The sequence below is a fragment of the Mchenga conophoros genome, linkage group LG6 (assembly GCF_057382185.1).
Source record: "Mchenga conophoros isolate Kocher_MC1m ecotype Shallow Benthic linkage group LG6, M_conophoros_male_GT1.1, whole genome shotgun sequence".
In the NCBI taxonomy this organism is placed as follows: domain Eukaryota; kingdom Metazoa; phylum Chordata; class Actinopteri; order Cichliformes; family Cichlidae; genus Mchenga; species Mchenga conophoros.
The window spans coordinates 34,768,673-35,054,637 of record NC_140531.1 but is presented as its reverse complement, the minus strand read 5'-3'; the positions used below and the strand labels follow the sequence as shown (position 1 = coordinate 35,054,637).

The window sequence follows — 285,965 nt, the reverse complement described above, 5'->3', positions numbered from 1 at the left end:
GACTATAGATGTGAAGTGAGGAAAAGAGACTTGAAATATATGTGGTTCAAGGCCAGACTGAATGTCATGTTTATTATACATGTCAGGGATGAACTTAAAGTGCTCTTGCCTTTGGGATTAGGCATAGAAATCTGTAAATATGTTGAATTTTTTTTTCATGGAATTTCTTACATCACCTGTTTTTAGTATGTGAAACTACAACATTCTGTTTAAAGCAGCAGTTAATTGGCTTGCAATCACTGTTTACCATCTTGCAATTAACACTAAGAGACAATGGGATCTGAAGATGTGCCACCAGCAGAAGGCAGTTATTGGGCAATATCCCTGAGGTGAGGAAAGATGCCAGAAAGTAACCGCAGAGAATGTGTCTGATAACTAGTAAGCTTTAATATGCAGTGTCACTGGTGCACTTATCCTTTCTAATGTGAAACTCTGCAGGGAGATGAATGGTGGGATTGGGCAAGATTAATGAAGGTTACCAAAGTCCCCAGATGTTTCTGTGGTAATTAGAGGCCTTTGTTTATCAGGAAAACAAGTCACATCAAGAGCAAAGCATTCATTATAATTTTTCATAATCTTAATAATTCAAGTGTAGCTGCTTCATTTTGTTCCTAATTTATCATGCTAATGTTATGAATAAATCTACATAATTTCAATACTGCCTGTTGGATCAGCTAGCACCACACTTTGATTAAGTAAAATATTGAATTTGTGCATCTATTCTTGATGTAGCATACATGCAACAAATAAAGAGGTCAAAGTGTACCCAGAGATAACATGCAATTCAAAAAGCACATTGCTTTATCACTATGTCGACTTGCAAAGATATTAATAATTAACCTTTCTCTGCAGTCACTGTTGAGAAGTCAACTATTCAAGGACTGTTTCTTCCTAATATAGCTGCGCGGACACTCAAAGCCGCATTAAAATGTCCATTTGATGAGGTGAACCGATGGCTGAGTGGTTCGGCGTGTTCAACTCCCAACCCAGACCTTTTCCGAATGATCCCTTGCTTTCTTTTCCAGGTTTTTCCTGATTGTCATCGCTTGGCGATAAAGCATAAATTTGCCCAGTTCCTTGATAAAAAAAAGAAAAAAAAATCACTTTTATTATATTACTAAATATATAGACTTATTCTCACAAAACACTTGAAACCGCAGCAATTTAAAAAGTGCAGATTTTAATTGAATCCAAAATAATGATTAAAAGGTAGATGACCGTTCTGGTTTTCTCAAACTACATTTTTGTAATTTGATGTCAGTGTGAGGACTCAGGGACTGAGCTGGACAGCACTAGTTTGTTTTGTCTCGCCCCAATTGTCTTGTCAAAAATCAATTGGAGATCACAACGTGGTTTTGCAGCAGGAGGTCAGCCCTCACTACAGCGTAAATATTTCATTCCGGACTCACGTCAAGGGGCTTTTAAAGATGTGTGCTGGACCATGCTCCCCTCTTGCTGCCCTCTGAAAGTGACAGGGCTTGCGTTTTAGCCCACTTCAGGACCAGGTTAAATCAATTAAAATCTATTATTCATATGGTTGTGCAGTGACCTCACAAAAGCCCTTGTAATTTCAGAATAGAAAGGAGAAGAAGAAACTGGCACTGAACTTTGGCTTCACAAGTTTTCAAAAGAATATAGAGAACAAGTGACCTTGTTTTAAAAACCAGGCCTTGGAAGCAAAATTGCAGCTTGAAACATAGTGTGCCAGGAGAAGATCTGAGTCACAGTCCTAGGAGTGCCCATTCATAAGAAGCCATTATCATTAATACGGAACATAAATGGATGCCGAATTGTATGGAAACGCTTTCGTGATCTGAACCTCATGTCCATGCAGAGCTAACACTCCATGCATCTCTGAGAGAAAATTGGCTCCACATTTTGGATTGCAGGTAAATACAGTTTTCACTTAGGCTGGAATGTATCGTCTTTACCACCAACCTTAAAAATCACCTTCACAAGGTCACTCCTAACATCTGTAGCTGTGCTCTCAAGGCAAAGCATGGCAAGCCTTAATCGATTGTTCAGAAAAGTGTAACTCTATTCTAAGGAAGATTTTCAGTTGCTTCCACAGATGTCAGGAGGCAGTTTGGTTGGATAATAAGCAGAGAGGAGTCAGAAGGAGGGGAGTCATTAAGACATACTCACATATAATCATCCTAACGCCATCACCATTTCTCTTTTCTTTCCAACAGTCTATCCTTTTTCCTCTACTTCTCCCTCTCACATGAAAAGGCTTTTTTCACTGCATGGCAAATGAAAATGATGGAGAAGCTGATAAAAAGACAAGAAAGAAAGGAAAAGATGAAAAGTGGTTTTGAAGTGGTTTGCCACATTAGCCGTCTCCCCCTACTGACCTTTCAATTTAAGCAAACAATACATTGACTCCCAGACACACCAAGCTTGGGTATTCATGGAGACGAGAGTGCAGCTCAGAAAATAGGTAAAAATTATATGGGTGGACAAAGGAAACAGTGCATAGATAGACAGATGGGCTCGATACGGGTTGAACTGGGGAGAGAATGACTGAACATGTGCAATCTTCAGTTTTTGTTGTTTTTAGAAAAAGAGAACACATATATGACCGTACATCATGCTAACATGCTCGCAACATTTCAATATAACATTGAGCAGATGAGACATCTGTGGTGATCTTGTAAATATATCTTATTAGCTTTCAAACATTTGGAACTTAGCACCAGTTGCCAGTTAACGGTTTGAGCTATTATATCTATAGGGATTCATTTACTGAATAGCGTCACAGGGACAGGAGTGTAAGCAGAAATGTCCAAATCTTCCTTTCCCAAGCCAGATGAGAGACATAATCTCTCCAGGGTGTCCTGGGTCTCTAACAAAAACTGTACCTGGTTGGATTTGACTGAAACACTTTACTTAAGAGGTGCAGGGAAGGCATCCTGGCTGGATCCTCAAATCCCCTCAGCTAGTTCCTTTTAATATGGAGGAGCAGTGTTTTCACTTGGCGACAGTAGGGAGAAAGTGATCCTTTAAAAAAGGAAGTGACCTCTAGCAGCATCAGGCTCTCCAACCAGTTAGGATGATGAAGGCATAAACACCAAACAAAGCCATCACACATGTAAATCAGTGCCTGAAAAAAGAAAGAAAGAAAGAAATCTGCCGCTTTTGCCTAGCTAGCTAGCAGTTAGCAGCACAAATAGGGGGGTCAGCTCCTGCTGGTTGAAAACTGTCTAATGGTCTCTCCTAAATGGTCCAGCTGACCAAAAAATAACTTTTTGACCATAATAAGTAGACCATCTAGGTTCTTGTCATTAATCTTATGTACAGTGGGGCAAAAAAGTATTTAGTCAGCCACCGATTGTGCAAGTTCCCCCACTTAAAATGATGACAGAGGTCTCTGCAACTGTGAGAGACAGAATGTGAAAAAAAAATCCATGAATTCACATAGTAGGATTTGTAAAGAATTTATTCGTAAATTAGGGTGGAAAATAAGTATTTGGTCACCTCAAACAAGGAAAATCTCTGGCTCTCACAGACCTGTAACGTCTTCTGTAAGAAGCTTTTCTGTCCCCCACTCGTTACCTGTATGAATGGCACCTGTTTGAACTCATCATCTGTATAAAAGACACCTGTCCACAGCCTCAAACAGTCAGACTCCAAACTCCGCCATGGCCAAGACCAAAGAGCTTTCGAAGGACACCAGGAAAAGTATTGTAGACCTGCACCAGACTGGGAAGAGTGAATCTACAATAGGCAAGCAGCTTGGTGTGAAAAAATCAACTGTGGGAGCAATCATCAGAAAATGGAAGACATACAAGACCACTGATAATCTCCCTCGATCTGGGGCTCCACGCAAGATCTCATCCCGTGGGGTCAAAATGATCATGAGAACGGTGAGCAAAGATCCCAGAACCACACGGGGGGACCTGGTGAATGACCTGCAGAGAGCTGGGACCAAAGTAACAAAGGTCACCATCAGTAACACACTACAACGGCAGGGAATCAAATCCCGCAGTGCCAGACGTGTTCCGCTGCTGAAGCCAGTGCATGTCCAGGCCCGTCTGAAGTTTGCCAGAGAGCACATGGATGATACAGCAGAGGATTGGGAGAATGTCATGTGGTCAGATGAAACCAAAGTAGAACTTTTTGGTATAAACTCAACTCGTCGTGTTTGGAGGACGAAGAATACCGAGTTGCATCCCAAGAACACCATACCTACTGTGAAGCATGGGGGTGGAAACATCATGCTATGGGGCTGTTTTTCTGCCAAGGGGACAGGACGACTGATCCGTGTTAAGGACAGAATGAATGGGGCCATGTATCGTGAGATTTTGAGCCAAAACCTTCTTCCATCAGTGAGAACTTTGAAGATGAAACGAGGCTGGGTCTTCCAACATGACAATGATCCAAAACACACCGCCCGGGCAACAAAGGAGTGGCTCCGTAAGAAGCATTTGAAAGTCCTGGAGTGGCCTAGCCAGTCTCCAGACCTCAACCCCATAGAAAATCTGTGGCGGGAGTTGAAAGTCCGTGTTGCTCGGCGACAGCCCCAAAACATCACTGCTCTCGAGAAGATCTGCATGGAGGAATGGGCCAAAATACCAGCTACTGTGTGTGCAAACCTGGTAAAGACCTATAGTAAACGTTTGACCTCTGTTATTGCCAACAAAGGTTATGTTACAAAGTATTGAGTTGTATTTTTGTTATTGACCAAATACTTATTTTCCACCCTGATTTACGAATAAATTCTTTACAAATCCTACCATGTGGATTCATGGATTTTTTTTTCACATTCTGTCTCTCACAGTTGAAGTGTACCTCTGGTGCAAATTACTGACATCTGTCATCATTTTAGGTGGGGGAACTTGCACAATCGGTGGCTGACTAAATACTTTTTTGCCCCACTGTAGTAAATTTTGTCAGTGTAAAGAAGATGCAATAGTGAACACCAATGAACAAACAATGAAAGCATGCATTTCAGGCAAACTAATATATTTATAAATGACTGGATTAAAGCAGCAGACCATGATTTTCATCAATATTGCTGGCATGGCTAAAACTCAATCCAAATCAGTAAGTGATGATTTGCGTATTCAATGACAGTATGACTCATGTACTGAACCTTGAAACAAATGCAGGTGTTGCTGTCATAATATGTGAATGGTGTAAATAGAGCCTGTCATTTAAGACTGTCTAACCCATCAACTCCTTATATGATCCTCCCCCCTTATACCCTCTGGCCTCAGTTGGTACCATGGCATTATCAGTTGAGCAAAGCAGCCACTTTCACAAATATACGCACATATTGTAAATACGAATACACATATGTACACACACACTCATGCACCACCTCCCAAAAATGGCTTCGGGGCCATTCCAGGAATGTCAAAGAGGGTTAGGGTTTCACCCTTTGTATCTGTCCTCTTTCACCAGTGCTGAATGATGGTGGTCTGTGTGGTTTTAGAGTTTCATGGCCCAGAAACCCATTCGGAGTGACTGAGCTTTTAATAAGGCCATCTAGCCTCTGAGGGTAGAATGTGATGGTAGTGCAAAATGCTAGTCAAATCCAGCATGGTTGCCACTTACAAGATATGTTGTCAGAATTAAAAATATAGCAGAAACAGATGTTGTATGTTGGTTTGTAAGGTTTCTGATTCATAGCCACGTTTAATTTCAGCTTTAATGTATTATTCACTACTTAAAAGGTACTATCCACTTACTCCAGTAGAGTAAGCATATTGTTTCTATCTAATTGACACTAAGCTCATGGCTATTACCATGTCAACACTGGATTACTGCAGCCTTTGAGCCAGTGGAGTGGTTGACTTGGCCCACATTCAGGCCTTGTTTTCCTTTCCACTCTGTCGTCTGCTGCTCACACACGTATAGCTGGACAAGCTCACATGTGCATAGTGCCACATGTGCACACAAACGCAGAGACACAGAAGCCCTCTCTCTCTCACTGTCTCTCTCTCCCACACATGCACCATGTCTTTTTTTCCACCCTTGTCTCGCTCTCTGTCGCTCTCTCTCTCTCTCTCTCTCTCTCTCTCACACACACACACACCCCATGTTCCAGCATTAGACAACTGTTCCAAGGCCAATTTCACTGCAGCTGAAAGTTGCCTCTCCCAGAAGCCCCTTTGGTTCAGAGGCTAGACCGGCAAGCGATTGGCCGGTCAGAGGCTACTCTAGTTGGTGATTGGCCAACGAAGGCCCCTGGTGCACGGTGACAGTAATTAGCACACGCCAACCATTAACAAACACAGATTAGGCATGAACCCATATGGCATTCTGCCACTGCCATGGTGTGTGGATGTATGTGTGTGAAGAGTGGTATTCCCCAGTGTGTGTCTGAGTGGTTCTCATTTCTGTGGTTTGTGTTTGCCTGTATTCAAAATTTGGCATGTGAAAATATGTTTGCTGCTGGTACATGCATATGTGTATATCTTTTTCCTTTTTTTTTTTTCAGTCTGCACATTCATCCAACCAGCCTGTATTCACAACTTTAAGTGCATTTGCAACTGCGTGGCAGCACATGCGTGTCTATTTGTGTTCAGCTTCATTTCCTCTGTGCCTGCTGGTCAATTTTGGCATTTGAGGAGAAGTATGCTGTGCGTTCCCCATGGCGCTTTCCTTTCCAGCACTGAATTAGAGATGGGGCTATGATATGTGGAAATAATTTTTTTAAACGCCACCAATCTGTGTTTCTCTCTCTCTCCTCCTTTCACTGTCTTTCTCTCTTTGCAGCCCCACCCCTCCCCTCTTGAGCTAGTGAATCCGCCCTGCTGTGTGCGCTTAATGAAAGATAAGAAGGGTCCTATACCACTGACACTGAGCCACGGACCCTCAGAGGACTGCACTAATCTGCCTGGCTCCTAATGGGGGCCACTTTGTGTCTGCAGAGGATCATTTCATATCAAACAAATTGTGTCCTGTGAAACCCATTACATTTTAGGCCCTTTGGAGATGCTTCGCCCTTAGCTGACACATAGAGGACATCTTCAGCCTGACTTCTGGTGCTGTAAATATTCCTTAAGATGGTTCTACATTCAGTATCTGTTTGGGCTTTGTGCATCTTTGAAACCTGTTCGCTCTTTCATGAAACAGAGATAGGCAGGGCGAGGGTTAAAACAATAATTCAGAGATCCAATGAAATAAGTATAGAGATAAGAATGTGGAAAAAGAGGAATAAGATATAACAGAGGGAGTGATGAAGGGTTAATGAACTCAGATTCTCATTTCACACGTTCTCAGCTTCCACTGCATTCAGGCTTGCAGCATATAGTACTGATACGAGGTAATTCAAATGATATTTTAACTGTTTAAAAATATCTTCATTTACAGTAGATGTGATCGTGACCTTGTGATCATATAATGAAAAGATGATGATGACGCAGAGCTCGCAAATGAATTGTTGTCACTATCAACATGGGTGATAAGTTGTTTATTTAAAGTACAAAATATGTTTAAATGTGCAATATAATAGCCAGCATGAGGCGATGTGGAAACACCATCACAGACAACATGCTCCTAATTCATCTCCACTCACCCTGCAAAGCACGAATGCCACAGTAAGCAGCAGCAGCTGCGACACATGTATAGTAAATTTCTATTTGTATTGACAATAGTGTAATCTGCTGGGACAGTGTTGCCCCTTGTGCAGGTCATCACTCTTAATGTTTATGTTATGTGTCTGTCCATATGTACGCATGTGTGTTTCTGTGCACATTGTCCAGTGTGTGTTTTGTGTGTGCTTGTGTCTCTAAGTGTATGTCATCAGTTCTGCAAGGGAGAAATCGGGGGGGGGGAGCAGAAAATGATCTGGGGCCGATACATATGAAACAGGAGGGCTCATACATAAACATAGCTCCAAGGCCCCGGGGCCAGGCAATCTACGAGGCAAATTGCTCACCAGTCAGCCATGGAGGCCGCACTGTTTACTATGCATGAGGTCTTGTGACATGCTTTAAAGCCGCCCCTAAAACAGGATGACTGGACCAGTGGTAGTGAGGCTTCTTCTATTGCTATGGTATTTTTTCCTGTGAAGAATACATAGTGGCTGGAGAACAGATCAGCATTTTACATTGTGGAGATGTTGGGGCTGCATGAAAGACAGAATATTGGTGTTAGAGTATTCCTACTCCTGTCTCTGTGTTGAGTGTGTGTTTATTTGTGTATGAGAGGTGAGAGGTCTCTGGCCAGAATTGACCTGTTACATTGCAACTGTTATTATACTATAAGGGAAATCATTTGTTTGTGATGAACAGCTTTAATGTATGTCCATTAAAAAAAAACTACAATATCTGAATGTGTATAAAATCATCAAAAGAATATGTGAAGTACTGAGCGGTGCACAGGAGTGCATTGAGCAATGAGTCTTCTCCATTCAGATACGTTCAACCATTACAAAAGGAGAGAATACGCTGAGACGATGTTACCAAAAAGGTCACAATCAAATGTCTTACAGTGCAATAACATGCAGACATCTTTACTGAAATATGTTCTTTGTGAAGAATCTTCTTATCACTTCACAAAGATCGAAACTTGGATACTTTACACCTGCTATGACTTAATCACGGAGTCTGTCACTGTCGCAGTAACACTTCACACCTCACCTTTTTCACCTCACCCTAACATGATACTTTCAGTGAAATCTGGACTTTGTGTTGCCACTCTTCATGACCTAATTGTACAAGCAAATAAACATGGATGGAAACACACTTTTTGGGTAGGATTTGATAAGTTTTACAAAAGTATTACAAAAGACATGGTTTTCTTTTTGTTTTGAGTTGAAAATATCATCTTAGTTTCTAACTTGTGGTATGATTTATTTTCACAAAAGGAATGATTTTTCTTGGAAAAACTGATGTTGGGAATGAAATTCTTTAAACACAAAGACAAACTCTTTGAGACCGTAGTCGAACTACCCCATCATTACATGTGAACATGAACGAATACAACTGAGCAGGATGGAATAACACGACCAAATTGTAAGCTATGTTAACATTTAAACAAGCCACCAGTACCACAGCTGCTCCAGCCTGCATTTACCAGCCTGGTATCCCAGGGGGAGCCCTCCCCAATTTAATTTCAATCTGCTCAACCCCAAGGGTCCAAGTTCAAGTTCAAAGTCAGGCAACCGTGGTACCAACAGGAGAATTGCCCACCCACGAGTCCCTGCACAGACTGAACTCTTCCAACTATAGATTAGATCAGGACAAATCCAATACAATATCTATTCAAATGTCCTTTACAAGAATGCATTTCCGTGAGTGTGTATGTGTGTGTGGAGGGGTGGTGGGTTGGTGGGGGACTACTGTCACAACACCTTTGCTGCCTCTCTCTCTCTTTCTCTCACTCCCTCTCTGTCTGTCGATCTTTCTCCCTCTCTCTCTATCTCTCAGGCTATAATTATGCTAATAGTATGTATATAGCTGTGGCCCCAGAGGCTTGGGGCGTATTGAAGGCTCCCAGGTCTTTCTCTCCTGTAACAGTATTAGGGTGCTATTGAAAAGCGGATGGTGGGTGAGAAGGGGGGCCGGATAGAGAGATAGCACGGGGTGGCAAATGGGACATGACCACCGTGCTCTCTGTCACGACGCCGCCCATTGTCTGGACTAAGAAAAGGGCCTCCGCCGCCAGTGGGACAATAATAAAGGAGCAAGAATGGGCTGTGCATATTAAACAACACAACGGACCAAGCAGACCAACCTGCATGGGTACGATGAAAGGGGCAAGAGGAGGAAAACAGAGAGAGAGAGAGAGAGAGAGAGAGGCGGGCATAAAAAAAATGGGAAGGAGTAGATGGGAGAAAAGGGATACAAAAAAGGACACAAAGAGGCCATCATAAAGTGATAACTGTAAAAACATGGTGTATGTTATTTTCCTTAAAAGAGATAAGATCTCCTAATGTCATAGGTCTACTTGGCGTACAATAAGGGATTCAAGGGCCGACACTGTTTCCATGCCATTTGTTGTCACACTAACAGCTCACTTGATCTGGGATTTTATCTTTTCAGTTTTTGTGAAAATTAAACTTTTCCTGGCTTAATGGGATCATATCAGAATTCACGACCGTCTTTAACAGTTTGAAAAACATAATTAAAATTACTTAATTACCTTGATACGTCTGCATGGCTGATAAACACAATTTTACACGCATGAATTGGAGAATGACATTTTTTTTTATCACTAAGTGATGTTTAAATTCAATACATTTTCAAATTATTTGGATTTATTTGAAGATTTTTTGTTTGTTTTTTTAATAGGTGGTAAAATCAGAAGGCTATTGAAACCAAATTATTTGTTTAATTTAGTTTATTTTTTAAATTAAGATATATTTGGACCTGTGATGCCCATCTAACATGAAAAAATTAGAAATATTTACTACTGATGGAATTGCTTTTTTCAGTTTATGATTTATCATGCCAACATGTGTCCATGCTCAATATGTGCAAAATAATGGGTTATTTTTAAAAAAAGCTCAAAACCAAAGGAAAAAAAAAACTTTCACATTAAGCCTGGATTTAGAATACTTAATTACCAGTTAAGTAAAGTTTAAAAATCAATCCCTACACTTAAATATTTCTGTGTTACACTATTATTTTAATAGTTTTATTTTAATAGTTTTATTAGTTTAAACAATTGTAATTTTAACAAATAAAGAAAGCACTGATCTGTAATCATTTTAAAGACCAAAGTTTGATCAGTGCAGTCGTGTACACACTTTTTTGTACACACCGTGTAGACCTAAACCAGAAGTTTAATCCTTTAAAGAATACACTTACTGGCCATTTCATTACTTTGCTAGTATTGGTGTTGTACTGATATAGAGTAATATTACTTGTAAGTGTCTGAAAAGTTGTTGAGATTTGGTTGCATTACACATGATAACCTCAAAGTCCCCAGAAATGGTGGCACCTGATCATGAAAGCCAGGATATGGACAGTACCTTTGTCCTGGGAGCATACAACAGGGTCTACTTGGTGTGGGAACACAAGAAGAGAGGGTGTTGGCACTTGGTCAGGTGGTGAATCAGTTGGTGGCCTTGAAATGGGCACTTCAGGTGCTGGAAGAGATGGCAGATGACTTAGTGGTACATGAGGGTGGAGGAGGTCGAGTGTGAAAACTGACTTTGAATGTGCATGAGTGTGGAATTATAAGACAAAGTGTGGCTGATGCTGATGCCTTTCATATTGTATATTGGGCCTGATCCTGATGCAAGGCAGGATGAATCCATGCTTTCATGCTGTTTACACCAAAGTCTGAAATCAAGACTCATCAGACCACCAGGCAACATTTTTGCAAATTTCCTCTCACCAAACTGTAGCCTCAGTGTCCTGTTGTTAGCAGAAGTGGCGCCTGGTGTTGTCTTCTGTTACTGTAGCCTATTTATTTAAGAGATGCTCATCTGCATACCTTGGTTGTAACAAGTTGTCAGTGTTGTCTTCCTTTCAATTTGAAGCATTCCAGCCATTCTCCTCTGACTTCTGGCATCAACAAAACATTTTCATCCAGAGAAAAAATTAAAGTTACTCAAATTCCCTTTATTCCCGATTCTGACCCTCAGTTTGAAATTCGGGAGGTTGTCTTGACCATGTCTACATGCCTAAATGCACTGAGTTACTGCCACATGATTTGCCAATTAGATATTTGCCTCAGCAAACAGTTGAACAGGTATTTCTTTGTACAAACTTGCCTTCTCTCTATGCTTTCTATCATTTTACACTTCTGCATACAGATATGTTCCACATCTAATCCAGTACATAATGCTAAAAATTTGTGCCCTGCCCCTGTACTCTCCCCACCCCTCCACTGTCCCTTCCTGAGGTGTCAACTGTATAGGCGTGGGTGTTGAAGGTTCCACCATGGTTCACGGCTATCGCATGTGCCTCAGCGGCTGCAGTGTGGCTACCATCTGTCAGCATGTCACACAGTGCGCTGCTCACTGACTTTCTCCCTTTCCCCATCTTTCTCTATCTTTATGAACAGCTTTTGCACTTCTTTTATTCTACCGATCTGTGCTCCTTTATGTTTCTTGGTGTCCCGTTTTCATTCTTCCTCATCTTCTCTGTTCATAGTTATTTCTGTTCCACAGGGTTCTTAGTTACCTAAAGAGAGTCTTTGCAGGAGTAGCTTTCCCAGACAAGCATGTGAACAAGACATGGACACCTTTATCATAGAAAATCTGCAAATACCTGACCATTTATTATGTAATCTTGAATTATTTAAAATGAAGCATCAAGCACATGGAAATGCAACTTCTCTTCCTTTTTGAAAAGTAAGCATCTGAAATCAAAACAGAATGAGGGTGTTACATAGCGTGTATGAAGTAATATTTTAAGAGTGATAGTAGCTAATGGAGGAGACATAGCTGCACCTCTTACAGACCAGTGAGTGGCAGTGTGCCACAGTTAGAGCTAAGTATTATGTGGTATAGCTATAGATATGTTAAATAAACATGAGTGTGTGTCTGTAAAGCAGTTGATATCCATTTTAAACATATTGATGTATGTGCAAGGAGCTGGGGTGCTCCTTGCATATCCATCAATATGTTATATCCATACAAATATGTGTATATTTGTGTAGATATGTTTTGAATATATCTGTGTTCTAATTTGTGTGTGCATGCATGTCTATAAGATAAGATAAGATAAGATAAGATAAGATAAGATAACCTTTATTAGTCCCACACGTGGGAAATTTGTTTTGTCACAGCAGGAAGTGGACAGTGCAAAAGTTATGAGGCAAAAATTAGAATACAATAAGAATAAATACAGTACACAACTGTACAGAATAGAATAAAATAAAATACTATATACAGTAGAATAAAATAAAATAAATATACAATAAGATAAAAATAGAATACAAATACAAATACTATATACAACTGAGTAAAAATACAACGATGACAGAAAGGATTATTGCACTTAGTACTATGTGTATATATCTGTGTGCACCAAGTCCTCAGACAGACAATAAGAAAGCAGACAAGCAGGGTAAAAGTAGTAGCCAGCTAGCCATAATATTGTCATTAAGGAATTCAACAGATTAATAGCCTTAAATACCTGGAAATGTTCTAAGATCTAGTGCTTTTAGCTTGTAATTTCCTCTCCAGGTCCTAAGCACTAAACCTTCTGTGTTGTTCTTGGCATTCCTCAGCCAGACCGGAGAACATCGCATGGACACTGATACCTTCCTCTGGGATCCATTCTCCTCTCCATTTGATGGAAACCAAAAAAGGGCCTTTGGCCAGGCAGGTCCCATTATGTCTCAGTGACAGAGCCTGAGGGTGAAAAGTGCTGTGTTCTTTCCTCAGCGCACCTTCAGTTTTCAACAAGATATGACATACCCTGACGAACAGAGAAGGGGGCGGTTTGCCTGCCAAAGTCAGGTCAAGTGTTTGGTTACCGTTTTCAACTCTGCTTCTGCTCAAACGTGTTTTCTTCTCCTTTTAATGAGCAGATCTTTTTTTAATTGCATCTATTATCAACAACCTTTGTTGGGAAGAATTGGCAATATAATCATTTCATTTCTTTTATTTAAGTGTAAATTTACATTTTTAAATGCAAACCACAATGCCAGGTGCTGGCTATCCTCAAGTCCAGTGCCCTGTTTGCTCCATGTCACATTCCCACCTCATGACCTCATGACTGGATGTATGCATTAAACAGATGTGATTGGCTATGAGGAGCCTGAAACAGGATAGGACACTCTAGGCTGGTTTTCTCTGGCCTTGAAGCCAGGGGCCTCGGGGTGCAGAGGACAAGATAAACACAAGAAATGTGTGTCTGTATGTGTGTGCATGTGTGTAGGGCTCAGGTATTACTCAGGTTGTGGGTATGCAAAGTTTTTATGCAGTTAAATTATGTTGATATGCATTCTGCAGGGTAGTAAAAATCAGATCCCCATACCATAAGTCATTTGCATAAAGATGAAGACAAGTTTTAAGTGGATGGTAAAGTTACGTTACAGTGTTTGGCAAAGGTTAGGCAAGCAATAGATAGTTACTGTTGGGGATTAATCTTCTGTAAATATATGTAAATAAGGAAATAAAAGTCAATGTAATGTGCTTAAAATTTGTGTGTTTGTGCACGCACATGTGTGTGGATGTCTGTGCATGTGTGTATGCATGTGTGTTAAGTGCTTATGTGTGAAAAAGACAGACAGAAGACAGGCAAACCATAAACACCATAGGAAAAAAAACACCACCACACATTTTTACATGATTTTGTTTTCCCACAGTTGCAGTGTTTTTGAATATTTAATAACACAAAAAAATGTGAAATAAACTTTTATGTAATAAATCAATCAAATCTGATGCATTTTCCTTATTATGTATATTTCGTAACAAAGAATCAGAGCAGAATAAGTAATAATGTTCTCCCTTTGCCTCTCTCTGAATAGGTTATTAGATATTTAGGTACAAAATTACATTACATTACATGTAATAATATTTTGTATATATGTAAAAACATTATAAAAGTTCTGACATCAGTCATCCAAAATAAAACTTTTTTAAAAACTGTTTGTTCAGGTACTTATTAATAGTTTACATTTAAAGGTACACTACATACCACTGTAGTCCTTAGTGGAAAACTGTACTTATACTTGTACAGGGTGGGCCATTTATATGGATACACTGTAATAATATGGGAATGGTTGGTGATATTAAAGTCCTGTTTGTGGCAGATTAGTATATGTGAGGGGGCAAACTCCTCAAGATGGGTGGTGACCATGGTGGCCATTTAGAAGTCGGCCATCTTGGATACAACTTTTGTTTTTTCAATAGGAAGAGGGCCATGTGACACATCAAACTTATTGGTAATGTCACAAGAAAAACAATGGTGTGCTTGGTTTCAACATAACTTTATTCTTCCATGAGTTATTTACAAGTTTCTGACCACTTATAAAATGTGTTCAATGTTCTGCCCATTGTGTTGGATTGTCAATGCAACCCTCTTCTCCCACTCTTCACACACTGATAGCAACACCGCAGGAGAAATGCCAGCACAGGCATCCAGTATCCGTAGTTTTTCCAGTATATCACCAACCATTCCCATTTTATTACAGTGTCTCCATATAAATGGAGCACCATGTACTTTACCATCTTACCTGTCAAAGATTCAGATTAAATAAATGAGTTACAGTTGGGGGAGAAGAGACCAGAATACATCATGGAAATTAGAGCTTTTATGTAGTCTGGGAGTGATATATTTGTTTCCTGATATCTGTTTATCAACCTTAGTTTATCAGTGTATACAATACATTATATCAACAAACATATTCACTCACAATCTAAATAATTGAAATCAGGTGTTTCAATCATGGCCACAGGTGCATAAAATAAGCATGCAGACTGTTTCTACAAACTCTTTTTGAAAGAATGGGTCGCTCTCAGGAGCTCAGTGAATTTCAGGATCGCACCTGTGCAACAGGTCAAGCCATGAAATTTCTACTAAATCCTCAGTCAACTGTTAGTGGTATTATAGCAAAGTGGAAGTGATGTGGTAGACCATGCAAAATTGCAGAGTGGGATCAGCGAATGGTGAGGTGCAGTGTGCAGAGATCACCAAATTTCTGCAGAATAAATTGCTACAGTCCTTCAAACTTCACGTGATCTTCAGATTAGTTTCAGAACAGTGCGTGGAGAGCTTCGTGGAATTGGGTTTCCATGGCCGAGCAGCTGCATCCAGGCTTCACATCAGCAAACGCAATGCAAAGGGTCAGATGCATTGGTGTAAAGCACAACTCTCAAGCAGTGGAGACGTGTTATTTGAAGTGACAAATCATGTTTCTCCGTGCAATGGACGAGTCTGGGATTGGTGGTTGCCAGGAGAACGGTCACTACATTGTGCCAAATGTAAAGTGTGGTAGTGGGGGGGGGGGGGGGGTTTCCAGTGAAAGGGACTGTTGATGGTTCAGCATACCAAGATATTTTGGACAATTCCATGCTCCCAACTTTGTGGGAACAGTTAGGGGATAGCCTCACTAGTGCACAAAGCAAGGTCCATAAAGACATGGATGAGCGAGTTTGGTGTGGAAGAACTTGACTGGCCTTCACAGAGTCCTGACCTCAATGCATCAGAAAATCTTTGGGATGCAATCCAGGCCTCACAAATACGCTTCTGGAACAATGGTCAAAGTTCCGTAAACACAAAAGCCTTTCCAGAAGAGTTGAAGCTGTTCTAGCTGCAAAGGCTGGGTCGACATCATATTAAACCCTATGGACTAAAACTGGGGTTACAATCAACTACATATGTGAGTAAAGGCAGACAAATAATTGATTTTGGAAAAAATTAGTTGATGTGTATGATATGAAAACCATTTTTTGGAAACAAATGATTTCAGATAATGCATGGAGAACCTGATAAATGTTGTCATCACATACTTTGATGGACCACCAGCACGTGTATAAAAGCATGCAGTAGAGCTGAGTAAAATGTAAAAGCATTGACATATTAATTCTTTCAACAGGTAATTCAGAAATAGTATGTTTTATATCATCAAGGATTATGGCTATTAGTGCTAGCCGAAGAATTCAACTAGTGTTGGTGTCTTTTGGCCACTGTAAGAACTGTAGGAGCACATTTCCTAAAAGCTGCAGTTTTTTTTATAGTGTTTTTAGGGACCCCAGTCATCAAAAAGACTATTTTAATAGTCACTCCTGATAGGAAAACATCATGAATGACTTGGCATTTTGGATAAAGTTTCTGACTTTAGATATGAGACAGACATGATAAATAGTTAAGCTTATTACTCTATTTATGAAATGAGACTATTTGACTAAGATCAGAGTCAACAATACTAAAAGACCAACAACTGCGTCAGTGACAAAGTGATGAATTTTGTTTGTAATAGCTGCTCCCCTGGAGACAGTGCTAAGATGGTACATCACTCTTGCGTCTTCAGAGTGCTTATTCATTTGCACCCATTGTTCTCCATATCTCCTTTAATAGACACATTGCTCCATAGAGTCATATAAACCATACACAATGAACATAGAAGATTTATAATGCTCTACAATGACTGCATGTAGAGCAGCCACACACTGCACCCTGCTGCAGCAAGTTCCGTTGCTATGCTAGCAAAGATACCATTAGCAAGACTATCGCCAACCCAGGCGGTAGGCTCTAACTAGCCCACGGCTTCAGACCCATCTATTTTCAACATGCCACATTTTTATTCATTTTTCCCAAAACCTGACATGGCAATCTGATGATGAACCAACCCCATTATTTTTTTTACGCCAGCAGGAAGAGATAGATCCTCTAACATTGTGCTCCATAGAACCAACATTATCCCTCTATGTCAGAGGTGGGTAATATCCTGGCGGTCCGGGAGTCCAGAGGTGCATACAGAATGATGTCATTAATCCTCCAGGGCAATCGCTTTCTCTCTACCTCACACTCTCTCTTTCTACAACTGGCAATGCTGAAAACAGAGCCACATTTGCATGCTGCATATGTTGCCAGGTGGCTCTGTGGGGCTGCAGGTACAAATTAGATTTTCTGACAACATGGTGTAAGTGAGGAAAGACTAGCGGGAGCCAGCAGTTTCTTTCTTTCTTTCTTATGTCTGTTAGTCATGTGTGATGGATTATGTCTTCTCTTATTTTTTTTTCAAATAACAACTAAAAAACAGAACATTTTGCACCTAAAGAAAAGAAAGTGAAAAAATAGATGCTTGAAACCCTTCTCTGAGCAGTCAGCAATGTTTTCTAGTAATGAGCTTTGTTGTTTTTCTTCTTCATGGTATCAGGCCTTTGTGAATTACTCGTAGGTCACGTTTTCACTAAAAGGTGACCTATTGATCAGATGTGGACAAATGCAGCATCTAAAATTAGGCGGCATGCACACATAGACACAGACATAAGACTTCACCTTGACACTCACTGACAATGGGGTAGAAAAAAAACCTCAGCATGTGGGCTTAAACCTTTGATACCTGCAAGCTTTATGCCTATATGACCATTATGTTTACCACGTTGTCCCAAGCAGAACACACAAACAGGCTGCTGATGATATTAGCATTCTTCTATTGTCCAAACTGCCTCGGTCTCTCTGGAGACGATGATAAGGGGCAGCAAAGCGAAGTCGCTGTTTATTTGAGTGTCGTTGTACACCAAAATCAACAAGCAGTCTCTTGCCTTGTTTCCCCCAAACTGACCATTCCAGCCTCATTGATCTGTCCCTTCAATTAACGGCCAGGTTTCTCCCCAATCAATTTCTATCTTACCCGTTCTCTGTTCCACTATCTGCCCATCTCTTTTTCTGCATTCTCTCTTTTTTTTTATTTTTCACATTACAACCCCTGCCTCCCCAACTCACACTCCTACCCACCGTTAGTCCTACCTCACACCCTAAGGTCTCAGGGGTCACTCCCACCAAGGTAATTCACATACAGCAGCTTGTAGAGAAATCAATACTTTATCAACAAGCCACAAGGGGCTTTTGTACTTATCCTATATGATCTTTGTGGTAAAGGCCTCTGAGTATCCATCTCCTTCTCTGGTTTGCTCCCTAAGCTCTGTTGCTAAGACAATCAAAAGAAAGGAGAGAGGGATGAAGGGAGGAGGAGGGGCTAAAGAAGGGACGGAGAAAGTGAGGGGATTGTGCAGGGTCTAGAGGCTCGCTGTTAGAGGAGGGATTTGCTGCTCTGCTGCTTTTAGCTTGATCTGCATCTGATTAAGGAGAGAGGGCAGAGCGTTGTCCTTCACCCCAGTGCTCCCCTGTCCCACCATTATGTACCCTGGCACTGAGATCCATCATCCACCTACCACAGGCCTGGCTCCATAGCCTGGGGACTTATTAGACTGGCCCTGCTCTGTTCAACATAACACTATGCTGCAAACCATTGATGGTAAAAAGCCTTTGCTTCCATGGCATGCCGTATATTAACTATGCATCCTTATGACTTGAATAAACTGAAAAGATGTACACAATGAACATGTATTACATATATATATGCAAAACACTTGAGATTATGTACCTATTAGTTATTACTTATAAACCCTGCCAATGAATTTTGATTATTTTGTGTGGTTTATTCACAAGTTTTAAAAAATAAATTACCTATTAAATCTACAGCAACTGAGCCCAACATAAGTAATGTCACTATGTAGCATAGCTGTCAGTTTACAAGAGAAGTGCAAGCGAAGTCGCACTTACATAGAATTCATCAAATGCAAACCATATCTATATATAATGTAATCCACGAGAATGACACACAGAGCTGTGGCACACGTGTGGCCTGCAGTACTCTTTTGTCAAACGTCAGATAGTGTGTTACCCTGCAGCTCTTTCTTTGCATTTTCCCTTTAAAGTTACGGTGAGATGTACTCTCCTTTTCTGTCATTAACCTGAAACCTCAGTTTTCTAAAAAGTGAGGAAAAAGCCCTCAATGTTGGCAATTTTGCCTTTGATGGTGTAGAATCCAAAAATTTCCCTTGCGGTCCTACCATGGCCTATTGATAAGACTATTGGCTTATCAATGGGCCATTAGTGGAAAACAAATGTTAAGCTGATGTATTAAAAGTGATGCTTTGCATTCCCAATTTTGGGGCTTCTGATGTCAGCAGATGTCAAAGCCCCCTACCAAACACAAAAAAAAGTTGTAGTTTTTAAAAATTGTTGTACAAAATAGGTATAAAGAAAAAATAAAATAAAGTTCAGTTACACAGAGCCCATTTCATCTTAAGGCACTTCATTTTATTAGATAGAGACCATACAATATTATTGGTTGTAGGGTGGATTTAAAGCTGATGTCGGCATAGTACAACAACTCTATTGTATTCAGATTTGCAGTCATCTATCACCAGCTGTGTACAATATAACAAGGCACAAAAAGTGTTATAGTGTGCTCAAACTATGCAGCATTACTTACAGCTATGTCAAAACTACAAAACACCCAACTTAACCAAATCAGAAATTTAAATGTAACTTTTCTGTGTTATGTTATTATTGTATGTGATGGATCTTATATCTTACGTTACTTTCTTGAGGTGCTGTAAAAATACAGGGTGACTAAAGCATTTTGTATCATATCATATTATATCAGATATCGTACGTAAGGTTTATGGCTGCAAAAAAGCTTTTGAATTGCTTTCATTCTTAAACACCCTGACTACTTTTTTGTGTTTGTTTTCCTTTTTGTTATGAACAAAATTTTAATCTAAATTATATTAATGTCATTAAGTTAGAATTAGTTCACCTCTAAAGCAGAAGGTTGTCTCTGTTCTCCAGGCTGTGAGTCTCCCAGTGGGTCTCTTCCAATAAGCCGGCATCAAACCCATCAGACTGAGAGTGAAAAGTGGAGGAGCCCACCATGTGCAAACATCAATCCTAAATTTCCAGCCTCAATGCCATCATGACCTTGGTTTGGAATGACATCTATTTGCTGGCTGGCTGCACACATCTCTTTGCAAATTGTATGGGCCAGGCTAATTTGTTTTTATGCACGTTTAGTCAAGAATGTGATGCCACGTTAGCTTATGGGAGCACCGCCAGTGTGGTGTGGGGTTCGGAGTGACAGACAGAAAAAGGGTGATTGAGGATGATTGTTCTGCCCGGTTGTGTTGATCTATGAAAAGAAAGGCACACTGTGCATCCTGGAATGGGTTCTCGGGAGATAGGTGTCCTTCTGGGACTACCTAAAGCTGAATATCATCATCTGTACTCAGAAATAAACAATGACCTTTAAAGCTGAAATTCAAGAAAAAAGACAGGAGCTGGGTAAAAGCTTAACAAATGTTGGCCAACGTGCTCGAGTGTGTTTAGAAATAAATAAATAAAATTAGAAATCATTTAAACATGTATAACATAATCTATACGGGAAAAAAATATTCCCTTGACCTGCAGAGCTAAGCAGTTTCTGTGCCCTGACTAAACTGAAATGTAAACACAGTTTATGCAGGAAAATATTTATCTTCCACTCAGCTGCATTGACCTCTTAGCTCTACATATGTAACCTTAAGCTGTCATTCTATTAATTCTTTAGTACAAAATAGAGTTTCAGGTTCAGGTATCTTCCGACATGTTTCCTCATTACCGTCATCATGCTGTCTACACTGAATAATCAAAACAATGATTTACAAGGAACCGTACTGGACATATTGGCAACTTTTCGCAGCAAATAGAGATGGGTCAAGTCAAATATACCCATGTATATATATATATATATATATATATATATATATATATATATATATGTATATATATATATATATATATATATATATATATATATATATATATATATATATATTGACCAGGGCAGCCACCCAACTGACAAGAAGCCATCTTCATATTACATGACAGAAATAGCACTTGGCCCTCACAAAAATATATGGCAGGGTGGTGGGACAAGCATTCAGGTAAATACGAGCCATAACCTCAATCGTCCATACATGTACTGCACATACACTAGCTATTTAAGGTGAAAGGGTAAAGCATATGTGAACCTGTCCTCACACATACCCATCTAAAGATAAATATACATAAATACTGTAGTAATCCACGCGTTGCAGCATACAGCTCTGCGAGGATCTCTCCACCGTGTCATGGCAAAGGTTACATTCCAAAGATGGAGTCTGAATATGTCTTAAAGTATAACAGGTGTATGTTTCTTGCTCAATACAGTTCACAGTGTAGTTACAGAAGACAAGAAAACTAAGTATGTTTACCGCCCCACATAATACATCCTTGTATGTACAGAGGTGCACCTCTGGCCAAAATAGTGGATTTCAAAGAATTTTTGTTGTTGTTGTTGTGGGCTATAAAAATTTTAACATCTTAATTTATGTTCATAAATAAATAATAACTAATGTCCCTGTCACATCAGATTGTTATTTTTCTGTGCTTTGATGAGATTTCATTTTACTCTGTTTTGTTGGAGACTCAACAAAGGTTTCAGAGAATGTGGATATGTGTACCATCTTTGTGTCTGTCTACCCCAATCAAAAAAGAGAAAAGAAATATCCTATGTCATTCATATTCTCTGAGATTATTATTGTAGCACCAGCATTGATTTCTCCAATAAATTGGGACATTCATGTAACATTCCCCTTGACTGTCACACTATCCATCAGAAAGTGGCATACAAGAATGATTGACAAGTTCTATTAGCAATAGTCACTTAGTGATCAAAGTAAACTGTTTTTGCAGAAACATAATGTAACATTATGGATAAATAAAAACTCCACATATCGTTCCCATACTTTGCAAACTTTAAGTATTCCAACTTTCTGTTTTTCCCCGTCATTCTGTTGTTCATAATGCAATTAGTGGCAATATTTGATCCTGCCATGAAGTAATTCAGTATTCTTCCAGTCTTTGTACATCTGATAAAGCCTTTAAAACTAATGTATTGCTCAGAGTGAAGATATTTTAATGTTGCATCATGTCTGTAGCAACACATTGTACCAATGCAGTTATTTGATGCAGAGCAAATTCTTTCTAAAATCCAACAAACTTTGATCATTCATTCTGACTGCTGTATACAATTGCATCAAACACACTTTAGAGCTGCTGCATGCCTTTGATCTTGACTGTAGAAATAACTACCGCTTGCTGCAAAATATGCGCACCATAATTAGTTAGCACCACTCGAGCATCAGGTAGCATACTTGATTTAATCCTAACTTGTAACCCTTTTGTCCTTGTGTCTGAGAATCCAACATGCTCTCAGGACCACAGATAATATATGTCCTTTCATGTGCAGAGGGCCTGATAGCCACACAGTAGCCTCACACCCTTTGGCTGCCCAAGGCTACTCCTTGCCCACATCAAGTGAAACGTTCAACCAACGTTTGATTGAAACTGGAATGAAGAGATACAAGAAAATGTGATATGGCTGCAGGGACGGACTGCAGTTTTGACACAATCTCACAGACGGAGTGGTATCAGAACTATCAGGTATGCTTGTATACCCGGAGGTTATTCCATAGGATTAGAAACCAGCATTATCTCTCCGCAGCCTGAATGTGAAATAGTCGACACCTGGTTTAAGTGTGTGTCAGTCAAAGCACATTCACGTCTGCCATCCTAGCAAAGGCTATCAACGATATCATTTACTATTTCAGGCAGTTTAAGCAAAATATACATAAATATCCACAATATGATTCCTTGCTTTACATACATCAATATTGTGGTGAATTAAGTTACATGGAGCACATTTAGTGACAGTATGCTTAAGTATATAATTTTGCTCAGATGGGTTTTTTTTCTTCATGCAGGATTAGGGACCTAATTATCTACAGAGTTACCTGCTTACTGTGGTCATATGGACAGCACAGATCAAGCCCACATGTTTGCCTAAGCCTTAATAAACTTTAACTGTGGCCCTATGGGAATTTAGGTAATCTCAACAGCTGAATAATCACTTCTCTCATCCTTTTCTAATTCCAGTCTTTTTCTCAAGCACTATCTTTACTTCTAATTTTCCATTTTCTGTCTTCTTCTCTTGCTTTCTTTATCTGTCACTTAATTTTACCTTCCATATTGGAATCTTTCAGCTTGTCACTGATTCATGCTCACCTCCTTCCCTGACCCACAGCTCCTCTCTCCCTCCATCCATCACTCTGCTGTCCCGAGGCGAGTGGACAGGAGCCGCACTGACTGTACAAAAGGTCTTAGAGGGGTGACCGGTCTGTGTTGTCTGCTCAACTCAGTGTTCCTTTGATGATGGGACTGTCCATTTTAAAGATAAACTGGTTGTGTTTGAGCTGCAGATGGCAACAATATATTGTTTATGCTAATTTTAACTGTAATAAACAAAATTTGCAAGCAAACATTAGCATGGATCAGGCATACGATCTGAAGATATAGTAACACTGCAAAGACGTGCCTGTCTTTTCCACTGTTCTCAGTTTTTCCAAGTGGCTCACTAGCTATCCAGATAAAACAGGAAAAATATGTAACCCCCATATTTTTCATCTTTTCTACTTCTGAGACACTTTTCTTGACAATATTTCAAAGAGGTCATTCCACATGTTCAACTAAGCAGCTCAAAATTGGAAACTGATGCCTTCGCTCTAAGATGTCCTCTTTTATTCAGCCTTTTAGGTCATAATACACTCTCTCAATATGCTTTTAAATTGAATATTGGGCTCTTCTCCTATATGTCGAACAGTCAGAAAAGGATATTTTTACCGTTACAACAATTTCTCCTGGATCTCCTGGACTTAATTAAAAGGTGAAAACTAACATAATAATAATAATAATTAATAATAATTCCAAGAAAATAATAATAATAAGATGATGAAGAAGAAGTATGTGAACAAAATTCTTCCATTTATCTTTTTTTTTTAACCGCTTATTCAATGAGTGTCATTGAGGTGGAGCTTAGACCAGCAGTAACTGTGTGAGAGAATCTCCACCTATCCTAACATGCCTGTCTTTGGACAGGCATGTTAGTACCTGAAGAGAATCCATGCAAGTGCAGGGACACCACACCAACATATCAAATTAAATGAAATTAAATGAAGTTCATATATTTAATAAAATTAATTTTGAACTTAAATGCACATTTTAAATGGTTTTCACTGCCAAATTTGTGTCATGTTTTCTGACAAAATCTACATTCCTATGAGTATTTGCTTATTTTTGCAGAACTACACAATACAACTACTGTATACATTAGACACATAGAAAAATAGATATTGGAACATAGTGAATTCCAGTTGGCTGGTACAGCATATGACATCAAAAATGTTCTTGTTCTGTTGCTTTTCAGTGTGTGCTACCGCGTACATTTGCAAATGCTGTTTATACGTCCTTTTTTGTTTTAGCCCCTGCTGGACACTACCACGCATAGTCGTTGGTCTATTCTTCATCAACTATAATCACATATTCTCAGACACACACACACACACACAAATACACAAAGACACACACATACAAACACATATATCTAGGTCAAGGCAGCCAGGGATAATAGGGAAAGCCTGAGGCGATTCTGCCCAGCAAATGATCTTATAAAATGATTAAAGAGTGGTTTCTGAAAACAGTGAAAGCACATTGAAGGATATGTAAGGTAATGTAGATGTGTCAATATGTTTGTACTTGTGAGTACAAACTCAATAGTATTTACTCAAAGACTCCATCAGAAGAGGAAGTGAAGAGGCTGTGGGGGTTAGGATGGTGGTTCAGTGGTTTTTCAACTGAAAATAAAGCCCATGCAAGTCCTTCAGTGAAGGTATTGCAAGAAGGTCATGCAATCTTTTTTTTTTTTTTTTTGGGATAACCACATTTTATCCTTTAGTCAATATATGACCACAACGTGGTTAATACTGATTTTGTTTTTGATCCACACAATACAGGCAAGCATTAAGGTGGGAAGACGGTCAATATTTTTTCTTTTCTTTCTTTTAAAATGTTTTAAAACTTTACACTTTAAAGAAGAAGCCTTTTTAACTCATTTCATCTTTTAATGAGGAGGTAATCAAAGCAGTGAGAAGGTCTCATATCATTCTTTTTTTTATTGTTTCCCAGAAAATGAAATTTAAAAAATAAAATAAAATACGCAAAAATAAAGAAAAATCAAAAATAAGAAAAATTGTAAGAAAGGGGTGTTGGTATATTTTAAAGGTTAGAAGATAATAAATAATGAAAACATGAGGATAAAAAGACAGAGTATACTTATAGATGTTTGAAGACTGACGATGCAGATATTTTTAGTTTTGGCAAACTGCTAAAAATTTTCATCTGACCACTTTTTTTCTTTTTTTTTGTTAAATGAATTGGCTCTATTGAAAAGTGTAGACAGATATGCAAACAAGCTGAATATGTGTTAATGACTGTTAGCTTAGTGTGTGAATAGCAAGGTGTTGATTAGGGCTGTTGCAAGCCGCTGTAGCCAAGACAAGCCTGGCCCACTGTGGTGAGTTACAGCACACAGCTTCAGCCAACAATAACGAACTTCTGTTTCCATTAACAGTTCTCCAAGTCACTTCAACTCTTGTCCTGACAGAGGCGATGCTGTCTTACTGCAGAGCTGCTGTTTGCCCTCTGGCCATGTGGGGAAAGAAGGGATAGGATAAATGAGACCCTTCTGGACAGCGGTGAAGTGACCCACATGTTTTCTCTGGTCATCTTTCCATCTCTCTTCTTGTCCTCTCTCATTTTGTTCTATTTCCCCACTGGCCATCTCTCTTCCTCTGTCTCTCGCCTCTTTTGCCTTTGCACTAATGCTGATGCCCCACACCATTAGTGTTTCCACAGTGACGGCAGACAGATGTTTGTTGCCACTTTTGCAAAGAAGAAGCCCAGGACAGGAAGTGGAGTCCACACATGCAAATGTATCTACCAGTATGACACTGCGACAGCTGCGCCAAGCTGTCTGTGACTCCTTCTCTCTGTTATATGCAAAGCACATGGTAAATTTCCACAGATATACCCTTAGACACATACATTTAGGGTGCCCACATCAGGAAAGAGATTCTGTGTTGCTGTTCCCAGTGTCACAAGATCGCTCTCACCACAGATGACAAACAGATATAATCAGCTCTCCAGAGACCCATCCTGCTGCGGCCACATTCATTACAGCTGAATTAATACATACTTCACATCAAACAGTCAGGGGCCACTGGCCACTGCATTATACTGACGCACACACTCTTACCCACATAAGTAACAGCAACATATTTAACGCATTTTCACGCACGCACACTTATATACCCATAATTGCACACACTGTCAGCACTCATTGTCGTCACATCAACACATATCTCATATCAAAGGAATTGTCTCTTTGACCCTCCGTGGCACATAGACCAGAATAATCGCATAATCTTCTAACTAAGGAGCGATATACATATCTAAATGACTGGCTGGGCCCGTCTGTCATTCCATCAGTAAAGATTTGCATGTGTGTGATGTATTTAATACTTTCTCATGCTGATCCACCACTCCATAATAACACAGCATGTGAATCAAGTCGAGGCAGACCTGAAGCTGATTTATAGTCTTCCACCGGCTGGAAGCTCTGTCCAGGGTGTTTGAAGCAACATGAGTGTGTCTGTGTATATGAATGGGCGTACATAGATATGGATATAGGTGCTTGTGCAAGTGTCATTGTGTGTGTGTGTGTGTGTGTGTGTGTGTGTGTGTGTGTGTGTGTGTGTGTGTGTGTGTGTGTGTATGGCACGGGGCAGATGAAGGCATGTATATGTGCATGTGTGCGTGTGTGTGTGTTTGGCGGTTCACCCGTCTAATGCATGTCGTCTAGACAACATTTGTGCCCTGCGTCCGAAAGGGTGATTGTCTTATGCAAATGAGGCTACTCTAGCTGTGACATGTCATCCAGCATGTGGGTCATGTGATGAGAAACCAAGGCGAAGCGGTGACGGTTGATAGCCTGCTTTTTTTTATTTATTAGTGTGGCTATTGTTTAACATTACCTTTTCAGGCAGCGAAGACACTGGGTGGTATTCAGGCCAACAGAAAGAATACAATGTCCGATTTGTTAAAACCTTTATGTCGGCGTTTGAGTCCAATAGAAAAACTCGTTCTATTATATGGATGGGAACTGAATTTGATCACATAAATAATGTTTGGGTTTTCCCAAAAAGGGAGTTTAACCAAAAAAACAGGCAATTTACTTCCTTCCTTGTGGCCATATAATTTTAGTTCCAAAATATGTTGAGATTTTATTTGACCTTTCAGATTTCTGACACCTTGATAATGCAGCGGTGATCAGAATTTTATTTGTGACGTTCGCAGAACACAGAACTTTACATGTCTTGTCCCAGAAATTCCACAACAAGTGACTTCAAAATAAAATAAAAAGCTTTTCAAAATTATTTTTTATGTTCCTAAGATTTAGGCAGCCAAAACATTAAAACACTAAATGACACTGGCAGTGAATGGCACAGATGGTCTGCTGGGATTTTTTGGGTTCTGGCATCCCTCCACAGTAGTAGCTTTCCCTAGCAGAACAATGCTTCTTGCTGCACTGCAGAATATACTCAGGAGCAACTTAAGGAGTATGACAAAGAGCATAAGACACTCACCCAACCTCTAAATTCCCCTTATCCCAAGCTGATCGAGCATTCATACGATCTTCTGCACTCGGCACAGGGCTCCAAGGATTCTCTGCCAATGTCCTGGAGCTAGACACCACAGAAGTTTTGTCTCTATGCATCATCCAGTAGAGATCAGAGTCAGAGCTAAAGGTGCTCTTAGACAGTATGAGGCAGTTTGTTTTAATGTTTTACCTCATCAGTATACACAAATGAAATTTAATACAGACAGTTAAGCAGTCTATACGTTTCTTCTGCCATGGAGCTTAAAAATCTGAAATAAGGTTGTATGTGAGCACAGTCATATACTGCTTTAGTACTTTTCACCAAATATGGCAGCCATTTTCACCTAGTTGCCACTCAAAGTGCACTCTTTAATTATGGAAATCTTAAACGAGGAGGTTCTTGGACAGCAGAGAGCAGCATGGACTTGACAACCAAGGGCATGAATCGTGTAAATGGATTTCAAAACAGATGACCTGCATGCTGATCTTATGATCTGTGCCTTCCAGTCCTGCAAGCTTTTTACTTCTCATCTCTCTCATCATTCAGCGTGTTTTGCTCTGTCTTTCTCATGTAGGAATACCCCCCCAAACACACACACACACGCACACACGTAGGACACAGCCTGAGGTATTATCATAGGATATGTCCAGAGGTCCATGCTGACCTTTAACCCCAGTCTCTGGGAGAGATGGGGGGCCCATTCTCTGCCTGAGCATAAAGAGTGGTGGGGCCAACGGCGGTATTGTTGGAGATGGCTGCTGACTGACAGGTCATTTTTCACCCATTGTTTTTTTTTTTTTCTTCAAACATCAATTTTTATCTTGCAAAGTAACGCCTTGGCAGCCATGAAAAGTGTAGCATGTTATTGTTTAGTGATGATCTGATGCCATTCCAAGCATATAGGTAGCCAAGGTTTGCTTCAGTTTCAAAAAGGTTCAAGCTGTTTAATTTTACTGATCAGCAGCTTCTAAAAAACAATAACAACAGAGTAAAAATAAGTACAGCATTTACAAAATCATTCTAGACATTTTCCTAAAACCAAACTAGAAAATAAACCATGCAGACAAACATATTTTTCAAAGGCTCGTTTACTTGCTGACACATCAACATACGTTCGTCTTAGTAGCCCGGCTCTGTTTTCTGTTGATATCTGGCATTCAATCAAAGCAGGGGAGCAAGACGCACTCCAAGTTTTAAATTGAATTTCATGCTGGATTAGTGGCACTCCTCTGAAATGCATGTGAGCTCGTCTTCACACTCTAGAGACATGCCGTGGATATGTGCGTGTATGTTTCTGTGTTTTTCCTTTGAATAGTACAGATAAGTTTGTCCTGGTAGTAAAGTAATTGTTGGTTCTGTTTGCCAACACTAGCCATGTTATGACCAGAGATGGGCAGTAACGCGTACTTGACTTTATTTTTTTTCTGCTGCGTTTTACTTGCATCTATTTGAAAGAGTGAGTGTAAACACAAAAAATATTTTATTTTATGTGCTGGAATGTGTAGAAAATAGGTTTAAATGTTAAACTAATTTATTCAAGTCAGAGAATGTTGCATATAATTAAATTTTTGCTTGATGCATAGAGTTAAAAGATTAAAACTGATAAAACAAGTTTAAAAAAAAGAGACTTTTCCATTTGATTACATTTTGTATGATGGATTATGCAGAAAAAGTAGAATTGGGCTGAAAGATCTATCGCTTTATCACCTATTCAGGTTGTAAATCGTGTTTTTAAAAAGTAACTAAGTAACTAAGTAATTAATTACTTTTGAAAATAAGTAATCAGTAAAGTAACGGGATTGCTTTTTTGGGGGAAGTAATCAGTAATTAGTTACTGATTACTTTTTTCAAGTAACTTGACCAACACTGGTTATGACAGACCAGAATAAAGAAGAAAATAATTTTATTTTATGATATATATACATATATATGTTCTGGAATATACTGAATGTTTAAGCTTAACCTGCAAGGGCTATCTGCAGTCCTGTATCTATTTCTCTAAGTCTCAAGTTCTTCAAAATTACGACAAATCCAATCTAATTCGGAAAGTCTGCACTTGCTCATGTGCACGCACACAATTTCGTGTCTTGCTCCCTCCCTCCCTTCTGTCCCTGGCCAGGTCTGATGGGGTCCAGGCAGCCTTGGGTCTGTCTGTCCTTTGCCATGTGTCCTCTTTAGCACTGACCCATGCTGGAGGAGCAGGGACCAGGGCCTCAGGGCTGAGGTGCTAAAGAAGGGAAGGAGTGTGTGTGAGGAAGGGGGGAGATGGCCTCTGCTAGAGGCAATGGGTGAGCAGAGGGCAACAGTGTGGCAGTTGAATGTAAGCCATGCAAGCCTCTCCTTTCCTGCCATCCACCACTCCACCCCTCCCTCGTGATCCTGCCCTGAATGACATGGATGAATAACAGAGATGTGCAGCGGTACAGGCTGCCCTGCTGCTGACCCTGTCTGCTCTAGCCAGACCATGGACAGAGTGTATGTGTCCGTGTGCACGTGTGTGTGAGACAGAAAGAGAAGAAGAGAGAGTTTCATATATGCAGAAAGTTTCATATATTCCTTCATGCCTGCCTGAAGTGTGCACCGGTATTAGATAGTGCAGAAACTATCTAATATCAATGTTTGTAGGCCTTGCTGTGTATTTTCTTATCGATATGTGTGCGTGTGTGTATGTGTATGTATGGCCAGCAGGGAAAAATAAACAATGTGCTCTCCTTGTCAAAGGCAAAGCCCCGGGGCTGTGAAATATCTCGGAACCCAGCTCACACAGGGAATGAAATCAAGCAAAGGAAGAGGGAGAAAAAAAGGAGCTTCACTCCATATGGCACATGGCTAAGGCAAGTCGCTGTTCATGTGCAAGCTTATATTGTTTGTATGTGTGTGGGCAGCAATTTATTGTGCTTTTAAAATTATATGATATATAAATCTCCACCTTGAATTTAAAGGAGCAATGTCACTGGATTGTCCTATGCTACAAAAAATGTCTATAATTACACAAATGCAGTTCTTCCCTGCTCATGATTACTGTCTTAACTAGATATATATCTATTTATGTATATGAATGTGAATGGATGTGAATGTGGCATAACTAAATCTGCATTATTGACAAGATAGAAAATTGAAAGCTGTAACTTTACTGAAATTAACATTATATGGTTTTGAATTATTTTACGCTTGCACGTTTTGGTATTTAACGAAATTAATTTAAGTAATTCCAGCTAATCGTCCATGCCATGCCGAAAAAAAGCAAACAATATTTTCATCACTTGAAATTTCAATTACTAAAACATTAAAGAACACATTTTGTAACTCAATTTAGAGATTGATTTTACCTGCAAATATATTATTTAAATCAAAAGACTGGTAACAAGGATCCAAAGGGTCTTGTTGTGTCTGGAAACTTTGTTTGGCACTTGGTATACATTTTTATTCACTGTTTATTATCGTTTTTGATTGCTGTTTGGATAGGTTTACGAACCTTTGATAACCCCTATTATGAAGGGATCCTGACAAAGCAGCCACATGGTTGGTACGAGATAGGAGACAAAACTCTGAAGCAGAAAGTTCCTCTTTTGAAAGATGAAGCTAGAAAATTTTTACTAGAATTTGACAGCTATGAGCAAAGAAGAGCATTAAAATAAGTACATAATAATTAGTTTAAAGAAAGATACAAAATCAGCTTTTTCTGTAATATTTAAAGCAGAATTAATGTACTCAATGTAGCTGTTTTTAGATTTTTAGCAATAATATTTTTATTTTTATATTAAGACTTTTATAATGATATTGGAAATAATCACTTTAAGTCTTTTTCTTTCTTTTTTTTATTTGATGTGTCCTGTTACGTACAATCGATGTTTACTCACTGCTTCTATATACTAAAAATATGATGACAGCAAACCTTACTGTGTGGTCCGGTGATTAATGTTACAATAAGGATGGACAGTTTTGAAAACTGTTGTAACACGTGTGACAGTAACGATGCTATGCAAATTTGCAGCAATCAATCTTAGCACAGAAGTGGTTAAGTTTCAGAGGGAGGTGGAACAAAAAGCCAGCCATATTGGCAGTGCTGTGTGCCAAGTGATACTCGTGGCCTCTGCCCGGCCCTCCTATTATGAGGCTGGCAATAAGTTGGCCTGCCCGCTGGGGAAAACAGGGAGCTGACACCAGGAACATATGCAGCAACACCTGATTGCTACGCCACCACCACAGCAGACCTGGCTGCCAGGAAGAGCGCAAACACAGCACATGTAGATTCAGCACACGGAGTTTTAATAAAATATCCCTACATTCTAGCACACGTTAACGATATATAGTGAACAGGATGCTTGTGATGGAATATGTACCCTACACATATTTTCACTCATCACTTTCCACGCTTTACACGTAACACCCACAAAGCACATGCATACACAAACACACACACTTATAGAGTAAACCCACTGGGGATTAATTTCCTTATTCAGAGAGTGTGTATGCCAAGCTTGGCTGGTGTGCCAGTTGCCCGCGGTGCACCACACGCTGCCATGCTGTGCCAGCAAACAGCACTGATGCCCTCCATTTGCAGAGTCACATATATCAAATGCATGCTGCTATCACTTAGCCCTCAGTAGTGTGAACCCTGCCCGCCTGCCCGCCTCGCTGTGCAAATGTGTTTGTGTTTAGCATCTGGTTTCATCCTCCGTTATGTACTCTGATGCATTTGATTGACGACAGTCCTGCATAATGCAATGATTGATTGTATGAAAATCTGAGTGAATGGAAATGTTTTCTGGGATTATCTGTGACCAGACACTCACCCCGCTCTGCCTCAACGCAAACTGACGTTTCTTGGGATTTAATTTTCAGCAGTTTTATAGGACTTTATACTAATTTGCAAACCCTTGACCTTCTTAACAAATCCATACAAAATACACTCAAACTGCAACACGATTTTCTGCCCCTCTGGCCGGTAAACCCCTGGTAGTGCATCATTATAGAGCCATGTGTTTTAGTTGGAAGAAAGCTTGAAAGAGAAGGAGGAGGGTGGGGGAGTTGTTAGAGACTAGGCCTGCATTGTCTACAGCCTCTCAAAAGGTTTTACTGTTGTTCATGGTCACGTTCTGAACTGGATGAGACCCTACAGGTGTCCCTGCTCTCAAAATGTGTTCCCCAGACCCTTCACCAGCCCCCCTCAAGCCGCCCGCCTGTGACCCCTGACCCCACAGACCCCGGGAAGTATGGGTAATGGCAGGCTTGTCAATAAAGTCCAGGGTCACTAATAGACCAGCTTTGTTCGGTGATGTCAGCTTCCAAAAAGGAAAAGAAGGGTAAAAAAAAAAACATCTCCCTCCAACCCACCATCCTCATAACGTATCTGGGTCTATTGAAATTACAAATGGGTGCTTTTGATTAAATCCCACTACCCACCACCTTTCTTTACCCCTCTCCTGCTTGTCTGCCTCTCCTCATCTTCTTCCATCACCTTGCCTGGCTCTTCTCGTCTTTAACTCCAAAGAGGTGCTTGTGCACTGGGCTAAAAGGTCTTAATGTGTCTGCATTCATGGAGCCACACCATAGAAGGCTGTTTTTAACCCTGTTTAAGGCCTTGCATCCATTTGGCCAGGAGTCCTTCACTCCTTGTCCCTCCCCCTCTCCGTATCTCTCTCCATTTTCAACCTCCTTCACTCTCTCTTGCTCTCTTTCTCTCTTCCACCCACATCCCAATCCTTTTGTGATAGGATATGAATGCACTTTGCTAGTTGATAATTACACTCTCCTTCTCTGCCCTCCTCTCCCTTTCTGACAGTGGGATCCACAGGCAGTCCTTATTCAGCTAGTAATTTGCCTGTCCTCCTCATTCATTGAGAAGGTACAAATTATCCTTCACACGGGCACTGGCTATTCTTCCTCTCAGCCAGTGTGATGAGGACTGCACTAAAGAGAAAATAGCCAAGAATATGCACTTTGCATCTGCTCTAAGTGTAATCTGAAAGAAGAGATTTGTGTTTCATTCAGAAAGTACAGATTTCTGGTTAATATGGCAGGCAAATAGAAAAAAGTAATAATGAACGCTCATAATCGCGCTGCATTTTTACAGTAAAAATATGATCACAATTATACAAGAATCTCCAACTTTCAAACAATTTGTTTTGAATGTTTTGACCATATTAAACACTAAATGTTTAGCACAAGCATCATAATTATAGTCAACGCTATAGTTGGCCATCTTGAGATAATTCACTGTCATGATTCCTGGCATTAGTGTCCAGACTTGGGCACATTTGGACATTTGCTCCTCATTGCCTTTTCATCAACACCCATAGCTGAGGTCTCACCACCAACCCAACTGTGCTTAAGGCTCATCCAAAATAGTCCGAGCGACAAACAGATAGTTAGCAAATGAAAGGATTCCACGACAAATTACTTACAGGACTCTGACTTCTCGAGAGCATATGTGTCTGCAACCATTTATATCGCTTTTATGAGTGTATAGTTTAGTCAGGATTTATGGCTGGATATGAAGTGTGTACAGTATAACACCCTCTCAGGCTGGAGTGTTTTGAATCCTTAGACAGTGTGGGTTTACTTCAGCATATCTGTGTGAATTTAATTATAAGTGCTTTGCTCAGTTAAAAGTGTGACAGCACTATGGGCCATTTCGGTAATTTATTTATGGGCTGCGTTGGCAGCATAGAGGAACCTCATTGGCTGGGAGCAGGGTTCAAGCAGCCGGTGGCGATTACAGGGCAAACGTGACCACTGGATAGACAACGACCGACCCAGGAAGTCAACAGGAAATGCTTTTTTAAAGACCATAATCATGTTTTGTCAAGTAATTACAGAACGAGAAAGAAAGTATGAAAACACATGGTAATAATGGGACAAAGCATTGATCATAACTGTACGAAACAACTCCTGATGGTCATGGAGGGACAATAGAGTACAAAGGCATCCATTGTTCCTTGACTCAGTGAACTATGTAGCTCGTTAGGTGGAGCTTTCCAAGATTAAAGAGATGGATATGAGCGGAGGAGTCAAGGCCTGAGGTTAGAACTGGGGGCGAAAATCGACACTCCGCCACTGCAGAAATGATCCAGCTCCCCAGCCCCTGACCCCACAGTGACCTGCAGCCTTTGATTTCTGTCCTCTTTTTTGTCCCCACATCCAGAACACACATCATTTCATCTCTTTGCATATTATTAAACTCCTCCCCACCCTCCTCATTTCTAATAAGGCCTGTCTGAGTTTTTTCGCCTTTTCCTCCTTTTTTCTTGTTTTCTTACAACTGTTGTCGTCTTCCTCCCTGTAAGGGGTCCATAATTGATGGATTTCAATGAAAGGTGTAGGTGTGTATGTACATCCACCAAAAGCATTGATATTCTCCCCGAGGCAAAGGAAGAGAGAGGGAGAAAGACAGAGAGGGAGAGAGAGGTGACCCTGCTGGCTGAGTGGCAGTGGCCGTCATGCATAGCATCTCTAAAATGGGGATGGGGGGGTGAATGTCACTTTCAAGTCTCTCCTCGGCACTCTCCCTTAATGAGAGATGGGTTCTGCTCCGCAGACAGCCAAGGGGACCAAGGAAATGCCCTCCCCCCCTCCTCCCCATTCCTCCCCTCCACCTCTCAGATCTCTAATCCTCCAAGGAGCTGACAGCTCGAAGATCCGCAAGCCTGCATCTCCTCCACCTGCACAACCTCATTTTCCAATCATAACAACAACAACAAAGGTAGGGAGATTTCTCTTCACAGGTATTCTCCCGGTCTTCGTGACACACATATCATCTTTTACATCACTCTTAATCCAAATGATACCAACATACATTCTAACACTGGCTCAAACCACAGCCCCTACTTCACTCTTCTTAAGTGAGGGACGCACACTAATGCTATTTAGCTAGCCAGGCTAGTGATTCATCCATTCCAGCTGAAAGGAAAGGTGAGAGGAGAGATCTCCCAGGACTCCTTGCAGCCCCCATCTGTCAGACACACCCGGCCCACTGATTTACATTTACCGCAAGGATTTATGGGATGCCCGCCACAAAACGAGTCGAAGCAGCAAGAATCATGGGGCGAGAGACAGAGCGGGGAAATTATTCAAAGCAGTGATTATTTTGGGACGGCCATTACGCATGCACACCTGATCAGGGGGTGTCACCCGTGACTCCCCCCATCCACCATGATGGAGAGGGGCCTCATCCGTGCTGCGCTCTTATTTTACCTGGCTTGCATAAAGGAGAATTCTCTTAGGCACCAGGAGAGCCTACTAAGGCTAAATTAGGCCCCCGGACAGGCAGAGGAGAATGGAGAGAAGAGCAGATGAGGCAGTTATGTATGCACAAGGGATTGAGATGAGGGATACTGGTCAAATTCACGATCAATCTTAAACCAAGTGTATCATAGTTATATATTTGCAAATCCAAATTTGCTACTTTCTGTGTAGTAATTGTTTACGAGGTTTTTTCACTATACTAGGCCAGATTCTTCAGCTTCAAGAAAACATTATATTACGTGCATTTAATATTAAATGCATAAGTACTGCAAACAATTTAAAGCTAAGTACAGCAGATTATCATAAATGTGTGAATTTCTGTATGATTAACAGGTGACATTTGCTAGACCACCTGCACTCTCTGTTATTCAGAAGCCCAGAAAATGTCACAATGACAGCCCTCCTTTCAACATGGCTCTTAAAGCCCTACTCACTTGCCAACTTCAGGAAGGATCATCATTTACAGTCATTACTTACAGCACTTTGCAGTCTGTAGCTGAAAAGGGTTAGCGTAGCCAGCTTTGAGCACATGTTCCTTTGCTGCAGCTTTACAACTAAGGTCAGCTCAACTGCAACTCTCGGCCCTCCTCCTCTCTCCTCCTCCGCTCCCCTTCTCCTCGCCAAGTTCATTACCAGTGGCCCCCAGGTACGACCTGATTTCAATGCACTTTGTTCAATTGCCCTACTTGGAAGATCCTGCCAAAATGGGGCCAGCTGATTATGCGCTACCGCCACTTTGCTTATTTTATTTAATGCTCAAAACAGCAGATAATTTCTATGCTACTTCAATGGCAACTATTCAATTTTTACTTCTTGTTTCATTTGCTACCTCATGTATTCAAAGCATCAATTTATTTCTCATGCTAATTACACTTCATAGCAACATTGGAAATAAGTTTTAGGATAGCTTACACTTAGCAAGTGTCAAAGTGGTGTCGAAGAGCAATTGAGAATTTCTGATTAGCTGTTAGCAGTTAACTGACCTCAAGATGAAAAGAGCAAATGTAATATCTTATTTGCAGTGATGGAGTCAACATCGCTGACCTCTAGCATACCGTTCTGCCTTCAGAATGAGATTCATTTAAATCTGTGTCAGTAATTCCACCTGCACTTGTTTTTCATCATTCTAAAAAAAAGAAAAAAGAAAACCTATGTATTTGAATTACGTGCCTGTGTGTGTATTCTAAAACTATTTATTGCTTCTCCTGTAAACTTAGCAACTCAAGTTTCAATATTGTCACTCTACACCTAAGTCAATGCTACATTTTTCATTTATCTTAAAATGTAGATGTAGAATCCTTATAATATATGTAAAAGTAAGAGGTAAACAATCGTTGCTGCAAAGACTTTCTGTGTCAGAAGAACTGGGGTGTTTTATTGCGCCTCTGGCCAAGGCTGTGATCCCCTTACCTATGAGATGCATTTACAGGCATTACAGAACTGGCCAAAGTTCAACACTGAGCAGGATAATATTTCTGTTTTACTACACACTCTGTTCCCTATTCATCTACTGCCTGACTGCTAAATAAGGTTTTTTTTACTGAGATGAATAGCAGACTGGGAGTTACTATTTGAATCCAAGTCAAAGGGACTTACTCGTTCTATGATTGTCTTTTTCCTGGCAGTGACGATCAGCTTACTAAAAATGGCCTTCTCTTTGTGCCAGCTGATCCTGGGATGATGAACCATTTCGCTGGGTCCAAAGGAAAGTTGATTTGCCCCCAAAACACAGAATCCTTAATTTGTCTGTTTGAAAGTGGAACACAGAAGGAGAATTGACTGTAGTCCATTTGTGCCATACTAAGTCTCACAGAGAAAGAGGTGTGAGCAAAGTCGACTGTAAGGCTTAAAGAGGCAGCCGGGAGAAAAGCAGCTTGGACAAGAGAAGTGCTGAACTAGGTGGGCAGATTAGTATCACAAGACTTTGTCAGAAGGATGAAACGATGATGGAACAGTCTTCTCTGCATGATATTCTCAAATGTTGTTACTGATAGTAAAAATCAGACTGAGAGGTTAAAGCAGCATACTGAATAAAAGCTGTGCATTTCAGTTCTTATCAGTTTTTCATGAACAATAACAAGTATAATAGTTTTTAGTCACAAATTAGCATACTCCACAGCGCCCAGTCCCCCGATACCATTGTCTTTATAGTGAACTGATAGAAAACTGGGGACATGGTGATTGTGAATATGTGGCATAACATATGTGGGAAATATTCGAAGGCTTTTGTGGCCTGACAGAGGAACCACCTAATCTGCGGGATAGCTTTGCCTCAGATAGCACGTCTGAAAGGCTGTTAAGCAAAATAGGACAAAAGGGAGTCTTAATTTCCAATACGGCTTCATCGGTTGTCAACCCAATTAACATATTAGAAGGGATCAGTCTGTGACAACTGTCAGAGCACAACCTCAAAACAAAACCGCCATTGTGTCCGAAGGAAACCTACATGCCCTGGTCAGATACACAAGTAGGGAATAGGTAAGAGCTAACATGAGGTGAGGAGCCAAAGTGGGCCTACAGGTGCATAGCTGTTCAGTTTCATCCAGTCTTTAGAAAGATGTCTGCTGTCATGAACTTACATGTGCTCCTTTTTCTGTGGCCATGAAAAAACATATCTCCTCAGACTCATTTCATTTCTGCAGCCTTACAAGCACATAGCAGAGGCCAGCGTGCCAGATGCACTGATGGTATTAGTGGTGAGTTGCGGCAGTGTTGAGGCTAAGCGCTGGTGACAAAGAGAGATGCCTGGAGGACTCTTCAAACGTCCATCTTCACACAAGATGAAGCGGACAGGACCCGCAGCGGCTCAGAGACAGGATGCCAGTCTAAGCATATGCTGCACAGAGACAAAGCACCAGGGAGCGACAACGGGGCGAGATGGCCACAGAGAGACAACGGGGTTGATACGCGGCATGATAAGAGGGAGACAAACAGACATGAAGAAAGGCAGACGGACAGACACAGACATGTGGGTTAGAAAAGTAAGAAACTGGGAGGTGGAGGAGTGGGGTGGATGTTGAAAGGAACAGAGAGGCTATGCATGAAAGGAGGAGGGAACGAGGGGTATGGGGTGGTATGGGCAGGGAGGGGTGAAGAGAGGCGGAGAAGTTTGAAGTAAAGTGGTTGGGACATGTGTGACATTGGGGCCCTGGCAGGAGTTGTGTCATTGGTCCATATGACTTGCGTGGAGCCTGGGTGAAGTAACGCGTTGTAACAGTGGTGGAATGGTTACTGTATGTCAGTGACCTTTCCATCAGGGCCCTGTAATGGCATGTCAAAACATGTTGAGGGGCAGCACGCTGCAATGTTGCAGATGACTAATTGTCCTTTGTCTCACAGAACCTGCTGTGTTGGTCACTTATCCACTAGTTTCATTTAAGTGAAAAAGTGTATTTGAAAAAAAAACGGTGCCAAATCTAAACTTCCATCTTACGTCTTGCTTCACTCCTCAGCAAATGAAGCTCTGGTCTTTAGTTGCTGTGGGCTGATGAGAATGAGCAGGGTTCTTCAGTCATGTAAACAAAACCCCTCAGAAGACAAAATGCCACGGTACCCCAGACCCTCCTACCAGCAGATCAGATTTGACAAGAAACAGACACGGGCTCAAGCCTTGGCCTTCAGGTCTTGTTGCATTCTTCAACATTTCATAAAACATAAAGTATTATGGAAATGCTTTTCTGTATGTGTTTCATGTGAACTTCTGACAAATTCATTGTTGAGATTACTGGCACAGTGCTATTGGTTTATATTTCTTTGGCCACATTTTCTGTTATAAATGAAATGTTCAGTTAATTTGGCTGATTGCTAACACAACACAATGCCACTGTAAACTACAAAATCCACCTGATAACACTTTAGCAGAGTTAAATGGGCACTTTACCAATTTTACACATCCAATTTATTCACTCATCTCAAGGAGTTGTACTCTGCCCATGAAAACAGATGTTTAATTTCTATTGTGGCTCTCGACAGGGCTTTCTAATGTAATGACATCATCAGGGTTAACTGAGGTTATGATTAGAAACTAAAAACAGAAAGCCTGTAAAAAAAAAAATAAGGCAATTTACTAGGCAGGAAAATCAAACAAAACATTTGACCAACTTCAGCTGTTTGAACTTTATGCATTTTTTTTCTTTATTGTGAACTTCCTTTAGGTTTTAAAGCTTGACTGACCTGATAAAGGCTTAAATTTTTATGAAGGGTTTCCTATGTATCCAGCTGCCCCATTTTAACCATCAAAGATTCACTGGATTCAAACCAGCCAGGGACCCATTTTAACATATTTTTTAAAAGAAATTTGGTGACACAACAATATAATTACTAAGTTCCCCAAAATATAATTTTAGTTGGTGACAAGCTTGCTTTTTTTGTGTGTGTTTGTTTGTTTTTTGCACTGATAGAAAATATTGTCATATGCAGTGTTACATTTATGTGTTTTTTTTTTTTCAGGTAATGGATGTCACAATGAAAATGAGCTGAAATAGGGGTGCTCAAAGTCATTCTGGGCGATTTTTAGTTTTGACTTTTCTGGACTTTATGTGCTCACAGTACCAAAAAGCTGCACCTTAAACAGTAAAAACATCATTATCAAAAGATAACTGTAGAAATACAGATATCTGCGGTGAACACACTCTGGTAAAAGTACAGATTTAATTTCTTTACCCAAGTAAAGTGGGGAAAAAAGCTCTAAAACAGAAAAAAATGCATAGTTAGGGGTTAAAGTTGGATTAGGCAGACATGGGAATCCCGTGATCAGTTGTAGTGATGCAACAAGAAAATGAGGAAAAGAATCACTTAGAAAAGTCACAATAATTTCTCTTGTGAGCTCTAGTAGATCAGCTGACCTGTTATCCTTGATTTAAGCTAATATTGACCACTACAAATGCTCTCCTCTAGTCCAGCTCAGTGTATAACTCCACCAGAGTACTGCAAACTAATCAGTGTAGCCAGCAGTAAACTGCCTAGTACCTTTGAATAACACACAGTTAGTATGTGAATATGTAAGCTTTAACTTTACAGTTAATCAAATGCCACTGAGCAGTCTTTACCTTTGAAAAATGCTTTTCTTCCTCTGCTGGTCTGTCTTTCTTACATCTTTCTCCACCTCTGAGTGAAGGAATCACTCCCACTCCCTTTCTCCCCCAGAGAAATACAGCAGCTGTACCGTTAGCTAGCAGAAACATAGCATGTGTAACTGAACAGATATTTGTGCTATTTATCTGGCTGCTGATATTTGTTGAACTGTTGGAAACATTGCATTTAAAACTACCTTCCACTTAAAAATTGTTCAGGCTTGTTAAGGTATGGGCATCTGCAGTAAAATCACAGTTCGAGCTTCCTACTGACTAGTCCTATAATTTATGCATTTTATGCATCATTTTTAATTATATCTTTCTTCGTGCACTGGTGATGGTTATGCCAATAGGATTATCTTTTATGCTATTATTCCCTCTATGTAGGTTCAAATCTTATTTTGTAAAAAACCTCTTTTAAAAATGTAACGAGCAGAACGTAGAAACATTAGTTATAAAATCCAGGGGATAAGAATAAATAAAAGATGTCAGTATAATGAAAGTATGGTAACAAATTGCTTATACTTTACTACTTCCTACCTCTGCAAATCAACCTTGGGTGATACAGTCTGCTAAACTGTGTAGTCCACCTTCAGGGTTAAATATGACAAAAAAGAAGGAAGCGAGAGAAACACAGACAAAAAGACATTTTGAACTTTAATAAGAACACACACCATGGGCCTTCTTGAGGATTAACTCTTTGTTCCCCAAATACTCGATCAATAACCAGGCCCAGACATCTTTATTTGCAGACAGCTCAAATGCTTCTAGAGAGGGGAAAAAAAGGAACAGAGCCTCCTATTCTTCTTTCTCTGCATGTTTCAAGCACAGTGTTATTCTTCTCTCCATCCTTAATAATCTGTGATGCTTTCAACTTATCCTTCTTAGTGTGCAGCATTTTTATGTGTGTTTGTGCATTTTAAGGAATTTATACTGCACTGGGTGCACAGTTATCCTGACAGCAGATATATTAAACGTAGTAGCAATTCATATGTAATAAATAAACAGCAAAATACAGTGGTATATATTAAAGATATAGTTTTATAAATGCTTGTTTCAAAGGACAAGGCGATTAAAATATCCAGCCAAGGTGAAAGGAGCGTTTGGAAATTGCAGATAAGGGATGAGAACGACAATGAAGGGGTGCCCTGAACATGTGTTTGCCTCCATAATCCTGAGGCTTCACTCCCACATCCTGGTTTCTTAAAGCTAATCCAAACATAAACAAATAATATTTGCAATACATCTAATTAAAAGAAATATGACAGAATAAGAGACATTGCATGGAGGAAAAAACACTTCTGCTTTTAAAATGTGTGTCCTCATTCCTCCCTCCCTGATGGTGGACTCCCACAGTCCTTGGGCCTTTGTGTCTGTCTCCTCTTTATGAATAGAGGCTTAACCATGGCCTGAAGCAATGCGTCTTCTGCTCCCTCATTGATAGCCAATGCATTATTCATTTATTTTCATCATATCATCAGATGTGCATAAGCTTTACCCAGTTATTTTTGGGGAGATGCATTTATTTATTTAATTTTTTTCCTCAATTACTTCTCCGGGCCTCATCGAACGCATTCCCACTATTCAATCATTCATTGCCTCTCAACTTTATCAAGACGCCAGCTGAGATGAAAGCTAGTCTTTATTATTGATTATCAGAGGGATTAGCTCTCAGTGAAAGTTAAGGTTAGCCCCTCAATGCTGTTAGTCAATGGAAGGGAGCCAGTCCTTTTTGTCAGAAGAGTGCTGCAGCACGCTACCCTCTTATGTGCGTGTTAGACGATTGTATGAATGCAAAGGCAGCAGAAATATTTATCAAATCATACACGCGTTCCTTGTAGTCTCATCTTTTCTTCACATTCATTCAAACTACAAGCGCACAAGGAAAGAGAACGGGGTTTTTTTTGTACTTTCAACAGACAAAACGAGCTAGCTAAAGAGAGATGAGGAACTAAGGATTTGAAACTATACCCTGTGTCCACGGTCCTGCATGTAAGTCAGTGCCCAGGACCAGTTATCCATAGCTCTTTCCCCTACCTTTCTTTACTTAGAATGAAAGACAAACAAAAACCCAACAGCAGCTGGCTTGCTTGGTGTTTCTCAATAAAAGCATTGCTTCTTTCTCGACCCTCTCTTCATCCAGTGCCCACAAGTCTCCAGCCTTGACCATATATTATCTTTCAGACTCAATGCTTCTCTTCCTCCTCTCTTTTTTCCTCTTCTCTCTTTTTCCCTACCTCTCCAAGAATAAAGCACTCCTAATGACTGTGGGCTCTCAAGGGCCTGCTGGTGCCCGGGTACTCGAAAGTGCGGCGCGGTGGAAAGGGGGGCACCTCCTCCTTCTCTTCCTCCTCTTTTATCACAGGTGAGAATAGAGGGTCAAGAGGGGTTAATGTGCTGCTGTTGCACAGAGGTTTGGGCTATCACCATGGCAGCAAGCATGTCGAATACCAAAGTGTATATCCTTCCTCCTAAAAGAAAGGTTTGTTTGTGACTTGTTTTTTTGGCCTTTGGGTTCAACTTCATTTTCAAATTGTAGGTTGAAAAGGTTTAACTTTGACTCTTTCAAGAAGGATAAAGGTGGAAAAAATGATGTTGTAGTAAAAGTGAAACTGCTGTTGATCCAGTTTTAGGGAAATGTTGTTTATGTTTAGTAGCTCAACAGAGAGCACTAAATTAGCCCAGAAGCACTTTTAGCAGTCCCTAGGCCTGCAGCCCATGAGAGAAAGGTCACAGCGTCAAGGGCTTAGGTCACCTGCACTCAAAAAAATGAATGAGGTGGATTGTTCAGTGTATATTAATTATTTATTTTCATTTTACTTAAAATATATGTTTTTGTTAAGTTAACATATGTTTTTCTAATCAAGTCTACGTAATTGTGTCTATTATTCAACGTACATAATACTAATGTGTTACTTGATCGCATAACATTTAAGTTAAGTCAATTAGGATCGATATACCTTGTATATCCACAAGGTGGCAGTAATGCAAAAACAGTTGTAATGAAACCGCGCAGAACAAGAAGGTTTCACGGCTTGTGCCTGCTCATGCGCAAGACTTCAAATTTAACTGAAAAAGGCTGTTTTGGCGCCAAGCTACTGTTTCTTTGAGAGGTAAGACCACTTTTTTCTTTGACTATGTTGTGTAGTATCTATATGTCCAGCATGGTTATATTTTGCGTTTGTCTTACAAGACATGTTATATCGTTTGCGTGCGCTTGTTTTACATTAGTTTTACTGGGTCCTGGACATGCTTATTTTGTGGACTGTGTAAGAAACATTTTTATTGTTTTTTGTTTTATTAAGGGATTAGCTACAGGGGTTCATGGGGTTATTCTTTCAAGGGGTTATTTTTCCATTTGCTTTCTTGGGATTCCTTTTCTGTAATCCGAGAGTCGGAAATATCGAATAGGATAGCAAGGATAGCATAAAGTGACATTTAAAATCCAAAAAGTCAAGGGCGAAAGCCACTGTGACACCATTGTTCTGCTCTATCAGTAATCTGTATTATGTAAAAATGGTCTGTAAATACAGCATGTTTCCTAGCGGAGTTATACATATCAATGTAGTTATAAATTACAGTTTGTGAAAGTACACACTTAATTTTTTTAATAAAATTATTCAAGACATATGAGTGGACAGACAATGGAGGTCGACAGACCTGGTGATAATTGCTTCTATAGAAAGTTAGCACATGGCAGTGTCAATCTCTTGCTTTTCTTCTGAGTAGTATTTTATTTAGTTGTAATTCAAACAATAATTTGCTTCTTGAAATTAAGTAATGAATTTCTTGTTTTACTTTATAAATCTCAGATCCTGCCTTTACCTGCTCCCTCCTATACTGATGTGGTGTATGTGGTATTGCTGAGCTTGTATGTGGTATGTGAACTGTTATAGTTTTAAAAACAAAACTGTTTTATAAGTTAAGTTTTCTTTTGTGACCCATCCCATGCCCCTGTTATTTCTTCTCCACATCTGAACCATGGTAAAGGTTGCAGTTCAAGGGCCTGAGGCATGAAATTCTTTTCAGATCAGCTGTGATCAATATTTTTTGGAACTTGATAAATAACAATAAAAGCTGTAATGGCTCCATTAGCATTTTGTGTAAATGTTTGTGTTAAAATTATAGCTTTAATGAGGTCTTACTACATTAGTTTTAGTTTGTATATGTGTACATATAGTATGTATATTTACAGTACAGTATGTTGTGTTTGTTGACATATTTTCAGGTGGAAGCAGAATATGTGAGGATTACTACTGCTGCACATGTTCCAAGGCTTTTTACACAACTTGACCAATACACTGACCAGCTCATAAAAGTCTTCAAGAAAAAAGGAGGCGTTGCAGGGAAGAAAATTAGACAAACTTTGGCCCCAGCCACACAGGTGCGTTATTCTGTTGGTAGCAAAATATTATGGCTAATAAGATCATTTTCAAATTTAAACAGCTAGTGTATGGTAGCTGCACAGTGCACTTACATTTATATTAAGCAAGACAAAGTTTGGTACTCAAAATGTTGAAAATTTAAATTACCTAAACATATGTAAAATCTGATCCCTCGATTTAGGTTAAACCAGAAGTGAATGTTTTTATGTTATGTTTTGAATGCAAAAGAGATGATGTATTAGTTTGTCTTTACCTCCATTATGGACATATATAATGTGGTGGAAACCCTGCCCAACAGGTTAACTATTCATGTCCATGTGATGATTAGTTGGTCTTGTGTACATGTCTATCTGTGCAGTGGATATGTCATTCATTTTGCGTATAATGTGAGTTTCTGTCATCCTAAAGTATATCTGTTTTCTCTTCCTGTATCTCTGCCACTCTCTACAGAAGGAAACTATTGAAAAGGGGAGGGAGTGTGTCCTCAGGGCACTACCTTTTTACCTGAATGAAGACCCAAGCATCCTCTTCAAAGAATAATTGGTTGGTAATTTTAGTTTTGTTTTTTATCTGTATTAAACCAAATTTTGAATAACTAATGTTGTTGCATGTTGTAATGTTGTTGTTGTTGTTGTAATTTGCATGGAACCTGTTTAAATGTTTTGGGAAATCTTCTTGTATACCCAAACTATTTATATTTATCGTTGAATCTGTAGTCTGAAATAGTGGCGCACTGGGGTGCATGTTCCTAATATTGTGTTTACGTCATTAAAGGGTAGCTTTGGCCCTTTTTCTTTCTTTTTTTAAAACTGGATGCCATTTTTCTATGTTTTTGTGTCTAAGCTACAGCTGTTCAGAGGGAGCTGGAACAAATTACCCTTGCTATCTTTACCATCGAAAGAGCTGATGCCAGCACTCCTCCAGCCGATGTGGGTATAACCATCTAGTGTGTCCTGCATGACCTGGAAGACCTGGCCTCTGCATGTGCACTCTTAATGGGTGGGATATATGCACTGAATCTCAGTTAACCTCAAGACTGAAAGCTTTCTTTGAAGTACTTCAGAAGCTCTTCCTTCATCTGTATGTCAGCAGACTCTTGACCAAGGTACAGTTGCTCAAGAATACACTGAATGAATAAGCCAACCTTTAATTTGGATGATGAATGTTCTGTCAGATGGACAGAAGTTTTTCGGAGGCTGAATGGGAATAAAATGGTAATTTGTAAATGACAGATAACGGGAAAATTACATTTAAGAGAAATTTAGAACATTTTGAAAAGTTTGTAAACTACTACAATTTGAGAGATTTTACTGTTGTGGGGGGGCTAGTAAGAGACAATCAAAAGTATTGAGATTTAAAGGATTTAATTGAGAGATGATACTGCACCAGAAATGTTGAAGGGTGGTGTGTATATTAGCGTTCAAGGCATATTGTTATGAGGTGGAAATATGTTCATATTCAGTTTGTGTTACATTGTGTGCATTGTAAAGGTAATTGCAATACATACTAAAAATAAGGGTAAGTTAGGAGGTTGATCTGATATCCTCGTGTTGGTGTTGTTTCCAGATCATCATACTAAATGTTGTTCCAGGATCAACATTGCAAGTGACCAATCAGAATGTTGTGACGTCATACTTTTGCAACTTCGGGAAAAAACGGCGTAAAACAAAAAACTGTACTTAAGCTGCGTGAAACCGCCTCTGTCCGCCGATCAACTGACCCTAACCCTAACCGTAACCCTTTAATAAACATTAAGCAGAATTGATATTGTCCTTGTAACATTGGAATTTCATAAATGCACAAATGGCTTGGCGCGCAAAAGAATAACGTCACAACAATGTGATTGGTCACTTGCAATGTTGAACCTGGAACAACATTTTCATGATGGTCTGGGAACAACACCAACACGAGGATATCAGATCATCCAAGTTGGGAATGCAGGATGAATGTATATTTTGTGGACTTTTAAAGACGAACAATTGTTTCCATGTTAAAATGTTTACATCTGAAGTTTTTTGCCCAAACACTGGTAAAATAAATGTTGACAGTGGCAAGTGTTAAATGGTTACTGCTGTGCTGTTGCAAAAAAACTGAACGCTGACAAGCTGTTTTATTGTTAGACCATAATGTTGGCATGTTTTGTTAAAGTTTTATTTGGGATGGTGATGTAATTTTCTTTGATTGCTAATATCAGTGGACTATTTATTATTATTATTATTATTATTATTATTATTATTATTGTTGTTGTTACATAAATTTTTTTTTAATTGTGGCTGTTGAGGTGGACACTTCACTTTGCATTGTTAAAGGAAAGCACTTCATTGGCATTGTGTTACTGGACTGACCCTAAGCAATCATTGCAAATAGCAACTTTGCTATCCATTTTAGACACTAAAAGAAAAAAACACTCACAGACCTTACTAGCATCACATGTGCATAACTCAAGTGTCATCTTATCAATGTGTTATGTGATCTTCAATGCGTTTTTTTTTTTCTTCTTCTATTTCTGGTAGATACAGACATTTAATTTAAAGTCTTGATGTTGCATCTGTCTACATACTGTTAATTACTAACCCTAATGAGCTGTTGTGTTTTATTTTGGACTGGGTTTACACAAATGCTCACTGAATGTGTTGGCAATAAAAGAAATTTTAAAAAATAAGTTGGATGTACTTAATTCATTTGTGTGGAACCTGTTGACAAAATAGATTTATGTAAAACTAATTAATAAAGCACAAGGTGGCTGAAAATATAATATTTGAATTAATCTAACTTAAATTTAACATTTTACTGCCACAAATAAGAAATGTGTTGAAGTAACTAATCTAAACTATCTAACCTGAAAATATATCATCTATGTTCATACAACATAACTTGATTTAGTTAGTCTTAAATATGTCTTGTTAATCTTAAGTAGTTTTTTTAAATTAGATGAACTAAAGATTTTTGCTTTAAACTAACATAATTCAATTTCGTGGAACCTGTTGACAAAATAATTTTAATTAAAGTCAACGTTTCATTTTTTTGAGTGTGATGGGTTCAAGGGAACATTCGTTGTGAGGTTCACTGGTGAACCATGATGATGTGCACGCATATACACACACAAAGTAAAAAGCACTTTTGGTCTTGGCATATGTGGCACAGATACAGCAAGAAGCAGAGAAATTGTTTGCTTGCTGCAGACCTGAGAAAATTAATCATTAAAACCCTGCAAGGCTTCTTGTGCTAATTTAACTTCAGCAAATAATATAGCTTGCACCTTTATTCTTGTCCCCTCAAACATGAAACAAATGCAGGCAAATTTAAAATAATTAATTTCAAAGGATGTGAATTAAAGAAAAATTCCATCTAGCCATACTGATGTAATTTACATTCTGATTTCTGCGATTTCTGCACTTTCTTTATTTTGCTCGCTCACAGTCTCTCAAGATTCTCGCTTTAATATCAGTGTGGATCAAAAGCCTTTCATTAAGGTTTTCTGCACTCCTTCCAGCATTGTTTGGCTCCTAGGATAACAACAAAGTGCTTTCCCCTACTCCAGGGCCAGGTTAGCTGAGAAGAAAGGAACAGTTATTCCTGGGCTAAGTTCACATCAAACACAAGGGGCTCCAAGTGAGAGAAGATGAAAGCGCCAGGCCTGACCCGGAAGATTAGACCAACTCTGCTGCCAGCTCTGTAGCACCCAGGGGCCATCCTCACTCTGAGATCCTACCCCTCCTCTTCGTACAACACAATGGACTTTAGCACAGAACAAGCGTAGAAGAAGAGAGTAAAAAATGAGGTGAAAAGGAGGATACAAAAAGAATAGAGAAGGAAAGATACCGAGAAGCAGTGCAAGGAGGACAAAGAAGGAAAAAGAAATGGATGAGCAGAAAAAGAAAAATGCAATATAATTTTAGGAGTGTAAAACTGCAGACTATCCCAACCTACTTTTCTCGCCTCTGCTGCCGCCTCCTCTGACAGATAGCAGTGAGGCAAAAAATAATGCCGATTATCATAATTGCTTAAAGTGTGTGTGAATATTCATGATTTCTCCAGCTTTATTATAGCAACAAATCCATGGCACAATGAATGTAAATTCATTGTGATTATTTTACATAGTGCAATGCCCCCAGTCCTTTCCCCTCCTCTGTGTGTGTGCATGCATGTGAGGACTGCAGCTGGGGGTGTCAAGGTTGGGTGCTATCGCTTACTGGCCCTCATCAGCCGGCCGAGCTGTTGCTATGCATCACATGCAGAGGAGAAAAAAGGCTGTAATGTGAAAGGAAAGGGGTAAGATGGTGGCATGCAAGAAGTGGGAAATGAGGACAGAATAATGGAGTAACAGCAAGAGTGTAAAAGTAAAGGCATTTAGTAAAGAAGAAAAAATGTAAGGAGGGGTCGTCTATTGAGCTCTTCATGCATTTATAACTTTACCATCAAAGTTAGGAGGGTTTTTTTTCATAGGTTAAAAGGACAATAAATAAGTATAAATAAAGGAGAATATAAGTTCTTGATGGTGATGTGTTGAGATTGGTTGTACAAAGTGAAGTTAGGATACTTAACGTAATGAAAATATCAAGATAGCAAGTCACACACACACAAACACACACATACACATGTCTCCTCCTGCTCCTGTGCCCATGCGTATGAGGTGCCAGATGGCACAGGACAAATGCTCCTGAGGGGAAACAGCGCGGTGACCCCTCCCTCTCTCACCCGTACTTTCTCACACATTGAAGCCACATGGAAACAGAGCTGTGTTGGGGGGAAGGGGAGAGGAGGGTTAAGGTTATCGATGATGCCTATCAAAGCATACACAAAGACATATGCACACAGAAGCTATGCACTGACTAATTCCCAAGATGCAGCGATATCAAGGCATGTCTTGACATATTCTCAGGCAGGCAAAGAATCTGAATAGCCCTTAAAAATTTGGCTAGTCTGTGGGCCTTTTGCACTGCCTCAAGGACGGTGCTCTACAAACATTAGCTAACTTCACTTCGTCTACCGTCTGAAGATGCTATCTCACCTCCGCCTGCATGGCACACGGTGACCCACCCTCAGACCTCTGCTGCTGTGCAACAACAGGACCCATGAATCCTGTCCAAAAACTTTCATAAAGAGCGGTGATGGTTTTGGGTGAGTGGTTCAGAGACAGAGAGATAGAGCAGATAGTAAGTTCAGGAATGAATGTGGGTGAAATTACCAGAGCTAGGGCATACTGGTTTTTTTGCTGGTAGTGGCCCTATTAATCAAAGTACCACCATGGTACTATGTGTGTCACACAAGTATAAACAGTGTAGTAGAGTTAAAAAGTGACATTTCAGTATTTACAGTCAGTCACTTTTTCATTACATATGAAACATCCACAAAGTGTCAGAGAAGGTAGAAGTATGTTAATGAGCCAGATTTTTCAGACATTTCTGTTAAGAAGTCAAGACCAAAGTTAAACACTTTACAAGTTTGACAAACAACACACAGTTACCCAGGCTAACTTCCAGTGGGACAATTTGGTGGATCACATACCGACTTCAGCAAGCAGGAATCATATTTATTCCGCCTTGCTTAAAGAAATTTAGCATACGAGTAAGAAGTCTTTGTCTGGTACAATTATTTGATTGCACACCAGACTGAACAGCGGGCTTGTGAAATTGGTCAGAGGCACTCAAGGTACCAAGAAGATCTCTGCACTTTTGGATCTTCTACCAGAGAGGCACACTGAACTGTTTCTTAGCTTTTCCCAAAATCTGATTTAGTTCAGTGTTCTTTACTGCTTACCATTCATCCTAGTAAGGAGTTTGCTGGTTATCAAACAGAAATCTCTTATAAATCTGAACATCCCAAGAGATGCAAGACAGACAAAGAAATACAAGATTTTCTCAAGAGATACCAGTCTTATTTGAAATGAAGGCAGCTTATGACACATTTTATATTTTTGTCCACTCTGTGCTTGTCTGTTGTGGTGAAGAGAGAGATGACCGCAAAAGCAAAGCTGTTGATTTAGGTGTTGATCTATGCCCATACCTTCACCTATGGCCATGAGCTTTGGGCAATAACTGAAAGAATAAGATCACAGATACAAGCGGTGGATATGCATTTTCTCCAAAGGGTGTCTTAGTTCAGCTTTATTCATAGGGTGAGAAGTTCAGTCATTCAGTCAGTAGCTGTGCTGCTCCTCCACTTAAAGGAGTCAGTTGAGGTGGTTTGGGGAACTGATTAGGATGCTTTTGGGCACCTCTTGGGTGAGGTGTTCCAGGTATGTTCTGTTCCTGAGGTACCAGAGTTAAACCAGGACACATTAGAGAGAGAGATTAAATCTCTCGGCTGGCCTCAGAGCGCTTTGTTGTTTCCCCAGATGAGCTGGAGGAGGTGGCTTGGAAAAGATAGGTGTGGGCTACTCTGGTTAGGCTGCTGCTCCTGAGACCCAGCCTTGGGAATAAGAAAGAAAAATGCACGGATAGAAGGATGGACATTTTGGTTCCACTTAGTACTGATGTTTTATTGTAACCTAACAAATATATATAAATATATTTTAATGGCAGAATAGTTGCTTTTATAAAGCTACAATAATCTTGAAAGGCCAATAGAGTAAACTAGAATGGAAGTGAAACCTGAAAACTGGGATGTAAAGTTACATTTTTAAAACCTTTTGGATTATCTGACTATTATTTTTTTCAGCATTGTCTCCTAGTCAGACTTTAACAACTTGATAACAACTTTCAAAAGACAATCTTCAAATACAAAATGTTCCATAATTCGATAATTAATTGACATTTCTTGGGCAATGGCTACATTTGAGCATTGCCCGAATGTCTTTGGGCAAAATACTGAACCCTAAATTGCCCACAGTGTGTCCATCACCGTAGGGATGAACATGTGTGTGAATGGGTGAAAGTGACTTGTAGCCTAAAAAGCTATTTTGAGGCGGCAAATAGAAACTTGAGTACAAGCAACAGTCACAGTATATTCTCTTCTGAGCTATTCAGTTATATCTGGCCACAGTTATATCCAAAATACCTCTGTCTTTGCATGCCTGAAGAGTGACCTATTTGATTTAGTCTCACTCCTCTCTCTCTGTGGCGGCTTGGAAGAAAAGACTGCACTGGGAGGACAGGCCAAGATGTCCCAGTGGGCTCCACCACTTATCACCAGCCTTCTGAGATTCCACCAAGATTCACCCCCTTATGAATAATCTCAGCCACCGGCACAACGGAGCATTGGAAGAGGAAAAAAAGCGTCAGATTATTTAGAAAGACACAGGCAGGGATGGAGATAGTTGGAGGGGAAATGAAGAAAAAAGAGAAAGAAAGGAAGGGGAGAGAAGAGTGAGGAAGTCTTTTGATGTGTTTCCCCCTTCAGTGCAGGCATCAGGGTGGATGGTAGATCCAAAGCTAGCCCCACTGCTTGAAGGGGCTGACTGGTTTATTAAACGCTCCCACCGCCCCCATGCCTCCAAGCATGATGGGATTAATGCTGGCATAACCCTTTACTTAATTCATTACAGGGGGACGCTGGCTAATTTGATTTGATATTATTTTAATAAAGTTCTGTGATGATTTGGAAGATTGTTTCAGGCTATCAGAAATAATTTTCCAGTTATTACTGCTGTTCAGGCAAGTCCTTTGATAGCTGCAGTCAGTCTTAGTGTGCAGAATACATTAGCCGTAAGTGCAAGTATTTTAGCTACAAAGCTACTAAAGAAATACTAATAATGAGACGACTCTGAATTGCTGAGTATTGTGAAATGATGTTAAGATGTGCTGTGGGCAGGCGCTGCGTAGAACAAACATGACAGAAGAGGAAGAAGAAAAGGGGTAGGAGAACAGAGAAAGAGATAGAGCAGTGGAGCAATATTTTGTATGCGTTGAGCTTACACATGTCACCATTGTTAAATCTCCTAGGGATACATGGTTGCTTTTCAGAGGAGCACCAGTGCTTTGTGTTATTCATGTGATTACTGAAGGGACTGCTGCTAGTGTAGGTGTCTCGGAACAAAAAGACAGTCCATTTTCTTTTTTCGGGGCTGTGGATTTTGTCAGTGCACAAATGATGAGATGTAGAGCATTAAAAATGACACAATAACAATTGTAATCTTCGGAAAATAGATAATGGTTTTAACAGACTTTTTAGAAGTGTTTGCTATATATTCCTAATACAATGAGCTTATTTTATTTCCAATGTGTTTTGCTTGGCTGTACAGTAGTTTTAGAGAACAAACAGGTTTTGAATCCATCTCAGTAATATATTAGTCCCTCAGTGTTGGAATAATCCTGTTTTCCACCGAGCCATTTGTTCACCTCATCAGACTTTGCCAGTTCTATATAATCTCAGTACTGTCTCTTCACCTATTTACATATTGCTTAAGATAATTGAAGACACTGTAGATGTCTCACACTATTTCCTTAAGCCTCCTTCCAGACCTTGCAAGTTTTGCAAGTGGAGGGAAAGAAACGCAGGGCTGAGGGTTTGGGGAGGGGTTTGAACTGTATAGTAGTGACAGTGTTTTTGTTTTGCTTTTTCCTTAAACCCCAAATGACACACATTTCCCTCTGAAAAGATAAGCCCTCAGTCAAAGGCCGCGGGAGATGTCTGGGACCCTGTGAAAGAAGTGGGGGAATTACCTACCAGGGGTCTGGCATGAAGGGGAGAGTGGGTGGAGGGGTGAGGATGGAGAAAGAGGTAGGGGGGTGGGGGGGTTACCCTTATTCATTAGTCCGTCTGGGGTCCAAGGCGGGGTCACACAATGTGACGGTTGTTCTCCAGACCCCCAGACCCCAGCAGACACGTTTAATGGCCACCGTTTCCTCTCCAGACAGAAAGAGAAAAAAAGGGAGGAGGACAGAGCTTGGAGTGAAGGTGACAGAGGGGGGGGGGGGATGGACTTTGACAGAGAAAGAGGAGAAGGATGAAGAAAGAAGTATAGAGAAAAAGCGAAAGGGCTAAAGAGAAAAAGCAGCGAAGGGAAAACTAAGATGAGTGATTCAAGTGGACCAGCATGAGATGCATTTTTGGATCACTGTAGTTTTCATTTGGGGCACGTTAGTACCTGCCCTGGGAGAGAAACGGTAGAGTTCCCACCTCTGTTTTTTCACAGGATCTGCAGTTCACAGGTCACAATTTAGAGCAATTATTTGTCGAGGTGCATAGTTACCATGGGTAAGTGGAATTGCGCAAATGCGGAATTTCACAGCCGATAGCAAATGTCTCCTTAAAAAAAACTAAAAAAAACATGGTCCCTACTTTACATAAATACTTTAGGAGGACTAGACAAAGGCAAGGTTAAAACCAAGTCAAACTTTTACTTGATGCTCCACAATTAACATCGGCAAACCAAGAGGAATGATGCTCAACTTCTCATCACTTATGGAAATGCAATGCAAATTATATGTATATCACCCTGTATTTTTGTTCCATATGTGCGTTTTAACCAAGGCATTTGATAATGTCAAAATGTCAGAGGTGCCAGTAATAGCTAGCTTTCTTTAAGTTCATTATATCCGCTGAGATATGCTGCTCCAGGTTCAGTAGTATGGCCCCAGGCAGAAATCAATGTCCACAAAAAGGTTTTTGATACCAAAGCAAGTAATCAAGGTTATAGAAAAGGGCACGCATTAACACAATTTCACTGAAATATGCAGAGTTCATGTGCATATGTTCTCAGATTAAATCAAAAACTCAAATGTCAAGTGTAAATGCATGCAGATCCAGGCAAATAGGGCAGACCTTCTGATATCGATACTGCGACTGCAAGGTTGAGTGAGGCAAAATGAATTTATGTAATGATCAGTCAGTGAATACAAATCAAATACAACTAATGCTTGATATTTAGCCTTTCCCAAGAATAACTTATTGTATCAATTGATTTTCCTCAAAACACAAATTTCACGCAAAAATATTAGCTTCTGCTCTTATTTGTTGCCCAACACCAAGTCGATACCAAAATTAACAGATGTTTGAACAGGTCATAATGAATAAAGACAAATTGTTTCAATCTGATAGGCAGTTGTTTTTTTTCAGCAATTTAGGTTGACATAAGGTTTAAGATGGAATTAGAAGATATAACATTAACTACAAAGGTATGCTTGCCTACATCCTTCTCCAGAGCTTCCCTCTTACTCCCTAGAGTGAAAGGTAGTAATTTGTCACTTTACGCTGGATCCAATTAGATTAATTGCATTAGACAGGCTAGTTTAGTGAAACCCCCTCCTTTGGAACTGAAAGATGTGGGTTTTCTGTCTTTTTTATTCTATCTGTCCTTAATACGCTGTTTCTATCCCCACTGGGTTTAGCCATGATCTTGAAAGATTTTAATATCCACAATTGATTTATATATTGCAAAAAAAGCAGCGAGGAACATAAAAAATAAAATGCTGTTCTTAGTGTAACCTGGAGACAAATTATTGTTTTACACTATTTAACAGCAATGAAACACCACAAATAAATACCTGACCCACCCATCCACGTGTCTCAACCATGCTGAAGGTGCACAAATAAGAGCTTGTTCCTCCATAAAACCCCTCATGTCTGCATGTTCCTCTTTAAAGTATTGTGACTAAAACACATGTTGGTGCTGTCAGAGCCTTAGTTAGTACTCTTCATCCTGCTGACTAGAGCAAGAAGATTAGGGGTCATGTCAGCTCCAGATTATTGGAGGATTTTACATTTATAAACTCGTGCTGGCTCTAATTTAACTGCACCTTCAGGGACCTTAAAGTGTGGCTGGAATGAGAGAAACAGATGTGGGGCCCTGTTAATGGGAAAATAGCAGCAATGGACACAGAGACAAGGCCATGCAGGCTCATCTTCTCCCTCCTTGTCTCTTTTTTCCTCGTCTGATTTGTCTTTCTTTCCTTTTTATCACTTCCATAGATTTTTTTTCCCCTTTGAATCTCATCTTTCCTCTCTTGTTTCTTTTTCTCTCCTCCCCTTTCTCTCCCATGTCCTCTTCTTATGTGAAGCTTTGCAAAACCAGGCTGGGTTTCATGCCATGTACTGTTGTCAAGTGTGTTTCTTGCCAAGTGCTCAGTGTTCAGGGATACTACCCTGGCACTGGGGCACTAGCCAGGGCCAAGCCTCTGTAGCTTGTGCTCTGCTAAGCTGGCAGTGTAGTTGAAAGTTAAACACCTTGGACTGTGAAATCAAAGGCACCACAGTGATTTAACTTGCATGATCTTTGCAGAATATTATGTCCCCAAGTCCTCAGGGTAAGACGGATGTAGCTGATAGAGATTATGCCGTGTGAGAGATTGCATTCTGCTGCTACCACTTTATATCTCTGAATGAAAAATGGTTTTAGCCACATTACTGTAAGGCATTTAATACTAACCCGAGTGAACGTGAGCAATGACAGGGCGAATGATTTCTTTACTAACTTGCTAGTTAACTCACTTTTATCATCTGAACCTCTGACCCTCTCAATCTCTCTCTACTGGATTATTTTAGATTCTCAACAAGAAAGAGGTCAGAGTTTAAAAAGGTTTTCTTCTCATTTATGGACCGTTGAAATCATCTAAAAGGTACTTGCTAACATTCATCACTTATCAAGTAGTTTCTGATTAGTTCCTTATTTTTTAATTATATTCAATTAAATTGAATTAATGTAATTTAATCACTTCTGGAAACTGCTCCCAGATGAGATTTGGGAGACAGATTTTTATGAAAAACAAATGTTCTATTTTTAAGAGGAGGCTTAAAACTTTCCTTTTGTGGTTAAGCCTGAATTAAGTGACACTGCTATAGGCTCAGGCTTTTTTTTAACTAATCGTTATCTGATGACTAATTAGAAACTATAAAAATACATTACCTATGAGGTCTAACAATTACTCGTTCTTCCCCTCTAACAGTTCTTTCAGTTAAATTTGTCAATTTAAAGCAGTCGGCATATGTAATGTGCTTATATATTAAAAAGAAAATATAGTCTGTTGAAATATTCATATCATTGAGAAAATTAGTTCAAAGCAAAGAACTTTAAGCAGACAAAAAGACAAAAACTGTGCTCATAAGAGGATGGAGAAACCTGTTGTTAATCTTCTTGTCACCACAGATCAAGCTTTAAAACTGCATCTTTAACTGTGGTGTTCTTCAACAGTTTTGAAACCATCAAGCTACATACGTTTATATAACGTGTGACTGTTTGTAATAATAATCTGTTCTCTTAGATCAACTTACAAATAATGCTTCTGGCAAGTGCCCTCGTCACAAAGGAATCATCCTTATCCGTATTAAATTACTGCCATAATTTGCCCCCTCGCACACAGGCATATACACCCACCCCTGTCAAACAATGGCTTGGTGTGAGAGGGGCGAAGCAATGTCTTATCAGTGGCCAATCAGTGGTTCTGTTCCATATGGCACAGATCCGCAGGCATCGCATGCTCGCTGGCTTCCCAGTCTTACTGCCAGACAGGCCTGTTAATTGGGCGACAAGATCAGAGGCAATATTACAAGCCAATTAAAGCGATTGGGACAGATTGCCAAGTGATGAGCTCCACTGCGTAATTGAGAGTGTGAAGTGCTTGTCACCTCTCTCTCCTTCTCTCTATATCTGTCTCTTTCTCTCTCTCTGGGTCCATCTGAATAAGTGATGAGACTGCCGAGGACTGAAACTAGTTAGTGCATTAGTGATGTCACTTGAGGCCCCTTGATCATTACTCTTAGAGCAGGAGGCAGTGGATTTGGGTAGAGGATTTGCTGCACCGCCTCAGTTTTGCTGTTACTGTAGTAAGTGGGCCCATGGCACAGATGTACCAACATCACAGCAGACATTATTCTGTGAAACTAAGGCTCTCTCTAGACGCAAGCATTCAAGTTTGAGAGATTAGCTGTTTCATGAATCTCAGTTGTTTGATATCTGCCATTCTCCTGTGATTTGAGATCGGCTGTGCTTGTTTTGGGTTGGTTTTGTTTTCTTCTGTGTGTGTTTGTTTGTCTGCCTGTGTGTGTGTGTGTGCGTGTCTGTGTGTGTGTGCGTGTGCGTGCATGCGTGTCTTTGAGTCCACGTGTCCATGTGTTTGTGTGTGTTTGAGAGAGAGCGAGAGAAAGAGAGAGCGAGAGAGTGATCCATACGACAGCTACTTTAATTTGTTCTGGGAATATTGTACTGGTGCAGTCCATTGGGTAGCACCTGCATGCCAAGTTTGCTTAATCATGCAAAAAGAACAGAAAAATGCATTACAGATGTCAGACTGTGTCCCAGTAGAGACAGAGATTTGACAAACACCTTAAACCCTGAGAGAACAGCGGTGCAAAATTCATTTTTGTAGCATTAAGGCAGAACTCCCTGTCACCATAATATAAGTTCTGCCCATGTATTTTCCACATTAGCCATGCAGAAGATAATTAATCATAGACTAGATGTTATTTTATGTTTTTATGCATAAGGAAGGATGCCTACATTAATAATAAGTATAATAATGTGAGTGGTAAATAAAATACAAAGGCATTCCTTTACCAAGGCCAATGCTATATCTTGCAGTTTTAAAGAAAGTGACTCATATCATTACCAAAATTGAATTCTCCACCTCTACACCAATTTTCATGTAATTCACCCAGTAATAAAACCTACACTTCCCACAATGCAACTCATCTTTCAACACCCATTTCATTCAAGCTCCGGTCTCATGTCTTGTATCTGAGATAATCGAGATGACATCACTATGACTTCATCTGGGTTATTTTCTCAGACTTGACAAGCAGCAGTTGCTCTCACAGGCTGAGTAATACTGTCCTTAACAAGTAATGTAAGGCTAATTGAAGTTAATTTCATACTGTCTAGATTTCGTTTTCAGAATCAGCACTAATTATTCTGTGCCAAATTTTCACCTGTAAAGATAAACTGATAGAAAATTTGACCCTAGATGAAATTAGCAATTCTAATTACTTCCAATTCATTATTTGTTTGTTGTACAATTTTCTGGGCAGAAAGGTAAAATAATATAGAGACTAAGATGAATTACAAATCTTAATGTGGAAGGGTTATGATGTTACTTGTTTAAGGATGGGAGAGGACCTATGATGTATATGTTTGTGAAGCTCATGTAAGGTTATGTAGGCACTGTTTCTATTGTGGCAAATTTGCATAACTTATTAATCTATAACTATCGATACAATTATAATGTTGGACTGAAATTATGCATAATTCATGGCATTGCAAAGTGGAAAAAACACATTAATATTCCTCTCTTGAAAATTATGCTTAATCTGTCTTAATATCTTGTCATCAGTCAAATACTATATTGCAGACTGCAAGCCAATAGTTAGGCCATTTCTCTAGATAAATGAGTTTCTCCAATAAGACAAAGTCACCATTCATATGATAAAACACTATTCATGAGGATGAAAGAGAAAATGGCACAATGTTGCAGCAACATTGTAAATTTTGGCTTCAGCCTGCTTATGTAAGTTAGATCAATGTGTGTTACACACTATGAGGCAAGTAGCTTTTATCAGTGTTTAATTTAACTTTATCATGGAAAACCTTTGCATTTTTTTTAAATTCATTCATTTTTACCATCTAACTTTTTATAAACTTCATGAAATGATTGAATTTACTCTTCCAATCTTTGGCACCCAGCAGCTATCCACAACTTATAAGGTCTAAAAATGTTTTAATATGTTGCTTACTGCATTCACTGAACTCATGAATCAACGAACTGACCACACAGATTGTTTTTATTGGCTGTCTTCTGTGAGATACAGTAAGCTTGAGTGATGAAAGGATCTTTTAGCCTTTGAAAAATGTTTTTAGGAGCAGAATATGCAAACTGCAGAGGCACCGTAAAGTTGCAGAGCATCATTACGGTGCACTGTGGCAGCCCTAAACCTATGTTCAAGTGGACAGGAGCTAAAAAGGAGCTAATAGAAAAATCACATCAACTTAAAAAATAATAGTTATAAAATAGCATGCTTTAAGCTTTCCACAGCTCCAAAGATCAACTGATCAGTTGCTTTTTGCATTTTCTTAAAAAATGGCAGTAGAGCTCAGTTAAGCGGCTTGTGATTATGTTATGACAGTTTGACACTGAAGACGTATCTTTGGCGATAGCTCCATGTCATGCGTGGTTTGGAGGTAGATGGTATTTAATGTAGCTCAAAACCAAAGTCTATGGCCTTTGCTCCCTGTCTCTCTCTCCCACTGTTGCTCTCTCTTGGTCTACCACTATCTGTGTCTCCCTCAGCCTCTCCCACATCCCTCCATAATACCATGGCAGGCCTTTAATATCCAGCGGCTGTGATTATCCAGTCAAGTCAGAGATTTTCTCTGATATTTTCCATCTGATTTTTAAAACTAATGGGGTGTTGGTGTGCGTTTTGTGCATGATACACTTTTTAAAGGATTGTAGGGGCTCCTTCTAAAGGCTCTGAGCCATTTCAAATAGCAGCTAATGCTAGACTCAACTGGCTTTGTTTGTTTTAAAGAGGGGAGAGTGACATTTAGTGGCTAACCGAGGGGCGAGGGAGCGAACATGAAAGTGAAAGTTTCATTTTTAAAAAGAAAATGCCAGCCTAAGGTTTCTGTTACCGGCAGGTTGTCATGCCACACACCCTCCAAAACCACACGCGCACAAACACGACTGCAGCTCCAAAACTAACGACCATTTTCAGTTTTCCCCATCAATTTTAGATCTCCTGCAAGGTGCATCCTTGTCACATTTAAGCACACTTCTCCTTAAATGGGCCATAACTTTAAAGGGAGTTGACACCAACTTCCCATTACAAAACACAGTTACAACTTTCACAACCTTTTTTATGAGCTTTATTGACAACTCTCCCTGCAATGCTGAGCACCAGCAGTTCAGTAGTTGAATTGTCCTTCCTTCCGCTTTTCCCTCTGCTTTTACTGCTGATGTTGTTCTAGTGCTACTTGGGGAATAAGAGACCTCACACTATGGGGACTTGTAAAACCACTGTCATGTTGATGGGGGGAGTCAGAAGAGTGTGTGTTTGCATGCATGCGCGTGTATGTTCGTCTTTTTGGATGTGTGTACGAGCACACTGCAGAGACCAGTAAAATGCTGTCTGAATGAAGTCCCAGAGCAGCAGTGGTGAGTAGTGTTTCATGGCCATGTGATTTGTTTGTTCAGCCCCAATGGCCTTTTCTCCTGGCAGAGGGAGGGAGAACGAGGGAGGGAGAGAAAGAGAAACCAGGAGAGAGGGAGGGCCGATCGCTTCGCACCTTCTCCCCTCCTAGCTCCACCAATGAGCCATTTAATCCTCCTTCCTACAGCTAAATCAACACCTTTCACACACTCTGAGCTGGTTTGGACCACCGTTGCTGGCTGTCTGCTGCCTCTATCTGACTCTGTCTTGTCAACTTTTTGCACATTTATTATATTTGTTTTGGAGAAACAACACATATAAATTCAACATGCATTTCCTCACTGACAATGATGCCATTTTATTGTCTTTCCTATCTCATGAAATGGAAGCTCTTATCTCATATCACCTGACTCTAGTGGAAGAGGCAGACAGGCAGAGTGTGTGAATGAGATATAGTAATAATGGAGAGAGAAAGGCATCACAGGGAACGAGCGTTGGGGAGAGTATGGAAGGCCTTTGATGGATACTGTACCTTGTGGGCGGTATGTTTAGCCCAGTGCGGTAATTGTGTGTGGTAGGGGTGAGCTCCTTGGACGTAATCCTGGTCGAGATCAGAGTGCGAGGCAGATCGCTGCAAAGCAGTGAAGGAGAGAGCATTAGAAATGAAGAAAGAACAAGGGAAACCCCACGTGCTTGTATTAGTATGTAAATTGAAGCTCATAACAAGTTTTCTTTTTTTCAGAAAAGATGTATTTCAGTAGCTCAGTAGCTATTAGCAATATTAATGAGCCATCTTAAAAAAATAAATCAGATAAGCTGAGTTAGAGAGCGCTAAAATTCAGTGATGACTGAATTACATTTCGCTTTTTCTATTTCAGCTCTCATGCTGGCTCACCATCACACTGCTGAGGCTGACAGGGATGCTTCAGTTGAACAGCTGTGATTACTGCTATGAGTAACACCTGTGCTTTTTCTATTATGACAAGTCAAAATGTCTGTTGAAGAAAAGACAGGTCTATTAGTAACCTGTGACCTTCTATATGATTCTATACAACTTGGATCTTCTTTTTGCAGTTTGGTCATCACCATTGCTCTCAGTTGTAAAGACGTTAATTACAACATGGCACACTGATAAAAAAGAAGTCGCAGGGTGTAAACTTCACAAGCGGAGAGTTAGACAGGTTTTTAAAAAACAAGCAATTTGCTAGTCAGTCAGACGTATTTAAAAGAGGAAACAATCTAGTACTAGATAACTACATTTCAAAATGCCCTTTGTAAACTTGCATAAAGGTTTACAGTCTGGCCTTCTGGTTCAGCAGTGACCCTTTCTACAACAGCAGCGTTATATAACTTAAATGTTGTTACAGCCATAAAAACTATTCATGGTAACTGGTCACACTATCAAGACGTTCACATAACGAGGGCACGATTAGCTTATTGGCTTGTACTGAAGGTATCAGTAAATTCTAAAACTGGCTGTAATCACTTTGGATCAGTGTACTAATAGCCCCCAGTTTCTCCTATTTGGATTCACTTGTTAAATAAATGAGACTTCAATTATTTTAATATTGTTTATAACCCTTGGAATATTGCCTCAACACTCCCGTATTAACATAATGGAAGGTTTTCCTGTTGTTTCCATGCTTCCTATTGTGTCAGTATAGTGGGAATGGATGCACAAACTCATACAGTCTTACAAGTACATTAAAAAGTAGTTTCACGTAATCTTATAGGAATGAATCACAGTTTAACTACATATATTTACTACATTTTTAGAAAACTATTTTGTGGTGATCAGTGTGCACTTCTTGCCAGGTAAAAGTTTGCTAACATACAAAACTATGAAAAAAATGGTAAATAATTGACTTTTAAAACTGCAACAATTAATTGCTTTTGCAAATAAAATTAAAATTAGTTGATAGCTTAGATTAGAAGTCACACGTCATACATAGCACCACAAAAATCAACAGATTAGCTAGCCATGATCATTACATTTGAAAATGAATAATGCTCAGTCCATTTTAACGCTCTTCGACATACTTTGTGCTCATGCTCTACTCAGCTAATGTGTGAAAAGCTTTTCTTGGCTATTTTTTTGCAAGCCAGAGTACAGAGGGGCCGCTTTTTTGCTCCCCGCTGAAAGACCAACATACTCTCGTGTGAAACACCTCCTTATCTCCCTCTCCCAGAATGACCAGGTTTGTTTCCCTGCAGGTCCACCAACACACACACACACACATCAATGCACTCATGCTCACACACCACCCAGGGAGCTAGCAGGACTGTTCGCAGACACATGCTGATGCTCACATAAAAATGTGTATGCAGCAGGACAAATTCAGACAGACACAGAAATCTTTCTGTCTTTCTGTCCCCTCTAGTTTGTCTCTTTTTCTACGTGATGGCAGCAGAGAGTAAGGGGAAACATGAGAATTGGCAGTCCAAGTGCCTTGGTGTCGACTGACAGATATAATTACAGGAGCGGTCTTTAAAACCACACCCATCCTCCCCTCACCCTAGTCCCTCTCTCCGTCTTCCACCCCCCACCCCACCTTTTTCGTCTTGCTACCCCTGTACCCCCCTACCCTCCAACGCCACTCTTACCCCCTCAGCTCTAACCATTATTTATTTTAGCAGCTCCAGCCCGCTTCAGAGGGCTCAGCAGCACTCACAGGGGCCCTGCCAAAAAGTGGCTTTCTGACTGAAAGCTTTCCAAACAAGCTCCGCTGGTCCATTTGGCCAAGCTCCAACGCTGTGCGGTCTCCCTACTCCCGCTCCCTCTCTCTCTCTAAGAAGAGAGGGAGAGAGGGAGTCTGGTTTGCATTAGGGGGAATATGTGTGTATGTGAGCAGCCACATGTGCACTCATACTTCTACAAGTTTGTGTGTGTGTGTGTGTGTGTGTGTGTGAGTGTGTGTCTTTCTGGCGATCTGACCCAGACCCAGAGTGATGGTCCCTGGAACCTGAAGCCACACCGCGCTATATAAACAATGAGCAGTGTATTTACACAGAGCTAAGAGAGCAGGAGACTGCGGCTCCTCCGGTGCATCACAGCAAAGCCTTGTCTATGATACTATGCAGACAACCTGTTTATAGCCTTCTATGTCTGTGTGTGTGTGTGTGTGTGTGTGTGTGTGTGTGTGTGTGTGTGTGTGTGTGAGAGAGAGAGTTAGAAAGAGACAGACAGAGAGACAGATAGCCTGCCTGAACCCTTTTCTGGTCTACCTCATTCCCAGGTATCTTATCACTGTCGGTGAAGATAGTAGTATATGGAGAAGCCGGTATAATGGCCTCTCAGATAAGACTGTGCACAGAAGAGGGAGGTGGGTAGATAGCATAAGACTAGTTTAAAAAGTTAGCCTGAAAATGTGATGTGCTCCAATTTGTGATGTGATGTGCTGGTCAGCACAAACATAAGGTTAAAAGGACCATTTGATCCTGGCAAATAAAATTATTTGGATACTATACATTATGTTTTTTCCTCTGCAAAACCAACAGTTCATTGAACAAAAGAAACTCTGAAACAGAAGAAGCTTCACAAGTACTTTAAAATTAAATTTAAGCAACCAGTAAATGCCAGAATTTAAATCTGAATCGGACCCTTTGTAATTGGCAAATAAGCAAAGAAGAGGAAATGTTGACTGAAAGGGGGGGGGGGGGGGGGGGGGGACAGACAGTTGAAAAAAATAAGTATGTGTGTGAGATCTGCGCATGTTACTCTGTGCTTGGCGTTTGTGTGTCACGGCATTTGTGTGACATGTTGCAGCTCTCCATTTTTCCAGGAATCAAGAACCAGATTCAATCTCACCTGACCTCCTACGATCTGTGGAGTGTGACCGAAAAACATCTACCATACAGATGTGTGCACACATGCACACCTGCATACACAACCCTCAGAGGAACAAAGCAACAGGACACACACTCTTCCCCAGGCCAGCAGAGAGGAAGGAAGTAAGGGCTGGTGGTCACACCAACGGTAGATCTGCCTGTCACACGCATTATATGAAAGTCCCCTTTACCAGTACAACCTCAGAAATGAAATGACTTTGTAATGAGATATGTTATTCATTCTACACCTTCTTTTTTAATCAAACCAGTTTTTTCATTACTGTGAAAAATAGTCACATGAGTTTTTTGAGTCCAGCAGCACTTTTTTGCTTGTGGAAACTTCAAATCTCTTCCAAAGGACAATATCTATAAAAATCCTTGGAGGAGTTTTTGTCTTTTGGATGAGTTTTATAATGGATTTGAGGCATTATGAAATTCTAAAGCTGGAGTCCACTGGACTGTAGTTTAAATCTTAAAAATTCCTAAAACTAAAATTAGGTGGGGACAGACTGAAAGTAAATGAACAACTTATTCCATATAGACTTATCGCCTTTGTTATAGAATACCTCTTTGAAATACTGAGCTAGCAAAAATAATGTCAGATAATTGTTGCTTATAATACCTCAAAAGAGGTTTACTTACTTGAAGCTCTTATCATCAAAATGCCAGGTTAACTCTTCTTTCATTCTTGGTTTTTACACCTCCCGTCTTTGTCTCCTCTGCCTCCTTTGCCTCCTCATCTATCACAAGTAAAGTTTCTACAGTTGCTTTGTTTATTCAGTTGCTCCACCATTTCAACTACCTGTGTTATTTTAGCACTACCTGACAAATCTGTGCTTTTAGCATCTCTCATCTTTATCATGCCTTGATGACCAACTGACAACTGACCATCTAAAAAAATATTTCTTGAAAACCTGCAGATCACGACTAACAGTTAATACAGTTAGTCATAACTGAATTCTGACAAAACATTACATAAAACTGTTGCTTGTAGCAGCAGGGTAACATATGATGATTGTGATTGGTGATTATGCTGAATGACAGCTTTGTGAATGTCGTCGTAGTTTTATAGCCCCAACAAAAAATGTACAAAACTTGAACAGCTGGTTTTATGAGTCTAAAACCGTTTTAAATTACCTGCATTTACAGAAGCACCAACTCAGTAGTGTCCCATAACACAGAAGTGATTGTTCAGCAAGTTAGTTTGCAGTTGCTGTTTATCAGAAAGGGTCAAGGCTGGCAGTTATTGTTTGAGTGCAGCCACTGGTCCCAGGCTGCAAGTAGATGACTGTAATGAGCAAAAGGTTGCCCTCGCTGATAACTGTCAGCGAAGGCAGTGCCACGGCTTACATCAATCATTTCTCTGTGTGCTCAATTCACCCCTTTGTGTCCGTTCTTTCTTCCTCTCCTACATCATTTCTTCCTTTCATTTTTTTTAAGTCATTTTATTACCCTGCAATTACAGCTTATCTGCAGTAGTAAACTTGGCCCTTCCACTTCCTTATCTCTCCGGCTGGGCAGAGCAAGGGTCTCTTGAGTAAGGAGACGGGGAGGACAGAACGAGAAGAGAGAGAATTGAGAACAAGCAAACCAAGTCTGTACTCCCATCTCTACGGTAACAGCCAGCACAATACATTTTATTTTTATTTCTACCCTTCAACAGTCTCAGACATAGAGCAACTAGGTGCATTTCATTTTCTGGTTAATAAATGTGACATTTTTTAATTTGCACAAAATAATAATAATTAGAATAAAGTCCTGTTTCTAAAGTGAATTACTATGTTAATGCACATTTGCACACGCAAATTTTAACTTGCATTTTTCCATCAGTGCATTTGTCCAGAACCATCAGTTGCTCCTTTAGCCATCCCCCATCACCCCATTCTTTCACTCCCCCTTACCCCTCCTCCCTCTCCCCCCTCTCTGTTGGCTGGTCAGCCGGGTTTATTGTGGAAATGTGTATGTCTGTGTCTCTGTGTTCGTCTGAAGGGCCACTGAGGTTAGAGAGTAGACCTTGGCCTTGTGATTTGACCCCAGAGAAGAGACTGGTGTCTGGGTCTGAATGCCCTGTCTGACCTCCCTGTCACAGTGTGTGTGTGTGTGTGTGTGTGTGTGTGTGTGTGTGTGTGTGTGTGTGTGTGTGTGTGTGTGTGTGTGTGTGTGTGTGTGTGGGTGTCATCTTACAGCACATGTTATGTATCTGTTCTGCATATAAATCTGCCTGTTTATGTTTGCATGCTCATATACTTTTAGTGTGCATGCAGATATTTTATAAACTTTTGTTATGTGTACTCTCACACATGGTGCTTCACCATGTTTTGATGTGTGTGTGTGTGTGTGTGTGTGTGAAAGTCTTTGGCTCATAGACTGCCTCACTGTGTGGTGGGGGGCAGGGGAGCAGGGCCAGACGAGACCGAAGTGACAGGTATTGATCATCGTTGTTGCAGTCAAGCAAAGGCCCTCTCAAGCCTCTGTGCTTTGGGATGAGTCCTGTCTGCATCCAGGGTGAGAGCGGGAGAGAGGGACAACTGCAATCAATGCCTGATCCTTCTCTCAGTGCAGCAGGGTCAGTCTGGATTTACATGCTTTTTTTTTTGTTCCTGACTGACACAGTGGTAATTAGATATATGTCCGTAAGCCATTTGTCAAACAACAGAAAAAATGTCAAAACTCAATAAATTTTCCCTTTTTATTCAGTATAAAAAAACAGTTTTACCGTTATTATAGTTAATCTTTTGTTTTTATTCTGCATTTAAACAGAATAAAGATTTAAGAGAAAGGCTATACAACGCCAAGATTCCTTGCTGTTATATGTTAAATTTTGTTGGCTAGACCTAAACTGAAAGATGTGAACCCCATTTCTATTCATCATTATTGACCAAAGTGCCAAAATAGCAACATCCATAGGCAATAAGTGAGCATAAGCTGTGAGTTTTTAAAAATGCATATTGGCAGCTATATGCTGACAAAATAACACTGAAGTGGATTTAACCAAGTGTCAATCTGAAAAACTGAGCAGAGACATTACTTACAACTTTCATTTTAAGTCCCAACCAACAAAACCCTGCTCAACAGCCAGAAAAGCACTGGACTTTGCAAATTAAACCTCAATTTTTCAGTTAATGTTTATGTAATAAAACCTTTTTGTACTGCGCTGTCTATAGTTTGCAAACAATTTCAGTTTGATTAACTATTAAAGACCCACAAGTAACCCCACTACTAATTGGCTTCCATGACAACCTCTTCATTTGCTACCAATATGGCAAAGAATAGGAGATATTGCCATTGTTGAAGAAGTGAGACTTGCATTCCTCAGGCTTTACACCTAGTTGTCCTCCGAGCAGCGCATTTTTCCATCCCACCTCCTTGCCCTCACCTCTCCCACAGACAAATTGATTTGCGAGGGTCCAGAGCAGGCGAGCCCTCAGCAACTTTTTTGCATACAGAGAGCGCTGAGGGGGTAGCACAATGACAGAAACCGACAAAAGATGAGAGGAGAGAGGGATGAGGGGAGAAAGAGAGATGGAGGGAATGGGGGATTGTGGTTAGTGGATGTTTGGGGGTGGGGAGTTGGTTGTACCAGGCCAAACTCAGCAGGACAGGGTGAACTGGCTGGTTCAGATGTCCGTGATAACAACTAACACACACACACACACACACCCTGACACATACACACACACATGCCATGTACACACACACAAATAAGCTTGCATGCACACACACACTCCAGTGTCCTTGTGTCCTCAGCCCTCCCTCCTTGTCCCTTTATCCCCGTCTGGTTGGAAAGGTCAGTGCATGTCTGGGAAAAGGGGTCCCAGAATCCCCAAACCCCTCTTTTACACACACACACACACACACACACACACACACACACACACACACACACACACACACACACACACACACACACACGACAGCTATTTCCATTCATTTTCGTGAACTTGCTGTAATTCATAAATGCTGCACACACACTTACAATACATTCAAAATTATAATCCAGTACACATATAATGATGTCACTTTGGTTGAAGAAATGTGCATGTGCACTGGTCAGCATCAGCTGAGCCTCCTGCCACCACCAACATTACATTCACACACATACATACATACCCCCCCCCCCCCCCCCCCCCCCCATTACCCTAGCCCACTCCTACCCTACCAACCTCAGTGAAAGAACAGAGTGAACGCATTCAAATGGAAAACATAGCCCATTGTGACCAATGTTTTGTCTCATCATGATGTTAATAGCTACACTGACCAGCATTCAGAAATGTGCAGTTGTGCAGGAATAGCAACAACACAATCCCTGTCTACGATGTCATCATATTAACTGTCATGTGACTTATGGTATTTTACTTAAAGTTTTGCAACATGACTTTTCATCAAAGTATGTGTATGTGTTTCCTGACTAAAGGTTTTTTGAGCTGAATGTCATCTATAAAATATCAATGAAGACAAAAGCACTTAACTGAGAGCAAAGTAGCGTAAAATAACGCAGTGCACACATGCCTGCATGCATGTGCCTGTACATGTTTGGATGTGTAGTGAAATGATCTGCTGTCTGGCTCTCTTCCTTTTCCCTTGATGCCCGTGAGACACAGCCCCTAATACCCACCCCCTCCCCCAGTACGCACACAGAGACGCACAGAGGCACACCGCACACATGCATACACACTTACACAAGATTGTGCGCACACAGATAGAGAGGGAAACCCTCTATATCCTTTATGAACCCCCTGACCCAAAGCCCTATAGCACACCAGGACCAGGGTTAGGTTGTATAGGGGGGGGAAAAAAGAGGAGATGGGGGAAGGAATATTGTAAGGAGAGGCGAGACTGCAGTCCCAGCTGGGGTGGAGGAGGAGCATAAAACCTCCCCTCCTCCCCTTGGGTCCTTCACCTCACTCTGTGATCCCTGACCTGGTGCGAGGCAGAGGACCTTCCATGTCTGGTCCACTGTATAAATTGTACAAAATGCCACACTTAACACTAACAGACAAACTTTTTTGTTATACCCCTGAGTTTGCTCTTTTTTACTATCGATGGTGCTCATGTCGTGATTTGCTCCATCATAACTTTCCAATGTTTTGTTCAGAAATACAAACCTTGGGCCACAGGTGTTTTGGATTTTATGACAGTCAAGCCAGTCTGAAAGTCGATACAGCGTCTGATGAACCGGGACCAGTTATAAACTCATGCTGATGTTCTTGGTTTGATACATTGTATTTGTACTTTTTCTCTGTTATTCACCGTTTTTAGTAGTAGGCTCTCAGCTGTCATCATTTTTTGAAAATTTTAAAGAGCAAGAAAAAAGCACACTCTGATATGAGTGTGTGTACATGTACATGAGTGTACATACACCTGTTCTTCTTTAAGGAGGAAAACAACTAAGTACTTGTGTTAAAAGAAACTCCTGGGGCAAAATGTCATGGCTGTTGATGAAAAGTATTTGTCCACAAGACATGTTTTCTTAGGTGAATAACTCAACACTGTTGCAGAGGTTTGTAAAAGCTCAAAGAGACACAGCTGCTAGTTGCTGACAGCTTGAGAAGAATCATCTTCTTCTTCATTGTGAACTGTGCATGCCTGCAGGGAAGGACATAAAGACAAAACAGTAACTGGGACCAATGCCTTGAAAAAATACACAAGTCATAAAGAGAGAAAAGAGAGTGAGAAAGTGGAGGGGAAGTCTGTATTGTGTCTGAATTTACTGTTTGTCTGTGACACCACAGATGAAGTGCTATTGCTTTGTCTGTGTCTATACTTTGTGTGTCTGTACAAGAATTTGTATGTTTGTGTGTGTTTAAGTGTGCTGGTGTTTGCATTTTTACACATCAGTGCTTTCGGTGGGTGGGACAAGGGGGGGTCATCCTTCACTTGGTGCTAGGTCCCACACACCATGAGGGTTTCTACTGGTCCTGCCCCTGATCTGGGTCAGGGGACACCCCATTCAGATCCATTCCATCCCCCAGAACCCCCTGCTGCTTCTGTGCGCCATCCTCATCCCAGCAGCCTCTTACTTCTCCATGTCAGGGATTGTTTCCAAAGATTAGACTTAATATGAATATCCATAAACAGAATGGGACTCCCAGACTGTGAAAGCTATCAAAGACATATTTGCATCTAATCCTCAAAGAACCCCCTCCCACCCCTTACAGAGAGCTCGCTACCCCTTTCGGCCCCCCGAAAAGATCCTACTAAACCTCATGCAAAAAAAAGACTGCCATCCCCCAGCCCCAGAAACCCTCCCTCTTGCCCCCCGGACCATCCCATCCATTCCCTAACCGTTGGGCCAGACAAGACCAGACCAATTCTGTTGGGGATTATTTGGCTTAGTGATGAATAATGGATGACCATCTCCCCTCTGGCTCTCCACCACAGTAGCACCTCTCAATTGGCCTTGGCATGGAGCCCATCACTGGCCTGTCTGGATGGCTGCTTGGTTGGCTGGCTAGCTACCCAAAGTGATTGCAATATTGGGAAAGTATGGACAAAATAGTCATGAATATTGAATTTAGGCATTCAATTTGTCACATCGGATCAAATCTTTATGTTCTTGGATAATGCAATTTAAATATCAAAAAGGGTTATCTGCAAAACATATTTACTTTATTAGAAGTGGTTTACCTTGGATTCCTTTTTCAATTCACACATTCACAAAGGTGAATCTCTTTCCTTATTGAACAAATTCCTGATGGCTTTTCAATAAATTAATATATAAATTGATTGTCTTTGACATTAAGTAGACTGCGGTGAAGGAGAGAGTGTTGTCCAGAGCGTGGGAGAAAGGGTTGAACATTGTCCTTGCCCTGAAAAGCAAGGAAGCCACTCTTCTTTTATTCTTCCTCTCATCCTTGTTTTGCACTTTATCTCTTTTCATTTGCTTCGCTCTCCGTCTTATTTTCAATAGAGCACTTGGGGCCAAAGAGATGTCAGTGCTGTGGATACTAACACATGCACACACACAAGGACACACCTGGGCATGAGAGCGCCAGCTGAAAGGAGACAAGTTCATCTAAAGGGCCTGGCTAACAGTAACACAGGAGGGGCCAAGTCCCTTTGTGCCCCAGGTCTGCTGAGAAGCTTCTTACCCCTCACTCTTCTTGAAGACAGACTCCCAAGGTGCAATTTGACAAGATGGTTTTTGTACACTCATTATTTGTGACCCTTTTTTGTCTTTCATTTTCTTGTTTTACGGCTTTGTTTGTTTGTTTCTTTCAGCTCAGGATAGAGTAGCCTTGGGTCTTTTGACGACAGCTGTGCTACCAAGCGCCGCATAGAAACAACACAAGTTCAACACAATGACTGACAAGCGCTTTGTAGGAAAGGAGGCCCACAATGAATGTGTCCCCACTAAAGACTACCGGTTGGCCCCATGAAGGACAGAATATTAGAGGCAGCTTGGTTCAAGAGTGTCAACTACACTAGTGTAACCCAAGTGGAAGAGCCTGGACACTTGCAAAGTCCATCATGGCGAATGGCAAATCATGAAAAACTGTGAAGAATTAAATGCACAAACTACCTAAACAGTGACAAATCTGTAGATCTGACAGTGAGAGTGCCACACGAGAAATGACAATAAAAAAAGAGCCTAACTAATAATATCCATTAACATAAACGAAATCTTTATGATTCTCTGTGACACACACTAACTACTTTACATTACTCTGAGATAAATTAAAAAAGGGCTTCCAAAACATTCAAATACAGTTCATGTGGTTCGTTCGCAAAACTGTAAATACTGCAGGCAAAAGTAAGTATGTATAGGTTGGAGTAAGGTCAAGGTCTGCCAGGTCAAGCGTGTGACTGTGGCCCTGCAGTCCCTCTGCCCTCCCCCTCATCCCACTCTCTTTAACCCCTGGGCCTCAGGAATGAACCAGGAGTGAACCAAGAGTGGCACAGCAATTCTCAGAAACTTCCAGAAACTTCCAAAGCCCTTCACCCCTCCACCTCAATGGTTTTAGCCTCTATCACCTCTGCAGCAGCAGCTGGAGTGGCTCAGAGAGCTCTGCTGGCCCCTGAAGGGAGGGTTAGTGCCGGAGTATCGCAGTATATACACGTTCATACATAAACAGTCAGAAAAATCAGAAAGAAAATAAACATCTAAACACAAAAGAACTATATGTCATTCTCCCAGTATTTATTAGACCTTTATTTTGCCAATATGATGTGAGTCTCAGTATTGCAACCCTCAATTTTTGGTTCCTGTTTCTTGGAGGTTGTTGGCTGTCACAAGATGAAATTGGCTACAAAGGGGGTGCAGCACCAAAAACCTCCCCCAAAGCTTTGGTTGCTAGCAGATTGCTGTGAGCACCTGAACCTCCTTGGAAGACGTTGGCTTGCCTGCAACTGTTGCTTTGAAGGGAAGGTTTCCATATCTAATTTCTGTCACACCTTTCTTAGATTCACCATCATAATTCAGTCTATAGGTGACCATGACACACTCTTAGCAACCAAAAGAAATCACGAGGAAGTTTTTCAAAACTTCAGGGAATCTAAATTTTTCTTTAACAACTAATTGTTGCCAGAGGCTCACTGACTGGTCTCTAGGCCCATATGACTGGAGTATTAATACTTGATTTCCCAGCAACTGCAATCAATCTCCACCAGATACTTGCCCTCCAGTTAGGGGATATAGATTTTTCCATCATGGCCAGTGATTTCCAGATGGTTGTGGACCATCTCTAGGCCTATGTGTCTCACTTGGCCCTACACTATCACCATGATTGTCACCCAACCAAAATCGCAGACAAGCAAGCGCTATGCTTCTTCATTTATTGGCTACCTGACCTTTGTCAGCAGATAAAAGCAAAGAGATGTTAATCAATGTACATGTAATACTTCGTAGTATCGGGCTACTAAGGTCACAACTTCATCTTCTTTCTTCACAACCTTAACTTACACCTATTGAGAATTTTTACATTATCTACCAAAAATGTGTGATTTTTGCAATTATATTGCAATCATATGTTTTGTCTATTTGTTTATGCCAAACTGCTGGGAATGTCATTTTGGCAAATACTGGTTTATTTTATTTCATAAAACATGCTTCTGTACAGTCATCTGGCTGTAACCTTATATTTACTGGACATGTATGACCATGATTTCAGTGTTCTCATTTCACATTTAAAAATACAATGTAAAGATTATCTTGGTAGTTAAATATAAGTCAGAATTAATAACTCGGAGATTTGCTTCGATGGGTGACATAGTTTAGCAGCTATAAATTACTGTCCAGCTTTAACAGGCACTGAAATATGCAATATAGGGACATGAAGAGGCCAGCAGGATGAACTTTGGCTCTTTATTCACAGGACAGTAAACAGGCGCCCTGCTGTCTCCAGTTGCACACACAGCATACAGCGCACACATGCAGACACACATGCAGGTGAAATGAAAAGCACACACAAGGCAAGAGGGTATGGATAGCATGACCCTGTTTTACTGGCCATATAAATTCTGCCAGTACTGTTGCACCTGGAGAGCACACAAGCACCTAAACACAAATATGAAAATATAAGCATGCACTAAACTGGACATATATATCATGCACACCACCCCAGTGTAATACACGTAACACACACAAGTACACATATAAACACATTTTATTTGGCCACGACAGCAAAGATGCAGGTGTTTAACCGTTAAACATTGTGTCACTCTAAGCTCAATTTACAGAGGTTCAAGGTCAGATCAGTCAGTGTCTCAGATCTACTGCCCTTTTCTGCTCCATCGTCCACAATCTCTCTTCCAGTCTGACCACACTAGCTTTGGAATGAGCCAATCGTGTAGTCTTCAAAGAAAGGTAGAACAACCACATACTGATACAATGCAATAGCAGTGACTCTTACATATATAGTGCCTCCCTGTAAAGCAGTACAGACACATACGGCATTGGGATATAATTAATATGCAGAATTACAACATCTATCCTAAGACCCATATTTGATTGTGCACCAAGAAACCAAAAGAGGCCACCCAATTATGGCCAGTGCTGTATTCAAGAAATTCTTTGCTTCACCCCCTGTCCTTTTTTTTTTTTCGCTGTGAGGTCAAAGTTTTCACCTTATCTGGAAGCCATCAGCAGTACCAGTCCCACCTCTGTGAGTCATTTAGTTGAAAATGTTGCACGTCGTTAAAATATTTCTCTCTAGGTCTGAGAAGTAGGAAAAAGGAAAAAAAAATTACACACAGAGACATTTAAAGCAATACTTCACAAACGAGGTAATCCAGGTCTCCGCCAAGATTTTCACTGCCAGTTACGCCATATATTGTCTAGCGGGCAGACTACAACTCAGATGTTGCGAAGGAGAAAGAGGAGGAGGAGAAGGCAAAGGAGGGGGTTGATTCTGCTGTGATCCAGTTTACTATTTTGGCTGGGGCTTTCTTCTCGCTGTGTGGTCATGGAGAGATCGGCAAAGCCAGCAGGCATTGAGGACACTGGCTGGCCGCAGCCCGACACAGAGGCCACATGGTCATAGCAAGAAGGAGACAGAGGGAGGAGAGGGAGAAGTGCACGGAGAAAGGCAAGCAGAGCTATCGAGTGAGGAATGTGGGTTAGGTTTTTCTGGTTTTTCTTTTATGTTCTCACATTTTCTCATTCTCATCTCTTGTTCCTCTCCTGTGCCCTTCTCAAAAACTTCCTCTTCAGTCTTGCATTTTGACTTCAGCCGTCGCTGACCAAACTTCAACTTCATCCACACATCCATCCGTCTGTCCCTCTTTTCTCCCTTCCCCCCCTCACTCTATCTCTCGCTCTCCTCAGACAGACACAGCTACCCTCCTGGACGTTTCCTTTCTGCCGGCCTGCCCCAACAAAGGTGCTCAGTCATGTGAAACCTAATCTCCAGCCCCCCAAAACCTGACCCTTGACCCCTTCAGTCTTCACACAGCCAGAGGGGGAGGGGAGCTGAGGCAGGAAAGGGAGGCTTTTGGGAAAAGGTCACATTCCCGAAGACACTTTTGTGTGCGCACGTGTGTGTGTCTGTGTGTGTGTTTGTGAGCGTGCAAGCACCCAATCCATTATGTGGTTTGTGTTCCCGAGTAAGCATGTGTGTTTGATTGTCTGTCTGCGTACAAACATGCATGGGGGTAAATTTTCCTTTATACCCCTCTGTACTTAACTGCCTTTTAAATTTTCATGCGTGTGTTCTATACGTGACTGCTGTGTAGCAGATATAAGCATCTGCGTGCATAGTCACACTGTACATACATATGTCCGTGTTTATGAGAAATCACTTTCAGCCCTGAAGCATTGCTGCCCATAGACAAAACACAGACTTTGTTTTCCAGCCAGGCCAGACCTGCAAGTCTTGTCTGGGCAGAGCTCTCTCCTTCCACCCTATAATGGCAATCCTCAGATCTTTGTGCATGTGTGAGTGTGTCTATGAAACGGTGTGTATATGTGTGAGGCACTGGGTGTCAGCTGTCCTGGGTGATTAGTGCTTTTATATTGTTCCAAGGAGTCCGGACGAGGCCCCTCTTCGCTGCACCCCAGCACAGCTGCAGTCTGCTTCGCCATCTCTGCTCTTCAGCCTTTTCTACTGACACTCGTGAGTTAGGCTCAGACCCAAGAAAAAATTAGGCTGAATCAGAGGCAAGAACAAAAATAAAGCATGAGAGAATCTATATAATATAGGGAATGAATAACGGGGGGTTGGGAGAGATAAATAAGCACAATCCAGTGACAGCTGACACAAGAAGGAAAAAGAAGCAATAAAGAAAAGGAGCAAGGTAGAGGAACAGACAGAGAGGGAGCACTGGGCAGGGAGAAGCAGCATATTGGGAGGATTACAGAGTTGATTTAGCGTCCCTGCTATTTGCTGGACGCGCTCTCCAGAGCTATGCTGGGAGGCCTTTACAGCATCAAACACGTGCGAATGAGAAAGATAAATTATAGGAAAAGTAAAAGAGGAAGGTAGTAATCTTCATCTTCACGGCACTTTTTGTGAAGTCTTTTAATTAACATAATAAACGAATACATTTCTTGCCCTCCAACTGAGAATTCTTGTAAGATTAGTATAATATATTCTTTATTTTCTCTGACATTATTTTCCCAAATTTCATGAACAAAACTAGTCTAAGATTATAAGCATTTTTTAACATGTAAAACTCACAAAAAACAAGACAAAAAACTTTGCAGTCAGAGTGCAGCGACTGTTAAATTTAGGAGTTAAGGATATATGTTTATGTATGGAGGAGGAGGAGGAGGAGGAAGGCAGGGAATTGCAGGCAAGGGCCAAGAGTCTGCTATGGGAAAAGTATGTCTGCTATGCATGGGTTGATTGGTGGCAGGATTTGTGGACCAAAGCATTGTTGTACTCCTGACATTGAACTTGGGTGATCTTAGATTAGTGGGCGGGAGTAACCCCCCTGCTAAAGATTAGAAGTGTGTATATGTGCAAGAACACACACAGGGTTCCTCTCTCCCAACACCCACCCAACCAGCCTCACTTCCTTGCAACTCTGCTTTATCTCAACTGTCAACACCTGGCCTAAGCAGGAACCTCTCTCTATCTGTGAACTTTAATCTGGCCCTGCTAGGCAAACAGCACCAGGCTCGGACAAGGAAAGCGATTAGTCTGTCACATTGCCCTCCAGTGCTTCAGCAGGGTTAGGAGGAAACAGGGAAAGGAGTGGTCTGAAAAAGAAAAAAGAGATTTGGACACAGGCACATATATAAAGTCAGATAAAGGACGATAAAAGTGAAGACCAAAGGCAAGAAGGGCAAAAAGAGACAGAAAGAAAGCTATTGCTAGAGGTGTGGGTGGGGAAACTAGGGGGGTAGGGTGAATAGAAGTTTGCTGGAGATATAACACAGATCTTTAGCTGACCTAACAAGGCCACTGCCCACAGATATGATTGTAAACTTCCACCCTGATGACATGTGAACCAAGCTGACCCATGCAAACATCTGTGGAATGTATTAAAATGTTTATGTAACACTATTAATTGTCTTATACAGTATTGTGACTGTGCATACTATGACAAAAAAAATTAATAAAAGCACCAAATTCAAATATGTATGTAATACTTTTTATTATTTTTCAAGACAAAATGGCTGAGTGAAGAGAATAATGCAGACAACGGCTGAAAATAGAGTGGCATCTCCATAACTGAAAAAAAAAACAACAACAATAAATTCTTTAATTCAAGCAAGAACTTGTAAATGTTGGTCAATGACCTTTGGTCATCATAGAAATTAAGCCATCACACTTCATCAGGAGAGAGAAAACTGAACAGATTTGTTTTGCAGTGACTGTGTTCTGAATGGAACATGCGTGTTTGTAGTCATAATAAATAATGTCAACCAATGCCAAAGGTCAACTTCAAGTTCAGGTTAGAACAAACAGCTTGAGAGTAAATACACAGGATGAAATAAGGTTGAAAACCTATATGTACCTTAGTACCATCAGCATGGATAACATGTACCAAACTTTTCTTCGCATGAGTTCAGTTATTTAGAATATGCCTTGCATATGAGATGTACCATATTTAAATTATAAAGCACCGTGGATCTTTTGGCAATGAAAAAAAAACAATCTGTAGCAAAAAAAATAAAAAAAAATCTTTCAGATTAATGTTGAATTGATTGCATATGACAAAATGTCCTTAAAAAAAAGCAAAACAGCTGGAATGTTTTTAGGTGGTACATGATCAAAGACAGTAAAAACTTTTCTACCAAGAAAACCCAACAATAGCTTGTATTACTGCATATAAAATGGCAGGAGAGAAAAATATATAAAACAAACTAAAAAGATATGTACAACCACCTGTTTTTACCTCATTGTGGTCACTCCAGCGGGACTGCCTGAAAAGGCCATCATATGACCTCTCACCCTTGGGGAACACCACAACATTTTATTTTTCAGAAATACTTATTTTCAAGCATACAAATTATTCACACTATATTATCCTGCCAAATTAAGAAAATATACGGTGGCAGCTTGTTGGGATTTTTTTTTTCACTACAGAAAAAGGGTACATTGAAACCTTTAAAGAGTACAGGCAAAACAGTTAAAAATACAGGCTCCAACATAAATACTATAAGTGCCTACACTAAGTGAACATTAATTTCAAATACCATTCTAAATACAGGAAAAAAAGTAGACCATAAATGTGTTTTGAACATAGGAACTTACATGAGTGTGCAATTTCCTAAGTATTTTAAGTTCTCTCTATATATTTATATATCATAAATCTCTCCCCAATGCAAATTTTTGTTCAACCTGAAGACTTGTGTATAGTAAAGGCAAAAAACATGAGAGACATTACAGTTCATTACATAGTGATCAAGTCCTGGTGTCTCCAGGACAGAAAAGAGAAACAACAGTAAACAAACAAAATTTAAATAAGGTTCTCCCCTAAAGATATTGATGTTTTACTTTTTTTAAAAAAAAAAATCAACAGCACATTTTACTTATCTGTTTAAATCAAATTTGTAGAATTTTTATTTTTCTGTACTGAGCAGTATATTTCTATAGTTTGTAGTATGAAGCAGGATGTTTCTATGGCAGTTCCTGCATTATTACTTCCAAGATCCAAACCAATGTTTAGTTCTCAGAAGGAGACATGGCTGGCAACAGTTTCTAGTTCAACGTTCTTTTTCTTCTTTTTTTTCTTCTTTTTTTCTTTTAATGCAAAGCAATGACACCACACTAATCTGTCAGCATAAGAGCTAGTTTTCCCTTGAGCGTCCGACTGTAAACTGGGAAAATTGAACAGTGCACGTAGGCAGTACCAGACCTGAAATCCGGTACTCATTTTATACTCAACCGACTGTACCTCCGATTAGAGAGACAGATACAGAATCCAAGGCAGAGTGACAAGTGCTATATCATCAACAATGACAGGGAGTGAAGACTAAAAATTTAAAAAAAAAAAAAAACACATGGCTACCACGCGTAGGTCTAGACAAATGAAAAGAAAACTAAATGTGAAAACTTAAAACCTTGTCTGCGAGGGAAAATTTGCTGATTTTTTTCAATATTCTTGTCCTTTGATTTAGAATCACATTTTGGATTTCAGTGTGACTTGTTAAAAAAAATTTGGATCGCTAAACAGTTTCTAAGATCTAATGCGGTGACGGGAAATAACACTACAGCGACATAGATTTTTGAATTGTAGAGACACCTGGTAAACCCACTCCCCACTTACTACCCTGAACATCATCCACCCTTATGCTCTTACACCCACCCAACCCTCACCTGAAAAAATCTGTCTGGCTTACAACAACTAAATCCCACACTGGGGTCTTCAAGTGGCTGTTGGCGGACACCAAAGAAACATTACTCTGTGTTACTTGCAAAAAACACCTGCAAATTGTTTAATTATCAAAGAAAATAAACTCTGAAAAATTAAGAGCTTTATGTTGGTAAAACAACTCGCCAGAGTACCCCCTCAGTACGGTACCAAAAAACATATTCACCTATACCAAAACTCTACACCAAACTCAAGCATGTAACATGCCCGTAAACAGAACTGTAATCTCGAAAAAAAAATCTACAGGAGGCAAGCAGATAAATGATTCACCAGAGATACACGTAATGTTTTTTTTCTTTTTTTCTTTTTGTTTTAGCTGGTTCTCTATGCTCCACTAAGTCAAAAAAAACACAAGGGTCGTACAGGTGCTTGATGCAAGGACCTGCTTATTTCATATGTGCACAAAATGTTGTGTAATCTTTTATAGCTGAAACTCCGAGCTTATAGCAAAAAGGAGGATTAACTAATGCAGGTAAAATATCCAAGGCACTCGTTGTTGTCATTTCACACCATATTGTTAATTTCACTGCTGTTTGTAAAAGAAATATTTAATGGCGCCAGTGCCTAGCATTTCATAGGCGGCCTAATTCTCTCTATATATATTTATCATATCTAAATGTTGCATGGAAAATCTTTCACAAAGATCAGTTTTTAAGTGTGACCCTGCTTGTCTTGATGTTTTGATTATATGACACTGCCCACTATGTTTGAACTCAAAACTGTACATGATATGTAAAACAGTATGTACTGTATGCAGCATGGGTTTTAATAAGTCTTTTTTTTTATGTTGAAGAAATCAAAAGTATAAACAGCAACACATGTACAACCAAACCCACCAGCTGAGGACAATTTTCTCTCTAGGTAGCCAAAACACACAGAGCATGCTGTCCAGTTACAAAAAATACAAAACGTGTAAATTATTGCACAATAGAAAGGCTCAAAAAGTTTTAAGTGTGATGCAATAGTATTGCCCCGGTAATGGATCATGCATCTAGCTTCTTCCAGTCGGGATGAAAACAGGGCTGTACTGTGTACTGGTGTCTAACCCTGTTGTCCTTTCCCCTTACTTATTGGCTAGTTAGCCAGGGTTGCTTTTTAGCCAGAGGAGCTGAGAGAGAGCAACCAGCATGCTGCTCTTTGCCTACTCAGTCTTAATGTCATTGGCCAGAGGGCGGTCGCTGTGCCACTTTTTCATGTGTTTCTCCAGAGTGCTGTATACACTAAAAGGCATGTGGCAGATTTCACATTTGTACACGTCCTTGCCCATCTGTCCATGGGTCTTCATGTGACGGGTGAGCTTTGAGCTCTGAGCGCATGCATAGCTGCACAGCTCGCATTTGTAGGGCCGCTCTCCAGTATGACTGCGTCGGTGCACAGTCAAGTTGCTGCAGTTCTTAAACACCTTGCCACAATATTCACAGGTGTCACTGCGGCGACCATCCTTCGAGCTCGGCCTGCCATTGCCGCTGACACCGTGGGGAGTGCTGGCCCCGCTGCCGGTGCCGCTCCGTACTGATGCGGCACGTTCCCCATCGAGTTCACCGGGTGGAGTAGAGAAGCGCAAGCTGCCGTTTTCTGAAGAGTGCTCAGATGAAGAGGCAAAGGGTGATTGTCTGGAGTCCCCACCTGTGAAGCTGATGAAGGGGTCCTTGAGTTGCCGGGAGGCAGCGTAGCCAGCAAGCCACTGAGAGTAGACGTTCTCTGTGTTTGGGATTGTGGGAGTGGGAGGGTCAAGGTCTTTCTCTACCTTGATGCGCTTGGACAGGGGACTGAGGGAACCAGGACTGACCCCTCCACCCAACAGCTTCCTGGACAGGTTGTCATTAGATAGAGGTCTCAAGCCATTGATAGTAGTAGTGGTTCCATCATCTGCCCGGTCTGACTCCATGGCTGAGTTTTCATCAATAGGCTCCCTGGATAAGCTCCGGCGATGTGGGTGCAGAGCCTCGCTGTTCTGGTGATGGCGAGCCCCTTCAAGCCTCAAGCTAAATCGGTAGTCATTCCTTCCCTCTTCTTCTACTCCAGGCTTTCTCTCAATTTCCTCCTCCTCCCCCTCCTCCTCTTCTTCCTCCTCCTCCTCTTCTTCTTCTTCTTCTTCTTCCTCTTCCTCATCATCTTCCTCTTCCTCCTCCTCCTCTCCATTTTCAGGCAGAAGGCCATTGTTCTCACTTTTGAACTTTGCCACCACTGACTTGAGTGCATCTGTGGCACTGCCCATCAGCTCACTCGTACCAGGTTCAGGTGAGCTAGCAGTTGAAAGACCATCATCTGACTTGGCATTAAGCAGTGAAGACTTACTCTGACAATGTGTCTTCATGTGACGTTTTAGTTTGCTAGCCTGTGTGCAGGCATGGTTACAGAGGTGACACTTAAATGGCTTTTCCCCTGTATGGCTACGCCGGTGAACAATAAGGTTGCTCTGGAATTTGAAGGTCTTCCCGCAGAACTCACAAGATTTTGCTTTGAGAGGGGTGGTCGATTGGACTGCATTTGTTACAGGATTAGGTGTGGAACGTGAGCCAGAAGGTGACTGAGAGGTGGAGAGGGGAGGTGTTGCTGAAAATGGAGGCTTAGAACCTGGCTGGAAAGGCTGCAGCAGCCGTTGCATAGGGTTGGGTCTGTTAGGGGAAAGAGGCGGAGAACCTCCTGTGGCATTTCCGGCCAGCTCACGTAGACGTCTAGAAAAGTCCATGGTCTGAGGGGCTTCTAATGGCACAGAGTTCAGCCTCATCACCCGGTCAAAAGCACTGGGATGGTGTGTTGCCAAGGCTAAGTCATCAGGGCTGAGGTGATGGCGCGGTGGTGGGCTGAATAACGGTGGCGTTCGGGGATAGCGGCCCTCACGAGGCGTGGACGCTGAATCCCGACCAGACCCAGAACCCGGCATTCTCAGGAGGCTGTAAGGGCTGCCATCAGCCAAGTGTACAGCATGAAGAGGGGGCTGGGAGGAATTACAGTCACCCCCCATTCCGGGAGCTGCAGCCACACGAGGGGTGAGGGGGCTGCCGGGCTCGCTCTCCAGATAGATACGGAAGCCATGGGTGTTCTGGGCATGCTGGAGCAGGAACCAGGCACTGGTGAAAGGCTGTTTGCATGTGGTGCAGGTGTAACTGCTGGGCTCATCTTTATCTGACAAAAAGAAACACACAGAGAGAAAATAAATGTAAACTGGGAGATTCAAACTATAAAAAGAACATTAGTAATTTTATTAACACCATATATTATTATAAAAGGAAACATGATGCTTAAATAATGCAAGTAGGGTTTTAAAATAGGTAAAGTAATTATCAAAAACCAAGAGAATATAGACTAATTTGACAACAGCCTATAAAATATCTGCGATCACTTCTGACCAGAACTATTATGATTAGATGAAGGTATTGAATAACATTTAAAAAAAAAAATTTACAATTGCACTCTATTTAAACAGAGCAAATTATTCGTCTTAGTAAAATTGTTATTGCTCAATATCACAGCTATAAAATGTGAAAACTGTGTGTGTGTGTGTGTGTGTGTGTGTGTGTGTGTGTGTGTGTGTGTGTGTGTGTGTGTGTGTAGGTGTGTGTGTGAATTTAGATTTAACACTTAACAGAACAAAAGATAAAACACAATTACAAGAGACAGGCAACAAACACACAAATTACACGGGAAGAGGGCATAGGAATATTTAAAACAATAATTGACTTTCAATAGCACTTGCACACTGACCTGAGATTTGCCTGACAATGCACGCCTAATCTCGTTAAAAACACTCATCTCCCCTCCAAAGCCTTGTTTACAGAATTAGCAGGGCTAAAGTGGGACATGTATCTGATGCTGCATATTAACACTGAATACAAATAAGAGGTCACATGTTAATAAATTGTACCAGCGTTTATCACAAAAAACACACATTCACAGGAAAAAAAGAAGCGAAGAGGAAAATTGGGTATGTGTGTTTGTGTGTGGGTGGGGAGGCTCCAATGAAAATGCATTTCATGCATTACTTTTCTATTTCTGATATTTCATGCTTTATGGATTTATTTAAATCCTCTCAGGTGAATAGAAAAGGAGAAGAAGGAGAAAGAAGAAGTGAGAGATATGCAAAATAAGAAGCATCCGCCACTTGCAAATGTGCTCCCTCTTTCATCTTTGGGGTTTCTTATCATTTCTTCCCTTTTTTCTTCTTTCACTTGAGGGCATTTTTCTGAAGTCATTTGCCAATGCTGAACCCAAACCATGGCCATACTGTGTTTGAAGAGGGAAAACAAGGGAGCGGGAGAGAGGATGATAGGCTATGTGTGCCTGATTGAAACTATGGGTGATCCCTAAGATGGTGGATGGACAGTTTTGCATGTTTTAAGCCTTCTACTGTTGAAGAAAAAGGGTGAGAGGGGCCAGAAAAATATAGTGACAGTCTAAAAGAAAGAGGAGGGATGTGGTGGATGAGCAACATAGGGAACGGATTGGTGTTTTTTGGTTTGTTTCTCTATCTTATGTGTCCAGAGTCAATGTGGCCCCCTCCGAACAATCTCACTTAAAGACCAGGACACAGCTAAAATGTGCACCCAATCAAACCTCCACACAAACCTTTTTCTCTTGACTGAAAAGAGTTGGAAGGGGGTATACTGGTAAATTATGGATCATTACAATCTGCAAAAATTACAGTTAATTGCTGCCACCTGCAAGGGGCTTTGACCCACTATGGAATTTTTCCATCATAAAAAAGCCATTTGCCCATACACATTTTTTTCTCCCTCTCTCATAAGCACAAATAAAATGTGCCCATTACATTAACTGCTATATGTATGTTTCCTTATTATGTGTGTGTTTTTATGGCTTTAAGTAGAAAGCCCCGTGTCACTTGTAAAACAGTTGCAATAACCTGGCCTCTCCCGTTCACTTTGCTTTGATTCAGTCTACACGCTTCCTCATCCCCGTCTTAATGTGCGAGCACACAGTATATATGCATGAGGGGGGAAAATAGATTAATTTTTTTTGTTATTGTGAAGGACAAGAAAAAAGGAGGGGCTGGCTGGAATGTGAGACGTCCATGTTTTTAGAGGAAAGTGAGCACTAAAGGATCATGGAAGGAGGCAGGGGGAAGGAAGGGAGCAAAGGAGAGAAGTGTGGCGTGAAGGAGACATTCCTAATGACAACCCACCATATTTCTGAAGGACACAAGAGCCACAAGAATGCACTTCAAAGCCAGTACTCAATTCATTTTCTTATGCATCAAAACCAGCATGTCTTGTGCTATGCAATCACTACTCCATCTATAGACATTTGACAAACTGTGTTCATGCCACAAGCAGTGATGATAATTGTTATTCCCATCCGAGCAGTGGACACATTGATGGGCATCAACAAGCCAGACCAACACATGCCCAGATTTACAACAATGGCAGAGGAGATATCTAAATAAGCCCACTATTGTCCTTAATAGCTGTCCTCAAAGGGATGGAAGGACAGCTTTTCAAAAGGATAAAAGACATTCTGACGAGGCGTTTGATGGCCTTGAAGGGTTTTTTTTTTTTCCTTTTTCTGCTTGTATGGAGAAGCACGAAACTGTGCGAGGGAGGAAGGATGATCTTATAAATGAGTCTGTCCTCTAATAGAATAAAGGAAAGCTCTCCCTCGCTTTCTCAGTCCGTTTCTCTTCTTCTAGTAACTTTAAGTCTGTGATGAGTTAGGGCTGGAGAGCAGAAGAGCAAGAGAGCTGGAGCTAATGCTGAATCTACACGTCCCTTTGAAATAGGATCAGCAGAGAGGAGAAACCACACTGACAACCCCTTAGCTGCCATTTCATGGCAGAGGCTGAAAGAAGAGACTGTGAAGGAAAGAGGAGACAGAAAGAATATAGAAGAAGTGAGAAAGGGCAGGTGGTTTGGGAGCAAAAAGTTAGAAGGATGACAGAGAAAAGAAAAATAGAAAGTAGAAGATACACAGTCAAAGGAATGAAATGGGAGGTTAACAATTCCTTCAAAGCCTTTCGAAGCATTGCAACACAAAGCAGCGGGAGGCTATTATTGTGATATTAATGGACATTGCACTGATATCAGAGAGAAATGATTTGATCTAGGGGTAGGCCTGTTGCAAGGACAGAAGAGAAATTATGATAAGTCAAAGAGAAGATAAGGTAGCCTCGCAGCAACACTCACAAAACATCGTAGCCAACAATTTTGACCAAAGTCATACAGAATCCTGAAATTCTAGGCAACTGAGGAACACATTGCTTGTGCATATTCCTCTATCGTTAATGGCCCATTTCCCATAATTAGTCTTACTTGCACTCTCTCAACAACATGTACTTACACAAAGAGTAGCTATACCACCCTGTTCCACGTTGTCCCATAAGCCCAAACACTGGCAAAACCACAACAAAATCAAGTAACAGACACAAAGACAACCCATTGACCAAGTGCTGGCAAGTTAAAGATGCACTGACACAAAAATGTCAACAGCTTTCTCTTCCTCACCCACCACTCACAGATGTATTGTTTACAACTATTTAGCCATACAATAAAAAGTTAGCAGACTTACCATGCCCTCCATTTTTATTTTTATTTTTGTCCTTGCCCAGTTGCGATAGTGGGCTGAGCCTGTCCTGGTGTGACCATGCAGCTTTCACTGATATTGGTCATTTAGCTAATGGAGGAATGGGCTAACAGGATTAGCTTGCTTGGCTTCCAAAGGAGGAGGAAGCCACAGAGACAGAAGACACGAGGGACACAGTGTGTCACTGCCATTTCTCAAAGTTATCAGTCGCTATGGCTCGAGAGAGCACTCACACACACCTGAAAAGTGATTATGCTAATAGAAGGTCTTTGCCAATATTCATAAGTGTTTATAGGTGTTGGAGTGAGTGCCTCGGGAAGACAGAGGGTTGTCAATACAGTGCCTCTTAAGAGTGCCTCGGCCGTAACTCCTGTTAATGTGATTACCACTCTGTTTATGTCATTAGGGTATTCACAGTCAGGGACTGGACAGGGGTGAAGGGTGAAGCAGGAAAGGAGAGGTTGAGGAAAAAGATGGGGGAGTAACAGAAGCTCACAATAGGGGCCTTCTTGGTTTACATGACTTTCAGCTCAGTTAACAACAGAACTGTAATTTTTCATTAGCAGCTTTAGAGACTAAGAGAAGGATCTGTCATAAGCCTCATACATGTTATCACCTTAACGTTTTTTCTCTGTCTCTGCTTTTTTTTCTTTGTGTGTGTGTCTGAAACCTGATAGAGCAAATGGACTGGCCTTGACCTTCTTTCTTACTTCTACGTCTCGATCTGTTTGTCTGTGTTTCTCTGCCACAGCCACATACACCCAGCTCTTTGTCCCAGCCAGGCTCGTTATGGTGCGCTAAGCCACTGGCCACAGACAAAAGGCTTGTTTGACAAACACTTGTTCCTGAGACAAAGCCGGATGCAGGAAATACAGTTTACTAAACAGAAAACCAGCCAACACTGACTGGTGTTGGAGTCACACATTATACAGTATGGGGAAGCTGACCACTACTCACTACATAAGGCACAAATGTAGGGAAAGTGAAAAGGAGACACACAATGAGGGGGGGGGGGGGTGGAGAATGGAGAGCTAAAACAGAAAGGAATGGGGAAAGACAGAGGTAGACTAGGAGAAGAAAAGCAGCTGGCATGAGCAAGACAGGGGAGGGGGTGCAGATCTCCAGATAAAGATGCATGGTGGTCTTTGAAGGCCTGTGCCAGTATAAAGTAAGCTGCTGGCTGTAGCTTTGTTCCCAATCAGACTTTTACACTTCTTACCTTTCCTTTCTCCTTCTCATGAAAGGTGATAAGAGCAACAGTTGAGCTCGGGAGTTTTTTCTGAGCCACTAAGAAACCACAGATGGCACCCACACAGAGGCCAATGAATGAATGCGCCATACACAGTAGACAAATGTGTGTTCTCGTATAATTTCGTACTTTCTTTTTGTAATCAGCACGCACACTCACTGTTAGAATGACTACATGACTGTTTCCTGTAGTATCCATGCATTCATGTCTGTGTATTTGCATTCAACACACTTGCCAGAATAATTTTAAATTTGCATCACTCTACGCTGTCTGTTTCCCAGCATAACCTTAGTCTTTTTGATCTTTTCTCAGTTGAACTGTGTTTGAACTGACCATCCATCTACCCGTTCATCCATCTCTCTTTCACTCCATCTATCATTCTCTCCATCCATTCATCCACTCCGACTAAGCGCAGCTGGACAGCTTCGTGTTTGGGTGCGGCTCGGGTCCGGCAGACCTTATAATAGGCAGGGCCAGCCGTGTCTCTGATGCAGATCATTATTTGCTCTCTGCTTACCAGTGACAGTGGGAGGCCGCGCACTATTGTTTCTCATCCTAGCTCTAATAGTACAGTGAAAAGACCTCTGGGCTTCTAAGCTTAACCAGTCTAATTAAATGGACCGTCGCTTATGTAAGCATCCGCAGAGATTATTTATTGAGTTGGGATCCGTTTCACAGGATCAAACCACCGTCAACAAAAGCCAATGCTCAGTGGAGAAGGTATTAAATAAAGGACGGGAATCAAAGAAACTGCAAACTGCCAAGTGTCAGTTTAAGCACACATATCCAGGTACATAAGAAGACTTAATCAAGCAGGAGTATTTTTGGACTCGGGCAATATCCCAGATGGGTGAGAAGTCTCTGAGCACTTCAGAGGGGAAATGTGAAAAGTGTTCTGTCAAAGAAAAGATATGTCTCAATAAATTGCAGCTTAGGGGGAGGATAGCAGAATAAAATAGGCTAACAAAGAGCATAACACAATATATTAGAAATCAGTGGAATACAAAAGATTATTGTAAATACACGAACATTTTTGGGTTATACAACCTTCAACATTCACATGAGCGCATCTCTGTCATTTCTTACAAGCATCATGTGTGTTTCAAGTGCAATGTCAAGATAGCCTTCGTATAACATGAGGCCAGAGCCTGAGCTTCACTATCTCTGCATAGCTCAGCTTATGACAGGCTGCCGTCCCTGCAGAAAGGATGGAAGGGGACCAGGGAGGTCGACTAGCTGCACATTTCTGCATAAATCTCTAGATAGATAGCATCAGGAGAAGAGAAACAGGGGAAGGAGGCAGGCAAGCAGCAAAGGATGATAAGGCCCCCGGGGCAGGGCATTCAACACTGTCAAAACTGTTTCGTCTCCGGCTATTGGATGAGTGGAGCGCGTTATGAGCCTGCATACCATTTGCCAGGACGCGATACGGCTTCACCGGAGCATACAGGCCCCTGTGTCTGACCTCCCCCCCACTACATGTCTTCACAGACATGTAGGAAGATGGACAAAACATCACAAATGCCACATGGAAGCAATTCTGAAGATCTAATGTATGCATACTGAAGTCACGTTACCAAAGAGCTTACAGAAAAGCTCTGATAAACAGAGCTATTGACTACTCTGAGCAATAAGAAGGCAGTTTAAAATTTGGAAACACAAAGTGCAGACCTGAAAAACTGTCTTACTTTAAATAAAGCCTCATATTTGTGTCTTTATGTGCTTTTGCTTCATTTGCTTCTGGGCAGAGCACAGAATGAGCCAGGCTGCAACATCCTTGTATCGTTTATGAAATAGAAATTGTTTAAAGCCAGTTAAGCAGTCTCTATCTACCTATAAAGATACTGAAATCCATAGTAGCTTTAAGAACAGGATGCTCTCTTGCAATAAACACTCATGTTGAATTTCATGGTATTTTATCGTTTGCCTCTATTCCTCTGGAATAGGGACTAGGTTAAGTGAAATGTGTGGATGTATGAGGCAAGATCTGCATTCACTACCATGTACTCCTAGATGGACTTGCACAAACAGCCAAACATAAATAATAAATTAAAAGTCGGGGTAAAACACAAAGCAGATGAAAAATAAACACGAAGTTGGCCTAAGTTTAAGAAGAAGAGAAGTTAAAGAGACTTTCTCTCATCTACAGGCACGGACCTGTAGTCTGTGCATCTCTGGACATCCAAACAGATAAAAACAGCTTCACACACTGTAACACACATACACACAGTGTATCTGTCTGGACTGAGTAAACACTTAAGCCTGTCTAAGGTTGAAGTCATTCCCTTTTTGTCCCTGATGCAGCCTGCATGCTCCTCTTTCCATCACGTTATTTTCTTAACACGCTCTGATGACAGCACTGAAAGAGGTCAGAGCAGGTCTTTCTCTCGCAATCACACACACTCTGTAACCCACCCATAGCTTCTCCCTTGCCCCTTTCAATGCATCTATTAGCTTTTACCTTTGGCCTATATCACACACAGATACTGTAACTCACACACAAGCAAAAAAATTTTCTCTAAATCCTTCTTTTCTTAAACCCCAAGGGACTCTTCACTTATAAACACCTGTGTCTCAAAATACTTCTCATTTTCTTCTCGCATGTATTTTGTGCCAGGTATATCTCAAAATGTATCCGTTCGGCCAGCGTGTGCAAATTTTTTTGACTCTCTGTTACTTTTACTTGACACAAATGAGAAGGATAAACTCTTTGCACTAATACTTCTGTAAAAAAAAAAATCAGCACTGAAGGTGCATTTGTTTGATGGTCTTTGTGGTGGTTTTAGGCTTCAGATGCACTTGGATCAACGGTAATCTATACCAGTACTATATTTTCTTTGCCTTGTGCAAAAGTGGACAGCTTTTAGAAAACACAAAGTTTTGCCTGATGTTGACCTGAGTTGTTTGTTCATAAACACGCTCACAGTAGCCCCAGAAGCTCTCAGGCATGGGTCATCATTTGGATATCAGTGAACAAGGGCTGTTTTAAACATGCAGTTATTTTTCACCCTGTCCTACCACCTCAGGGTGAGAGGACCAGGGCATGTGAGCTTGGGCCAAGCATAGCAGCTCGTTATGCATAGGAGCCTCAAGGCATTGTGGAGGGACATGGCACTTTAAAACAAGAGGGCCAGTGTGTTGGAGTGTCCCGTGGCCTGGAGCTGTGGAGGCTGAGGGTTTAACACGCGTCCCATCTGGTGTGTGTGACTGTGCACACGGTGGTCGAGTGGTTAAGGAAGCATCAATAGCCAGACTCTTTAGATCAAGGGGTGTCTCAGGGTCAGATCTAGCTCACAAATCCATTTTCCTTAGGAAAAAGACACAGTTTAAGTTACAGAATTATTTGATCATTATATTCTGTGATTTTCTTTTTTAATCTTAGCACTTAATTTACCAAGAAGAGCACACTGGAATTGAAGCTTAGGACATGAAGTTCTCTGATCCCATAATAAGGACACAGGCCCTAACAGTGAGACCTCAGTGCCCCAACCAACCACCATCCATTCTTCCAAGCCTCCATTCCCCATTACATTATTAATTCATCAAGGAGAAAACTGTGTTGGGCCATTGCTCTGCCCAGGCGCTTTCCAAATCTTGATTAAAATTGCAAAATGGCCTCCTGTTCAGCCCTAAATTCAGCCCCTTACTACAGAAGCAGGGAGAGACATAAGAGAGCGAAGAAGTGGTCAGAGATCCAAAGTGACCTATATATATTTCTTTTTGGGCTCCTTTTCTAGACCTTTACAGCAGGATTGCTCTCACTGTAGTTATTGCAGCTTTATTTGTACATGGTTACCATGTTATTACCATGTTATTACCAAGTTGTAATATGAAGTGTTACGAGAGGTTAATGCCAAAAAGTCACATAACATTTGTTGATTTGTTTTTTATTTATTCATTGTTATTTGGTCTAATGCCTTAAAATAATTTGCCAAATCAGTGATTTGAAGTTTGATTGCACTTCATGCTAAATTATATTTTTTCTCAGCAACACAACTTGGAGGAGAGAAGACTGAGCAGGTTTAAGGCATTCAGTTCATGTACATGTAACGTTTACCATCGATAACAGTCTGTAAGATGGATGGGCCATATGCTTGGCAATAGCAGGCCATGCTTCACACAATTCTTCATCTTCGAGTCTCGCCGTACCAGATTCCTGCCTACTAATTGAAGACATGTGGTCTGATCAGCCACTATAGCAAAGAATGGAAGATAATGGGCCAAACAGTACAGAATGGGACTTACAGATCAGAACGCCAACACCCATAACCAATATTGCTATTGAAGACCAATTTAGCATATATATCAGTGATGGCTTCAGTTTGGCTGCACTGCATGTGCTTTTAAAAGCATGCTTAACACAGGTACAAGTTTTTTGTATTTGTTTTTGTTTTTTCAGCTGTCTTTTCAGTTACGTGCACACTCACACCATCTACCATCACGTGGATCTTTCTGCATATTCTCCCCGGAGGTGTGTCAGATCCTTGCATAGGTCCAAGCTGTAGTGAGCGTGATATTAATTAAGGTAGCCAACCTGTAGGTTCCTTTGTGCCCAGCTGTAAAGCATAAATCAGGCTTTTAACGAGGCTAGGGCCGTAAGATCTCAAACCGTGCTGGAATGCTACCTGTACAGCCATGCCAAAAATCTGTCTGGGTCTAGGGCTCCTATAGATTACTATGTTTATAAGGGGGACTATAGCAACCTACCCTGAGGATGGAAAGAGGGAGAGCAAAGCAGAGGAGCAAAAAGGGAGGGTGGCAAAAGGGGGAAAAGAACTGTTTCTATGAAGTCATCAGCTTTAAGTAAACATGTTGTGTTGGTGGGCAAGTGTGCAAAACATTAATTTACTGTTTTTACAAAGGCTGCGTAAAACCAAAGGTAACCAAGATAAAATAATCCAAGGCAGACTGAGCACGTCAGAGAGATAATAGTAGTAACAAGTCCAAATTTCAGCAAGAATAATCTCCAAATAAGCAATCGTATTTTACTTTAAATCTAGTAAAAGATGTCTTCGAAAAATACCAAAATGAGCTTTTACTTCTCAAAAAGAGTTGATAAGCAGGACAGGTGAAGAAAGCCTGTGTGCATTTAGTGACAGAAGGATTTATTCACAAACAGCTGCAGAACAGGACACATGCATGTACAGCTAGCTGGCAGGGAGGCAGGCTGGTTGAGTCCACCTCAAAGCCATTATTTCTTTACAGAAAGGGCCAATGAGCTGAGACATTCCTCAACAGGCAGTGGCAAGACATATTCAAAAAAAAACATAGGAAATATACAAACTCATATACTTGCTGTATGCACACTGCAGAAGCAATGCATTGAACTGTGCTTTCAGGTTATTTTCACATGTATTAGACAGTACAGAAGCACTTCACAGTGCAATGCCTACAATAGAAAGACTTCTTGTAAACATTATATAAATGCATGTGGAAATGCAGACATTTGGATTAATGGCTGATCAGGGGATAGATAGAACTGGCTCCTCAGACTGCACTCTGCAGCACCACCTGAGATTTATGGGCCAGATGTTTGTGCCATTGCTTCTCTAACAGACTATAAAACTTCATTTACAGAAGTTACTACTTGAGTAAAGCATCGCCGGCCAGTTAAAAAATTTGCTATGCTGATACAAACGTCAACTTCAAACAAGTCTTCCTTCCACAGCTTCTTCCGCATGCTACTCATACAATCGCAGAATTTTTTTCTCAATTCTCAGATTCCCGAGATCCACCTTGTCATTTTGAGAAATCATGACAACTGACACAAGGGTCAGCAGACTGGTTGTGTTTCATTCTGAAAAATTAACTTTGTTTGCAGAAGGTTAACCTGCATAGCTCCTCATTCCATACATTTCTAGCTGATATAGTGTAGGCCTATAGAAAATAAAGCCAAGGTGGCTGAGAATGCTTTGCAGATGACCCAAATGCTATCTCATGTACCTTTGACACCGCTGTATAGATATATAAAGACATAAAAAGATATGTTTGCTCATAAAACACATGCCCTTTATTGCTCTCCCCCAGTTTCATCACCTCTACAGTACATGGAGGGGTAGCTGATGAAAAGAGGAATTAAAGGCAATGAGAGAACAAGGATATTATCAGGAGAGGAAGGGGTGTAGTTGAAGGGTGTCAAGAAAGGCATAAAGAGCTGCAAAGAAGAGAAGAATGGAAAAACAAAAGAGTGGTGGACAGCTTTACACTGCAGCACCCCATTCTAGATTACATTAGTGGCAGCTGCTTCCTTTGTGTGGTTTTATGGCCTAGTCCCAAGAAAAAGCTGCTAAAATTTCATTTAATCTGCAGCACAAACTCAAGTGTCTGTCAGCCACTCAAACAAGGGGTCCTAAAAGCACCATGCTCTCATATAACTCCGGCAAAATAACGCTAATAATATCTCTCTCCGTAGCCATACAGGCAGACATTTTGTGTAACCAAAGAGGGCCTGCGTGTGCTGCCCGTGCATGGGAAACTGGCCCACTCTTTCAGTCCAGGGGCAGGCCTTTAATGGTGGGTGAGGGAGCCAGACAACATCCCCCCCCCCCCTTTATCTTCACCTCCTGTTCATCCTTCCAAAGTCATTAGCTTATGTTAATCACTTAAACTACCAGGAATGACCCCCCAATTTCATTTATACTTAACAGCTTTCATACTCAACAGCAGATGATGACACAGCTGCTACAACCGATTTATTTAGGTAAAATAACTGTACAGACAAGGCTGAATTTTTCGTTAATTTAAATTTACTTCTCATCAAACGTGTGTTATATTCTGTGAGAATAAAAAAAATCATATTTTTGTAACTTAGCTTAGCTAATTTTTTTTATTTATTTTTTTACCATAGCTGTATTATGTAAGGAGAAAGGCTTCTGAATAACTTACGGCAAAAGTTGTCCAATGTCTAAAATAATTAAAATCATGGCTAAAGGAGTTATGACAAATGAAGAGAAATGTGCAAATCCAAATCCAGCGTTATCTATATTTCAGTTATCTCAATATCCTGCTCAAAAAGATCCACAAACCAAATATTTTATTAGCTGTGCTGGCCGGACGCGAGGATGGAGCTTTGACGGCAGTGCTAACTGACAGAATGCAGCAGCACAGGCAGCGGTTAGAGGCAGCTTCCTTCCTGAGCTTTGGGATCACAAAGCGACATGTCCACATGTATATCTTGCCATGTGACACCGCTGCTGAAGCTTAAGGCAAAAAAAAAAACAGAGAGAGAGAGGGAGGGAAGGAGGGAGGGAGGGAGGGAGGGAGGGAGAGGATGAGGAGGAGTTCCCTCCAAGATAAAAAGATTGCAACATTGAAGAGAACTACGAAGATCAGGGAGAAAGAGGTAACTGAGAGGAAAAAAGAAAATACCAAAGTACCAAGCGTACTGGAGATGGAGTACTCCTCTCCATCTGTTTAAATGAGGTGGCTCTCAGTCTCACTTGCACATTGCTCATCCACTCAGGTTTGACGGGATGTTTTTGGTATTTGTTAAGCTTGATTGAGTATGAGGAAACTTTTCAAAACAAGTACACGCCCCAGTTTATCCTTCAAGCTGGGCTCTTCCAGCTGCCTGGGAGCTTTATGGTCCTGCGCAGTATCTTTGCTGTTCTTAGGACTCTCTCTTCTGGACAGAGATAGATAGATAGATAGATAGATAGATAGATAGATAGATAGATAGATAGATAGATAGATAGATAGATAGATAGATAGATAGATAGATAGATAGATAGATAGATAGATAGATAGATAGATAGATAGATAGATAGATAGATAGATAGATAGATAGATAGATAGATAGATATGAGCAAGATTTGCAATTATCTTCTCATCTTAGTTTCTCCAAGAAAGCTGTAAATATATTTTCTTTAAGCCCATGCATCCTCTACTGAGACTGCTCAGTTAATCAAAGTGACATTAAGCAGGAAGTTGTGCGCTCAAGACTGATTGCTGAATTTAACATTATTTGCTTGGCCAAGGCTACAAAAGCACTTTGAAACCACTCACAGCAATTTAATTCATATGCTGGCTCAAAAAATATGTTAATGGCCATTCAGTCTTACCTTTTCAACTTAAAGCAGTATTTACAGAAACCAAGTAAAATGAGAGAGAAAGAGAAAAGAAAGCTACACCGACACAAATGAGTGTTAATGAAGACATAGTAAAGCTGTAGGGGGGGGGGGGGGGGGGCGGAAGAGATCGGCGAGGGCAAATTAACCTTTTTAATTGGAGAGTGGTAGCCCTCTTTGGACCCTGCAGTTGGATCCAGAGTGCTGACAGATGATGAGAGGGAAATGGCAGGCCTATTACAGGCAATCTGGCCCTGCAACTTGGCAGACCAATGCAGTACCAGAGCCTGGGGAGAACAGGGCATGTCCAGCACAGAAAGCACTGCCAGACCGTTCACCAGCAGAGAAGGGCTTGCCTCAATAAAGGTATAAAAAGGGAATAGTTATCTTGGCACTTTGAGCTGTAGGGCAAAAGGTTGTCATAAGGGAATCTAGTTTCTTGTCTGATAACAAAATACTACCTGGTCAAGAAAACGGAGAAGGGCTTTGCTTTAATGAAAGAGAACCAGTTTGACAGGTCTCAGAGAAGAGAAGGGCCTGAGTCGGAGGCGTGTGTGTGTGTTTGTGTGTGTGGTGGAGGGTGTAAAAAAATGCACACTGAAAAATTCACACAACATTTGTGTTCGCCTGACTTTGTTCTCGTGCACACAAATTTTCAAACCCACTACTTCTGTCCTGTGTTCACATAGGAGCCAGATGCAAGAGAAAAACATCAGAGAGGATAACTTCCTGACTGTCTGTGTGTCTGGGTGCGAGAAGCATGTTTATGTCTGGGGATACAAGGAAAACAAACATCAAGGTCAGAGAAGCTGGAGTCTGTCCAAGCAATAGATAGCCCCTTCTTAACAGGGCTGAAGGCTTGCTTTAACATACACCCCCAGGGAGACACCAGGATTTAGACAGAACCCTTAAGCAGGATTTCATATTGAATATCTGGACTCCTATACCGTTAGAATTATTTGCCAAGTTGAATACTTTTTACATGACATATGAGAGACACTCGTAGGTCCTGACTCATTGTCTTGCTTCCCAGCAGACAGTTGAGGTAAACATAATCCTGACGCCTAGTCTTCAAGGCTGACCCCATTAGAGAGGTGCCCATTGACATCTCTAGGTCATCACCTTTAAAAATGACCAATCTTTGTCTCTCCTCCTCCATCCCATCTTTTTGTCCCATTTTGTCCATCCCTGAGTCTTCAAATTATCCGTTTCTGTTTTCTTGTCCATCTATCTTGAATTATGTATTCCAATGCATTTCAAACAAGATGCACATCATCCACACCCATCCAAAGGATGAATTAAAGCCTCACAGTCTTTAGATGTCTTTATGTATGCTTACTCAAGTTATGGCCATCTCTCAGCATCTGCTTGAATCTCATGCACACAAACACTCACAAATTTCTCCATCACTCAGTCTTTCTGGATGTCTGTGTCCACACACACATACACACACAAATACATACACATACAAATACCAGACACATGGCCGAAGAGAGCAGGCTACCATCTGGGAGTAGTGGCCGGCTTTGTCTGAGGGGGTGAAAGCGCCAATAAGACTCCCCTTTAACACACACACACACACACACATACACACACACACATAAACCATACACACAACCCTTGCAGCAGCCCCCATCACCCTCCCCATCCAACTGCTCTAAGTGTGAGAGCTCTTCTCATACAATCTGCACATATACATATGCAAATTTGCAGGGGGCATTATAAAAACAGCCATCATCTCTCTCTCCCACACACACACACACACACACACGCACACATATAAAAGCAAGATATTTTTTTGGCCTCAGCACCAAAGTAGCCACACAAGATTTTTGGGAAAGAAAACATGTTTCTAAGAAATAGAGCAATAGCTTGAAGGCTGAAAGTAAAGGGGGAAGATAAAAAGAAGAACCTTCTTTATAAATAACAAACTAATGTGGGCATGTGTGAAATACATGCAAATAGGATTGCACACATTTACATGTAGACAATTAAGTGCATACACTCACAGTCATGCAAATATATATTATCCACATTTTTCCTGCAGCATGCATGTGATGGGTACGTTTAATCACATCTATTGTCCTTATATTAAAACATCACACTTGTCTATTTTTGGATTCGAATGTGAACTTGTTTATAAAATCATTGCATTTATAGTCATCAACTGTTTCTAAACTTGGGGGGAAAAATCAAAGAGATTACTGCAATTAAGATAAGATAAGAAAATCTGCACTTGAACTTTAAAGATTTTCCCTGGTGTCCATTTGTCATAATCAAATAACAAAAGGCTCTGAGCGAGAACAGAAGAAGAGAAGAAGAAGTGAGGGAGAGAAAGTCAGGCATCAGGTAAAAAAAAAAAGAGTGGCAGACACCTGCAAGGCTAGCTGAAAAGGTGACACCTAATCCACTCCTTTTCTTAAACATCCCCACGTCTTCACAACCAACCTTTCACACAAGTATCACACCTTTTAAAAAAGTCAGTTTTCTCACCTTAGCATTACGCACTTCTGCTTGAGTCATAACCCCACTTTTCACTTAAAATTATGAGTATGCGAGCGGCCAAAAATGTAAACATCTTGTCAATCACAGAAGCAATTTTATTAAAATCATAAATATTCTAAAGAGGGAGGCTCTGTTTTTTTCAAAACCTGCAATCATAAAGTGACAAAAATGTGGCATCCGAGAATTCCTTAGATGTTCGTGATGTGACAGAGCCTTCTGATCTGCCACGCTGAGGGAAGGTTTGTGTGTGAGCTGAGAACATTTGAAGTAGAATCGCGAACAGCTTGCTCTCAAAACTCGAGGGACACATCCGAGTCATAATTAGGAGAGAAGTTGCGTCCACATTTTTTACAGCTCACACAGACAAACACGTTCATCAACGCCGACACATACAGTATGCTATATGGAATATGGCTGCAACTGACACAGACGGTTTTTCGCCCACACAGCACAACAGTCCATTATGTGCATTTTCCACATCAAATTCTTTCCCCCCAATCTCGTGTTTGCCGTCATGTTTTCAGTACACAATAGCAGCAGTGGTGTTAAGCTAATGTTGCCCCATCAAGAGGAGAGCACCAACAACAACCAAACACTTTTCTCTCCTCTTCCCACCCTGTTTGCGACCGGATCCATTCGTCTCTCGCTTTGTTCCCACGCTCCCCCGCTTCTTTTTTCTCTCCTCTGCATTGTCCTGTGCCCTCAGGTTAGAGGTTCTCTCTGTTCCTTCCACTAAAGCCTGGAAAACAGAGGAGGAGGACGAGGATAGAGAGAGAAGAGGAGGGCTGAGCAACAAGGCCCGTCCGTCTGCCTCCTTCGGCCTGGCTGACTAACCGGTCTGAACTGGTTCTGACATAGGTGAACCAGAGACGTGTCCTGTTTCGCCTCTGGACAAAAAAGAACCATGGTGGCATTCCATCCACAGTGAGCAGGTACCAGGAAAGTGTACATCTGTCTATGTGTGTGCATGTGTGAATATATGTGCATGTGTGTCTGTCTCCCAAGACCTTTGAGGCCTGGACCATTGCCAAGTTCATCTGTTAATGGACAGCTACTAGGAAAGCTCCCCCCCCCCCCCCCCCTCCCCTCCACCCCTCCTCCCTCCTCTCTGTCTCTCCAGCAGCCGTGCCTGCTCACGACCCCCCCTTAACCTCCCCAACCCCCATGCAGGCCTGCTCAGACACTAGCCCGGCCCGCAATCTCCCCTCTTCGTTCCCCTGAAAGCTATATCATTCTCTTTCTCCCTCTCCTGCTCACTGCCCCCCAATACTATGTGCGTCTCCTATTCAAGATAAACAGAGTGCTTCAAGTTCAGGGGACACCCTGGGACCCTTTAACAAAGCCATCTATCATGCTGTCTGCCCAAGCCTCCTTTGGACATACTGGGCCTTGCTGCTGCTCCTGCTGATGCTGTTATGTCTCTCTCTCACATGTGAATGAGACTATGAACATCCGTATGCTGCATATAAACCATCCAGGCAGCCTATTAACTCTAACTAGGAACTTGCTATAGCTGATCCAGATCTTGATCATTTCTGTAATGTGTTTGGGGCTCCTCCACAACCACGGCAAAGACAAACTGACAGCTTGCTCACCCACCCATCCAAAATGAGACAAACTCCCAATAAAAGGCATGCCACAGAGCGCACACATGTAAGCCACTTTCTCAACACACCTTGGAGACAGACATTGCTGACCTCTCTCTGATTCCCCTTAAGTCAAACTGTGGGACGATTAACCAAACTGTCAACAGCTTAATAGTCTGGGAATAAGAGACTGACAGTAGGCCTCGAAGCTCTGTGTAAACACTATGGAGATTATGAATGGTACATGAGAGGGAGAAAAAGAGAGCGAGGGGAGAGAGAAGAAGAATCATAACTGAATGAAAGTATCCCTCTTCACACAAGCAATATTTTATGGATCAAAATATCTGGGTGGTCTGTCATACAGAAAAATGCAGTGACATGACTTTTCCATTTGTAATTATATTCTCTGCTTTTTTTGCTATAAATACAGTTGGAAGCAACAATTGTGAAACTGTAGCAGCAAGGAGCGAAAAAGGAAAATAAGGTTATAATTACTTTAATTTGATTTTTTTTTTTTTTTTGCTTCATGTCCAGTAAACCACCTCTACAAGCTCTAAATGAGATATTTGGATTAGTTTAGCTCCTGAAGTGCTAGTGAGGACTGTGTTAGAAATATTTTCAAGTTAAGATGCATTATTTTATTTTATTTTATTTTTTTAAGCTGCTGTGACCGGAGCTGGGCAATCAACACAGTTGAGATATTCAAATCGTGGTCACAGAAACACTTCTGCATTTTATTTCTGTCTTCCTGCCTCGTTTACTCCCTCTCTTACACATCTTTCTGTTTGTTCTCATTTATTTTTCCAACAAACAGTCACAGCAGCGGCCCCGAAAGCCCAGCAGCTGCTGTCCTCTTTAGCCTTCTAGAGAGGTGGACTGGCCTGCAGGTTTTAGAGTGCTAAATTATCCATTAGATGTTATCAAGTTGTAGCAGGCTGATGCCATTCTGCTAGGAACCATCAATCTTTCATGAGTCCCAGACACAACGTGCATTGGGATGCACTATCAGAATCTCTCCGCTCCCAACACAGCACCCCTCCCTATCCAGCTGCACGCAAACTTGGGTACATACACATAGTAAAGTTGACATCCACACACAGAGTCAACAAATACGCATGCTGACATAAATGCAGTGAGGTACACACTCTTGCACTCAAGCTCTGCAGAAACAAGCACGATGGAGCTTGCTTAGGGAACATCCAATTCTACAGCTTTTACATTTCTTTTTCTTTTTTTTTTTGCCCCCTTCTAGCTCACCCCACTTTCCCCCCGAAACAACACTTTGAGCCAAGCCTCAAAATTTACGCTGCCTAAACCGTGTTTCACCACCCTTCGCACTAGGTTCCCTTGCACTCTCTTCTTTTATTTTCTCATCTCTCTCTCCCCCTCCCTCCGATTCTTGCTGTGGCCTGGCAGGCAGGCAGGGCAGACATGTTCAGAATGTGCTTCGGTAATGGGCTAATCAAAAATGCAAAACAATTGGCAATTACCGTGCAGGGCCCTAATGGTCATTAGAATTTACAACAAGGTAATGAACTGAGAGTCAGCTCAGTCCATGCATATTCATAAAGCAATCAGGCCTTTGAAGATTAAAGAAGCGCTTCAAATTTAAATGAGGGCGCCAGCATGTTATCAGTGAGATTCAGCCTGCAAAAGTAAAGGGTGCCTGGGACAGGAGTGTGCATTTATGAGTGTGCGTACATGCGTGTGTCTGTGTGGAATGATGGCTGGGGGTCAGTTGTGGAAGTATGTGTGTGCATGCATGCATCCGTGCATAAGTGATCACCTTGTGTGCATCACTCTCATTTGTGTGCAAGCTTGTGCTCGTATGCTTGTGTGCAAAGCAAACTGCAGTGTGCCGATACCACCTTACAGCCTAAATTTAATCTAATGACTAAATCAAGATACTCTCAAAAGTAAATGAATTAACTATCTTCTGAATGTTTAAAAGATCTGGGATTTGAATCTAAGATGAAATGTATGGTTAATTTGAGCTATTAGGAGGCAATGCATTTCTGAGCACCCACCAAGGAATATACCAAGAATAAAGGTTGGGAATTTTCACGAGTGCAGCATCAGACAGAAAGGCCCTGTGTCCTGTAACTTTGTGGTTGAGATGAGGTGGGCAAGACTGAGGTGTCCGCAACCATCCAACCAAGTTCAAATGTACAAATAGATACACACACACCAACAGACTCACAGTTCTGACAAGTCAGTACTGTCACTGAAACCTGTAGTGAGCCAGACTGTGGAGGAAGAAACTAGATAGTGACCAGGATCAGTGGGATCAGACTAACACAATGTCCTTGTCACTGTGGCTCTCCCATGGCCTCAGAATTATCACCTTCAGTTGGAGAAAGACAAAGCAACCATCCAACAGCACTACACCCTTAAATGCTACAGTCACAAAAGGAATATCAGAGGTTGAGATGACATTCTGCATAGAGATAGAAGCTGTGATAGTGTGTTACTCTTAGAGATACAAAATTTCCAAATCTGGTTCGGTTTCAGTGACCTAAATAAAGACTTACAGGATTATGACAAAATGGGTATTTTTTTAGGAAAATATCAAAGGGAAAATTACTTTGTCAAATCTGCTCCCATTCTCACCTCAAACTAACCTGCCTACTTCCTAAAATACTACTTCTCTCCTCTCTGCTCTCATCTGCCACTTCCTGAGCAACAGCTGTATCAAAGACACTTTTTCTTCTCTGTTTCTGTTCTGTCTAAAAATAAAGTCATTAACCTGCAGGTGGTGAAGCCGGCGGCTGGCACGACAGGCCCTGATGCTGTCAGATGCCCTCTGACCCCGTGATGTGACTGCCTGCCACAGTATTGACAGGACAGCAGCAAGACATGCTTATTTCTGAGGATACTTTCTCATCCAGCATGACGTGGCTGTAGACAAACAAGAATGTTTCTGTTGTATAGCTTTGTTTGACAGTGGGTAAAGGGGATGGATGGAGGCAGTGTATGTGTGAGTGTTTATGTCTGCCTCACTCTGCAGCCAAATCTGCGAGAGTGAGAATGAGCTCTAGAGTGGACGTTGGAAGGCTTTAAGAGGTGCAGACACACTAATGTAGCCAAAACTTTCAGTTTCCACTCCCCCAAGACAAACTACTGGAGCGATGTGTGGAGAGAGGCTGTGAGCGAGGGAGGGAGAGAAAGAGATAGGGACAGAGAGGAAAGGCTAAGCGGAAGAGAGTGGGAGGGACAGAGGGGAGGGGGGTAAAATAAGGATCATATGTTTCTGACAGATCTCATCAACTCACAACACGTCATGGGGCCTCTACCGTAACACATTTATTACAGACAAAACACAGGTTCACAGGAGGGGGTTTACACTGTATGTGTGCACTGTAGCATATGTGTGCATCTTTAAAGGAGGCGTGTGCACTGTTGTGTTCATAGAACAGGTGTGTGTGCATCTGTGGGTGCGTGCATGCATTTGTGGGAGCCTATTTTTGAATGTTCACATGCATGTTTGTGTGTGTAGATGTGTGTGTGTGTGTGCATATTTCAGCTAGCCTCCACCTGAATGGCCCGAGGCTGTGATGCCGGAGTTGTTAGAAGACAAACAGAGGCACAGGAAGTCCAAGCCAGGAGGCCCTGAGGACAGCACGCACAATCTACTGCATACCTGCTCTTAACTTCACACACTCCCACTGTCAGTCATAGCCACCACCTCACCATACGTTTTGCCTCCTAAACCCACAAAACAGACACACCTCCTCTAACTCCCTCTTAGACACACACATTTAGGCCCGGCCTGTCCCTCAGGCCCACTGCTGTGTGCCAAGTCTGGCCTGGCATAGTCCTCAGAGGGGTGTCCTCAGGCAAGGCTTGCCAAGTCAAAGACTCTTTCATGTTCAGCCTGCACGCCCAGGGTAGTAAAGCTACAAACAGCAAGACACACACACTTTTACACACACACGGAAACCTATAAACATTTTAAGTGGTCAAAACCACACTTATACACACATAAATGTACACATTTACACGTACATTAGTTTCACAGCATCCGCACTCAAGATGTAAACACTCAGTAGACTTGAATACAGCCAGAACCACTAACATTTAATCCAACAACAAAGGCTGACGAATTTCCACTGACAACATTTGTGGGTGTTTAGAGCTTGGCTTCAGCATACAAAAATGTCCTCCATGAAAAATTCATCCTAAAAACCACTCCTGTTCACCTTCATTAAAACGTAGTGGAGCCCACTGCCAAAAATAGGACTGATTTTATTACAGCCCAAAGCGACTGTAGGATCAAATTAGAGTCACTTTTTACAGACAATGGAGTCCTTATGTTAAAATATTAGCTGGTGTCCAATCATTGCAGCAGCACGCATCTTTGCCTTTTCAGTATCAATTAAAGTGATCACCCAAACAAAAGCACTGGATATAAACTTGCACAGTGACCCATATGTCTGCTGACGCATATGCACACTGGACACAGGAAAAGATATCGCTACCAAGGAGCCCCCCACCCCCACCCCCCACCGCCGCCACTAATGCACAATCTCCACGCACTGCCCAGCCCCCCAGTTCTGCATGACAGGCACCCTGTGTGTATATGTATTTGCTTGGTGAAGGAGGGGATATTGGAGAAAGGTGGCACAATGCCAATATGGAGCCTGCTAAATACCTTTGTCTCCACAACACACGGGGAGAAACAGGACAGGCAAGCTGCTGCAAGAAAATGCTCCACAGCCACAGAGGTGTTGCAAGAAATGCTTCTCTGTTGTTTGAATGTTTTCTTCCTCATAGAGAAAAAAGGGTGAAAGGTGGCTGCCGTAATTGACTCAGTATCGATTCAGAGTCCAGGTTACAATGGAGGCAGGGCGCTGGAAAGAAGCTGAAGTGTGAGATGGTGGTCGATTTCCACAGTTGCAGTGGCCTCATTAACACACGTGGCTACACTGGTGAGAATTCAAAAGGGTGCTAATGCTGGGATGGATAAATACAGGGCAGAACAATGTAGTAATAATACCTCAAAAAATGTGGTACAAAATTCATGCAATCTTTTCTTGTAATTTCTTGTAAATAGGTCAAGAAGAAGACAATATGCACTGTGGTTGTGTATCTAATTTATAAAGACTAGACTCTAATTTATTTATTGTGCTAATAACAATTGCGTTTACTCCATGAAATAATTAATGTAAATGAAAACTTTGAATCCACTTTACCGGTTTGTCTCTTTAATAGCAATTTTATGCTGGGAAATAAAAGCAGCTTTATACGCTGCAATCACATTTGCTTGAGAAGCCATCATCTGCTCTATTTCTGGGACAACCGTGGTCTGTAGACAAGCTACGATGTCTCTATGCATATCTTTAATTGTTTATCATGCAAATGACGGTACGCAGGCTGCTCTGCCCTCGTCTAACAGCTCAGAGCCCCAGACTGCAGACCCAAACCCCAGCTGCAGTCATGAGACTCCCAGACGGCCTCAGCTGTCCTGTAGAGACAGACTGAGGGGCACAGCTTCATCTCGAGCTATCGGTCTATTACGTACTGCCCCTAATTCCTCAGCCCTCACCCTTCTCATATCCCCCCACCTACAAGTTCAGCCATTCTGGGTGTCAGCTCCCTTTAGTCAAGCAGCAACTTTCCTTAACCTAGCCAGAGCCACTGCCTTCGCAAACTGCTGTCCATATGGAAATCCGTCCGTGTCAAGTGATATTTCAGGAGTGGGGTGGAGATTGGAAGGGTCACTTTCATTTGAATGATGCAGGGGAGCAAGATGCAGGGAAATCTTTAAGGGTGTAATTCATCATACACTCGCCTGGATTGGACTGGGCTTGAGGCATAGGAACAGTATATATTGAGATGCCTCAGCTCAGTGTCAGCCTCTAACTGAGCAGGGTAAGAGAACATGGCAGCTAGCATATGGAGTATGGGGTGGTGCGCTGGCACTGCCAGTCTGTATCCATCAATCTTGGACAAAAAAAAAGCGGTGGGACGAGGCCGTCTTATATGCAATGCATATATAACTGATATGATGTCCTGCACAGACTCTGCAGCACAGACTGTTAATTTTGACCTCAGATTTTATAACAGGATGATAACAAAAGGTGAGGTGAGGCGTCACAACAGGATGCAATCTTGCACCACATACAGTCAATTTAACCTATTCATTATTAACCCAAGGAAATCCTGACTGTTACACAATGTCCAAAGAAATGAGACCTATAAATAAAGCTCTTCGCACAGTGTTAGTGACCTCATGATATCATGTGAACTCCATTGCACGATGATCCAAGTGAGCAAGGAAAGGCGTGTTCGAACAGCTGACAAGGCCAAGAGGCATGTCAGAAGAATGTGTGTTTTTTGAGCATGTGTGCGTCCATCCCAGTTTGTGAGAAAGATTTTCAACAAACCGCACACTAATGAACAGTGGTTATTCTGTATGGCAGAGTGCTAAAACATTGACAACAAGTAACAGTAGCCCTTTACAATGCCATCTGCAAAGCTGAAGCGCTGACTAATACAGCACAGTAGTGCTCATTATTGAAAACTACCCTCTATGCATTCAGCCTGAATTGGCTTCAAATTCAATCACAACTGCCCAGGCAATCAGCGCAGTCTGGCACATGCTATCAGATCTGTTAAAGGAAATGAATAAACATCAAAATGGGCTGGTCAAAATCAAACTCCACTCTATAAAACCAGTCATAAGGGACCCATGCTTGTTTGCACAGCAACTCGTGTTTTCACAACAGCCTCATTTAGCCCCAGTGGACAACCAACAAACCAACTAGCTGCCTTAAGAAGTCCTTAATTACTCAAATCAAGAAAAACACTGACAATTAGTGGCTGTAGTGTTCCTCAAATAAACAGTTCTTCCTTGACAGATCAACGTAATTACATTCTTTCCTATCTCTTTAATTTTAGAATCACAGTGAGCTTCAGCAGGCGCATATTTGAGGGTACAAGAGATATGGCAGTGTAATAAGCCAGGCAGGGATAGAGATACATCTCTCACGACCACATGAGAGAGAATGTGAAGTCCAAAGGATCTGAGCACATCTGTGATGCAGCAACAAACCAAAAGAAACTGATCTCTTCTTTCTCTGTCTTTTTATAATCTGTTTCTTTGTCTGTCTCCATGCGTCTTTTTCGGTGCCTTTTATCAATATCCTTATTAATCTTCATGTGTATTCATGACTCTACTGAGGGAAATTCGCAACTCCTAAATGTAGCAGCAGACATTTCGCCGTCAGGTTACGTTGATTGGACACATCCTCACTACTAGAAGGGAAATTTCAGCGAGTATTTGTTGTCTTCTGTGATAAACTGCCTATGAACCTTAAAAGTGTGACCCACTCCACACAATCTAGAGCTTCAAGACTCTATTCACACTTGAATGCAAATTTCTCCTGCTCATCTGTTTACTCTTGCATGGCAGCCATGTTAAGCTTCCAGTGTGTTTACCTGTCATATTCTCCTGCTTAGGGATTATTCCTTGCAAGGGTGCAGATAAACAATCCTCATCCTGCGGTGACACCTGAACAGCCACCTCGACAGGTTGACGCACCCTCCTTTGGTGCTGATGTTGGGTCCGCGAGTGTGATGAGGATGTGGAAAGAGGAGAGGCGAGTGGGGAGGATGGTGGCCTGTCCAGAGGTTTGTCCACACAGAGGCTACCGTGGCACTGCCTCCGTTTGTGTTCAATGAAAAGCAGGATGTCAGCTAAGGGGAAGCGAGAGTGGCACTGGCCGCAGGTCAGCAGGTCCTGGTCCCCTTTTAGGGGCTCGCCCTGAGCCACTCCCAGGCTGGGGGAGTCCTGAGAGTCTTCTTCTGGTAAAACACCTGAGAGCGGCTCAGCTGGATAAGGAAAAGAAGAAAGACAGTTGTGACATGTAGTGAAGCGAGAATTGATATTTTTCTGAGTTTACATACACTGTTATTATATTTTCTTGTAAAGGAATAAGGCCGAGGAGTATATGTGCAGATGGGATTTTTAGGAAAGAAAGAAGGCAGAAAGGAAGAAAGAGCACACAGACAGCTTCGATAAGGACTGACATGTTCAGCTCGCAGGCAGCAGTCAAACGATTAAGTTGCTTGACCCTCTTTATTGTGCTGCCAATCTCGCTTTTTTAATGAACCTAACACCTCTGAGAATCAAAAAATAGATTCTAATTTGAGTTCAAGATGATTGGACCCCATTTCGTTAAAAGTGCTGGGATCTCGTGAACCAAGGTTAGACATTGAGGGGTTGGATGTGGAGTAGGTCCCTGAAGTAGAGCGAGAGAAAGAGAGAGAGAGAGAGAGTGAGCAGAGAGAGCATTTTAAAAGAAGTCATCTAGCCACATGGTAAACGACACTTGGCGCCCCGACTGGGATGTTGAGATAAGATGTGATGAATTCTTGCCGCCGGTTCAAGCTTTAATTCTATATCAGGTCAGATGAGAAGGTGGTGAGGGACTATGCAAGATAGGCCCTGTTACTTGTATGTTGAGTTGCATTAAAGATGAGGGAATTCACCCCTATTTTACTTATCTTAACCAGCTTATGCCATGGACACATACAAGGTGTATGAGATTGGTTTAGGTGGAAAGATTTTCTTCAAACCAAATAATCTCATTCTGATGTCAAGCAAGAGTGATGTGAATAACTTTGAAAGCTAAAATATAATGTGTTTTTTTTTCCTGATATCACACTGTGCTAGAATTTAAAGTAGTTTAGGCGAAGGTTTCCCACTGGGTTACAGCAGCAGGTCTCTTCCACTATCAGAAAAATCATTAGGTCTTTTTTTACTGTTTTAGAGTATTATGACTCCCTGTAATACCAGCAGATCATTCATTGTATTCTACAGTCCCTCGTTGAAAACACCAAAGGGATTATTTTCATTTTAAAATAAATGCAAAAATTAAAAGGAAGTGCCTACTTAAATTTCTAATGGTGCCTTTTTGCAACACAAAAGCTGACAATTAGCACTAGAACAGAATTTTGCAGTGTTTTCATGCAGTCTTATTTATTTTGCAATAATTAAAAAAAAAAACAATTAATATTCCAAAGTAAATTAAACAGATTTGGGTCATAACCAATAACAGAATTATACTGGTCAAAAGCAAAATCTTCATGTCATTAAACAAAAGCATATTTATACTCTTTGGTCATTTTTTCTTCATAATTTAAGGTCTGTAACTGTTTCTTTGTAAACACTTTATTTCTGGATCCTCTTTGAATGTGGGGAATATTGTACCTTTAGTGTACCTTTAGAAAAAATATGAATACATTCAAGAGAACATAAAATATGTAATAACCTACTGCTGCTGAACCGATCCTGTGCATGAGCTTGGTCAAGCAGGACAGGATAAAGTGGATCAAGTTCAAGTTCACGAGTGGCCTGTAGGACTACAATCAAATTGCGCCCCCCACTGGCAACCCATCTGACAGCTTTAGAATAAATGTTGCCAGAGCATAATTTGTTTCAGCGGCAATAAGAAGAGCATGCAGAAATATATACAAGAATAAAGATAAAAGAAAAGCACAGGTTGTTCATTTCGATCTCTAACTTACACTTAAACAGCCTATCTAGTCTGGAAACGTCTCCGCATTTACTGACGCGCGAAGAGTGCATTGATAAAGCAATATACTGATAAAGCTCTTAACCGACGAATGGAGCGAAATAATTCTTCGGCAAACAACAATTGGTCTAAACTGTGCGAAGAATGTGACATTCAATCAAAATCAATGCCCTGCAGTTTTACACGCGCGTAAAACAACTGTCCTTCTTTTCTCTTCCTTCATCTCAAAACAGTGTCGCGCACGGAGATTTCTGCGTATTTATGCAATTTATGGATACAAATGGATTGGATATGCCGTGTTTAAACGCCAGCGGTGAAAAAATTGTTGCAAAGAAACTGCATTCCTTGTAGGTAACGCACACGAGGTCTTTGCGCTTCGGACAAGTGTGTGTGTGTGTCTGTGTGTGTGTGTGTGTGTAAACACTTCCCTGTGTCCAAACCAACTAGGACCTTTGTAAATGCATTTTTACAGTTAAAAAGGACCTGCACTGTAGTAGTGCTGTGGCTTCAAAAGGTGCACATGGAAACTTAAGTGAATGGCAGCAGTTGTAACTCTGTGCCGCCTTCAAAGGTCTGCAAAGGTCTCTGGCCATAAAGCTCATGCATGCCCTTTAATGGCGAAAGAAACCTTGAAGGCTGTGTTATACAACGCGTTAACCAACACAAGTTGAGCTTCCCTGTCACGCTGCTCCAAAACTTCCTATAGAAGACCTCGTGATGATTATAAAGATAACCTGTAGTCTTGGATATGTTTGCGATTTGTCATTTTAGTCAGGACAGCGGTGGACGTATCCTAAGTATTAAAAGAAAGTTGCCGTATACAGAAAAAGATGGGTCACCGAGAGGAAAAACCAATGAAATTAAGTCGAAATGCAATGTATCTCCACTTACGCGAAAACTCCCGTTTGCTCAAGTGCTGGGGTTTGCCCTGCTTGCGGCGAGACATGTTGGTTTAGTGACGGATTTTCAGCTGAGTTCACATTGGGAAATCCTTTCCTACAAGGTAAACTCCAAATGAAATATCTTCATTGATGCGTCTGACAGCCAACAAGGGAAAAAAAAAAGCAATGAGCTGCTGATCATACAGAGGGTGAGGAGTAGTGCGGTGCGGGCTGTGCGGAGCTCTTCATGACTTTTTTGCAAAGAGAGAGTGATGGGGGTATAGTGAAGCCCCCTGCGCTGCAAGTTCAAGTGCGGACGTGACGTTCTGCGAACTTGAACGTCAGGCGCTGGACGAACTGAGACATACAAAACATGGGCAGGGCGAAGGCGGCCAGTGGGAGGGGGACAAGTCATAATAAAAGCCAATGGACACTCATTATGGACTACCTATGGAAGAGAAGAGAAAAAAGGGAGACCCCGAAGACACCAATGGACGAAGGGGATCAAGGGGGCTGGGCTAAGAGGGAGAGCGAGGGAGAGAAAGAGAGACACTGTTTTACAAGGAAAGCAGTAAAAAGCGCGTGAACCAAAGAGCGTATGTAACAAGGATGTAGTGGTGGATAAACCCAGCTCTTGCACTCGTGTTTATTAGTTGTTGTTGGGGGGGGTTTTTTCAAGCCACTATGAATATGCAGTCTTTATGCAAATTTACAGTGCAGACTGGAAATGTCATTAACACTGAATAAAGTGTTTTTATTTCAGTCGGCCTTCTTGAGCTAAACTAATTGAAATGTTATTCTCCGACAGGATGAACTAAACTCTGTTTTTTGTTGTTGTTGCTGAATTTGTTTAATTTGTTTGCTTTCTTGAGAAGTGGTGATAGACCGGCCATTCTCTCTGGGCTTTTGCCTTGTATACAGGGAAACCTAAAGTTAACTACCTGCAATTAAAATAATGTGAAATGAGATTCATAAATAGTTTTATATAATATACTTAAATATAAGAATATATTTAGATATAATGTACTCGTTTTGTTTCGATGGTGGACGTGTAAAAGATAAAGAAAGGGAAAAAAGATATTAGAGTTAGAGTGTAACGTGCTTTGATTTACAAAACAATTTGTAATCTGTCAGCTTGTGTAATGCACCTGAGCCTGTATTCCAAAACTGAAGAGAAACGTGGATTTAACTCTTATCCACTCCAAAGGTCTAATTTATGTTACAGGTAAGCAACATTTCAGTAAAGCATTCTGAAATACTTAACAACAACAACAACAACAACAACAACAACAACAACAACAACAACAACAACAACAACAACAACAACAACAAAAAAAAAGTAATATTATGCATTCCAGACCTAATGGAATTTTATAACTCACCGATAAAACTTAAGTCTCAGCTTCATTCATTCAGCTGTTGCATTTAAATATTGGGCCCATTCATTATGGCTGAAGCCAATGTGGGATTTTAATTTTTTCCAAGTTTTCCAGTGATCAGATTGGATTAACGTGTACAGTCAAGTGCGCTTGCTTTTAAACAAAGCTAGTAATTCATGACTAATGGAACCTATAGGGGGCATGTCCAACAAAAACAGTGTGTGTCAAGTGGATTAGGGTGGCCTGATGGGCAGGTTTATACCCTATACTCTCTCACCTGACCTTCGTATGTCGTTATGCAGTTACAGAACAGCCGAAAAGATGCTGGGCAATTCTTTTTTCATTTATTTTGGTTTCATGATGAATAAAGTTTATTAGAATCGCATAAAAGCCCCTTCTCTAACTTAACGCAAATAAAGCCGGAGGACCTTAACAGCACCCATACTTTTAAAAATGGTTTGCTTTTATTTTGTTGATTATATACTAGCTTCCTAATCAGGCTCAACAATTGAATTTACGTCGGCATCGAAATCACAGCACAGTACTTTGGCTCCATCTAGTGGTTCAACACAAGACTGACCTTTAATAGACCATCATAAACTGTGTCCTAACATAATTATACGGAGCTGGAAACCAGTAGATTACTCACTCTAGCGCTTAATCTAAAACATTGAAATACTAACATAGCAGCTACATTGTAATTTTAAAAAGTTTCAATGCAAATATAATCAAATCGTATCATTTATATACAATGCATGCATTTAATTTCCTATTATTATACTTTCAGCGTTTCCAGTCTTACGACTGTAATTTATATGCCAACTCAATTTAATTATCGAGTCACTGCCCAAAATAAATGATCCATCATCCACCTAATATGGGCCACTCATGGTTCGCTGTCTATATTACATAACCTCATCTTTTCCTACATGAGCGCATTGCGCCACCTTGAGGCCAAGACACAGCAGTGTTGAAGGACCTAGGCTGGGCAGAGGGGTTGCAGGAGCAGCAGCAGCATCGCTGTTCATAACCTTCTACTCATCGGATGCTGTTTGCCCATAGAGCACCTGGTGAGAGACATTTTGCCATTGTTTTATTTCCCTAACAGGCCTGCGCTGATGCCTTTGGTTGCTTCCTCTGATATAAGGATGAAGACAGTGAAATGAGCTTCGCTGTTTGTGCGACAGACCTATACGTCGCCCATAATGGTCGATCGTGGGATATCAGCGGGCAGCATCCTAAACATGATTTGGTTGGCTTTAAAGCACGTGATAACAGATATCTGTCTAAATTAGCCTGTGTTTGGCTTAAAAGGTGTGCGTAAAGGGATGTACTGAACGTGACAGATTAATGCACGCTTCAGATGACATGTCGCTAATAAATGTTAGACTCATTGTGGCCAGTCTTGTGTTTATCCTACAATCTGCGCGATATTGGGATGAAATTAGATGATACTTTTTGCTTATTATTAGCTGGTCTTTGCTATCATTCTTAAATGGCTCCACGATGAACGCTGGACTGAGACATGGCCTAACCGAGCTCATTTTCAGGCTCAGTCATTGGCCGACTCTAACTCATCAGCTGCTGCCGCTTGCAGCCTCAGTTGATGTGTGGTCATTTGCAGAGGAGATTCATATCAGAGTGGGTGAAGCCGTGTGTGTGATCAAGCGTCTAAAGAGAAAATCTGGGCCACTAGGAGCCAGCCTACTGAAAGGATGGACCACGTAGTTCTCTATTGGGAGGTTGGGGGCTGTCCCATTGGGCTTGAGCTGACGTACAAAAAGGAGCCTCACATATGACAACGTGTGCGTAATTAAATCTTACTAATTCACCTATGACTCTCTCGGAGCATGAGTCAGCAGGCCTGCCTACTAATAATGCAGAGAGGGGACGGGGTGTTTGTGTCAGTGAAAAGCGCTGTTGTGCTGTTTTGTGTGCATGGGAATCCTGACAACTGCCTGGAAATCATATGAGAGAATCATGGGGAGCAGAGAAGTGGATATTCTATTTACGTCCGTATTTTCTCTGTTTCCTTGACTTCCTGTGGTCGGTGTATATGCCTGTCTTCTGTTTGGCTCAGAGTTTCTGGATCTGATTGAATTAGCTGTCATATTACATGTTTTATTATCTCTTTCTTTCTAAGCCCCATCTCCCTGTCACCCTCACATGCACTCTCTTTTTGCACAGTATCTAACTATTCTTCCTCCTTTTTCAGTGGAGTGCGTTGTGAAGCTGATGACAGGACAATCCTGCTGAGCGACTCACTTTGGGAGTTTAGAAGAATGCCTGAAATACTGTAAGCTGTCTCTTTATTTTTGGAACTTACATTTTTTTAAAATTTCTTGTTGTTAGCTGCACTACATGGACTGATAAGCTTGCCAATGTCCTCGGGTGATAACCGAAATAGCTACTGTGCATATGACACACAAGCACACGCACAAATGCTGAAATAATTTTTGCTTTATGTAATTATATGAAACAGCATGCCTCACCCACTCCTGTTTACAGTGTAAGAGTATATTTTTTCATTGATTGAAGGATAAATATTTAATGGTCTCATTAATAGATTTATAGCTATAAACTGCAGTCTAACACTGTTCTTGTTTTCAGCAGGATGCATTAAGGGGCACATGTGAACTTGTCAGGCAGAGATGAGTCTGACTTCCTGGTTCCTGGTGAGCGGTGGGGGGACACGCCATCGTCTCCCCCGAGAGATGATCTTTGTAGGGAGGGATGACTGTGAGCTTATGCTGCAGGTACTGTACTGTGAATCCACCCGACATATGATCTGAGCTGTCATTCTTACTCTGACTGGATTTTTATCTGAAGCACTGAGATTAGTGAGGATTATAGTGATTGACTGGATCTTGTATGGTTTAGTCCCGTAGTGTGGACAAACAGCATGCTGTCATCAACTATGAGCCAAATACGGATGAACACAAAGTTAAGGACCTGGGCAGCTTAAATGGGGTGAGTGAATTTTTTTTAATTTATGTGTATGTGTCTTAAAGCAACCCCTGCCTAATGTTTTTTAATGCAATAAAATCTACATCAGTGTGTCCCAAAATTAAATATCAAACATTTCCCTGAAAGTATACCTTATTTATTCTTATTTATTCTTTTTCGGGCCGTGGCTTTCTCATCTTCTACTGCTTCCGTTTTTACAAATTTTTATTAGTTTCTCTTAAGCCCTCAGTATTCAAGGAAATGCATTACTTTGAGTACTAAATTGCCAGAGTGCCCCTTAACTGCTTCAGCAATTTACTGCTTACAAAAGTAGTCGTGAACCTGTTCTAACATAATTTGGTTTTTTCTTTGGATTTAAATTATTTTCCAACCCTAAATAAACTGAAAGACGTCATTTTTGGTAGTGCAAATATTATACATAGCTTATGACAGGCAGCTTGATGGTGCAGCGGCTAGCGCTGTCACTTCACTGCTCCTGGTTCAAACCTCTTAGTCGGCTGGGGCCTTTCTTTGTGGAGCTTGCATGTTCTTCTTGTGCTTCCTGTGAATCTGTGGGTTTCCTCCAAGTGCTCTGGTTTCTTCCCATAACCCAAAGACATAAATTTTATCCTAATTAGTGATTCTAAATTGACCGTGGGTGTGTGTGTGTTTGTCTATGTTCAGGGTCACACCCATGATCCTAATTTGGGTAAGAGCTTTAAGACAGATGGATGAAAAAAGTGGCAGAGTACAAACATTTTTATGTGTGTACAGATGTTTCCCTGCTTAAATTCAACATGAAATAAGCTTTTTTGTGTTAGATCTGGTTAGGATTGTGACTAAAGGTCTGGTACAAAATTGGCAGTTGGTTTGTGTGTTATGGACAGCATCATTGTTATGCAAGCAGTACTGAGATTTCAGGAGACTCTAAATAATCTCACTTTTGTACAAAGTCCTCATATGTTGTTCATAACCACATTGTTTCTTTGTTTGTTCCCAGACATTTGTCAACGATGTCAGAATACAGGAGCAAATCTATGTCACGCTGAAAATTGATGACAAATTGAGGTTTGGATATGATATCCTTTGAATGTATTCTTGTGTTATCTGTCAAACCCAGTAGCACGCAGTACAAGGTCAGTGAACATGGGGTGCACTGTAACTTTATCGGTTCTTGAATAGCCTGTGAATTCTCATTGCACTCTGCCTACTGCATAATAGATAAGGCTATCAGTGCAGGTTTCTCATCCCTGCAAAGGGCTCGTCATCTTTTACCTTAACTTGTCTCACATACCAACCTGTTTACTGTGGTTCGAGGAGAGATGCATATTCCTGAGGAGGCCCTCAAGGTTAGATGACACGCTACACAGAAGAACAATATTCATATGTTTGAAGACGGTGTAAATAGTTGTGTTTGAAACAGGATAGGTGCAAAGATCTTGTACTTTTTCATCAGTTAGGAGCAATATTGTAGAGAATAGATCAAAGAGTTCTGCTGAAGTGGGCAAAATGACTTTTCAAGATTGATGAATTTGCTGTTTCATCAACAAAAACTGCCCAGGTAGCTGCAGAAAAAAAAAAATGCAGATTTCTTATTCATGAGCTAGAGGAACATAGCACATTATCATTCAAAATATATGCGAACAGTATGGCATACGATCAGTATGCCATACTGCTATCTGGAAGATTAAAAAGCAAGAAAAAATCTAGACAAGATATACATCGTAATTATTTTGACAGTATTGTGTAACCTTTGTCTTTGGCTAATTCCCCTTGTTTCTGTTGTCTAATTTGTCAGCATGAAAAGTTTAGCAGCCAACTTCAGTTGAACCAGAAGAAACTCCCAGAGGCAGAATCATCCAAATCTCAAGTCAAACCACCTGAGGCAGCAGCTGCACAGGTGTGTGAGGGAGCCACTGCCAAGCCAAGTGAGGCCAACAGGTCAGAGGACAAGGCAACAGGTAAGTCTGAGCATTGAAAGTTAAAGGACACTGGACACATATAATATAGTAAATCTAATACCTTGAATCGATAAAATATTCCCAGATACATAAACTGATAATGAAAGAATTTTTAGAGGTAGTTCTTAAATAGATTTTAGGACTACAAACTATAGCAGCCGTACTCTAGGACAGTGGCAGACGTTTGGTAATTTAGCTTCTGTATAATGCCACAGAGGATTCAAAATCAGACAGTCAAGATGTGTGAAATATATTTCCCTGTTTTCACAGGTTCAGATGAAGTCTTTTCTGTTGTTATTATTTAATGACAAATTAGACAGATAAAAGACAGCTAATTCCAAATGTTGAACTTGCATTTGGTATCCATTTTCGGGAACTCTTAGTATGATCCAAAGAGATGTAGACACAAAATCTTACGGTGTCAAAATAAACAATCTGGTGCATTCTGAAAACAAAGGAATGCAGTGGTCCACCCAGCAACACCCCAAGGCCTGAAAGACCATGAAAAACAACTAAAGTCAATGATCACAGAGGGTTGCAGGGTTGTTACCTTACAATAAAAAGCACCTTGGGAAACTGTTGTGATTTGACACTATATAAATAGAATTTAACTAAATCAAGGGCCTAAATATAGATGGCAAATTATATGCTGTAATATTGGGGATGTTGCATTACAATGACCTTTACCTGAAGCCTATTTAGGGTCTCTAAGCCTCAATTAATACATATGTGCATTCCTATATATAAAGAAATGTACTGTTTTGGCAGGGGATGTCACAGTGCTGCACAGGGGCACCCCCCTGTATGGCCAGCCTGCCTGGTGGGGAGATGGAGACACTGAAGACCAGCATCCAGGAAAGTCAGAGGACAAGAGTTCAGACCGGAAACGAGAAAAAGTTGAAGCAGGTACCAACAATTATTGCTCATTATCAGTTTACTTTTTTGGAAATATTACAAATATTCTGTAAACTTTATGGTGCCAGACAAATATCTTTGTATTAATTGTGCCAGAATCTAAGAAAAGTGAGGAGATCCCAAAGTGTACCCTGCAAACAGCCTCTAATCAGGAGCCTAGCTACTTCGAGATCCCAACAAAGGATGCAAAGGATCCCTCAGGAAGTAAAGTCAGCAGTGAATCCATCTCAAGAGAACAAGAGGGTGGTGCTTCTGCTGCAGCAGAGCCTGCCCATGGCCACGCCTCCTTCACCATTGAGTTTGATCCTGGGGCCTCAGGTAAAGTGACTGTCAAAGACAGGGTTGCGAAGGTAGGACCAGAGACCAGGCCACGCCCTAAAAGGGCTGTTGGGGAGGAGCTGAGTCCTCTTCAGACAGCCATGGTCGCAGCAGAAGTCAAAGTTGCTGACTGGCTTGCTCAGAATGAGTTACCATTGGCTCTAAAAGAAACGGTTGCAGAGGATGATGGCGAAAGCGTGAAAAGCGATGTGCCTGTACAACTGCGGAGTCTTAAAGGTGTGTTTATATGATATAGAGTTTGGTATAGTGTACAGTATTACACGCGATACTTACTTTATCACTCTTATGCAACATTTTGATCTATTACCTCACTATCCAGGAAGTAAACATGAGGATGGCACTCAGAGTGATTCAGAAAATGCACTGGGTGAACAGCGCAGGGATGCAGCGCTAGAAGAGCGCTCATGGGGACTCTGGGGAAGCACGGGGATGAAGATCAGAGAGGGTCGTGCAAACGTACCAGAGGGTCTCTTTGCAGAGGAAGACAGTCCTGCACGTCGTCGTAAACCTTCAACATCCAAAGTAGCAGAGAGGAGACGTGGCTCAGCACCCCATCAACAGAGCGGGCGCGACGAGTGCTATCATCATGGAGATGATTATAGTGATAGAGGGACTTATACCATCGAGCTGGAGAATGGAGATCATGAAGAAGAAGAGGCTAGGAAACTGATTGACAAGGTAAAAACGTTAAAGTTATAACTCTTTTTTATAGTTTATCATCTAATCTCCTGATCATAATATGTTTTCTTACTTGTGTATATGTTAGGTGTTTGGTGTGGACCAGGAGTCTGGGTCCAGGGTGGGGAGTGCTGACCAGAGAGAAAGACTCGCCTCCCAAAGGTCTGGCACTGGAGACCGAGGAAAACCCGGACGCATGGAGACAGAGGTGTAACAGCGTTCTTCTAAGTTATACTCAATAAGCTGTCTTCTGACTGACTAAAGCAACATCTGTTTCCAGTTATTGACATGTTTTTGTTTTATTTCCACGTTTGCTTGTTTAGGTCTTGTCTGAAGAGTTGATGGTGGGTGGTCCACGCTGGGTGTCACAGTGGGCTACTCTAGCTGCCAGTCATATTAGGACTGACCCTGAAGGGTCAGGAGGCGAAAGCCACATCTTGGTCACGGAGGACAGAGGTATTAAGTTTAGGTTTACTAAATCTCAAAAATGGATTCCTTTAATATTTATTAAATTAATTTCAGCATTTTGTTCATGCTTCAGTATGTAAACGTTTGCTAAACAAAGTCCACAGGGTCCAATCACACACTGGGGTTAAATGATAAACACGTTGTAAAAGCAGCATAAGTAGACAGGTGTCACAAATTTACTCATAATTCAGTTATACAGCAGTCTGTCACATTAGGCTTGTCATTTTTCTGTAATAGCTATGGTATACTGTTACAGTGGTGGATAATTACAATGCAAAGAGTAATCCAGATGAGATAAAAGTTAAATTAATTTGTCAAGGATATGAATGCTTGCAGGCCTTCTTCTTAATTGGTTTGTGCAATATAGCCAACCAATGACAACTTATCACTCTCTTTATGTAGTTTCTACTCTTCAGACTGTGGACAACAAATAGAGTGGCCATCTTAGGCACACAGCAGCCACTCAGAAGAAAGTTAGCTTAGGTGGTCTCCTTAAATGCACAGAAGCTAAAATGGCATGTGTCAGAAAGAGTATGACGCCTACTTCAGGTTAGCTAACATAGCTGCCAGGCTGCTGGTCACATTTCACCAAATAGGCATTAGGCAAGCAACTTTTCATATCCAAGAGGAAGATTTATTCCTGATTATTTCACTAACATACAGCAGACTGTAATTATATGCATTTGGCACAATAGAGTCACGTGACCACAGTGAAGCCAGAGGTTTCATGTTAAAATATTGAAGTATCGCAATATTTTACAAGTGGAAGACAAAATAGTTTCTTAACGTGTGCCACTTTCAGTCAAAGGTCTGAAATTGCAGCTTTTTTGTTTTTTAAAGAAAATAACCTTTCTGACTAACTACAGTGGAACACCAACTTACGAATACCCCATTTAACAAAAAAATTCAAGTTACGAAGGCACGTAACGGCAATATTTCTGCCCGTGTTACGGCAAAATACCCGTGTAACGAAATCCACTGGCTCTGATTGGCTGAGCCCAGAATGCCCACAATGCCTTCCGTATCATATGACAACCCCCTTGGCTTTCGTACTTGCGCTTCGCTGTTCCACTTGAACGACGTATTGTTGTTGCAGTTAGCAATTAGCCTATAGCCTATCGTTCACTCAAAAGGCGCGATGGGTGCTTTGACTTACGAACATTTTTGACTTACGAAAGACCCTCGGGAACGAATTAATTTCGTAAGTCGGGGTTCCACTGTATCTGAATTTTATGTTTTAGCTTCTCGTTGCTTCAAGTTGCAAAAATAATTGAACAAATTTTTATTGGGACTTTCTATTAAGGATCTTTATTATAGCCAACTATTAAATTAAAAATCTGGCAAACACCTCTAACAGTGCACTGATTCTACCAGTATATAATCCACTATATATGTATATATGTATGTTTAATGCACATTCTGATCAAATATTTTCTTTCTTTTCAGCTGATATAAGTGAATCCAGCCACTCAGCCTCCTTTGCCTCTACTGGGTACACAGAGCGCAAGAGGAGAACCCTACCCCAGCTGCCTGGTGAGGATCTCGGCCTAGGAAGGAGGACCCCAGGCTCAGGCCTACGTGCAGATATGGGGGAGAAACAGGACACAGAGCTACAGGAGAAAGAAAACCAGGAGGAAAAGGTGGGCAGAGGAAAGACTCGACCCGGCCAGTGCACAGGAGGTGTGGGCAGTCACAGTGGCAGCCCTAGTCGTTCGTCACCAGCCAAGTCGCAGGATAGTGGTGGTGGGAGGTCAAGTCAGTCAGGTGTGTTGACAAAGCTCCCACCTCGTCCCATGACCAGCGGGGAAAAAAGAATGGAGGAAGTACGGAGGAGGAAAAAAGAAGAGGAGAAAGCCAGGGAAAGTAGTGGGAAACCCCTATTGAGACAGGAGAGCTTCACTGTGGAGAAACCAAGTTCCAACGTCCCTATAGAGCTCATACCACGTATTGATGGTCTCACAGGCAAAACTCAATCTAGAGAGCCTGGCATCGACAGCGCCACACTGCAGAAAGACTCAGAGGCTGTAGCAGCCTTTCTAGAAACCACTGTGTCAGACCAAGGCGATCCCCCAAGTCAGTCCATTGAAGGATCCATGTCACCAGAGTCAGATGTTGACACGACAAGTACAGTAAGCCAAGCTGATGGAGCAAGGAAAGTAGTCCAGAAACGCCGAACTCTAGCAGGACAGCAGAAAGAAAAAACTGTAGTTTGCTCATCTGGCAAGGGTCCTGCTGGTGGTAGGGAGACCCAGGACAAGAGGGTCAAGAATAGAACTTCTGGTCCTTCACAGCCAAACCGTCCTTGGACTTCCCTGGATCTCACTGATGATGATGTCAACTCCAATTCTCTCTTATCAGACTCACAGCCCACCTCCACGAAAGACTCCAAAAACTCACATGCTAGAGGTCAGACAGGGAGCACAACAGTTGGAGCCAGCACTAAGTCTAGCCGGGCTAAGATCAGTCAAGCTCCTGCCTCTGCTTCCGCCAGTAAAGCCACCAGTGTCCCCAAGCCCAGGCCTACCAGGGCATCACTGTTGCGGCGAGCCCGGCTGGGGGATTCCTCAGACACTGAACCTGCTGACCTAGACCGGATGTCTGTGGCCTCTGAGGCCTCCACTGCTAGTTCCACATCCAAGACAGGGATGGCAAAAAGAGGCATGTCCAGAATAGAAGCTCTGGCACAGCCAAGGAGGCCAAGAGTGGGCTCCCCGTCTGCCCAGAGTGACTCAGAGGCCACTGTGACAAGGAGTAGAGGTCTGGGGGCCCGCGGTGCAGGTGATTATGGCATCAGGCAAGGATTGAGAGGGTCCAATATGACTTCAATGCCTGGACCCAGAGCAAGAGCTAACAGTGCCTCCAAGCTACCTGACAAGAGTAAAGGAACCTCATCACATGCCACACCTGCATGTAAGTGTGTACACATTTTTTTTAAATGTTCCTAATTATGCTTTGACTGCCAAAAGATTGTACAGTTACCTGCAATTATCTACTTAAAGAAGAATTCATCTGGCATCTTAAGCTTCATCTAAGCTTCACTGCCATTCTTTCCTCAGCTGGAACTCGGTGGCGCCGTGTACCAGTGGAGTATGCTTCCACCTCAGAGGATGAGTATGGCTCAAATCGTCACATATCCAAGCAGGGGCACACACGGCTATTCCCGTCTACTCGAGTAGCCCAGCTTGGAGGTTCAGCTCCAGCAACCCCAAATCCTGCAGGCCTAGCTACCGTGAAGCAGCACTCTAGGGAACAGGATGAGTATATGAGAGATTGGACAGCACACAGCGAGGAAATAGCCAGGTACGTAGGTGAGAAGTACTCCTGTGTATATGAGTGGATGAATGAGTCAGATAGCAGTATTCTAACACATTTTTCCTGCTTTAGGGCATGTGCCTCTTTATTGCTTCTTTTTTTTTAGCTTAGGGTTGCAGTTCTTTTTATTGGATCTTATTTTACAGCTGTTATTTTGTTTTAAATAAATATCACAAAATAACACAACAAAATAACATCATACTTATGTTTGCTCCACAGGATAAGTCAAGATCTTGCAAAAGACCTGGCCATGCTAGCCAGAGAGATTCATGATGTGGCAGGGGAGATTGACTCAGTGAGCCCTGCAGCGACCGACCCTGGAGCTCTGGTATAGTTGTTGCATCTTAAACTAATTATAGCATACAAAATATAAGGATTCAGTTTATTCAATAACATTTATAGCAATCCTAATGCTAATAGAATACAGATTCTTAATTCTTAAGTTTGATTACATAACATGGACAAAAAAATTGGATCTGAGGAAAGAATATCAATTTTCAATATATTTTATTTCCGTTTCAGTTGGAGGAGCGTGTGTTTGATGACAGTTTGGACCTCGGCGGCTCCTCCACACAGCATAATAGCATTCTGGGAACCAATGGGCAGTCTGTGGAGCTTCGATCTCGTAGGTCTAGCGGACAGAGCTCCAGGTCCATTCGGCGACAGACATGGAATAGAGATGATGTAAGGCCTTGCTTCAATTTTAAATATAATGTTCTCCTCAATATATGGCCTGCTATGTACCATACTGCTAATCTAGATTTTGAATTTGATGTGCTTCTCTGCATTAGAAAGTGAAAGTATGTGGAGCAGCAAACACAGCAAGTTTAGAGTTATGTTAAGAGCAAAAATAGCAAGACGTTCATGTCAGTCTGTACCACTGTTTGACACTAGAGGGAGCTCGATACATGCTAGTTACAGTCATCCCTTAATTGGTATGTGACTTTTGTTGCCATGATGCCAGGTCTCTCTTGGAAATGAGATTTTTAATCTCAATGAGATTTTTTACCTGGATAAATAAAGGACTAATAAAAAAATAGGCCAATGTAAACCTAAAAGCAGTGGTAAAGCTAATGATGTACTTAAATTAACTAAATGTAGCAATAGTACAGGTTGTTTACATTTTACCGTGTAAATTAATCACTTTTTGCCAGTAATTTATAACTGGTAGATTCAGATGATATTTTTTTACTGTCTTTCAGGCGGTCCCAGACAATTTGCTGCTAGCTTCTGTGACTCAGCTGTCAACCAGGATACGCCAATCTGTTGACAGAACAACCTGCAAAATCAGGCAAGTATTGTTTGACCACGCTAAACAAAAATTGATTTTCACGTGTTGTTGTGGTTATTTATATATTCAATGCACACACTAAAGAGGGATTGCATGATACAAATATTGTCTGTGTGTGTACAGATTCTTGTCTGTGTTTTTTGTTGGAAATAGCAGGTGACACAGTTTGAATGACACATCACACAGGCTTACTCCGCCACCCAGTTACATATTTTTCTCATTAGAATGACAATTCAAAGGCAGATTTTTTTCAATGCTACAATGTGCTGATGGCATCTGAATGAAATAACTTAAGCAGTCACTTAATCTATATTAAACATGTTTTATGTATTTCACTTTTATCCTATTTTTGTAACAACCTGGCTTTGCAGGATCCTCTTCAAGGATAAAGAACGAAAATGGGATGAGATTGAGACCAAACTGCAAGCAGAGCATGACTCCTTACTGCTCAAGAGCTCAAACAAGGTGATGAATCTGCTGAAGGCTTGTGAAACAGACAGGACTGTGATATTTATAGCCAAATAGGCAGCACTGGTGTAGAAATTACAATATTAGTGTAGCATTTTGGTCCATCAGTCAGTACAGCGCTTGTTCACCGTGAAATATTTTAAAAGGATGGATTGCAATGGAGAAAAACAGATACAGTGTGTAACAAGATTGTGATCCGATTCTGTCTTTCTTTTATGGAGACTCTACATTTAATGTATTGAAGCTTCTGGAATGTGAGCCGATAGATAACCAACCGCAAACTCATCTTTCCTTATTGGGGTTATTTTGGCACAGTTTAATTCAACCAAATTTTAAAAAAGAAGTCCACAGTCACAGTATATTCCATAAGTACACATTTATAGAAGTAATCTTTTAGCCTTTTCTTGGCTTGAATTAATTGAACACTATTTTCAATCCAGTCATTCCTTACCATTTTCTGATTACTTATTCTAAGCAATCATAGTGAGTGCTCACAGTGCTATAGCTGTTTGGAGAATGAAATCAACAATGTCATACACCCTTTAGATTAACTTCAAATTAATTTCAGTATTTAGGCACCAAATGTGATTAGACTGTTTGGAGAAAAAAAAAGACTTACAACTTCACCTCTACACACTTTTACCTCTCTCCAGCACAGGATCATAAATTCTGACTGTAACACTGTCTGGCCTCATGTGAACCTCTGAAAAGAGATATGTGTGTCCACGACACAAGTTAAAGGGCTCGTAAAGCATTACTGAGTATAAAGGGCTCGGCTCCAAACTTTTTCCTGAGGCAATGAAAAGATTAATCGAGTTGATTTATTTGCTGTAAGAGCCTTCACTTACTTAATCAGGCCTGAGACCAGCTTTCATTTTTCTATCACATTCTCTTAACAGGAAATTTCAACCATCATTCAAGACTTGAAGAGGGTGGAAAGACAACTGATGGGTATGGCTCTACCTATGCTTCTCTTTAGTTTTTGGAAGAAAAGCGTGAAATATTGTATTGTTGTATTGTATTCTGCAGTGTTACTGCAGTCTACACCACGGGAAGTCTTATGATGTATTAAGTGGGACTGTTTTTCTCTGCTCCAAACTGACAGTAATTGACATGATGGTAGATCCAGATGGAACTCTGGATGCCCTGTCCAACCTGGGCTTGACCAGTCCTCTGACTGACCAGAAGATCAGCCCAGGGGCTCAGCAGAGGGCAGCTGTGTTACAAACTGAAGCAGAAGCTTCTTCACGCACACTTTCATCCTCCAGGCCTGAATTACTGTCCACTGAACCTGTTGGATCTTCAAACCATGCAGAAGTGTCAGAACGAGACCCAGGGCTACAGCAGAGCTCTAATTCCTACAACTGACATTCCACGGTGGATTAATCCAGAATGCAATCAATTGGAGATATCAGACACCCTCAGAGCAGACCCTGGTGTGAGGTTAGAAGTTTTTCTGAGATAAGATGAGGACCCAGAGCAATGCCTTTTATATGGAAAAGTCTCTCTGCTCTGTCAGTCAAACTAAATTATGTTAGGACTCTAAAATTCCAACACTGTCAAAGGGAATCTCTTGAGATGACAGCTCTATTATATGACAGTATTACACTATTAACTGCTAGGCTAACGAAGAAGCTTTGACATCATATACAGTAACCCATCTGTGTTTTTGTGTTGCAGCTCATTATCATTACCCATTATCCTTGAAAACATTTGAGAAAAAGGGCAGATCTGATGTTAAACCTAAACCTACCAAATTCCCTTTTAATTATTCTACTGTTTTGGCTTGAAATGAGCAAAAGCAGACCAACCTTTTACCTTGCATTCTTTGCAAGTGACACAAAAGCTTGACAGACTTAGAGCCAACATGGAAACCCAAACTGAAAAGGTGCAATAGTGTCAAGGAGCCATGTTTGAAAGTGTTCTTCTGTCCTGCCTAAGAGTTATTTATCAAATTATTAGGGGTGCAACGATACACAAAATTCACTGTTCGGTTCGGTTCGATACTCAATATTTTTTCGACACAAAGAAATTTTCATGACTTTTTAATTTATCATTTATTAAAATTATAAATATATATTTTAACTCAAAAGTACAGTTTTTAAATGTAATGTTGCTGAAACAACAAAATAATAATAAAAAAAATCTATCTGATCGAGAAATCACTCATCTTTGGAAAAGAGAGTTTATTACAGAGAAATGGCTCTTTTCAAAATAAAAGCTATACTATCCGCTTCTTCTGGGCTATATTCTCAGCAGCATATTAAACATATCAGGTCCCCATAAGGAGAATCATGTGCTAACGGCTGTCTAAATGACTCTGGTAAAGTTTGTAGCATGCGTGCTTGTTGTTTTTGTCTGCTTCCACTTGTCTTTGCACTAGGATGATGTCGGAGTAAATGTGCAGTCATATTCGTTGTGTTCCCACTAGTGCTGTTAATCTCGTTAAAATGACATTAACGCCATAACGCGGCAAATCTTCATTAACAAGTTACCGCATATCGCCCCATGCATGGGGCTTGACGGCGTCAACACATTAACTAGCTAACTGCGCTAACACACTACTTCCCACCAATTGAGCATTGCGTGGCACATCCGACAAACTGTTTTACTTTTGTCCATGACGCACTTACCATCAGGGTCATGCTTCACTTGAAAACCAAAATAGTTTCAAAGGCCAGATCTGAATGAAGGTGGGGGAGGTTTAATTTCGGGTAGCGTTGAGGCATGTTGCAACGAGATTAGCTTCTGTCTTGCTAGCTTGCGCTGCGCTCAGTGGATCTGCACTCAACAGTGCAGCCTAGGCGGAGTAGTCGAACCCAGATCCACTGAGCGCTCAACACAGACAGCATCGTCAGAAGAAAAGTTGATACATTAAATAAAAAATTTTGTATTGTTCGATACAGATGCGTACCAAACCGAAAGCACTGTATCGAACGGTTCAATAACGATGTATTGTTGCACCCCTACAAATTATATATTTTTGTCCTGTTTGCAATAGCAATGCCTAAGGTAGCCTCAGTAATGATTTTCCATGAGAAACGGCCACCGTGCCTATTTTTGGGAAAAGAACTGGGTGCCTATATTGTTATGTACCAGTGTTATATTATAAAGTAGTTACGTTTAAAACTTACATCCATGCCCCTTTTCCTGTGCTGATGTCATTTGAAGACAGTTTATCAAAGATAAACCCGATGTGTTAATGAAAATTGTGAACTGAAATGTAGCTCCCAGAATAGGATTTTCCTCTTCCAAATGCATTTTGTCACAAGTGCCCTGGCTCAAACAATCATTATAATCCTAGATACTAGAGAGTCCAATGTAAGGAAGCTGGCGAGAAGGAGGTAGACGTCTTTTTGTTTTTGCATTTCAAAGCCAATATATGTTGCTATTATTCTCTGAGGGACCAGGATGTAATGCACCCTAATGCTACTCCTTTATCATGTTTATGTCTTTGACCGTGATGAGATGAACGGTTTATCAAACTACTTTCTGATTGCAAGTTAAATGTGTTTGAACCAGCATAGACAGGGACTACCTCCAAGTCCTGCTTTTTGTTGTTGAATGATCCACAGTGTAATGACTGGGTAGGTTTTCCAATGTCTTGCCTCATACCAATGTTTACATATGAATGTATCCTGATCAGAACTGTTGAATAACATTTTAGCCAAAACAACTTTAATAAAGATGAATAATTGCATTTTGTGCTCGGCATACTTTATCTTTCCTTTTGTTTGAGCATTTGGAGATTTTTTTGTTTGGATGTTTTGTATGAGCTTTTTTTGTATTGATGTTAGGTTTAAATGTCAACCTTGCAATATCAGTGTTTTTCTCATTTTCAATAAAATGCATGATAATCATGAGCTGTTTTCCACGGCTTACTCAGTGGCTCTGAGCTGGGATAGGCTCTGGGCCAGTTGCACAAGCAGAAGAAAATGGCCCGATGGATGGATTTTTCAACTGCCTCCACTCTCAGGGGGACAAAAGGCTGGTTGAGTTTAACTGCATTGCTTATAACAATATTATTTCTATATTTGGTTGAATTAAGAAGTATTTAAAACTCCCTCATCCTCCACTAAAAATGTAACTGGTAATGATTAATAATGTGTTATTAAACTTATTTGTCTAACTTTAGTAATACTAATTAATTAATTACATTTATGTTTCCACTTCTTGCCCTTCATCACCTCACAATCTCTTTTGAACTGCCATCCTTCCACCACAATCTGCCCAATCCACCTCCCAGTCTGGCTTCACTCCAACTCTTTGCAGAAGAAAGTACACACGACAAATTAGGTTTTAGAGGCCACATTGCTAGAGTTACCGCACTACTAATTGTGTGTCTTCAGATATTCTGCTCCACTTCCTTAATCCTTTAAAGCTGTGTCAGGGTTTTTCTCCCCTGTGAACAACTTTCACCACAACTGCTGGTGCACATCAGGGATTGTGCAGGTGCTCATCTACTGGAAATGCTAAGTTTGACTAAACTGCTCCCACTTAGTTTCATTAAGTTCAGGTTCCCTATGGGCTTTACCACCCTCACACTGCATTTATTGCATATAAATAAAGTTTTCATAACACTGCAGTTTTTGAGATCTGAGGTATCTGTTTGGTAGTTTGTAAAAAAAAAAAAAAAGTTTTCAAAAGTAATTGTTTAAACATATATAATGTTGAAATTATGTGTTAGGTCATGCACAGCTTACATGCTACACATTATTCAGTTTAACTTGCAATAGTAGTATTACAGCAATAGTAATCCTGTTACCTCAGTATGAGTAAGGTGTATGATGCTACACTGTGACTGTTTGGGCTACTTGTGTAATTTACATATTCTGCAGTTCCACACTGATGAATGTTCATCAGTGTGGAACTGCATTGGAGAGGAGAACAACAGGAGAAGCTTTGTCAGCAAACTGGGTGTTCAAATTAACTATAGAGTGGTACAGATGGCAGAAACCGTGCTCAGAGAGATCATTTAGATTATTGTCAATAAAATGTGAATGTAATGGTCATTGATTATCATATGGCTTTTTAATTGGAAGGAAAGGGAATTGTATATTATAATCTCTATTGAAGAACGGTAACAAGAATGATGCTCTGTGCTTGCCCTGCCTTCCCGTTAACCAGACATTAACACTAATGGCCAAAATGCTCCACTTCAGAATGCATCCTCCAAATGTTAGCCTGACATCATGTAAGCCACCTCCTAAAGACTTAGGAAACAGCTTATTTAATATGACTTCACTGGTGCACATTTTCCACACTTTCCAAATTTTCTGGACTTTTGGATCAAATATACTCAAGTACAATGTGTCAGAAAATACCAAAACAATGCTACACTGAATTGATTGCCTACATGCTAGGTTCATCCTGGCTTTAGTCTTTATGCTAACATAAAGTAACTGGCTGCTAACAATATAATCATTACATTAATGTTAAAAATCATCAGTTTTGTAAAACAACACATTCAATGCATTTCCAAAATTCTATTGTTTAAAATAATTTCAGCCATCAATCTTTAATCAATGAGGAGACAAATAATGTAAATATCACTGTGGTACTATGAACACAGTGGTCACAGGGTTACTTGTGTTGTGAAGTAGGTCGGGGCAAAGTCAGTTTTTCTTACACCAGCAGCCTTTTTGTATTCACAACATAAACTGTCGTGGCTATAAAAATCTTTGTGTGTGCGGTGTGTGCTCCCCTGGCATATGGTCCTGTATAAAAGGTTTCTTAAGGTGAAGTTAGAGTACTTCAGGACATTCTGTCTCTGCCAGTATCAGTATCCGCATGTGAAGTGCAAATGGCAGAAATTCGATTTCCTACAATTGTGTGTGTGGGAAAGAGAATGTGTACGTGTCTCACAGCGTACTCACACTTTTCTCAATAAGATTAATCTCTTTCTGATGCTTTCTGTCTTGTTCAGTACATCCATGCAGCTGCTCAAATTGCACCTCCGCCCTGTTCACAAGCTTACAGAAGCCCATTTCTGCCCCTCCCATTATGCCTGGGAGACTGTACTACAAACTGTAGCTCAGGCACCACAGAGAGTAAAAGTGGCTGATTCAGCTTCTGAAAGATAGATTGGAGAAGAAAAAAAAAAGGAGGACAGGAGTGGCAGCATCTCTGTGTGTGTGTGTGTGTGTGTGTGTGTGTGTGTGTACTTCAGAGCATCTCTGCACCCCAGCAGACAGCAGCAGAACACAGGTCATCAATGGAACTGTCAGATGATCCAAGGTCAAGGGAGCAAGACGAGGCTCCCCCAACACCTCTGCCCTATGTGTCCCAACTGAAAACCAGCAGTTACAGTGCAATCCAGCAGCATGGCTACTCTGCATCCATCTACCTGCGAAACAGAGAAAAGCTGGAAAGGGTAAGCAACTTCCTTACAAACATCAGTTACTTTTTTAAAAGTGAAGAGGTAAAGTTAAACCTTGATTATTGTAGATGTGTAAAACTAGCTAGAAGAAAAAAGGTGTCAGCAACTGTCAAATATGCAATTAGCCATTCTGTGAGTTTAGAGGAGCGATTCACTCCATCTGCTGGAAATCCATTCACTTTGCATGCTTGTGATGTATCTGCTTTAACACTGGAGTATGCAGCTGAGGTTTGTTGCCTCCAATGAAAATAAATTACAACTTTCTTTCCAGCTGGTTCACACCCAGCAAATCCACATCAACCCAAAAAGGACAAATGCTCAGGTTTACCTACCAGATTTTGCAGATTTCTTAGAGTTTGAGTCCGTTCTCGTCTTTATAAGCATTCGCGTTTACTTAAGTATTTCTTTAAACATTATGCTTTAAAGCTGTGAAACCTGACTGAAACTCTTCATTCCCCTGCAGATGATCTGTTAGCTGTTTTACAATTGTTCGAGAAATTTTTGAGATAAAATGAAAGTTTAAGACAGCTGGTTCAAGTGATGGCTTTTCAAGTAACAGTTTAACTACTGCTAGCTTTAAGGCCAATGGTAGCCGATAAATAGAGATAGGCTGATTATATTTAAGATTGAAGATTGATGATTTGTTCAGAATGATAAAATCACATGATGAGAGATGAGGTGCAAATAAGGAATTATCCAAAAAGGGAAAAGTAAGCTATGCAATGGCTTCTCCCTTTAGAAGTCACCACACCGAATCATCTGCCTCAATCTTACTTCATCTCTAGCATCATCCTTTGTCACACCAGCCCTCTGCATGTCCCCCTTCACTTTCCACGAATCTTCCTCTTTCCCCTGGTAGTTTCATATCAGTGAACTATGCCAGTATATCCGCTATCCTGCACCATGTTCAAACCATCTCAGTCATGCCTCTCTAACTTTAGCTCTAAATCACTTAACTTAAGCTGATAGCTTCTATAGACTAATTTCTAAACCTGTCCATCATGGTCACTGCCTATGAAAATCTTAAAATCTTCACCTATGCTACCTCCTGCTTGGTGGCTGGATAAATATCAATCTGATATGTATCTCTGACCATTTTATGTGTTAGCATTTTTCACAAAAAGGGAAAAATGTCTAATATTTCTAATTCCTTTTAAAGCATTGCACCATTACTCCCAACACAGTTCTGTTGCACAGAATTTTAACTCAGAATCGAATCTTTCCAGACATGATTTAGATCCAGTTAGGCCAATTAGATCTTCGGAAGCCAGTTAATATACTTAAAATATTGAGCAGAATTGATGAAGCTATGCATTTACGGGGTGTCCTTCCAAGAGATTCACTTACTTTCTTTCCTGTTTATAAGCAGCAGAACGGTATAAAGCCATTTTCTCTACATTCCCTTTCCTATTGCTGCAAATTGTCCATCATAGCATAAAAATCCACTTTATCTGCATTTCAGTAACTTAAATGCCCACTGAGATATTGTTGTTACATTTAAGAGAATTGTCAAGAAAAACTAGCTAACCCTGTTCTCATTCTTGTAGTAATAAAGCCAAAATGTGTGCATGGCAAGGTTTTTAAATCATCATAATTACACATACTAATGTGTTAGCACTGTGTGGCTCTTAAATGTGAGACTATTAATTAGTTCTTTGTGTTGGAGGACTCTACTGCACATAAGAAAATGTCCTGTACAGAGAGACAGGAAGGGACGAAGTGTAAAGTTTGCTGTGACCTCTGAAGCCTCCTGCAGAAAGCATTTCTTCAAAAGAGAGCATGTGAAGCATCACCATTATTAATATAATGTATATTCAATAAATTAGTAAACAAAGCTCCATTACTGGTAAATTGTAAACAGTTTTCTGGAATGACTGCTTACCTTGAGATCTTAATAATTTTGTATCAAGCAAATTCTTGGTCATGAAAAAAAAGTTAAACATTAACTGATTGTCTGTTTTTTAACCATGTGGCCTGTTAGCTGAAGAGAACTAGTAAACCCAGTGCTCTGCTGGGGACAGACAATTACTGATAGAGTGAAACAACCTAACAGGATCATTTTTCATTGCTGGATCCCTATCTGCACCCCATCCACACTCCCTTTGGCATGTTGCCTAGCTGTCTCCTGTGGCGCTGTGCCCAGTCAGCTTTCACTCAGCACATCACCCTGACTATGACGTTAGAAAACACCACGTCCTGTGCGCTCATGGAAAACCTGCTGTTGAGCTTTCGGTGTGAAGGTGAAACACCTATACACAGAAGCGTTCTTCACAGGCAATCACAGGGGGGGTGTTTTAACGGGAGGGGAGGTCACCTTAATTAATGTGGAGCTAGTAAAAGGAGACAAGATGTCATATAGAGTAATTATAAATGTAAGCCTCAAAGGACAGTACAGATGGCCTGTTAAAAAGTAATAAAGCATTTTAAATTGAGTTTAAAAAGCAGGTGCTTTAAATGCATCTTGAAACATTTAATTCTAACAGAAAGGACAAAAAATTTGAAGAAATTTAGGATCCATTTCCTGTTTTGTAAAACAGAAGCAATAAAGCTAGCTGAAACATTTACACCTCAAGATACTTTCACCATCATCATTTTTCACACATACCTCTACTGCTATAGAACCCTTATATTTGGATCATTTGCTCATTGTTGCTTGGTAGGTATTCCATGCCTTACTATTCAAAAGTCTATCAGTGAAATGACTGTGCAGTTACTAAATTGTTTATGTCAACAGTTTTCTGTCATGACCGCCAGTGACCAGAGTCTCACTCACTTTGTTGCTGAGCTATAAATTGCCCTTTATAACTCCGTCTGAGCTTGTGATGGTTGGGAACACTGAAAATCCAATTCGGCATGTCACTTTGTTTCTTTCTCAGCTTGAAAGTGTGATTGTATGACCCCATGTGTGCAGCTTTAGGAACATTCACCTCTCATGGGAAGTAACTCAAATAGTTTTGTTGACCCATCCCTTTCTCTCTTTCTCACTCTCTCTCTCTCTCTCTCTCTCTCTCTCTCTCTCTCACTCTGTCACCCACACACACACACATACACACACAAATGCAGTTTGACGTGCAGAGGGCACCTGTCCTAGACAGGCAAAGCAGTTTTCCCTGTTACGTTTTTATTCCACTACTACGAGATCTCGTCTTAATGTGTCTTTTTTTTTAGTTAAAATTCAAACTTTGTACTCTGCATGCATTTTGTGTATTAATGTGTTTGAAACTTTGAAGAAAGAATGTATTCATGAGTATTAGTTGTATTAAAAGAGTCACTCCAAAACTCTACAGCACAAATTGCTTGTTTGACGGGTTAATTTGTGATAAAGTCCACAAAGCTATGGAATACTAGCACTGTTGCAATATTTTGCTGCTAGCCTACAGAGTCTGCTGATAAATGTTACTTCAAGCAGTTCTATCTTACTATATCAGTAGCATAATTTACTGACCTGTCTCTGAGAGTCATTCTTATTTGCTCCCAGCCATGCAAATACATCTGTTTTTGCCTAAGAGAGTGAATGTAGCAAAAACCCCTCCAGCCTCTGTGGCATAGCTAAGTGCTAATGCTTTTTTTGTGGCAAGAATGTTACTAACATGCATCTATATAAATGCTGAGTGAGACAACTGCATCTGCTGATTAGCACAGCTGAGGCACACCCTGATGGAAGTTTTATTTTTGCAGGTATTTGTTCATCAATTAAACAATGTTTAAATTGAAAATTGCACCGGATGATGGCTCTGCATAAGATTTCAGGGAGTCGCTAAAGTTACTACAGTTCAGCATGAAGGAGATATGAAATTTAAAGCAAATTTTTTACTGATGAAATTGTTGGTATGTATAACTTAAAATTAGAAAAATCAACACATTTCTTTAAAGTTTACTTAAATGCAGTAGTGCATACAGATTCCTCCTAACATTTTTCGACCTCACATACAGGTCTCATAAACATAACAGAAGCGTACCTGCAGTTTGGAGCATATGTCGTTTTGCTGCCATTAAGCATATATTCATCTGTGAGGAAAGAGTTGTGGGGGGGGGAGGAGGAAGGAAAAAGGATTTTACATATTTCATTTTTTTCCCCACTGAGACCCTTCTGTGCAATAATATGAGGAGCTCTTAAAGCTATAGCAGAATTGAAACATGGTTCATTCCACTGGAATAAAGCAAATCTACTGCAGTGATTTAAACAAAGTGGGAATTAAAGAAGATAATTATGCCAACTTCCATTTATATCAATTATTAATGGGAGCTATAGGGCTTTTGTAGATGCCTCAATATTTTCTGAGTGTAACCGTGAATGCTGAGTGTGGGTGTGCATGCGCCTGCATACAGTATGGTGAGCAGGCATGTGCGATCTACTGAGTCCAAAATATTTTGGGGGAGTTTTGCTGCAGCTGTCACATTTACTAATGGCATGTTTCAGCATCGCTCCCTTCTAAGCACAGACCAACTGCTTGCTGCCAGATGAGTTTTATTCACTTGGCAGATAAAGGAGGGAAATACAGCTGGAAAAGGAAGAGAAGAGGGAAAGTGAGGGAGGGGGAGGAGGGTACTGGAGCTCAAAGCTACGGCTCTTTATTGGCCATTTTGAACAAGAGGGGGTTGGTCTTTCATCTTCTCTCTCACCGCTTCGACTGTAAGGCAGACAGTGAACCGCACACACAGTTCACACACAAGTACACACACACACACACACACACACACACACAATCAGCTGCTAGAAGAACCATGTCAGGACACATAACAAACCAGAAGCTGATGCCCACACAGACAGACCTTTTGGGACACTGAGGTACCTGCAGGATGAAGACAAGGACCAAGAGTGAAGACATCAGATTTGAACAGGCTGAGGGCTGGGTGGAAAAGAGAGGCAAAGATGTGTGACTGAGCTCCTGTTTCCCACCTTGTAGTTTAAAGGAATGCTGCTCTCATGGCAGGACCAACCCCACAGGAGCCATTAAAGGTGATGTTTTTCAGCTCTTTCTATATTTAATAGGCAATGTTAGTCTCCTTTTGGCCATAGGTGGATTGCAATGCATGTTTTTTCTTGGACTTTTTTCTCTAGGTTTCAGTACACCAGTGTTTCACTGCCTGACTGATTAAACTCTTAAATTCCTTATCTTTTTAAACCATATTAAAACTAAAAGCTCATATGTATATCAAAACTTTAGGTTTTCGTCAAAGTGTTTTTTACTATCCAAGATTTTTTTTAATATAAATCAGTCTCTCCTTTAGTCTTTAAATGATGCAAAATGGCAAATAACACAGCCATCCTTATAGCTCGGTGCACAGTAGTTGCAGTTGCCACCAAAAAACATCTGATGTAAAATAATTTTGAGAAAGAGACTATTAGCATATAAGAGCTGGAAATGTTGCTTTTTTTTTCAACAATTATGTAAGATAAGTTTATTAATTACAAACACTGTTTTAAATGCAGTAGCAAACATTACAAAAGTTAAGAAAATAACTTAATAAATTACAAAAACAATTGCCCAGAACCCAATCAAATGTGTCCAAACTGGAAGTATTCAGAAGTTGTAACCACTCACATAATATTTGCTTGATAAATAATTATTTTATCAATAATTCAAATTATTTAGGGCAGCACGGTGGCTAGCACTGTTGCCTCACAGCAAGAAGGTCCTGAGTTTAATTCCACCATCAGGCCAGCATCTTTCTGTGTGGAGTTTGCATGTTCTCCCCAAGTTGGTGTGGGTTCTTTCCGGGTACTCTGGCATCCTCCCACAGTCCAAAGGCATGCAGTTAGTGGGGGTTAGGTTAAATAGAAACACTAAATTGCTCATAGGTCTGAGTGCAGGAGTGAATGTGAGCGTGAATGGTTGTCTGTGTCTATGTGTTAGCCCTGCGAAAGACTGGTGACCAGGGTGTACCCTTCCTCTCACCCTAAGACAGCTGGGATAGGCTCGAGCGCCACCCACGACCCTAAAATAGATAAACAGAAGCGAATGGATGGATCAAATTATTTAGTAGTTATTGGAACAGCTATCTATTCACTCCTTGCCATATTAGGCTATTTTTTCCTGTATATTAGATGTGTTGTTGTCCTTTTACAGCGACATACTGCATCAGTACCTTCTGTAAGTGGCTGACCTATCTCACACTGTCAGTTCTGTTCATTTCCTCCCAGCCATGTGCACATCCACAAGTTAAGCATGGTCCTTGACTCTGCTAAATGTAATGAAGAGCTCAATGGCCTCAGAGGCCAACAGAAGAGTGTATGGTGCACCCAGCTAGCACCTGTCTTTCAGCCTCACTGCCCGAGGCAATATTTGAGTCCACAAACCTCCTGCTGTTCATATTTCTATATTTTGATGCTGAATTGCTTTTTTTTATTTATTTATTTTTTTTAATAAAAGCTGTAGAATTTTTAGACGGAAATTTTCTTTTTAAGGAAAAACCCCCTGCTTATGCTGCCAAGATAATCAGTGGGATGCAATTCATTTGACTGATAGAACACAACAAAAGAGAATATGTAATGTGATGTTGACAGCTCACCAACTGACAAAACAAAACAAAAACGCCTAAGTGCACTTTTAAAACTGTGAAAATCAAGACTCCTCAGGCTGGATCAGGGCTCCAACATTACAACCTCTGACCTCATACTGACTGTCACTCTACCTATATTACAAACCCTACAGACATACACTGCACACACATACATGCGCACAAATATTGCCTGCAATATTGCTTAACATAAGTGTAACGTTGGCTGCCACCTTGACACAGAGCTCATAAAACCCCTTTTCAGATGGGAATTGCATGGACAACAAAGCAGTCGGTATGACGAGAAGCAAAAACTTGCACTTTCCAATACACCTTATAGACTGGATTTAGTGTGCATCAATTTGCTGTCAGCTGGAGAATGTTCTACTTCACTTGTCCGGCTCTGTAGCATAAAGTGGGATCGTTGAAGCTGGGGGATTTTTTGCTCCAGAGCATTGAAATCTGCAGTATACTGGTTATCAAAGCAAGGTTTCTGCTGTCAAACGAAGGCCATAGTTGTTATTTTGATCGTCATTATTCACATTGCACAAGTGTTTATGTGCCCACAGTGCACAAAAGGGACACACAAAAAAAGCAGAAAAGTTACTGCAGCACTGTTCACAAAAAAAAAAACCCCTCCAGAAATAAAACATTGTGTCTGACATTTGTTAGTGTCGTGTGTGTTTCTAATGTATCTTCCAGACCCAGCAGAAGTGCATTGCCATCTTTGCCCTTGTTTGCTGCTTTGCTGTTCTGGTAGCACTGATCTTCTCATCTGTGGACATTTGGGGGGACGATGAAGATGGAATCACCGAGGAAAACTGCAGCAAAGACTGCCAGTAGGATGTTTCGCAAGATTAAAGGAAATTGTGGAGGTTCCATTCATGTAAAGCACAGTGTATTCACAGCGACTGTCTCTACTAACTCAACATAGTCTTAATCTGGACTCAATCATTACCAATTCAGAATTACATATTACTATTTCATTATTTAATTCTGGTAGAGATTTCTGATGTGGATCTGTACCTCACTTTTTATTGTTAAAATCTAGACCCATAAAAGGATTTATGTGTAAAGGCTTTGAGCTGCTGGGTTGTTGTGTTGGTGGTGTTCCTCTTTAAAGCTCCAGACACTGAAGGAATCTTTTATTTTCAGCATTGTACTTGTGGAGAACATTCCAGACGACCTCTCTTTCTCCATGGATGGCAGACCCCACCTTCCTGTCTCCGTTGGCTTTCACACACTGTTGGACCAGGCGAAGCACTCAATTGAAGTGGTGTCATCTGCCTGGGACTTAAACTCCTGGGACCTGGAGACAATCCCAAACCCCGCCAAACAGGTACAAAGTCACAGTAACCAGTCCGGTAGAACAATGAGCCAATTGCATTTCCCATTTGATCTGTAAAACCAAATGCAATTTAATAAGGTTATTCCTGCAACGAAATAAGAGCTGCCCTTCTAAAAGAAATGCAGGAACATTGGTCAGTCGCTGCGCTACAGTAACACAGAACATCATTCTCTTCCTCAGGGTCAGCTTTTGTTCCAGAGACTGCTCAGGCTAAAATCTCGTGGGGTTAAGCTGAAGATTGCCAGTAGTCTGACAAACTCGACTGAGCTGAAGGCCTTGGCAGCACACAGTGAGTGGATGTGGCATTTTTATTTCAGAAAGGCAATTTGTTGTGTCACTTTGGCAAACAACAACGAAGATATACATTTACAATTCATCCGACAACCCTATAGAGTTTTATTAACGAGATTCTCATCCTCCAGGATACATTTAGTTGAGTTTCTTAAGCAACCCACTTTAGGACAGCAGAACCACACTGTAGGTATGGCATGAAATATCAATGACCTGCCTCAAGGAAAACAGATGCATTTACAGCATGCAGCAGCACCCAGGAGCTCTACACCATATGCATCTGCCAGACTTCACAATCAAGGCCAAAAAACCTTGAATGGATGAAAATGTACAGTCTGGTTTCCTGTCAAATACTGCCTTTCAGACTGCCTGCGTTGGCCCCTGTTCTTGTCAGACAGTACAAGGCCAACTGTCAGATTTACACAATTTTCTCTTTCTTTTTCTCTTAAACTTTTCATTTTCTCTCTTTTCTGTCTCTTTTTATCCTTCACACGGATTAGATGCAGAGGTTCATTTTGTTAACATGACACTTTTTACCAGAGGCGGACTCCATTCCTCATTCTGGATAGTGGATCGGAAGCACATTTACATCGGGAGCGCTGATATGGACTGGAGGTCACTCTCCAAGGTAAAAGCGCACATCAGCATCTGGTTTGCTGGGTCTTTAAAGAGTAACACATAATGTAAATTAGCCACGCTTTCCTCTTATACTTCTTTATGCAGGTACTGCAGCACTGCCAACAGAAATCAGGAATGATTTAAGGTTGTTGTCTGAGATGGTCAGAAAGACAAGTAGCATTTCACTTTTCATTTAGTATGTAATTCATAATAGAGCAGGAACCAGAATGCATTAGCATACTGTAACCTGAAGTGATTGCCCAGCCCTTTTTGGTGCTTCAGCACTGGTTGGAGGTAGGACTGCTGTATGAGTGTAAGTCACAATGAGCAAGAAGGAATGAAGGAATAGCACACATACACTGGATGTGTATAGTAAGCACTGCAAGCCAGACACATATGTCTGAAATTGACCCTCTGTGGTAACAAACTGAAACCTCTGTGTTCCTCCTTCAGGGGCACACGTTAAAAAAGAAACAGACAAAAAACAGAAACACCAAACACAAAAGAAATTTTCTGCCATCTATTTAATGAGCAGACAAGAATGTATTTAGGACATCTGTCTCTTCTTCTTTCATTTTGTTGTTTTTACCCACACTAGCAGCTCTGTGGATTGCAGTGTTAGCCTGCTTGTGCTCCAGTTATTTAAATTCTTTGGTAGGACTGGAATAATATCCAGCTTATTCGCTTTTAGACAGATTCCTTTGAAATGATTATATATCTATGATGACATCCAGCTTATTGCCTTTGTTATTGTCTTGACTTTTCCTCTTTTTCCTCTTTTAGCATCATTTTATCATATATTATTTTTGGCTAAATACCTTTAAATTAGTGATATTCTATAATAGTACCTTTCGCTCTTCATTTTTATCCTATTTAATCTGAAAATTAATAGAAGATCATCAATCCATGAAACGTTACTATTCTCTCTCTGAACTCAGTCCCTTTCTTTAATTCTTTTATACCCTCTATAACGTCTGCAGAGCACACTCAATATTTTAACTTTTCTGCTGCATCACCTCTTCCTACTTCTTTCTCACACACCACAGAGGAAAGAACTGGGGGTGGTGGTGTATAACTGCAGCTGTCTGGCTCTGGACCTCCACCGAGTCTTTTCATTTTACTGGCAGCTCCACGAAAGGGACTACATCCCCTCCATCTGGTCAAAGAGAGTAACTGCTCTCTATGGAAAGAACAATGCCCTGCAGCTACAACTTAACTCCACCCCCGCCACCGCTTATGTGTCTGTGAGTAACAGCTTTCTTATGTTACAGGACTTAGTGCATACATAAATCAATTCTTCACAAAATGCAGTGGTTCATATACTTCTTGAGGCACCAATTTCCTGCCTCGGGGCTTATAGTGAATGTCTTTATAAGAGTGTTATTACATATTAATAACAAATATAAACAGAAAATGATTAATCATCTTATTATCGCACTAAGGAGCAACTTGAGTCTGAATATCTCACTACGTTAATGAATCTTGTTGCTCTCAAAGCGACAAGACATTTATCAGCTACATTTAAAACATTTATCATCTTATAGGAAACTAATGGAGCCATACTGTCAAGGCTGTTGGCAAACCAACCTTGATCTTTTGCCCCACTTATTCTAGTAATGATAAATGGTCGTTGAAATGTGCTTTCTTGTTTTCTTTCCTTTTTCTCTGCAGAAATGTTACATTGAAATGTATATACCTATTTTTATTAGTGGATTGTGTATTCTTTGTTGAATTGAAACACACACATTTTTGAAAGTTATCCTAAACTTTAACCGTGTGTCTCAGTTGTTTCATTTTTGTGATTTTTACATAATTTTGGGGACCAAACATGCCTTGTCCTTTCTGTAGACCTCTCCTGAACTCTTCTGCTCCAAAGATCGCACCCGAGATGTAGATGCCATCTATCAAGTCATTCAGAGTGCAAAGACATTTATCTTCATATCAGTGACAGACTATCTCCCTCTGGTGAAAAGGAGTTTCAGAGGAACCTCAGTCACAAGGTGTGTGCCGGGGCAAGCTTTGACATTTAAATCCTTTTTACAGGAACATTTATGAGGTCATTTTACATTCATACTGTACATGTGTGTCTGTATCAGACGACACAATTCATGGCAAACTAGAATATACCCAGAATATAGCAACGTGGAATTTTCGAACTCTATGCCCTTCAGTATCTTTAGACTGAAAAGCATTGTCCACAATAATAACACTAGTTGGATTTTTAGGTATTGGTCGTCTATCGATGAAGTCATCAGAGAAGCTGTGGTATTAAGAGGGGTCAAAGTTCGTCTGCTCATAAGCTTCTGGAAGAAAACTCATCCACTCACCTTTAATTTTGTGACCTCCCTCAAGTCACTCTGCGTTCAGCTTTACAATTGTTCCCTGGAAGTGGTAAGCGAATCACTTACACCTGTAGTTTTAACTACTCATGGACAAGTTTTAATTCATACTGCACTTATGAATTATTATTTCTTATTATACATGCTTTTTGTTAAATTGTTGTTTTTTCTAGCGTTTTTTTAGTCACAAGGAGCAGAACGATGACATTCAGCTTGGGCTCAACCACAACAAGTACATGGTGACCGACAATGCAGTCTACATTGGTAGGAAATATAATGTGTGTTTTGGGGTTTTTATTGAGGTGCAGGTTTCAAAGTATCTTAATATAAAGTTTTTGACAACAAAAATATGCATAGACTAACTGGCCACTTCATTAGGTACACATTGCTAGTATGGAGTTGGACCCCTTTTGCCTTCAAAACTACCTTAATTCTTAATGTTAACATTTCCCAAAGGTTTTTGTCCATAATGACATAAAAGCATCAAACAGTTGATGTAGATTTATCAAGCAGCATGTGATAAGAATGTCCTGTTCCACGACTTCCCAAGAGGTGCACTACTTTATTTAGAATAGTGACTGTAAAGGAGATTTGAGAACAGTGAACTCATTGTCATGTTCAAGAAGATTTGAGCTTTGTGACATAGTGAGTGCTGCTGGAAACTGCTTTAAAAGATGGGTACACTGTGGTCATGAAGGGATGAAGAAGGTCAGCAAGCATACTAAGTTAGGGTTGGCATTTAACAGATGTTCAACTGGAAAATGCTATGAGATACATAAGTATGCTGTTACCACTCTCTTTTTGTTTTTATTACTTATAGCCAGGAGGTATCTATTTTATCATAGCTTTATCCAAAGATTGAAATGGGACAATGAGCCTGTTTGTCCAAAGGGAAATAAAAGATCATCTTACATTGCATTTGTTAATTCAATATAAAACAAAACAGTGGGAAATAAATTTTTTGAGGTACAGATTTTTATTGGCTTTTTTAGTAGCTGGGTTTAGTGAGTCATACCACATACCAAAGCAAAATGTATAAAACTTGAACATTTTAACTTGAGCAATAGCTCAAACATTGCTGTATTGGCTTGCTTTATGAGCATATAGACAAGAAAAGACAACGAGCAAGATGAGAAGAAAATAAAAGACTGTGAGTTTCAGATAAATACTTTAAGTCAGCGGTCCCCAACCCCCGGGGCCTCGGACCGGTACCGGTCTGTGAGTTGTTTGGTACCGGGCCGCGAGAGTTGAGGCTCAGGTGTGAAATGTATAGTTTTCAGGGTTTTTATCGGTTTTCAGCGTTATTTTGTTATCGTCTTTATCGTTTACTCGGTTTTCCTGGGTCTTTTCACGTGTGTTATGAATAAATTTTCTTTTTTTCGGTACCGGTACTAGTTTTATTTTGTTGTATTTATCCGCGACACCTTAAAGGCTGGTCCATGAAAATATTGTCGGGCATAAACCGGTCCGTGGCGCAAAAAAGGTTGGAGACCGCTGCTTTAAGTCAAAGGACAAGTCACAACCACAAAGTGTCTCACATATGGCTAGTTCAATCCTTACAGCTACAGTACATTTTATGGGAAGTCATATCATCACAGAGGTTTGTGAGAAAATTCCAGAAAGTTACTGTGCTTTTCCAAGAAACAGTTCAGGAGAGGATGTTTTGTGAAACAGGGGACATGTCTTTTAACTAAGACTGCTAAACTAAACTAGCACTGCTATATTTGATTCTTACTCGCTCATCCAAAGACACACAAGCACCAAGTGGTATATACATATGCAGACACATATCAAGATTCAAGATACAGTAATGTAAAGCTATTTCTTTTTAAATAATGACTTTTACGGGCGCTATCTGACACTGTTGTCTTTGTCGCTCACAGGGAACCATGACTGGGTTGGCAGTGATTTTGCTATTAATGCAGGAGTTGGATTGGTGGTCAAAATGAACGGCAGTGCTGAAGACAGAGGAGTGACAATCCTGGAACATGTCAAAGCTACTTTTGAAAGGGACTGGAGGTCCCGCTACGCTCAGAGCCGACATGGAGTCAAGGATCAGCAGGGAAAATACAGAAACTTGCAACAGGGAAAAAAATATATGGAAACTAAGGAGGAAAATGAATGGAACTACCCTTTATATTTATAAGCACAAAATGTCTTTTCCCAGTATGTCTTAAAGCCCCATAAGCCTAAATATGCTAGATCTTACAAATATGTACACAAATAAGAATGTAAACCTACTCTATACTGTATGACTTGCCAAAGTATTGCTTTGACTCAGTATTATAATAATATATGTTTAATTGTTGACTGTTATATAAGCATGTAATACTGCATGCATACCAAAAGCAATATCTCAGTATTAACTCAGTATTAACTATATACTAGCACAAGCAATGTGACAAAAACAATTCTCTCTATGTGTAACCCACCAAAACAGTTTACATACATCCACTATTTTTAAGTCCTTCATTGCATTTTATATGTTTTTAAATCTACAGTTTGGCTGCAACTGTAATCAGGTCAGATCCTGAAATGGCACACACCGGCATATGCAGTAGTTTTATTCTGTTCATCATATCTCTTAAATTATTCATCTGTCTTCATAAAACATAGCTTTTTCCTTGTTGGTGTTGTTTTTATTTCAGTCTGCTGGTATGTTTAGTGCCCAAAATGTTTCACTATACAAATTTGTATTGCTGACAGAACAAAAGTATTTATAGGTATGTTTTGCCTTATCCTGTCTTTCCATCCAAGCCAGTAATAAGCTGCAAGTTAAATGCTCAAAAGCCTGCAGACAAAAAATAAGCCTTGAATAGTTTTGGTTTAAAAATATTTATTTATATATAATTTAAATAAAGGATTTGAGAGTTCTCAAGTGACTCATCTTACCAGCACTTCACAGTTAATAACTGGAAAAAGACAAATTTACTAACAAATCCAAGTTTGAGATTTGGGTCAGCACCACAACACCCACACTTTTTTAACATGACAGCAGGAGTATTCAGGACTGGGATTGTTTTGCCCTGAGCTGGACCATTGGCGTAACTTTGTGCTGAACAATTAGGGGTCGGGGGGACCTATATCGACTGAGCAAGAGGAATTTCTGTTCTTCAAACACGTGCTCAGGCCTGTGGTTTACATCTTTAACCTCTTAAGACCCGAACTCTTCCACGGCATGCATTTTTAATTTCTCTTTGATATTTGGGAATATTGGGGCCCGATGAATGTAAAAACAAAAAATTACCAGATTTTTTTTTACCTTATTTTTGTTTTTAAGAAAAATAAGAGCCACATATGAGGATATTCGTTTAAAACTTTGATAGAACAGTAGCAGTATAATGTCCTTTTAAGTGGATATCAGGCCCTTGTAGAGCAAAATTGAGTAATTTGGTCTAAATAACCCAAAATGTGATGTCCACATATGTGGACGCCAGGTCCTAGGAGGTTAAGGAGATGCATTCATACTGCAGCAGGTTAGTAATTCCCAACACACAGCTCAGAGTGGATCTAGTATGCTCATGCTGTATTTTTTTTTCTGGGAGTCCATTTGATCAACCATGTGGGATTTACAGTTATCTTCTACATGACACTGGTTCAGCCCCACAGTCTTTCACTATCTGAAAAAAATTACTCTTTACCCTTTAATGCCACATTTCCTCTAACTGAAGACCCCATCACAAACAGGAGGATAGTGCTGCCATGCTCACAGACAGAGCTGTGTGTGATAGCCCTGTTAAAGAGATTCTCTAGCTCAAAGGAATTACTTCTACTATATATTAATGAATATATCTAATATCACAATGGGCATCCAGATATAGATATAGATATATTTAAGACTAATGAACATCAAGGATTGGTACAAAGTAATCTTGTCATTGCCCATGATTTTGCTATTTTGAGTTCTTAGTTCGAGTTTGTTTTTTTGTTTTTTTAATTAGAGTTTATTCGTTTCCTCAGTTCTTTCTCTTTGTTTTCCTTTGGTGTCTTTTCCCTTTATTAAATTTACTTTTGTGTCTGAGGTTCCCAGTTTAGTTATTGTTATTTTCTTTCTGAATTACTTTACTCGTTAATTGTCTTCTGTGTCTCATATTCAGTTCCTTCTTCCTCCCCTGTGATTGTGTTGATTCTGTGCACCAGTGTCTCATTTCCTCCCAGCTGTGTCTCATTTCCTTGATTAACTTTTACTGTGTGAGTATACATAGTGCTGTCTTCTCTTTGTCTGTGCTTGCAGTTTTTGTTTATTCTCCTAGTTTGTTTGCATGTATCACCTCTGCTGTTGGATTTATGAAACTTATTATTTATTGGGCTTTTATCCACCAATAAAGTTGCATTTTGTTTATTCCACCTGTATCCTGAGTCTATATTTGGGTCCTTAACCTAAAAACTGTGACATATCTGACCTCAAGCTTGAACGGAGGCACTTAAAGACTGACAAAGCCAAGCTTGTTCAAACACTGTCAGACAATGCTTGGATAAGACAGGTTATAAGGCTTAATCTATCCGTCCCATTTACTGCTTGTCCAATTCAGGGTCATGGGGTGACTGGAGCCTATCCCAGCTGTCATACGGTGAGAGGCCACATTTGAGCTATGGCCAAATAAAACATCTATCCTCTGAGATCAAGTCAAGGTTTGTGGAAAAAGGAAAATAAGGAAAATATTTTTCAGAATATTTTTGGCCACTCAAGGGTGGACAGACAAACAGCAAACTTACAAGAAAATACCCAAAAAGGAGAGAGAAAAGTGTTACCTGTACACTAAAAACAGAAGTATTTGTTTCTAGGCAATGTATTAAAGGCCAAGTTGTTTTCATTTCTCCTGCTCATTTGAGCCATTTAAAGATTTCGTCCTTAAGCAAACGTCTGAACCCATGGTACTGTGAGTGATGGGAGACAAGAAGAAAAATTCTTCTGTATAAAAATGTATGATAATGTTTATTTGTAAGTAAATGTGGAGGATCATATGTCATATCGAGTAATTAATTTCTGTATCTTTCTGTAGCAACAATTACTAAAGTCAAGAGTGGTGCAGCCCACTCACAAATCAGAAAATTCAGTGGGGCCTTAAATCTTAACTTTAAACAAAATGAAAGTGATGTATTTCCTTGAACATTTTACTCAAAAAAATATAAGCAACACAGGCTGTTGGCTATAAATTGCTAATGCTACCTAGTGTTAAGGCCAATGTATGACCCACTTTCAGTACAAGAGCAAAAAAATTTAGGTCAGATTAATGAGTCGTACCACAAACTAACCTGCTATTACCAATTTGAATTCTGTCTTATAAATCAAACTGTCTAACTGTACATACTCACTTGAGTGAGTAATTTCAACCACAATTTCTCTTATTTCTGCAGCCAATCTGCAGTACCTTTGATGCCTAGCAGGGTGCCTCAACCCACACTTTAGGAACCACCATTCTACTGTTCTAAAGCAGTAATGTAGACTTGTACACATTTACAGTTATTGTTGGAATCATAAATGAACAAAACATATAGAAAGATCAATTGCACAATTGTTCATGATGTTATCTTACGAGTAATATTGACCAGATATCAATATCATTCAGGGTTATTGTGACACTCTTAATATAAACACAACTTTACGATTTTAAATGTATAAACTGTAATTTGTAGCAATGGGAATTGCATTTACCCATGTGTTCCGCCCGGAGTCTTGAGAGTGTAACACCGGAAGGTGAGAAGTAGACTCATGACTGTTTATTAAGAGTTTAAAATAAGTTTACATCGGACGAGGGAAAGTTCAACCGAGCATCTTGTGGAGTTTATAGAGAGAACAAGATGAAACATAATTTATCTAGAAATTGTGCACAAAAAATGTATAACTTAAACACGAGGTGGTGCTGTTACACCATTATGGTCTTTTGCGTGCCAAAGTTTTGTACTGTGAGTTTATTTTGGATGTATTCTGATGTATTCAGAGGTAAGAACCTCAACGACGTCTCTGATATGTTTCTAGATTAGTCTAGCAACCTTTTGAATTCAGATTAACGCTTTTAGTGATTGCTGTGCTTTCTGGGTTGGACTGTGTATTTCTGTATAAAATTACCGGTGGGCTGCATTTTCTTTTTGGGGGAGTAGGGGGATTTAATAGCTCCACTTAGCATCTACGAGCAATGCTAAGTGGCTACAGCTGAAGTGGATGTATCAGCAGCAGCAGCCTTACTTCTGCTGCCCGGTGGAAAAGAGGCTACTGCTGCTGCTGCTGAAAGGAAGGGGTGGGGGCGCTATCACCATGGTAACAGATTAAAGGCAAAGCTATTTCGGCGTTTCTGCTGCAGTAACTTCAGAATATGAACCCAAGGGGATTTTTTTTTTTTTAGAGTTAAATTATATCAGGGAGGTGATATTTCTATTTGGCTCAAATGCCACTTTTTCAAACTTCTTTGCTCCTTTAAACATCCCTAATGCAGCAGTGCCAACTCTTTCAGTGCGACGAGCAGAGAGCAGGGGGGGGGGGGGGAGGAGGAGGATTGACAGCAGATGCCTTTGCAGCAGAGGACCAGAGAGGATGTATGTCCGTGTGTGCTGTTCCGGGACAAAATCCGCACATGTTTAAACGTTCACTTATCGAAAATTAAACCGCGAGATTTTACGAGTTTGTGAGAGAAAGCAAAGACAATTCAAAGCGCAGTGTCAGTGGGAATTCTTCTCTAAAGAAGATGGACGGGACGACCTGAATAGACGATTGGATCACTTCATTTAAAAGATGTATTTCGTGCTATCATTTTTTTTTCTTGATTAAATCAACTTGGATGTTCTATTGAGACCAGTCACTCAAAGCCTAGCTAACGATGGAGAGTGGAGTTTTTCTGCCCTGTCTGGATCAGTTCATGCTGAGCCCACTTGTCACTTGGGTAAGTGATGTACAATGCTCTGGTCTCCTCACAGATACTGTGATATCGACCTCAAATCCCATATTCTCTTTGCTGTTTAGGTGAGGACATTCGTGCCAAATGATGGGGGCATGCACTTGGATTTTTCTGAACTGCTGGATGGAGTCTTTCTAAACGACATAATGACCCAAATGTAAGTAATTTTATCCCAGTTTGAGCCTCCTGTTCATTTATCTGATTTTCAATCTAAGTTGTGTCAAGATAAATTCAGATTTTTGGCTGACTGTGGTCAATAAAGAATCTTTTTTTTTTTGCTGATTTCTGATCCTCTTGCTTCATGGTGTAGCATCCACTGATACTGTATGAAGCATCTGCTAACATTCTTATCCAGGGATCAACAGTACCAGCTTTGTTACTCTGCAGTAATAAAGGGGATCTTTGTAGTCAGCTGCAGACTTCCTCATTACTGACAGGTTTGGGTGTCTGACATAAATGTTAGAATTAGCATAAAAGTTACCCAGAGATGTCAGACAGACCAGACTGAAGGCAAGAGATTAACCAAAACATGAGAGACCTCATCCATACTGGCAAGATGCTACTTAAGAGATTATGATAGTTTTGCCTTATGTTCTGAGGGAATTACCCTCGTCCTTAGCAAACACTACCAAACCAGTGTGTTAAGCCTTCATGTGCAAGTTAAATGACACTTCAAAGATTGATAGATGACTCCTAACTAAAACTGAAGCACTCCAAAGAAAGAGGAAAAAAACTATGATCGAGTGCACTTGTGGATAATGCTCTTTAGCCATTGCAAATCTATAGTATCCATTCACCCCAATTATCTCCCCAGGGTCACAATAACCAGTTCTACATGAAAAAAAAAAGTTGCACTGAAGGGAGGGGAAGAGGCGGGATAATCTCCTGGATTGGGAAGACCCTTTGGGATTAGGGCCTGGTGTTTAGTGCCACTGGGACACAGATGGGAGGGGGAAAGAGTACAGAACAGGACAAACAGCACACAGAGGGAGACTCGGCAGCTCAGCATTATATTTGTGTCTGTTTCAATAATTATGACTGACTCTTTTTACGCTTTGCCTTCTTCTTTTTATCATCGTATATTAAGCGTATATATATGTTTCACTTTCTCAGTAATGAAATCTTACCTCCATAACAACCTATAACAACATCAAGCTTTAGAAACACAACAAAACAAAACTCCAGTTTGTTGGCAGGAAGGAATGATGTCACACAGGCTAAAGTTGGGAATGAATAGGGATCTTGTGAATGTTTCCGAGTCAAGATTTCTATCAGTTGCAGCTTCTTCTTATCCAAACATGTTAATTATGTTTGACTGCTTGCTGGTTGGTTTGAAAATGGCAGTAATGTCAAGTAAAACACTTTTATGTTACATTTTCAGAAATCCTTCAGCTTCATCTCAGGGTGCAAAGAAAATGAGCAAGGATCCAAGTCAGAGGATCCAGAACCTGAACTTTCTCGTGCAGCAGATCAAGACATTTTACCTGGTGAGTTCCCATTTTTTTTTATAGATACAGCAGCAGCTAAGCTTTCAATCTCCCTTAACATCAGATTATAATATAGTCTGGGTTTACTTTAACTTCAACATACTGGATGACTTAGAAGATCAACTAGTTCTTCTTAAGATGCATGGCCTAAATTTCAGTCATGTGAACATCTGTGTAATCGGCACAGGAGCGGCATTAGAGCACAGCCAGAGCCAGAGTAAAGCTGCAGTCAGAGTCACAGACAGAGCTTTAGACTGACGTATAAAGTTGCAAAATTCATGGGCAGACACCAGTGGTGTTAAAATCTTGGATTTTCTGTCTGTGTCAGAGTAATTAAGCACAATTTAACCCTTGAAATCAGTCAGAATCACCAGAGAAGCGATTTCACTGAGAACAGGACAATGAATTGATTATCTTAAGGAAAGGATAATCCACACAAATGAAACCACAGTAGCAGTATTTCTACTGTAGTTGCTTTTTGAAAACATACATGTATGTCTGCTAGTTATGTTGTTAATAGTACCTCTGCACACCAACACAATACATTTTAAATCAAAGAGTCAACATTCAATGAAGTTCAGACTTTCATCTTTAATTCAAGAAATCAAAAAAATGCATTAATTGTTTAGGAATTATACACAATTTTATACAGATCGTCTATTTTTATACTAATCTTAGAGGCTGAAAAGTAACAGAACAATTGACAAACTCAGTAATGAGGTCCAAAGGGATGTCCATGCAAGTGAAGATAATCTTTAGACTGAAAAACTAGAATCAATCTGTCAGAAACTTTAACAGTGGACAAATTATTCTTTAAAAAGGGTGCATTCCAACACGTTCTCACTCCCAAAGCGTAACATTTTACGCTAGGTGACAAAACGTCGACATGTTACGCCTCGGGAGTGAGAACGGGCTGTGCATTCTGAACTATACCGGGCTATGATCTCTACTCTGATGCTGCAAAATTGATTGAACAGCAATTCACAGCATAAATAGATGGTGACCCAAACACACTGTAAAAGCAAACCAAGAGTTTATCAAGGCAGAGAAGTGGGATATTCTTCAATGGCCAAATCAGTTATCTTATCTCACCTCAGTAGAACAGGCTTTTCAGTTATTGAGGGCATAACTGACGGAGGAGAGAACCAACAGAAGGCAGGCAGGAGGAAAAGTCTGGTAGAGCATCTCAACGGAGGAAACAGCATTTCGTGATCTTCATGGGTTCTAGACTTAAGACTTGCTGTAAATGATTTTTTTTATCCAAATGTTAGAACAATCCTTATTTCTTTAAAATTATGTCAGTTTGTCCACTTACTTTTGAAACTTTGAAAATGAGGAACTATGTATAAAAACGTCTGCAGTTCAGTTAATGCTATACTTACGTTAAACTCATCGAGTTAAAGCTGAAACTCTGCACTCGACTTCTCTATACAGTAACGTTACACAAACAGCTATATTACACAAACTGTGTCACTATCCAAAGACTTCAGGACCTAACTGTACACATTTTAAGTTGTTTGTCCCCAGTGAATGGAAACAGAGACAGTCTGAGATAAACTGCAGCGTGCCATGTTTATTTTTGCATTAAAATTATTATTAGTAAGGCACTGTAGATCTAGGGCATCTAGAAGTGTTGCAGTCTATTTTTGGTTATTTTCATTCTCTAAGATCAGTTAAAAGACTTGACCGCTGCACTGGTTTAACTGGAACTTTCAGCTAAATGTCAGTGTGTGAACATGGTTCAAAGTTACAAGGCTAACATGTTTAGTATGTATGACGCTGTCTACAATTACAACATGAGTATAGCATCTAGCTTGCTGTCATTTAATAATTTGTGCTAAACAAATAGTGCAGCTGCAGCTGTTTGAATTAGTGTATTTTTGTTTGATTTTGACCTAATGGAGCTAAAGCTTACATTAAGGAGATGCAGTGATTCAATATGAAAGAGACAGAATAATAACAAGTGCAGTTCTATAGAGGAGCTTTCGCATAAGGTTCAAAAAGAAAGGATGATGGGAAACTTAGGCAGGGACAAGGCTGCAGCAGTTTTACAGAATTTCACCACGGCACCAGGGAAACTGGCTCTGTCATTTACCCATTCAGAGCACTCACCATTTGTTGGCAGTGTTTCTATACATGTATTTGAGCAGGTCCTATGTGCTGTACATACATACTTCTCCATCTATTCAAACACTTTGGCTAGAATGCAAGAAGTGTTTTGTCCTTGTTTCACTTTAACCCAAATGTGGGGTTTTTCCTCTAACCATCTCTCTTCTCTTTTCTGTCTCTTCTTTTGTAGGATAATCTGAGACAATTAATCATGACTCCTTTGCCAAATGTGTTGCTGCTTGGCAGGACTCCTTACTGTGGTATGCTCTTTAAAACGATTATACATTCCCAATATGCACCGCTTGATTTTCAGTGGTCAGTGATTTCTGAATAGTTAACAATGAAAACCTTTGAGTCTGTAAAATGAAACAGACTCTTTTCAGCTCCTTTAATTCAACTGCACACCGCTATCAGTCTGATAGCCGCACTAACTTCTGATGGCAATGCTTCGGCAAGTGATGACCCAAATACACCAACCAGCGCTGTGTTCAGTTTAAATCCGTGACAGCAGTCCTACTTCGATCCAGTGGGTTTGTTTTCCAATAATTAAATTTCTTTACTCTCATAGAACAAAGCCTGGATGAAATGAGGAAACTTTTGCTATTACTATTGGGATGTGCAGTTCAGGTAAATACTGAGTGATTCATATTTTAAAATGGTGTTTATGTTTTACGTTTCTGGGTCAGATTTGTGCATTTTTGCATTTTTACAGTGTGAGAAGAAAGAGGAGTACATTGAGAGAATCCAGACACTTGACTTTGAGACAAAAGCAGCAATAGCTGCTCATATTCAGGAGGTATTTGACTTTATATGACATATGCTTTGAATGCTACAGCGTTTTTTTTTTTACAGGTAATCATTTGTTTTTGTGCAGTTGTTTGTGTAGTTGCTGTGTTTTGTATTATTCTTTCCTCAACTACGCTGATTGTCATGTCCCGTGTTTAACAGTTGACTCACAGTCAAGACAATGTGCTGGATCTGCAGTGGTTGGAGTCTAGTGAGCTGCACCCCGATGATATGGAGGCAGCAGTAAGGAACATGACCACACACCTCCGACACCTGCTGGATCAGAGGGATACCCATCTGGAGGTACTTAATTTTCATATTTACAAACAGTATTAGCTACATATTTTTATAGGAACAATGGATATTATTTTATTAAGATGCTTTTCATTTTAGACTGAGCTCAGATACTGTACACTCATCACTAATGTTCAACCTGTAGTATTAATCCTGCTTCCTATTTGCAGACTATAGCAGAGCTAATGCAGGAGAAAGAGGGTGTGGTAAGTTTGCTCAGTAGCCCCTCCAGCCCACAGTCTGCCAGCTACTCTCCTACAATTCAGCAGCAGCAGGTGGGGACCCAGCAACACCTTGCAGTCGAACTGGCTGACTCTAAGGCAAAGATCAGACGACTTAGACAAGAACTGTAAGTATGTGATAGGTGGGAAAAATAATTGTTTTCTTTGTTTGTTGACTAAAATTAGCTTAAAAAGTTAAGATATATTTTACACTAACTGGAGATCAGAACATTTTCATATGAAAGTTACTACATAGATTGGATCAACGTTAAAAAAAGGCAAACTAATACAAAAGAGGTTGTAGTAAGTTGGAATTTTTGTAGAACTTTTCTGCCCAGATTTATTTCATCTTTTGTCCCCTTCATGTCACCAAAATGTTTGCAGAGTAAAGCGTTTGCTTTTCTCCCACATTAAAAGATTATTAGGTTAAGCATTGTAGAGTTCCTCCTAACGGTGCTGATTGGTAAATGGGTTTCCTCTGTGTAACTGCCAGTAGGGAATAAATAGGAGGCAGAGAGAGAGAGAGATAGTACAGGATAAGAGATGCCCTGCAGAGTTTGGCCCACATTACTGCCTGCTTGGCAGGTTCAATGCCTATGCACTACCACTGACCCATATTTGCTCTGCAGATACTGCACACACGAACACACGCACGCTAAAGCTGATCCAATCAAGATCTCAGTTCCATCATTGCTGTCCATCCCATCAGCTCACATACTGTTCAGAAACACAATGTCACATAAAGCCATGCTCTGATTTTTTTGAATGGCCTTAGACTATTCTTTTTTATATAAGAAAATGAACACACTTTTTTTGTCATCAGCATGTGGGAAGGAAAGAAATGAAGCTTAACAGCTAATGTTTGATCCATTTTGTCAGAATTGCTTATATTTCTGTTATGCTTACTTATTATTTAAAGATTTTCAATTCGTGTTTAAAATGTAGCGCATGCTAACCTCCCAACTTTATGTCTCTCTGTGATCCACACATGACACCAGAGAGGAGAAGAGTGAACAAATGCTGGACTGCAGACATGAGTTGGAGAACATGGAGGCTGAGCTGAAGAGAATCCAGCAGGAGGTCTGAAGTCAAAGAACACGTTGAAAAAAGAAAAAAAAAAATCACAACTAATGGTGACAAACAGTAACCTCCTGACCTCTCTGCAGCTTATGCAGATTATTGAACGCTGTACTTTGCTGCAGCTCCGTGCTTAATAACTACTAACTTAAACCTCTGAACACTGACTCAGATGTACAGCTAAAGCCCCTGTGGATTTGTCTGCTCGGGAAATCTCAATTTGCATTTGTGGCTTAGATGGTCACACTAGTTAACATGGTTCATATATTTATAACAATTAAATATTTAGTGAAAATAAAAGCAGTATTTAATTTCTTACAGCCATTTTTGTCTAGTGGAATGGAAAAAGTTATTATATCACCTTAAATTTTATATTGTTGTGAAACACTTAATCATGATCTTTGTCTCTAAAGGTTCTTTATTAATAACATTTTACTTACTTATATGTGCCTTGGCTTTCCCTGATAAAGTTATCACATGACAACAGATTGGATGTTCACGTCTTACCATAACAAAAAACACACAAATCTTCCATTCGTGTTTCCAACTAAACTAAGTCAGTGTTCTCTGCTGTTTTAGCTATTTGATGTTGAACTGATGTTTGATGATGAACTTTAGAGTTTATGGCGGAAATTTCTGACTATAAAAAGCTGTATCAAGCTTAAGACTTTTTTGTTATAAAACATTCTTTTCTCTTAACTTTACCAGAATTCCCAGTTGCTTCTGGATGCACGCGCAGCCCGCACTTACCGTGATGAACTGGATGCCCTGAGAGAGCGAGCCATCAAGGCGGACAAGCTGGAGAGTGAAGTGGGACGCTACAGGGAGCAACTGCACAAGATGGAGTTCTACAAAGCCAAAGTGGAGGTTGAGGCAGAATAAATACATGTAGAACATACATACATTACAAACATACAATAGACTTTTAATTAACTAGTGTAGTGAAAGATTCAAATAAAGAGAAATATGATGATTGGGTGGGATTCAGTGTGGTTTACTATTTAAGGTGAATTTAAATATTTTTTCATGTTTCAGGAGCTAAAGGAGGATAATAGGGTACTCCAGGAGACTAAAGAGGTTTTGGAAGATCAACTGGAAGGCTGGAGGGCACGCTCAGATAAAATCCACCAGCTGGAGAAACACAATCTGCTGTTGAAGGCCCAGGTCCATGACATGGAACAGGTCAGACATCTCCACAGAGTTTACCAGAAATATCATTTAAAATATCTGGAAGGTTAGATTTCATCTTTAATGTTCATCTAGCTTGTTCACCAGCTGGACAGGTAGCGCTCTTATACCACCGCTTATAGTTTGGGTTTTCACTTAAGGAGAGGGAGGCAGATCGGAGGCGCATTGAGGAATTGCAAACGGACAACTTGGCTTTGTGTTTGGCACAGAGGAGGAGTATGGAGGAGTCCCAGCACCTAGGCTGGGAGTTAGAGCAACTCTCCAAGACCACAGAAAGCTCCCAGGGTAAGAGTGGGTGTAAAGAAGGAATAATGAGAGCTTAGGCTAATCTACAATATATTGCCAAAAGTATTCACTTACCCATCCAAATCACTGAATTCAGGTAGTGTGCAGAGGTGACCAACTTTCTGCAGAGTCAGTCACTACAGACCTCCAAACTTCACGTGGTCTTCAGATTAGCTCAAGAACTGTGTGTAGATAACTTCATGGAATGGGTTTCCATGGTTGAAGAGCTGTATCCAAGCCTTACATCTCCAAGTGCAATGCAAAGCATTGGATACAGCGGTGTAAAGCATGCCCCCACTGGACTCTGGAGTGATGCATCACACTTCCCCATCTGCCAATCCAATGGATAAATCTAGGTTTTATAGTTTTCCAGGAGAATAATAATTTTATGACTATATTATCCCAAGTGTAACGTTTGGTGGAGGATGGATTATGGCATGGGATTGATTTTCAGTTGGGCTCGGCCCTGTCACGGCTGCATAGCCGGTGTGGCTAACCTCTCACCCTGGGTCAACACACCTGAATCACATGATTAGTTTGTTACCAGGCCTCTGGAGAACTTCAGGACATGTTGAGGAGCTAATTTAGCCATTTAAATCAGCTGTGTTGGTTCAAGGACACATCTAAAACCTGCAGGGACACCGGCCCTCGAGGCCTGGAGTTGCCCACCCCTGTCCTAACTAATAATAGCAACACAAGAACTTAACATATTTCCAATATAACATAAGGCACCAATAATACAAAAACAACCTCAAAATGTCAGGCTACAGACCCAGCCCCTGACAGACCCCTTAGTTCCAGTGAAAAGAATGAAGACATTTTGGACAATTTAATGCTCCTAATGTATAGGAATAGTTTGAAGATAGCCCAGTGCATTCAGATGAGCAGTGCACAAAGTCCTAAAAGAAATGGATCAGCAGGTTTGGCCTGAAAGACCTTGACTGGCCTGCACAGAGTCCTGAGACTACAAGCCAGGCATTCTCGTCCAACATCATGTCCAACCTCTGGATGAATGGTCAAAATGTTCCATAAGCACACGCCTAAACCTGGTGGAAAGGCTTCCCAGAAAAATGTGAAGCTGCTATTTCAGGAAAGGATGGGACGACATCATATTAAACTCTGCGAGTTAAGAATGCTGTGTCATTCAAGTTCATATGTGTGACTACTTTTGGCAATATAGTGTACTTTCCAGTGAGAGTAGATAAGGATAAGTTATGTAAAGGTGTGCATGCATTATTGTGCCATCTCTTAAATAAGTTATTTACTTGAAATACTCAACAATCAGGCTTAAGATGTGACTTTTATTGTCTTTGTTAAATGAATCTCTGTTACAAAAAGTGAATCAGAGGCATGTCTGTACATATGAGTGGCGCTTCTACTGATACCAAACTTATTTTTAATGATATTTTTGCAAATAGCAGCATTGCAGAATGTGAAAGTGACCAGTTAATAACATTCCTAGAAAAGTGAGCTATTTTCACTTGTTTCTCTCAAGCGTCTTGCAAACTAACTGTGTGTTTGTGTGTTTGTCAAAAGGCCAGCAGACCCTGAGTGAGGAGGTCAGTGAGAGGGCCTGCAGTCGATTGCTGAAACTGGAGAAAGAGAACAAACATCTCCTGAAGATTATAGAGGAGCTCAGAGCTTCTGTTAATAACATCACACAAACCAAACATAGCCACCTGGCGATGTGTAGTAACAACTGTACCTCATCAACAGACGAGTCCTCTGTGTTGCAGACCTCCTGCTCGAATGCTAAAAATCACTCTAATGGAGTCTCCCTCAGTATTGTAACAGAGTCGATGCTAAATGGGGATTTAAGCTGCCATCAGCAGCTAGACACCGAGGAGTTGGAGCGAGTCCAGAGTGTGAACCATCTCACAGCTAATCCAGAGCGTAATATCCAGGAGAAAGGACAGCTAGAGGATGGAGATAGTGGAGACCATTTCAAAGAAAGGATGTCTGATTTGGAAGTCTTAGAAAACAATCACAATAGGCGCCATTATTTTGTGAGGTCACATGATCACTCGCCTGGCTCAAAGAACAGCAGTCCCCGCCATGAAAGCATCTTCACAGGTCTGCCAACACGCTCCTCCTATGCCAGCAAGCACACACAGCGGCTAGAGGCCAAATGCAGGGCCCTGGACACAATAAATCAGCATCTACAAACTTCACTTGACAACACTGGTAGGTCCCATAGAAAATAAGTAGTGTTTTTGTACTTATATAGCAAAACATTTTCAGATTAATTTATTTCTTCTATCATTCTCCATGTTCAAGACCGAAAGGTTCAGCGTCTAGAGGCAGAGGTTGAGGAGCTGGAAGCAGAGAATCAGAGCCTGCAGGCCTCTTTAGAGGAACTTCGCATCTCTGCACGACGCCTGGAGCAGTTAGAAACAGAGAAGCAGACCCTGGAGCATGAAACAACTGCCCTGGAGAGAGACAAGAGGCAGCTAGAGAAAGAGAATCGACGACTCCGGCAACAGGTGGACAATTTTTTTTAAAAAAATAAAGATATCAGTTTTCTAGCGTTAGATAATGTTTGGAAACCTTATCGACTGTTCTACTTTCCTGTATTTCAGGCTGAAATCCAAGAAGCCAAATTAGACAGCAGTAATGTCTGTATGGCTAGCTTGGAAAGGGAGATGCGTTTTCTTGTAAAGGAAGTGGACGGATTAAGGGAAACTGCTGAGAGGGTGAAAGGCCTGGAGAGAGACAACAGAGAACTGACCAAGCAGGCTGCTATCGACCAGAGAACCCTGGCAACCCTCAGAGAAGTGAGGACTGACTGGATGCATAACATGACCGACAGCGTTTAATACATTTATTAGACTGTCACCCAATCTAAGGTTTATGCCAAAGCTGGCCTAACCGTACTGGTAATTACTAAAATGATTTTATTTTGTGTTTCTGTAATCATTAATACACCAGAAGCACAAGCTTTTTATATCAACATTACATTTTTAACACTAAAATAAAAATATTGTTGTTATTCATGAATTTTCAAATTTACAGTTTTACTAAAAATACTGAAAAAATAGTAAAGAACATCATTATGTTTTGATTAAGATCCCAAATTTTAATTGTTTACTTGCAGTAAAAATTGTCTACTTTGCTGGCTCAAATTTAGGTATAAACATGAATTCATTTTGTTATTTACCTAATAAATAACAATATAATTTTTAGTTTTACACAAGCTTTTGACAGATTTCTAAAATATTCATATTTTCTTTATTTTTTATGAGTGGTGGTCTAATAAATGTGTTAAGCACCTTAACCTTTAGTGGCAGTCTTCATATAACTACTTCAGGCCAACTAAATGACATTGCCGTCCCTTACATAATTTCCTTAGGGATTAATAAAGTATTCTGATTTTGATTCTGATTAAGCAATACTGCTATTATGGAAACCTGTTTGTTTTATTTGAAATGTATTGTCTATCTTTAGGAGCTAGTTAGCGAGAAGCTGAGAACCCAGCAAAGAGACAATGAACTAGAGAGGCTTTCCCATGAGCTGGAAATGAAGGTCCTGAACCAGGAGAGTGCACATCAGGCTGAACAAGAGAGACCAGATAACAGGTCTGTGCATACTCTTTGGAGCTTTCTGTTCCCATCACGTAACTATTTAAGAGAATGTTATAACAAATGCAAAGTTTTATAACGCAAAATAATTTTCTATACACAGCAGGTTCAAAATGCTCGAGTCTGAGCTGGAGACATCTCTGAAAAAGTCTCTGCAGATAAAAGACGACAAGTTGGCTTCTTTGGAGGCCCGTCTGCAGGAATCCTCCTCTCTGAATCAGCAGCTGCGCCAGGAACTAAAGAGTGTAAGGAATAAAGTTAAGCTTCCCAGACCTGTTAGTTTCTCTGGATCCACTTGAACGACTGTCTTCCATCACACAGGTGAAGCTGAGCTATGAAGCCCTGCAACAGAGGCAGGAGGAAGAGAGGACAACATCAAGTTCCACACCTCCAAGAGAAACTGGCAAGGCCATGAGTGAATGGCTACGTGAAAGTCAGGAAGCTACCAAAGAACTGCTAAAGCTAAAAGATCGCCTCATTGAAGTCGAGAGAAATGTAAGTGACATTGTGTGTGTGAGAGAGATTGGGTGAATGAGACTCGTAGTAAAAAGTGCTTTGAGTGCTCAGTTAAAATAGAAAAGTGTCTAAATAAGTAGCAGTCCATTTACATTTCTGTAAACACATAAAGAGGAACATAGAACACATAAAGCTGTACAATATTAAATTATATCATGGGTTCCTGTACACAGAGATTCCCTATTTTTGATAATGGCACACAAATTATGCTAAAGCTAATACCACGCTACAGTTTGTCATAATATCTTCCTGCTCTCTTATGCAGAATGCGACACTGGAGGCAGAACGCCAGGCTTTACAAGCCCAGCTAAAACAGCTGGAAAGTCAGTCTGACAGCCAGCAGGCTCAGGTCCTTGCCCTGCAGCGGCAGGCTGCCTCACTGCAGGAGAACAACACAGCATTGCAGACACACAATGCAACCCTGCAGGTGTCATTACAATACACACTAGTCTCTGTAACAGAATTCACATAAAAGCTTCTGTAATATCCTCTGGTAAGCTTCTGCTCTTGTAAACAGCATACATAAACTATTTATGTTACATTAATTCCTTGGTGTTTTTCTCCAGGTGGAAAAGTCAACACTGAATTCACAGAGCGCCTCCCTTATGGCCCAAAACACTCAGCTGCAGCAGCAGCAGTCTAAGGCAGAAAGTGAACGGGACAGTGCTATACATGAACGTGAAGAGCTGCGTGGTGCTCAAGAGCAGCTGTTACGAGATCATGAGCGCCTGGCAGTCCTGCATGAGCGACAAGCCATGGAGTATGAGGCCCTGATGGGCAAACACGGCTGTCTGAAAAATGCCCACCGCACACTGGAACTGGAGCATCGCACTCTTCAAGACAGGTAGGTCACAAGAGAGCTGTGGACGATGGTAAAAGTTTGCATACAAGTTCATTTAAACCACTTGTCTTAAGGATCATTCATATCTTTAATCTGAGCATTGCCAGTTAACCTAAACCCAAACATGAACTTCATATTCATGTTTGGATTGTTATTTAGATACAACAGCCTGTTGCAGCAACGTAGCAAATTAGAAGACCTGGAGAAAGCCCTCAAGGAGGAGCAGATGAGGATGGCTTTGGAGAAAGAACAGCACAGGACAACGGCTGCTGAGTGCTGCAGACTCCGTGATGAGAAAGACTGGTGAGAACGTGCATGCACACAAACCTACACACACACACAAACTCCAAAGCATGTATATATATGTGGATATATCAACAAAGGAAATTTTTCTCATGATACATAATTTTTTAAGGCTGAACCAGACATACCGCCAGCTTCTTAACGATAACGAAGCGCTGACATCAGATCACAAGCAGCTCAAGAGCCAGCTGAATGAGGCCAAGCTGGAGCACACGTGGCTAGAGGCAGACTTTTCGAAGCTCAAAAAGGACTATCAGCAGCTCGACATCACGTGCACAAAACTCACAAACCAGTGTGAGGTATGCTTTCAAATCCTGTGAATAATCTGACGGTTGCATTAAAATAACAACTTTCAACCATTTTTTTCAAATGCTTAACCAATTCAGAATTCCAAAGGGGCTGAAACCTATCAACCCTATTTTCACAATTGCATATCAGTGCGACTTTTGATAGATGTTTATTTATAAGCATGCATGTTCATCTGACGCTTAGCTGCTGAGCCAGTTGAAGGGCAACCTCGAGGAAGAGAACCGCCACCTGCTCGCCCAGATTGAGACCCTGATGCTACAGAACCGGACTTTGCTGGAGCAGACTATGGAGAGCAAAGATCTCTTTCATGTTGAAGAACGCCAGTATATGTAAGTGCACAGGACAATAGTAAGTTTACCATGATCAAATCTTCATGCTATAGTATTTTGCTAATGGACTTAACAATGTTTGGTACCTGCAGACAACAAAACATTTCGCTAATTAGGATATCAAAAATGCCCCTTTAGTGAGACCTAAATTCTATTGATGATTAACCTATAATCTCTCTCTTTTCAGTGACAAGCTTAATCATTTGAGGAGGCAGAAAGAGAAGCTGGAGGAAAAGATAATGGACCAATATAAGTTTTATGAGCCCTCGCCTCCTCGCAGGTAAGGGGACACCTTTATTTTCATGTTTATGTTGATGAAACAAGTTTTATAACTTTTTACATAAATTCCAGTTCATAGAGACAGTTATTTGATCAATTAAGGCAATTTCATAGCATGGAACATGATTCATTTGTATGTAGTCATATTTCTGGCATGTGAATGCATAAGGATAAAGAAAAGTGAAATGTTCAGTGCATCATGGCAAGACCCTCAGCAGCCTGAACCTATAGCTGCATAACTCAGGCTAGCTTCAGGCTCACGTGAGTCACTAAGCCTTATACTTATACTAATTAGAGGATCCTCATACCTGAAGGCTCTGCCTCCTGTTCAACTTTTGGAAACCATTGGAACTAGGGCTGCTCAATTAATCGAATTTTAATCACGATTACGATCTGGGCTTTCAACGATCATTAAAAATGACTGAGCCGATTATTAGCCCCTCCCTCATTTATCCGCGACACCTTAAAGGCCGTCTGTGAAAATATTGTCGGGCATAAACCGGTCCGTGGCGCAAAAAAGGGTGGAGACCGCTGATTAAGAGGACCCGAGGGAAGCTCGGAAAGCTAAGCAGAAGTTATTTGGAGAGTGACTGCCGTTGGTTGAAAAGAGAGTTTAAAAAAAAAAAAAAACTTCAGTGGTGTTGCACACTATTTTATATTATTTTTTTAAAGTCATTGTTAACCCTTTAAAGCCGGTCAGAGCTGCATGCTCCGTTTTGCGTAACTATTTTTAAATCCCTGTAGAACCTGAACCGTGTAAGCTATAGCGCAATAATTTGTTTTGCATATGAAACCGGAGGAGTTGTACTTACATCTTATGCCATCAGCTTGTCCTTGGTCACGGTTTCGTTCCATATATAGCTTTGCAAAAATTGCATAAAAAGCGCTTGCAGGAACAAAAACATAATATTCCAGAAACACGCTTTGCCGATCCGATCAGCTGTTCGTAACACTTCCCACAGTGAAATGATGCACATGCTGTTTTCTTTGCAAATTTGCATCATAGGATTGTTTTTTGTTTTTCCTGCAGTATATAAAAATTGCTGTATCTCCAAAATAAAACTATGAAGACACTCAAAATAAATTTCCTGTGGTGGGAAACTATTTTTTTGCAACTTTATTGTATTTAAAGTTTTGAGGGATAAACCTCTTAAATTTCTCCAAGTAGAAATATATGTAAACAAAACAAAAGCGATTTTCAATTTTTTTGTAGTTTATTGCACTTTTTTGCAATTTATGTAATTACTATGGACTTAATGCATACATATTATTAAAATATGGGCTATAACAGTTGTATTGATGTATAGCAACTTGAAATGCTCCCACAAATGGCACTACAACATGTAAAAAAATAATATAAGCTCTGGTGGACTTGGTTCTATAGTAGGTCTTAAAGGGTTAAATAAATATCGTCAAATAATCGTGATCTCAATTTCAGTGAAAATAATCGTGATTATCATTTTTGCCATAATCGAGCAGCCCTAATTGGAACTAGAAGTAAGCCTGCACACTGAGAGTGAAGGTCTCTGTTGGGATACATCACACCAGTGTGTGAATGGGTGGATGACTGGATATGTAAAGCGCTTTGGGGTCCTTAGGGACTAGTAAAGCGCTATATAAATACAGGCCATTTACCATTTACCATTTTTACATCTTTAAGATATTCCTGAATGAACTTCAAGTATTGATTGTTTAATCTGATCACAAGAATTTCAAGCTTAATTCGATGGGTAAGTGGTGATGCTTAACCACATCGATGCCCAGTGCATTTTCTGTGCAGACCATCCTCTGTGTTATATTATTTATTTGATTTCCCTTGAATTATCTGCTCTTCCACAGACGTGGGAACTGGATTACTTTGAAGCTGAAGAAGCTGATGAAATCCAATAGCCGCGAGCATGGGCCTGAACGCCCACCCACACCCACACACTCAGGCGTTCCTGAGCCTCAGCTCTCCTGTCACGACAACAGTTCTTTCATCAGCTCAAATGGCTCTGGAGGCTCAGCCTCCACATCAGCATGTGATGTCATCTCACCCCAACGTAACAGCAGTGAGTATTTCCTTCTCAAATTCAAAAGATCATCATCAGAGCTGAAACATGCAGATCATACAGGTGCGTTCATGTAAGATCCAATTCACAGCCACTGTACAGAGATGCATGAGTGAAGTGACGGACAAATCAGGTCCATGTACATCTACGTGTGAAGGACGCTCATCTTCCCAGAATTTGACAAAAAAGCCATTTTCTGCCTTAAGATTTTCCATCAAGGTGCGAAAGCTTAAATAAATATGTGTATTTTAAACTAAACCTGTTTCCACATCATTTATATGTGCATTTTGGTAACTATACATATACCAATGGCAGTGTGTGAACAAACTAGTTATCAGTAACTCAGAAAGAAAACTTACAGAAGCATACTTAGTGTATTAAAAATCAGAGTATGTTGTGTGTGTTTCATGTTCAAAGCATCATTCTTTCCAGTGCATGAGGTGTGTCAAGTTTCTTGAGGAATCCTCAGTATTTCTCCCCTTTGTCTTTCTCTTGTCTTTATATTTTTATCCACTCCTCCCAACACCCTCGGCTCTCTTTTCCCCTTGTCTTTGCCCTTCCTACTTCTCCCCTCTCTTTCTTTCCCCTTACTCTCTGCTGGCATCCACACCCTCCCTTCTATCTGTTCTGCGTGTCTCCCATGTGGTCACTCTTAAAAAGCCACTCTGAAAATGTTTCCCCGTATGAGGAACCGGCTGAAGGACAGAGACAAAGTCAAGTCCCTGTTTCGGCGTTCCATATGTAAGAAAGACTGTGGTCCGTTGTCTGGCTTCATCTTGCCCTTTTTACTTACTTCAGTAATTCCAACAGCTTTGTGCTTTATGCTTTTTTAATGCTAGCATACCACTAACTCATATCTGATTTGTCATTGTCCCCAAGTTCTAAAATAACTGGGTAATGTGTTAGCAGTGTGGACATCATTGGCAAACTCATTTCACCAGCCTAATTTAAAGTTATTTGTTATGATATTGCATGTTCTTGCAGATACAGGCTGCTGCAGGACTTATTTTCTAACAGAGTGGCTATATTTGGAACAGTGTGGGGTATTTTATTAGAACCACAGAGGTCAAAGAAATGCTGCATTGCAGGAAGAGACTTTTGTGGCAGTAGCTTTGTAATCCCAGGCTGCAGTGAAAGCGAAACAGATTGAGATTATAATGTAAAAGCTCCATCCTTTACATCTGTTTATATAGTGACCACACTACTGGAAAAAAAAACCCTCATAATCTTCACAGCCATTTCATCTTTCTGTTCCTTTACGTCATCCACATCCCACTTCTTCCATTCTTTCATCCAACAATGAAGCCCTGAGCAGCTTAGTCTGTCCCTCGCCCCCATTAGAGGTAAACTGCTTGCCTGACAGCTCAGTACAGCTGGAAGAGTCAGAAGCTGATGTGGAGGAAAGCAGGAAAGACCCACTGACCTCATCATTTACCGACTCCATCTCGTCCATCCTCCCCCTTCCTCATACCACCACTCTGCCATCTGTCCATCTCGACAGCACCACCACTGACATTGTTCCAGATGTTTCTGAGTTGACAGGTAGAGGCATCCATTAACTAGTGTTTGTTTTGTTTTTGTTTTTTCTTTTGTTAATTTTAATTGATTATATAGTAAAATAAAGTGCAGAGTAATTAAATTAAAACACTGTCACGCGCTGTTCTTGCCTAAGCATAGAAAAGTGTCATTCACACAATAATTGTTTTATTCTTTGCCCCACAGATAAGCATTCAAATGACAGCAATTTGCCATCTGGACTTGAGGACAATGATGAGCTGCAAAATCACGGTAAAACCTTTGGGATACTCATTTAGAGGATTCAACAAACATGCAGGAATTAAGACTAAATCCATCAAATCGCAATCATGACCTTGTTTCATATTAATCTCTATGTTGATCCTTAGTGCCAGCAACTGTTAACTGCTGCTCCCTATTGGTCATTTAGCATATCAAGGTGAAAGAGCAGAGAGATGTTTTTTAAAATGATTTTCATATAAATTTTAGCTCTGAAAAAACATTGTAATCTCTTTTCAGGGCTGAATTGCGCTGAGAGCAGGGCCCAAAGTGAGAGCAGTGTTGAGTTCAACCTGAGCCTGGAGAATGAGCCGTGGTCAAATGGAAGCAGCCCTGTCCAGCACCCTCCGTCACGTCGTTCTTCCTCCTCCTCCTACCAACCACCCAGTGATGCCTCAACCCCCCTGCACACAAAGCAGCAGCACAAAGAGAAAGCCTCTACCATGCCCACTGCTAACAGTAAGATTTCAGATATCCAATGTGAACCAAAACAGAGAGATCCTGTTCTGCCTCAGGACTTCTGGCTTAGAAGGGGCACAAAAAGTATTCGAAGAGGGTCAAGGGGGAAGATGACAAGGCGCGCATCAGATTCAGGAGGTACAGGCAAAATCAATCCAGGACTCAATGGGATGAATCCTAAACTGAGCACAAGCAAAGTTGAAACTACCAAAGCCTCTGCTTGTTCACCAATCACAGTGTTGTATGTTCAGGGCAAGTCATCCTCAATGTCTGGCTGCCTCAACTGCTTCTCTTCCCCGATGGGAAAAGAAGGGCGACTTAAAGGGCCGTGGTCTCCCAAAAGTCTCCCTCGCGCAAGCAGTGTCATTTCAACAGCAGAGGGCTCGTCCCGACGATCCAGTGTCAGCAGTGACTACAAGGTGATAGTCAAGACTGACCTGGTCCCTGTCCAGGTTTCAGAGTATTCAGAGAGCAATATTAAGGAAGAAGCAGCAAGCCCGAATCAACAACCAGAGCCAGAGATTAAGAACAGTGAGCCTGCGCCCATTCCTCCTGTCAAACCTCCAAGAGACCCAGCAGCTGTGCAGGAGCCACTTTTTGACTCCTCATTCACTTTCAAATCTGTCTTTTCCAATACAATCTTTGGTGATTCTGTGGTTACCACCACAACTAGTCTAGATGGGCTTGACACCAACCGAACCGTCCTCTGTCAAAATTCACCTCTGGATCAAACCTGTTCACGAGAAATCTCAAAATCTGTCGAAAACACACCGCAAACAGTTCTTAATATGGCAGATGAGCAGAGTCAAAATCCAGAGCATGCAGCTGGGCTGGAAGGGAAAGACGAGCAGCTCACAGTTGCATGAAAGCAGCCGTCACTGTCACATCACTGTACAATTAGTCACTCAAATAAAGCAGGTGGCTATGAAGCAATTATTCATCACAGCACACAAGGATTTTAAGCAATCAGTATGTTTGCACTGTATTACACTGGCTACCTAAGTACATAACTCCTATAAAAGTGTGTTCAATAAAAAGACATTCTGATATTTTTTTTACATTGCTTTAGTAATCAACCTGAGCAGCAGATCAAAAGTGTTACAGTATTATTTACACGTTGGTTATTGTTTTGCACAAATGATGTTTAATTTCATTCAGTGATACGTAGATAGATCTCCTGTTTAACCTCTAATTAATTAGATTTATGCGTGTCATTCAGACCTTAGCCATACTTGTAAATATATTCGTGTTTGCCAAAAATATTGTATTCATTTTTGTAACTTCTATTTATGTTCTGTTCCTCATACACGAGTTATAACTTATTATGCACTGCTTTTAGAGTCTCTTTTATTTTGTATTTGAATCTGAGGTGGGAAGTGTTGCTCATATGTAAGACGTGTGTATATCTTCTACTACGTGAACGCTATTTTCCCTTAAATAAAGAAACCTGTGCAAAATGTGAACAATTTTTGCTCGTCATTCTTTTGTAACCTGGGCCCGCCCCGTGTTCTTATTGGATGGGAGATCAGTCACGTGAGGACATGCGGAACTAGACCATTTTCGGTCGAAAAGCAAAACATTCGGGGGTGGTGAATTGAGTGACTCAGTCTGCTGTAACGTTACGCCGACCTGCTGGAGTGGTTTCATAAACTACGCCGTATAAGTCGACTGTTATACCCGGGGTTTGGCACGATGCTGAGCGCCGCCGCCGCGGAAAGGAACAAGGAGCCCATCCTGGCGGTGCTCCGGGATAGTGTGCACACCGGGAGACCCCTGCTGGCTCTGGAGATCTCCTCCGGTACTGGGCAGCATGTCACACACTTTGCTCAGGCCCTGCCGAATATAACCTGGCAGCCATCTGAGTATGATCGCCAGTCTATAGTCAGGTAAACAAGAGATGTGTGCATGCGTATAAACTATGAAATACAGATAATATACTGGGACATCTGTGCACCTATATTAGCTGTTAATATCCAAGAAACGTTAGTGTTAATATTTATCTCTTATATTTATATCTGTTTTTTATTCATCTATTTATATCTGTGTTTATAATCGTACTTTTTATATACGATTGTTTTGTTGTATGTTGAATGAGAACTCATATTTCTCCTCGGGTCAATAAAGTTTCTCTGATCTGATCTAATGCAGGAAATTATAATTAATTAATTAATTGTGTTTTCACAGCAGTTCTTATCTGATGGAAAGTTTTATGCTTCGTCTTTCTAATACCACTCTACCTGCTCCAGAATGATGGCCTGGAGGGTTCCCATAATGTCTTTTGTTTCCATTAGTATAGAAGCATATAGAGCCCGCTACCGGCTGAACAATGTGAAGCCTGCCATCCACCTGGATGCTTCTCTGCCCTATCAATACTGGGGAGGAATCCAGCCAGAGAGCCTCGACCTGGTGCTCAACATCAACATGATCCATATTTCTCCTTTGGCTTGTACAGAGGTAGGACTGCTGATTCAGTGGTTCTCTCAAACTGTGTGGCATGGAGCCACTACTATAGGCATGGAGGACTAAGGGGAAAATGGAGTGATATGACTTATGAAGAGAAAAAAACAAAACAAAGAAACGTTTGATAATGCCATCTCGTTTTCCACTGATATTCAACTTGAATATTTTATTATTTCTCTTAATTAAAAAAATAGGGGTCTGGGATTTTGATGATTTTTCAGCCTGTTCACCACTTAAGTGAACTGTTGTCTCTGGGTTTATAAGAAAGCACCTTTCAAAATAACAAAATAACAAAAAATGCTAAAACATTAAAACAAACAGTTACTCAAAATCAAGTTAAAAACTATGAGTTTTTAGCTGTTTTTAATAGAGATCCCTGAGTCCACAGATCTCAGGCTCAGAGGGAGAGTTCCAGAGTCACCGTTACAAAAGCTCTGCTTCCTTTAGTTCTCAGCCTTGTATGATGCACATCCAACAGGTCCTGATGACATGACCTTAGGGACCTGCTGTGGTCATATGGATTTATAATTTAATCCTATGGACCTACAAAAGGATCATAAGTTAAAATGTGGTTGATTCCTTTATTATTAGTAGTAGTAGTAATATCGATGTATTTTGTCCTTTTCAAATGCATATATAAACACATTTCTACTAAAGAAACTCAGCACAATTCCTGAAAGGAGAAGCCTAAATTGCTAACATAGTCAAGACATTTTTCATATTTGCTTAAACTGCCTCTTTGTAACCTTTGTTGAAAAGAGACCCCTGTGACCACGAGTGGTGTAATAGTAACCTAAATGTAGAAGGCTCTCAATCTCATACATACCAGCCGCACAACACATTGACGTTAGCTGTAACTGGCTACTATGAAGTGAGGTTCAGTTATGATTAAAGCTGTAGCAGCAAAACTGTTTTGCTTCATTTTGTGATTGTTTTAGATCAATAATTTGCTATTTCTACTATAAAATTCACCTCGTTTGGCTTGACATTGTACTCATTGGCCCTGATATTTATGGTGCCATAAGTGTAAATAATACCAACTGAAGTATGCTTGCACCACAACTCTTCAGATAATCACTTTAAGCCTGCTTCTGCACAATATCTGCCTCACTTATTTCAATAAAACAGAAACCAAAAACAAAATGTCCTCCTGCCTGCGATGTGGTTCTTAAGATGTTATCTTCTCTTAGGGTTTATTCAGAGGGGCTGGAGTAATGTTGAAATCTCAGGGCCTTCTACTGACTTATGGGGTGAGTAGCAAAACGTTTGGTGTCACAAAACATGACATAGATCACAAGCCATTATCAAGTCTAAACTTAACGTGTAATAGTGACATGTTTTATTGCTTTTCTCAGCCGTATGCAGTGAATGGTCAGATCGTCCCTCAAAGCAATGTGGACTTTGACTACAGCCTACGGCAGAGGTAATGGCATCTGTATTTTCTGGCTCTTTTACAGTTTTGTTTAAGCCAGTCATCTTACGAGGAGGCTTCGGTCGTGGATTGCCTGTCAGAACTACCAGAACATTTCCTGTTGGCCCACGGTTTTTAGCCTGCTGTGAAAAGTAAACCTGAGCAGTGATATTATAGGTCAACAGGAGTAAAGGCTCAGAATTCATGCATCATTTGCGACTCTGTCACTCTTGCTTAAATACACTGCTTTCATCACAGCATCTGAGATAGGGTGTGATAATTGACAGTCAAAAGAATGGTGGACGAGAGAGGATGAGAGTAAAAGGAGATGCAGCTAAATGTTCAGAAATAAGTGTTTGTTGATGGTCTGACTGCTGATACAAGTAGCAGATGAATTCTGAAGCGTACAGGGCTCTACTCGTCTCCGATTCATCCAAGCGATACAAAACTGATTGGACAGCACTTGACAGTGGAAATGGTTAATGAATTAGATCATACTGCGTTAGACGTTAGATTTTTTTTTTCAGTGGGCTAGGCCTTCACTTAATCTCAACCCACTTAAGTATGTTTTTCATCTACTGAGGACAACACAGTAAAGTAAAAGTGTGGCAGACGATGTCCAGGGAAGAAACGCAACATTTGACGATTTCTATGGGTTCTTCAGGTTCTTTCATCAAAACAACAAAAACAACACTTAATATAAAACTGTTTAATATAAAGCTTGTCTAATGACTATACATATATATGTGTGTGCGTGTGACCTGCATTTTTGAATTGTGAACCCTTATTGTACTTACTAGTATTGATATTTGTGATATTTAAAAATCAAATGTTAGATGTCATGTTATTAATATGAATAACTCTTCCATTTGCACAGCTTTTGTAGAGATGTGGATCAGAATTTGTCCACCCTCCCACACTCTTATTTTGAATGTAATTCATTTGCCAGATAGAGACCAAATACACTGCTGACAGCACTGCTGTTCTGTTTAAAATAGTGTAGTGAGCCAGTAACATGCTGCAACAGAAAAATAGGATTCTTGTTTCTTGGTAGTAAGGGGTATATCCAGATTGCTTAGGACTCAAAAGTAGAGAAAATATATATTACCGGTATTCTTTTCAGAATTTGCTTTTGTTACAACCATTAACTTGTAACTGATTTATAAATAAGAAGAATAGATTTTTTCTACCTTTTAAGCATAAGCAATCAGGATTTAACACTTATTACACAGGAAGAAACACTGTGTTATATAGCGTAATATCAGTAAAGGGAATTCTTTGGGGGTTTACTGTCATAGTGAAGATGACAGTGAAAATTTGGCGGCAGCCCTAAATAACACATGGATAGTCTATTGTTTCTGTGTGAGCAAAGTGTCTTGAGAAGGAGTCGGTTTGACGGCCTGAATTATTGTGTCAGTTTGCTCATAGAAGGCTTTACACAGTATATTTAAAATCAACTAAGATCATCATAGTCTTTTGAAAATGTTTTTCCTTAAGCACACAGTAGAATTAATAAACTTGTATAATTTGTGAAGCCAAACTCACAAAATACATGCAAAGAAAAAATTTTGATTGTTTTTGTAATTACATAATAAAGATAAGCAAAAGTGACCAGGGGATTTTAAAAAATGTTGTTTAATTTTGCAGAAACCCAGAATGGGGACTCAGGGATATCTCGCTCCTCAATTCTCTGGCACAAAGCAATGGTTTGTACCTGGAGAGAATAGTAAGTAATGAACCCATTTAAGCAACCAGCATATCTTAAGTCAGCATGCAAAATATGAGAACAGTTTTGTAGTATACTGATTTACTGATGCCATTTTTTTTTTCAGGTGGACATGCCAGCAAACAACAAATGTCTTCTTTTCAGGAAGGAAAGTTTGGTGTGAAGCATCCTGATGCAGGATGGTCAAAATGCCTTAACTTGGAGCTCAGATACATTGCCAAATTTTCAAGAGCCGTAAACGGATCATGTTTTCTCCACATTTTAACACATGCTGGTATTAGATTAACTAAGTTAATGTAAACTGTTGTGCTCAAACCTATAACCTATATTCTTATGTATTGCACATGAGTTAAATTAATAAATCTCACAAACACGTTGCCTTTGTGCTATATATTCTTTAAGACAATGGCCTATTCTTTTTTTTGTTTTGTAAGCGTGAAACTGACTTGGCAGAAGTGCTTTGAAGAGGGAAAAATTAAGAGAATATACTGTACTTTATATGAAATAAAAGACATTTTTTATGAAACAAAGATGGATAAACTAAAGTGAAGAGCAGAAAAAAATAACATTAGCAAAAGTACAGTAATTATAATACAGATGTCTATTTGTTTAGTATTACAAGCTAGGGATGTTTGCAACATGATCAACATGTGTATCTGTTATCTTGGCTGCTGTTTTCACAATGCAAAGTTCACAAATAAGAAAATAAATCTTAAACCTATTTGAAAACAGCAATTTAGCATTAGTATTAATACAATGGGAATCAACACATCTGGAATGTTATTATATCTGTGTTGGAATAAAAAAAAAAAACTCTCATACCTACATCAGCATGCAGTATTTAACTTGTTCTACTCTGTTTTGATAAATAGTTATTAAATATCAGCTTTTCTGTTGCAGTTCTGATGCTTGTCTTCATTTCAAACACATACATCACTAAAACCCATCTGTGGACAGAACGAGTCTAAGTCATAGTAAGGTGTCACAGGCCTTTTTACCCAGAGCATCATGCAGCTTTTTCAGCCTGCGTTCATTTATGGCTCTTACATAGCTGTCTGAGTGGATGATAGCCATGCCGTCCTGCACCATACCCATCACCAGCAAAGGGTTTTCCTCAACAGTGATGTTGGGACAGGGACAGCTCCAGTCTATCTTAGCAATAGTCACCTCCAAATGTTTGGTATTGAAGAAAGTCAAGCCCATCTTCTCATCCCTCAAGACTTCTTCCAAGCTAAAACGGGCTAACCCAGAGTCCAGATCCTCAACAAGCTCTGTCAGTCGGCCCACAATAGCAAAGTCACTGCGGCATAAGCTGGGCACCATTTTCCCCTTCACACGACAGGTCTTGCAAGGCTTCCTTTTTGGTTGCGGGCAGTTGGCCTCACACTCCTTTTTGGTGTGGAAGTTGTTAGCATTCCCATGGCAGCCACCATAGACAAAGGCTTGGCACTGTTTTGTTATGGAATTCCAGGACCAGCGTGCCTCCCAAGCTTTACAGGGACCTTGAACAGCAGGCAGAGAGCAGATCCCCATGTCTTCTCTCTGGCAAGAGGCTTTGCACTCCTCATAAGTCTCAAATCGGTTTCGGCTGTCTTCGCATCCACCACTGCTAAACGTCACACAGGAGCCCAGCTTGCTGTCATAATACCAGTCAACATGACGCTCTCCACTGCACACACTCAGGTCGACTTCCGCCAGGCAATCTGCTGGAGAGAAAGGCCGTCCCATGGGCATCTCAGGATCTTCAGAGAAGTCATCATCTGACCGGCGAATAACAGACAGAGGATAGTCTGCGCGAAGAACTCCTGCAGAATTCCGTGCTATACAGGTGTAGATGCCGGTATCCCAAACCTGGGCGTTATAAATTACTAGCTGTCCAATATTGGTTATAACCACATTGCCATACATCTGATCAGGCCTCATGACAAGGCGTTCACGCCGGTCACTTTGCTTTTCCCATGTTACATCTGGTCTAGGGACTCCAATGACATCGCAGTGGAAGTTGACTGTGCCTCCAACATAGATGGACTGGTGGTGAGGGTTGGAGTACAGCGTGGGAGGCATGGGATCCTCCTGGGAGGATGTTGGGGTTGGGTGAACTGTAGTGTCTTGAGGCAGGGGGCTGGTGGGGGGGCCAGCGAGGTAGAATCGACAGGGGACCACAGTTAGAGTCACCCCCCGGATGCAAGCTTCTGCATCCATATAGCAGCGGTTGAAATAGGTGAGGCCATCCGATGCACAGGTGAAGTTGGGTTCCTTCTCACACCGATCCTGGCACTTACAGATGGGCTGTCCATCCCAGATGTCACAGGTTGCTCCCTGCTGGCTGCAGATAAAGCCCTCACAGGTAGCTGTGGAGGCGGAGGTAGCATCACCGTTCCCTTCACCCTGTTCATGTGGCAGAGCAGGGGTGCCATCAGAGAAACGAGCAGCAACACAACTGTTGAAGCCACACACATTGGTGCAGCATTTCTCAAAGTCAGCACAGTCCTGAACGTACAATATAAAAAACAATAAGCATTTTAACATTTAAATGAACAAATCGCAAAATGCTGTGATGAATAAAATTAAAATTCATAGATTAACTCACCTCATCGATGTCGCATTCCCTCTCACATGTGCTTTGTGCATCAACCCAAAGATTAGCGTTCAGCTTGTTTGGACAAAATCCTTCGTGTTCAACTTTGGTTCCTGCCACACTTTCACACAAAGAGACCTCGAGTAAATCGCAAAAAAGGAGAGTCAACAAATATGCACGTGTCCATCGTACTTTGCTTGAGTTTGGTGCACTATGGCAATTTGCACCCTTTATATGGCTATCCGCGAGGAACTGTAGGGGAAAATTACGCATATTTGACCTTTTGTATGAGTAGACCACCAAGTAATTCCATTCCAACTTTGGGTCTTCACAACAGGAATACGATTATTGTCGATTTTCAAATGCGTCCGCCCTTTTTGTGCGTAAACGTGCGCTGAGTCACTTTTCTTTGCGCAGAGAGAAAAGTTGTATTCCCAATGATCAACACGAGTTCCCGTGCGCTGGACATTAAATTACCCAAATGTTTCAAAGTAATAAATAATAGGCTGTGTAAAATATTCGCCTTGGTAATCAAAACTTGTGCAATACTGAGGAAAAATCGACGTGTGTTTTGTCGAGCAGCTAGACAAACGAGCTGAACTGCACAATGAGCGGACAACGCAATATCAGCTTTTCAGCGTGAGAATGGAGGTGGAAAGGGCAGTCCCTCTATCCGCCCCCATGGTCGTCCAGTGTCTCAAACTTTTATGAAGCAGCACTATGCGCTAAGCAACTGGACAAACATTGTAAAAACATCAAAGAAAACGTGTAGTCGTGGTTTCAAGCTGTCTCACCATGCGTGCACAGACATACACATTCCGGTGAGAAATCCAATGTTAAATGTGTCCAGACAGAATTTATAGAGATGGCAATTGTAAAAGAAAAAGGTTAACTTGCTGTTTAATTTCACGAGAGCCGGTGGTTATTGTTCTTCTTCTTTGCTTTTTTGTAAGTTACATTTAGATGTTATACACGTTATATTTAAGCAGGTTCCGTGCACAAATGAAAAGGAGAAAAATGTAATAAGTCGTCGGTGGCGCAAGGCGGAAAGCGTGAAAACCAAACACGGGGCGTGTCGCATCATGTCTCGCAAAACATGTTGTTCACGTCCTCCTTGTCTAGACTTGGGTCAGTTTACTACCATCCCTCATTCACGCGGAGTTCAGAGATGCCACGGTCAGGTGGGAAGACATAAAGCGCCACATTTTCATCTGTGTGCGAATCATCTTTGTCTCGCTCCAGCTCAGGGGCAATGAGAAGCAGCTCCCCTCGTCTTTTCATTGGAAATGACCCTGCAACCTTTGGGTGACATTTGACCGCTGTGCATTCATGCGCTCCTAGCCATGTTAGACCAATATCCAAAGCTGGCCAATACCAAGAGAGCAGCTAATCAATTCAACCCCCCCACGGGATTTAATGCCTCTGACCTGACAAAGAGGACAAAAATACTCCCACAATTCCCACAGTGAACTTGATAAATGTCTGAATGAAAAATTTCCCCCCAATCTAAAGCACACAATAAATGAAAATAGAAATGCAACTTAGTTTTACTCTTTATTTTGACTGTTTTTGATGGAGATAAAATAAGAATTAAGGCTTCATCCCAATACACAGCGCTGATAGCAACAATCATTATCAAACATTTACATATAGTGCTTTAGATGTTCACCCAAGAGTTGTTAATCCATTGTTCTGGTCTCAATAAATCACATAGAACAGGAGCCAATAGCAAACATGCACCAATTTTTGTAGGCCCCCCATTAGCCGAATACATGTATTTAACCATGAAAATGCTGAAGTGGGAATTCACCAATGTTCTTTGAACGTGGAACAAAAATAAGAGTACAGATCAAAATTAAAATATTTGTTTAGATTGTTCAATTAATAAAAGAAAATATCAGTAGCCATGGTTAAAATACTTAACATCCTTTCTGAAATCTTTATCCAACCTTACATTGTGCTCGCATTATATCCACAGCACATCTGTAAAGAACGACTGTAAGTTCTTCTAGTATTCACACACATTTAACAATGCTGGGAAACTGCAGAAGTGCAACCAAATGTATGAAACTACTAAAGAATATTCCAACCACCAATTATTACAATCTCAAATATAACCACATGGCCATAGAAATGTAGGTGAATACTGTTTTACATTCAGAAATACATATCATGTATATAAAATATCTGCAAAGCAACCAAATTAAAAGATTCTTCTCACCAACGCCCGTTACAAGTTATGAAATATTAAGAACCAAGACACAAATGTTTAATGTTTTTTAAGATTAAACCCCCAAAATGAGCAAACAATCTGTACATGTTTTTGTACAAGGTTTCCTAATGAGCACAGAGCAATTGTTTAATAAGTTAACAGATTAAAACTGATCACGCTCTGGAAGGTTTAATCCAGTTAAGCAGTGATCCAAGAAAGAAAACAAGCTTTAGAGGTGTAAAATGTCAGAGCAAGTAAACAGTTGTCTGAAAAAATGAGTGATGGAGATACAGGATTATTTCAATGGGCTGAAATTTAAGTCTTGCCAACAAGCCAACTTGGCTTGAATTTTTTCAGACAGTTTTACAGATTAAGTAATGCCTCGACTAACATCATCTCTCAGTTAATAAATCCTAAATTCTCTTTAAGCCCTTGGCTGCTTGTAAAAAGATTTTCTCATGACATTCAATCTTATTTTAAAAACTATGTGAATTTTGAATAAGTTATGACAACTGAGGCTGGAAAAAAATGTCAATGATAGACAACACTGAAGCAGGTCTCCCCAAAACATTCAAAACAAAACAAGCATAAGAAATTCCTTCCCAAGACAATCACCACAGAACAAAACAAGAGCACGTAATGTATTTACAGTTTCAAGTCAGATTTTAAATACCAATAAACCTTAAAAAAGAAGCCCCTCTATTTGTTTGTAGTGTTAACCGGTGAGTTGTAATCCTCGATTCACATGTGTTGGTCCCAGGGGAATCTTATTCTACTTGATCACAGTGAGTTGCTGTAGTAGAGTACAGGTAAACGAACATCCACAAGATGGCACCAGCACGCGGAAAGAGATAACAGAAACCAACCATCCAAGTCAGTTCCCAAAAGGTCAAGGAAAGTTCACAGCTATATCCATTGCTGGCAGGCCTCCGTACTTTTCTCTGGCCTCATGACCTCTTGGAGCAACAACACTTTTAACACTGGCTCTATGGAGGAACCATCAGTCTGCTCTTTCACTATGATATCTTACAGTTTCCTTTAGGGGACAACGACGAGCTCTTTGGAGGACTCTGTGGAGGCCTGAAGGACTTTGAGCGCTTCAGGCTGTTAGCTTTGCTTCCACCACCGCTACCACCTGAGGCGGCACTGTTAGCCACAGAGTAAGAGCGTCCATGCATCATGACTGCATTCATGCCATTGGCCATGGAGAAAGACTTGAGGTGGGACTTGATGGCCACAGGGAGGGGAAGTTTGTCAATGAGGTGCACCGGTGTGCAGGAGACGATAGAACGGCAGCACAGATCTTGCAGACTGAAGACTGTGGAAACACAGGAATATGGATGAGCACGTGTCAGAGATCTGCAGTACTTATTAAGGTTTTTCATTGTATCCATCAAATTTACTAAGCAAGAGAATATTCTGCGTAACAAGAGATAGAATTAAAGATTTTTACTCCTGCAAACTTCAGTGTAAACTGTGAACATACATAAACCAGACAATTCTGAGTAGTTTACCCAGAATTAGTATCTTAACTAAGAATACTTTTAAAATAATAATCTTATATTTTCTCCATTTGGGAAAAAACACTTGTGTTGTCATGACATTCAAAAAAACAAACAACTACATAAAATTTAATTATGTAAATGAGAGTATATTTAATAAAACAAAAACTGTACAACAGAGAGCGTTTTAAATACAACATAAATAAAAATCTTAGTTTTCTTATCAAAGAGCTAGCTTGATTTATGTAGGGGCACAGTAGAGACTACTGTAAATGCTATGAAAACTATTGGCAGAAATGCAGACTGCAGATGACAATATAGAGATCACTTCTTAAGTCTTATCTCTTCTGCCTTTGAGGAAAATTAATGGCTACCTAATATTTATTAGGTCCAAGTCCCTACGATAAGCAGAGTTTCACCTTTGATCAAAAAAGTAATCCAGACACAAGTATAAATGCAAACAATGATGATGTCCACTACAGTGTATGATGTTCTGGGATTCAACACAGGATTCAGTACTGAAACTGATTTATTCACATCTGAGTAACAGAAGAAGAAATCTTGCAGCAATGCATCTACATGATCCCCTTTCTGGAAGGATTTGTGTAACTATTACACAAAGAAAAACAAAACAAAATATGTTTTCTCCCAAGTCTGGTTAGAAAAAAATAAATAAATAAAAATATAGTAACGTAACCAGCTCACCTCTATTGGGCCTCCAGAATTTCTCCATCCCATGCCTCATCAGCACGATGCGTGAAAGCTCTGTGAAGGACTCGATGACGTTGAAGTTGCAGAGCGGACTGACCTCGAAGAATGTCATGCTGTTCTTTTCTGCGTAAGCTCGTGCCTGCTCCGTTGGAACCTGCCGCTTGAAAGCCAAGTGAAGCCGGTTTCCCACAAGAATCCGGGGCACACCTGGGGCATGCTAAAGGAAACAATATAATGTCACTGTAAAACTCGACCTGTAATGTGATACATGTGGACCAACATTAATAGTGGGTGCTGCAGTGATAGGCTAACTGTTGCTTGCATAAAACACTGTCTGGAAGTTCCACAGATTTACAAACCAATGAGACAGATGGTTTGTTACACAGAACCATCGAGGAGACATCCATCTATTGTAAAACCTAAAGACGTTATTATCTAGGTCCTCATAATTAACTCAACTGCCCACATCAACTGTGATTTGGCAACAAGTACATGGTTTTCAACAAGGGTTCTCTCTGGACCACCCTTACAAGGTAATAATTTAAAAATCTACACACAAATTCAAAAGTATTTTCAAACCAGGTTTCTTTTAATTGCTTGAAATGCAAGTCACTTTCTCTCCAGTCCAGTTGAGTTGTGAAATATCGGTCCCATTACCACAGGGTTTTGCTGAAAATCATGTAATGATGTCGTTGCTGTATCATCAGTCAAGTTGGGTTGTGAAACGTCCGCTATATTACCACATGGTTTTGCTGAAATACTGGTTTGTTTAAGCTTGAGCTACATTAAAGTTTTCTTCAATTGAAAAACTTAATAAATAAATACGTTACGCTGTCATACCCGTCATCAATGCAGAGACTGAGATAGATGGCCTTGTCAGTGCTGCTCGTTTTCCTAAAATTCATTTTTAAATTTGCCTCTCTTTTTTTTTTTTAATTACCAATATATGTGAAGTTAATTTTGGCGCCTAGTTGCCTGAGGTTAAGGTTTGTTGCTGGCACTTGCATAACAGACAGTACATAAAGTACACACTATTAAAAGAGGTTGTAACAATTTGCCTACATAACTGAAACTGAAATGTTTATAAACAGCGCTCTGATACACACTCTGTACCAGAGATTAAAAAAAGATTTTCTCACACAGGGGACATCATGCATCTATATGTGCTTCCAGTATTTCTTTGTACTCCAGAGATTAGCTGAAGGAAATTACCTCATCAATTTCTCTGATCCAACGGTCAATGCCATCAAATGACCAGCCATTCGTGATGTCATACACCAGCAGGATGCCCTGTAGAAGAAAAACATTTATTGATTAACATAAATATTGAATTCCACAATAAGGAAAATATATATATATATATTTCTAATGGCTTTTCCAGTCACCTGTGCTCCGCGAGAGTAAGACCTGAAGATGGTGCAGAATCTGCCTTGACCTGATGTGTCCCTGTTGAAGAGGCACATAAGCACAAGCTAGAAAAATAGGCCTACTCCAGGTTTGTTCATTTCTACAGCCATTACCAGCTTAAAACACTCTGCAGAACTCTTGAAATGCCTCTTATTTCCAAGAGAGATGGGAAATGGATGCAGTGATTTTTTGTAAAGTGCATACATGGAAATACAGTGTATAATATAATGAGTTTGAAAGTCAACGTTTGGCATAACCACCTTTACTCTTAAACATAGCCTGAACTCTCTTAGGGAGTATTCTTGTAATTCCTTTAGTTCAGGTATAGTTCTCCAGGCTTTTTAGGAACATCCCAAAGCTCGTCTTTGGACGCTGGCTGCCTTTTGTTCATTTCTATGTCAACATGATCCCACACTGGTGATGACAATTTGAACAAAACATCTACATTAATCCCTCCATGAGTCTTGTTGGCATTGATTTTTAGTGCAGTTCTTGTGTAATTTGGCACACACCAGCTTTATCTCCCTGTTTTCCTGACAGCCACTCTTCCACTAAGCCCATTTCAGAAGAGGTTTTGGTGTAAAATAAATGGATCAACTGAAAGGCCAAATGCATATATCATGTGATGTGTCAGGTCTTTGCTTTCTACTTATTTCTTAAAGACATAACTTTCAGATATTGTTCATCAGGTGAAAATACTTTTTAGGCCTGCTACTCCTTGTTTTGTCCTGCATTGGTTTAACTTCCTGAATTTTTTAAAGAAGTACTACACAACATGCTCCGATATGCAAGGTTTTCATCTAATCACTTTTGGAACCACCTTGTTGGTGAGAAAAATACTACTGTATGCTTGTCAAAATGTATTCTCTTTGGCATTTTTGGTAGATTACTAAAGAAATTGATTAAATTCTGTGTGTTTTGCAACAGGCTGCTAGTTTTAAAACGTGTTAAAGATACAATTTAAAATCACTTCTTTAGCAAGTTGTCTGTTGTGGAGACAACATTAGTCCAACCATTTAGTTAAAAGTCTTTTTAATGCTTGGATGATTCATAAATCAGTTTTAAATGGCTTGACATACAAAACAACAACAACAACAAACACAAAACAAAACAAAGAACAACATTCCTCTAAAAATGTGCAGGCACAAGGAGTGGAATAAACACGAGTGAAAAAGCAGCCAGGTTTAAAGAAAACTTTGAAAGACCCTCTGAAAGCCTAGAGAACTACTGCCAGAACTGAGGGGTTGCTCAATAATTTTTCCTCATTAATATTCTTAATATTATATATTTATGTTAAAATAGTAATAATAAAAATAAAGAAATTAAAAACTTACCATAGCTCAAGTTTCACTCTCCTCCCATCCAAAAGAATTGTGGTGGTCTTGTAATCAATTCCTAATATCACACATAATCCAACACAAATCACATTACCGTTGGTCATATTTGGCTTTAAAGTCATCTCAAAATAATAAAGAAAAATCGATATTGATATTTACCACTGCTATACGCATAGGGAGACTCTACTGATCCGTCTTGCAAGCTGTCCAAGATTTCCCCCTTTCCAACATCGCTGTCTCCAACCAATAGAAATTTCAGGAGATAATCGTAGCTCTTGACAGGACTACTCTGAGTCCCCATCATCCCACGCATTGGTTCCGCTTTACAGAGAGCCTTTTAAGCTCACCAGGCATCCACTGGAGAAACCAAGCAGTCCCCGAGTGTGGTACCGAAGGGAAGACGACCGCGGCTGGGCTTAGCTAATGAGTTAGCTTGTGCACTACTTACGATTTAAGTTAACTATTACCTTTTACTTCGCACACACTTTGAAAAATGCAGCTATTTCGTTATTCCACTGAATGCAATGGAAAAACAACCCCGCGATTTAGCACTAGAACCCCAATTTAGTTCCTGTTGATGTAACGTCAATATTAACTGATCTAAACAACCACGGGTGCTAGCTGGCTTGTTAGCTAGCCAGTTAACAAAAACGACAGTAACGCATTCTACTACAAACTACAAGTACAAGTACAAAATAAAAACGACTCTGTTTTGTCCTACATATAAATGTACTCTAATAAAATCAAAAGGCGATTTCTTCCCTTTGTTTATAAAGAAAATACCTACGAGGAGTATTCCACTTTGAAGCAAAACGTACATCCACAGTGTACTGTACTATGTACTATGTTGGAACTTCCTGGTAAGGAACTGCGTCAGCATCATCAACTGCGTCACATCCTAGCACGATTTAAAGTTATAAAATTACAACAACAACAACAACAAAAATTATACTTTAAATCACCATTTCCTAAATACGATACGGTTATGAATTATCCAAACATGTGGACTCGTAAAAAGTACGATATGCATCTGTATGAATACTATGAATTAACCGAACATGGGCAACTCCTGCTAAGTTGTAGCCTGTGTTGATTTAGCCAGAAGCTAAATAGAAGCCAGAAGTTAAATGAACACCGTTTCCCTGTATGTAACAATTTGGTTGTGGGTATAATTTAGCTTTCAATTTGGGGAACCACCAACAGACCAACATTAAAAACATAATAAAAAAAAATGGTGTCAAACTGTCAACCAGAAAGAAAATGTGAGAAATGTAATTGAATGTGTCGCTTTATTTTGACCATGTTTAAATAATAATAAAAAAGAAATAAACAAAAAACACAAGCAAACAAAACAAACCATATGAAAAAAATTATCATCATAAAAAACATCAAAAAGGATTAGGAAGAAGCATAATTTAACACCACCCACTTTCCACTAAAAAAAGCTGATTATTGCTGGCCACCACTCATTGGTTGGCACTGATTGTCATTTCTAGCAGGTGTGTGAATTCTTTCTGAACTGAAGAATACAAAAGCTGGCTGAAACACTGCTTTATTAGTTGAAGGACCAGCAGTGTGAGGCAGCCACTGGAATTTAAAATTGTAATAGTAATAGTAATAGTAATGGGGCTGATGCAGGCTGGGTTTTTATTTCTGCTGTTTTGGTCTGCCTGTTTTCAGTTTATAGATAAAGCTGAGTATGGTGTGTTTGGGCAAGATCCTGAATTAGACCAGGAAAAAATGGAGACAGTGGCAGATGAAGATGAAACGGAAGATTCTGCACCTCAACTCAAGAGGAGTGCATCACATGGAGATCTTTCAACACCTGAAGCAATGAAGTTACCCAAGTATCTCAATGTCCCAGCCTCCTATGACCAAAAGCAGCTTTTCAAGCCAGAAAGAGGAGTCAGGCCCCTTCCTGAATGGGCCAGGAAAATATTGCTTGCTAGTGCTCCTGCTGCTCCTGTAACTGGAGGAGCAGAAATGGGCAGAGACAATGTGGTTGAAATTTTGTGCCATGTGGATAAAATGTACGTAAGAATCAGGAAAAGGGTCTTCAAATCCAGAGATGCATACAAATATTTGAAACTAGGTACATGCCCCGTTAACCAAGAAAATGAGCACTATTACTACTTTCTCTACTCTTTTGTAACTGGCTGTGGATTCAAGAAAGAGGTTGGTGAATGTCCTAATGTATTTGTTTCATATTTTACTGTGACAAACCAAATGGAAATGTTTATGTTCCAGAGTCATGCAGATTACTTGTCCATCAGCAATGTTCTCCGCTTCAGACAAACCACTCCAGTTTTAAGGGAAATGCCATTTGAAATTCCTCTGCAGTGTCGGTTTCCCAGGTAAGACTTTTTTTTTTTTTTTTGTAAAAAAAAAAAAGATTGTGAAAGCCTTTCAATCAGCCAAGTGTCCTTAATTTTAAAATTGTCTCCAATTAATTCATTTTAACTATTGCAGGTTCTTTCACTCATACAAAGTTGGCTTCCACCCCAAACTGCGAGGAGGAACAGTTTTCAGAGCACTGAAACAAAAAAGAATGTTCAGCCTCACCCTTGTAGATGGTAAACATTCTAGACTAAATTTCATTGCTGTCCAAAATTTGAATTCTTCAAATGGTAGGCCTTAAGTATGTTTTAAAGTAAAGACTTTCAAATATGGCTGGTAACACTAAATATTAAACTCCCAAAGTCTTCTATCAAAGTGGAAAGTAGCATCCAAACCTTTTTAATTCTAGGTATGAATGAGGAAATAGAAATTTGACAAACCTTTCTGTGCAAGGACTTTTTTTTAAATTTTTTTTATAGAAAGTACACCACAGACAAGCTTAAGTTCAAGCAAATGTTTATTTCATATACCATAACAGCTGCCTGTCTTTTATTTTGGCATGCAAATGTACACTATGGAGCTACAACAGCATCCATACTGGTGAAAGCTTAGGGAAGGATAAAATGTTCCACAAACATTTTTCAGAACTCATCACAATGCACTCAGTTAGCCAAACATATGCAGCAGCCTGATTTATTTTTGCCTTTTATTGTGCTTTGCCACTTTCACCCTACTAAAGCGTCTGGAAATAATGTCACTGGGACCAAAATCTACACCTTGGGACAGTCGATGTACTTTGAGGCCAGTGTACTTTACACCACAGCAAGCTCTAGAAATAAAAGGCTCTACATCAACAAGTGCTTCATGACCCCTTCCAGCAACCCAGACTCAAATCCTAAATATACAGTCGTTGACAACAATGGGTAATAATTTTACAGTATCATAATTAAAACTGGGGTGACTTGCTGCGAGTGGATAAACCTGTGATCTCCAATTCTAGCTGTATGATTGATGGCAAGGTGATGCTACAGTCAAAGTTCCTTACTGGTAGCTCGAAGATGGTGCAGAGATTGACTGTGGGAGCTGTCATCTTCAAGGACTCTGCTTCCATGATCTCATCACAGGTAGCCTCAATAGGTTGTATAGAAATGGATGCCATGAAATGCATTATGTAAACACTAAATGCAATGTCTCTTTAGGAACAGTACTTGCACTGTGAGATCTTTATGGGGTCACCTACTCCAACTCGTAATTCGAAGGCTTGTAACTATGATCCAGTGACTGGAAGGTGAGTTGGCTAAACTGAAATTCTACGATGTGTTACTTTTGTGCTTGCTATCATCAAATCTTTTGACCCCGCTTTGTGTTTTAGCTGGAAAGAGCTCTACGGGTATGACACTGTGTGCGCTTGTTGTGAATCAACTTGCTCGCCACCACAGCAAAGGGGTAATTTTTAAATTTACATGAGATGCAATAGCTTTTCACTCAGCTAAGCTTAGCTCATTGCAAGTTGAATGAAGTCTTTTTGATGCAAACTGACAACCAGACAGTCTTGCAGAACACTGAAGGCATGAAAGTGGTCTCACATGTGAGCAAATAAAATTTTAAACTTTTTTTTTTTTTTTTTTTTTTTTCCCCTCCACCAGCTTCTAGGAAGATAATCTCAAGTCACTCTTGGATGGTTGACTTGACCAGTGAAGATGAACATGTAAAGTCTGAGCCCAAGATGAAGTCCCGTGATGCTGGCATGTTCAACTTGGATGACTCAGATACAGAAAAACATAAGGACTTCCTAAACAATTGGGACCAATAATTTAATGTTTAAATGATCAGAATTGTTTTAAAAATAGCAGCTTTATTTCTTGAACTCTGCACAGTATGCCATTTATGAATGTACAACAACTTGTTTACTGTCAACGGTTCAATTGAAAATTAAAACTCTAAATTGCACTGTCGTCAAATGTTCAGTTTGCTCTTTCAGTATATTTTGCGTAATCATCAACCATCATGTATGCGTTTCTAAGCATCTCCTGGAAATGCATCATAGCGTTCCTGTACATGCAGTTATGTACCACAAGAGGATAGAAGAGATTCACTGGCTTTGCTCTGATTAATTCAGCAGGAAGTTCAATAACCTCAGTTAAAGGACTGCCAATGAGAATGTGTTTCAGTACCTTTTTCTCAAGGCTTCTTTCTATAAAGGATAGCAAGTCTCGTAACCTCGAATCAACACAGTTTGCGTTCCAGTGTCTTGGGTCTGTGGTGAGAAGCAGATGCATTAGGGCAGTTTTGAAATGAAAATCTTTCAGCGCACTACTTCCTGTCATTGCAGTCTGCCTCTTGTGAAGGAAACGTGCAATTTCAAGTGCTTGAATATGACAAGCATTTTCAGGCAGGTGTTTCGAGAGATGTTCTAGGAGATGGTCTTCATAGCTGGTTAAGGATAGTCTCCAGAAAGTATCTGCATCACTTGAGGACCAAGGTGTGATGAAAAAATAAGCATCATCATTAAATGTAACCACGGGATTCATACTAAAGGTGATCTTCTTGCCTGACTTGAACCTGATCACTAGAGCACCAGGAGCATCAATATAGTGAATATTGAGCTCAAACTCATACTTGTGTGAAATCAGTCTCCATGCTTGTTTTATAGTGCTCTGAAACCATCTGGAGACCAGTGATTTTGACAAGAAAGGAGTGTTCTTTGAGCACAGAAAACCATCACAAACCTCAGTAATTTCTGTCCTTACGTTCTCATTGTGGTCAGAATGCAGCAGGCAAACCATATCCTCATCTGCATCAGAGGTCTGACAGGGGCAATCTTGGGTTTTCTTATTTTCCAAAAGTTTTATTTGACCGCACACTGGCATATTTGAAAAATCCCTCCCTTTGTGGTTACAGAGCTGAATGTGAAAACTAAATGGCTTAGGTGGGGTCAAAGGGACAATGATATTACAGGCACTGAGCATCTGAAAGTCCTCAATCACCATACTGCCATTTTTACCACATATGGTCCTCATAGCATCTAGTAGGTCATTTGCAAATCCTTCCAGAAACTCATCCTTCCTCCACTTCTTTTGAGATGATTCTTGAACGTATTTAGCATAAAAATCGTTAAGTGTGCCGATGTCTGGTAGCTGCACTTCATCAGCAGCGCACGTCACAGGGGAGGCTGCTATTTGTGTCATTTGGGAATTCCTATTCAGGTATTTCCAACAGAAACGGATCATGGAAATCACTGAGAATGTGTTCCAAATGTACCAGAGGTAATCTCTTTCCCATTCTGCAATTGATTTCTCTGAGGTTTCATTTTCTGATGTCTTGACATTTTTAAAAGGTGTGTCTTGTCCTTTGGAACTAGATATTTCCTTCTCAGGTCTTGCATGCTGCCCCTGTGGTTTGCCAGGGTCTCCAAAAGAGCTGTCAGTATGGATATCTTTTCCCTTTAGCTCATTAGCATCTTGTGATGTCTTTAAAGCAGCCTCTGGTTCAGCATTATCATTTTTAGGCACACTTGGATCTGATTTAGCTGTGGATCGGCCCCGTAGTAATTCATGATTGCTGCCATGTCCTTCTGACTCTAAAAGTTTGTCTTTTTCAGTGACGTTTTGATCAGACTTCTGTTCATCATGAAAGTTTCTGTCATGTTCAGTCTCATTTTTGTCTGTGTGTATTTTCTCACTGACAGGTGGCATTTCCTGGTCGAGTTTCTCTTCCTCTCTCAGCAGCTTCTCTTCATGCCTTTGCATGTCCTTGTTGACAATACCGTCCCATTCCTCAACTCCAGGGTCATCCTTTGGACACATTAGGAGACCGAGACCCACCACAAACACTCTCAGCAGAGTTTCTTGCATCGTCAGTATTGTCTATGAGTGAATTAAATGGCAGCATTCAGTCAATTATAAAAATGCATGTGATTAATTAGTGATTAATAAAACAAAACACGACTGAATCTAAAACCTTGCAATTATCCATTAAAATAATTCAAAAACAATGTTCCTGCTAGCAAATTTTACAGTGATGCAAGAAAACAGAGAACGAAGCAACTTCCTCTCTTTACTTATTTCTTTCTGTTGTTACTTTATATGCTAAATACTAGATTACTTTTTGCACATGACATTAAAAGAGAAGAAGAATACGCACCAGAAAGTATGTTTATCTCAATAATGCAACGCACTGAATAGGTATACAGACGGAACTAAGAGATCAACCTTGCACAGCCGCAGGTTCTGTGATCTCTTCCTATTTTAGATGTAGGTTGCCTTCTGTGACTTATTTCCTGCACACCCTGCCCATGTGCTCTGCTGTGACATTTTCCTGTGCAATAGACAGAAGAAAAGATAGCACAGACTTCCTGTAAATTCAACTGCAATTTCAAAATGTCAGAATTGAGCAATTACTTTGAATCGGTTAGACAGTTTTTACCAGTAAGCAGTATGAGGTTGTTTAGATCATTTCATAGTATACTATGAAATGAACGCATTTAGCCACCTACCTTTGTTCAAATAAAAACAATGGTGTTTTATATGCATGAATAGCAGAGAGTGCCTCTGTCTTTTATCTTCTTGTGGGTTTCTAACTGGTTTGTCAAGCTCTATTACAGTCAGTGGGTCCAGGTGCTCTAAAAGAGTTATGTGAAATAAAGTAATCAATATGTGATAACATTAGTAGTTATATTTTAAAAGTGAAGCCTTCGATTTGATTCTTCTGGTTTTGATTACGCAAGTGAGAACAGGCTGAACCCTCACCTCTTAGACAATTACATTTTCCAGCCAAAGCCACAGATATTTGAATGGGTTGAAAGTGTTTTTGCATGTCTTCGTTGTTACGACTACACATTAACACAACTACACCCTCGAAGTTCGGGTTTCTCGAATAAACCTCACCACACACTGCATGCATATTAGCAAATAAAGGCATTCCCAGAAACGATGGAAACTATATGTTCCCTTTAACAGGTGTACTTTTGAGAATGTGGGGTGAATCAGAATTTGTTTTGGCATCACACTAAAGACAGGTGCCTATGAAGGGAGGGGCATGATGACAGATGATGCTGCTCGCTTTGGACAGAGAGTTCGAGAAGCACCTTTCAGTTGGTCAGGGGTATGATGATTGCTAAGTACAACAGCAAAACTTCTATTATGGACACTGTCCTTATATGGTTTTTTTAAACCTTTGATCTATTCATTGACTCTTGTTTAAAGAGGTAAGTGTATTTTATGTATTTCTTGTATTTATTCCTCTATATTAAACCGATAGCCCAGTCCACATTAAAGCTGTTTTAAAGTAGAAGTCATAGTTTACAGAGATTATAATATCACTATTTAACATGGTGCCTTTGATAAATTATGTTTTATGGCCTAATTAATGAATATGCAGTAAGTTCCAAATGCTTTAAAGATAAGTAATAATCACTTTTAATAAATTTTGACAGTCCAGTGTTGTGATATTTCTCTACCTACTAAGCCTCTAATTCAATAGAAAAAGGAATGCAGAACCAAAAGTCTATTTATCACTTACTTGACTGCTTAATAACACATATAGCATTTGGCCTGATGGTTTATTTTCCCTTAAAATTCAACATTCAAATAGTTGTTTCACAGTATGGCACTCCAAAAGTTGATCTTTGCCATCTTTTATAGATTTCTATATCACATGTAAAATATTTGCAATTATTTTTTAACCATTAATAAAGATTTTACTAGAACCTATAATCATTTCTCATAAAAATCTGATTTTATGCCTTTTTTGCCTTATCTTAAACATGTTACTGTCCTTTTTTTAACAGGTTTAAGTATTTGTGAACCAAAGACCCGACACATTTCTCAAGATGGATAAGTTTCGTATGATGTTCCAGTTTCTCCAATCCAACCAGGAGTCTTTTATGAATGGAATCTGTGGTATCATGGCACTAGCTAGTGCTCAAATGTACTCAGCGTTTGAGTTCAGCTGTCCCTGTATGCCAGAGTATAACTACACCTATGGGATCGGACTGCTTCTTATTCCTCCCATATGGTTCTTTTTGTTAGGTTTTGTATTGAACAATAATGTGTCAGTGTTGGCAGAGGAGTGGAAAAGACCCACTGGGAAAAGAATCAAGGATCCAACAATCCTGCGCTACATGTTTTGCTCAATCACACAGAGATCTTTGATTGCCCCTGCAGTGTGGGTGTCTGTCACTCTCATGGATGGGAAGAGCTTCCTCTGCGCTTTCAGCATCAGCTTGGATATTGACAGGTTTGCGAATTCCAGTGTCATTCAAGGAATGTCAGAGACGGAGAAGTTAAAATTCCTGGCACGTATCCCTTGTAAAGACCTGTTTGAGGATAAGGAATTAAGAGAGGCAGCATCGAGATACATCAAGTGTATATCGCAGGTATCCCATTGTTTATTTGCAACCCTGTGTGAGTGGTTTCTAAGTATGACTTTCTGACAAAATCAAGCAAGGTGTGCAATTTCTCTCACCACATTTATGAAAAATATTAATAGTAGCTAAGCTGGTGGCTATATGCCATGATGGTTGTTTGATAAGCCACTTCGATAGCAAACAAAAAACTTAACTTGTATAGCACTTTTCCAAACACATAGTTACAAAGTGTTTACCCGTTTGAAGAAAAAAAAAAAAGGCAGACACCACATGATCCAACATTCAGGCATTCATTCCAACATACACACTTCCATACAGGCAAATAGATGCAAACTATGGCCCAAATAATGGGAGAAAGATTAGGGAAAGCTACCCTCAATCAAGACTTTTTGGCAGTGGTTGAAAAGAAATCACTGAATCGGCTGAACTCGTAGGCTGACAAAGGCTGTTCCAAGGTTATAAGCTAGATAGACTCTGGTTTTAATGTAAAGCACACGGAACAAATAGGAGACCTTCATCAAATGATTTGAGTGATAAGGTCTCACCAGCTTTGATATACAGTGCAACCATAAAGTATCCTTTACTTGTTCCACAATTTTTTATGGTACAGTCTTATTCCAAAATGGATTAAGTTTATTTTTCTCTTCAATATTCTACACACGATATCCCATAATGACAAAGTGGAAAATTGCTTCAAATGTTTAGCAAATTTATTTAAAAAAACAAAACAAAAAGCATAACATGCACATAAGCATTCGCAGCCTTTCCCATGTCACTCAAAATTCAGCTCAGGTGTATCCTATTTCCACTGATCCTTTGTTAGACGTTTCTACAAGTTGATTGAAGGCCACCTGTTGTAAATTCAGTTGATTGGACATGAATTGGAAAGGCACACACCTGTTAAGCCAATGAAGAGAAGCCACTGTGGGAGAAATATTGACTTCTCTTCATTGGCTCCCTGTTAAATCCGGAATGAAATTAAAAATCCTTCAACTCACATACAAGGTCTTGATTAATCAGGGCCAATCTCATCTTAAAGATCTCAGAGTACCAAATACCCCCAGTAAAGCACTTTGCTTTCAGACTGCTGGACTACTTTTGTTACGTAGTGTTTTTAAAAGTAGAATGGGAGCCGGAGAATTCAGCTTGGTTCTTCTGTGAAATCAGCTCCCAGTTTGGATTCAGGAGACAGACACCCTCTCTACTTTTAATATTAGGCTTAAAACTACTCTTTTATACAAAGCATATAGTTAGGGTTGGATCAGGTGACCCTGAATCCTCCCTTAGTTATGCTGCAATAGGCCGCGGTTACTGAAGTCATGATGCATTGAGTGTTATTTTATTGTAGGGTCTTTATCTTACAATATAAAAAATGCCTTGTGGTGACTCTCATTGTGATTTGGTGCTATATTAATACCCTCAGAGAGAGGATTCTGTCGAGGTCCAAATGGGCACACTAGATCCCATCATCCATACATTTAAGTAGTTTGGAACCACCAGGACTCTTTGTGGAGATGGCCGCATGGTCAATCTGAGCAATCAAGGTAGAAGGGCCTTAGTCATGGAGGTGACCGAGAACCCAATAGTCATTCCACAGAAATCCAGCCTTGCTCTTTCTCTCGACCCTGACGAGATTAAACAAATATGAAATAAATATTAACTCTTTGGCCTGAATGCCAAGCAATATGTCTGGCAGAAACTGGGCCAATACCATGCCTACGGTGAAGCAAAGGCTGTAAAATCTATGTACATTTTCTATTTTTATGTATTTATTCATTTTGATAAATTCGTAAGAATTTCAAGCTTTTTTTTTTTACTTAGGAAAACTTATCATTAAGGGGTGGGCAGAATTTTGTGTTGAAAATAAATTTAACGAAATGTGGAAGAAGTAAAAAGCTATAAATACTTTCCTGATGCACTGCATAAGCAGGGGCCTGCTCATGTAGAGCTTTACGTGTTAATAATAGGACTTGCTATGAAGAACTGAGAGATACAAGTGAAAAGTGAGTTAAAATAATCAAGGCGAGAGAAAATTGAAGTGTCGACTAAAAGTTCCAGATAGTTAAGGTCTGACTTTTGAAATAGACTGGACTGGATGAGTTTAGACATTCTTAGAGATTAAGATATTAGACAGCTTAGAGATTCAAACTTTAGATGTTGTTCAAAGATGATACCAAAAGCTTCTTAGAAAATGATCTAATTACCGCCGATGTGGGGCCGATGTACTGACTGACCTCCTTAGTGAAACTGTCAGGGCCAAATACAAGAATGTTACTTTTAGTAGAATTGAGAAAAAAAGATAACATTAAATATACAAGTGTGAAATAAACAGTGAAAACACTGCATTTAGAGGATACACCAATATATCTTCATCCAAAAAGCATATTAATAGCCAAAATGGGAAACATACACCGATCAACCGTAACATTATGACCAACTAATATTGTGTTGATTCCTCTTTTGCTGGCAAAAAAAAGTCCTGACCTGTGGATACATGGACTCCATTAGACCCCTGAAGTTCTGCTTTGGTATATGGCACCAAGATGTTAGCAACGGATCCTTTAAATCCTGTAAGATGAGAGGTGTGGCCTCCGTGGATCAGATATGTTTGTCTAACACAGGGGTCCCCAATCCCAGTCCAGGAGGGCCGGTGTCCCTGCAGGTTTTAGATCTCACAATGGGTCAACACACCTGAATCACATGATTAGTTCATTACCAGGCCTCTGGAGAATTTCAATACATGTTGAGAAGGTAATTTATCCATTAAAATCAGCTGTGATGGATCAAGGACACATCTAAAACCTGCAGGGACACCGGCCCTCGTGGACTGGGATTGGGGACCCCTGGTCTAACACATCCCACAGATGCTTGATTGGTCAACACCTCAAACTCTTTGTTGTCCTTCTCAATCTATCCCTGAACCATTTTTGCTTGTTAGTAGGCCTCATTATCCTGCTGAAAGAGGCCACAGACATCAGGGAATACTGTTCTCATGACAGGGTGTAAATGGTCTGCATCAATGCTTAGGTTGGTAATATCAAGGTAACACCCACGTGGATGGCAGGGCCCAAGGTTTCCCAGCAGAGCATTATCAAAGCATTACACTGCCTCTGCCAGCTATCCTTCTTCATAGTGAATCCTGGTGCCAAGTGTTCCCCAGGTAAGCAATTCACATGCACCTGACCATCCCAGTGATGTCAAAGAAAATGGGACTCATCACACCAGGCTAGCTTCTTCCACTGCTCTACGGTCCAGTTCTGATGCACACATTTTTGGTGGTTGACAGGGCTCAGCAATAATAATAATAATAATAATAATAATAATAATAATAATAATAATAATAATAATAATAATGTGAGGCACTGTGTTTTCTGACACCTTTCTGTCAGAACCAGCATTAAGTTTTTTGAGCTACAGCAGCTCATCTGTGGGATTGGCCCACATGGACCAGCCTCCCCACCCTAAACTCGTCAGTGAGCCTTGGTTGCCCGTGACCCTTGTTCACAACTCTTCTTTCCTTGAACTTTTAATAGATACTGACCACTGCAGACCAAGAACACCACACAGCTGCAATTTTGGAGATGCTCTGACCCAGTGGCCTACCCATTACAATTCGGCCCTTGTCAAACTTGCTCAAATACTAACACTTGCCCATTTTTCCTGCTTCTAAAACTCAGCTTTGAGAACACTAATATATCTCACCCACTAAAGGGTGAGATGATAAGGAGATAAATGTTATGTCTGATGGTGTATGAGCCAATCATGTTGTTCCATTGACACAAGTGCACAATAGATGCTCCTGAAAGTTTTAACATATTATTTTTTCTCTGTCTACTGTAACCACAACATGAATTTTATTCTGTGCTCTAGAGCCATAATAAAGCAGCTTTAGTTGTTAGTGGGTTTTTTCAGGTTTGTCCCTATGATCATAAAGAAAATAACTTTTATGGCCTTCTCTCCATTCATTTAGCCGTTTAAAAATAAACCCCCACATACCTGCCTAAAGATTTTGCTAAGATGGGAGCAAAGCGGTGAGCTTTGCTTCTTGAAGGACTTTGGTGTCATCCTTGCTGATTTACACCAACGGTAAAAAAAAAGACATTTATCATTGTGAGTGGCCAATGTTTGTGCTGACTACATCTTCAAACACAGCAGAATGAAGAGCTGAAAGATTTCAAGCTGTTTTAAGGGATCTTTCGAGGCTCTTTTGAGGGAAGTCTGGCTCATGTGATCCAATTTTTAATTATGCAGATTTCTTTTGTTTCCCTGGCAGAAACAATGTGGATAAACAGGCCAAAACCAAAATAAATAGAACACAAAATGTCGGTATTGTCCAGCTGCTGGTATCAGTCAATAATTTCTCCATTAAAAAGTAATGGTAGCTGAATTCCACAGTCTTGGTATTGTTCGTGCTGACTCATTGTCACTCGAGTAGCTGAATAGAAAAGACGTATTGTTACTGTTATTAGTACCACCTGCAGTTTTTCTCCATGGCGAGTCAAAATGACTGACAACAAAATGACAACACTGCCCTTAGCTGACAATATTTAATTTAAAAAAAATAAATTGGTGAGTTTATATTTGGCTGTTTCAAGTATTGTTCGGCTGAACAGATTTAGATTTGACTCTTAAGCTAACTAAATGAATAGCTAAATAAGGAACCAAAGATTCACCATCTTTCTAAACTGTAGAGAGTTGTCCTTTAAAAGGCATTTACGCAATCAAATTTAATTCACAAAAAAATAATAATAATATGAATAATCTAATTAAATAAAACCATCAAAAGAGTACCAATGTGGGCCCTCGTGACCTCAGTGTCTCTAAAATCCTGGCTTCAGCCCTGGCTGTCATTTCACTGAACTATTTTAACTTCAAAACAAGGAAAACTAATTTTAGTTTCTTCGCTTTATTCCTCAAAGACTGCTCTTAACTTAAATCTCCCTGCCAGACTATAATTCACTTTACAGTTTGAGCTCACTGAAGCTTTCCTGCTGGCTTATTAGAGCAATAGATAAGCCTTGAAATTTATTATTCATGGAACTGGGACCTCTTCCACTTCTTCCAAAAACACCCACACTGTTATTTAGGTCTTTGATCAGCTGAAGGGCAATTATACAGGCTTAAAAGTAAGATATCTCTAAAAAGTCAGTTGATATACAGATTCTGTTAATGAGCTATGACGCTGTCAAGAAGCTGCTAAATATGCCTTCTTCACCACATCTGATTTTCAGTAGCTGCACAAGCACAGATAAATCAGAAGGAGTGAAGATTAGCAGGATGTCTATGTGTGATCCTTCTAACATCTATAGTTTGTTTATAGTGCATCATTAGAGAGCTCAAAATAGTGGTCATTTTGCTGGATTTATCATTTCTGCATTTCACAGGCATGCGGATGGATGGTTTTGCTCATGATGACCTTCGCTGCCTTCCTGATCCGAGCTATTCGGCCATGCTTCACCCAGGCCGCCTTCCTCAAAACCAAATACTGGTCCCATTATATTGACATTGAACGCAAGATGTTCGATGAAACCTGTAAGGAGCACGCCAAGAGCTTTGCCAAGGTTTGCATCCAGCAATACTTTGAGAACATCAGCGGAGAGATGAGAAGCTTCCACCGCCATCACAGCAAACACGACAGCGACAACGAAGATGAAGACACGTGGAAGAGTGATGAGGAAAAGCTGTTGGGTATCAGAGCCCAGGATGATATGAACAAAGTTTTGTGGAACTGGCACACCTGTAAGCCACCTCTGGCTCTGAGAAAAGAACATGAAGATGGTGAAAAAGAGGGGGAAATGAATGGAAACATTAACGGGGAAATAAATGGGTTTGTAAAGAGCCACACTCACGATGTGGAGAAAAAAGAGTGGGCGGTGTATTACAGTAAGGTCTAAAGAGTTCAAAGAGAAACTATTTTTTTCCAGAGTATTTTATTTGCGAAAGATAGAATATATATTATTGCATTCTGCACTGCAGTTTAAGCTTTATTTAAACGCACACTATTTTAACTGACTGGTTGACTGATGGTATAATCTATATGTATGTAGCTATGTATAATAGATTTTAAGAAAACAAAAACTGTCGACATATTTCTGGTTCACATACAGTTCAGTTTACAGAGAACATGTCTGGCACTGGGTGTAATCCAAAGTCTGTTGTTTTCATTTCTGTGTTTTATCTGTTTGTCATGAATTATTGTCGAAAACACGCTCTCATCGTTCCCCAAGGGACTGAGCTTGTGCGGAAATCTGAAGTCTGTAAATTCTAGGCTGCTAATAAGTGCTGCTTTATCAGGCTGATAGTAAAGCATTATTAGAGCACACTGGAGAGTTCTCATTGATAACACTAATGAATGTTTGTATTGCTCTCAAGTGCAAGGCCACCATAAATATTCCCAGAGCAGAACTAAACAGAAATGAAAACATCGCTTAGAAGAGCTCCGTTTACGTCAAGCACCCACTGTGTCTCGTGCAACCTATATCTTAAAAAAACGATGAAAAGTTGATCTTGTTAGCGATAAAGGACACTTATTTCTGTATGCACAGAGATTTTTCTGAAACGGCTTCTTGCCTTTTCTGCTGTGGCCTGTAGATGAATAATGGCAGCTAACTGAGGCTGCTGCGCACCTGAGATTACTACGTGGATTGTCTCTGAATATAACGCTACAGAAATACTGCATTTGCAATAAAGCAAACCTAAGATTTATGCAAAAACTAAAGGTTGCCGCAGTCAAAACAATTTACATGTCACTGCGAAAACAAGGTCTACATTTGCATCTTCTTTATTTGCTTGCTCAGCCCCAATTCTGTCACTCACTCCCTGGTAAACCCTATTTTACAATCACCGAGCAAACACTTTGCTTCTGTTCTATTTGAAAAGGCTTTTAAATATTTATTTCAGAAAAATGTAATTAAAGCTGAATGTGTAACCTTTTTGATATACCTATATAAAGATGGGTAATAAAAAGCGTCTTATTACAGTGTTTGGCTATCATATGCCTCTAAGACAGCATCAGTGGAGCGTCCAATGCTGCTGGAAAGCTGGGGTAACTTTCTTTCAAAATATATTGTTGTCCTGATGGCGGTGGTAGAAATGGTATCTACAACACTGGTCCAACATCTCCAAAATGGTTTAATTGCATTGTGATCCGGTAACTATGATTTTCACATAGGGTAAGGGTTAGGGTTAGTGACCCCTCGTGCTCTGTGCGGGTACTGTCATCCCTGAAGAGCCCATTCTCTTAGAACAACAGAAATTTCCATAATTTCAGAAAATCTGTCAAATGGAATGACCTTTCTCCCTAAAGGGATAAGCAGGTCAACGCAAGAGCAGCAAAATGCTCCAAACAGCCTAACAGAGCTGCTGGACTCCCTCACTATAGAGGTGAAGAGTTCACGTTTTTCCTTTAATTTGTCTCCTGTCCACGTCATCAGCAAGCTGTCAACGCAATGGTGTTTTTCCCATATTTCACAAGAGGGCGTCCTGTTACCAAAAGCATCACCTTTCACATGCCTACAGTGGCAACACAACCTTTGGCTACAACACATCGGGTCAGTCAAACTTGTAAGAACCCAACAATGCACGCACTGTGTTAAAGAGAGTATTTAGGCTCGTGCTTCTGTGCAGCCAATCCAGCTGTTCCCCCGTACTCAGGAGTAATGCCATTTCTAGAGCATGGTGGAGGAAGGAGGAGAGGAGGGGTAAATGAAAATGGCATGTATCCTATTGAACTCTCTCCCTCCCTCTTTCCCTGCCCTTAGGGATTAGAGGAGCAGCACTCCCCTTGACCGCTTCGCAGCTTGCCCAGTAGCCCAGCAGCTGTTCTCTCCCTCAGCGAATTGGCAGCCAGGGCTCCTGGTGTGGGGGTGGCATGAACACAACGTCTTTGTCTGTCATTTTTCTCTTCCCACTTTTTATCTTATCTATACAATCTCATATGCAGACGTACTTCCTGATTCATGTTCTTTCTATTGGTTCTCTTGTCACAAAGCAGTGACATCATCATTTACATATATATATATATATAATATTAGATCAAACAAAGCAAATATTCAAAACAAAAGCGAGTATCACACTATTACAAAAATACCGTTTGGTTATGTGTGAAGTGAGGAATGACGATGAATCATTTATTCTTTTTCTGACCTCCATTTCACACAAATGGCTTTGTTTTGGTTGTCAGGACATCAGCCATGCGCATATCACTGACCGGGGCCTCCCTTGACTTTGCTGCAAGTGTCTCTTTTCTCTCCCTCTCACATATACAGGCACAGGGGTGTGCGCATACAGACACATACACATCAGCATGCTTGCAGGAGCCCTATTCGTCAGTGTCTGGCTCATTCTGCCTTCCTTCTGCCTACAGATTGGAGGACAGAGGTAGCAAGGGAGGGCTGAGGGAGAGGAGAGTTGCGAGGCAAAACGGCTGGTCACATGAGCAGAGATCTGTTTACAAACCCAAGGCAGAGCAGAGCAAGAGGAGGAAGGGAAAGGCGAATCGCAGGCTCTCTCTCTGAGCACCATTATAGATTGAAAGAGGAAGAAGGGAAGCCTGCCATGACAAAGCCAGCTGGAGGTGCAAGAGGCTGAATGCGACACACGCAGACACACTCTTGCGCACACACCGCCTTTGTCTCAGATTTTTTTTTCTTCTCAATTGAAGCAGCAGATGGTTAGAGGGAGAGTAGGATCCCCCCCTACGCGCACACACATCCACTGACTGAAACACAAACACACACTCGCAAGCAAAACACCAAACCCAGCAAGAGGACTGTTGTTGACTGCATGGAGCTGTCCTCACTTTGTTTGGGCTTTGAAGGAAGCATATCTTTGCCTTCTGTGCTGAGGAGAAATATCAACTGCAAGATCAGAAGACTGGAGGAGGAGACAACAGAGGAGACAAGAGGGGGATGAGACTTGTGAAAATCCCCTGTTAAAAAAAGCAGCTTTTCGAGGAAGACAAAGCACAGATTAATGTCAGATAATTGCCTTCACTGGGTGAGGACTGTCATTTTGAAAGCTAGCTGTTACTGAGTTTCGTGAAGGGACGACACTGCAGACACAAAGTGAAGTCAAAGAGGCCCCTTTCTGGTGGAAATGTAAGTATTTCCTGTTACAAAGCAGCCCGTGTTGTTTACCACACTGCGATCAAGCGAGAATCAGTTTCTCACAGTAACAACTGCTGAGCTGCACCTGGTGTGAGATATATGAGAAACAATCATCTCATCTAAACAGGTTTTCTTTGTCTCTTTTCTCTTCTGTGATGACATCATTCTCACTGGGATCCAGGAGCACATGAGGTCTCCAGTCCTGGTCCAAACCTCAGTCCCAAATCTCCCAATCTTAACACAGAGCGGTTAATCCAGATTTGGGAATGTTGGGCAGCACAGATTGCTGAGCCAACAAAACCACACCTCCAGAGGATTTGTGGAATCTGAGCAAATCTTGATGGTTGTTGTTTGCGGGAGCTAGCACAACCCAAGAAAAAGAGCAATCCAGCTCAGTGTAACTGAATCTAGACTCCAAAACAGATTTCAGTGTCCGAAGCTCCAGCCCACGAGTTTGGCTTGTCTCCAGCCTTTTCCTGACAGGGCCTGAATTTACTGCGGCTGCCTTGGGAGTCACATTTCATGCAACCATTCCAATGGTGTAACGGTAAGTGAGTGGATTCCTTGGCACTTCTCTAAATATATGAGAGATGGAAGCACATGTACTTACTTCATAAACTAAGTTACTTAGTTGCTGGCTGTTGGCTAATGGGATTCAGATAATGGATGTGCTTGTGAATGGGCAAATTGCAGGGAGTGGAGGCCTTAGATAGTGTTTTGAAGAGTGAGCTGAGAGCACTTAAAATAAGCTGCTTTCCAGAACATGTTGTTTCGTTTGGGTTTTTTTGTTGTTGTTGACAACTGTGACATTTTATTCTGTTACCTTGCTCCATATTTTTATTTTTCTTCTTTGGGGTGATTCCTAATTGTATCTTTCATTATGCTACAATAGGTCTTTCCTATGAAACCCTCCACCCGGTTCTTGTAAATCCCCCAACCCCCAGCCATGTCAAATTACCCTTCCCATACCCCCCACAGTGTGCAAGCTGTACCCATTCATTCACTCTAAAGAGAGACACATGGACATTTAGAGGCTGGCAAAGAGCATCCTCGCTACAAATTAATAGGAACACATGTGGCCTGTGGAAGTGGGGCTTCCTCTGCTATTGTTTTACCAAATGGCCCTTGTCCCCCAAGTTCATTCTGTTTAATGCATCACACCCCCCGCCACCTGCAACGCACACATATTTCGATTGTACCACACAGACACCACGCAGCTTTGCTTTTCCATCCCCGAGCGCACACACACGAGCTCACACTCTACCAGTCATCTCTGTAGTCTGTGGAACAGATGGTGGTGTGGCGGAAGTGATGTCTGCCCTTCATGTTTGTCTTGTTCACAGCAAATTAACGCACAGTCCTATGAGCGTCTCAGTTGCCACCACAGTGCCAGTCACAGTTCCCCAGACACACCTGCAACTAAGCACTTACTAAATTTGAACCCTTAACAAATGCTGTAAGTAAAGCTTGTGATTTTTGTGGAGTTTACCTAGAGTGTCACATGCGTTTGCAATTTATAGTTCCACATCAGCAGACACACTCAGTTTTACTGGCACTAGAAGCTTGTCCATGTCCTTGTTAATGATCAACGTTTGTGTACTTGTCTTCAATGATTAATCTTTCTTTTCATTTTATATTGGAAATAAAGTGTTTATGATTTGCCAATAAGAGTTTGGGCGTTCCCCTTATTCCTTAGAAAGGAAAATTACCTTCAGCTGTCTACCAGAGTAATTGCTCAAACAAACGGCACAGTCTAATGTTTATGCTATCAGTTTCACTTTAAACTGTCGGTGCTAACGGCTGCATACTTTAAATCTTTGTAGATAGCTGGATATAGTGGGAGATTAAACAATGCTGCAGTCTCTTTTTCAGCATCTCTCTGTTTAAAGCTGAAGAAATGCAGCTTTAAAAAGACAGCAACCCTAAACCAATTTCAAATTCATGACCTATAAAAGAAAACAGGATTTTATTATGTTTTTCTCTCTCATGGGCATCCCATCAAAGAGTTGAAATGAGAAAGTCTTCTAATTCCTCAAACTTGATTTTACATGTTGGACTTTTACCTTAGAAGGTGGCAAACAAGTTAAGTATGTAATCTGTTATTTCAAAACTTTTCCTGGTAGGATGCCAGTGTGGTTTGGGTTCTCAGCGTTCTGAACACTACTGCAGCATGGGGTCTGACATCTATCACCTGCCGCTCAATGTCTATGTCATTGTTCTGGGCATCGGCCTCTTCGTCTTCATGCTCAGCCTCATCTTCTGCTGCTACCTTTTCAGGTAGGTCGGGCGAGTCTGAGATAAACAAACCAGTAGTTCGAGATTTTCGGGCAAGTTTGAGCAAGCTTTGGAACACGCTGCCACGGCAGCTTCAAATTAATTCCTAACCACCTTGGCAGTCAGCTATCTTCACGTATTGATGTGTTAATGTTAGCAGCGAATGTCATGCAAGTTTACCAAGCAAGTGTTGAGCTGCCAAAGGTGTGACATGTTGTTTAGAACTGTTAAAACACAATTTATGCTTGGATTTCTTGTGTAGAACAACAAATATTCTCTATATAAGGCAAAAGCAAAGCACTCAGGAAAAAAGGTTGCTGCTATTCATGAACTCCAATCATTTTTACTGACTCTGCAGTTCACCACAGAGTATTTTAGCACATTCTACTTCATGTCTTTCATTTTTGACTATATCTTAGTCATTTTGTTTCACTCTTCTTGCATACATGGGTGTTGGGTTTCTTTTGGGTTTTTTATTTTTTGGGGGGGAGGGGGGGGTTTAGTGGAGGTGGGGGAAATAATAATACAGCAAAATGCTGCATTGATCTCTTTTGTTTATTGATACATTTTACCCATATATTAATTGGTTTATTAAATCAATGTCGGAATGTTTTACAATGTGTTGAGAGTTGTAGAATCTTTGTATTATGATAGTAAGATAATTGTGGGCAACATACTCTAACAGCATTATATCATTACTTACCCTGTGATTCCCTAGATTTCAGCGAAAGGCTGTTAAGGCCACTATATGCCACGTGTACAGCACCAGTGCAGGAAAATTAGTGACCACTGGCCATCTAAAGCAAAACAGAGAAACAAAGTTACTGGAGTTTCATTTACAACATTCCAAATCAATATGAATGCTGCGTGTTGTATAAAGTTCATGTGTTTGTTAAAGCAAAGTGTATTTCCTTATGCTTAGTGTATTACGTTCATGAAATGATATTGTCAGGATGTCAGCACTGTATTTTTGGACCATTGTGCTACACCCAATAAATGAGGTTAGTGCAATTAGTGTAAAGAACTCATAAAAAATGTCTGATTTAAAAAATAAACAAATCATTTTTTAAAAAAGACATAAATATTACAACTAATACTGTTATCAGATTTTCTTCAGATAGTAATGAACATCCTGCCAGGCTCAACATGATTATAAGTAACGTTATGAAATATTAGTCGAGAATAAAATTGCAAACAAGTTTCTATAAATGTTGCTAATTTAACCACAGTAATGGACTGGAGGAACAGGAAATGTGAGCAGTTCTGTGAAATTAAGTTAGGATTGTGTGTGTGTGTGTGTGTGTGTGTGTGTGTGTGTGTGTGTGTGTGTGTGTGTGTGTGTGTGTGTGTGTGTGTGTGTGTGTGTGTGTGTGTGTGTGTGTGTGTGTGTGTGTGTGTTTTATCTTGCAATCACAGGTCAGGATCCACAGAACTTAAGTCACAGTTGTTACAGATGTTGTTTTCTTTGTGTCTCTCCCAGGTTGAAGCAACAAGGAACTAGGGAGCAGTTCAGTTACAATGAGGTATGTCAATGCAGTATCTGGCACTGTGGGTGCACATGTAACAGCAGCTTCTTAGGCCTGTTATAAATACAAGTGTAACATCTTAGGCTGATATCGCCAACTGTGAAATCTAACACCCCCTCTTTTAGATGACCTTGAATCCATCTATGTGTCGCTACGTTCTGGTTTTAGAATGGTAATCCGTGTGATGAGGCCCCATACACTAAACTGGTAGCAGAGTGTTAACAGTGTAGCGTGTTGACAGTTGGTAATAATGCTTTCGAGACAGGGAAGGTTGAACAGGAACTGCAGGTTTTTTTGTTTTCTCTGCATTTATAATGTATTTTTTCACCATGTAGGAGTAAATCAACACATATCAGTTATGTTTTCACAAAAATGCCCGTTTTACACTGTATCTTTTCTGCCGTGTAACACCCCAGTTGACCCATGATGCTGACGCATAGATCACATGACCCAACACATTTCTTCTTTCTCTCCCCTTTTATTCTGCAGGTGGTGCTGAAGGGGGCAAGCAAAAAATTAAGCCTTCTTGGAGTAAGTCATAGTTTCTTATAAAATGTGAACCAGACCTATGTTAAACAATGTCAGCTGTTTGTTGCCCACATTGTTTATGTGCCAGTTTAGATGAGATCATTATGTGCTGGGAATGTTTGGTTGGTTCATTCAATCAGTTTCTCCTTCGGACGTTATTAGCATGCTGCACGTACTCAGGGTGGAGATGTGCTGAAAATATCTTAAATACTGTCAGTGTGAGAGTGCCTGCAGAATGTAGGGCTCCAGGAATAACTGCACTCATTCAAAATGCATTATAAAAAACATCTCTGTCCTGCCTCTTGTGATTTTGTTTAAAAAAAAAAACAACAACTTCTAAGTATTTTGTTTAAAACCAAGGCTTAGGGCTAATTTTGGTATAAATTCAATATCCAATTTCTCTTTTTAGTTTGAAATAGCCCTGCTGCCTGGAAACACAGTTAAGATAAAAGCACATTTTCACAACACTGACATACTTGCACTTTAAAGCAAAACGGTAAATTAATTTACCACTTAAATTTAGCTACAAAAAGGCAAGTGTATTAGGTTTGTAAGGATATATATATACATATATGATGTCTATAACCAGAAAAAAGCCAACCGAACTAACCTATGTGTCGTTTGTGCTCTGCAGCAAACCTGTGCAGTGTGTCTGGAAGAATTCAGGACCCGAGATGAGCTGGGAGTGTGTCCGTGCTCACATGCATTTCACAAGAAGTGAGTGTTAATAAAACAGTGATGTGAAAAGCTCAGTAGAAATAGTAGCTGCAATTATATGCCGTTCTCTTCGGTTAAGTTAAATTAATGTCATTCTCATTAGGCGTGGCGAGATCACAACAAACTAAATGCTTTGTGTGGGACACACTGAGAGGCAGCCTTTACTTTAATCTTAGCGAAAAGAATAAACACAAACGGGTTGCAATGTCACAGTGATCCTGTGAGGACAAATCTACTTAATTTGAATTTAATTTACTTAAAACAGGCGTCAGTGAAAGCTACAGGTTGTTTTGCAATAGCATTTACACAACTGTTTATTTCCCCTTTTTATTCCAATGACTGCAAAACTGTTTTTAACTGTTAGCTTGGCTGCTTGTCTGTATGGTTGCAAATATAACTATAATCAAATATTGATACTATCGATTGATATTAGTGTGATTGGATCAATGCTTTGTTTCTATTCTCTCAGTTCAATATGCAGCACTCTGAATTGTGCTAAATAAATTATTCATTTATTGATTTTTGGGAAATAAAATTTTTTATCTCAAACCAAACCTTACTTCACAACCCTGCTTTAGAGACGGGCACATTTACAGTTTCAAAAAATCCAGTTTCGTAACACATGAGAATCTACAAGGTGTGTTTTGTTATGTTGTTCTGTTAGCTAATTATTGTGGAAAGTAAAAAGCCAAGTGATTTAGTTGTCATTAAAATGAGCCCAAAATTAGCAGATTGTGAAATTCTACTTAGAGGGTGCTCATAAGGTTGATTATAAAGTCAGTGGCCATAAATGGTTAAAAAATATTTTTCTTATTCTTCTAGAAACACACAAAGAAAAAAAAAGGTTAAACCAAATGCTGGATGTAAAATTTTAATTGGGGGAATTTTAGTGTTACTTAATATTCTCACCTGAGGACAGAGCCAACCTAGTGGACTGGTTTTCCCAGCTTCTTGTTTTTGTGTAACACCGGTTAAGCTGTTTTTTAGGTTAACCAGTGTTACACTAAAGCAGTGGTTCTTTAACTTGCACCACACTGCCCATTCTGTCATCAATAATTAACTCTAAAAAGGATCCAGTTAGAATTTTTGTAAAGTAAGTGTGAGTGTTGTTTCACCACTCTTAGAACTTCTACTTTATTATAATAGGTGGCACAAACAAAACGCTGTTTCGTAGTATTTAGACATGGTCACAAAATTTGGTAGCAGTGATGTTATTTTACATAATCCAACAGCTTCATATAATCTGGTAGAAAATTTGACAAATTACAGATTATATTTGCGATCATATCTAAATACTTTAGTATTGATGTGTGCAAATGCAAAAATGATGTGAAAAACATTTGCAGCAGTTGAAAATCCCAAGGAAGTAGAGCAAGAGAGTCCTGTGTGACCTCTGCTGGTGGCACTTTTAAATGACAAAAGTTACTTTACTTTCTCCAAAAAGTGCAGAGGCGTCAGTCTAGCTCAGTGGGTGAACAGGTTACAACATGACGCATGGCTGAGATGCAGCAGCCTGCGCCCCTTTTCTGCATGTCGTACCCCTCTCGCTCCACCCATGCTCCACCGCAGCAGTACTGCTGTGGGAGATGTTTTCATTTCAACAGGAAACAAAGTTCTTTCCTGCTATTTTAAGCTTTAAAAGTTGACTTAAAAAAAAAAAAATCCCCCAAAACTAAAGCAACAATAATAGTGTCCCGATAATAAATCCTGAGTAATAAAAAAAACAGCTATGCAGTATTATTTCAAGCTGTTATTTTTCTTGTCCTGTCAGGTGCCTGCTTAAGTGGCTAGAGATCCGCAGCGTGTGCCCCATGTGTAACAAGCCCATCCTGCGGCTACACTCGGACGCTCCCCAGGGTGCCGAGGGGCCTATGGACCCAGAGGAGGTGTGAACGAGCCATCGGAAGAAGAGAAAAGACTCCCTTTACAGAAAACACACACATTAAATACACTAGAGAAGATGAACAAAAGGGTCATCTTGAAGAAATGTTAAAGAGCCCCAAGTAGCAGCTTTGCTGCTGACCTTTGAGCAGTTATGCTTTCGTGGGAACTGAATATTGATAGCACCAACATGATTTGGTCAAATCAGTCAGAAAGGGTGAATGAATAGGATCTTTCATTAAAATGCTCCTAGTTCTACTTCCATGTTGCACTGTTCACCAAAAAAAGAATAAAAAAGACAGGAAAAGGAGCAGCAATAGAAAGTTGGATCATTGCCACTGTCACTGGACGACTGGTGCAACACTGCCGGAGAGAAATGACTCTACTGGCATTGAGCAGGACATCAAATTACAGGATCAGTATGGATACCTCTAATATCTCAGGGGTGTTACCAATACAGCCAGCACAAACCACGTCAATCACCCTATAACCCTGTGCCATACATGCATCTTCAATACTGCCAATTTAGGTGAAATGCTCCAGGAGCCAGAGGCAGCTACACCCTCTGGCTGAAACAGACCAGCCGGATTACAACTGCGACGATTTAAGTAGATGATGTTGTTACCGATTGTGTCCCAGGCCCTTTTCCCTTTAAAAAAAAAAAAAAAAAAAAAAAGACTGATAGAAAACTAGTCTTGCCTGTATCTATTGTATGTAATGTCTCCCTATATATATTGTCCTTTTGTATTTTAAATAAAGCGTCATGTAATGTATTGTAACAGCCTTGGATTTATTGAAAGGTCAACGAGTCAACTGACAAAGGTTTTATTGAAGCTTTTATAAATCTGTTCAAACAGTCAGCAATCATCATGACATGATTTACTCATTATCATACAAAACTGTTGTTTTATAGACCCCACAGTATTGTAGCATACAAGTTCAACACTCAAGAGTCCACAACTATTACAAAAAACTTAATTACAAGCTAAAATATTGGTCATTTTGAGGAAAATGCTCCTCCTCATCTGAGGATACAAGTACACAGCAAGTCACGTGTGTCCACCTGCATTTATAAGGTGTTTGCCTGCATATATCTGGACTTTACTTGGTACCCTCTGTGCCTTTAGCCTCCACAAACTCAATGGCCTTTTCTTTTACTGCTTGGATGCTCTGAGGGGTGCCATGTGTCTTCTCATATTCCAGGTAACGCTTGAAGAAGAACTTGATCTTCTTCACAGAAACACTCAGGTGGATCACTCGATCAAAGAGCGCTCTGAAAGAGGCAGAAGTTGTAATACAATATTACACACTTATCCATCTCACATGTCAGTTCTTATGAGTGTGTAACTGTTTAGGAACACAGACGCTATAGCATATGGAATAACGTATGGTAACCATGACGATGAAAAGAAAGTTTCTGTTCACCTGATTTCCTTCTGCGATCCATGTTTGACCATGAGGTCGATGAAAACAGACCACAGGTCGGTACGTTTTGGGTATGTGCTCAGGACTTTGTCAAACATGTTGCGACCTCTCTCTACATCACCGTAACGAAACTCCAGCTGAGCGAACTTGGCGATCACATCCACACCTGAGAGAAGAGGATGAGAACACAGAAAAGGTTACGTCCTGTAGAAAAACACAGCTTTGACAGGTGAAAAGAATGGGAATTGTTAAAAATATTGCATCAGTTTCAGTGCTAGTGGTGGTGGTGGGATGCAACTGTATAAACAGCCACCCTAATATTTAAGAATAACTGCAAAAACCATGAGCGCTAAGTTATTGGTGGACAGCATACATTAAATGTACATAGGAGGTATTGTACATACAGACGCTATGATCACTTTAGTATGACAAGATGTTTAAACAGGCCCTCTTACTTTCTTTTGGAGGGAGACTCTTCAACGCCCTCTGCAGGAGATTACTGGCAGCATCACTCTGACCCTGCTGAAGCAGGAAGGTCCCATAGCTAAACCATACTTCCTTATTCTGACGGAAGCGCTTCACCATCGTCTTATACAGGCCCTCTGCCTCCTGGGTACAAAAAACCCCCACAATGAGTCAACAACACACAGATCGTGCATATATCAGATGCTTATTTAAATATGCATACCTAAATATTTTGGTATTTTCTGAGAAAGTACCTTGATTTTGTTGGACTTGGCGTAGATCTCAGACAGCTTCTGGTATACAGGCATGGGCTCACAGAACTGCACTGCCCGCTCAAACACCTTCTTGAGACTCTCCTCTGTGCCATACATGTTCTCCAGGTTCAGCAGGGCCACCCACACATTCAGCTTCTCCTGCTCCTCCCTGAACCACAACAGGCACAATTTTACACATCTAACCATCTTTAGTTAAATTGTGCACAAACTTTCTTGCAACTGGATGCAGAGATCGCTTTATCAGTTAAACAAATTCAACTACTCATTGCTGTAGCTGACTGGTTGACTAAACTACGATTATTTAGTCAACCATTTTTAGAACAGACTTGCAGCATTTGGGCGTGTAAATATAGTTCAAAAGCTGCTGCAGTTAAAAGTGAACATCAAAGTGCAGAAAAAAGGTGATCTGAATGCAGAAAGGCATTCATGTGAGAAAGGCTGGTTTGACTATTTTAGAAAGCACATTATTAAATGCCTAACACAAAGCAGTGAGTAAAGAGAGGACTTGCGACCAGAGAGAGGAAAGCCCCTGTGCAACAGAGCCATTGTTCTGACAGCATGTCTTTGTTGCCACTTCATCCTCGTGCATATGAGTGTGCTTGATAACTTCTGTTTAACTTGTTTTTGTGACTAGTTCCTCTCTGTTTAGGTGGTGGCAGCAGGGGTTAAAGTCAAAAAGATAGCTAAAGCTTTAACAAAACCTTCACTTGTTCCTGATTCTGCCTCCCTACTTCCACACATCTCCTTGACTTCCTTGAACCTTGCTAGGAGTAAAGTTTTTGAAGCTCTTTTTTGAACTGAGGAATTCCTGCCATATTTCAGGCCTGCTTATTGAACAAAATGACTGGGTGTGCATCAGATGTTAGTGAGATGGTCTCTGCCTATACACATGCCCCTTGGGAAAAAAACCTTAAACTGTTCTAAAGCGTGCCAAACCACATGTTTACTGTTATATACTAAGGTGTCAAAACTCATCAGGGGAGGTCGTCAAATATCTCCTTTATCAGAGAAAGCATTAGCATGAACTGACTCAAAACTCAAACTGCTTCTAAATCCAACAGAAAGCCTTTGGGATGAGGTGGAATAAAAGAACTGCACCACAATAAAAGAACTTCTTATAAATAAGCAGCACCTGTGTAACACTATGATGTCAGTACCGCAATGTTTCCAGCACCTTGCTGAATCTCTATCATACAGACTTAAGCCAGCAGTACTGTGTGCCACGTGTAACTAATAAAGTTGCTAAGTGCGTGTATTCATCTACAAGTCTACCATTACCTGAAGGAGATCGTTTTCAGGGCTCTTTCAGCGACAGTGCGGGCCTGCTCGATCTGTGTAGCCTGCAGATGGTGAGCCATGAACTGGAGCCACAGCAGCGAGCTGTTGGGTGATGCTAGGAGCAGACGCTCGAAGGCAGCTGCATCCTGGGGCCGCAGGTTTGGATCCATCAGCTCAGCCTCTCTCTGTATCAAAGCCTTCTCTGCTTCCTTTTTCTCCTGCTCTTGCTCATGACGAGACTTCTTCTGGGGCTGGGAGGCGGAAAGAGCACATTTAAGGTAAAACACAGGAAGGAAAAGGAGATGGGATAGAGCCGAGAAAGGTTGAGAATGGATAAATTATGAATGAGGTCTTTTAAGGGGTAAACTGATGTGCTGAAAGTTCTGTTTCTCCACTAACTAAGAATGTACATCTTTTTCTTTTTTCACCTTAGTGCTTCCCTCTTGGTCTTCTCCATCACTCGAGTCCTCCTCCTGCGCTGCAGAGGCAGGCTTCAGGGAGCTAAGACCCACATCCCAGGAGAAACCTGCTGTCACCTGCAGTCTAGATGGACACGATGCACTGGATGTAACCTGCTGAGGGAGAGAACGTATTCATAAGATTCTGGTTAAGTGTATTCAAATCACCCAATCTATGGAGATTTACAAGACTGTAAAGGTTTATAAGCAGTTGCTTACTTTTGCAGGTTTTCCTTCATCTTCCTTATCCTCCTCTTCTCTGAAGTACACCTCTACTCCACTATCATTATCATCAGTTCTTGCCTTCTTTGATTCCTTCTTCTTTTTCTTTGAGATCTGCCAATGAAGAACCATTAAGACCCACGTAAACCACAATTCAATACATATATAAAGTCACCTAGGCAAAGATCAGTGCAGGATTTATTATTGTCAGACCCAAAGATGATAAATGGAAGATGAAAAAACAATGGCCTTGTTTTTGTCAAAAATGCAAAGTGATGATTCAAAAATATCAGAGCATAAAATGAAAGAGTTAACAATGTAATAAAAAACACAAGGAAATGAAATAAATTTACATGTGAAAGTAAAAAAGAAACTGAATGTGTCTTTTCACCTCTTCGCTCTCAGATGCTGGGCGTTTCTTGCTCTTCTTATCTTGTTTCTTCTTCTCCTCTCTGACGAGACGCAGCGGCAGACCGAGCGATTCTGGAAGGACGTCTGGCTTCCCGGTGTCCTCAGGGAGAAGCGAGAGGTTGATAAACTCCTCCTCCTTGTCAATACTGAAGACAAGAATAGCAAAAACTAAAATGGTAGGATGGCAGTTTGGAGTCTGAAAATAGTCCCTACCTAAAGCCGTCCCAGAGAACTTCTGAAACTTGGTATGATAATGAACTTTTTCCCTTTTATTTTTAAATGCTACATTAATGGCAGTTAAGATATAATTCTAAGCTGGATCGGTGTAGAAAATTGGTAACAAAGCATAAATTCTGAAGAGTGATTTCTGAACTCTGAGCTGACTTTACCTGAGAATTTTGGTGGTGAGCAGGGCGTTGGGAGGCAGGTGCTCAGAGACGATTTTGTGATTTTTAACAAAGTATTTGGTGGTTTGCTGGAGCTCAGCTCTTCCAATGATGCTTCTTGACAACCTGAAAGACAATTATATAGAACAGTAAGAAGATATAACAAGTAAGAGCAGAAATGTTAGAATAAATGTTGAAATGTTTCTAAAAACAATCATTAGTTTGCTGTGGATGGATCTCTTAGTTACCTGATGAAGACTCCCTGCTCTCCAACAGACTTCACATAGCCTCTGATGATCTGACCTGCCTTCAGTTTGTTTACAGACAACACTTCTGGGTCTTTTGCTGGCTTGGCCTTGTCTGGGTTCAGCCTGGAGGAACACATTATAACACGATACATTTTTATTGCTTTATTAACAAAAATCATCACAAATCAAACTTTTACAACGATGCCTTCTCATACCTTGATGGTCGCAGAGACAACTGCCACTTGTCATTTTCATTATCGAGAAGGTAACACCTGAAAAAATATTTTAAAAATATAAATATAATATAAATATAAAAAATAATCAATATTTACTTCACAGTCACTAAACATGTTTAATCAGAAAGTCTTGAGATTAAAGTTGTGATGATATTTTAATATTTTCATGTCAGTGACACATAACTGAATTCTGCAGACTGAATTTTGACTCCACTTCAAATAACAAATGTACTTGTATTGACTAAACCACTGAAAAAGGTTTTTTCTATTTAAGCTGGCACAGCAATATTACAACTAATAAAAAAGAGAAATCCACAAGGTAAAGTGTGGGTTGACATATTGAATTTAAAAAAAAAGCTGAAGGGAAAACAGAACTTCCAGGTGCTGCTCCAAAAGAAAAGTTCTAAAAAAAAATAATTTTTTTTTAGATCTAACTTTAGCTTTTCAGATTTTTGCTCCACAGATGTGGGCCAACGAGTGTCACATTACTGTAACAGCTGGACAGAGAGAACTGAACACTGCAGCAGACATCACAGCTATGATGAAAAATCGGTTTTTATAAGAGAAGAAAACAGGTTACAGTTAAATCTACTGCTGCTGCAACACTTGCATTGTTTTATCATGCAAGCTGATTGGAGCTGTAGTGTTTCAGTAGCCACTAAATAAATATAGTTTAACGTTGTTACACTCAAAAAGTTTTAACTCTTAATTTGCTTACTGGTAATTTAGAAAAACAATGAAATAAATGCAAAAGTAAAGTTTGCACTGGATAACAGAAGCTAGTGCAGATTAGCTTAAAACTATTCTTTTCTGCACACGGTCTATAACAGAGATCATCCACACTGACCTGAGAAACTGATCCTTGTTGTAAACAGCCAGTGGGTTTGGCCTGTAGGCATCAGCAAGGTCTGTGACAGCAACAGTCCCCATGCCCCCAAAGGGAAGTTTGACCAGCAGGCCAGTTTGTGGCTGAATATTTGTTACTATCCCCAAAGTAATGCTGCCTTTCTCCAGTTTATGGACACCTGGAGAAAAAAAAAAGGAATCCAGAAATTAAATTAACCCGATTTTATGTGATACAGATTTCAAAACTAGAAGATCCAACAACAATAACATAACACAAAAACTTTAGTAGCTAAAAATGGAGCTAAATCAACAATGAAGTTAAGTTACTTCAGTTACTGCTAACTAAAATGTTAACCTGTTATGTTACACTTTCACTAAAACACCTAGCTAGGCTACTTTAGTGCTTATATTGAACTTATGCTGTGTCACTACTACTATAATGTTGCTGCTGCTGCCACCTTGTGGCAATAGATTCAAACTGTAACTTCAGTAGTCTGATAGCAGCTTAATGGAACAGGAGGATGCAAAATGCCCTTATTTTGGTTTGCAGATATTTTTTTAAATAAAATAACATTTTTTCTTTATCATTATAAATGTCATTATTGCACATTTCCTAGAAACATCTTAATCTATATGTTGAGGCTATATCGTCCTCATGTAGCTCTTACCTGTGAGTGACAGCACAAAGCGATGAGGAGGGAAGCTCGCTTCTACCACTCTGGCACGGACTGCTTGGCCCAGCTTGTACAGTTTCTCGGGGTGGCCGATATCCTCAAATAAGCACAAAGTGTAAGATGATTGACCTTTTACAAATAACATTTGCTCTTCCTATACATTTGCAAAGACACAAACTTACTTTAGGATCAGTGGTCATTGCCAGCAGTTCAACCGTTCCAGAAACACTGGGATCAGTTGTGACTTCCAAAGACTTTCTGTCTGAGTTAAACTGGCGAGAGAAACATGAAGACATTGAAGAAAAAAGAAAGAGGACATAAATTCCAAGCTTGCTTTTTGGCTTTCTTTTTCCTTTGAAATTGTTTTTGGATTTTTTAAATGTACAATCACTTCAAGTTTGGGGCAAAACTTGTAAAATAATATAAAGCCAGCCATCTCGATCTTCAAAGCTTACCTTTGATACAAAGCATGTAATTTCCTCCCCAGCTGTATAGCTGCTCAGTTTTTCTTTTGCTGTAACTGGTTTGAAATCGACACTCTCATTCAGTTTTCTACAGAGAGGGAAAAAAGACCAAAAAGATGAAAAACAGAAAAAGCACAAAATATGCAAGAGTTTGGGGAGGGTGAAATTCCCAATGAAAATTATAGTGCAACAAATTTTACTCATTTTAAACACATGTGCAATATTTTAGTAACAGAAAAGGCTGGAGATGTTAATGTGTGAATGATGGTTGTTTGGATATTTTAGGATTAAATAATGATCAGGCTCAGGTGACGCAATATAAAAACCAGAATGCAAGTTTATTTGTGTTGTACATTTACCTGGGTATCAGCGTAAGCTCGGAAATGGTGTATGTGAACTTTGGATGGGAGAATGGCAAGAATCTGAAACAGAAACGGTTGCGATTACATCTACATTACTACATAACACAAAGAAAGTGAATACATATCATATGTCTACTCCAACAGGTAAAATGAGGCACAACAGCCATCATTACCTGTGACTGGAAGCCTCTCGTCCTCCGATAACCCTGGCGGTGACCACGCTGCCCACTTTCACTGATGACGTGGGGAAAGATCCCAGGCGCACTTCTGCAGGCTCCACCACTTCAGACACATGCACGCTACCTGAGCTTCCATCCTCTAAGGTAACCTGGATGCAGGTAGGTTTTACTGTCCGCACCGTGCCCTGCAGGATTTCACCAAAGCAGTGGCCCTTGCGGCCAGTCTGGTTTTCTGAAGCTGTGCGCTTTCGCTCTGGCATACTGCGCTCCCACGACACCAAAGGGAGCCCTTGCAGCTCTTGACAGCTGGGTTCAATAACTTCAGCTGACAAAGTCATGCCCGCCTTCAGCTTCTCTGACTCAGACAGGAATATCTCATTCAGGTGGCTGCAAGTCTGGATCACAGTCAGCTGTGCCGTGTCACCCAATGAGATGACGGCAAAGTCTTTGTCTATGTGCTGCACCATTGCTGTGTATTTCAACCCTTCAGCCAGCTATAAAAAAATTAAAAACATTACAATCAAATGGTGGATTTATATTTTTATAGATCTAATTTAAAAAAAAAAATATATATATATATATATATATATATAAACACTCACAGATTTCTTCTTCCCCATCACCTTGGAAAGGATAGAGACATGGACACAAGCAGAAAGCATGTCAACATGAAGGACAACTGCACCGACTTTCTGTCCGTTGGTCAGTTTAACACCTGCAAAAAATACAGTTTTTGGTTACATATGAGCTCATCTTTCATACAAAATACCTTCTCTGTAACCTCCTGATGTTATGAATCGGTAAACTTCATACTTCATCTGTTATTAGATATAATATAATATTGTTTTGAATATTGTGAAAACAACATACACACTAAATAGCTCACCCGTCTATTTGACCTTGTGCTTTTGATCCACAAGTTCCAACCAATTTAATATTTTCTTCAAAATTAAAGCTTCACTGACCAAAGCAAAGCAAAAAATAATAATAATAATAATAATAATATGAGAAATATTTAGTTTTTTCCTGTTCAGTACATACCCATCATGTGGTGCTTATTGGCCAGAATGGTAGCACCAATCAAGGCATCAGACTTAAACGTGGCACCGGTGTCATTCACAGTATCCACAGTCAGCTTCAGTTTCTGTCCAACAGACAGAGCAGCCAGCTGCTGCTGAAGTTCACTGTTATCTAGAAAAAACAAAAACAGGAACTTAAGTCTCACTAAATGTCTGGAATTCTGCAACTCAAATCTTATTTGGCCTTTCGTGGGTCTATAGCTCCCAGCGTTTATTGACACACTTAGCAAAAGGCAACTATTTATATCTAATTGACTTCACACATACCTTTCATAACCAACATTTCAGTGACTGCTCTTCTCTCCTGAAGACCATTAATGAGTCTTGTCTGGGCATCCCCCTGTGGTGATATGACCTCTGAAATCTTCAGTGTGACCAGGAATCGCCGCTTCTCCTCATCGAGGTTTGTCACTTTAGCAATGACCGTCTGGCCAACCTGGAAGGTGTTCGTCGTATCTCGGATGAACTTGTCAGTCATGGCCTGGAAAAGCAGAAACATTTGAAAATTTAACCAGGAAAATATATAACTGTTATACAAGTATGAGCCTTTCAGTTTACAAATTAAAAGTTCTTTACTTACTGATTTGGGTGCAAGTCCACAAAGGCCGTATGGAAACTCCACAAAGACACCATAGGGCATGATATTTTTGATCCAGCCAACCAGCTGAAGTCCAACAGTGATCTCAGAGAAATCTTTGGCAACCACTCCTTCCTCCAGTGACCATCTCACTGTTGGTTTCTTGGTGAGAGTCTTTAAATGAGAAGCAGCTAAGGAAACACACATTTTTCAAAATAGATGATGTATGAATTTCCCAAGAGGACATAGTGAATCAATCAAAGCTGAGTAAAGGTCATCGGGTGGTCAGATCTGCAAAATATCTGCAGGCTACTGAAAAAAAGGATACAATATTCTGCTTGTTCTTGCTTGGACAGATGAGTTTTGAGATGATATCTCCTTCCTGCAGGCTCTCCCACAGCAGAGGGCAGTTGGACATGTGATCAGACAGGTGGCTCATAGGCAGTACAGCATGGATCTCATCCGGGAGGATGGCCACTTCCAAACCGTTGAGTGACTTTTTCAGCACCTTTGCATCCAGCCTCTACAATAAATAAGACAAATTAATAAAAATAAGACAAAAGATTATATTTTCAATTGAACACGCCACAGAGACGACTTCTTACCTTCCCCACTTCACAGTCAAACTCAGGTTTTTCAGTCTCCTCATTTTCTTTTTTGACCACTGCCTTAAATGAAAGCGCCATCTTTCCCTTTTCAGGATCACACTGAAGAACTTTAGCCTTTACCACCTGGATTATCAATCGAGACCAGCAAACTTGTGAGATACATCACAGAAACAACACAAATCAAGACCATACAGGAATCTCAGTGTACATGACATTCGATCACCTTACCTGCCCAACGTAGAAGATGTCCTCGGGACGAACGATGGGCTCAGAGCTCAGCTCACTGAGCGGCACCAGACCCTTAACCCCATTGTAAAAACGGACAATGCAGCCAAAGTCTTTTACGCTCACGATATAGCCGTGGGACACACGACCAGGACGAGTGTCATTATAGCTCAGGAACAACGGCAAGGAGCTTTCAACCAGAGTCTTTTTTCTGGTCAGGTACAGCTTCTTATTCTCTGCATCTACTGACAGCACCTGAAGACAAAGTGTGCAGACACAAATATTCAGTGGAACAATAAACAGCAAATCAGCGCTCACAGCTGAAACTTCACATCAGAAGTTTTATAGTTGTTTGTTAGGGCAGAAGTGCACTTACCCGACATTTGACCTTCATGCCCTCCATGTACTTTTTCTCCGGATTCTGCAGGACAATGTCAGACAGATGGGTTCGAGGCACCAAACCTTTAATGTGGTCAGACAGATGCACCACCATCCCATGACTCAGCAGGACTGACACTGTCCCCTTGGAGAAAGAGAAACATTGAGAGAAAAGAATGTAACACAGACAACAGGGAACAATAAAGAGAGGTGAGGATTTAACTGTGCACAGTTTAAACCTTCCGTTTCAGGCTCATTTACAGCAATTCTAACTAATGTGCGTCATCTCTCCATTCAGCATCACTATTTTAAATTATTAAACTGGAGTTCCTAAGTCAAAGATATTTTTAACATATCTGCCAAGGAGAATTTCCATTTCTGGTTTGACGCAATAAAAAATTAAACTGAGTAGAAGGATTTTTTTAAAAGGGATATTTTGGGAAATACACTTAGTTGCTTTCTTGCAAAGACAAGTTCCAAAGTAACCTCACAGCAACAACGCAGGTGTGGTCAAGAAATAGAAACAAGTGATATTTGTACCATTTGCTTCTGTATAGAAACAAACTTATTGTGTAAGACTTAATACGTTACTTAATGAGTTCATTTGAGTGAGTGTTAATTTAAGTTTTCTCCAAAAACAAACTAAAATTTGTCCCAATAAGTAACAGACCATGAGTTTGCTTTTTGCCTAATAAAGTCGATGTTATCCTCTTAATGCATTGAAAGACTTCATTGACTCAAACTTTCATAATCAAAAGTTACATGTAAGCCAAGTTTCCAACAAAAGATGATTCTCTGTTCCTACCTCCACAACCTGACCGGCCTGAACATCATGGTATCTGTAAAAAGGCTTCCCAATCACACTCCTAAAATCAAAAGAAGAGAGGCATGCAAAGATCAGAACAGTGAAGCCTACATTTACTGTGGACACTCAAATGAAGTGTAACATACCTGCGTAAAGTAGCAAAATGAATTTGCTCCATGGGGCTGAAGTCCAGGATCCTGCAGATGTGCTCAGGCTGGGCAAACACTCTGTTTTCATTAGTTTGCTCATTAGACTCCTTCAGGTGGTTCCGCTGTCAACGCAGACAACAAAATGATCTCAATCTCATCTTATGAAGAAAAAATATATAAATACAAGATTTATAAAAGTTAAAGTTTGTCCAAAGCATCACGCTGACTTACATGTACAAAGGCCAACGTTTTGTCCGGAAGTTCCAACACTCCTCCAGACAGGTGGTGCATAGCGGTCATCTTGCACTCCTTCACCACCTCTCCAATCCGTTCCCTACCTGCAGGAACGGGCTCAATCCCAGTCTCAAGATGAATAAGGTGGCTGCGCAGGCTCATTCCCACCAGACGAGTCTGTGGCTCGATGTACAGCACGCGCGCATTCACCTGAATGGATGGATGCAAAAGGAGGTTTGTACTCTCAAATTATCACATGGCATCAAAATTTCTAAACACCCATTTATCATAAGCGCTGTGTTAAACATGCCAGGTCTACTTTACCTGAAGTCCCTTAGTGTAGCTGGAAGCCTGTTCTGGCTCCATGTGTAGAAAATCCACCTGGCCATTAAACGAGGACAGGAAGTCCAGGATCAGGCCGTGTTTGGTCACCTGCAATACCAACATACTGGCTTTTACATGCAGTTCAGAGGTTATATTTCACTGGTGATTGTTTCATGTTGTTTTAGTAGCAGAACACATATAGCGGATAACATAAAAACACTGTCTTTACCTCCTTGATGGCAGCTTTGACCAGAAGGCCAGGAAGAAGTGTTGTGAGGTTCCAGCCCTGCTTGGGTTCAGCACAAGTCTGAGCAATCGTAGTCAGGTTAGCAGAAAGCTGGACCACGCGACCATCATTCTTCACCTCTTCTACTTGGGAAGTCAAATACTGACCCACTTTCAGCTCTGTACATGTGGAGAAACCACAAATGCTTGAGAGATCCTTTTAAAAAAAACAACTGATTACATTTGTTTTATAAAAACTGAAAACATCTGCAATGTCCTAATGAAACACAACCAAATCATGCATGAAAAACAAAACAACTGTTTCCCAAAATGAGCAACAAGTTATTTTCCATACCTTGAGCATTGTTGTGTTTGAATTTCAGGGATTCCTTAGACAGAAAGGCCTTGGTTCCACTGACACCAATGTCAATGATGTAGCCGTAATCCTCCACGCTCTCCACACACGCACTCAAGACCTACACAAAAGATACAACAATTTCTGTAAATGCAGGTTTGATGGATGTTTTTAAACAGTTACTCTCACTAACAGCTCACCATGCCAGTTTTCAGTCCACTCGGGGTCAGACTTTTGTTGACCAGTTTTGGATTGATTGACAGCTGGATGCTAAGCGAGCCTCTCTTCGTTACATCCAACTTGGCAACCACACACCTGAGCACCATGCCGGGGTAGAAAAGGTGTGGCAAAGAGCAGATTTCCTACAAAGTATAAAGTAATTAATATGGCACTTTTACAGACCTAAAAGTCACAAAACGCTGCACAACAATTAAAACACAGTTAATACAGAGTTACTATGTATGAGGGTCAGCTAACACATTTTGAGTATGTGAGCGAAGACGGTGTTATAGAATATACAAATATAGAAATGTTGTCTTGATTTTTTAAAAGATTTTATGAATATTGTGGACTGAATTACACTGTTGCACACTCACAAGCAGAAATGTCCTCAACACCAAGACAATTCAAATCTCCTACAACATTCTGTTCATTACTATATAGGCCAACCTCTGTGTCAGCTGAGTCCAGCTGCTCACTCAGCAGCTTGGTGTATGAATCGCAGATGTTCTTGATGCTGAGAAAGCCTTGCAGGCCACTAGGCAGGCTGACGGTCACCTCAAAGTCTGTCACCTCTTTCACACAGCCTAGCATCAGCATGCCCTCCTTCACATCCTGGGAAAAAACACACACAAGCCGTTACTGAGACGAGCATCCTGCAAGAGCTTAAAAAATTGCTTAAGAGTGTTATTTTTTTTAGATGCAGAAAACACAGAAGATATGAAACGTAAAAAACCCATTCAAATACTGTATATGTACTGTAGAGGTTATTGGGAGATTGATTACCTTAACATGCAGAATTTCCACACATTTGACTGGAGCGTTAAGTGTCAGGCCAACTTTCTTTTCCTCTGCCTTTTGCTTCTTGAGCTTTTTGCTGTCATCTTTGGCTCCTGCCTTTCTTTTCTTGGTTTCAGCTTGCTCATTAGACTGCAAGAGAAAAGCAAATTATTGCCAAATGTGAAATATGTTTTAATAATACACTCTAGTGTTGTAGTATACAATAGCCTATTTAAGACCAGGTGACATCAAGGGATTTTTTTTTTTAAACAATATTGGCCTAACCTCATAGCTAAGGAGCTCGGGTGTGGCAAAGAGCAGATCTCTTTGCCAGGTCTGTCCTGTGCTAGATGCATCAGGGGCAGTAACAATCAATTCTGCCTCACTGATGTCTGTTTCATTTATAATTTGATTTGCAGTGGAAGCCACAGAGTTTCTGAGCCAAAACAGAGCCAACTTTGAGTTGAGAAGTACTTCTGTGCAGAAGTGATTCCAGATGCAGAGTAGCAGAAGGGCTGGGTTAGTGATATGGACGGCTTCACTGTACATCTGGCAATGCCTCTCCACAAGATGTAGGCAGCAACACATTCGGGTCAACAAAAGATAAATTCCAATTTAATTTTCATTTGTACATGCTATTGTCACATTACAAAAAAGGAACTCCGAGTTGAAACTGAATAACTAAAAAGGATTTCTTGTGAAAAACATACCTGTGGTTATTAATTTTGATCACTTTTGTCTGCACTCTGAACCCAGATCAATTCTTTTTACACTCAGTAAGACAGACAAAAACAGATGGAAGTTAAAATCTACCTGAAACAGATTGTCCGCTTCTGTTCGATGAACCACTGTTTTACTCCCAGTAGACTTCTTTGCTGTCCCTCCTCGAGGGAAGTCCTCCACCGCCGATGCCATCTATGAAGTTCTTTAAGACGTCTAAGAAAAATAATGTCGCCATTATAAAAGACATCTAATTGTTATTAGTTCACATGTGCACAAGTTTCAAATCACTGAGACTGCGAGAGCCAGATTATTTTATTTAGTGATAAAAGTCCATCTGTATTCGTCGATCTAATCACTCCAAATGCACGACATTACGAGCTAAATAATACCGGGTATAAAACGAACAAACACTAGCAAAAAACCTCCACTGGACTGAAGATTTAAATATATGATGTATTGCTGTAAACGTACATTTAAATATACAATCAGAATCATGAAAGGTTTCTTACATTAAATCTCCGGTTTGTGGCTATCCAAACTCACATGCCGTTCAGCAACACGCCATGACCTTAGCCCGGAAGAAAAACTCCGGTGGGCGTTTCAAATTTTGTCCAATGACCGCGAAGAACGAATAATTGGCACCGACTTTAGCCATTCAGTGAACGCTCTCGGCCTTAAATTTGAGTGACAGTATTTTTAACAAATAATGGCGCAGTCCTAGATCGCTGACCATGGGCGGGACTTCCTAGCGAGTTTAGCATTGCGGCCTCTGCTGAAGGGCACCTGTCTCATTCTGGTTGTACTGTGCTCGAGTGTTTAAGGTAAGCCTCAAGACCTTGAGAAAGAAGTTGGACCACTTACTTTGCTTTGAGCAGTTATAAGTAGAGTCAAGTTGTCTTTACAATGCATCTGTGATGTTGTACTGCTTAAGCCATGGATCTGAAACTAATAAACTACCTAGCAAGCTAACCTAGCAAGCTAACGTTAACTGACTACAGAGTGTGCATTACTCGCTAAAATGTCTTGTATTAATGCATTTGAATTGCAGCGTTGTTTAACCAGAAGCAAAACCTGGCATTTTAGGTGTTCATGCGAAGACATGTCCTTCACGTCGGTCATATTTTAATGACGTACCATGTTGGGCTAGCAACTATAAAGGCTGTAACTTCTCTTATGTAACTATGCAGGTACTAATTTTAAGTAGCTAATTTACCGATAGGTTTTTTGTTGTGCATCAGAGTAGTAGTTGCAAACGTGCTCGAGCTCCCCCTTCTCAAATAACACCCATAAAGTCTACCCAGTACTAGGAATTAATTTATTTTAGCTATAGTCTCTGTTAGGACCTTGATGATTTCTGAATTCACCTCTCTCTACATTTACAGAAAATGATCATATGTCGTGTCATGCCTTCTCTGATCAATAGCTCCCAACCAAATCACTACCATTAAATAGAGACATGATTTACTTACAAAGTGTAATAATCATTTGGGAGAACTTGTTCTTTCAGCAAGAGTGAAAATGGAGTTTTAGACGATGGTAGTGAGATGGTTGCGTTAACAGAAAGACAGGTGGGCAACCTGGAAGTGGGAGTGTTAAAGATGTTAAAATTTCCATTGGGCGTAACCAGGATGGACAGAATTAGAAATTATTATATATCTGAGGGACAGCTCAGGTTGAACGCTTTGAATACAAAGTTCAAGAGGGGAGGATAGGATGGTTTGAGTGTAGAGAAGAGGGTGGTTAAATTGAGAATAAGATGCTGGAGCTGCCAGACAGGAGGATAAGAGGAAGATTCACAAATGTAGCGAAGGAGGCTATGCAGAGGTTTGGTGTGACAGTCGAGGATGTTAGGGATAGGGTGAGACGGAGGCAGGTGATGCACAGTGGCAACCCCTAAAGGGAGCATCTGGAAGACGTTATTTTTCTGTACAGTCAATATATCTGCTTATCATATAGTATACTAATTATTTATTTGCCATTTTTCTTGTGTAGGACCATCTGATATCCATCATGGCAGGACATGACGCTGGAACCCAGCACCAGTTCACTGGAATTGCCAAGTACTTCAATTCATACACAATCACAGGAAGGAGGAATGTGAGTTGTGTATATAAACTGCTTAATTGTATAATTGTTTAAAAGCAAGAAGCTCTACGTCCCTGCTGCTGTCATACTTTGTCATACTGCATTGCTCACAGCATTTATATACCCCCCCCCCCCCCCCTTTTTTTTTTTTTAGTGTGTTTTGGCCACATATGCTAGCCTTGCAGCCATCGCCCTTTTCTTCAAATTGAAGCCTAAGAAAAAGCCTGCTGTCACAGAAAAGTGATTATGTAAGTATGTTAGTCTTTCTGCTTTTCAGTGTTAACAGTCTGTAGGCAAGCAACCAGCCACCAGCTTTCCAAGTACTATGGTCAAGTCAAATTTTAGCAGAACGTTACTGTTGTCATTAGGTGATTTATTTCTTTTAAATATATCTGATTTTCAAACTGCGATAGTAACTCTTCACTACTCCCTGCTAAACCAAAACATTGACGAAATTCTGATTGTTAGCTTGAATTATATTTTATTACACAGAATTTTATTCTGCTCTTAATGGTAGAATTTATGACCCATATTTATATGGTAATATGGAGCTGTCGTGAAGGAGGATATGCAGGGGGTTGGTGTGACAGAGGATGCTAGGGTGGGGAGAGATGGAGGCTGATAATCCACTGTGGTGACTCCTGAAGGGAGCAGCTGAAAGAAGAGTTATGATCCATATTTATCACCCATGCTTATTCTGCTTATCTATTACTACACTTGCATATTTGCACTAAATGTGTATTTTGTCTGTGGTATGCAAACAATGTTTTTTGCTGTGCATAAAAACGATAAATTGCTAACGAATAGAAACTCATATCTTGCTCGTTTTGAAAAGTATTGGGGAAGCAACTGTGGCTTGCATGGCAAAGCAGGTCGTTTACTCTGCCACATGTGAAAGTGTTCTTTGGCACCATGTTGTAGTTATTCAGTTGAATTGATTGACTCTCTTTTGTCCTTACAGGCTTCCATTTGCCCATCATTTCAAACAGCTTGGAATGGAAAGAGCAGCTGGACATGCTTGTAATGAAATTTGAGTGTTTGGTTTTCCAATGTTAACAATAAAAACATCTATGCCCAAAACATAGAAAACACTTTTCTTTATTTACAGTGTGCACCAGTATAAAAGACTATAATACAGAAATGTCAGCCATGTATTCAGTAAGGCTGTACTCAACACAACGACTTAAACATACAGTCCTCTGTTTGGCTCTCATAGTTGGCTAACCTAATTTGTTATGCTAGCCAAATGTAAACTGATAAATAGTTATTTTCACTGTGCCATAACCTTCCTCAGTTACTTCTGGCAGTCAGAGTTTTGCATAATTTCTAGCTTCCATTGATTATGTTCTCAGAGGGAAATAGTCTCAAGGATTGAAGGCTCCAGCAGCCAGAAGCAGGTTCCTCCGGGTGAAGTGAAGGTGTATAACAGGTGTTGATTTAGTCGTGTAGGTGCCTAGCAGAAGCTCCTGGGAGTTATCTTGTAAATGGATGTGTCCCGTAGCTGCCGTGAAGTCATCTGTTTCCAAGTCATCGAATGCTTTCATTACATCCCACAGGCGAACCGTGTTGTCCATAGAACCTGGAAAACATTACACTTTGTCACTCTGGCTATAGTGCATTTTTGAACCGTGACCATGTCATATCATTTTTGTTTGAGGTTAATCGCTTGATGGAAAAGTATAAAGAAACTTGCAACACTCACCGGAAGCAAGGATTTCACCATCCCTGCTGAACCTGAGGGAATAGATGGTATCTGTGTGGCCCTTGAGCTCTCCCACCATCAATCCATGGCCAATGTCCCACAGGAGGACTCTGCCATCAGTGGCCCCTGATGCCAAAAACTTCCCATTGGGGGAAAAAGCGAGTGAATGGATGGGACCCTGGAAGATGACATTAAAATATTAGATTCACAGATGTTTAAACAGCATTTACTATTTCTAGCTGTGCTGCACTATACATCATTACATGAACAATTATGCACATTTCAATATAATGTGACTAAAATGACATTTTCTAAATGATGTCTGTTGAACTCTAACCTTATGACCAGTGAAGATGCGCACACAGTTTCCACTTAGGACATCCCACACACGGATGGTACGGTCAGATGATCCTGTGGCAACATAATTGGAGTTTGGGTGAAAACGAGTGCAAGTGATGTCAGCCAGGTGACCAGAAAATATCCGCAGAGGCTGGTAGTGATCTGTCGCCCAGAGTCTGTTAAGAAAGAAGAAAAAAAAAAAAAAGAGCAGAAGGTGGACCAATGAAAAGCACCTGTAGAAGGAGCCAATGTGGATCAACAACAACATGATGTTCCAATATGCTATCAAATAATTACAAAACAAGGTCTGAAGTTTCTTACCGGGCTACCCTGTCATGTCCTCCAGACACAAAATAGTAGCCATAGGGGGAAAACTGCGTGTCCCACACTGGGTAGTTGTGCCCTTTGTAGGCCACCAAACAAGTAAACGTTAGGAGACTCCATAACCTTACTGTACCATCTTCTGAACTGGACAACAAGTAGTTTCTGAAAAGAGAGAAACATTTTCATGACATATACAGCTTGATCTGTTGTATAAATAAATAAATAGTAGGGGTGCAACGATATTCGTATCGATATTGAACCGTTCGATACAGTGCTTTCGGTTCAGTACGCATATGTATCGAACAATACAACATTTTTAATTTATTTGATCAACTTTCCTTCTGACGATGCTGTCTGTGTTGAGCGCTCAGTGGATCTGCGCTCGACAGTGCAGCCTAGGCGGAGTAGTCGAACGCAGATTCACTGAGCGCAGGGCAAGCTAGCGAGACGAAAGCTAAGCTCTCCTTGCAACATGGCAAATTTAACCTCCTCCACCCTCATTCAGATCTGGCGTTTGGAACTATTTTGGCTTTCATGTGACGTATGACCCTGAAGGTAAGCGCGTCATGGACTAAAGTAAAACAGTATGTTGGATGTGCCACGCAATGCTCAATTACATGGGTGGGAGCTAGTGTGTTAGCGCAGTTAGCTCGTTAACGTGCTGGCCGTCCAGCCCCATGCACGGGGCGATTGGCGGTAGCTCGTTAACGGAGATTTGCCGTGTTGTGGCGTTAACGTCATTTCAACGAGATTAACACTGACAGCACTAGTGGGAACACAACGAATATGACTGCACATTTACGCCGACATCATCCTAGTGCAAAGACAAGTGGAAGCAGACAAAAACAACAAGCACGCATGCTACAAACTTTACCCGAGTCATTTAGACAGCTGTTAGCACATGATCCTCCTTATGGGGACCTGATATGTTTAATATGCTGCTGAGAATATAGCCCAGAAGAAGCGGATAGTATAGCTTTTATTTTGGAAAGAGCCATTTCTCTGTAATAAACTCTCTTTTCCAAAGATGAGTGATTCCTCAATCAGATACAGGGCTCGCAAAATCGCTAGCCCGACATCCTGGGGCTAGCGATTTTTCCAGTCGGGCTACCAAAATCTATCTCTGCCCTGCCCGTCGGGCTATCGTAGGAAGGAAAAATATATGTCAATGCTTTTGCATTCTTTCAGAAATGTAGCTGGGTAATTATGTCATTGGCATCGGTGAGCCACTGTCAATATGTGACATATTGAAATCGCGTTTGAATTTGCGCTTGTTTTTTGCTTTCACTTTGCAATCGCGCGAACTGTGTATAGAGAGCGACAGCACTGATTGGTGAGTGATGATAATTTGCGCACCAATTCCTCTGACATCGTCTTATCAATCGTTAGCTTACTATGCAAACATGACAAGTGAAATCTCCCGCAGCAAGCTTAAACATGTGAGAGGTTGATCGCGCAGAGAATCGCTGAGCGTTATGTGAGTGCGTGTGTAAAAGCAGCAGGATATATATTTCAGTTCTGCTGAGCCAAATAAGACAGGTCAGGGTGAAGAAGTGACAGCCAAAGAAAAGCTTACCACAAAACGGAAAAGTTATGACAAATCAGACTATAAGGCAAAAAGAAAGTGCAGCTTTATGGTTTCATGGACAAAATAATTTCTGTGGCTGCAATATGACGAGCTATATAACCAGGGCTGCACATAAGTGGTCCGCAGGTGCCCATTCGCTGTCAAAATAAAAAACGCGCACAAGATAAGAAGTTGCAACGCGTGTTTGCGTACATAAGATTTTCAGGAGGACAGACATTTGTTTAGAACTCTTAAAGATGTCGAAGAAGCTCCTTTAAGCAATTACTGTGATGTTCCTCCACCTCCAAAGAAATGTCAGGAGTCCGAACCACAAAAGAAGCACGTATTCTCGAACAACTAGTTGCAGGAGGTGAGCTGGCTTCAAACAAATGATGAACGCACAGAGATTTAATAAATGACAAATTAAAAAGGCATGAACATTTTTTTTGTATCGAAAAAATATCGAACCGTGACACCAAAGTATCGAACCGAACCGTGAATTTTGTGTATCGTTGCACCCTAATAAATAGTGTAATTTTTAAAGGATTTAACAAAAAACATGTAATCTCCATTATCGTCAGGTGGACGAGTGGCTCTACCTGTCCGGGCTGAAGCTGATGCCATACACTGGTCCACTGTGTCCATACATTATCTTTGATTCGCTGGCCGTCTTCTCATCCATGATCCTTTCCAGCACATCGTCTGACTCTTTGTCAATCAAGTTCAAGTCTTGAAAGAAAATAGGAAAAAATTCAAGGGCAATGTTTTAGAAAAGTAAAGATGTTGTCAGTATAAAATAGTGTACCTGCTGCAGACTTGACTTTGCGGAGCTTTTTCGGTGTGACACTCCACACTCGTACTGTGGAGTCAGCAAAGCCTCCTGCGATCAGGCTGGAGTCATCAGTGAAGTCCACTGCAGTCAGACCCTTAAGAAAATAAATACAATTAATTTATGTCATAGTTTTCACTGCTTCAATGCACAATCATTAGAGGTATGACAATTCTGAAACTACGACCGATATCATATCCAAACACCCACAATCAGAACGCAATCCTACATATTTCCCTACACCGGAAACATAATGAGGTTTTTTTGTTTTTTAAATTCATCACTCATGAACAAGTCTCCAGGTGTGGGATAAAATTATTTTTTCCCCATTTTTATTTGTCCCCTCTATAGGAAAACATAAGTCAACTGAAACTATGGCCAAAAAAATAGGTATTGACTAACCATCATTTTGGAGAACTGCTGCTCCTCTGGCAAACAAATTAAATGCATCATAAAGCTTTACCTGGTATGCATTGAGAAAAGTGTAGAAGCAGACAGAGGGGAGGTTATCTGATCCTAGACGAATCCTTTTCGTGGCCTCCTTCATGTACATGATCTTGTCCAGCTTGTCTGAGTCTTTGAGTTCTGGCAGGGGTATCCTAAATAAGACACATTTTATCAGACCTCTTTCTGTGTTGATTCAAAAAGCATGACTTTGACATTCAAAATATATCTGACCAAGAAGATTAGATTAGCCTCTACAGTAGTGTGCAACAAACACACAGCACAGTACTGTGTAAACAATCCCTACCTATTCTGTGAAGGAGCATTTGGATCCTGCTTTTTGCTCTTGGAGCCCATGCTGTCCTTTTTTGGCTTCTTCTTCTTGGGTTTACCCTCCTCATTCTCTGCCTCCTCATCCTCATCATCAAGGGGCAGCTCAATTTCTGGTTCCTTCAGCAATCCATAGTAAACCTTCACATGGTGAGTGACAAAGGAACAAGGACATGTCATTTCAAAGGTTTTGGTATATAAGTGTAAAGAAACATGAAAAGAAGACAGAAGTAATTGCTCAAACTGGTGGCAGATACATGTGAGGCTATCTTAATTTTAAAAAGCTACTGGATGCCCTCAGTATAGGGTCATGGGTTCAAAATTCAAGTTGTCAAACGTCCAAATGTGTGGCGTAAAAATCCAACCTTAGTTTTATTGGCTTCACGCTTGGCCTCTCCTGCCAAGCTGCCAGACATTGCATCTATCTGGCTCTTGCTGCGTGGCATGCCATCAAAGATATCAATGTAGAGGTGCTCTTGGATAATATTCCAGATCTGGTTGTTCTGACGCTCCTGCAAGTGTCTCTTCAGCAACTGATAGGAGTCGCGGGAGATACGCAGGACAAACTTGCTGGTGCGGAAGTCCAACAAAGTCTCGTTGCCTCTCATGTGCTCCTTCTTTGTCAAGCCAGATAAAACACGCAAGTCCTCTTCATAGTAGCACTCCTGGTCCCCACTGAACCTGAGAGGGAGGTGAACATAAAGAAATAAAGTTATTAAGGTGCACGGAAAATGGAGTGTGGTTGATATTTGGAATAATGTACAATTAGACTCACTTTTCAAAGAAGGCCTTAGCCTCACTTTCATGGTTGTTGTACACCAGCTCCAGATACATGTGGACAAAAAGTGGGTAGAAGACCTGGGACAGTTCAGCTCTGTGACAGTCCAATACTGTTTCTATGAACTTTTTGAGGTCACTGTAGTAGACCTCATAAAGAGTTGGATCTCCCTGCTGGCTGTAAGCTGACAGTACCACACGGACATCTGGCTGGTCCTCTGCAACTGCTGATGAAAAAGTCCCAATGAGATGGGTTGTATTAGTAGTGTGTTGGTTGTATCCACGTGGGAAAAATCCTTTTTAAGATTACCTAAACTGTCAATGTAACTACAAAGTAAATACAACTTTGCCTTTTTTAAGACTTATTTTTTTACCAACAATGCACCACCAATGCTCCGAGGTCAATGATCCCACTTTATACTGGTGATTGCTTTTTAACTGACTGATAATATTAAAAACATTTAAAAATATCCATCCTCCTTTTGTCCTGTGTCATCTGACTAGTCGCCCAAATAGAATGTCTTGCATGATTTTTGCATTCCATATCCTAAAGCTTTGCACATTTTATTCCACAACCCCTTTATTTTTTGGCACGACCAAAATACATGTGCACAATTCTACATCAATTTGTCCACACAGTCTCCAGCATGCAGCATTCCTCCAAGTTTTTGAAGCTTAAGAAAACAACAACAAAACAGATCATGTTAAATTCTCTCTGTATCCTGGAGTTAGTGGCCATGCACTGTGTTTTAAAAATTAAAGTTCCTTCTTAAATTTGTTCCTTCTTTTCTTTTATCCTATTTGTCTTTAATATACAGAAAGGACGTCTTTCTGCATGACCTTAAATCTCTGTACAAAGCAGAGATTTCTCTGCGTTTTCTTCTGAAATACCTCAATAATCTCATTTTATTTGATCAGTTTTATCCTCCTCCTCACAATAATACCTTACTTATCTTAGGTATCAAAATTGTTCATCTTCACCTAATTCTAATTTTTCCTTCAGTCTTTCAAAACCCAACATATTTTTCCCCCTTAAACATTGTGCATATTGCTGCGATGCCTTTATTTGCCCAGTGCTTGAACTTTCTATCATGCATGCCAGGTATAAATCTCGAGTTTGATGCGAACCACCATAAAAATTCCGTTTCCAAACTTTTCGATTTTGCAGTGTATCCCTCCCATCACCAATATATCAAAAGTCTGATTGATACACTTTGATGCTTGGTAAAGCTAAACCTTCTTTTTCTTTAAAAAAAAAAACTGCAGAGTTTGTATCTGACCCTGGGTTTCTTTCCACCGCATATAAACTCAAGTTTGCCTCCTTTTTTTTTTTTTTTTTTAATTTTAAAGGGTATGATCAGTTAATAACAATATATTTAGCTGTTTCACTTTCTATTTGCAATTAGACTTTCACATCATACACGGCATATTATTACTGGTATCATCACATTAAAAACACATTATCACTGCAATCGCTTCACTGAATGAACACGAAGTAACCCTGCCGTAAAACTTAAAGCTATATAAACTTCGAATATGTTAGTACTCGAAGTTAACACACCCTGTAGTAAAGAAGTGCTTAACTCTTAGCGCTCTGAGCATTATCCCTAACTGATACCACTACATTAGGCTGTTGTGTCAGACTCGTGGTTGATCAGGAGATGTTTGTTAAGTGTTTCATACATAAAAGCGGCAGCTAACTGTACTGTACCTTTCGTTGGCGCCTGGGCTCCGGCGGAGGATGATCCGGTAACTCGGCTGAGAAGAGAGCTCACATCCCCGCCTTCTAAGTCCACAATACCGGCAGCACCTCCCGATCCTGCCCCGGCCGATTCAGTTGCCTTCGGGTCCAGTGAATTTTCCGGTAATCCCGCCTCACGACGCAAAATCTCGACGGACTCGATGAGTTTGTTCTTTTTGAGGAATTGCAGGACTGCCAGCAATGTCTGCTGGTCCTCCGGGGTAACCGCGGCTGTTTGTTTGTTGCTTCCAGTCGAAGAGCCGGAGCCGGGAGACGCAGAGAGCACTCTACCATCGTTAGCATTGTTATTTCCAAAGCCATCGGTTGATGGTTCTGTTTTAATGTCCGTTTCTATGTCAGCGTCGCTCATACCACCTTGTACGGCCGCCATTTTCAGAATGAATTGCGCATGTGCGACGTAAATCAACGGAAAACACTAACCGTACAAGACCAAGACATATGATTGGTTCTTACCAGTGAGCGTGGTGTTACAGAAGTCCCGCCCTTCGAGTGAGTGTAGTGTAGCGGTTTACGCATTAGGGAGCGGAAGGTCGCTGGTTCGATTTCAGCTCGAGATGAAAAACTGATTTGAGGTTTGCGTTTGGAAGGGCAGCTGATGTCAAAAGTCTGCCGAATCAAACATATGGAATTACCTGCTGTGGAAACGCCCACTTCATAACTTGATGCTATAATGCTATAATAATATAAATATAAGTATAAATATCTAATTGTACCCCAGCATAAAGACTGCATTCACAAGTGCATAGGTTTCACCAGAGAATTGTTATGTGTATAGAGTGACAAAATAATCAGTACTTTGTTTTGCCAAAGACGTATCTATCTTAATAATAATAATAATTATTATTATACAATCCAATTTATATCATTTTTTACCAGTTGGTGGCACTTTGTTCCCACACAACAGCTGGCCAGCGTCCCAGCCACCTCCTTGGACAATGTGTTGCTGCTATGAATACAATCTGGTATTCTTTTTAATCTATAAAACATTGGTGAATGAAAACAAAGTGAAAATTACTTTGCAAATTTCTACGTCATCTCCTCAGTTACACTGTTATTAATATAGATGTTTGTTGATACATCAATCTTCTGCACCTTTACATTATCTTATGATCCATCTGCCTCTTTTATTGACATACAATATGAGTCTTCAGAAAATGTGTGACACAGTAAGATGAGGTATAAGTAGCATTTTCATAATAAGTGACAGCTTGTATCACTGAGGAAACACAAGAAGGACAGTAACTGTGTATGAGTATGAGTGGTGTTTTCTTTGCATTCTGCTGAGTCCGAATTTTTGTCCGAACAAGACAGCACACCTTGCTTGAGCGAACAGTCTGTCAATGCATTCATGTACAGCTGACTGTGCATCTTTTGAGGCAGTTAATTTGTTTTTATTTCAAGGAGCCTGCCAGTAAAAAATTAGAACTTGATCTTGTTTCATTGTGTCTCTGCTGGAAATAGTGCAAAAATCTGGATTTGTTTGTTTTTTTATTTGACTCCACCCTCAAGTATAATACATGTACTGTAAATACAATAATACTGAGTTCTAACAAAAAATGAACACAAACATGTACTTGCAGTCTATTATTGAGTATAGCTCTGGTTGTAACTGATCTCCACCTTATAAACCTGTGTAATGCATTTGTGTAATGCATTCTCGACATTAAGACTTTGATAACTCAGCAGCAGGTTCAGCACGCAGGCTACAGTCGATTTTAAAGACTGGGACAAAAGAAGGGTTCACGGCACAAGAAGCGTTGTATAACACTGCGGCTATGTTGCTCCTTGTGGAGGAGAGATGGGGGTGGGGTTGGCTGGTGAAAGTGGGAGACATACATGTGAACACCAGCAGCTCAGGGTGTGGTCATCAGCACAGGGCCATTGTAAAGCTGCTAATTAGAGAGAAAATCCATTCCTTTCTGTGGTGTAAAGATAACAACATTACTTTGTAGGCTGACATATTTTTGTTTTCATTTTCACTTTAAAACACGTCAGACTGAAGGTTTTTGATCTGTAAGTGACTCCTTCATATAGCAAGTTACAAAGCGCCTGATTACTCATGCGCAGCCATATGGCTTAAATTTCCAGTGCCTGCGTATCTATAAAGGAAACAGCGGCATCTGCTTTTGTACTTGTATTGAATCCCTACAGTTTGTGGTTGTGCTTTTTTCCTTTTTTGTTTGTTTGTTTTTTGAAATGACAGAATAATAGTTCTACTAGGATTAATGTGATCTGAATGAAAATCAAATTAGGATGTGTAAAAAGTAATAACGAGAGAAATCTCCTCTAGCTGTTTTGATGCTTCATGATTCTTTACAGATGTCGACACCGATACGATTACTTGAGGTTTATTCGTCTAAAAGTGGCTATTATGGTAAACTGTCTCTGAAATAGGTACAATATATCACCTAACATTACTTTTATGCTCACACAATGAAGCATAACAGAATTTTTCTTCACTATGACAACAGTTTTACTGCAAAATAAATGCATTTATATTGCCTTTGTCTACCTCTTGTGTTATTTAGCGAAACATAATATGAGTAAAAAAGGTTTAGTAGTGTTTATCAGTCTGTGTTTACTCATTAAAAATGTTTTCATGCTCATTTCCAGTTTATTTTTTATAAGTTTCAGTGTTATTTTTATTTTCTGTTGTTTTAATAATGGCGTTATTTGTCAGATTGTAATATTTAAGAAATTCAGAACACTACTATCGTACAACACAGCAATATTATCCCTGTCTCAGTAAATAAGCGTACCAAAGCCTACCAGTTGTCAAAAATGTCCCATAAGTTGTCAGTTTAGTATAAATTTTTAAGTGCAAAATATCAACTAACGCTTTTTCACATCTAGTTCTAGTTTTTACCTCATAAAAATCACCCTGGTGAGGATATCTGAAACAGTTTAAACAAAGAAGCTTCTTGTGTTTCCATTATTTTCCACGTGTCAGTGTTTCACAGCATGATCTTTTTGTGCCCCACCCTGATCCACATGAACCTCAGTTCCCCGGTGCTGCCAGGCTAGCAAATGCAGCTGGAGATAGGAAGCCACTTGTTTTCTTGTCCACTTTTCCCTTTTTAAAATTTTATTTTAATGACTTAAATGACCACATTCGAGTAAAAAACCCACTTTTCAAGCCATTCGTTTGATTAAGTGGTCTTTTCTTCATCTTATGTGAAGCTGCTCTAGAGCTCTTTGCAGTCATAATGAAATGGGTGAGTGAGGTGAAAAGAGACGCGTGTTCAGTCTCATCCTCTCTTCACACCTCAGTGATGACTTTGCTCAGTTCTCTCTCTCTCACTTTCTCTCTCTCGCCAGAGTGTGTGTGTGCTGTGCTGGTGTGTATGCTGGAGGACTGTTCCACCATCCCCAGTTTCTCTGTCACGAGGCAGCAGGGTGTGGCTTCCCCCAACAGGGACAGGTTTTCTGGAGCGAACACAGACCCTCAAAGAAAAAGCGACTGTTTCATGTGCTCTTTAAAGTCTGATATTCGCACTGCTTTAGTGCCACGATATACTATTTGAATTAAAAATCTTACCATAAAATCTAGTCAGTTGTAGCATTTAGCAATATCTATGCTGTATTTCATCATTATTTCGACTGCTCTGGTTTTCTCTACTTGCTATAAACCCTTACATTTCTATGGCACTAATAAGCGGAGTGCTGATACGACTGACATGCATCAGTGAGTTAAATTAAAAGGGTGTTGGAGTGTGTTTGCATGGTTACTGCACAGAAACAGAAGATGTGCTTTATGTTTATATAACCCAATAAAACTGGGGAGGGTGTTGGGGGGGTGTTTGATGTGATAATTACAATTGGTGTCACCAGCAAATTCGAAAAAAAATCTGCAGGTTTGCAGGTTCAGTGATGGTGTTAGCAGATGAAAGTTTCTGTCACATTTGATTTATATTAATTTATTCCAAAAAAAAAGATTTATGGCAAAGGTCATCATTAAAAAAGCATTCACTTTGCAGGGAAGTGTGTATGTGTATGTGCATGTTCATGCGATGCAGTCCTGCAAGTGCAGAGAGGGATGAGGCAGATTTCTAATCACTTTTTTTCTTTTTTTTGTTAATGTTTTATTTCAGTGGATGTGTGTGGAGGATATCTGTTTCTTGAGATTTAGTTAAATTAATCCAACTACATGAACATTACTATTTATGCATAAATTATCCAAATGATGATGTAATTTTGGCTTGATCACTGTTGTTTCACCTTGAGTGTCCTTACGGCTAACACTTTGTGCTCCTGCTGTTTTCACTGTTAATCCTTCCTTAATTTTTTGACGAGTATTCTGCTGTCAGCTGGGGAGAGAGAGAGAGAGTGTGACTGAAAGGACATCTAATGATCACCTTTATTAAAAGAACCATTAGTTTTCTTCCGCTGACAAAACACTGCCTTCCTGTCTTTGAGCAATAAACGGTCAAGAAACGGATTTAAATCCCCCACTGACATGCACGAGTAAATAATTCATGAGGTGTGACTCTCAGAAGAGGTGGAAAATACCCGAAGAGATGGAAAGGGAAAGAGAGAGAGAGAGAGCGAAAGAGAGAGTAAGGGAGGGATGAAAGAAGAAAGCAGAGAAAAGGAGGGTGGAGGTAGAAGCATGGTGTGTGGGATGGGGAGAGGGTCGGGAACCGAGTGGGGCGGGGCAGCACTTGGGGAGCGGTAACAACGCAGGAAAGATGGTAAAATGAGAGTCTGTACGGCTGAGAGAAGGTCGAGGGAAAAACATTACATGATCGTGAATGTGAATGTGAAAAGTGACATATACAGGTGAGAGGCAGGTGCAGAATAAGGTGTGAAACATATGAAGTATAAAATGAAACTGAAGCAGGCTTGATACAGTAGGTATGAAGTCTTCTAGTAGCTATTGGCAACAGATAAGAACTTCATTTCTATCTGGTTTAATTACACAGATATGATACAAAACATAAAAAGCTGCAGTGTTTGATGGCCATAATAAAAGGCTGATAAGTGCTAACTGAATATAGTTATTTGTCGCAATAACTAATCCCTCAGAAACACTTAAGCCTCCATTTGTGAAGACTGGATAAACATTGTTTTGCACCCAGTGTGCAACAAGCTTTGAGATTGCTACACATGCACCACGTTAGGTAGCTAACAATTGCCCTGAAATCCATCTTTTTGTCAGAGTAATGCCTTCAAAGCACCTACTAGCCTGTCATTCCTTGTCTGGCAGAGGCCCTTAATTTATTTGGCCTGTGTCAGGAAAGTTTGTGTGTGCGTGCGTGAATGCACCGTGGACCTTTTGCCTATCCAAGCGGAATAATGGGTGTGATTGTGGCACTAGAGATCTCCATTTCGGGGAACGGAAATGTGGGGAGTCTGCATTATTCAGTACTGACCTAACTGGAGAGCTGGATTCTGCACGCAGACATCAGCTTTGCTGGTCTTACAGCTTAGCTGGCGTTTTGGATATATGCTTTATTGTCTTGTAGTGTTGTTTCTGGTTTTTGTGTAGATAAATCCCAATAACAGGGTTAATTTAGCAGTATCTTGATGTTTAACATTAAAAAAAACATGCGGTAAAAGTGAATAAATATATTTCCCAAAAATGCTCAACTATACTTTTAAGATAGTTTCACTTATTAATGACGTGCTGAATGTAAAGTTAAAAGTTTTAGAAAAGCTTTCCAACATTTTGTATATGACCTGCCACTGTATGTCAGATGCAACTGCAGCCAGTCACAGCTGAAATCTGACAAAGCAAGATTTTATAAAGAAAGTCAGATGGAAACAGGAAGTCTAATGAAGTTTTCAGGTCTTAACAAATTCTTTTCCAGACTATTTAGAAGTGATTTTATTTGGAAGTAAAACAAACTGACTTTGCTCTGTAAATTATGATTTAGTTTTATTTTCCAGTCATTGGAAAGAGAGCATGTTTATCCTTGGGCTTCTAATACCACATGATACAATTATGGCCAAAATCAGTGTCATAATGACTTTGATCAGTGTTGAGATCCCTTTTTTTTTCATGAATATTCATTGAGTTTTAGTGAAAAAATGTTTTGCACAAAATGCAATGTTGTGCAACATTCCTGTTAATGCACAAATCCACACAGTGAAATAAAATTCCCCTAAATTCAATGCATGTAGAAGAAAATTAACAAATCTTTAAATAAAACAATGTAGCAAAACTTTACACAAAATTTAATCACCTTTATATTGTGCTGTTTTCCTGTTAACTAAAACATCTTTTCAAACAAACAAGGTGCATGTCCTTGAATCATGATATAGTCTTTTTGCTTGTTTTAGTATTTTTTAATCATAGTTGTGATTAATCATGTTCATTTGGGTGTGGGAAGCCAAAATTGTGGCTGACATTAAAATTCACTTAATTTTGCAGCCCCACTGTGTCTACTAATCACTGTCATCATTATCGTTCTCACCATCCTAGCATGTTAGTAATTATCACATTGTCATCTAGTGGCTGAGATTTCAGCTAAACAGTTAAACAACCTGATTTTTGTTTAACTGGATAAAAATTCTTTCTGTGTTTTGTATATAAAGTTGTCATCCACAATATTCTTGTAACAGGAAAGTTTGGACATTCACTGGATATGAAGCACACACACCAGTGATTTTCCAAAATGCTTGTAGTCCTATTGTTAAACTAGATAACTATTAAAAATTTGTTATATTTTATACTAGCAAGCCCAAAGTCAGTCCAACTTTTTTTTAATGCGGTGGCATTGAGGCAGTTATTTTCTGCAAAATCTGATATCTTTGCATTGGTTTTGTTCTTAACTGAGCGTTCAGTTTCCATTAGCCAAGAAGTTAGCTAACTATCACTAGCAAAACAATAGAAGTGACCTAAATTTTGCTAACAGCAAACCTAACTTGATGACATATTTATTATATTGTATAAATTATTGAAGAAAACGCTTGAAACACTTGCCATTAGTTCCACAGGAGGAAGGGCATTCTGTCCCTTTTTCCTCACCCTGCAAAGCTATGACATCACAACATCATGAATGGTCGGTTACAATGTTGATCCTGCATTAACAGTATTATGATGATTCAGAACAACACCAACGCGGGGATACTAGAAACACTGTTGTTGTCTGGTGGATATGGTACAAATGTTGGTCTCAGGATGACATCCACATGGCAAAATATGCATATGAACCATATGCCCAGTCTCACCTGGGGGGAGGTGCTTAGAACAGAGAGGAGAGAGCTGCAGGTGGAAGGCTTTTCTTTTTCTTTTTTTTCTTTTGCCTTTTCTAGATTTTTGTTCTTTTGGAACTTTAGCTTTAGTTACAACCAGGATGCAGTTCTATAAATAGCACTGGAATTACAATAAAGTTGAATTATACATAAGATGTGCATTCCTGTCGGTGTGTGCCTGTAGCCAGTGGATGCTGTTCAATACAAGGCTTAAGCAGAGATTATAATGCTTTGCTAGATAAAAAAGATAAAAATGTGTGGAAAATGCAGTAATTACTGTCGATATTTTACCAAATAACATGTTGATTTCATATTTTAACATTTTTTTCTTTCTTCACAGCTCACCCTCTCTCTCCTTCCTGTTTCTCCTTGTTCCCTCCCACACATTTTCTGTCAGAAGAGGTCTAACTAGGTGCTTAAACAACCCCCTGCTCCAGGCACCTCACAACACGGTGCTGGGTACATTACAGTTTCTCCATCACTATAAATAGCACAGGTTCTAATTAACCAGCACAACACAGTGAGGCAAAGAAATCGGTTCTATTAAAACAGTTGATGATTCAAGTTGTTTTATACATTCTAAGCTGTATTTCTATATATCATAAAATATTCCACATGATTGTTATTCTAATTAACTGATTTATGCTGCTGACTCACATGGTATTCTCACAGAATGAAAAGTCCTTTGTTCAGCAACACAGACATTGCCTCTCCCTACAAAACTATCCCTCTTTGTGGTCCAGTGACTACATATATAGACTATCACACACACACACACACACACACACACACACACACACACACACACACACACACACACACACACACTGACACCATGAATGACAGGGTAAGATAAAGGGATGACTTCTAATTTGCTAAAGGTCACAGTCTTGGTACTTAGAGCACCTTTTGAGAAAAATACCAAATCAATAATTGCATTTGCTAAACAGCAACATACATTTTAAAGACAAATAGCTTGCATAATTTTATAATTTACTCATGTAATGTGCTTTTGAAAGTGCAAGGTGACTGTCTTCTGTTTTAAACTAAAGGTAAAGTAGCAGTTGATTTTTTGTGAGAGGGTATGCGCATTGATGCTAATGTGGATAACCAAATAAGATGTGATACAGTAGCAGTGGTTGCCTTTCTATAGTTTCATATTTGTGAGAGGTACAGTATGCTCCATAACACCTGGTATGAGCCACATTGGCTGGGAATTTTCTCCTAGGACATTAAGGACAATAGAGCAGCTGATAAAGATCCCCTCACATATGGATAGCGAGCTTTAGCAAAGTCCTAAGATCTGTCAATAAGACGTGAACTAAATCTCAACCTGCTCTGTAAGCCCAAGTGTTCTGGAGGACCTTGTTATTGTACTTTATCAGTTAATTTGCCATTTAAAAGTATACATTGATTTTCATTCAGCTGTTTTTTTTTTCTTGGCACAAGAGGACTGAGGTTGCTGTACAGTCAAGCTGTTGCACTCATTTTCTCTCTAACTTAAGAACATATAAATATATAGAAAAATGGCATGGTCAAGAAAAGCCTTTATTCACCTTGAGGTGTGTCTGTATGTGTGTCTGAGACACAAAAGAGCAAATGGGGGAGGACCTGGTTTTCTTTTGTTACCACTATGCGATGTCACCAGGAGGGGAGGGTGGACAGGATGATGGGAATGTCCTTGGGGACTGGCCAACCTGTGCAAAACAAAACAATCGACAGACGCGGTGTTGCCGAAGCCCACGCTGTAAAATTCACATGAAAAGACAGTAATAGCCAGATTTCATGCACAGGCTGGGTCAAATTCTCACACCTGAAGTTACAGCCATTTTTTAAAAATACTAAACTGCTGCGTAAAAAAAAAAAAAAGTCGATTAGATGTCTTTTTATTGCTAAAAGACATTTGCATAAAGCTGCTTATCTCCAGTGGAATCGGAATCTACTCAGTTTCCATTTATGACAGGATTCAGATTAAGGAAGCAAATTATTCAGTGGAATTAACATGACATTTCTTTGCCAATAACAGGGCGTTTTCACACCCAGACAGCCTGTAATTATGCTGCTTGATGAAAAAAGACAGGCTCGCTGAGAACCAATTGGAGAGTCAATTAGGTTATTATCTCACACAGCATGTGAAGGTACAGTTCATGTAACATTCTGGCACAAAACAGCTTAACCTTGCAGACCTCTCTGCCCCCCTTAAAATATAGCTAAGAACCTTTAGCTTGAGGTTCTGGTGTTTTATTGGGCCAATGCGTCTTATCCCCGAGCGTAAAATGATGCCATTTTGTCAGATTCTGTACGTGTGTCTCTTCTTTACACACAAGGTATCCTTTGGCACCGGAGCCTTAGCACATCAGGTGCAGCAGTACTGGCTGCAGAAGCATTATGACATTGCTCTGCTTTGATCATCGAGCTCTGACCTGTTCATGTTGGACTAAAAAAATCTTGAACAGTTTCTTTTATTCAAATACAGGATGAAGATAAGGCCAAAACTGAATGAGCCAGTTTTAAAACAGAGAAAAACAACATATATTTGCACTGGCCAAATAACTACCCCGATATAGTTACAATAACTTTTCATTTTGTTTCACAGAGCTTTCCTTCCTGTGCTAATTAAAACTGTTTGCATGGCGTGTTAACAACTAAACAGACCTATCTGTGCTGCCAGGACGTGTAGTAACATTTATGCAAAGGTGCATAGGTCATGTGGTAGGGTATTAGGCCACCTCCAGTGGACACACATGTGCCTCAGTGTAGCACCCTTTATATGCTCTCTATTTTAGGAACATTAAAAAAGGCCATTACACACAAAAATAAACATGCAAACCAATAAGTAAAGCAATAAACTGTAGATTCTTTCCAGAAATAGAATTTACAGTAGAACTGCTGTATTGGATTCCAGCATGTTCCTAATAAAGTGGTCTGTGTGTGTATTTTCTCTCAGTCTACACACAATGAGACCACACAAGCCTCTAAACTGCTTTTTAATTAATAGCTCATGCTGCTCCATCGATTGTCTCACTAATTATGGGGCCATTGATTACTATAGGTCAGCTGCCTTTGTACACACACACGCACACTCCAGCACAACCACATATACAACACAAAGACACTTCTAGGAATGCCTACACACTACTTAGCCGGATGTTTTTGTGTCCACTTAATTGTGGCCGGTAAATATTTGAACAGATTACCGGTCAGAAGCATTGCCTGAATGAGTCCTGCATCTCAAGTCCCTCAGGCTGAGCATGAGCTGACATCTTTAAATATGGCCATGCCAAGATAATGGAATACTTTGGCTGTTTTCTATCCGATCAATAGTTGTTTATATGTGTACAGTGACACAGTATATCAGGGTCTGGGCAGACTGCCAGCAGGTGGGGAATGGCTTCAGTCAGCACTTTGGGAGATGTGGGATTGGGGGAGGAGGGAGGAGGGAGGAGTACACACACACCAAGTACACACACACACATAGAAACCCATGCACACAGATTGTGGGCCTAGAGGCAGGGTACCTTGGGATTGCATGTATTTGTGAGGCTGATGAAGAGCAGCAGTAAGGGTGGAGCCAAGAGCGCTGAAGTATTGGCGTTCAGTGCATTGTGAATTTGAAATCTATGGAGCTGCAACCTGCAACACGGCAGTGAGAATATGAGGCAGACAGACAAAGACAGGAAGACAGGAAGAAAGATGCAAACATACATACGATGCTCTTATTTTGATCAGTTGTACCTGAGTGTTTATGCCATCTAAATCCAAACACAGTTTAAAGTTTATTTTTTAACATGATTCATATGTATATTTCCAGGTTTCTATTAGGCTTTGCCTTCACAGCCTGGCTGCAGATAAAGATGCTCATGGTTCATAGATAGTCAAACCTTTCATCAAAAATAAAGTAACTAACATGTCATAAATAAAATGTTTTTCTATACACATGCCCACTATAGAAAGACCCTTCATTTCTGGTGCAGCCATGTAGTATTTTTCACATCTGTCACACCGTCTGTGCAGCAGTGCCAACATTAATTGACTCAATGATCCAACAAAACATCTGTCCAGAGGTTTCTCTCACTCCACCGCTATCAGTAAGGCAATGTCTTTGATTAATGACGACATTTGATTAATGAAAACAGCCATTGTCTTCCACTAACTGTCTCTGTTTTTATTAAGAGAGCAACCGCTCCGCTAACTTAAGCTAGCCATTTCATCTACGTGGAATGACAATGTTATAAAATCATAACACCGTGAAGCCATTCTTTGCTGCCTTCGTAATGATGAGATTTTGAATTATGTCTTGTAATCACCCTGCACTCACCAGTGGCTAGCAGGTTAGAGTGAAAGCCTCGGCAGCAGTCCATAAATCCATCTTTGCAGCCTTCAAGGTTGAAATAGCTTTTGCTGCTCAAATGGGCTTAGGAGACTAAGGTGATGATGCCAACTAACCACACATCACATGCAAAGAGTAACCTGGGTGAGGGCTGACAGTATGTAACATTAAAAACTTGGTAAGCATGTCATGGCAAGCCCCCCTAAATGTTAAGATGAGAAGAAAACTAACAACATATTTACAGGAAATGTCTTTTTGTGTCAAACTGAAACAGAAATCTGACTCTGAGAGTCCTCTTATCATTGTGCAGAGAAAGTCTTTTGTTTTTTCCACTCCATTCACAACACTGTTTGCTCTACAGAGATTTAAAAGGGACCTAGCGGCATTAAAGGCGAAAGCTGAACAAATTTGCAAATATGCAAATTTCCTCTCAAGCTATACAGCGACAGCTCTGTAAGAGCTGACCGTGCTTCCCTTTAACGCTTGAAGAAACAGAAAAATTATGTTGTTTACTACTGAACTCAGCTACAGGAGAATGGAATATCAGACTAAACTGCTAATGAGATTTACACCTCAGGATTCAATATATATATATGCTTTAAAAAAGAACCAATGAAAATGCAAAAACTGAAAACAAAGTAGATGAAGAGGTGAAGAAGTTCGTTGCAGTGTTCGACATAAAAGCTGGAGTGGATGGAGTCACTGTTTCCAGTCTTTATGCTAAGCTAAGCTACTGTAAGTAAACCTGCTGGCTTCATATTTAGAGTACAAACATGAAAGTGCTGTCTTCTCATGTAACCCAAAGCAAGAAAGCAAATAAGCCTATTTCTCAAAATTAAACAATACGGTATAATCACTTTGTTTTGGTAGGGTTATCTTGTAGCTCTTCTCCACTGAAAATGTTTACTGATTAAAAAAACACACCAGCAAGTTTTATGTTTTATGGTTACAAAAAAAATCTGCCAACACCAATTTTGATCTGACAAACTCATCAGAAAATATTTGAAAAAAATCTGTTTGTATCATGTGTGCATATCATTTTTCTCTGCTTGTCCTAAAGCATTTTACTTTGTCAGGGGGACATTTTCAGTCATGACTGACCTTCATGCTTTAAACAGCAGTGATGTGCCTTGCATTTTGATGAACTGCAAGAGAGAAATAAGCTAGAGTAATTTCAGATTCCAGTCTGGTGTAGGGATTCTCTATTAGGTGTTACTGCTTTTTAGCAAACGAGCATGGTAGAGGACACTCGTGTGCCTACATATAAGTGTTTCAGTCAGTCATTGCTAGGGGAAGGTCGGCTTGCATCAGCTGGTAATCTAATATCTTACCCTCACCTCTCATTAAGGGCACATGTCACTATTATTCCTGCACCTAATAGATGAATGGTAGAAACAGAGAACTGAGAGGATTAGGGACGAGACCTGCATCTTTCAGCCAGCCCCCAGCCTCCACCTCAAAGCTCCCCAGTGTGTGCCTGCATGTTTGAAGACTGCAAAGGCCTGTACTCTGTGGAGCATGGGAGATTTGTCAATAATTTGGCCTCTGGAGAAAGGTAATCTTTACTCTGCCAGCCTTCAGGCTCCACAGCGTTTCGTGGGGGGAGGAGAGTGTCCCTTTGTGTCCCTTTTATGTGTTTACCTCCTCCGTTGCACATCCCTACAAAACTGCGGAGACACTGTAAGGATTCATGTATATCTCATACAGTAATGTCCTTCTTAGTGTGATACCGGACAAGAAGACAACCTCAAAGCTGTTCTATCGTGTGGTAAAGAGAAAAACCACCTTATGATGTTTACTCTTTAAGTAGAGCTGCTGTATCACGGGAGTTTAAGATGCAAAACCCTCATTAAACAAGTCAAAGCCACAGTTACAGCTTCAGTTTTAATAAGTAAGAAATGTCTATTTGACCAGATCTGTAAGAAAGCTGCAATGAAAAGATTAAAATACAAACAAATCAATCTTATGAGAGCTTCCCAAGGTTACACAGTAATCCTTTCCCACATATCAAGACTTTAGAGGGAGCTGTGAAAGAAATAACTGAACTATTCAGTATTTTTTATTTGAATTTTGAGTCAAGTTATATATTAGGAAAACAAAAAGCTGGTTTAAAAAATAACTACTAGTAGTGTTTCTCTGCGTATCCCTCTGGTTTCCATAAGCACTGTACAGCAACTCAAACCTTCTATGCTGCCAATTGTATTTTACCAATAAGTTGACCATGTAATCCTTTGCATAAAACTCACTTTCAAGGGAGCATGAATGAGGAAATGATCTCAGATGCATCCAAGATATGTATCTCTAATGTGATTTGCCTTTATAATATGTAACTTCTACACAGAGATACAGTAATAGTGACATTTTATTAAGATATTCCTGATGTTCTGTTATTAATGGTGACCATAATATAGTCAGTCCTGTTTTTTTAAGTCCTCTGGATAGAGAGCCTGAAGATTAATGATAGAAATTTGCTCTTTCTGACCCTATTTCCACACCTGTTCAGCTGCAAAGGAAATCAATGCTCTCTGATGAGACCCAATTATGCAAAGCAAAGGCTATTATTAAACTACCTGATTTAATAAGTGCATCTTTTAATATTACCTCTGGAAATATGTTCATGGTTTTCTTTGCCTTTTCTTTTTGTTTCCTTTCTTTTTTTGAACCAGATTTAAAGAAGGCATTCAATATCCCGACTTTGATGATGTCATTTTAATATTTCATCACTATGGCTGAGAAACAAGAAAGAGGAAAAAAAACTAGAATACATTTCTGAGAAAATTTCATCTTTTATGAAAACTTTAAACCGATCAGACCATCTGAGTATATCTTTAAAGCTCCCGGATAAGTAAGAAAGAGAATTCTCAGCAACAGTCACTAAAAACGATTCATCTGAAACTGATCAGAGGCATCGTCCTCACTCGTGCTTTGTGCTTCTTATGATTAACTATTCCATTTGACACCCTCACTTCTCTGACTGATCTTATGGCTTGAGGATGGTCTTCTTAACATCAGGTTTACTTCATCTTTGTTGCATTTCTCTGCCTTTCTTTTTCTCTAAATGCTGTGTCATACACTGTAGGATAGATATTGAATGAAGCCCCTGTAAGGGCGCAGCTGCTCTATTATGGATTAGATGGCGGCAGCACATAGCTCTTACCTCATAAATAGCTGAGGGAACATTTTAGGACACTGGAACATTGTGCACACTCTTCAGAGATGTGCATTTGTCTAAAAATGTTGCAAATATACTCTTCTGTGTTATACAAGGCCAAAGAATGCAGATAATTAATTGCTTTGTACTTAGAATTGGTCCTTTGTGTGATGATTATGCAGGAAATGCAGTAAAGCAGCCCTAAAATGGTGCTGCCAGGAGAAGTATTATTTCTGAAATTGGCAACAATTTTATGAACATATTGATTTGATATTAATAGAAACCAGAGGATCATCATCGTAATTGTCGTAAGAAAGCAGTAAACAAAATCTCAGGATTTTCAAAAATATTCCTAAGTGGTTTCAAATTTCTGAAGGGCATACACATTTCTTATTTATTTATTTACTAGATGTATCTCCACAGTGACATTTTGTGCCTGAGGTGCATCCAGTGCAGCATCGGTAGCAGTCTGCAGAGCTTCAGTTCAGCTACTTATGATGCACACATCAGCTTCTCCAAGTACCTTCCTGCTCCTCCACCGCCTTTTGATCCAGCCACCTGAAAGCTAAAGATAGACAAATTTTACCATTTCATCTCAAGTTTTCCTGTCTTATCTGTGAAACTTTTTTTTCTCCTTATATCCTTTTAATCACTGAAGGAAGTGATGAATCACACCTGAAGAAAAGAGAAAGAGATTTCACATGAAAGGGTAGAAAGGAGAGTCTCGCGGTGTACTGCTTTTTATTGTGTGTTATTTTTGGCTGTTTGATAGACAACATCTTTCTAAAAAACAAAAACAAAAAAAAGGTAGGAAGGTTTGAATTTTGAAAAGCCGCTATGAAAATGTAATCGATCTTATTTGGTCTTGGTTTTGCATCTTTCTTTTATGTATATACATACATTATATAAAAAGAGATGTTGTAATTGCTTGATTTATTAGGCTTTCATAGAGTTGTATTTAATGTATAAATACCTTTACTGTCAGATATAGACACCAGCAATTATTCAGTACATCGTATATAATTTAAAAATGAGCCAGACAAAGGTAGAGTGGTGTTCAAAGGGGCGTGTCCTTGGAATATATTCAGCAAACAAGCACTAGTACTCTTGAAGATAAAGGATGCAAATCTTAAAATATATCATATATCAATATATCCTTATCCACCCTGTGTAAGACTGGCAACCTGTCCAGCATATACCCCACCTCTCACCCTACAGCAGCAGGGATAGGCTTACTTATATCCACTATCATCGGTTTCTTCAAAAGGTGAACAACTGTCCAGTCTATATACAAGAAGAAGTTAGTAATTTAGCCAGAATGTAGACTCTGTCACAGGTAGGTGTAAAATATAAACATTGATTGATATATATTTTAGGTTTTTTGATTACTGATTACCATTTTCTGATTACTGAAACAGACTTTGCACTTAATGTAATTATATGTCTCATGTTGAACAGTCCCAGTACCACTCATCCATCCTCACAGAAGCTGAAAGTGAGGTCAAAAAAAGCTTCGACGTTCCTCTTTGTTCAGGGAAAAACATTTTCCTTCACCCTGTCTGTCTGGCTGTCTGGCTCTGTTGGCTCTGTCTCTGCTATTATTAGCACAGACGAAGAGAGAGAGAACACACAGTCATGGCTTGGTTAACAGGGAGCACCACAGAATGATTCAGCACTTTGTGCCAGACTGGAAAATTGTTACATTTCACGCAAAATTGAAATATATCTCTCCACTGAACATTAAGTTGTTTAATTAATTGCTAATTAATGAATTAATTGTTGCTGACAGACAGTTTAGGATCACTCAATTGGTACCTACCTCAAGGATCCATTATCCTAAATGTGGTAAAATTATGCTCAAGAATTTGTTGATTTTCTTTGTCTTATTCACATTTTTTTTTTTATTTGTTTTTCATCTGTATGCTCTTTGCCTCTATTCTGTCTAGACGAGAGGAATCCTGTCTCTCTGAGAGCGGTCACTCCCTAAGGCTGCAGGAGCACAGCAAGACACTAGCAACAAATTCCAAGGCAACAGCAGCACTAACTCAGATTAACACTTTGTTTACTGGTACAATAACTGGGATGTATGTGCATATCCACCATTTTTATTGAACGATAACCAATGCAATGACTGAGAAAAGACGGAGATTGTGAGTTTGCCGCTGAGTCTTCTTTTTGTGTTCACCTCACAAGAACAGATGATGTTACTGCGTTACCTGCGACACTAAACCATAAAACAAACAGTTCTGTCTGTACACATTGTAGCAGATGTATTTAGAAACTGTAAATAAATAGGTCAATGAAATGCTGGTCATTTTTGGTTTTCTGGATGTCTATTTCTGTGTGAAAGGTCACACGCATACAGACTTTAATATGCCTGCAGAGCTGACACCACAGCCCAGTGAAGAGGAATGGCTTTGATCCAGAGAAGCTGACAAACTGGTGAAATTTATGGGCAAAGCTCGCTTGCTGCACAGCCTGATTCTCATTTCCACCCCACACCACACCCCTGCAATCACCAGACAGTACATAAAACATGCCTCTCCCTCAGCACGGGCCCTTTTATTCTTCAAGATTGCAAAGATGAAGGCATGAATAAGAAGAGTTGCCACAGTCAGTGAGGGATCTATATGTATATATAATATTTAGTAATACTTCTCAAATTAAAAAATTCAGAGGGAGAGCCTAAAATGACTTTATATTAGAGGGTTGAATGATGAGTAGATGTGTGTAAAAGGATGTATGAGACATCTAGAGACATTTTTCAACACAGAGAAAGGGTTTATTCAAGGTAAATGGTCTGCATTTCATAGCATTATATTTAATAAGTGTTTTACAGTCTCATTCATTCATTCAGACAAAAACTCAACAGCACCATCTTACAGGCATTAGCATCATACGGAGCAGCTGGGAATCAAACTTTTTACCTTGCTCACAGCAACGTTCTTCACCACATGAGTTATGTAAGTGATAATGTTTTAATAAACAATGGCAACAATGTATTGTGTATTTTAAAACAAATAAAGAATTTGGACACAATCAGATGCTTCCCTGATTGTACTGCATGATGGATGAGAATGTAATCTTTCTGTGCCTAAACTTTTCACAGTTTAACTCTATGTATTACTGGTGTACCAGTGATGCCATAATAAAATGTAAGGAATCACTGGAGGAACTGTGTTTTTCTGTGTATTTTGGCTCAGTTTGTTGTATTTTATTACAATCAGTAAAACAAAGTTTAAACAGCACTGCAGGTATGGTAATATAAGCATGTGTTCAATCATTAAAAAATGACACACTTGAGAAATCAGCCAACTGCAATGCTTATAGATTGCAGTGGGAGTGCAGGCTCAACCTGCTCTCATAGCATTCAGCAGTAAATTTCAAATTAATCCCAGATCGGACGCAGTTTCCACAAGAATCCTTTACACAATAGAAGGTAGTACAATATTTCACATTCTTTTATAGCCTCGTAAAGCTCTTATGGTTTTTTTTTTCTTTTTTGTGGCGGTTATGAAGTGGGGACAGGGTGGCTAAGGTGCATCTCAAAGTAGAAAGTTGAAGCACTCCTGAAGTTTGAAGCAATCAGAGGGAGGGCTGTTTTGTAACAGGGCTTTTACAGTATTTCACCTCAGGACTTCCATTCAGCAGCATTGCAGAGGTATAAATCTTTGAAGAACTGCAATGTGCATCATGCATGCACACGCGGTGCTGAAGCTGTCCCGCACAATCAGTGCGCAAAAGGCAAGATGGGCTAATTAAGGACAATGCGTGAGGTCCAAAGACTCCAAGGTCAAAGGGTCTGGGTCTCTGTTTGTGTGAGTGTGTGGGGCAGGGATTGGGGGTTCAAGGGTCAATGCACAGTACAGCCTTAGGTAATCCATCATATCTCTGTGATGCACAGCTTCCTGGTCCTGGGCCTCTTAAAAGCTTCAAGGTGACATTGCTTTCCAGCCAGCCAGTCTTTTTTTCCCCTAGAGAAATATTTATAAAACAATACTGACCCTCAAAACTGATTTTCATCTGTCAGTCACTTGTTGTTTTGTTTTTTCCTCTGATTTCCTTTGTCTTGACCTGTGCAATGCCTTATTTGTTAGTTATTAAATTATTTGTTGATATATTTTGTATTAAATGCCTACATTTTAAGTGTAACTTGGACATAATTATAACATTTTTTCCCACTAAAAATGCTACGCAGAAAAAAAAATCTGACTTTCCATCAGGACTGTGTTTAAGAGCTTGTTATTGATCATAGATTAGGAAATATCCAGTTCATCAATAGGGTGCATAAACAGACACGAATGATGTGTGCATAGATGAATAATGACAACTATGTGAGTAGAAATATTTTGCGTTCAGCTTTTGCATACCTTCCAGTAGGAAACCATTCCCCGTCATTTTAAAGAGACATAATGAAATCACATGCAGCCAAAATTATTTCAAGGTTTTATTGATATGGTGTCATACAGCAATACAATAATAATAATAGTAAAGAGTAAAGCATGTCAACTACATTCAATCCATATGCTTTTGTTGTCACTGCAGCTATGATAAACACTACGAAAGAGAATATAACGGTTAAACACCCCACTGAACAGAGTCGTATGCATCAAACACATGGTCAAAAGCTGCTGGTGTTTTAAGGCATTTTACATCCTACAGTATTTCTTTTACAGTATGGCTAAATATTGATTGTTGGTTTTGAATTGGTGATATACTGATCATCATTTTCCAGAGCATGTGCATTTAGAAAAGTTTGGCAGTGCTGCGAACGCAATATTTTTCTTTAGACATCCATGAAAGCTCTTTTGGTTTACAGTGTAAGGATAAAGGCTTGACATTTGCAACCACTAGCAACTCATTCAGTGTGTTTATAACTTCTTCTGTTTGACGCTATAATTCGTACAATTCATTATTCTACGAAAAAAAAATCAAAATGCCCGGCTTGCAGACTTGCTGTTCTCACTCAACACATAATTCCAGTTATGATAGGCCACTGTGTAGAGACACAAACACACTTAGTACAGTACTATCAGTAGGTTTTGTTACCATTCTTAGTGTTAGTGCAGTTTGTCAGGGCATTATTCACCATGACCAGCAGCAAGAGAATAAAGATAGCTGTGTTAGAGTTGGCAGTGCACGAGCAGAGAAAACAAGCTGCAAGTCTCTTAAGCTACTGAAGGATTTCTAGTGGTGAGGTCACACTACAACAGACATTTTATCCAGTCATGGCCACAGTTAAAAAAAAAAAAAAAAAAGTTGAGACGTTCTAAACACATCATGGCATGGCACGCTTCAACTAAATCGTTAGAGTTTTGTCAACACTGTTTTCTTCAGGGTGACTGATATGGTATTAATTCTTGGGTTGTGCTTCATGGGAAATGTTGTTATGCAGCTGATGTGTAAAATTTATCACACCTCAATCGCTGGATCATTGTGAAACTCGTGCATTTGTGCTACAGCATAATTTATAATTCAGTCTTCAACTGACTTTATAAAAGACTCTTTTATTATGTTTGCTCCATTCTCTAAAGTCTCAAATCTAACCTAAAGGCCTAACAAACACATGTCTAATGCAGTCATTAAAAGGTGTTGTGCATGATGATGCTCGACATAGTCGGCAGTTTTAACTTCATACAACAAAAATGTGTTGAATGAGTAATTTGCTGATGAATTCCATGCAAGCATGACATCTTCGTACACCATGCACATTATGCCTGAATAATATATTTTTGTCTTTGTCCTAAGTCTTGATCTTACTCAAAGAGCTACATTAATATATTGTTGTTAGTGAAACTTTTCCAGGAATTCGAAAAGGGTCGGTGCTCGACTCCTTCAGCCGTTTGGGTTGTGCTCAAATCCCTTGCAATGAAAAGAGAACTGTCTGTGCAAACATTTGATTTAAGGAGGATATTCTTTGCACTAAAAAGGCTCAAAATGTTGGCTCAGTAAGACATTATCATTTAATATTGTTCATCTTATTAATTATTGTTATTATTGTTAGCTGGTTTCTTATGTAGACCGTGTGCTTACTTACTAAAGAGAAATCATTATATTCCTATTGTGGGTAGAGACCCATACCAGCTGATGTGTTTTAGATCTTTTTGGCATAGTGTGGAATGTGTTGAGAATAATTCACAGTTTGTGGAAGAAATGCACAACCGGAGTTGTTATTATCTACTGTGTGTCCGTACATATTGATTAGTGAGAAAGACCAGTAGAATAATGTACTGTGAAAGACCATACTCCTGTAAGAGATGCTACCTAAGTGCTTGATATTGTTTGAAGCTGAGAACAAGAGAGAACAAGAGAGAACAGATGTACTGGACTTTTGCATGATGTGTCGGTTATAATAGCGGTATAATGGATTTCCCTTGATGGGGGGAACACCTGTGGGGGTCAAAGGGGACAAGGACACCAACATAAAACAAACCTGTAGATCCTGCACTCTAATCACATCCAACACACACTAGCTCAGATATGAAAGACAATCTTACTATGCTTTTGGGATGGGGGATGAAGAGGTATGGGTTTGCAAGGCAAAGGGAAGATTTAGGGGTCAACACCAGGCTTACAGTAGGCTCTTAGTTTTTCTGATTGGTGGGAATGTCGTCTTGCTGCTTCTCCATCTTCTTGGTGGTGACTACTGTCTCCTCATAAACTTCACGCTGGGACATCTTCCCACCGGATTTGCTCTCCAGCTGCTCGTCATCCTTTCCCTCCTTCTTGGAGCTCTTGCCAGAGCTTGTGTAAATGCGGGTCTGGTAGCTGTAGCCCTGCCCAGGTCCAGCACTTATGGAGGGACTGGGATAGGTGATGCCTGTCCCGATGCGGGTCTCCTCTCCCTCCAGTAGTTTCCTGCAGAAATGGTCATAAAAAGGTGTTAGAGGAAGACATTATATAATGAGAGAGGCAAGTGGTGAGGTGTCAAGAAACATACCTGTATGCTGCAATTTCTATGTCCAGTGCCATCTTGACATTAAGCAGATCCTGATACTCCCTCAAGTGACGAGCCATCTCACTCTTTGTGGTCCTCAGCTCATTCTCCAGCTCTGCCATGCTTTCCTGAGCAGAAAATTAAAAATGAAAGTAGGCCAGAATTACATATTTTAAAAGGTGAAGACAATGTGTGTGACTACATGTCTTGCAGCAGACAGACAAAGACCTCTGTCAATCCCATTATTAAAATGGGCATGGTGTAGGCTAGAATTTGAGAAATGTATTAATAAATAGTAAATATTTTATTTTTAGTAAGAAGCTCTGGATCGAGCGTTTTCTTGTTTTAAAGTCGTTTGTTTTGTTGTTTTTTTTCTTAGAGCATTGACAGTGGGCGTTGTCAGATGCAGCTGAGCGCGCTATCCCGAAGGAACTAGTTTCAGCACCACGGACAGAGCCCGGCAAAAAACGGTTGTCCCGATCTTATTCTTGCGGTATTGTCACTAAACACTACACACATAGTAGACTATCAATTTAAATGAAACTTTTACGAGACTGCTATTTAACAGCCGAATATCATTGCAGGAGAAACCCGATGATAAGCGTAAAAAAAAAAGTAAAACAGAATTACCTGATAGTTTCCAATCTCCATATTGTGTCTGTCCTCCATCTCCCGAAGCTGCTTTTCCAGAGATTCGTTGGTTCCTCTCAGACTCTCGATCTCGATAGTCTTGGACTGCAGCTGCCTCCTGAACTCGTTCACTTCCTCCCTGCCGGCGCGGATGGCCTCGTTACTACGGTTAGCCTGCTCGGAAAGATCTGCAAACTTGCTCTTGTACCACTCCTCGGCGGACTGCAGGTTCTTTGAAGCCATGGACTCGTACTGGCTGCGAATCTCTTTGAGGGCGGAGGTGAGATCCGGCTTGGACACCTCCATTTCAACGGACACCTGTGCAGCCTGGATCATATCCGTCAGTTCGGCCACCTCCTCCTCATGCACCTTCCTGAGGAAGTTGATCTCGTCCAGGAGGGATTCCACTTTCTTCTCTAAGTCCAGGCGCACCATGGTAGCATCATCCACATCTTTTTTGAAAGCCTTGAGGGTGGCCTCCGCCTCCTCTCGGGCGCGGAACTCCTCTTCATATTTCCCCCTGAGCTTCTGCAGGTCGTCCTCAATATTATCCCTCTCGATCATCAGCTGGGACTTCTCCCCGTTCAGTTCGTCGAGCTGGGAGCGCAGTTCGCGGATCTCTTGCTGATAGAGCTCTGCCAGCCTGGACGGCTCGGTATGACGCTGTCGCAGAGCAGTCAACTCTGTTTCCAGCACTTTGTTGTGCTGCTCCAAGTTGCGCACTTTCTCGATGAACATTGCAAAGCGGTCATTAAGACCTTGCATTTGTTCCTTTTCATTAGTGCGGATGATTTTAAACTCATTGTTGAGGACGCTACTCTGTGTCAGGTCGAAGGACTCCACTGGCATAGGAGAGAAGGAGCGGCCAGACTTTCTGCTGAAAGAGCCCAGGGACGAAACGTTGCTTCGGGATAGGGAGGAGGACCGGTACCCTCCGCGAGAGGCCACGTTCATCACCGTGCGCGATGGAGAGGATGCATAACGGGGAGAATCCCCGAAAATCCTCCGGTAGGAGGAGGAGGAAAAGACTTCAGATCCGTAGCTCATCTTCGCTTGTGTGGAGACAGAGCAGAGCAGTGGGCGCGTCTCCTTTATATAGGGGTGTCGACCCAATCACTAATTAATGCCCAACGGTAACATCCGGACTTAGTTTGTTCCAGATGCGTCAGGCAGTCCACTGTGCATATGCGAATGAACAGAAATCACTCCTGTAAACTAGATTTTTCGTTGATAGGTATATTCTAAATATGACATCACTCCAGATGTGCACGGTTGACTCTATTTTTTTTTTTCTTTCAGCAAATGGAACTGTCCTTTTTGGCGCAGTGGTGATGTATCCGCGTCTGATCGCTTGTTGCTTATTTAAAACAAACAGCTAACAACATGTAACAAATGTTCCGTATAAGACATCCTTTAGCAACAGTTTCCTGCAGCCCATCTTCAGCGTTTTTGTTGCTGAGAAAAATCTCTGAAAACGGAATTTCATCTAATCCGCTCCAGTCTACAAATTCTATGCTGTTTTTAATTAACGCAGAATGACGATGACGGTGCAGTTTACTTGCAAACTTACTTACTTGCAGTGCAGCCAGGTAACATCCGTAAAACACTCTTCCCCAAACCACAGTACTGACGTCATACAACACATCTGCTTGCAGTTTCCAAATAGCATCTATTTAAATAATATGACCCATTATTTTAACGCAGATCAAGAGCGAGCCCTGCGTTTTTCTTGTGTTAAACATGCGTATAACACAATGAGAAATTTGTATTTGAAAATAAATATGTTATGCATAAAATGTAGCAGGCTGCACGAAATATAATTAGAGTTAGATTTCCAAGAAAACTGTTTTAAATAATATCTAGGGTTACTCGGACTGGTTGATTGTTATTTGTTCTGTTTGGTAAAGTGTGTATATATAAAGCCTGGTCAAACAGGATCCGACTGACAGGCCTTTGCTGCCCTCTGCTGTCAAATAGCGTTACATTGCAAGCAAACTGGACTACCGAACCGTATTAACTGCCACAGTGTTTTTATTCTAGTGTGTTTAAAAATTTTAGTGCGGCACATTCACAGTGGTGTTATTATCGTGATTTGTGGCAGAGCAAGATCATTATAAGAATGATTTATAAATAGGGCCTAGTTAAATGTGTTCATTTTGGTATTATACTCTTATCATGGACCTAAGGTTTTGTTGTTTGAACTTTGAATTCCAGTTTGCTATTAAGAATTCTTTTGTTTAGTGTTTTTAGTTGAATGACTTGACTTTAAGGTGTGTCTAGTAATGCATCTGTCCTTAGTCTTAAGTTGCACAGTATGGGGTAATGGCAAGAAAGAACAGTGAAATAAAAAGTAGAAATTTACATTTAGAACAAGGGAAGAGCAAGTAATCCTCATCAGATTGAGAATAAATCTCACTAGATTAATGGTACTCCAACTGGCTATTGAGCAAGTACTAATTTCATATAGTTGGTACAAAGAAGCATGAAGAGAGATGGGGGTAGTCATGCAAGGATTAGGTTTCGGGATATCAATATTAGCGATGTGCTCATGTGTGGGGACTCAACAGTGGGAGGAAACTACTATTTAGGTAGGGACATGTCTCCATTTTGAGCTTTAGAAATATATATATTTATATGCACTTCTCTGATCTATTAATCTAAGGTGTTTGGAAAGAAAAGCGACTGGACTTCTTTATGTTTCTTGAAGATGTTTCACCTCAAATCCAAGAAGCTTCTTCAGTTCTAAGACCAAATGGTGGAGAGTCCCAAGTATTTAAGCCCTAGTGAGATACCTGGGACTTTCCACCATTTATGTGTTTATATGTATTAGCAAAGTTATTGCTAAGGTCTGAGATAATGCATAGCTGTAACTTTGATAATACATATAAACACATATTGTTGTGAGCAGTAATTAAGGCTTAACAGATTAGACAGCTTCTCTTTTTTAATATTATTAGAAACTGTTCACAGTAAAGGTCCAGTTAACTGGGAAGGGACACTGGCTCACTGTTGATGGTATCTTAGTTTTGAACATTACACAGAGCATTACACTGCAGGCATTTAACTTTACTAATTATAGCCATGGACTCTAAATCAAAACATCCTGGATTTGCTCACTTAGGACACCACATTAAATTATTATGACATTTAATAGCAAGAGTATATATGTATTGCAGGTACTTCTGCAGTGACATTCCAAGAGGAAAAAGATTGGCAAATCTGACTGCAGTATGACAGTTAGATGGATAAATATCCAAGAACAAGTCAACAAACAAAACATAAGACGGGATGGAAAAGAAATATAAAATGCATACATTAAAAATATGCATCAAAATAATGGAAAGATGATCAAAACCATGAAAAGTTTCCTGCGTGACCATTTAATAATCTGATTGTACTGGGAGCAAATGATTAGCCTACTTCTAATCTTTATTATGCTATAGGGTGAGTCTACAGGCAGAACAGTGAACTCTGAACAGTGACATTTCAGATACCCATAGCTGCATTTGTGATATCCATTTGTGATTTCACATATCTACATTTTAGTCATTACCAATCATAATTTTAATACGAGATATCACAAATGAAAAAAAATTATATCTGTTATGACTGTGCAAAACTGTCATATCCCAAACAAGATGTAATTAGTGCTTGTGTTGTTCCTAAAACAAGTGACTTTCAGATTGAATTTACTTTCTGTATTCTGTTTTACTACTTTTAACCTCTTAACACTCATCAGGTCACTTGAGTGTCATCTAGGGTTAGGGACAGGGTTTGAACTGTGTTAACATCCTTCATTTTAGACCCCTGTTTTTCCATCCATCCCCATCCATTTTCTGCTGCTTAACCATGCCTAGATTGACAAGACAGTAGTTTAAGCAGAGAAGCCCAGACCTCCTTCTGCATGGCCACCACCACCACATACAGCTCATCTGAGGGACACAAAGGTGTTCTCAACCTACCTGACAAATATATTCTCACCAGCATATCCTGGGTTTACCTGGGAACACCCTTCTGTTAGGACATGCCTGGAACACCTCACTTAGTACATGCTTAGGACACATGTTAGTCATGTGCATGAATCACCTAAGCTGGGTCTTTCCACTATATCGCCATCTTATCATGATGGAAGGATTTGTGTGCCCTAGTAAGTTATGTTGTCAGGGTATTTGCCTGTGTGGGGTCTCAGGTAAATTGGTCCTTGCTGAGGGGCCAGATGACGAAGAACTCACAATACCCCTATGAAGAAAACATCACCTAATGTAGGGCCTCTAGGCAGAGGTCCTAGATATTTTTCTTATTTTGGCTGTTCCCTTTATGAGACACTACAGCAGATCATCTACCAACACTCATCATCACATATATTAGGCTTCTCTGTGGTCTTATTAGCTATTACCAGTAATCTCTACAGTCTAAAAAAAGTCCCTACTCTCACCTCCACACTCCTGGCTTCTCCCTCACTGCCTTTGAACAAGCATTCTTCCGCTCTCAGTCTTGATGATCCACATATTTTGTTAGGTAAAGATTTTGGACCCAACGCCCTTCCTGACACAACCTTCCCCATTTATATCAGCTTGGGACCAGCACTAGTAGTACACCAGCTTGTGGCTTCAGCCCCCGTTGCCTGGCCCTGGAGGCCCTAACAGTTCAGTCCCTGGTTATTGTAACTATCCAATGGAATATGAATTTTCCTGTGTGTCAAAAACAAAACGACACCTCCAAAAGGCCAGAAAATTTGTAAAATCAACATTTAGGAAAGGTTAACATCTTATAGTTTCAAAAGAGCTTGGAAAGAGAGTGAGTACCACGACCTGAATGATTGAGAACCTACACACACATCTTATAGTTTCTGAAAATTTGCCTATTTAGCATGTTTCAGAAACAAAAATCAACTCTAATCCTAGAATGAATGCCAATGAGCTGATGGAAATCAGGACTTTAACATCACCGAGGTTACAACCAGTACATTTTCAAGGTTAGGGGTTGCAATAAAGGTAGTTATTACCTCTTTTTTATGCAATTTTCACCTGTTTGACACACCCAGTATAGAAGTTGCATATGCATATTAGACTTGCTTAGCATATTGCTAAAATCAAATATTATTATTATTATTATTATTATTATTATTATTATTATTATTATTATTGAATCGTTATGTTATATTATTTTTTTCTAAATTAATTAATTAATTTGTTATAAAGTGAAGCCTAATTCAAGTGGGGTCACGTGTTTGTGCCACGGCGCTTGATGGTCCCGCCCCTCTGTGATAGACAGAACTTAACGCCGCCCTCTGAATGTCTCATAACAGCAGCTGGCAGCAGAGAGCGAGACAGCAGGGAGCAGGCAGGGCACGGACAGCTATTACATACCTGGCTTTGCAGAGTACTCGTCACCGCTTCGCCCACAGCTTTCTGTCAGAATATACACTTTTTCCTGCGACTTGCACGCAGCTCAAGGCGCATGCTCAGAGTAACCGACGGCGCATTTGTTTTATTCAGGAACTCAGAGGTGAGTACAGTAACGCCAACCGCAGCTGAACAAAGTGAAATCTGCTCCCACAGTTTCAAGTCTTCGTGTTTTTGTGTCAAAGCCAGCTAACGCGTTAGCTGTGCCTGGACCACCTCTGGCTGCCCTTCGCATCAATGTCAGATAAAGAAGAGCTGGACGGAGGCGGTTTGAGCGGAGTGTTAGCTAGCCCCGTAGTCCGGTGGTAAATAACGGGATGTTGTTCGGTAACCCCGCGAACGAGATGTTCTAGCTTGTCGAGATACTTTTACATTAGGTTCAGATAATCTGTGAGTATTCACCGTTGTTTTCTCTGACTGCGGAGTTAAAGAAAGAGCTGGCGTGATTTCTTCGCCAAAAACAAGTGACAGTTAGCTTCACCCGCTGTACAGTTGCAGTACTCGTTGATCCACGCTCTCTCTCCAAGACTGAGCATAGGAAACAAAGCCTGCTCTAAGTTATGTTTGCTTTTCAGCTGCTGTCTGCAGTACTGTTGAGTTGACCAGGTTTTCGTAATGCTTAGCTGTGGATTTTTGCAAGCCAGAGCTTCCTTCTGACCCCATAGGACCCATTTCACAACATGGGCAATTAAGATAGAGCTAAGAAAGCAAACAAGCTGTAAAATAACAAAAAAGTGATTTGTCTACCAGTTGTGTCCATACTTGTTTTTAAATACGAACAGTTAAAATAAGGTTTCAGATGAAATCAGCTGAAGCTTTTGTTTTGTGTTCTGTGAAGCTGCACACTGATTGCAGTGGTTTTTGTTTGTTTTTTATGTCTGTGGCCCTGTTGACAGTTCTTTGCCTCAGCATGTGATTCTCATTTGCTTTTGTGCTGGCACTAAGAAGAAGAAAGCTGATCTCTACCCTTCCTTCCTGCAGCCTCTCCAGCAACAGTACAGGAATGACAGCATGTCAGCATAAGAGGAAAAAAACACACAACACTGGCCTTTTAAGCTAAAAGACAAAACCAGAAACTAGGCTTGCATTCCACTGGAGCATAAATCCACAAGACTTCTCATATGTCTCTTTTTTTAGGTCTCAGCTTTTTTGCTTGCAATCTGATGTTATAACCAAATAAGGACCCATTCATATTCTGACTACGATGATCCCCATGTTAAACTGTATCACATGTCTTTGTTTTATCTCTCATTTTAATCTGGCTTGAACTTTTACATACAGTAGGTCCTCACCCTCCACTGTGTAATCTAATCCTAGTTTGATAATTACACAGGAAACACCATAATTAGGCGATGATAACCAAACTATCAGGATATTGGTTTGGCTCCTTCCAAGTTTTAAACCACTCAATTTCTACAGGTTGGAACTTGATTAGCTCATCCACATAATCCCATTTCTAAAGTCTAAAGGACAAAGTGTGATTGAATTATATTTCTATTCACCACAGACTTTGCTGCTTCTAATGGGGGTTTTTTCCCTCTTTTGTTGTCTGATCAACACGGATATTCAGCAACTTACATTTAGGCCTTCTGTGTCTCTTTCTTCTTGTCTCTAGAGACTGAACAGTTAGAAAGATGACCACTTCATGGAGTGACAGACTGCAGAACTATGCAGACTTGCCCGCCAACATGGACGGCCTTACAATGAAGAAGTACAGGAGGGAGCCCTACCACAGGTATGAAACATCCACAAGGGACACACTGACATTTCACAGCATAGATTAAGCAGCCAGACAGAGACTACTGTGGAAAAAACAAATAAAACTCCTGGACTGATGATTTTGAATTATGAATAGAAATGAAAGTAAATGAATGATAGTTTTCAGGAAGATTTGAGCATTTGTAATTTGGGGCTGTCAGCGCAACATAAAGAATATACTGCTTGTAATATAAGGATTAATAGTGCTCATAATTCAGCTTTCATTCAGAGGTTAAATCTGCAGGTAATAATAAAATATTGTGGACGTCCATTCTGTAATATGAAAACTAATAATATGCAGTTTCTGTTTGTTAAAATGATGGATTGTATGGCCACCCACCACAGAGGCGTTTACAGAATGAATTGCATAGTTATATACAGAACCACAAAGGAATCCAGGGCCGCTCTGTGATACAGACATCAGGACACTAAAGAAACTACCATTATTAATTTCGGACAGCTTATATTTGTGTTTTTTGTTTCCTTTTTATTTCCAATTTGTCATCAGCGAGTAGTCAAAGAAATTGAGTTAAATTTCCTTTGTTTCACGAGTGTGTTTGTTTGTTTCAGCTTAGCTTTTATTGCTTGGAAATGTTTAGTTTTGTTTTGTTTTATTTTTCTCAGTTTCAGTGTTAGTTCTAGTCTTTGGTTATTATAATGTAGGTCTGCTTTTAAAGGACAAATTTATAAAGTTCAGATCAGTTATTACAATACAGGATTTGACTCACAGCTATGTACATGTGCCAGACTCAGTTCACACTGCTGCCTCATACTTAATGTGTTTAGGAATTTGAAACTAAAACTAAAGGTATTGCCTCTGTGTCTTTATTTTGTAATGATGTTTTTCTCTTTAGTAAGAAACATTGTTTCTTTAAGGTTTTTTTTTAATGTATTTGGGGTTTTTTGTATTTCCGTTAAGAATTGATTGATTGACTAATTTATTTTTTACACCAACAGTAACATATAGTTATTTTAAGTAACTATAACAACGATAACTCAAATCATGACTTAACCAGTTGAGTTGTGTTGGGCGGTCTTTGGATTCCCCAACAGTTTATGACAGTAGCTTGTTACTATTTATTTCACCATGGCAAAGCATGTCATACATTTTAAAAATATACTAAAGTGCGTTTCTTAGATTTTACATTGTGTATCACTTATTGTCATTATAACAGAGTGACTGACTAATCTGTGATTATATCTGTGATTATCCTGTTAGCGTGCTGTGTTTTCCAGTTTAATTCCCGTCTTATTTTACTTGTAGTCTGCCATTGGTGCTCAGCATGTACTAGGCTATGTCTCTTTGTCACTTCGACTGTGAAGCAGGCTGTGCTGCCTTAGATGTTTCATAGAATTGATTGTGACTGGGGTGTGGTCTTTGTAGCTGTTATGCAAAATTTTTCACTCATGAAACATCAGCAGAATGACAAGACCCACGGGCTAAATGGACGACTCGAGATCCAGATATGCTCAGCATAATAAACATGTAGTTGGTTTTGCAGGGATTTTATGGCTTTGACTTTATAGTAAGTAGCTTTATTGACCATTAATATATCTTTTCACTTATAAACATCCTTGTTCCTTTACCTGCTTGTAGTAAAGTCCGTTCAGTTATACTGACATAATCAGGGGTTTATTCCCTGTCAGAGCAATAAAATGAGTGTTTCTTTTCAATGTTTAACTCTAAGGCATGTTTACAATGGGTACTGCTTTTCTTCCATGCTATTATATAATATGCAGTGCTCACAAGGTTTATGAAACCATCACTCATTTGTTTGTTCTGCATGTGCTGCTGGGGAATAAATCAACCGAACTGGTTGATTTATTCCCCAGCAGCACATGCAGAACAAACAAATGAGTAATGATTTCAGAAGTTCTTGGTCAATGATTTCACTGACCAAGAACTTCTGTCACATTGTTTCAAAGAGCACCTTTGAACTTTCACTTAGCACTGCATGTGTAACCCTTTGCTGGTTCATAGTTCATGAACCAGCAAAGGGTTACACATGCAAGCAAGCATGGTTCATAGTTCATGAACCAGCAAAGGGTTACACATGCAGTGCTAAGTGAAAGTTCAAAGGTGCTCTTTGAAACAATGTGACAGAAGTTCTTGGTCAGTGAAATCATTACTGATTTAAGCGTGACCTTTTGTTTATCTTACAGACTCACAAAGGCCTTTCCAAAAAAAGTAAGAGCTCAGCCGAAACAGTGCACTCTGTGTATATCACATTGCAGGGGGCTGATGGCTCTGCCCAGTGCAGATAAACGTTCGAGTCACTGTCTGCATGAGATTAAAGCGCAGTGGAAAAAATCTGGCTGATTGTTCTTCAGCTGCGCTCAGATGGAGTAAAAGTTATTAAGGGATTCACTTGTAGGTGCTATTTGAAGCAATACTGATGTCAGCAGGGCCAAAGTCAAGGCTGACTACAGTAATTGATCTTAGGAGGGGCACGCTTTATCATTTATGGCCGTTCTTTACTACCCCTCCCACAGGCATCTGGCAAGAGGTTACATCATAATGGCACCAGCAAAACAGAAATAGAAAAGATTTAAACATTAAATCCTTTGTTCATCCCTGCGAAATGTTGACTGTATTTGTTTTGGCTGATGAGGAGCACATCCTATTTTGATGAGCCAGTGTTAAATGTTAAATGTCAAAATAAGGCCATAATAGGCTCATTTTTTATAAGCAACTAAATATATAAAATAAATATAGATGATCAAATTTGATATAGCATTTTGATATTTGAGTACACGTTTTTCAAGTTTAAAAGGTCGTTAACCTGAATTTGCAAATCAGGTTTTTTTTTTTTGGTTTTTTTTACAGGTGATCAGTTTGAGATTCAGTAGCGCTTAATTTCATCTACAAAATTTATTTATTTGTAAGAAAGGATTTACATTAAAAAAAGAAAGAAAGTAAAAAGTACTATTAACTTTGTTAACAGTTACAGCATAAACATATTTAATTACATTTTTATTTGAATAAAGAAGTCTAAGGATATTTGAAGAGGTAATTTTCTTTTGAAAATCACAACTGGCAGTTTTCACGGCCACAAAAATGAATTTAAAAAATAACCAGTAGTTGTAGGCCAACGAGAAATGTGTATATTCAACCAGATGTGAGTAATGGGAAGCAGCTGTAGCTTGTGGCACTGGCGTGCTTGATTCTACCCGACTTGTGATTGTTCTAGATGTCTTTGAGGGCCCACAAACATCATGGTTCACAACAACCCTGACTGACAGCACACAACAACAGAGAATGACGCAGAATGGCCACAATCATTTTTGCAACAAGTCAGAAAATTTCTGAATGGCAAGACAGCAAAGAGAGAGAGGGAGGGGGGCTTTGTTTGTGGGTCCACTGTTGCCCTGCGTTGCTGGAGCAGTGTCAGACCACCGGAGAGTCAAACCGAGGTTTAATTTCACACAGAATGCATTGCCAGTCGTGTCGTGGACTTTGCTCTAAATGGGAACTTGTTCACTATGGAGCCGCTGCCAGGTATTTCACAACTGATTTAGACGTTGGTGAAGATAAATAGACCATTGTCACAGAAAAATGAGAAGATTAGATGCCTTGCAGTTTTAGACTTGTGTATCAGTTCACCCTTGTTTTTAATTTAGTGTCATTCTTGATTTTTCTGTTGGTCTGATACATATTTCGGTTCTTGTATGATTAAATATTGACTTGTATAGAATTTCAACTATGTCACAGCTGTAGAAGATAAGTTATGTAGGTCTGTGCTAGCAGTCAGAGTTACGCAGACAGTGTGTGGCTGTATTTTCTGTGTCTACGAAGCGCTGGTTTTCATCGTGGCCACTTTATATTAAAGTATTTTAAGATATTATCAGAACTAATTATGTGTATTAATTTACTATTATCGTTAAGGAACACGCCAGCAAGTAGATCTCATAAAATACGCTCTAGAGAAACAAACAACTTGTAATAATGAAAGTATCAAAGAACCATCATCCTCGCATGGTATTTCCAGTACATACAAAGATGAAGTGATCTGAAATGGATATTTAGTTCTCATTTTCATTACAGCACCTAAAATGTAGTTAATTATGTGTTATATATTGGTGTTTAATAAGGCTGAAATGACTTGGTAAGCTCTTCTTAAGTACTTGTCATAAGCTGCCTTTTGGCTTCTTAAGGCTCTGTACCTAACACAATAACAGAATTTATTCTTTTACACTGTGTGGTAATTGCCAAATTTGGAGTAGTAGTAGTAGTGGTAGTAACTTCATCTTTTTTTTCTGACCTTTAGATTAGACACTCAAGGACACCCAACAGTAAACAAGATTTGTCCATGTTAGAACTTATCATATTTTCATTTTATGATTTATGTGGATAGAATAATTTGAAGTAATGAGACTGTACAGAAAATCTGAAAGAATAGGGCTATAGCTATCAGTCAAATCTATAAATCACCTATATCATTGTTTATTTGGTGTAGTCTTTTTTTTTTTTTGGCAAACAAACTCAAACTGCAAGCTCATAGAGGTGACACCGAGGTTTGTAATCATAACTGTACAAAAGAATGCAAAAATAAGAGTTACACTCTTATTTTTTAAGAGTTACACTCTTATTTTTGTGTTTTTTACATTTGCTTTATGTATTTTTCTAGATTTGATTTTCACAGTTATTTTAACACCTCAGTCTATGCATGCACAGTGAAATGCACTGAGTCTAAATTACCTGACTTGATAAAATGTAAATCTATAGATGTACCTTTTGATAAAATTTAAAAGTTGTACTTGGAAGAAAAAATGATAGTTGTTGGATATGTATATGTGGGATAACATTCTTCTTTTTCTCACTTGGGGCAACTGCTATGAGTCATAATTTGTTGCGGATGATTACATAAAATTTACAAAAACCTTTTCCCCCCAGAATCTTTGTCAACAGAAGCTTGGCAATGGAGAAGATTAAGTGCTTTGGCTTTGATATGGATTACACTTTAGCAGGTAAGCTAAATACACAGTCACACAATCAATTACAATCAGTCATAATCAGATCAGAGTTTGGATAATCAGTTAACTAATGAAGTGAGTGATCGGAGGGAAAAAAATGCCTATTTATCATTTGAAAAAGAGATTTCACAGTACTATGCAGTCCTATTATAACAAATTATACCCTAAATGGTTCCTGGACTTAAGACTGTAAATAGCGTCCAGGTGCTAATCGGATACAGTTGATTAATTGATCATCAGCAAGTGGGACCACCTCTGTAAAAGCAGACGTTTTGGCAGTTTTCTGGATTGAACAATTGACATGTGTTATCACAATGCCACAGTTTTCCCAGGAGAGGACCCCACAAATTTACCCCAAGTTCTGACAATGGAAAGAAAATTTTAAAACCAAATTAAAAAAAAAAAAACCCCAAAAACCCAAACAAACAGAAAATCAACACAAGACTTCTAGAACAATGACATTTGAACAGATGACACCAAAGTGGAGCTCTTTGACTATAATGCACAGTTTGAATACCAAGTACAGCATATCAGCACAAACACTTTATACCAACTGTCAAGAACAGTAGTGAAGAGGTGATAATTTGGGGGGTTTTGTTTGTTTGTTTTTTGCAACTGTAGGACCTGGTTACCATGCAGTCACTGAGCTGACCATGAACTACTCTGTATACCTGAGTCAAAGATGATGCTATCTGTTAGACAGCTAAAGCATGGCCGAAACTGGGTCATGCAAGAGGACAATGATCCCAAGCATACCATTAACTCTACAACATAACAGCTGAAAAGAAAAGACCCAATGACAAAGTCACAGTCAGATTATAATTATTTTTATGATTTTGATCTTTTTTTATTTTTACTTCTTTTTAATTCTAAATTTGCCAGTTTTTAAGAGACGTTTGTTATATACGGTCCAAAAGTGTTTTAGATTTAATAAACAATCGATCAATTTATTGATCTAATTAATCAGCACTTTTTAGGGTTTTGGTATGCAGGCCAAGTTGGCTGGAGTGTTGTATAGCACATTCTCAGTTTACATGGCTCGTCTGTGCTGTCATCAACAATACAGTCTTGTCAAAATGACCATTCCTATCTTGATAAACGTTATGTAATGAATCTATAAAAGTGTCTTGGAGTGGCATTGACTGAAAGGGAAACCAACTTTGTGGTTGTCACGTTAAATTTAGATTTTGAGAGCGCATTTATTTATGTGCCTTTAGAAGCTGAAAAAAACTCCCTAGCTGTTAAATGTGCTGTGACCTCATGTTTGGTGTAGATGTTGAAGTCTATAGTATCCCTGTCTTTTCAGCTCTATATTTGGGTACCCTACCATTGCCCCTGAACCACAGCTTGTTGTTCATAAAGTATTATTTAGGTCAATGATAGTGATACACTGAGTATGCCATAACACTAGGATAACGAAATGTTAAGCCAGCAGTAGCTCTCTGTAACACAGACTTAATTGTGTATGTTCTTTTTCCTAGTGGCTAGCAACCTGGCTAAAAATATCCTGATTTTTCATGCCACTTTGTTCTGTGACTCAGCTCCAGTTTTCGGTCTCTACACATCTAAAAATAAATCTTCCCTGACTTTGAAAAACAGGTCACGTTTGTTTGTTGAGTTCAGCAATGACGGCTCCCCTGAGAACAAGAGTCACTTGTAGTTCTTCTTTGACTCTGGACCCCTATCACCATTCGGGGTATAAGAGATTTTACAGATGCTCAGCTGTTGACATGACTCTCTTTATGGGAGCTCATAACCAAGTGTTAATGTTTGCTTGAAGGGTGGCTATCGTGTATCTTTGGAGAGTGTTCACATTTTGATCACAGAACTGCTTCCTCAGATTGACTGTTGCTTAATCACATGCAACGCTATGTGATAGAAGGCGGTTCAGATGTGCAGCACGCCTGAAATATGTACATTTCAAATATTACTTGCTTTTTGCGTGCAATGTTTATGGAAAAAGGTAAGGAAGAAAGATTGGGATTATAAAAATAGAGATTTAAAGCAGAAACATAATTTATTTTTTTAAATCACTATGTAAAAACTCAATAATATCTGTCAGGAAATTTTGGTACACATGAACAAATGAAAACACAGATTATAGTTTAGAAAGTATGACAAAACTAAACATCAGTTGCTATTTCAATCTCCACTGTCCACTTCTGATGATGTGAAGATGTTGCCTACAGTGCTGCTCCTACAGAGATGAGGGGCTCCTGTCTCAGCTTGTAGATAAGTTGGCAAGAATCTGTAAGATTTGAAGATATTTTGCTATTTTAAGCTAGCAGTTCTCAAATATGTACTCTTTGCATAACAAGCGCGGTGGCTGAGTGTAACATATTGGGAGTGGATTGGAGCAGTTGTCAACATGATTAAAGAGTTGTGTTTTTTATTGAGTTCACAGCCTTCATTGTGGCATGTCTATGGTGTGTCGAGTGTTTCCAAACAGAGAAAGAAAGTCTAAAACTCAGAGAAACCAAGAGCAGTTTTTCAGTAATTCTTTTCGCAGTCATTAAGCATTTTGAAAAAATAGTGGGTTTTGGGGAAAACCCTTAAGTTAATTGAACGTATGCAAAACCTAATGTAATGGTTTTGCTTATCTTCGGAGATTGTGTGAGGCTTTGGGTGAATTTTAAACACAGTCCCTGTCAACTGTAATCAGTTTGGCATATATCACACTGTGCAAAGACTACTATTGTGTGTATTCAGCATATATTGCAGTTCTGCATACTGAATTTAAGCTGAAGATAACGGTCATATTATAAAACGTTTTAATAAGTTAACTTTTTCTTTACTTTGGTATGCGATTGTGATTGAAGCAGGAAATGCACTCCATGTCCTGATTCATGAAGATAATTCTCTCTGTTTTTCTGGATTAATCCTTGTGTTTACAGTGACATACTAAAATACCTTAAAAAGCTCAGAAAAATCACATCTTATGTATCGAATAAAAAAGGTAAAGTTTGGAAAGGAAATATTGCTAGGAATGCGAAGGAAAAAAACTATTAAGGTGCCTTTAAAGTTCTTGTGACCTTGGTTTCAGATGTCAAAGCATTTTTGATACATTTAAATGTATTCAAGAAAGAAGCAACAATCTAATCCATTCATAAAGCTTGCTGTGTAATCAAATTTCACTATGCCAGCAACAGGGGAATTCCATTTTAATTCAGATATTGAGAAATTACGATTGGTTCTTGGAGACCTCACCATCGCCTGTTACTAGCTGTGCTCCTGTTATCCCTTTCAAGCGTTTGAGAAGAGCACAGACTATAAAAGAAATGCAATGTAAACGAACTAATTAACCAAAAATTAAAGTATTTGTGTTCATATGACTGTCTATAGCTCTTGGAATAAAGACGGTCAAAGAAAATGTGATTTCAGGGCTTGTTTTTAATATCAGCATAAGTATTTTAGATTGTTATAGACAATTTCATAATGCATTGTCGTCATGCATCAGTGTAATGACGTACAGTGACTTCCAGAATGAGACATTTTGTGCAATTTTTCTCAACACGAGGATAAGAAGAGGTGAAAAGTTTGTTCTATTCTAAAGCTTTAGTGCAAACAAATTGCAAATATCATACATTTCGTAAGACTTTGTAAACTGAATTAGCAATGTTGAGACAACATTGCGTCATCTGTTCTTCTGCTCCTAAAGGGAACACGTAACACCCTGCAGAAAGTTGCTCAAACACAGTTTTAGGCCCAGATTGCAGTGAGAGATACAAGCAGGTTTGTCCTAGTTTTCTCACAGACTTTTGGCTGGAATGTGTGCCCCTGAGGCAATGTTTAAGCTTTCTAATTTTTCCCACAATATGCTTCATAGTGTTGCAAATTTGTCACAGAGGCCTACATTTCCACTTTATTCTGTGCAAATATTAAGACACAAGTTAAATTATTGCTGTGTGAAATGGGTCAGCTAGAGTCTCCTTGTACGACACACTATATCTGATTTGGAGATAAGGGTCTATCAGCAGAAGGGCTTTCTGCTGGTTGTTTATCTTGTATGCAAGAGGTCTACGTTACATCTAGGCCTGTGGTGGCCTGGCCTATAAACTCTGGAGACATACGTTGCTGCTCAGCAGTGGGAGTATAATTATCTGGCATCAGTCCCATTGGGGATAAAAAGGGAAACAGATCTCTGAAGTTCCCACCACAGGGGGAGAGAGTCAAGGACACAGCAAACAACAATAACCCAACTTCCTGTTTACAAAAAATGCAGTAAACATGAGCATCTCAGCTGTCTCATTTACTAAAACATGCAGCTTTATGTTGCATTATGTAGTCTTGGGTGTGGCTTTCATGAAATACAGTTCTACGATAGTCTATCAACAGTTCACAGTTCAAAGATTTGATGTAAAGGGCTTTTAACATAAAATACCTAACCATAGTTCATTCCAAACTTAACTCTGGCTGGTGCACTTTCATTAAACAGTAACATTATGGACAAAATGACATTTTAAGCCAATTACTGGGGGAACTTTATTAGCTTTTGACCTAATATTAACTTTGTGTAGTAGGGAGTTTTAGCTGTCCCATAGGTTTTAAAATTGTCTAGAATAATTATTATATATCAAACCATTTTCCTGATTCAGTTTTCCAGCCTGACAAACTCGTAATGAGATTTGATTTATTCTGTTTTATGTGTGGGATGTACTAATTTCCAAAAGACAACATGTAAAGAGAGACTCCCAGTGACCTCAAGTGAAGAGGGTGACATAGGGGAAACAGGTTTTAAAATAGGCTTCTTTGTAGCAACTCATGAGGAATATTACAAGTAAGCAAAGAGGAGGGGGGAATGCAGTTATATTGGTGTATGCTGCTGCTGCTCTGGGCAGAGGGCCCAAACCCTGTTTACTGGGAGAACACAGCAGGGGGTGAACTACAAGAGGTTACGTGATTAAAATGCAGAAACTGCCTCATGCAGTTACATCATATGATTGTTGGGGTTTTCTTTGTTTTCTTTGCATTATTGTAGGGTCTTTACTTTACAATATAAAGCGCCTTGAGGCGACTATTGTTGTGATTTGGCGCTATTTAAATGAAATTGTATTGAATTCATGCTTACAGAGTAAAGGTGTCAACAAAAGAACAGAGCTTTACTGAACCCAGGCTTTTCCTGTACTTCTCTGTGTACTTATCACCTCTCTGTATAACCCAGGACTTGTGTATGCACACACGTTTTCCAGAGTAGGACACAGATGTTTTCCTGCTTGACCTACAGTGCTGTTCTCTCCAACTAACTCTTCTCTAAGTATCATCAGCCAATATTTCAAACCCTTGAGGGGCCTTCCACCACCCCACTGGGGGTATAGAAAGCAAGCATTAACACCAGTGCATTCTCTGTTTTATATTTATAACATCTGACATATTCTTTCCCCCTGTCAGAAAGCATTTTAATCCTCTGCCAGTCTTTTTTTAGCCTTGCATCACTGTATGTTTTAATTTCCAGAGCCCACTCCTGTCTCGCTTTTCGTTTAGCCTGGGGTAAATATCTACCACTGGCAGTGACGGGTTAGGGGCTCGTCAGTTGGGCTCATTAAAGCCACTGCTTTACATCAAGTGATTTTTCATTTGCCCGCCCGATCCTCTTTCTTTGTGGATTTACATGCAGAACATCCTGGTCTGTGTTGGTAGCCAGGACTGAGAAGGGCATTGGGTGTGAGGGGATGTTCCAGTAGAGTGAAAACATGTTGTTGACAAAATACAGACAAGATGATCTCAAATGGATAAGGTGGCCTTTGAAAACTCAAACTTATTTGTTGTGTAACTTGAGTAAGTGCAACAAAATGCATATCACCTCATTAACCATTGTTTGCCATCGAATCACCCCACAGGCTATGCTTCTGGGGTTTTTAAATACAACATTGTTTGTATAATTTTGAGTCAGGTTTTCAGATCGATACCATTTCAGTACAGCATCACTGTCAATATTAAAGTAGTTATCCTACAAAAGGTAATAAATACAAATTCAAATAAACAGGGGAAAAAGTTTTTAAACATCTGATTTAAAATCTGTTATATTGATAACCAATCATTTGTTTGATTCTATATGTATGTATTTATAAAATATTAACTACTTTCATGTAACATTTCACAGTTTTTAAAGTGTCTACAGGACACTTTTATGGGCAGCTGGCATTATTTACTAAACTAATGTGCATGTGTTTCCTTTGTAGTGTATAAGTCACCTGAATATGAATCATTAGGCTTTGAGCTGACAGTGGAACGGCTAGTGTCTATCGGTTATCCTCAGGAGCTCCTGAGCTTCGTCTATGACCCATCATTTCCCACCAGGTGAGACCAATCCCATCTCTCTGCACAGACATCATGAGGCTGATCGTGGCCATCAGATTATTGACCAACTGCTGTTTCTGTTGCCTAATCTCTAAACTTTGTAGTCCAGATAACCATTTAGCTGAGATATCTATCTTAGCCAAGTAATAGTATGAAAAACCCCATCACCTGTGCAAAGTTCAGTGTCACTGTATTTATTTTGTAGTAAAAGATAACAAGTGACAGGAGTTTAAGTGCCAAGATTGTTAGAAAGTTAGAAAGGCTGTTTTACTCGTGCATTGCAAAATCATGCATCCCTCTGCTCCTTTTTTCAGAGGCCTTGTGTTTGATACCATGTATGGAAACTTGTTGAAGGTTGATGCTTACGGTAATATCCTGGTCTGTGTCCATGGATTCAACTTCCTGCGAGGGTAGGTATTTTCAACATTCCCCCTCAAAATGCACAGATCTCTGCATACAAGCAAGCATCATAAATATAAACATTTGATAAAACATTTTATTCCCTTTTGTGCTTTTTTGCTTTTTCCAGCCCAGAGATCCGTGAACGGTACCCCAACAAGTTTATCCAGAGAGATGATACAGAGCGTTTCTATATCCTCAACACCCTCTTCAATCTGCCAGGTGGGTTCAAGTTCAAGCTTATTGTAGCCATTTCAATAAAACAACTGATAGGAATTGTTATGGTGTGCTCACATATAAAACAAGACACATTCCACAACACACAGCACCGCACAACGTGATACAAAATACAAGTGCATGTAACAGATCAGCCCATAGTAGCTCAGTGTATCTACCTTTAAAGTGATTTTTAGTGCAACAGGATATAGTCCAGATTGCAGAAGGGAACACTCCATAGTGCAAGTAGTACAGTTAATATTGCAAATGCATGATACATACATACACATTTTACTGCCCAATGCATTTCGATTATATGAGCACAAGCTGATGTAGGTAAAGTGAATTAATAAGAGCTTCAATGCATCTTCAAGAGCCTAATAGCTTGGAGTTAAGTATTATCCCTAAATATGTTCAGCTAGTAATGGTTTTGCCCAATGGGAAAAGAATGGAAAAGGTCATGTTAAGGGAGGACTGGTCATGGATGATGCTTCTGGCCTTGCTGGTGATTCTGGCGGCTTAGTGTGAAGCTATATAAAATGGATCATACCTTACAGACTGCCTCTCTATTTCCTTAGCTGCTAAATAAAGTCAAGTCTCTGGTGGGCTTAACAATAAGACCAGTGTTTAAGTCCGATGATAAAAATTGGCATATTGCGGTGGTGGTGGTGGGAAGAACTTTCCCATACAGAAGAATGGGATGAATGTGTACAACAGAATCTAAATCTGGAAGGCTGGGGCGGCAAATAATTTCACTGAGGTTCTTGACATTATCTTCCAATCTTCCTGTTTCCTTCACAGAGACCTACCTTTTTGCTTGCCTTGTGGATTTCTTCACCAACTGTGATAGATATGACAGGTAAGAAAACCTTTCTCTGCTTTATCTGGCCTGCAACAAGTTTCTGGGCGCCGCATGATGAGACCATGACAGTTGCAAGCCACAAAGGGTCAAGAGCAAGCCCTAACGCATGGGAGGGTTCAGGTGTCTCAGCTGCTAATCTCGTCTAATTCTATTGTTAATCCAATGGGAGTTCAGTCAAATAACCCTTCGTTTCGATTACAATTACTATATCTATTAATCTGTTCTACCAATTGTGAAAAAGTATGGATTCTTATCAAATTCAGATAGGAATAAAAACAATTACTAACTATTTGCAGAGAATGAAATCCTGATATAACAACAAGATAATCCTCTGACTGTTAAAGTAAGGAGATTTAATGGCCTGTAATTTTTTTTGAGAATGTAATCTGGAATGGTTGCATGTCCTTTGTCCTCTGAAACCTGGTTGTTGGTCTTTTAGGGGGAGAATGTTTTCCTGTTTGGCTGGGGACCCCTCCAACAAGGGAAGGCTATCCCATTTAAAAGCAAACAAAAAACAAATGTCATGTTTTTGAAAACCTTCTATAAAACTATGGCCTGTCCGACGGCTGTGTACGTGTGTGTCTTTGCTCCCCTCCCCCAGCTGTGAAACTGGCTTCAAAGATGGCGACCTCTTCATGTCCTTTAAAAGCATGTTCCAGGATGTCCGGGATGCTGTTGACTGGGTCCATTTCAAGGTAAAACACATGCAACCACTAAGATTTAATCTGATTTGTTGGAACTAAAACTAGATCATGTGATGAAATAGAGTGCATAAATTATATCTTGAGGACAAGTTATTATTTGCAAAGAATAATTGAATTGAAATAAACATACTGGCATGTTATATCATCACAACCTCTCATACTTTTGACATCTCTGTGATACCCCTTCCTCTGTCTTGGTGGAAGTCTTACCTTCCTTATTTATTCTGGCCAAATATAACATAATGTGATAACAGAAGGCAGCCACCAACAAGCCAAGTAAAATTTTCCTCATACGATGTCTGAATCGAGTCTCTTGACAGAATCCAGTTAAGTTTGTAATATTTACTTAAGAACATCAGGATAATGTCTCCCAGTTTTTATCTGATATGTATTTGTGAAGACGACATATACAGGAAATTTTGAGACTGTCTTAATAATAATGCCATTCATCATATCGTTCATATGCAGGCATATATTTTCTGTACACATATGTTTCAGTCTGCACTAACATACTAACACAAATTCACAGTTAAAATTCTGTCAACTATGTCTTCTTATATTCAGTTAAAAAGTACTTATACCTGTTTCCAAAATAAACTGCAGTTAAACCATGCATATTTGTCCTAGACTGTAAACCAATTTTTAAACCTTTGCAAAAAGACAAGTTGTTTACAGAAGAATTAGAGATACTCTTGAAACACTACCACCGATTATGCCACAACTAAACAACACAAGGTCCCAAAGGTTCTGCAGCAGTCATCACCAATTACTGCTTCCAAACTGCTATTAACCATACAGCTGTACTTTAAAATGTTACTTCACTAGAATGTCTGATCTTTATTGTGTATAGTGATCTTTTCTTTAGAGTTTGACACTAGAAAGCTGTTTTAATTTCGTGTGCTAAAATTGAACATCACCCTGAGCATCCGCTGAAAAGGGAGTGAGTTCAAGATGTGTAAGCACGTTTCAGTGATGTCTTAAAGCTAATGATTAAACTTTTGAAATGTTGCATTATTGCATAATGATAATGGATAGAAAGATTATACCAATGTTAATGCAATTTTAAACAAAGGAGTTAGGTTTACTTGTCATTTTAAGAATTTTTATCAGCGTTTTTGGAAATCCAGCATTATTCACTGATATCTATAGTTATTGATGATTTTGCTAACCCCTTTGTCTCACATTGCAGGGTACGCTGAAGGAGAAGACTGTGGAGAACTTGGAGAAGTATGTGGTGAAAGATGTAAGTAGTTTGTATTCACTGTGAGTGCACTGCTGCAGAGAAAACACACACAGTGTCTCACACTCTTGTAGTCTGTGAAGAGGCTGGTTTGTAAAGATGCTTAGAGCTTCATTCTTTCTCTTTCTTTTCTTCTTCTCTGTTCCCACCAGGGAAAGCTGCCTCTTCTTCTCAGCCGAATGAATGAAGTATCCAAGGTTTTCTTGGCAACCAACAGTGACTACAAATACACTGATGTAAGTGTGTGTGTGTGTATGTAGTTATGGTGGAAACTTACTGATTAGGGAAAACAGTAATGCAATAACAGTGAAAGACTTAGATGCCAGTAAGTTAATGCCGAGATCCTTTTATTAGTTTTCTACCAGTTTGTCGGTAACACGTGTATTAGCTTATGAACAAAGTATGTGTCGCATCAGACTTAGAGACGTTGTGTTGTGTTACAGAAAATCATGACCTATTTGTTCGACTTCCCTCATGGCCCAAAGGTAAAACATATTTTTTCTATTTCTATTTGGTGACGATTTTTTTTTTTATTATTGTCAAACATAAATGTACATCATGGTTTTATCTTTGTACTCATGTTTGTGTGTTTCCATCCACCCCAGCCTGGCACCCCGCACCGGCCCTGGCAGTCCTACTTTGATCTGATCCTGGTGGATGCCAGGAAACCGCTGTTCTTCGCAGAGGGTACAGTGCTCAGACAAGTGGACACAGTAAGCAAAATCAGAAGAGAGAGTTCTGGCCAGAGAAGACATTATAAGTGAACCCTAGCTGGCATGTGTTATGTTGTGGCTTACAATCTGTCCCTTATTTGCTGTTCAGTCAGGGCTGTTCAGGATTTCTTCGTTTTGTTTTCCAAAAACACACCAGTTGTTTCAAACTGAGGGCCAGCTTACTGAAAACAGTGTAGAGTGCATGAGTGGATTTTTTGTTAGATAGTCGTTCGAGCGTAGTTTGCATTTTTGATTTAGTCACTGGTTCAACCTGGGATCCATTCTAGGGTCGAATTAGACAAAATCTGTATGTCAATTATTTTGGTACATATATATTAATGGGAAGGCAATGATCACAATGATTTAAAACGCATAACATTATGTAAATTTAAGCATGAATTTATGCCAGAAAAACGCAGAGGTAAAGGCCCTAAAAATATGCCATCAGTGCATAAGTAATTAAATGATTGTTCTCAGGAAGATGGAGCAATTGCAGAATGATTCAAAAACAGTCACTCACTTCACTTAGGTTATTCAGACCCACTTTTTAGTGACTTATTTATTTTCTTCATTTCAGACAACAGGACGTCTAAAGATAGGAACCTACACAGGACCACTGCAACATGGGATAGTCTACTCTGGAGGTAAGGCTTTATTTGTTTCATCATTCATTCTTTGAGCTAGGCTTTATTCATCTGTCATTCGTGGACCTTAAGAATGCATACATAGTTGGTAACACGCTACTGTCATTCAGGCTCTTCAGACATTGTGTGTGACTTGCTGGGGGCCAAGGGAAAGGACATAGTATACATCGGGGACCATATTTTTGGAGATATCCTCAAATCCAAGAAACGTCAAGGCTGGAGAACATTCCTGGTTATACCTGAGCTGGCCCAGGAGCTTCACGTGTGGACCGACAAGAGCTGTGAGTCTAGAAAGAACTTGACTCATAATAACACATAGTGTGCAGACATGTGGGAGGGCTAGTTTGACTGCTTGTTTTCTCAGTCTCAGAAAGGACTTGATCTTTAATAGCAATCTGAAATGTAAAATGTTGTGCAAAAACTACATCTATAAGTGCAAAACAAAAACCTGTAAATGATCTCACTCTCAAAGGATACATTCTCAAAACTTCAAATATTTGTACAGCAACTGTACATGCACTCAAATGTGCTGAAGAGAGAGAGATTCACGCTCTCCCTCTGTTTTCCAGCATTATTCGAGGAACTCCAGGGCCTGGATGTTTTCTTGGCAGAACTCTACAAGTAAGAACTGTGACCTTTAGCCTCATCCCCCCCCCCCCAGGTTCCCATTCTGCTGCTCTTTGCTCTCGGCTGTAACAGTGTCTGTTTGCATACATGTGTGGATACTGCATATTTAACAGAAACCCACAGGGCCAATAGGGTAAAGTCTAAAGTGTCAAAGTGTGCACCTGATAAGCAGGTTCACTGACGTTATTTATAGCCTGGCGCAATTCTCTGTTACGCCACCTCTTTGACTCATCATCTTTCAGGAGGCTGATATCAGTATCCACACCCCCACCCAGTCCTCATCGTTTTTCTCCTGCTTCCTTCTCAGGCATCTGGATAGCAGCAGTAATGAAAGGCCAGATATCAGCACTATCCAGAGGAGAATCAAGGTACACCCTTAATGACCTCTGCTGCTATGACAACAGATGTGCTGCTTATGTGGTTTTAGTGCTGTTTGTTTCATAGAGACTAATCATTAAACCGCCTCATCAAAGAGCCCTTTCAGTCGGTGTTTGTCTCTCATAGGCTATCGGAAAAAGATGCAGATTCAGCTGTTTCACTGAACAAATACGACATCCCAAATAATTTATTAACCGTACTTTCCAGGGTTAATGAATCAGTGTCCCTCTTTTTTTGACGTGATTTTGAAGGCTTACCAGTTTCTCTTTTTCTTCTTGTTTTATAGAAAGTGACACATGACATGGACATGTGCTATGGCATGATGGGTAGCCTGTTCCGCAGTGGCTCCAGACAGACTCTCTTTGCCTCACAAGTGATGCGTTACGCCGACCTGTATGCAGCCTCCTTCATTAACCTGCTGTATTACCCCTTCAGCTACCTCTTCAGAGCGTCACACATATTAGTGAGTATCTGAATGTAAAGTGGGGGAATTGAATGAAACCACGCACCCTTAAGATGCAGACACATTGCCACACTTCACTGATGCACATACTAAAATATTGTCTGTTCTGATCTGTCATTGTTCGTAAAACATTTCAAAGGTTAACTGTGTTCTTGTTGTGTAAAAAATTATTTCTCCTCTTCCAGATGCCCCATGAGTCAACAGTTGAACACACCCACGTGGACATCGACACAGAGTCCCCGCTGGCTACCCGCAACCGCACCCACTGCAGCGACTGCAAAGAGCTAGAGTGCAAGCGCAACCAGCTGACCCGCTCATTCAGCGAGATCAAGCCACCCAACCTGTTCCCTCAGACTCCCCAGGAGATCACTCACTGTCACGATGAGGATGATGATGAGGAGGAGGAAGAAGAAGAAGAGTAATATAATAGGACCTTTAGAGGGGAGCCATGTTCCCGTTCCTGCCTTCTTATCTTTCCTAGTAGAGTCAAGTAGTGATTGCTTTCAAAGCGAGGCAGAGAGGGGAAAACATCTCCAGTGTGCATATGTGTGATCACACACGCTCACACACGTACACATTCTTCAAATTTCTGAGGATAAGTGTAAAGGACCAGTAGCAAGAGAGATCATATGACTGTCAGAAGACTGCATGCTCGGTCCTCTAAACAAAACCTGTATGAGCTTAGTTAAAAAAGAAAACAAACACAAACTTCTTGATTTGTAAATTCATTTGATTTCTGTATAATTCTCCCAGCAGACAGACAGAGCACACACACTCAAACAGACATCACACACCACGTTTCTTTATCTTTTTATACGCTGAGTTTTAAGTCCTGCTGGTGGATCACTTAGTTTTGGTCATGTTTACGGTTTAATCCACCAGGTTTGGACTTTCTACTGTAGTTTGAAGTGTAACACAAACTGACAGAATATGCACATTGCAGTCACGGCGTAAGTGCCGAAAAATCAGTGCAGACATTAAACATTTTTATATGCAACATGGGAACAACATTCAATTTTTTTTTTTATCCATTTTGTTTTATTTGCTTGTCCTTATAGAGCTGTAACTTGTATGTAAGAGTATTTCTGTGTGTGTTTCTGTCACGGTAGACTCATTCAGACTTTAGCATCCTGAGTGACGGTAAGCAAAGAAGATGTTGGACAAAACTGAAGCACAAGCTCGCACCACTCGATACCCAGATGAATATCTTCTTTGACTTGTTTGGAGTTTGGTTAGGCGTACACAAGTGAGGCTATTGAATTGATGCTTTGTTACCAAGCAACAAAGAGGACAGAGTATCTATATTTTATCCTTAGTCTCTATGACTACCCCGAAACACAGTACTGTTTCTATAAATACCTGTAAGGTAAATGAGATGAGCTAATCGTTCAACACCATGAGCGGGCTGTTATGCAGTATTTGTCAGCTTGATTGTTTTGGAAGTATAACGTAAGTTTTTCATTTATCAGATTTTTCTTTTTTTCTTTTTTGGTAAGGGGGGTGTACAGTACAAGGTCTTCAAGTTTGTTATTTTGCGAAGTGTGTAAAAAAAAAAAAAGGAAAGAGCATGAAAGTGGATTCGGCATGTAATGAAAGTAGTGTTTTCGACAAAAAACTTAATTGAAAAGGTCTAATGAGTTTTAGCTGATTTTTATCCACAGGTCCAGTATTATCATGCCATTCATAGGATGAAATATGAACTGTGTTTACAGTATTTTGCTAGCGAGCTTCTTAACACTACTATGTGTTGTAGATCGTGTTCACAGGTCAGAAATGAGTGAAGTGCTCCAACATTAAATGCTTGATTTTGCATTTGCTCTGATCGTTGCAACAAAATACAAGCTTGTTAAACTTAAAGCTCCTGAAAACTTATTCTAAAACACCTTACACACTTCGTCTTATACGACTTCTATTACGCTACAGTCGGACTAGGAAAAGCTGCATAATATGATGTGGCACGACCAAAATGATTGTGACCGTGTGCAATTAACTTCCAAATTGTTGCCTTTGAAATGATTTCTTCAATTATGGAAATTATGTCTGCGACCAGTCACAGTCAGTTGCCCTCTTCAAAGTGTGTTTTGTGTTAAGATGGCGATAAAATAGCAAAATGAGTCAACATGTTATCAGTTTGCAACAGCAAAATGGGGTCAGTCTGTCTTTGACGTTATGGTGATGAATTTGCAAAATCACAAATCTGTTGCAAATTTGTTTTCTGTTTACATACGCAGAAATTCATATTAACTACTTGCATTCAGAGTCCAGTCAGAGCCTCATAGAAATTCAGAAATTCTTCCACAAATGGTGGCATAGTTGCTGCTGGATAGCGATTGAACTGCAAAATGACATAAGCGCTCTGCAACCTTGCCTGTTTTATGGGAATTTAACCAGAATACAACCAGCTGGTAACCAGCTGAGTCGCATCTTGGAAAGAGATGCGCTCAGATTGATTGCAACATGTTGACTCTAGTTATTTGAATACCTTCAGTCCACGTTGGACCACAAATGTTTGGAGACAGGTTGCATTTATGCAGTCACTGTGTGATTGCTATGAAGCTTGTTATAGACTTCATAGCTTAAATAATTGAAACAACTTGTGTTATGTGGACTTTTCTGCTTAGGTGTTTTGTTTTGTTTTTTTAAATCCTAAATGGAAAAACAATTTTTGAATCAATATCAAAAGTTTTATTTTATTTAATTTTGAAAACTTTGGTTGAGGTGGTTTAGTAGGGGTTATGATAAAAGGAAAATGTGACGATGGAAACAAAACGTGACACTTCTGCTTGAAGTTTGAGCCCCTCTCCAATGGCACCAATCAGATTCATTTAAAATGCACACGCAAACTTACCTAATGACCAAACTACCCGCCAACTGCCACTGGAATGCATGTCAGTCTATACTGATTGGTTTAAAAAGTTAATGACGTCCCTGCTAGTTCAATTTCTCGTTTTTAAAAAGAATTTTGAAAGAAAAAAATCTTCCATTAAATTATTAAAACTGTTCAGATTTTGTTCATACTGGACTCTGCTGATCATCAAGAAAAGGTGATGGAAAAGTTTTCAGGATCTTTAATGCAGATGTCAGTGGCATCAGTGTTCATACACAAGGTAGAGTGCTGCCTCATATTATTTTTTTCAAACAGCAACTTTTTTCTCCCCCTTTTCCTACCATCCACTAAAAGCAACGTTAAGCTGCCTCACCTTTTTAAAGTAAGTCTCGACCTCTTCTGTCTTCAGTGTGTTGGATCGGCCTTTTGATTTAGGCCACAAAAAGGGAAGGAACATGCCGTTTAGTTTTTGGAATGATTTTTGGTTTGGCTTGATGTGGAGTGAGTAGTGGTGAATGTGCTTAATGCGTTGGATAAAACCATGTTGAACATATATGAACATATTACAGCTGTTTAGCCTTTGTTTTTTTGTTTGTTTGTTTTTTACAAGTGAAATATTTATATTTTATGTTCTGATGTTTGTTTCTTGAACATAGAATAACTGGATATGCTACATGATGCAGCTGCATTGCCAGCGTGGAAGAGGTGACTGTCTTTGCATCATTTCATGTGAAAATAACAACAGTATCCGCTCCGCTGTGGCCGTTATGGTAGCATCAGTTTGACTTCTATGTGAGGCTGCTGTCGGTGTAGTTTACACAGAGAGGATAGAGAGAAAAAACAAACTGTAAGCCTGCAAAAAAAAAAAAAAAAAAAAATCTTAAAATGAAGGGAAATGTGACTAGCATGTTAAGTATCATAATTTGTTACTTGTCATCAGCATCATGGGATTTTTACTTTTCTAAGCTAGTGTTTTCCAATGGTCTCTGTTTACAGAACTGTAAATAGACCTCGCCATTTCCTTTTCATATGATTTTCTTTAAAAAATATAACATTTTTTGTTCATTTTTATACAATATCTCATAAACCTGTCACTACGACTTGGAACTAACTAAAGACTGGTGAATAGGTTACAGTGCTTTAGAAGATTTTTATCTTGTGTTCTGATGCCCAGAATGCATCTGTATTTAACAGGTGCAAGAACTCCACTGTTCATTTTCTAACCTTTAGTAAACTTTTGTTTTTATGCATATCAATTTATGTTCTTCAGTGTTTTGTGTGTTTCCACAAATTATCCTTTAGACTGTACATTGAAGTAAATTACATAAAAATGTAGAATAAAGATAGTTTGTAATATTTTGCTGTTGCTTCTTGGGTTTTCTTCTCTTGATATTGTGTTAAGGGACCTGAAACCAGGTGATACATATATTGTTGTATCTATAGTCCAGAGCTAAAACTAAAATTTAAGGTATTTAATATACTCCTAACATATAAAATTTTTATTATTGACATAAGGTTTCACTTTTCTAACACTTATGTGGCAAATATACATCTGATCAGTGACTAAGGGAAATTCAAGGCTCAGTTAAAGGGTTTTGCACATCAGGACATAATTAAAAAAGTAATTTTATCCATAGCAGGTTTTAAAATATAACAAAAAATTTTTCCATTTAACAAAAATATTGCTAAACTGGAGAAGGCATCTATGACAAATTGAACCCTTATTTGTTTATTTTGCAAAGCTTCAACTGAACAAACCAAAAGACTTCTGGAACAATTTTCTTGGACAAACGACCAAAGTGGAGATGTTTGGCTGTAATGCACCACATTGCATTTAGTGAAGGCGTATTAGCACAACCCCATACCAACACACGGTAGTAGAGAGGTGATGATTTGGGTTTGCTTAGCAGGCACAGGACCTGATTACCCTGCATTTGTGTGTATGCCAAAGAGTCAAATGTTAAACTGTCTGTCCAACAGCTAAAGTAGAGCTGGAATTGAGTCATGAAACAGGACAATCATACCAAGCACATCAGCAAATACAATGCAACAGAATTCTGAAAAAGAGTCAGGGTCAGGGTGACTGTTCAGAGGCTCAGACCTCTGACAACGCTGTAAAGAAGAGTGGCTACAAGTCATAAAGCATTCAAGTAATGCTGGTCAAGCTGTTTCTACAAACTACTGAAACAAGGTGTGTACTATTCACACCCTGGTGTGTAATTTTTCACACCCCGTTTCTCCTCCTGCTGGAACAGAACATAATCCTGACTCAGCATTAAAGTCCTTAGTTTTAATCATTTAAGGTGCAATATTTTTCTTTTAATGTCCTCCATCCTCCACAAAGTATAAAGCAAAACATGGATAGCAATGGATGCTAAATTCTAACATGGGAAAGTTTGCAAGTGAGTATAGTTGGATGAGATGTAATCCATGGAGTTTAGGTGATGGCTCAGCTGAAAACTTACTATATCTAGTTGGACATTTTTTACAGTGTGTTAACCAGTCTACAGCGCCATGTCAGCAAAGCCGCTTTGCAACACACCTTCGTTTTCCTGCGCCTTGCCATTGATACGCAGCCTCTCCTGTGCTATGGGTCTTGCATTCCTTAAATACGTGATGAAGGTCGGGGAGGTGAGAAATCAAAGCCATGCTGCTAAACATATAGCACTGCAGATAGAAACATATTTCTTTTCATTACAGTTGTTCTGAATGAATTACAAACAAATCAGGATCTCTGAGAGTGATTTAAATGCTTAACAGCTGGTAAATGGTAATAAAAGCTACTGCTCATTAAGTAATGGCTTTGTTAATGACCAACAGCTTAAGAACCATTAGCATCTGAGTGTTTTGAATGAAGTGTTTTCTACTGATATTAACCTGACCCATCTTGGTGGGTTGTTAGATGAAGATTGTCCTGTTTTTAATTGCTGCTCTGGTGTGAGTATCAGTAAAACGTGTGTCAAGTAGAGGAAGTCCTGTCTCAAAAGCAAACATTTGATGCAGCTTCATATGTAGCACACAGAGTCACCGGCTGCCTTGTCTGTTAATCATTCACTTTTTTATTAAACCACTGGCTGGAGAAGGCAACGAGAGTGTCACGTTCAGGCAGAAGAAGAATTATGGACAGCACATGGTTTGAACAGCAGCATAGAGGTGGACAGAAGTCCAGTTTAACACAGGCCTGGAAGACATTCACATGATCGAGGAATGATGACCTCTGTTCAGCTGAGGCTGGAGCGTGTAAGAGGAAAAAAATGACTGTATGTTTGTTCTGTGTCACAGAATATTAAAATAACCACCCCCATTACAGCTGATGCCCCACCCCCACCCCCCGCGTTTCGTGCAGACTTTAAAAAAAAAAAAAAGTTCTCATGCTTCTTCTTTCATCGGGCTCTGAGGTGCACAGGCAGAATTTGAACATCACAACCTTTCAGTGTGAATCACTGTTTTATCTCTGGAGTGATCGTCCCTGCAGACTGCAGTGGGCCTGCTGCATAGGAGCACTTTCTAGTAAACGATAAACAACAGCAAGCGCAGCTGCAAACAATCCAGATGTTCTCTGTGACCGGTTTTACAACAGGGACGTCCCTCGCATCTGAGCAGATGGAAGGGCTCTTTGTCCATGTGTGCAGCTTGCAGAGACGGTTAGGGCACTCATACATATACCTTGAAATATAATAGGAAACAGCTACCACCAGTGGCTATAGTCTGCAACTGAATGTTAAAAAGATGACTGAGCTTTAGGAAATTTTCTGTTGCCTGTAAAGCAGCAAATTAACTATAAGCAAACATTAGATATGATGTTAAAGATCAGGCCCAATCTTTTCCACTGCCTCTACTTGTACTAGAAAATACTATCAACAGCCTAAAAAAGTCTCTTTTAAATAATACTTAATAAAAAAGGTCTGAGGTCTTGTAAGCAAACAAATCTGTAAAAACCTTCATAATACAGAGAAGGACATAAATTGTAGTGGTAGATGTTATGTGCTACCAAAGTAGTTTTCAGAAAAATCTAAGTGCCTTTAAATATTAAGACAGATATTACCTTAAAAACTTTCCCAGTTGGTTTATCAGTTTGGTCAGTGGTTCTCTATATAACATGCTTGATAGAAATGCATTTTTAAAAAAGAGAATTGGTAATTATTTTATTAAACA

General features: G+C 40.1%; 16 protein-coding genes and 1 long non-coding RNA gene across 25 annotated transcripts; 10 read left to right on the top strand and 7 right to left on the bottom strand.

Annotated features, from left to right (window-relative positions):
- Positions 1-44,080: 44,080 nt before the first annotated feature.
- On the top strand, positions 44,081-48,366 carry LOC146573143 (uncharacterized). The gene is made up of 4 exons (XR_014892785.1): positions 44,081-45,197; positions 45,548-45,703; positions 46,155-46,247; positions 46,548-48,366. It is a non-coding gene; the product is annotated as an uncharacterized LOC146573143 (long non-coding RNA).
- A 30,207-nt stretch (positions 48,367-78,573) lies between these two features.
- LOC146573142 (BCL11 transcription factor A-like) lies at positions 78,574-111,475 on the bottom strand. Its single transcript, XM_085277741.1, has 3 exons — positions 111,187-111,475; positions 108,197-108,589; positions 78,574-83,942 (listed from the first exon to the last, which is right to left on the bottom strand). The coding sequence occupies exons 1-3, from the start codon at positions 111,239-111,241 to the stop codon at positions 81,955-81,957; spliced, it is 2,436 nt and encodes an 811-aa protein (XP_085133867.1). The 5' UTR covers positions 111,242-111,475; the 3' UTR covers positions 78,574-81,954.
- Positions 111,476-113,527: 2,052 nt separating this feature from the next.
- On the top strand, positions 113,528-129,019 carry cep170ab (centrosomal protein 170Ab). Of its 2 annotated transcripts, none has more exons than XM_085277738.1 (20): positions 113,528-113,625; positions 114,771-114,851; positions 115,169-115,311; positions 115,436-115,525; positions 116,502-116,583; positions 116,795-116,850; positions 117,300-117,462; positions 118,231-118,368; positions 118,474-118,932; positions 119,036-119,394; positions 119,483-119,602; positions 119,718-119,850; positions 121,309-122,772; positions 122,919-123,162; positions 123,394-123,502; positions 123,697-123,858; positions 124,377-124,465; positions 124,837-124,930; positions 125,833-125,884; positions 126,039-129,019. In XM_085277738.1, the coding sequence occupies exons 3-20, from the start codon at positions 115,207-115,209 to the stop codon at positions 126,299-126,301; spliced, it is 4,182 nt and encodes a 1,393-aa protein (XP_085133864.1). In that variant the 5' UTR covers positions 113,528-113,625; positions 114,771-114,851; positions 115,169-115,206; the 3' UTR covers positions 126,302-129,019. The 2 variants fall into 2 exon arrangements, with proteins under 2 accessions (XP_085133864.1, XP_085133865.1); XM_085277739.1 differs by having other exon boundaries at positions 115,166-115,311.
- Positions 129,020-136,002: 6,983 nt separating this feature from the next.
- On the top strand, positions 136,003-146,748 carry pld5 (phospholipase D family member 5). Its single transcript, XM_085278723.1, has 10 exons — positions 136,003-136,272; positions 138,516-138,652; positions 138,969-139,152; positions 139,342-139,450; positions 139,953-140,080; positions 141,117-141,314; positions 141,919-142,070; positions 142,296-142,461; positions 142,583-142,673; positions 144,293-146,748. Exons 1-10 carry the CDS (start codon positions 136,240-136,242, stop codon positions 144,553-144,555), a joined length of 1,461 nt encoding a protein of 486 aa, XP_085134849.1. The 5' UTR covers positions 136,003-136,239; the 3' UTR covers positions 144,556-146,748.
- A 2,158-nt stretch (positions 146,749-148,906) lies between these two features.
- LOC146573139 (girdin-like) lies at positions 148,907-168,674 on the top strand. Of its 6 annotated transcripts, none has more exons than XM_085277728.1 (29): positions 148,907-149,287; positions 149,368-149,459; positions 150,684-150,789; positions 153,089-153,158; positions 153,467-153,525; positions 153,611-153,694; positions 153,847-153,987; positions 154,149-154,327; positions 155,198-155,279; positions 155,985-156,143; positions 156,312-156,458; positions 156,674-156,749; positions 158,286-158,933; positions 159,027-159,232; positions 159,329-159,523; positions 160,194-160,324; positions 160,431-160,572; positions 160,649-160,822; positions 161,109-161,270; positions 161,410-161,687; positions 161,844-161,987; positions 162,100-162,286; positions 162,480-162,625; positions 162,813-162,905; positions 164,744-164,955; positions 165,616-165,696; positions 166,261-166,497; positions 166,678-166,743; positions 166,990-168,674. In XM_085277728.1, exons 1-29 carry the CDS (start codon positions 149,225-149,227, stop codon positions 168,072-168,074), a joined length of 5,445 nt encoding a protein of 1,814 aa, XP_085133854.1. In that variant the 5' UTR covers positions 148,907-149,224; the 3' UTR covers positions 168,075-168,674. The 6 variants fall into 6 exon arrangements, with proteins under 6 accessions (XP_085133854.1, XP_085133853.1, XP_085133852.1 ...); XM_085277727.1 differs by having other exon boundaries at positions 156,605-156,749; positions 160,434-160,572; XM_085277726.1 differs by having other exon boundaries at positions 156,605-156,749.
- Positions 168,675-168,765: 91 nt separating this feature from the next.
- mettl26 (methyltransferase like 26) lies at positions 168,766-173,704 on the top strand. The gene is made up of 6 exons (XM_085277737.1): positions 168,766-169,094; positions 169,500-169,662; positions 170,859-170,918; positions 171,024-171,091; positions 172,727-172,805; positions 172,912-173,704. The coding sequence occupies exons 1-6, from the start codon at positions 168,901-168,903 to the stop codon at positions 172,966-172,968; spliced, it is 621 nt and encodes a 206-aa protein (XP_085133863.1). The 5' UTR covers positions 168,766-168,900; the 3' UTR covers positions 172,969-173,704.
- Positions 173,186-175,656, bottom strand: wfikkn1 (WAP, follistatin/kazal, immunoglobulin, kunitz and netrin domain containing 1). The gene is made up of 2 exons (XM_085277734.1): positions 175,396-175,656; positions 173,186-175,295 (listed from the first exon to the last, which is right to left on the bottom strand). Exons 1-2 carry the CDS (start codon positions 175,654-175,656, stop codon positions 173,775-173,777), a joined length of 1,782 nt encoding a protein of 593 aa, XP_085133860.1. The 3' UTR covers positions 173,186-173,774.
- Positions 175,657-176,918: 1,262 nt separating this feature from the next.
- On the bottom strand, positions 176,919-183,612 carry LOC146573136 (ras-related protein Rab-40C-like). Its single transcript, XM_085277736.1, has 6 exons — positions 182,712-183,612; positions 182,550-182,610; positions 181,194-181,254; positions 181,021-181,098; positions 179,803-180,025; positions 176,919-178,913 (listed from the first exon to the last, which is right to left on the bottom strand). Exons 1-6 carry the CDS (start codon positions 182,863-182,865, stop codon positions 178,612-178,614), a joined length of 879 nt encoding a protein of 292 aa, XP_085133862.1. The 5' UTR covers positions 182,866-183,612; the 3' UTR covers positions 176,919-178,611.
- Positions 183,613-184,097: 485 nt separating this feature from the next.
- On the top strand, positions 184,098-186,844 carry zp3c (zona pellucida glycoprotein 3c). Its single transcript, XM_085277735.1, has 8 exons — positions 184,098-184,727; positions 184,800-184,906; positions 185,022-185,125; positions 185,629-185,812; positions 185,890-186,013; positions 186,089-186,177; positions 186,262-186,335; positions 186,536-186,844. The coding sequence occupies exons 1-8, from the start codon at positions 184,176-184,178 to the stop codon at positions 186,700-186,702; spliced, it is 1,401 nt and encodes a 466-aa protein (XP_085133861.1). The 5' UTR covers positions 184,098-184,175; the 3' UTR covers positions 186,703-186,844.
- LOC146573134 (inositol 1,4,5-trisphosphate receptor-interacting protein) lies at positions 185,287-189,127 on the bottom strand. Its single transcript, XM_085277733.1, has 2 exons — positions 189,033-189,127; positions 185,287-188,755 (listed from the first exon to the last, which is right to left on the bottom strand). Exon 2 carries the CDS (start codon positions 188,741-188,743, stop codon positions 186,854-186,856), a length of 1,890 nt encoding a protein of 629 aa, XP_085133859.1. The 5' UTR covers positions 188,744-188,755; positions 189,033-189,127; the 3' UTR covers positions 185,287-186,853.
- An 895-nt stretch (positions 189,128-190,022) lies between these two features.
- Positions 190,023-197,150, top strand: calhm1b (calcium homeostasis modulator 1b). Its single transcript, XM_085278722.1, has 3 exons — positions 190,023-190,095; positions 190,678-191,265; positions 196,641-197,150. Exons 2-3 carry the CDS (start codon positions 190,720-190,722, stop codon positions 197,148-197,150), a joined length of 1,056 nt encoding a protein of 351 aa, XP_085134848.1. The 5' UTR covers positions 190,023-190,095; positions 190,678-190,719.
- A 2,521-nt stretch (positions 197,151-199,671) lies between these two features.
- LOC146573132 (RING finger protein 122) lies at positions 199,672-208,068 on the top strand. Its single transcript, XM_085277722.1, has 7 exons — positions 199,672-200,354; positions 200,545-200,910; positions 202,487-202,640; positions 204,118-204,160; positions 204,653-204,694; positions 205,326-205,408; positions 207,180-208,068. Exons 2-7 carry the CDS (start codon positions 200,886-200,888, stop codon positions 207,298-207,300), a joined length of 468 nt encoding a protein of 155 aa, XP_085133848.1. The 5' UTR covers positions 199,672-200,354; positions 200,545-200,885; the 3' UTR covers positions 207,301-208,068.
- pdcd11 (programmed cell death 11) lies at positions 208,059-222,477 on the bottom strand. Of its 2 annotated transcripts, none has more exons than XM_085277695.1 (36): positions 222,409-222,477; positions 221,990-222,112; positions 221,183-221,326; positions 220,847-221,011; positions 220,378-220,539; positions 220,178-220,298; positions 219,827-220,002; positions 219,598-219,705; positions 219,271-219,483; positions 219,037-219,161; positions 218,891-218,951; positions 218,084-218,230; positions 217,711-217,962; positions 217,480-217,605; positions 217,203-217,397; positions 216,878-217,048; positions 216,565-216,778; positions 216,260-216,409; positions 215,821-215,933; positions 215,213-215,712; positions 215,037-215,099; positions 214,669-214,765; positions 214,396-214,485; positions 214,208-214,310; positions 213,541-213,718; positions 212,673-212,729; positions 212,458-212,580; positions 212,213-212,335; positions 211,804-211,969; positions 211,410-211,526; positions 211,161-211,307; positions 210,733-210,983; positions 209,434-209,602; positions 209,170-209,323; positions 208,715-208,880; positions 208,059-208,562 (listed from the first exon to the last, which is right to left on the bottom strand). In XM_085277695.1, the coding sequence occupies exons 2-36, from the start codon at positions 222,089-222,091 to the stop codon at positions 208,391-208,393; spliced, it is 5,421 nt and encodes a 1,806-aa protein (XP_085133821.1). In that variant the 5' UTR covers positions 222,092-222,112; positions 222,409-222,477; the 3' UTR covers positions 208,059-208,390. The 2 variants fall into 2 exon arrangements, with proteins under 2 accessions (XP_085133821.1, XP_085133822.1); XM_085277696.1 differs by having other exon boundaries at positions 211,161-211,304.
- Positions 222,478-222,573: 96 nt separating this feature from the next.
- On the top strand, positions 222,574-225,073 carry atp5mk (ATP synthase membrane subunit k). Its single transcript, XM_085277725.1, has 4 exons — positions 222,574-222,720; positions 223,892-223,996; positions 224,139-224,232; positions 224,946-225,073. The coding sequence occupies exons 2-3, from the start codon at positions 223,910-223,912 to the stop codon at positions 224,226-224,228; spliced, it is 177 nt and encodes a 58-aa protein (XP_085133851.1). The 5' UTR covers positions 222,574-222,720; positions 223,892-223,909; the 3' UTR covers positions 224,229-224,232; positions 224,946-225,073.
- On the bottom strand, positions 225,067-232,462 carry taf5 (TAF5 RNA polymerase II, TATA box binding protein (TBP)-associated factor). 2 transcript variants are annotated; one of them, XM_085277700.1, is made up of 11 exons: positions 232,008-232,462; positions 230,295-230,520; positions 229,885-230,200; positions 229,497-229,660; positions 229,209-229,344; positions 228,722-228,842; positions 228,516-228,645; positions 226,347-226,511; positions 226,024-226,201; positions 225,687-225,864; positions 225,067-225,563 (listed from the first exon to the last, which is right to left on the bottom strand). In XM_085277700.1, exons 1-11 carry the CDS (start codon positions 232,426-232,428, stop codon positions 225,349-225,351), a joined length of 2,250 nt encoding a protein of 749 aa, XP_085133826.1. In that variant the 5' UTR covers positions 232,429-232,462; the 3' UTR covers positions 225,067-225,348. The 2 variants fall into 2 exon arrangements, with proteins under 2 accessions (XP_085133826.1, XP_085133825.1); XM_085277699.1 differs by having other exon boundaries at positions 230,295-230,523; positions 232,008-232,461.
- An 18,708-nt stretch (positions 232,463-251,170) lies between these two features.
- Positions 251,171-255,528, bottom strand: inab (internexin neuronal intermediate filament protein, alpha b). Its single transcript, XM_085277709.1, has 3 exons — positions 254,304-255,528; positions 253,677-253,801; positions 251,171-253,594 (listed from the first exon to the last, which is right to left on the bottom strand). The coding sequence occupies exons 1-3, from the start codon at positions 255,348-255,350 to the stop codon at positions 253,321-253,323; spliced, it is 1,446 nt and encodes a 481-aa protein (XP_085133835.1). The 5' UTR covers positions 255,351-255,528; the 3' UTR covers positions 251,171-253,320.
- A 4,082-nt stretch (positions 255,529-259,610) lies between these two features.
- Positions 259,611-283,166, top strand: nt5c2b (5'-nucleotidase, cytosolic IIb). The gene is made up of 18 exons (XM_085277703.1): positions 259,611-259,811; positions 261,326-261,443; positions 266,361-266,434; positions 272,620-272,737; positions 273,052-273,147; positions 273,267-273,358; positions 274,154-274,211; positions 274,816-274,909; positions 276,108-276,161; positions 276,311-276,394; positions 276,602-276,643; positions 276,764-276,871; positions 277,449-277,515; positions 277,626-277,796; positions 278,085-278,136; positions 278,450-278,510; positions 278,807-278,983; positions 279,169-283,166. Exons 2-18 carry the CDS (start codon positions 261,343-261,345, stop codon positions 279,403-279,405), a joined length of 1,686 nt encoding a protein of 561 aa, XP_085133829.1. The 5' UTR covers positions 259,611-259,811; positions 261,326-261,342; the 3' UTR covers positions 279,406-283,166.
- Positions 283,167-285,965: the final 2,799 nt, after the last annotated feature.

Excerpts from the sequence above, each read along its gene's own strand:
- LOC146573142 (XM_085277741.1), bottom strand. The coding sequence starts at position 111,241 with ATGTCTCGCCGCAAGCAGGGCAAACCCCAGCACTTGAGCAAACGGGAG. Across the intron at positions 108,590-111,186 it reads GAGCAAACGGGAGTTTTCGC|CTGAGCCGCTCTCAGGTGTT; the intron begins GTAAGTGGAGAT and ends TTCCTTATCCAG. Across the intron at positions 83,943-108,196 it reads TAAGCAGGAGAATATGACAG|ATAAAGATGAGCCCAGCAGT; the intron begins GTAAACACACTG and ends TCTTTTTGTCAG.
- cep170ab (XM_085277738.1), top strand. The coding sequence starts at position 115,207 with ATGAGTCTGACTTCCTGGTTCCTGGTGAGCGGTGGGGGGACACGCCAT. Across the intron at positions 119,395-119,482 it reads CTAGGAAACTGATTGACAAG|GTGTTTGGTGTGGACCAGGA; the intron begins GTAAAAACGTTA and ends TGTATATGTTAG. Across the intron at positions 119,603-119,717 it reads CCGGACGCATGGAGACAGAG|GTCTTGTCTGAAGAGTTGAT; the intron begins GTGTAACAGCGT and ends TTGCTTGTTTAG.
- pld5 (XM_085278723.1), top strand. The coding sequence starts at position 136,240 with ATGGCAGGACCAACCCCACAGGAGCCATTAAAG. Across the intron at positions 138,653-138,968 it reads AACTGCAGCAAAGACTGCCA|CATTGTACTTGTGGAGAACA; the intron begins GTAGGATGTTTC and ends TTTTATTTTCAG. Across the intron at positions 142,462-142,582 it reads ACAATTGTTCCCTGGAAGTG|CGTTTTTTTAGTCACAAGGA; the intron begins GTAAGCGAATCA and ends TGTTTTTTCTAG.
- LOC146573139 (XM_085277726.1), top strand. The coding sequence starts at position 149,225 with ATGGAGAGTGGAGTTTTTCTGCCCTGTCTGGATCAGTTCATGCTGAGC. Across the intron at positions 160,325-160,430 it reads CAAGAGAGACCAGATAACAG|CAGGTTCAAAATGCTCGAGT; the intron begins GTCTGTGCATAC and ends TTCTATACACAG. Across the intron at positions 166,744-166,989 it reads TGATGAGCTGCAAAATCACG|GGCTGAATTGCGCTGAGAGC; the intron begins GTAAAACCTTTG and ends ATCTCTTTTCAG.
- mettl26 (XM_085277737.1), top strand. The coding sequence starts at position 168,901 with ATGCTGAGCGCCGCCGCCGCGGAAAGGAACAAGGAGCCCATCCTGGCG. Across the intron at positions 169,095-169,499 it reads GATCGCCAGTCTATAGTCAG|TATAGAAGCATATAGAGCCC; the intron begins GTAAACAAGAGA and ends TGTTTCCATTAG. Across the intron at positions 169,663-170,858 it reads CTCCTTTGGCTTGTACAGAG|GGTTTATTCAGAGGGGCTGG; the intron begins GTAGGACTGCTG and ends ATCTTCTCTTAG.
- wfikkn1 (XM_085277734.1), bottom strand. The coding sequence starts at position 175,656 with ATGCGTAATTTTCCCCTACAGTTCCTCGCGGATAGCCATATAAAGGGT. Across the intron at positions 175,296-175,395 it reads GGGAATGCGACATCGATGAG|GACTGTGCTGACTTTGAGAA; the intron begins GTGAGTTAATCT and ends TTGTACGTTCAG.
- LOC146573136 (XM_085277736.1), bottom strand. The coding sequence starts at position 182,865 with ATGCGTGGGATGATGGGGACTCAGAGTAGTCCTGTCAAGAGCTACGAT. Across the intron at positions 182,611-182,711 it reads TCCCTATGCGTATAGCAGTG|GAATTGATTACAAGACCACC; the intron begins GTAAATATCAAT and ends GTGTGATATTAG. Across the intron at positions 178,914-179,802 it reads ATTCTGGAGGCCCAATAGAG|TCTTCAGTCTGCAAGATCTG; the intron begins GTGAGCTGGTTA and ends GTGTTTCCACAG.
- zp3c (XM_085277735.1), top strand. The coding sequence starts at position 184,176 with ATGGGGCTGATGCAGGCTGGGTTTTTATTTCTGCTGTTTTGGTCTGCC. Across the intron at positions 186,014-186,088 it reads CTTCCATGATCTCATCACAG|GAACAGTACTTGCACTGTGA; the intron begins GTAGCCTCAATA and ends ATGTCTCTTTAG. Across the intron at positions 186,178-186,261 it reads TATGATCCAGTGACTGGAAG|CTGGAAAGAGCTCTACGGGT; the intron begins GTGAGTTGGCTA and ends TTTGTGTTTTAG.
- LOC146573134 (XM_085277733.1), bottom strand. The coding sequence starts at position 188,743 with ATGCAAGAAACTCTGCTGAGAGTGTTTGTGGTGGGTCTCGGTCTCCTA.
- calhm1b (XM_085278722.1), top strand. The coding sequence starts at position 190,720 with ATGGATAAGTTTCGTATGATGTTCCAGTTTCTCCAATCCAACCAGGAG. Across the intron at positions 191,266-196,640 it reads ACATCAAGTGTATATCGCAG|GCATGCGGATGGATGGTTTT; the intron begins GTATCCCATTGT and ends TGCATTTCACAG.
- LOC146573132 (XM_085277722.1), top strand. The coding sequence starts at position 200,886 with ATGCAACCATTCCAATGGTGTAACG. Across the intron at positions 204,161-204,652 it reads AGCAGTTCAGTTACAATGAG|GTGGTGCTGAAGGGGGCAAG; the intron begins GTATGTCAATGC and ends TTTATTCTGCAG. Across the intron at positions 205,409-207,179 it reads TCACATGCATTTCACAAGAA|GTGCCTGCTTAAGTGGCTAG; the intron begins GTGAGTGTTAAT and ends TTGTCCTGTCAG.
- pdcd11 (XM_085277695.1), bottom strand. The coding sequence starts at position 222,091 with ATGGCATCGGCGGTGGAGGACTTCCCTCGAGGAGGGACAGCAAAGAAG. Across the intron at positions 220,003-220,177 it reads CAAACACAACAATGCTCAAG|AGCTGAAAGTGGGTCAGTAT; the intron begins GTATGGAAAATA and ends CCACATGTACAG. Across the intron at positions 216,779-216,877 it reads GTGGACTTGCACCCAAATCA|GCCATGACTGACAAGTTCAT; the intron begins GTAAGTAAAGAA and ends CTGCTTTTCCAG.
- atp5mk (XM_085277725.1), top strand. The coding sequence starts at position 223,910 with ATGGCAGGACATGACGCTGGAACCCAGCACCAGTTCACTGGAATTGCC. Across the intron at positions 223,997-224,138 it reads CAATCACAGGAAGGAGGAAT|TGTGTTTTGGCCACATATGC; the intron begins GTGAGTTGTGTA and ends TTTTTTTTTTAG.
- taf5 (XM_085277699.1), bottom strand. The coding sequence starts at position 232,428 with ATGGCGGCCGTACAAGGTGGTATGAGCGACGCTGACATAGAAACGGAC. Across the intron at positions 229,345-229,496 it reads AATGCTCCTTCACAGAATAG|GATACCCCTGCCAGAACTCA; the intron begins GTAGGGATTGTT and ends TGTCTTATTTAG. Across the intron at positions 228,646-228,721 it reads CAAAGTCAAGTCTGCAGCAG|ACTTGAACTTGATTGACAAA; the intron begins GTACACTATTTT and ends TTTTCTTTCAAG.
- inab (XM_085277709.1), bottom strand. The coding sequence starts at position 255,350 with ATGAGCTACGGATCTGAAGTCTTTTCCTCCTCCTCCTACCGGAGGATT. Across the intron at positions 253,802-254,303 it reads TGGAGATTGGAAACTATCAG|GAAAGCATGGCAGAGCTGGA; the intron begins GTAATTCTGTTT and ends TTTTCTGCTCAG. Across the intron at positions 253,595-253,676 it reads ATAGAAATTGCAGCATACAG|GAAACTACTGGAGGGAGAGG; the intron begins GTATGTTTCTTG and ends CCATTTCTGCAG.
- nt5c2b (XM_085277703.1), top strand. The coding sequence starts at position 261,343 with ATGACCACTTCATGGAGTGACAGACTGCAGAACTATGCAGACTTGCCC. Across the intron at positions 277,516-277,625 it reads TGGGATAGTCTACTCTGGAG|GCTCTTCAGACATTGTGTGT; the intron begins GTAAGGCTTTAT and ends ACTGTCATTCAG. Across the intron at positions 277,797-278,084 it reads CGTGTGGACCGACAAGAGCT|CATTATTCGAGGAACTCCAG; the intron begins GTGAGTCTAGAA and ends TCTGTTTTCCAG.